At 39.7% G+C, this 288,358-nt stretch overlaps 5 protein-coding genes, 1 non-coding gene and 1 pseudogene across 6 annotated transcripts; 3 read left to right on the top strand and 4 right to left on the bottom strand.

The window, feature by feature from the left end:
* The first annotated feature begins 41,349 nt into the window (after nucleotides 1-41,349).
* LOC113194509 (bone morphogenetic protein 15-like) lies at nucleotides 41,350-47,709 on the top strand. Its single transcript, XM_026405595.2, has 2 exons — nucleotides 41,350-41,677; nucleotides 46,844-47,709. The coding sequence occupies exons 1-2, from the start codon at nucleotides 41,350-41,352 to the stop codon at nucleotides 47,707-47,709; spliced, it is 1,194 nt and encodes a 397-aa protein (XP_026261380.2).
* A 35,240-nt stretch (nucleotides 47,710-82,949) lies between these two features.
* LOC113194473 (toll-like receptor 13) lies at nucleotides 82,950-105,867 on the bottom strand. Its single transcript, XM_077793645.1, has 2 exons — nucleotides 105,774-105,867; nucleotides 82,950-85,900 (listed from the first exon to the last, which is right to left on the bottom strand). Exons 1-2 carry the CDS (start codon nucleotides 105,865-105,867, stop codon nucleotides 82,950-82,952), a joined length of 3,045 nt encoding a protein of 1,014 aa, XP_077649771.1.
* An 18,515-nt stretch (nucleotides 105,868-124,382) lies between these two features.
* Nucleotides 124,383-125,385, top strand: LOC113194503 (aldo-keto reductase family 1 member B10 pseudogene; annotated as a pseudogene).
* A 7,559-nt stretch (nucleotides 125,386-132,944) lies between these two features.
* On the bottom strand, nucleotides 132,945-275,171 carry Atp7a (ATPase copper transporting alpha). The gene is made up of 24 exons (XM_077794064.1): nucleotides 274,953-275,171; nucleotides 247,356-247,432; nucleotides 198,059-198,200; nucleotides 178,249-178,738; nucleotides 177,010-177,741; nucleotides 168,985-169,188; nucleotides 165,555-165,718; nucleotides 164,182-164,343; nucleotides 162,514-162,590; nucleotides 162,082-162,307; nucleotides 160,630-160,863; nucleotides 158,807-158,898; nucleotides 156,908-157,035; nucleotides 155,706-155,860; nucleotides 155,347-155,481; nucleotides 151,593-151,787; nucleotides 149,900-150,082; nucleotides 147,890-148,106; nucleotides 142,776-142,922; nucleotides 141,275-141,417; nucleotides 139,859-140,062; nucleotides 139,222-139,339; nucleotides 137,384-137,486; nucleotides 132,945-137,005 (listed from the first exon to the last, which is right to left on the bottom strand). The coding sequence occupies exons 3-24, from the start codon at nucleotides 198,176-198,178 to the stop codon at nucleotides 136,729-136,731; spliced, it is 4,506 nt and encodes a 1,501-aa protein (XP_077650190.1). The 5' UTR covers nucleotides 198,179-198,200; nucleotides 247,356-247,432; nucleotides 274,953-275,171; the 3' UTR covers nucleotides 132,945-136,728.
* Nucleotides 181,876-181,979, top strand: LOC113194515 (small nucleolar RNA U13). The gene has a single exon (XR_003302302.1). It is a non-coding gene; the product is annotated as a small nucleolar RNA U13 (small nucleolar RNA).
* On the bottom strand, nucleotides 241,773-242,219 carry Dppa3 (developmental pluripotency associated 3). The gene has a single exon (XM_026405575.2). It carries the CDS (start codon nucleotides 242,217-242,219, stop codon nucleotides 241,773-241,775), a length of 447 nt encoding a protein of 148 aa, XP_026261360.1.
* A 5,888-nt stretch (nucleotides 275,172-281,059) lies between the features above and the next one.
* Nucleotides 281,060-287,727, bottom strand: Cox7b (cytochrome c oxidase subunit 7B). Its single transcript, XM_026405594.2, has 3 exons — nucleotides 287,572-287,727; nucleotides 284,509-284,633; nucleotides 281,060-281,255 (listed from the first exon to the last, which is right to left on the bottom strand). Exons 1-3 carry the CDS (start codon nucleotides 287,609-287,611, stop codon nucleotides 281,178-281,180), a joined length of 243 nt encoding a protein of 80 aa, XP_026261379.2. The 5' UTR covers nucleotides 287,612-287,727; the 3' UTR covers nucleotides 281,060-281,177.
* Between the last annotated feature and the right edge of the window lie 631 nt (nucleotides 287,728-288,358).

The following is a 288,358-nucleotide window of genomic DNA, read 5'->3' as shown; positions in this document are numbered from 1 at the left end:
TTTACCCCAAATACAGATTGCAGAATCACATCGGTTACACATCCACATTTTTACATAATGCCATATTAGTAACTGTTGTATTCTGCTACCTTTCCTATCCTTTACTATCCCCCTCCCCTCCCCTCCCATCTTCTCTCTCTACCCCATCTACTGTAATTCATTTCTCTCTTTATTTTTTTCCCATTCCCCTCACAACCTCTTATATGTAATTTTGTATAACAATGAGGGTCTCCCTCCATTTCCATGCAATTTCCCTTTTGTTTCCCTTTCCCTCCCACCTCATGTCTCTGTTTAATGTTAATCTTTTTCTCCGGCTCTTCCTCCCTGCTCTATTCTTAGTTGCTCTCATTATATCAATGAGACATTTGGCATTTGTTTTTTAGGGATTGGCTAGCTGCGCTTAGCATAATCTGCACTAGTGCCATCCATTTCCCTGCAAATTCCACGATTTTATCATTTTTTAGGGCTGCGTAATACTCCATGGTGTATAAATGCCACATTTTTTTATCCATTCATCTATTGAAGGCCATCTGGGTTGGTTCCACAGTCTAACTATTGTGAATTGTGCTGCTATGAACATCGATGTGGCAGTATCCCTGTATTGCGCTCTTTTAAGGTCTTCAGGGAATAGTCCGAGAAGGGCAATAGCTGGGTCAAATGGTGGTTCCATTCCCAGCTTTCCCAGGAATCTCCATACTGCTTTCCAAATTGGCCGCACCAATTTGCAGTCCCACCAGCAATGTACAAGAGTACCCTTTTCCCCACATCCTCGCCAGCACTTGTTTTTTGACTTCATAATGGCTGCCAATCTTACTGGAGTGAGATGGTATCTTAGGGTGGTTTTGATTTGCATTTCTCTGACTGCTAGAGATGGTGAGCATTTTTTCATGTACTTGTTGATTGATTGTATGTCCTCCTCTGAGAAGTGTCTGTTCAGGTCCTTGGCCCATTTGTTGATTGGGTTATTTGTTATCTTATTGTCTAATTTTTTGAGTTCTTTGTATACTCTGGATATTAGGGCTCTATCTGAAGTGTGAGGAGTAAAAATTTGTTCCCAGGATGTAGGCTCCCTATTTACCTCTCTTATTGTTTCTCTTGCTGAGAAAAAACTTTTCAGTTTAAGTAAGTCCCATTTGTTGATTCTTGTTATTAACTCTTGTGCTATGGGTGTCCTATTAAGGAATTTGGAGCCCGACCCCAAAATATGTAGATCGGAGCCAACCTTTTCTTCTATCAGATGCAGAGTCTCTGATTTGATATCAAGCTCCTTGATCCATTTTGAGTTAACTTTTGTGCATGGCAAGAGAAGGGGATTCAATTTCATTTTGTTGCATATGGATTTCCAGTTTTCCCAACACCATTTGTTGAAGATGCTATCCTTCCTCCATTGCATGTTTGTAGCCCTTTTATCAAATATAAGATAGTTGTAACTTTGTGGATTAGTCTCTGTGTCCTCTATTCTGTACCATTGGTCCACCCGCCTGTTTTGGTACCCGTACCATGCTGTTTTTGTTACTATTGCTCTGTAATATAGTTTGAAATCTGGAATTGCTATACCGCCTGATTCACACTTCCTGCTTAGAATTGCTTTTGCTATTCTGGGTCTTTTATTTTTCCATATGAATTTCATGATTGCTTTATCTATTTCTACAAGAAATGCCATTGGGATTTTGATTGTCATTGCATTAAACCTATAGAGGACTTTTGGTAATATCGCCATTTGGATGATGTTAGTTCTGCCTATACATGAACAGGGTATATTTTTCCATCTTCTAAGATCTTCTTCTACTTCTCTTTTTAGGGTTCTGTAGTTTTCATTGTATAAATCTTTCACCTCTTTTGTTAGGTTGATTCCCAAGTATTTTTTTTTTGAGGATATTGTGAATGGAGTGGTTTTCCTCATTTCCGTTTCAGAGGATTTGTCGCTGATATACAGAAATAAAAATAATAATAAAAAAAATAATAAAAATAATTTAAAAATAAAAAATAATAAAAAATAAAAATAATAATAAAAAAAATAAAATTAAAATTAAAAAAATAGAAAAAAATTAAAAATTAAAAAAAATTAAAAGACAACAAAAAAATAAAAATAAAAAAAGAACCCAAATTTTAAAAAAAATTAATAAATGCAGTCTTAGAGTTTGATTAACTTCTCTTCCAGTAGGTGGAGCTGTGCCCACTAGGCCAAGCTTCTCCTCTCAATACGCGGGAACCAATCACTGTGCAGCAGCTCTTCCTCCCAGACCGGGCGGGTCTCCAATCCTGAGTGCCTAGGGCCTTCTCTTGTGTCTAGTTGCTTCCCCACTTCTCCTCAAGCCAGGCCCTGCTCACTGGTGACGCTCACCACAATACTGGCTACACGCCAGGTCTGCTGCTCCTGGGAGCTCTGTTTTCATGAACGCCTGGGCACACTCTCCCTGTTTGCCATTCCCTCAGACCCTAAGTTTGTAGAGCTTGGCGCTGAGAATCCTCAGCAAATTTTGCTTAGCCTCCGGTAGCCACGCCCCCAGTAGCTGGTGCAAGAGACCTCAGTTGTCAGCACTGGTGAGAGTGGTAGCCGGGAGTTCCGCGCCGCGGGTCCCGCACCACTCCTGATTCCCTCCGTCTGGCTATCGCGCTCACGGGAGTGCTGGGAGGGGCCCTTAAGGTTTCCCCGCTGTGTGGAGGGGGAAGGCTGGGGGATTACACACCTGTCGCCGCTGGTTTCAATGAAGTTATCTCCTCCGCCGCATTCTGGTGATGTCAGTCCTCTGCCATGGTGGAATCCCATGCAAATGGCAACAGTTCATTTCCCTTTGCTGGGTGACCAATGCAACGGGTGGATCCTGACTGTCTCTCCCAAGCCCCATTTCAATCCTGTGGCCACTGCCTATAAAGGCTCAGTTGGCATTAACCTCCGTAGGATCAGAAGGGCCGACCAGTTGTTTCTGCAGGATCCTTTAGTGCTGAGTTACAGCAGTTTGTCTGCAAGAAGCAGGAGAACAGGAGCTTGAATTCAGCCGATCCAGGCTCGGTGTGTGTTCTGAGAGACCCAGACTGTTCCCCCTAGATCCACGTCAGCTCAGCATTGCCTAGTGATCCTGATCAAACAGCATTTAGATGATTTACGACTCCCTATGCCCGCGCAGCTGAAGAGATCAGAGACTTGATCTCTCCGCGCCCGCAGCCACATTGGATCTCGCTCTGTTTCCCACAAGGTGCCTTGACCCAGATGAGAATCAAGGGCCAGGGACTGGTCCAAGGGGTCCTGGCAATGGACAAGTTCCCAGAAGACGGTCATGGGAGGGCATGGCACAGGATCGCAGTGGGTGCGAAGAGGGGCAAGAGCCAGGACCCAAGCAAGGATTCCAGGCAAGGGACCACCCGACCCAAAGAGGATTAGAAACCCAAGGAGCAGGAGGCCTGTCTGCCAGGGAAAAGTGCTAGGGGAAGTAGAGGAAGGGGCGGTACTAGGAAGAGGAGACAGAGGGCAGTGAAAAGGGGAAGGAGGGGAGCATACTAGGTGGCCCAATCAAGGGGCTCCCAGGTCAGACCCCACACCAAGATACCCCATGGTAAGCCACCAAAAGAACGCAGTCAGGGGCTCAGGCAAGTGCCCAGGCCCAGGGACTGAAGCGTAAAGGGTCAGGGTTAGGGAGGGCTGGATTGGAGAAGGGGCAGCATACAAGGCCAGAAGGCAGGGGAGGAAAGGGAGGGGATCGCTCAGGGCTTGGTTGGAGCAAGTCCCATGTTAACTTCCAGGCCTCAAAGTTCAGGCGGTGAAGGGGACTCAGGTGAGTGGCAGGGCTGTGTTTCCCATAGGGAGCATTCAGGGTGCAGAGACCAGCCAATTCCCATCCTCTGCTCCAGCTGAGTAGATCCTCAGAGCGAACTGGACCAAAGGAGGGGCAAAAGAGGGTACTTGTCAGACCCACTGACAATCTGTAATTCCTGGTACAGCAGAGATGCTTAAGAAAGACACACGCACACACACGCATTCAGTAGAAAATGAGCACGGTCTTTACTTTTTTCTCTCCTTTTATACAGCATTGTTAATTAAAACAAGGGGAAAGAAAAAACATCCTTTCATCAGCTTAATCCTTACAAGCATGGATAAACATTCTCAGGAAAACTTTGTTTATGGTCACAGTGCTCCATATTTCTTATCAATTAACTTGTGGTTAGTTATTCCCAGGCAAACACACACACACACACACATACACACACACACACACACACACACACACACACATACACACACACACACACATATAAATTTTACACTTGGCAGAACATTCTTTTCTCCTATCTTCTTAAGACAGCAACAAGGACACAGTTCAAAGAGTTCATACTTTCTCACATAACTCCTTGTTTTGCTAAGCACAGCAAAACTTAACTGTTTGCATGCTTGAGTTCACAGGTATTGTGAGGGGATACTTGGCGTGCAGAGGTGGGGGGTCAGTGGGCTGCCATGCCCCATTCGAGGAGCCTTGGCTAGTGAGAAGCAGGGGGAGTGGAGGGTCCCGGCAGTGTCAGGATATCACAGCATGAGGGGACACAGGGGAGGCACTGGAGGGGGCTGGCAACAGGGGTGTGAAACCAAGGGACAGCAACAGGGTCCTCGAGAAGTGTGGCCAGGGGCTCAAGCAAGAGCCAAGTCCTCGCACCTGGGCCTGCCCAAGGACCAAAGGAGGGCACTGTGAGGGGATAACATTTTTCCGGAATTGACAGGGTCGGTGGTGATCCATGACCCATTCTAGCCATGACCCATTCTTTCTAGCCCAGGCTAGGGAGAAGCAGTGGGAGTGGGGAGAGTCCAGCCAGTGCCAGGATACAAACAGTACTGTTTTCGGGTCAAATGAGGCAAGGCACAGAACACAGCAGGAAACAGTTTTATTTGGCTGCAGCCAGGTTCAGAGAGCACAGCTTTTGCTGTAATCAATTAATCCCCTGAATCCTGATTTCAGGCAGTCAGAATTTTATACCCAGCATGTAAGGGGAGGGGCTCAGAAGTTCACAGTCTGCAGAAGTTCACATAAAAGCAGCTGTTTCTTTCACTGTTTTGGGCAAGTTAACTCTTCAAGGACAGCACCTGAGAAGGGGAGAGCTTCTTTTCCCCTTTATTCCTCTCCCTGCCAGTTGTTACCATGGAGCCCAGTTGGTAACTTATCTTAAAAATGTAGACATCTCTGTGAAGCCCATCTCAAGGTCAGAGGTCTTGTTTGCACATTTCTACAAACTACTATACTGGATATATTTGTGAAAAACTTGTAAGGGGGTGGCCAGCACCTGGAGTGCTTTTATCTTCTCGGCCAGTGGCCAAGTAAAACAGGGTGACAGGAAAAGAGGAAGTTTATCTACATTGAACTCTTGCTGACAGTCCTAAAATCAGCCATGGTGAAGATTTCTGGAGAAGCCCAGGTAAGACTTTTTTGTGGAGAAAGGGGTGCCACTTCAATACAAGAACAGAGGGGAGGCACAGGAGGGGACCTGATAAAGGGGATTGAAATCAAGGGAAAGGGACAGGGTCCTGGAGAAGGGCAGCCTCAAGAAAGGAGCCAGGCCCAGGAATGGAGAGTGAAGAGTGGTGTCCCTGGAAGGGGTCCCATGAAAACAGGGCTTTGGAGGGGAGCAGACCGAGAATGGGGAGCAGGTGGCGCAAGGAGAGGACGGCTCAAGGCCCAGGTCCACTGATTGGTGTCAGGTTTGGGGATTAGGGCCTGGGCTGAGGGTGGCAAAGGTCTAGAAAAAGGGGAAGGGCTACATTTTCCCAAAAAGAGCCCACAGGGCCAAAAGTCAAGGTCCAGTCCTCTGGCCCAGGTGAGCATCCTCATGAAGGGATCAGGAAAAGGGGCACAGCAGGGACAGAGACAGAGATCCCAAGGAGGGCACCATAGGTAGTGCCAGAGAACGCCTGTTAGTGGGTTGGGGGACAGGACCCCAGCAAGGACACCAGGCTAGGGACCTAGAGGTGGGCCCCATCCTGAAAGAGTAGGGAAGGGAGGGGCTGGGCAGGTGAGCAGCACTAGGGTTCTGCAATGCAGGGAAGCCAAGGGGAGCAGGGAAGCAGCCCAATCAAGGGCCCTGCAGTCCAAGCCCAGGGACACATGGAGCAAGAAGGACCACCATAGGCTCAAGTGAGGAGACAGGCCAGGGAATGGAGAGACAAGGGCCAGGGCTGTGGCAGGGGCTTAGGACTGTGGAAATGGCTGAGGGGGGAAGGCAGGGATCTGGCAGTGGGGAGTCAGGCTTCAGGCCCAGGGCCACTGCCAGGTCTCAGTGTTCCAGGTACAGGACCAAGCACCCAGAGAGAGCAAGGGGCCCAGGTGAGGGGCAGGGCTCTCTTTCCCATGAGGTGCCCTGGCCCAAATGAGAATCAAGGGCCAGGGACTAGGCCAAGGGTCCTGGCAAGGGACGGGGGCCCAGAGGAAGGTGACAGGAGGTCATTGCGTGGGGTCTCGGTGGGTGCAGAGTGGGGCAAGAGCCAGGACCCAAGACAGGATCCCAGGCAATTGACTTATCCCACCCACAGAGCATTAGAAACCCAAGAAGCAGGAGGCCAGCACTCCAGGGGAAGGTGCTAGTGGAAGGAGAGGAAGGATTGGCGCTAGGATGTGGAGACAGAGGGCAGCACCAAGGGCACCCAGTAGAGTGCAGTAAGGGGCCCAGGCAAGGGGGCCCCCAGGTCATACATATGTGAAGTGACACCTCACAACATGATGCAACGCAAGGAACATGGTCCGGAGCTCAGGCAAGCAGCCAGGCCCTGAAACTGGAGTGAGAAATTTCAGGGTTAGGGAGGGCTAGGTTGGGGTAGGGGCAAAATGCAAGACTAGATGGTAGGGGAGGTAAGGGAGAAGATTGTGCAGGGCAAGGACAGTGAACGACCCAAGTTCACTGCCAGGTATCAATGTTTGGAAGGCGAACAGGGCCCAGGCGAGGGGCAGGGCTATGTTTCCCATAGGGAGTCTTCAGGGCGCAGAGGTCAGCCAATTCCACTCCTCTTCCTCAAGTGATTAGAATTGCACAGAGGGACCAGGACCAAAAAAGGGCCAAATGTGGGCACTGTGAGGGGCTACCTTGCATCCAGAATTGGGGGCGAGGGTTGGTGGGGAGCCAGGACCCTTTTGAGGAGCCCAGGTTAGGGAGAAACAGAGGGAGGGGAGGGTCCTGGCAATGCCAGGGAACCACAGTTCAAAGGGGAACAGAGAGGAGGCCCAGGAGGAGGCCGGAAAAATGGGCCTGAAATCACAGGACAGGGATAGAGTCCTCAAGAAGGGCGGCCAGGGGTCAAGCAAGGGACAAGGCCAAGGAATGGAGAGCCAATGGGCAGGGCCTTGGCCAGTGCCTCATGAAAACTAACTGGACTGGGAGGGGAGGGAGAATATAAAATGGAGCGGGTGGTGCAGCGAGAGGAGGGCTCAAAGACCAGGTCCACTGCTGTGTGTCAGGGTTGGGGAGCAGGGCTGGGCTGAGGGAGGCCAAAGGGCCCAGGCAAGGGGCACAGCAACATTTTCCCAAAGGGAACCCCCAGAGCCAAAAAACCTAGGTCAAGTTCCCTGGCCATTGTGTGCATCCTAGTAAAGGGATCCAGAAAAGGGGCGTGGCAGGGATAGGGACAACAGGAGATCCAAAGGAGGGCACAGTGGAAAGGACCAGAGGACGGGTGTTGTTGGAGTGGGGGCCAGGACCCCCGGATGGAGACCAGGGTAGGAACCTAGATGAGGTCCCATGCAAGGGCAGAGAAGGTATGGTGGGCAGGTGGGCAGCACTAGGGTTCTGCAGGGGAGGGGAGCCAAGGGAATCTGCTCAAGCGAGGGGCGCAAAGTCAAAGCCTAGAAATGCAGGCAACAAGAAGTGTCACCGGAAGCTCCAAGGAGGAGCCAGGCCAGGGAATGGAGAGCTGAGGGCCAAGGCTGGGGCAGGGGGCTCAGGACAGTACACAAGGCCAGGGAGGGAAGGCAGGGGATCCGAGAGGCGACAGGCAGGCATGAGGCCCAGGGCCACTGCCAGGTGTCAGGGTTCCGTGTGCAGGACCAAGGGCCAAAGAAGAGCAAGTAGCTCAAGTGAGAGGAAGCGCTCTGTTTCCCATAAGGTGCTCTGGCCCAGATGAGAAACCAGGGTCAGGGAATGGGCAAAGGGGGCCTGGTAAGGGATGGAGCCCAGGAGGAGGGCAATGGGAGGGCATGGTGCAGGGCCCTGGTGAGTGTGGAGAGGGGCGAGAGTCAGGAACCAAGCAAGGATTCCAGGTAAGGATCCCACCGGAGTGACCAAAAATGAGAGACTCAATGAGCAGGCTGCTCCTGGGCGTGCCCAGGTATAGCACAAGTGGATGGGGAAAAGGGGGCAGCATGAGAAGGAGGAGTCAGCTGGAAGCACAGGGCAAACCAATCAGAGCTCGCTAGAGTGCCCAAAACCGAATGACACCAGGCAAAGCCAAATGATGCCACACGACTTGGGAACATGGTCAGGGGCTCAGGCAAAGGGTCAGGGTCAGGGAGCGCTGGGATGGGTTTGCGGCAGCATGGAAGGCCAGAGGTCAGGGGAGGGAAAGGAGGAAATGACGCAGGGCATGGCTAGTGTAAAGCACACTTCCACTGCCAGGTGTCAGGGTTCTGGCGGCGAGGGTGACCCCGGCCAGGGGAAGGGCTCTGTTTCCATAGGGAGATTTCAGGACGTAGAGGCCAGTCAATTCCAGTAGTCTGCCCCAAGTGAGTAGATTCTTACAGAGGGACCAGAACCAAAGGAGGGGGCTGTGAGAAAATACCTTTCATCTGGATGTGGGGGGCATTGGTGGGGCGCAAGGACACAATTAAGGAACACGGTCTCTGGAGAAGATGTGGGAGGGGAGGGTCCAGCCAGTGCCAGGTTACCACAGCACAAGGAAAACAGAAGTGAGGCATATCAGTGCCCCCAGTAAGGGGCCTGAAATCAAGGAACATGAGCAGGGTCCTCGAGCAGGGCAGCCAGGGACTTAAGCAAGGAGCCAGGCCCAGGAACGCAGAGCCAAGTGCAAGGGCTGGGGCCAGGGGTACATGAAAATGTACAGGACTGCTGATGGGAAGGAGGGAAGGGAGGGAGCTGGTAGAGCAAAGGAGGGAGGCTCAAGGCCCAGGCCCACTGGAGGGCGTCAGAGTTAGGTAGCAGGGCCCGGGCTGAGGAAGGCCAAAGGGCCCAGGCAAGGGGCAGGGCTACGTTTTCCTAAAGAAAGCCCACAGGCCAAGAGGCCAGGTTCAGTCCCCGGCCCTGGTGAGCATCCTGGGAAAGAGATTAGGAAAGGGGGCACAGAAGGCACAAGGATGACAGGAGGGCCCAAAATGGCACAGCATTAAGGGCCAGAGGAATGGGGAGTGTGGGGTCTGTCCCAGGACCCAAGGAAGGAAACCAGGTTAGGGACCTAGAGAAGGATCCATGCCAGGGAAGACCAGGGAAGGGCAGGGCCATGAAGATGGGGCTGCACTAGGGTACTGCAGTACAGGGAAGCCAAGGGGAGCAGGCAAGCAGCCCCAGTGAGGGGCCCGCAGACAAAGCCCAGGGACACAATGAACAAGAAGGGCCAACAGGTTCAAGCAAGGAACCAGGCCAGGGACCAGAGAGCCAAGAGCCAGGGCTGGGGCAGGGGTCTCAGGGAAGTGGACAGGGCTGGGGAGGGAAGGCAAGGAATCCAGCAGGGGAAGCAAGCTCCAAGCCCAGGGCCACTGCCAGGTGTCAGGGTTCTGGGGGCAGGACCATGGGCCCAGGGAGAGAAAAGGGCCCAGGCCAGAAGCAGGGCTCTGTTTTGCATAAGAAGCTCTGGCCCAGATGAGAATCAAGGGCCAGGGACCATGCCAAGGGGTCCTGTCAAGGGATGATGGCCAGGAGGACTGTGATGGGAGGGCACAGTGGGGGTCGCAGTGGATGCAGAGAGGGGCAAGAGCCAGAACCCACCAATGTACCCAGGCAAGGTACTAACCCCAATAAAAGGTATTAGGGAGCCAATGAGCAGGAGGCCCGTGCTCCAGGAAAAAGCACTAGGGGAAGAAGAGGAAGAGGAGGCACTAGGATAAGGAGAGAGAGGGTGGTACAAAGGGCACAGAGGGGGGGCAGGCTAGGGGGCCAAAGCAAAGGGACCCCAGGTCAGACCCGACACGAAGAGACACCACTCAAAGTAACAAGACACAAGGAATGCAGTAAAGGGCTCAGGCTTGCAGCCAGGCCTGGGGAATGTGGGGTGAAGGGTCAGGGTGTGGGAGGGCTGGGTTGGCATTGGGGCATCTTGCAAGGCTAGAGGGCAGGGGAGGGAAGGCAGGAGATTGCCCAGGGAAAGGTCATCACTCGGCCCACATCCACTGCCAGGTGTCAAGTTTGGGCTACGATGGTGGCCCAGGCAAGGGGCAGCGCTGTGTTTCCCATAGGGAGTCTTCCGGGCCCAGAGTCCAGCCAATTGCACTCCTCTTCCCCAGGTGAGTAGATCCTCATAGAGGACCTAGACCAAAGGAGGGGCAAAAGAGAGTACTATGGGGAGATTCATGGCATGCAGAGTTTGCGGAGTGGGGTCAGTGGGCTGCCATGACCCACTGGAGGAGCACAGGCTAGAAAGAAGCAGGGGGAGCAGATGGTCTGGACAGTGCCAGGATACCACAGCATAAGGGGAACAGAGGGGAGTCACAGGAGGGGGCCGGTAAAAGGGGACTGAAACCAACGTATTGGGAAAGGGTCCTCAAGAAGGGCAGCCAGGGGTTCAAGAAAGGAGCCGGGCCCAGTAATGGAGAGCCAAGTGCAAGCACCTAGGCCTGGGTGAATGAAAAGAAACATGGATGGGGAGGGAGGGAGGAGATAAAGGGGAGCGGGTGGGATAGTGGGAGGAGGGCTCAAGTCTCAGGTCCACTGCAGGGTGTCAGGGTTCAGGAGTAAGGCCCCACTGAGGGAGGCCAAAGGGCCCAAAGAGAGTCCGCAGGGCCAAGAGGCCAGGTCAAGTCCCTCGGCCCTGGGTGACCATCCTGGGAAGGAGATCAGGAAAGCAGGCCTGGCAGAGACAGAAACGACAGGAGGGCCAAAGGAGGTCACACACTGAAGGGCCATAGGATGGGTGTGGGTGGGGTGGGGGCCAGGAGCCCAGACTAGGGACCTAGAGGAGGGCCTAGGCTAGGGGAGAGCAGGGAAGCGTGGTACCAGGCAGGTGGGCAGCACTAGCATTCTGAGGTGCAGGGACACCAAGGGGAGCGGGTTGCAGCCACAGAGAGGCCCACAGTCCTAGCCCAAGGAAGCATGGAGCAAGAAGCGCCCCCCAAGAGGCCCAAGAGAGAAGACAGGCTGGGGAATGGAAAGCCAAGGGCCAGGGCTTGGGCAGGGGGCTCAGGACAGTGGACAGGGCTGAGGTGGGAAGGCAGGGAATCCAGCAGGGGTGAGGCAGGCTTGAGGCCCAGCACCACTGCCAGGTGTCAGGGTTCTGGGTGCTACCCCAAGGGCCCAGGGAAAGCAAGTTTAGTCGAGGTTCAGGGTTTTTTTTCCCATAAGGCACCCTGGGGCAGATAAGAATCAAGGACCAGGGCCCAGGCCAAGGGAGCCTGGCAAGGGATGGGGGCCAGGAGGAGTGCAATGGGAGAGCACAGTGGGGGGTCACGGTGGGAGCAGAGAGAGGCAAGAGCAAGGACCCAATCAAGGAGCCCAGGCAAGGGACTGACCCCACCAAAAGTTATTAGTGACCCAATGAGCGGGAGGCCCGTGCTCCAGGAAAAAGTGCTAGGGAAAAGAGAGAAAGGGGTGGCTCTAGGATGAGGAGACAGAGGGCAGTGCATAGGGCACAGAAGGGAGAACCCTAGGGGGCCAAAGCAAGGTAAGACACAAAGAGACATCAAGCAAATCAACATGACACGAGGGAAGCGGTAATGGGCTCAGACTTGCAGCGAGGACCTGGAACTGTAGGGCGAAGGTTCAGGGTGAGAGAGGGCTGGGTTGGCTTATGGGCAACTTGCAAGGTAAAAGGCAGGAGAGGAAAGGGAGGGGATCGCCATAAGCAAGGTCATCGCTAGGCCCAAGTCCACTGCTAGGTGTCAAGTTTGGGTGGCAATGGGGGCCCAGGCGAGTGGCAGGGCTGTGTTTCCCATAAGGAGCCTTCAGGGCCCAGAGGCCAGCCAATTCCGCTTCTCTGCCCCAGATAAGTAGATCCTCAGAGAGAATCCAGGACCAAAGGAAGGCAATGTGAGGGTTACCTTTGGTCTCGATTTGGGGGAGTGTCAGTGGGGAGCCAGCAACTATTGGAGGAGATGAGGCTAGGGAGAAGCAGGGGGAGGGGAGTGTCCTGTCAATGACAAAATACCCCAGTACAAGGGGAACAGAGTGGAGACACAGGAAGGGGGCCAAGCAAGGGGCCTGAAATCAAGGAACAGGGACAGGGTCATCAGAAGGGCAACCAGGGGCTCTAGCAAGGAGACAAGCCCAAGAATGGAGAGCCAAGTGCCAGGACCCATGAAATCAGACCAGGGATGGGAGGGAAGAAAGGGGAACAAGGGGAGTGGATGACCCAGGGAGAAGAAGGCTCAATGCCCAGGTCCACTTCTGGGTGTCAGGATTTGGGAGCATGCCCAGGCTGAGGGGGGACAAAGGGCCCAGGCAAGGGGCAAGGCTGTTTTCCCAAAGGGAGCCCACAGGGCCAAGAGGCCAGATCAAGTCCCCTGGCCCTGGTGAGCATCCTGAGAAAGGAATCAGGAAAGCAGGCCTGGCAGAGACAGAAACGACAGGAGGGCCGAAGGATAGCACAGCCAGAAGGGCCACAGGAACGGTGTGAGTGGTGTGGGGGCCAGGACCCCAACAAGAAGCCCAGGTAAGCAACCTAGAGGATGGCCAAGGCCAAGGGAGAGCAGGGAATACTGGGCCTGGAAGGCGGGGCTGCACTAGGGTACTGCAGTACAGGGAAGCCCAGTGGATCAGGGAAGGGGCTCCTATGTGTGGCCCTCAGACAAAGCCCAGAAAATCATGGAGCAAGAAGGGCCACCAGAGGCTCAAGTGAGGAGCCAGGCCAGGGAATGGAGAAGAGAGGCAAGGGCCAGGGCTTGGGCAGGGGGCTCAGGAGAGTGGACAAGATTTGGGAGGGAAGGCAGGGGATCCAGCAGGGGGCAGTCAGGCTCCAGGCCCAGGGCCATCTCCAGGATCCAGTGTTCCTGGTGCAGGACCAAGCACCCAGGGAGAGCAAGCGGCCCAGGTGAGTGGCAGGGCTCTCTTTCCCATAAGTCACCCTGGCTCTGATATGAATCCAGGGCGAGGGACCTGACAAATGAGGCCAGACAAGAGAAGGGGGCCAGGAGGAAGGCGACGGGAGGGTACAGTGTGGGTCCTGGTAGGTGCATTAAGGGGCAAGAGCCAGGACCCAAGACAGGCATCCAGCAAGGGACCCACATTACCGATGGTGATGAGGGACACAAGGAGCAGGAGACACACCGGGGCCAGGAAAAACCGCAAATGGAAGGGAGGTAGGGCTCTGTGAGGACCAGGAGACAGAGGGAAGCTCAAGAGGCACCTCGAGGAACCCGCTGGGGGGCCCAAACAAGGGGCCCCCAGGTCAGACCCAACACAAAGAGACTCCATGCTATGCCAAGGGACATGAGGAACGTGTTCAGGGGCTCAGGCAAGCACCCAGGCCCAGAGACAGGAGCACAAAGGGTCAGGGTTAGGGAGGGCTGGGGTGGGGTAGGGGCAGAATGCAAGACGAGAGGGCAGGGGAGGAAAGGGAGAGGAATGCTCAGGGATGGGTTGAAGCAAGTCCCATGTTAAATGCCGGGCCTCAAGGTTCAGGCGGTGAAGGGGACTCAAGCGAGTGGCAGGGCTGTGTTTCCCATAGGAAGCATTCAGGGCGCAGAGACCAGCCAGTTCTTCTCCTCTGCCCCAGGTAAGTAGATCCTCAGAGAGGGACCTGGACTAAAGAGGGGCAAAAGAGAGTACTGTGAGGGGATACCTGGCATGCGGAGGTTGGGAGGGAGTCTTTGGGCTGCATGACACATTTGAGGGGCCTAGGCTAGGGTGAAGCAGGGGGAGCAGAGGGTCCTGGCAGAGCCAGGATACCACAGCATGAGGGGAACAGAGGGGAGGCACAGGAGGGGGCTAGCAGTAGAGGCCTGAAACCATGGGACAGGGACAGGGTCCTCAAGAAGTGTGGCCAGGGGCTCAAGCAAGGAGCCGGGCTCAGTAATGGAGAGCCAAGTGCTAGCACCTGGGCCTGGGTGAATGAAAAGAAAAATGGATAGAGATGGGTGGGAGGGGAGAAAGGGGAGCCTATAGCACATGGAGAGGGGGCTCAAGTCTCAGGTCCACTGCAGGGTGTCAGGGTTTTGGAGCAGGGCCCAGGCTGAGGGAGGCCAAAGGGCCCAGGCAAGGCGCAGGGCTATGTTTTCCCAAAGGGAGCCCACAGGGCCAAGAGGCCAGACCAAGTCCCCTGGCCCAGGTGAGCATCCTGGGAAGGGGATCAGGAAAGCAGGCCTGGCAGAGACAGAAATGACAGGAGGGCCAAAGGAGGGCACAGCCAGAAGGGCCACAGGACTGGTATGAGTGGTGTGGGGGACAGGACCCCAACAAGAAGCCCAGGTAAGCAACCTAGAGGATGGCCCAGGCCAGGGGAGAGCAGGGAATACTGGGCCTGGAAGGCGGGGCTGCACTAGGGTACTGCAGCACAGGGAAGCCAAGGGGAGCAGGGAAGGGGCTCCCGTGTGGGGCCCTCAGACAAAGCCCAGAAAATCACAGAGCAAAAAGGGCCACCAGAGGCTCAAGCGAGGAGCTAGGCCAGGGAATGGAGAGGAGAGGCAAGGGCCAGGGATTGGCAGGGGGCTCAGGACAGTTGACAAGATTTGGGAGGGAAGGCAGGGGATCCAGCAGGGGGCAGTCAGGCTCCAGACCCAGGGCCACCTCCAGGATGTAGTGTTCTGGTGCAGGACCAAGCAGCCAGCGAGGGCAAGGGGCCCAGGTGAGTGGCAGAGCTCTCTTTCCCATAAGTCACCCTGGCTCCGATTTGAATCCAGAACCAAGGACCTGGCAAACCAGGCTGAACAAAAGAAGGAGGCCAGAAGGAGGACTACAGGAGGACTAGGTGGGGTTGGGGGTGGGTGTATTGAGGAGCAAGAGCCAGGACCCAAGACAGGTACCCAGCAAGGGACCCACCCTACTGATGGGGATGAGGGACCCAAGGAGCAGGAGACCCGCGGGTGCCAGGAAAAATCACGAGGGGAAGGGAAGTAGGGGCTCTATAAGGACCAGGAGACAGAGGGAAGCAGGGCTTCCTAGGAAGAAGGGGCACCTAGGGGAACCCACTGGGGGGCCCAAGCAAGCGGCCCCCAGGTCAGACCCAACAGGAAAAGACTCCATGCTATGCCAAGGGACATGAGAATGTGGTCAGGGGCTCAGACGATCACCCAGGCCCAGAGATTGGAGCACAAAGGGTCAGGGTTAGGGAGGGCTGTTTTGGGGTAGGGGCAGCATGCAAGGTGAGAGGGCAGGGGAGGGAAGGGAGGGGATTGCTCAGTGCTGGGTTGGAGCAAGTCCCATGTTAACTGCCAGGCCTCAAGCTTCAGGCAGTGAAGGGGACTCAAGCTTCAGGCAGTGAAGTGGCAGGGCTGTGTTTCCCATAGGGAGCATTCAGGGCACTGAGACCAGCCAGTTCTGCTTCTCTGCCCCAGGTGAGTAGATCCTCAGAGAGGGACCTGGACCAAAGAGGGGCAAAATAAGGTACTATGAGGGGATACCTGGCATGCGGAGGTTGTGGGGGTCATTGGGCTGCAGGACCCATTTGAGGGGCCTAGGCTAGGGTGAAGCAGGGGGAGCAGAGGGTCCAGGAAGTGCCAGGATACCACAGCATGAGGGCAACAGAGGGGAGGCACAGGAGGGTGTAGCAGCAGAGGCCTGAAACCATGGGACAGGGACAGGGTCCTCAAGAAGTGTGGCCAGGGGCTCAAGCAAGGAGCCGGGCTCAGTAATGGAGAGCCAAGTGCTAGCACCTGGGCCTGAGTGAATGAAAAGAAACATGGACTTAAGCCTCCCTCCCTATGTTCCACCCGCTCCCCTTTCTCCCCTCCAGCCCATCCCTATCCCATTCCCTGGCAAGGGGCACAGGTACGTTTTTCCAAAGGGAGATCTCAGAGCCAAACACCCAGTTCTAGTCTCCTAGCCCTGTTGAACATCCTGGGAAAGGGATCTGGAAAAGGTACCCAGAAGGGACAGGGACAACAGGAGGGATGAAGGAGGGTACAGCGTGAAGGGCCAGAGGAAGGGTGTTGATGGAATGCAGGCCAGCACTCCAAAAAGGAGCCCAAGCTAGGGACCTACAGGAGGGCCCAGGCCAGGGGAGGGCAGGGAAGGGTGTGGCGGGGCAGGAGGGCAGCAGTAGGGTTCTGAGGTTCAGGGAAGCCAAGTGGAGCAGGGTACTGGCCCCAGCAAGGCCCACAGTCCAAGCCCAGGGAAGCACGGAGCAAGAAGGGCCCCCAGAGGCTCAAGTGAAGAGGCAGGGAAAGGAACAGAAAGCCAAGGGCTAGGGCCTGGGCAGGGAGCTCAGGACAATGGACTTTGGAGGGATAGTAGGGGATCTGGCAGAGGACAAGCAGGCTCCTGGCCCACAGCCACTGCCAGGTGTAAGGGTTGCGGGTGCAGGACCAAAGGCGCAGAGAGAGCAAGGAGCCCAGGTGAGGGGCAGGGCTCAGTTTCCCATAAGGCACTCTGGCCCAGATGAGAATCCAGGGACAGGGACCTGGAAAAGGAGGCCTGGAAAGTAAAGGGGGCCAGGAGGAGGGCGATGGGAGGGAATGGCAGGGGGTGGGGTCTCATTGGGTGCGTGGGAAGCATGAACCAGGACCCAAGATCCAGGACCCAAGCCAGATGCCCAGGCAAAGAACCTACCTAACCAACTTTGATGAGGGATCCAAGAAGCAGAAGACCTGCAAGTGCCAGGGGAAAGCACAAGGGTGTTGGGGATGCAAATCAAGTCAAGATGGCACCTGGCACTTTGCCGGGAAGAGTGATTTGTGAAGCAATGCCAGGGAGCCATTAAGATGATGAGGATTCCTTATTGGCTGACTGCTGTATCGAGATGATGTTAATTAAGTTAAGCTGTGCATAATTAGTTAAGCATATATACCTCTGCTGTCCGGCAGAGAAGTGGCTCCTGCTACCTTGGGTGCCCGCTACTTTGAGTTCTCGCTCAGTTCCCGCTGAGTTCACTTGCAATAAAGTAGTTCCCGTTTCAACCTTCAAGTTGCTTGTCACCTCTCAGTTATTTTGCCCAGCCGGACTATGGCATATGGTGGCCAGTACAGGGAATGCCTGAAGCTTGGGGGTAAATGACAAGGTAAACTGCTCGCCCCTGAGGGCAGGGCGAGAGGATGGGTGACCATTTCAAGATTCTTCTTTCTTTTTGTTTTGTTTTTGTTTCAAGCTGCCTATCCCTAGAAATAAATAGGATGAGAGAAAAGTTGTTTGCCCCTGAGGAAGAGATAGAGATAGACCACGGATGCACATGTCAAGATAGAAAAATTGATACAATGAATTTTTGTTCCATTTTTGTCTCGTTTTGTTTCGGTTTTGTTTTGTGTTATCTTGTTGGGTTGCATTATCTTTGCAGCAGAAATATGGGATCAGAAACTAGTAAAAAACAAACCAAAAGAGTATTAAGTAAATTTCTAGAGGAAGGAGGCACCCCAGTAAAACCAAGAACAGTTAGTGCATACGTTGATACGATACAGAAATGTAGCCCTGGCTTCTTAAGGAGGAGTTGTTAAACATATCACAATGGAACCATCATGGTGAAGATTTTAAAAAGATAAAAAAGGAAAGCCCAGGAACTCTGCCAGTTGGCACATTGTCATTATGGACGTTGATACAATCTTGTTAGTCAAGGAGAAGACATTTTAGATCAAGTAAAAGAGGAAGTCTCTCAAGTTAGTCAAAAAAGAGAAGAAAGTTTAGAGGAGAAAGGGCTATCAGGGGAAAAGTTATAACGGGAGGTTGCTACTAACCCCCTTCTATCACCAGAGGGCGTAAGTATTCAACCAACAGCTCCACATATGGAGACAACATATGCTGGGTGGCCCCCAAGCCCCATAGTTGATAGATGGGATCCTGAGACAGGACCTCAAAGATTAGCATGCCCTGAATTTGAGGAGGCAGGAGGGAAGCAAATTCACCTTACTTTAGATTTCAAAACAGTGAAGCAGCTGAAAAAGACTGTAACAACCTGTGGTCCTCAAGCCCCTTTCACTGTAAGTATGGTCAAATCCATTACCAACTTGAACATGATGCCAGCAGATTGGGCTAGCATGTGCAAAGCTGTGCTAAATGGAGGACAATTTTTGTTGTGGAAGGTTGCCAATCAGGAATTTTGTATGGAGATGGCTAAGCGAAATGCAGCAGCTTGTTATTCTCAGAGAAATCTAGAGATGTTGCTAGGAGAGGGACCTTATGAGGGTCAGCAGCAACAAATTCAATATGATCTGGCCATATATTCACAAATAGCTTCAGCTGCAGTTAAGGCACGGAAAACGTTACAAGGTCAATTATCTAAGGTAATACAGGAACTAATGAACCTTACGCTGAATTTGTAGATAGGCTTATACAAACAGCTACCAGAGTCTTTGGGGATGCAGAACAAGTGATGCCATTGGTGAAACAGCTAGCCTACAAACAAGCCAATAAATGGTGTAGGGAGGCCATTAGACCATGGAAACATAGAGATTTAAACACATATCTTAAATTATGCAGAGACATTAATGAACAGGGGCAAGTCTTGGCAGCTGCAGTACAACTGGCTTTAGGTGCCAGGCCAAAAGCATGCTACAATTGTGGACAAACAGGACATTTTAAAAGGAATTGCCCCATAGGAGGAGGGTTTAACAAAACTGGGTATCAAAGAGATAGAATAAACTAGGTATTTGCCCATGATGCCATAGAGGGAGACATTGGGCTTATGAGTGCCGTTTCAGACTACTGTAGAGGGTGCTCCATTGTCAAGAAATGGACAAGGACCAGGTGTTTACCCACGATATCATGGACGAAAACATTGGACTCCATTGCCAAAAAACGAACAGGGGGGCCCAATGCACGGGGGCCCACGACCACAAATATACGTGGCATTGGAGGAACCCAGCAACACCATCAGGGTAGTGCCCAGGACACTTTATCCATTAGATCCCTCATTAGACAAACCAGAGGGAGCACAAGGTTGGACATCTGTGCCTCTGCCAGAGCCGTACTAACTCCAGAAATGGGAGTTCAAATCATTCCCACAGGGGTAAAAGGACCTCTTCTCCAAGGAACAGTAGGCTTATTATTATGATGCAGTTCTTCTACTCTAAAAGGACTTATGATAAGTCCTGGGGTAATTGATCCTGATTTTGAAGGGGAAATAAAAATTATAGCCAGTTCTCCAAGGGGTATATCAGTAATTTCACCAGGAGATAGAATAGCACAGTTATTAATAATACCCAGCCTACGCGATAAATTTTCCAGTCATACTGTAGGAAGAGGTTCCAGGGGATTAGGCTCCACAGGTATAGATTGGGCTATGCTTTCTTTAAATTTAGATTCTTGGCCCATGCTAAAATTAAATATTCAAAGGCATGAATTTAATGGGCTACTGGATACAGGTGCAGACCTTAGCATCATCTCTCACCAAGAATGGCCAAAAAATTGGCTGTTACAACAAGCCACTCAAATGCTTCGAGGCCTAGGAGTGGTGACTAATCCCCATAGAAGTTCTATGGTATTAGATTGGAAGGATCCTGAAGGATGTGAAGGAACTATACAGCCATATGTATTGGATCATCTTCCTATAAATTTATGGGGATGAGATGTTCTAGATCAATTAGGATTGACATTAACAAATAACATCAATTCAAATGCACCCACTATTATGGCTAGACAAGGTTTTAGGAAAGAAAAAGGATTAGGAGAACAAGGACAAGGTATAGTGGCACCAATACAAATAGATCAAAAAACAGATAGATATGGATTGGGTTTTCAGGAGGGGGTCACTGAGACAATAAAAATTACTTGAAAATCAGAAAGGCCAGTATGGGTTCCTCAGTGGCCCCTGACTAAAGAAAAGATACAGGCAGCCCATGACCTGGTCAAACCACAATTAGTGGAGGGACATATACAACCTTCTGTATCTCCCCATAATACTCCCATTTTTGTCATCAAAAAGAAATCTGGTAAATGGAGATTATTGCAAGATTTAAGAGCTATTAATAGTGAGATGGTTATCATGGGACCTGCTCGATTGGGGATTCCTCAATTCTGCTTTGCCAAAATCCTGGTATGTTTTAGTTATAGATATTAAAGATTGTTTTTTTTTCAATTCCAATTCATCCTGAGGATAGTCCACGTTTTGCATCTACTGCCCCTGCACTGAATCATGAAGGTCCTGATCAGAGATATGAATGGAAAGTACTCCCTCAATGGATGGCTAACAGCCCAACTATGTGTCAAATTTATGTTAACAAAGCAATCCAGCCACTTAGAAATCAAAATCCTGAATGACAAATATTTCACTATATGGAAGATGTATTATTAGCACAGAAAGATAAAAACATGCTGTTAGAATGTTATGCCACACTTACAAATTTATTAAAAACTTATAATCTAGAGATAGCAATAGATAAAGTACAATTAAATTTTCCAATTAATTATTTAGGAGTTCTATTATCCTCGACCATGATCCGTCCACCAAAAATTCAAATACAAGTAGATCAACTTAAATCACTTAACGACTTTCAAAAGTTGTTAGGAGACATAAATTGGATAAGGCCTTATCTAGGCATACCAACAGGAGAGTTGAGACCTGTATTTGATATCCTAAAAGGTCCATTGGATCCAAATTCACCCCACATGTTAATGCCTGAAGCAAGAAAGACATTAAAACTCATTGAAACATATATGGAAAATATGCATTTGGATAGAATTGATATAAGTTTGCCTCTATTATTTATTGTACTACCAACAAAAAATATTCCTACAGGAGTATTTTGGCAAGAAGGTCCATTATTATGGATGCATTTATCTTATTCTCCTAACCCTATTCTTACTAGGTATCCTGAGGCTGTAGGACAATTAATACTCAAAGGAATAAAAGTAGCAAAGGGAGTGTTTGGAATTTCTCCTAACAAAATTATCACTCCATATACTATGGATCAAATTAACAAGTTAGCTAATGAGTTATATACTTGGGCAATAATTATGTGCAAATCTATTTGTTCATTTGATAACCACTTACCACCTAATCCTTTGTTGTCTTTTTGGTCCTCGCATCCTGTAGTTGTTCCAAAAATGACAAGAAAAACACCTATCATGAATGCTCCAAATATATTCACTGATGGGTCAAATAATGGTACAGCAGCAGTAATTACCCCTGATCAAGCTTTTACATTTTTAGTACCCGAACAATCAGCTCAAAAGGTAGAGCTTAATTCAGTATTAAAAGTTTTTGTGATGTTTAAAATTCCGTATTTAATTTATTTTCTGATAGTTTGTATATAGTTAATGTTATAAATTCCCTTGAAGATGCTGGTAGGATTTCCACTTCCTCTACTGTTTTCTCTTTGTTTTATGCTATACAAAGTTTAATCTGGGACAGAAAAGATCCATTCTTTATAGGACATATCAGGGCACATACAGTATTGCCTGGAGCCCTTAGTTTGGGCAATGACTTAGCAGATAAAACCACACATGACATACATATTTTTTCTATATTAGAAGAAGCTACAAATTTTCACAAATCCTTCCATGTCAATGCTAATACCTTGCAAAAGCATTTTAAAATAACTAAGGAACAAGCTAGACATATAATAAAACAATGTCAAAATTGTGTGACATTTTTACCACAAGTTAATCTTGGAATCAATCCTAGAGGACTGATACCTAATCATATATGGCAAATGGATGTCACACACATGCCAGAATTTGGAAAATTAAAATACCTACATGTTACAGTTGATACTTCTTCCGGATATTTAATGGGCTCCCTTCATACCAGAGAGAAAATTAAAGAATTATATCTCATTGTTTACAAAATTTTGCCACTGTGGGCATTCCAAAACAGTTAAAAACAGATAATGGCCCTGGCTATATTTCTGCTTCTTTCAAGCAATTTTGGTCATCATTTAGCACTACTCACATAACAGGAATCCTGTATAATCCACAGGGACAAGGCATAGTTGAAAGAGCTCATCAAACTATTAAAATGTACTTACTAAAACAAAAAGAGGGAATTGGGAAGGGATATAAATCCCCCAAAGATAAACTTAACATAACCCTTTTTATGCTAAACTTTTTAAATTTGGATTCATCAGGACTTAGTGCTGTGGAAAGGCACATGTGTCCAAAAAATGTACATAAGCCAAAGGTACTTTGGAAGGATATTCTAACTGGACAATGGAAAGGTCCTGACCCAGTGATTGTCTGGAGTCAGGGGTCTGTTTGTGTGTTTCCACAGGGAGAACAGCAGCTGATTTGGATTCCAGAGAGACTAACTAAAGCGATTTCTACAGACCAAAAATAAGATGATTTGGCTCAAATCCATAACAGCTGATATCCAGAACTCCAGTTTAGCCATCCTTACATCTGCGATAATGGTTCTCCTACACCTGGAGGCTAATGAATAATGAGCACCATTAAGGCCTATTTCAAATGTAAAAAACCTTGAGGCTTACTTGTGGGAATACCTTCAAACCCATATGCAAGTTACAGGAACAAGGATGGATGTCAAAAGAAGAGTCAAAACCAGGTGGTAGCCAGGATGCTTTTTTCTATTTTATTTTTTGAGCTCATACAGACCTAGGTTAATGTTTTTCTGATCAGTTTTATTTTTTTTAATCAACTGTGGAGTTTTTAAACATTGCAATGGACATTTAACCTGTGAAAAGCTACAAGGCCTTTATTACTATTGTGTTATGTGTGCACACTTTTGTTATGTGTTGTATGTCTATATATCAGGAGTGCTCATGAAAAAAATTGGATCCAAATATCTTTTATTCACGTGATTTAAATAGTTTAATTTAAATTGGGTATTGTTTTAATATGTGAACAAAAAAGGAGGTTAACAGATCTGTTTGTTTACTTTCACCTTTCCTTTTCATTATATCTAATAATTCTGTTCAGAACAATGTACTAAATTGTTCAGAAAATTGTTTTCTTAGTGCCTGCTGGAATGCTACACAATTTTCTTTATCCATTATTGCCAGAATTCCTACCTTAAGACAAAAATAGAAGAATTTTCAGTATTACTGAAAAACCAAATGAGACTTCGGAATTACAGCTACCATCATCACAGCTGTTGCTGTTTCTGCTGCTGCTACTACAGCTTCTGTGACAGCTATCACACAAACTGTACAAACTGTTGCATCAATATTTACTTCAAGAAGAAATAGACATATTAATGGATTCCTTTGCTTTAAGCAGCTTGTGGAACTTACCTGGACTGTGTATCACTTATATGCATTATGAACTGATACAACAAATTATAAAAGTACCAGGGTATCTTTGCTGACAGTGTCATCAGTGGTACAATTTTTCCAAGGGCTTCTTACTTGGAGCAGTCAATGGCTTGTGGCACTTTATATCCTCCTCCTTCTGCTTGTAGCAAATTGTTTATGTGTTTGTGTAAAAATCACTATGGTCGTTATCCACAAGTATGGCTAAGTGTGTTGGGCTGGTAGTCAAAGACGGGTAAGATCTAATTACAATGGTACCAACCTAAGACAGGAGGCTGACGATTTGAGGTCAGACCATCCAATGACGGGTAAGGACCATATGTAGTATTGGACAACCTAAAACAGGCACGGTCCCTAAGCCACATACTTGTTGTTTAATAAAACAAAAGGGAGGAGATGTTGGGGATGCAAATCAAGTCAAGATGGTGCCTGGCACTTTGCCAGGAGGAGTGATTTGTGAAGCAACGCCAGGGAGCCATTAAGATGATGAGGATTCCTTATTGGCTGACTGCTGTATCTAGATGATGTTAATTAAGTTAAGCTGTGTGTAATTAGTTAAGCATATATACCTCTGCTGTCCGGCAGAGAAGTGGCTCCTGCTACCTTGGGTGCCCACTACTTTGAGTTCTCGCTCAGTTCCCGCTGAGTTCACTTGCAATAAAGTAGTTCCCATTTCAACCTTTAAATTGCTTGTCACCTCTCGGTTATTTTGCCCAGCCGGACTATAGCACAAGGGGAAGGGGATGAAGGGCTGCATGAGGACCAGGAGACAGAGAAAAGCACAAGGGGCAACTAGGGCAGCCCGCTGGCAGTCCTAAGCAAGGGGACCTGGGCACTCACCTGAGCCCCTAACAGCATTCCTCATGTCACTCCCATTCGAGGAGCACAGGCTAGGGAGAAGCAGGGAAAGTGAAGGGTCCCAGCAGTGCCAGGATACCACAGCACCAGTGGAACAGAGGGTAGGCACAGGATGGGGCCTTTTACAAAGGCCTGAAACCAACAGAAGAGAAAAGGTCCTCGAGAAGAGCAGCAAGGGGCTCAAGAAAGGAGCCTGGCCCAGTAATGGAGAGCCTAGTGCTAGTACCTGGTCCTGAGTAAATGTAAAGGGACATGGATGGGGAGGGGAGGGAGGAGAGAAAGCGGAGCAGGTGGTGCAGTGGGAGGAATGCCCAAGGCCCAGGTCCACTGCAGGATGTCAGGGTTCGGGAACAGGGCCCGGGCTGAGGGAAGCCAAAGGTCAGAGGTCAGAGGCTGGGCTACATTTTCCCAAATTGGGGGCCCGCAGGGCCAAGAGGCCAGGTCAGGTACCCTGGCCATGGTGAGCATCCTGGGAAGGGGATCAGGAAAGCAGGCCTAGCAGACACAGAAACTACAGGAGGGCCAAAGGAAGGTATAGCCTGAAGGGCCGCAGGACAGGTGTGGGTTGGGTGGGGCCAGGACCACAATAAGGGGCCCAGTCAAGAGACCTAGAGGAGGTCATAGGCCAGGGGAGAGCAGGGTAGGGCAGGGCTGGTAAGGCGGGGCTGCACTAGGGTACTGCAGTACAGGGAAGTCAAGGGGAGCAGGGAAGCGGCCCCAGTGAGGGGCCCTCAGACAATGCCCAGAAAACAAGGATCAAGAAGGACCACCAGAGGCTCAAGTGAGGAGCCAGGTCAGGGGACAGAGAGCCAAGGGCCAGGGCTTGGGCAGGGGGCCCAGGACAGTGGACAAGACTTGTGAGGAAAGGCTGGGGATCCAGCAGTGTGCAGGCATGCTCCAGGCCCAGGGTCACCTGGTGCAGAACCAAGCACCCAGGAAGAGCAAGGGGCCCAGGCGAGGGGCAGGGCTCTGTTTCCCATAGGAGCCTTTAGGGCACAGAGGCCAGCCAATCCACTCCTAGGCCCCAGGTAAGAAGATTGTCAGGGAGGCACCTGGACCAGAGCAGGGCTAGGAAGTTAGGGAGAGGAGAGAGAGGAGCTGGTGGCACACAGGGAGGAAGGCTCAAGGACCAAGTCTATGACTAGGTGTCAGGGTTGGGGAGCAGGACCCGTGCTGAAGGAGGCCAAAGGGCCCAGGCAAGGGGCAGGGCTACTTTTTCCCCTAAGGAGCCAGGAGGGCCAAGAGGCCAGGTCCACTCCCCTGGCCTGGGGTGAATCCTGGGAAAGGGATCAGGAAAGGGGGTTTCACAGGGACAGGAACAAAAGGAAGGCCAAATAGGGCACAATGAGAAGGGTCAGAGGACAGGTGCTGGTGGGGTAGGGCCTGGACGCCAGCAAGGAGCCCAGGTTAGGGACCTAGTGGAGGGCCCACACCAGGGGAGAACAGGGAAGGGCAGGGATGGGAAGGCAGGTGGTACTAGTGGACTGCAGTGCAGGAACACCAAGGGGAGTGGGGAAGCAGCCCAAGAGGGGCCCACAGTCAATGCCCAGGCATGCTCTCGGCAACAAGGGCCACCAGAGGCTCAAGCAAGGAGCCAGGACAGGGAATGGAGAGCCAAGGGCTGGGGCTGGGGAAGGGGGCTCAGGACAGTGGACAAGACTTGGGTGGGAAGGCAGGGGATCCAACAGGGGCAGGCAGGTACAGGCCCAAGGCCACTGACAGGTATCAGGTTTCCGGGTGCAGGACCAAGCACCCAGGGAGAGCAAGGAGCCCAGGTGAGGGGCAGAACTCTGTTTCTCATAAGGTGCTCTGGCCCAGATTAGAATCCAGGGCCAGGGACCTGGCAAAGGAGGCCTGGCAAGGGAAGGGGGACAAGAGGGGGGCTACGGGAGGCACGGCGGGGGGGGGGTGTCACGGTGGGTGCTCAGAGGCACAAGACCCAGGTCCCAAGCCAGGAGCCCAGGAAACAACCATGGATGAGAGACCCAAGGAGAAGGAGACCCACAAACGCCAGTGGAATTTGCAAGGGGAAGGTGAGGAGGGGTTGCATGAGGACCAGAAGACAGAGTAAAGTGCAAGGGGCACATAGGGGAGCTGCTGGTGGGCACAAGCAAGAGGCTCCCAGGACAGACCCAACACAGAGACTCCATGCTACACTAAAGGACATGAGAAATGGTGTCAGGGGCTCAGGTGAGCAGTCAGTCCCTGGGACTGGAGCGCAAAGGACCAGGGTTATGGAAGGCTGGGTTGGGGTAGGGGCAGCATGCAAGGCGATAGGGCACTGGAGGGAAGGGAGGGGATATCTTAGGGCTGGGTTGGAGCAAGTCACATGTTAACTGCTAGGCATCAAGGTTCAGGTGGCGAAGGGGACACAGGCAAGTGGCAGGGCTGTTTTCCACTGGGAGCAATCAGGGTGCACAGGCCAGCTAATTCAACTCCTCTTCCCTAGGTGTGTAGATCCTCAGAGAGGGTCCTGGATTGCCGGGGTCCGGCTGCAGCAGAATAGCCGGGGGTGATGAACAACTTCTGTAGATTGATACAGCAGGAGTGGAAGCCGTTTATTGTAGGACAACAGAGGTATTTATACATTTTGCTTAGCTTATCTTAATTAGCATAAACTAGATACATCAGTCAACCAATAAGGAACCTCCACACTTAATGGCTCGCTTTTGTTACTTCTCAAACCACTCCCTCTGGCATTTTGCCAGGCACCATCCAGACTTGTTTACGAACTCTAACATTCCCCTGGCAAAATACCAGGTGTTATTTTGACTTGTTTACAGACCTTAACACTGGATCAAAGGAGGGGCAAAAGCGGGCACTGTGAGGGGATGCCTGTGGTGCAGAGTTCGGAGTGGGGTTGGTGGGCAGCCAGGACCCATTTGAGGAGCCCAGGCTAGAAAGAAGCAGGGGGAGCAGAGGGTCTGGGCAGTGCCAGCATACCACAGCTAAGGGGAACAGTGGGGAGTCACAGGAAGGGGCTGGTAAAAGGGCCTGAAACCAAGGGACAGGGTCCTCAAGAAGGGCAGCCAGGGGCTCAAGCAAGGAGCCAGGTCCAGTAATGGAGAGCCAAGTTCTATCACCTGGGCCTGGGTGAGGGATGTGGTTGTCTGGGGGAGCTCTTATATTGCTGCAGTCAGGGTAGAGCAGACTGGCTCCTCCAGGGGAGAGACCCCTCCCACCTTGGTGTCCTGGCTAGCTGGTATTCTGCCTCAGCCCCTGTAGAGGAAACTCGCCCCTCCAGGCATGAGATCCCTCCCACATGGGTGCCCTGTGGGGGGCTATGGGGGTGGCTCCTGTACACCTGCAGCCAGAGTAGCTGGGACTCACCCCTCCAGGCAAGAAACCCCTCCCACGTGGGTGTGCGTTGGGGGGACTCCTATACAGCTGCAGCCAGGGTAACAGGGACTCGTCCCTCCAGGCAGGAGACCCCTCCCACCTGGGTTTTGTGGGGAGCTTGTATACCACCTTAGCCAGGAGAGAGGGGACTCGCCCCTCCATGCGGGAGACCCCTCCCACCTGGGTGTCTGGGGAAGCTTCTACACTGTCACAGCCAGGGTAGAGGGGACTCGCCCCTCTAGGCAGGAGACCCTTCCCCCCCTGGGTGTGTGGGGAGGGGGCGGTGAGCTCTTATACTGCTGCAGCCAGGGTAGTGGGGACTCGCCCCTCCAGGCAGGAGACCCCTCAGGCCTGGGTGTCATGGGGAGCTTGTATACCACCTTAGCCAGGGTAGAGAGGACTGGACCCTCTAGGTGGGAGACCCCTCCCACCAGGTTGTCCAGGAGAGCTCATATACCACTGCAGCTAGGGTAGAGGGTACCTGCTACTCCAGGCAGGAGACTCCTCCCAGCAGGGTGTCAAGGGGAGCTTGTATACCCCAGCAGAAAAGGTAGAGGGGACTCGCCCCTCCATGTGGGAGGCCCCTCCCACCTGCATGTATGGGAGAGCTTGTCTACCACTGCAGCCAGGGTAGAGGGGACTCGCCTCTCCAGGCAAAAGACTCCCCCGACCTGGTGTAAGGGGAGCTCCTATACCACAGCAGCCAGGAGGGGACTCTGCCCTCTAGGCGGTAGACCCCTCCCACCTGGGTGTTGGTGGGAGGAGCTCCTATACTGCAGCAGCCAGAGTATAGGGGACTCACCCTTCTAGGCGGGAGATCCATCCCACCTGGGTGTCAGGGGGAGCTCTTATACCTCCGCAGCAAGGGTAGAGGGGACTCTCCCCTCAAGACGGAGACCACTTTCACCTGGGTGTCAGGGGAAGCTCTTATCCCGCTGAAGCCAGGGTAGAGGGGACTCGCGTCTCCATGCGGGAGAACCCTCCCCCCTGGGTGGGGTGGGGGAGCTCCTATACCGCTGCAGCCAGGGTAGTGGGGACTAGTTCCTCTAGGCAGGAGACCCCTTCCACCTTTGTGTCCGGGGGAGCTCCTTTACCGCCACAGCCAGGGTAGAAGGGACTCGCCCCTCCAGGTGGAAGATCACTCCCACCTAGGTGTCAGGTAGGAGGTGGGCTCATACCCTGCTCTAGCCAGAGTAGAAGGGACTCGCCCTTCCAGGCCGGTGACCTCTTCCACCTGAGGGTATGGGGGAGCGCTTTTACCAAGCAGCCAAGGTAGGGGGGACTCACCTCTCCAGGCACGAGGCTCCTCACCTGGGTGTCAGGGGAGCTCCTATACTGCAGCAACCAGTGTAGAGAGGATTCACCCCTCCAGGCGGGAGACCCCTCCCCCCCAAGTGTCGGGTGGGCAGGCTCCTATACCGCTCTAGCCAGGGTAGAGGGGACCCTACCCTCCAGGAGGGGGCCTCCTCCCTCCTGGGTGTCAGGGGTGCTCCTATTCCGCTGCAGCCAGGGTAGAGGGAATTTGCCCCTCCATGCGGGAGACCCCTACCTCTTGCGTGTCAGAGGGGGCTCTTATACCCCCACCGCCAGGATAGAGGGGACTCGCCCCTCCAGGCGGGAGACCCCTCCTACCTGGGTGTGGGAGGGGAGCTTGTATACTGCTACAGCCAGGCTAGAGGGGTCTCGCCTCTCCAGTCCGAAGACCCCTCCCACCTGGGTGTCTGGGGGAGCTCGTATACCACCGCAGCCATAGTAGAGAGGACTCGCCCTTCCAGGCGAGAGACCCCGCCCACCTGAGTGTCATGGGGGGCTCATATACCACCGCAGCCAAAGTAGAGGGGACTCGCCCCTACAGGCGGCAGACCCAGGGTAGAGTGGACTTGCCCCTGCAGGCAGGAGACCCCACCCACCAGGGTGTCCTGGGAGCTCTTATATGGCAATAGCCAAAGTAGAGGAGACTCGCTCCTCCATTTGGGAGAGCCCTCCCACCTGGGTGTCTGAGGTAGCTTGTATACCTCCGCAGCCAGGGTAGCAGGGACTCCCTGCTCCAGGCGGGAGAACCTTCCCACCTGGGTGTTAGGGGGAACTAATATACCACCACAGCTAGGGTAGTGGGGATCTGCCCCTCCAGGGAGGAGACCCCTCCCACCTGGGTGTCGGGGGAGCTTGTCCCCTCCTTCCACCTGGGTTTCCGGGGGAGCTCCTATATCACTGCAGGCAGGGTAGAGGGGACACTACCCTGCAGGCGGCTGACTCCACACCTGGTTATCGTGGGAGCTCCTATACAGCAGCAGCCAGGGTAGTGGGGACTCGCACCTCCAGACAGGAGACCCCTCCCAACTGGGTGTTGGGGGGAGCTTGTATTCTGGCTCAGCCAGGGTAGATGGGACTCACCCCTCCAGGCAGAAGACCCCTTCCACATGAGTGTCGGGGAGGGGAGGCTCCAATACAGCTGCAGCAGGGGTAGCAGCGACTCGCCCCTCCAGGCGGGAGACCCCTCCCTCCTGGGTGTAGGAGGGGGCTCTTATATGATACCAGCAAAAGTAGAAGGGACTCGCCCCTCCAGACGGGAGACACTTTCCACCTGGGTGTCATGGGGAAGTTGTATAATGCTGCTGCCGGGATAGAGGGGACTCGCCCCCTGAAGGCGGGAGACCCCTTGCACCTGTGTGTCATGGAAACTTGTATACCGCCTTAGAGAGGATAGAGGGGACTTGCCCCTCAAGGCAGACAACCCCTCCCACCTGGGTGTTGGAGGGGAGCTCCTATACCACCACAGCCAGAGTAGAGGGGACTCACCCCTAATGGCGGGAGACCCCGCCCACCTAGGTATCAGGTGTGGGGGGGCTCCTATAACGCCCTAGCCATGGTAGAGGGGACTCGTCCTTCCAGGCAGGAGACCCCTTTCACTTGGGTGTCGGGGGGAGCTCCTATACCGCCGCAGCCAGGGTAGAGGGTACTGGCACTTCCAGGCAAAAGACCCCTCCCAGCTGGTTCTCAGGGGAGCTCATATACCGCCACAGGCAGGGTAGAGTGAACTTGCCACTCCACCTGGGTGTAGGGGGGGAGATCCTTTATCGCCACAGCCAGGGGAGAGAGGACTCTCAAACCTGTGTGTCGGGGTGTGCTCGAAACAGGCACAGACAGGCTAGAGAGGACTCACCCCTCTAGGTGAAAGACCCTTTCCACCTGGGCATTGGAGGGGGGAGCTCCTATAGCACCGCAAGCAGGGTAGAGGAGACCCTACCCTCCAGGCGGCAGACTCCTCTCATCTGGGTGTCAGAGGAGCGCCTGTACTGCTGCAAACAGTGTAGAGTGAACTTGCCCCTCCAGGCGAAAGACCCCCTCCCTTCTGGGTGTCAGAGGGGGCTCTTATACCCCCGCAGCCAGGGTACAGGGGACTTGACCCTCCAGGCAGGAGATTCCTCCCACCTGGGTGTAGTGGGGGAGCTCCTATACCGCTGCATCCAGGCTAGAGGGGACTCCCCTCTCCAGGCTGAAGAATCCTCCCACCTGGGTGTGGGGGGGAGCTCATATTCCGCTGAAGCCAGGGTAGAGGGAATCACCCCACCAGTCGGAAGACCCTCTAATCTGGGTGTCGGGGGAACTCCTATACCGGCTCAGCCAGGGGAGAGTGGACTCGCCCCTCCAGGCGGGAGCCCCCTCCCACTTGGTTGTCAGGGGAGATCCTATAGGGTTGCAGCCAGGGAAGAGGGGACTCGTCCCTCCAGGCGGAATACAACTCCCACCTGGGTGTCAGGTGGAGCTCATATACCACAGCAGCCAGGGTAGAGGCGACTAGCACCTCCAAATGAGAGACACCTCCCACCTGGGAATGGGGGTAACTCCTATACCGCCTTAGCCAGGGTAGAGGAGACTCGCCCCTCCAGGCGGAAGACCCCTCCCACATGGGTGTCTGGCGAGGGAGGGTTCCTATACAGCTGCAGCTGGAATAGCAGCAACTGGCCCTGTGAGGCAGGAGACCCCTCCCTCCTGGGGGTAGGAGGGGGCTCTTATACCCCCATACCCAGGGTTGAGGGGATTTGCCCCTTCAGGCAGATGACTCTCCCACCTGGGTGTGGGTGGGGAAGCTCCTATACCGCTGCAGCCAGGGTAGTGGGGACTCGCCCCTCCAGGCAGGAGACTCCTCCCACCTAGGTGTCAGGGGGAAATCTCCTACAGCTGCAACCAGCTTAGAGGGTACTTTTCACTTCAGGCGGGAGATCCCTCCCATCAGGGTGTCAGGGGGAACTCATATACCACAGCAGCCAGGGTAGAGGGGACTCACTCCTCCTTGTGTGAGAACCCTCCCACTTGGGTATGTGGAGGGGCTCATATTGCTGCAGCCAGGGTAGAGCGGACTCACCCCCCCAGGCGGGATACCCCTTTCACCTGGGTGTCAGCGGGAGCTCATATACCACAGCAGCCACAGTAGAGGGGACTCGCCCTTCCAGGCGGGGGACTCCTCCAACCTGGTTGTCAGGTGGGGTGAATCCTATACTGCCCTAGCCAGGGTAGAGGAGACTCGCCATTCCCAGAGGGAGACCCCTCCCAACTGGGTGGGGGGGAGCTCTTATACTGCTGCAGCCAGGGTAGAGGGGAACTGCCCCTCTATGCGAGAGACCCCTCCCACCTAGGTGTAGGGGGACCTCCTATACCGCCGCAGGAGGAGTAGAGGGAACTCTACCCTTCAGAAGGTGACCCATTCCACCTGGGTGTCCTGAGGAGCTCCTTTTCTGTTGCAGGCAGGGTAGAGGGGACTCTCGCCTCCTGATTGTGACTCTAGAGTTCTTTATGATCATTATGAGGCACTCTCACACAAGGACCTTCCTTTATAGCCTCCACCTTTACTTACTTTTGGTAGGGCTGACACAAGTGTATATCTTAAGTTACATTTTTAAAATATTTAGTAAATGTAGGACTATGCTTAAGCTGAAATGTCCTCTAAAATCTCATGTGTTGAAGGCTTGGTCACCAATACAGCAATGTCCTGGGGGGGGGGGGAGGCTTGTATACTGCTTCAGCCAGGGTAAAGGGGACTTTCCCCTCTAAGCAGGAGACCCCTCCCACCTGGGTGTGGGGGGACCTCCTCTACCTCGAAAATCAATAGTCCAAATAGTAATGAGGCTGGGCCAAAGAACAGTCAATGTAAATAACAAATGATTGGGTCAGGAAGACAGGGGCTGATTCAAAGGAAATAAAATGCTAATATTTCTGGGAAGTGCTTGCACTGTGAGAGCTCTGATCTTATCAGTGGATAATCTATTCATAGCTGAATGGACTACTGTAAGGGGGTAGAATTTGCATGCAGGTGGGCTTAGTTGAGAAAGGAGGTCACTGGGGACTTGCCCTTGGGGACTATAGCTTGTCTCTTTCCCCTTCCTCTCTCCGTCTTTTCTTCCTGGCTGCCAGGAGCTGAACAGCCTTCCTCTGCCATTCCCTTCTGCCTAGATGTTCCATCTCACCTTAGGCCCACAGCTATGGAACTGGCTAAAATTTCTGAATCTGTGAGTCAAAATAAATGTCTTCTTCAAATTGTTTTTGACAGGTATTTTGGTTACAGTGATGAAAAGCTAACACCATTCATTGAAGATTATCTAGATACCAGACACATTGGTATACATTATATACATTACCTCATTTGGATATCATCATAATCCTGAAAAGTAATATACCCAATTTACACTTAAGAAAATGGAGATATAAAAAGCAACAGTCTCAAAATGGTAGATCCAGGAATTAAAACCCAGATCAACAGTCCCAAAATAGTAATGAGGCTGGGCCAAAGAACAGACAATGTAGATAACAAATGATTGGGCCAGGAAGATGGGGGCTGATTCAAAGGAAATAAAATGCTAATATTTCCAGAGCACTTCCCCCTCCTCCAGTCTGTAGCCAAAGTTACCTGCCTCCAGGGACTTGTTCCTCCCAGCAAGGGGTTGTTAATGAGTAGCCCCTAGGTGGCTTCCTTTGGACCTTGGATCCACTCCACCTTTTGGGTCACATGGCAGGATGCAGAATGTGGAGGAGGATGAGAATAAAGAAAATCTAAAATCTATAAAAGAGCCAGGACACCTCCATTCCCTCAGGCACCAACTTGGACCACCTCCTCTGCAGAGGATGTTCTATTCTTTAAATAAAACTTTTTGCTCTTGCCTCAGCATTTCTCAGGTGTTCAATTTTCCACACCAGAAACAGCACTCGGACGTGACTTTCAACACAGGTATCATCTCTGGTCTCAGTAGAACCAGGAATTAAACCCCAAATCCTGCTCTTTACTTTGTGATATGTTTTATCTTTGTACTTTATATTAGATGCCTGCTACTTAAAGACATGGCTATTTAAAGGGAAATATCCCTGACAGATGCAACCCCTATTCAAAACCACTGAAATGGACAAAAACCATGCTCAAAACCCTACAGACTCCTTATTAGTTGTCCTGACAACCTATTCTTTTATCATTTATGTTGAATAGAAAGATAGGATGCTTAAGTGGGTAAAAGGCAGAGGTCAAATGACAAAGAAATGTCAGTGAGTCAGAGAAGGGGTTCAGATGGAAAGGAGGAATGGTGTGGATACTGAGGACAGAAGAGCTTCTTGGCTGCCCCTCCACAGCTCACAAGGCTGGAACTATTGCATCAGGCTGAGACTTAGCTTTGTGGGGCATGCAGCTTGGATCCAATGTAATCAAAACTAACCTACAGCTAATACTTACGTTATGCCAGGCACACTTTTGAGTGCTTTCTATGAATTAACTCAGTTAATCCCCACAAAAATCTCATTTTACCTGTTAGAAAATTGAAGCAGAGTTAGGCTATGATTTCTGCTTTACTGATGAAGAAACTGGGGCACAAAGAAATTGAGTGAATTGACCAAGGTCAAGCTAATAAATAGTGGAGCTGGAATTTAAACTTAGGATTCTAGCTCCAGAACTATATTCTCACACATGGTGATATATTGTTTCTCCTAATATGTTATCAGTATTTTTTCAGAAAACATTTACTTTAGGTATATATGTGTGTGCATGTGCTTCTGTTTGTTCTGAGATGCAATGTAAAATGTATTCATTTGGGTGAGTCACTGACAAAAACATCTAAAATGTGTTACTCTACACATAGCTTTGCTGAGTGGAACACTTTCAACCTTACTAGAGACAATGCAAAAAGTGCTCTTTAAAATAATTGTTCCAAATTACATTCCTGCCAGCAGTATAATTACAGATGTTCTGTCTCACTCTAAATTTAATAGTCAGACTTTTATTGTACTGCCAATCCAGTAGATATGGAATCATATCATATGATTTTCAATTGCATTTTTTTCTTATTTTTATTATATATTTATACAATTTTTGCTATTCAGGGTTTGCCCACTGTGAATCATCTTATTCCTTACTTGTGTGTGTGTTATATAATTTTTTATAATAACAATGTGTACAATACAATCTTCACAACAACTCTCTGAAGAAGCCAGCTATATAGGTGAAGAAGGCTGGGAGAAACCTTGCTGAAAGTCACCCAGCTAATGGTTTGTTGAGCTAGTATTTGAGTCCAGATCTAGAGGCACCATAAACCCCTGGCTATTGTTTTACAGTATGTGTCAGGGCCTAAGATCAATTTAAAAAAGAGAAAGGAAAAAATAGTTTCAAACATGTAACCATAAGTCATGTGTCTAATTAGACTTTATACAATTAGCATAGAATATTTCCTTATGTCCTTACAACCATCTGTGAGGTAAAATAGATTTTCTCCATTTTATAGGTGAGAAGACTCACTCCCCAAAGAAGCCAAGAAAATTGTCTTGGAAAGGTGAAATTACTGCTGATTAGAGAGAGGCTTACAGCCAAGCACAGTTCTATCGAATTTCAAAGACTATGCTTGCCGGATCCAAGATGGCAGGCCAGAGGTAGGCAGCATTCTGTGTCACTCTGTGACCTGGGACTCAAGTAGTGAGAATTCTGCTTCTCTACGAGCGATATTCCTGCTCCTGTGCAGGAATCATGTCACTGTGCCCGATTAGAGCTCCAGGCTTCAGCATCAGAGTAGGTCTCCCAACTACTCACCCAAGCAGGACTACTGGGTGCTCGGGTGCCCAATTGGAACCACTGGCAGCAGCACCTGCGCAGAACCTTCGGCCACCCACCTGAGGAGGAATCACAGACACTGCTCCCACACAAGAGTCATGGCAGCTTCTCACATGCAGGATCTCCAGCTGCCATTCCCAAGTAGACCCCCATCTACCAACATGGGGCTCCTCCCGTCACCGCCATCTTGGGACTCTATAAGCAGTCGCCTGCCTGCACCTGAGAACATCACACAGGCTCTGAAGCCAGCCAGCAGCCACACACTGCATGCCACAGGACTCCTCTGAACTTGTTGTCCAACACCATCGCCAGACTCCCCCCACCCTGACCAGACACCCCACCCCTGAAAGCAGGCACTTCCATCTTGGGCCACCTTCATCACCATCTTCGGGGGGGGGGGCAACTCCAAGTTTGAAATTACGGCTGGCCAGGTACCCAGTTTCTAACTGCCCCCTCTCCCTAGCAGCCACTAGCCCAGCACAGTGATGCCCGGGTTACCTTCACCATCCTGAGGGCAGAGATACCAGCTAACAACAGATGACCCCCACCTATTAGATGAGAGGTGAAGCAGGAAAGTTACTGATCTCCAACCAAATCAATCCCTGTTTCTGCCCTAAATTTTTTTTCTCCCTCTATTCTCCCACCCTCACATCCCCAACATATGTGAAACCAAGTACTTTGCATGAATTAGGATTGTGAGGACTGGGACATCTGAATAGTATATTACAGTTGTGTTGTATGTTATTGTTTGTTTGTTTGTTTGTTGTCCCTTCTTTCTTTTTTTCCACCAATTTCTACTATTTTAGCCTTTTTATTTTTCTTAATACATATTTGTGTTTGTTTTCAGTACTCTACTGTCTTCCCACTCACTTATCCACCCCAAATTACTTCCTCTCTCTTCTCCTGCTACTAATCTTCCTCTTTAGATTTCTCTTTCACACTTCCTAACATATAATAACTCTATATTCTCACCTCCTGTTTGCTCAGCACATCATCCTACTCCTCACCCCCTGGTTCTTTGTTCACCATCAGAAACTGTAAACCCTTTTACAAGCCTACTGAGTATATTGTAGATAATAATTGAATTCACCATTTCTGTAGGTTGTGACCAAATTGTAAAAGTCTTAATAGCAAACATTTGTTTTTAGGGTATGTATTGTTTATACTGTGATCTGTTAACATTGTCCTTCACCTCAAAGGAGAGGTATTGAAACCCTACAGGGGCACTATAAGCCTATAGGGTAAAAACGGTAACACCTCAGATCCACAGTGCTGGAAGGGAAGACATACAAGCAATATGAATAGACAAGGGAAGAATGTGCACAAACAAATCAAGATGTCACATTATTAGAGTCCATGGACAGCACAGCAGAAGAAATGACAGAGGAGGCATTCAGGATGTATATAATTAAAATGTTATGCAAATTGAGGATGATATAAGAAAACAAATACAGGCAGTGAAAGATCATTTTGGCAAAGAGCTACATAAATACAGGGAGCAAAATAGGGAGATAGAGGTTCTAAAAAAAACAGAAATCCTTGGAATTAAAGAAACAATAAACCAAATTAAAATCTCAGTTGAAAGCATCACCAACAGATTAGACCACTTAGAAGACAAGACCTCAGACAATGAAGATAAAATATTTAATCTTGAAAAGAACATAGACCACACAGTGAAAATGGTAAGGAACTATGATCAAGCCATTCAAGAAATATGGGATAGCATAAAAAGACCAAATTAAGACTTATTTGGATAGAGGAAAGCATAGAGTCCAAAACCAAAGGAATGAGCAATCTATTCAATGAAATAATATTAGAAAAATTTCCAAACATGAAGAATGAATTGGAAAACCAAATTCAAGAGGCTTACAGGACAACAAATATACAAAATTACAACAGATCCACACCAAGTCACATTATAATGAAAATGTCTAATATATAGAATTAGGAGAGAATATTAAAAGCCATGAGAGAAAGGAATCAGATTACATATAGAGGGAAACCAATTAGATTATGTGCAGATTTTTCAACCCAGACTCTGAAACCTACAAGATCCTGCAACCACATATACCAAGCTCTGAAAGAAAAATGAATGCCAACCAATAGTCTTATATCCAGCAAAATTAAGCTTTAGATTTAATGGTGAAATAAAAACCTTCTATGATAAACAGAAGTTAAAAGATTTCCAACTTGAAAGCCTGCACTACAGAAAATCCTCGGCAAAGTATCCCATGAAGAGGAATTGAAAAACAATAATGAAAATCAGCACAAGGAGGTATTACACTAAAGGAAAAGCTAATCAAAGGAGAAACCAAGTCAAGTTAAATACCAAAAATAGACAAACATGGTTGAGAATACAAATCATGTCTCAATAATAACCCTGAATGTTAATGATCTAAACTCACCAATCAAAAGACATACACTGGCAGATTGGATTTTTGTAAAAAGACCCAACAATATGCTGCCTCCAAGAGACTCCTCTCATAGAAAAAGACATCCACATACTGAAGGTGAAGTGTTGGGAAAAATCATACCACTCACGAGGACTGCAGAAGCAAGCAGGGGTTTCCACCCTCATATCAAATAAAGTAAACTTCAAGCCAAAGTGAATCAAAGGGGATAAAGAAGGATATTGCATACTGCTTAAAGGAATCATTTACCAACAAGACATAACAGTAATAAATTTATATTCCCCAAACAATGGAGCATCTTCATTCATCAAACAAACTCTTCTCAAGTTCAAGAGTCAAATAGATGACCACACAATAATTCTGGGTGACTTTAACACACTTCTTTCACCACTGGATAGGTCTTCCAAACAAAATCTAAAAAAAAGAAACTATAGAGCTCAATAGTTCAATCAATAACTTAGACTTAACTGACATATATAAAAATATAAAAATATTTCTTTCTTCAATGAGCAAATACAATTTCTTCTCAGCACCACATGGATCCTTATCTAAAATATATCATATATTATGCCACAAAGCAACTCTTAGCAAATATAAAAGAGTACAGATACTACCCTGCATTCTATCAGATGATATGGAATGAAGTTAGAAATCAATGATAAAATAAAAATAAAACCTATTCCAACACCTGGAGACTAAATAATATGCTACTGAATGAACAATGGGTTGCAAAAGACATCAAGAAGGTGATAAAAAAATTATTAAAGGTGAATGAGAACACAGATACAACGTGTCGAAGTCTCTGGGACACTATGAAGGCAGTGGAAAAAGTAAATAAAATTGACAGATCTTTAGCCACGCTAATGAAGAAAAGGAGAGAGAAAACTCAAATTACTAACATACATGATGAAAAAGGAAATATCACAATGGACACTACAAAAATACAGGAGATAATTAGCAATTAATTTGAAAACTTGTACTCCAATAAAATAGAAAATATCAAAGGCATTGACAAATTTCTAGAGTTATATGATTTGCCCAAATTGAAAAATCATGGTATACACAATTTAAACAAATCTATTTCAAGAAATGAGATAGGAGACGCCATCAGATCCTACCAAGAAAAGCTCAGGATGGGATGGATACACAGCTGAGTTCTCCAAGACCTTTAAAGAAGAACTAATACCAGTACTCTTCAATTTATTTCAGGAAATAGAAAAAGAGGAAGCACTTTCAAACTCATTCTCTGAGGCCAATATCAGCCTGATTCCAAAACCAGGCAAAGATACATCAAAGAAAGAAAACTTCAGACTAATATCTCTAATAAACATAGGTGCAAAAGTTCTCAATAAAATTCTGGCAAATTGAATACAAAAATGTATCAAAAAGATAATGCACCACAATCGAAGTGGAGTTCATCCCAGGGATGCAATGTTGGTTCCACATACAGAAATCAATAAATGTAATTCATCACATCAATAGACTTAAAGATAAGAACCATATGATCATTTCAATAGATGCAGAAAAAGAATTTGGCAAGTCTGCATTTTCTAAAAGGTCTAGAGAACACACATCCCTTAGGTGCCTCTCCTCTTCCTCTTTGCATTTGTCATTTTGGCATATTATTGCAAGATGGCAGTTCTGGCATCTTTGACTTGTTCCAGTTTTTAGAGGGAATGCTTTCAATCATTCTCCCTTTAGAATGATGTTGGCCTGGGGCTTAGGATAGATAGCTTTTACAATGTTGAGATATTTTCCTGTTATCCCTAGTTTTTCTAGTGTTTTGAACATGAAGGGCACGGCATGATAGGTTTAAAAAAATAAGACCTCTGGTCTGTAAAAAAAAACAACAACAAAACCTCCATGCCTGGTGGCACATGCCTGTAATCCCAGTGGCTCAGTAGGCTGAAGCAGGAGGATCTCAAGTTTAGATCCAGCCTCAGTAACCTAGTGAGGCCCTGTCTCAAAATAAAATATCAAAAAGGGTTGGGGATGTGGCTCAGTGGTTAAGCGGCACAGGTTCATCCCCAGTATCAAAACAACAACAACAACAAATGACCACCCAACCTCCACCATCAAAAAAATATTTTTAAATCTCCAAACCAAAGTCTATGCTGTTCCATAATCATGTTGCCTGTCCATAGATATTCTTGTTTGGAGGTAAAGGACTCCCACAAACCAGGCCAGACTGATCAACTCTTAATGCCCAGTCTTGACCTCCCATTCTACCATTTCTCCAGAGCACCAACAAACTTGGGCAATGTCAAGTCTACTCCTACCATCTATCTGCAGAATCTTGGCCTGGGGAAGCCTTAACCACAGGCCCAGCCCTGGAGGATCCTATTAAATTGGTTAGAGTAGAAGAACTCCCACAGATTCATCATCCACTCCCTCAGGTTTCTCTGATGAAGTCCATTCAACACTTCTCATGGTAACCAGAAAATTCAAAGTTGGAGTTCTCAAATCACCTGCAAATTTAGAAAACAATCCAAAATCCCTGGGAACACCTTGGACCCATTATGTCAGGATGGCTGGGGATGATACCAAACACCCAGAATAGTTAAAGCTCCCCTGGTGATTCCGTTTTACAGTCAGGATTGAGAACCCCTGGGAAGTCATCTTCTTTAAGCTCCAGCATCCATGCTCACAATGATTTGCACATTTGAGCAGCCATAGAAAATCCTCAGAAAAACTCACTCAACCTACTACCCCTAGAGAGTCCATATTTGAGTCTGGACCCAGGAGTCTGCATTCTTAACAGTCATCTCAGATATTTTCACTTTGAGTCAGCAGTAGGCCACATTTGGGAAATGCTGCCTTTAGAGGCATGGGAGTGAGATGGAAGCAGGAGGACTCTGGCCCTTTAAGGTCTGATTGAGGGATGGCATTTACAACAGCTGTGAGGCAGAGCAGGTCCCTACTCTTATCTTTCTCCTTCTGGATGAGGTGAGAGAGGCGGTCCTGCTCGTTGACTTAGGCCTCTTAAAAAGAGAGTGGGAAGGGCATCCTGCCTTACTCACCTCCTCTTTCTGCTCCTTTGATGCTGAGAGCTCAAGTTATAGGAGACCTACTTTGGCCTAGAAGGTTCTCTTGGGAAACAATATAGGGCCTGCCTTTCTTTCATTCCTTGTCCCATTCTTGGTCCTGGAGACTGGATGTGGTTACTTGAGTGAAACAAAGGGATAAGAGTGACACTTTTGGGGCTTTGTCTGGAACTCTTGGTCTGAACACTAAGCCTGTCGAGATGGTCTTTCCCAACACTCTTAGAATACTTCTTTGGGGACTGGTGCTCTCCCTGAAACATGGGGTCCAAATGGAAAAGCTAAACCATCCCTCTATCATCCCCCTGCCCATGGAATTCCCTACCTTGCCACAGTATCATGAGCTGGTAGAAGAAGAACCACAAAGTCAGCAGAGGGAGCCACAGCTTGGAGTATATCCTCTACAGTACATGCTGGAGTTGTACCAGCGTTCAGTTGATCCCGATGGACGTCCTAGGAAGAATCGCACCATCAGAGCCACCATGGTGAGACTGGTGAGGCCTTTGGCCTATGTAGCAAGACCTAAAAGAGGTGAGTTCTCGTGTCCCCATTCTACCCTAGAGTTGGGAGAAGGGCAGAAGAGTGTAAAGAACAAGGAATCTGTGGGTTTACTGTCAGGCCTCATTGCCTGGTGCATGTAGGCATGGCTTCATTTCTTTTTCTTTTTGGTGCTGGAGATTGAACCCAGGGTGCTCTACAACCAAATAAGTCTCCAGTCATTTTGGGGGGGATGGGTGGTACTAGGGAATGAACTCGGGGGCACTCAACCACTGAGCCACTTCCCCAGCCCTATTTTGTATTTTTTTCAGAGACAAGGTCTCATTGAGTTTCTCAGCACCTTGCCATTGCTGGCATTGAACTTGCAATCCTCCTGCCTCAGCTTCCCTAACTGCTGGGTTTACAAGTGTACACCACCATGCCCGGCCCCAGTCCTTTTCAATTAGTTTGTTTATTAGTACTGGGGATTGAACCCAGGGGTGGTTAACCACTGAGCCACATCCCCAGCCCTTTTTCATGCTTTATTTAGAGACAGGATCTTGTTGAATTGCTTAGGGCCTTGCTAAGTTGCTGAAGCTGGCTTTGAACTTGCAGTCCTCCAGCCCCAGGCTGTGGAACTGTACAATGAGAGACATGCACTACCACACCTGGCTGACTTTTAAATTTTGAGAAAGGGTTTTACTAATTTGCTGAGGGTCTTGCTAAATGGCTGGGGCTGGCATCAAACTTGTGAATCTCCTGCCTCTGCCTCTTGAGTCACTGGGATTACAGATATGTACCACCATGCCCTGGTTTTGAAAGGACAGCAAGCTCAGGAAAGTTAGCTCCAAGCCTATTTTCCTTTAGGGCCCCAGCTTAAGAACAGATTAGCTCGGGGCCTACTGAAAAATCTTTTCCATTCCCCACAATGACTGAGTAATGTGTTAGCCACTTTCTTTCATAAAAATCTTATACCTTGTTATCTGTGAAAACTGTAATTGAGCTGCATTTTTGGAGGGTTGTTTATGTGGTGGTTTGCTCTTAGAAGGCAAGTAATACAGGATGCTGTGTTGGGGAGACTTATACGCCCTCAGAAAGGATGAGAAAAGCTAACACCTGAGGATATGCTAGCATCTTGACAGTATTTAATTAATAAAAGCCAGTACCACTTGTAGTTGTGGGGCAATTGACAACTTTAGAGACGAGAAAACTATGGCATGGAGAGAGAAAGCAACTGGCAAATGTCAAACAATGAGTGGCAGAGATGGAGTTTGAGCTCAAGTCTGATTCTAAAATCTGTCTATAACTTTTTAAACCTTTAAGGGCAGTATCCCAACAGGCCAAGAAGTTCTCCTATTTGGGCCATGCTGTGACCTTGATATTTTGGCAACAAATATGCTTTCAGATTTTCTTTGTCCCCATCTTGCTCAATTCTGCTTCGAACATCTGCATTAGAGACTCTTCCAGGACAGCAGCAGGTGTGCAGGGTTCTCCAGGGAATGTAGGCAGCCATCAACTTCAAGGAACTCTTGAGAACCTGATGAGATTAATCTGGGTTTTTTTTCCACTAGTCTCCAATTACAACGGACAGAATTCACACTCATCTTCCAAGTAAAACAACCAATACTCTCCTAGCTATCTCTTACCATGGGCTTTTTGTGTGTCGAGCATTGCAGAAGATGCTGTACAAAACTACCACCCTTAATCCTTGCCATTACCAGATGAGGTTGGTTAATAAACATTTTATAGATGAAGAAACTGAGGCTCAGTAACTTCACCAATGTCACACAGCTAGTAATTGTTAGGGGTCAAATCTAGGCTCTCAGGTCCCAGAGCCTGTGCTTTTAATCAACATGATATGCTGAATTCCCAAGAAATTTTAATTGAGCACTAGGCACTATATCTGGGTTGAGTATATGCAGGCAAATAACTGCTTCCTTGATTTCTAGGAGGTTCTGGAATAATAGAATGGGTAGATAAATAATCACATAATGTTATAAGTGCTTAGAAGAGGATGAGCAATTGGGATCCCAGGACTCCAGAGAAGAAATGGTTCAGGCCTGGGGATATAGCACAGTTGGTAGAGTGCTTGCCTCACATGCACAAGGCTCTGGATTCAATCCCCAACACCACATACACACACACACACACACACACACACACAAATGGCTCACTATTTGGAGCAGAGAAAGGGAAGCAGAGAGAATGTTGGAAGGCCTCATTGAGAAGGTAATATTTAAGCTGGAACTTGGGAAAGGAGGAGGAAGGAGAAGATTACATTTTCAGAGAAGTTCATCCTGATTTAGGAAAGAGAAAATAACTTGGTGTGGGTGGAAATTCATTCAACAAATATTGTATTCAGCACCTACTGAGGGCTAAGCATGCAAATGTGATTAAGACAGGCAAAGCTACTGGCTTGGAGCACGTGTTCTGGTGGGGAGATAAACGTGCAAACAGTTAAGTTGCAATTTGTGGCAAATGCTTGCAAATGATGAAGTAAGTTATGATTGAGAAAAGCGAAAAGTCATCTCTTTCCGTGGGGTTATGTGAAGGTATCTTTGAAGAGGTAACGTGTGAGCTGAGGTCTGTTAAGAAGAGAGACATGAGAAGAGTGGAGAGACACCTGCCTTAGGTTTAAGGAACAACATGTGCAAAGGCCTAGAGGGAAGAATTCCCAAAAGAATTTAATTGAGCACTAGGCACTATATCTGGGTTGAGTAAATGTGGGCAAATAACTACTTCCCTGATTTCTAGGAGGTTCTGGCTAGAGTCTAGAGAGCACTGCAGAGAATGGCAGGATATGAGGCTGGTGAGAGGTGGGGTCTCAGAGGCCCTGAGGAGGGCCCCAGATTCCTTTCCTAACTGCAGCACAAAGCAGACCAGGTCAAGTTTGTACTAACGCTGTGAGGCTGAAAAGGAGGATGCCTACAAGTAGGCATATATCCCAGCCGATTATGAAGCATACTGGTATCTTAGAGACTCTGGAAAGGATCCAGAAGCAGATGACAGATTCAGTCACACAGGATGTATGAGTACTTCCTTTCCCTGAAAAGTTCTGAGCAGACCCTTCCTGGCTCTGATCCTCAGCAACCCTACCCTGCTTCACAAAACTTGTGAGGTCAAGGTCTGAAAGGAAAGGGCAGTTCCTCACTAGACAACCTGCTAGAGGTTTGGGTTGAGTTCCTTTTCAGGCAGGGTGGAACGGGTGTATGGGTGGGCCTTTAGGAAAGATTATTGTAAAATGGGAGTGTGGAATAACATAAGAAAGCAAACACAGGTCTGACTTGGGCCTGTGTGAATGATGGCTAGTGAGTGCCCCAATCCTGAGGGTGTGTTTAGCATGAGTTAGAATATAAACTTTTAGAAGTATTCTGGAACATCAAAATATTAAAGAGTTATGTTTAATCCCCAGCACTATTACAATCCCAGGCTTGTGGATTCAGTGGAGGAGAAAGGTTAGATGAATAATACATAGATTAATGTGGAAATACTTACTAAGATGTTTGTAAAGGAGAGAGAAGACCTTTTCCTGAGATGACTGGTTTTGTAGTCTTTGCTCTTGACCTTTACCAGAAGGGGGAGCACAAATTGGGAACTCTGCAGGACCAGCCTTCCTACCCTTTGGCCACTGGGTGTCGGCACAACAGTTTGGATTAAATCTCTCAATTGCTAAGGGGCATGTAGTTTTTAATAGATTAGCCAGTAAACAAAATATTGGTGATCAAGGCCTTGTTGAGATGGTATTTAGAGAAGTGATGGTAAAATGAATGGGGAAAATGGAGAGCCATTTCTAGAAAGGAATGGAAAAGGGAGAGATGGGGAGTTAAAGGAGAAATGGCCAAAAGATACTCAAAAAAACTACTTGTCATTGTAAATGGACAGAATGCCTTTATCTTATTTATTTTTATGTGGTGCTGAGGTTCAAACCCAGTCTCTCTCACATGCTAGGCAAACACTCTGCCACTGAGCTACAGCCCCAGCCCAAGAAGCAATTCTTGAAGTTGTTGAAAGACAGAAACGGCAACAATACCTGCCCCCACTAGTGACATGATTATTTTGTGGTGCCTTGGTCCCAGATTTAAAACAATGACAGAATAGCACCCAATACTGAATTGTTGCCCCAAACCTGCATCTGTATAGTGATGTGAAATAAGGACTCCTTTTAAAATATTTTAAACTCTTTTATTATCTTTAGTTACACATGACATTAGACTATGTTTTGGCAGAATATGCATACATTAAGTATAACTTATTCTATTTAGGATCCCACTCTTGTGTGGAGTTTTCCTGGTCATGTGTAAAAATACAAGGCTAGGAAAGTTAGGACCAAGTTTCTACTCTTTCCTATTCCTTCCCCTTTGTTGAATCCAATGGATTTCTATTGTTCCCCTCCCCAACCTCCCCGTGGGTTAGCAATCAGAGCCAATCCCAAGAAATGAAAGACCACATGTTCTCTCTGAAATAAGGACCCTTAATCCATGTATGTTTCAACATGTCTTTTAGTCACCTTTAGTAGTCAAAAATATAATTGATCTTCTAAACTCTTCTATGCTTGAGTTTTTCCCCTGAGTCTAGAACTGTAAAGTGATCTAAAAGTGAGACAAAATTAATTTCTTTAGTGTTTTAATTTGTATTGGTGCACTATAGTTATACATAATAGATTCATCATGACACATTTTACATGGACATGACATAATTTGATCAATTTCATTCACAGTACTTCCTTTTCCCTTACCTCCTCCCTCCCTTGACCAACTTCTTGGCCACTGGTATAGTTTCTTTTCTTAATGGCAACTAGCTTGAGTTCACATTTTAACTTTACCATATACTGGCTGTGTATCCTTCATGGTTTTGGTTTCTGTGGTGCTGGGATTGAACCCAGGGCCTTACATATGCTAGGCAAAAGTGCTCTCACCACTGAGATACATCCAGCACTTGGATGTGTGTCCTTTGACATAGCTTCTGTGAGCCTCAATTTCCTTGTCTGCAAAATGGGAATAATAAGTATCTCATAAGACCATTGAGGATTCAAGAGTTTGATAAATATAAAGCATCTTATATATTCATAAGTGTTCAACAAATGATAGATATTATTACCTTGAGTTAATTTCAGGGATGATTACAGCTGTGTTTCTCTTGAACAGTTTTGTAAAGGATTTTCAGGCTCAATATCCAGGTAAGACACTAATTCCCTGACCCTGTTCTGTCTTATGTGTGCAGGTTCCTGGCATATGCAAACCCTGGACTTTCCTCTCGGAGCAAAGCAGGAAGTGTACCAACTAGTCAGAGCCACTGTGGTTTATCGTCAACAACTCCACCTAGCTCACTTTAATTTATCCTGCCATGTAGAGCCCTGGGCCCCACAAAGCCCAAGCAACCACTTTCCTTCAGGAAGAAATTCCGCAAAGCCTTCTCTGATGTCTAAAGCCTTGTCAGAGATGGACATCACACAACACATTCTGCAGACACTCTGGAATCACGAGCGTCACAGGGTCCTAAGACTTCACTTTATGTGTCGGCAGCAAAAAGGTAGCATGGTTCCTGGGATCCAATGGAATGGCACTTCACCTTTGGACACTGCCTTTTTGCTACTCTATTTTAATGACACTCATAAAAGTGGCCAGAAAGCTAAACTTCCCAGTGGACTAGAGGAAATATTAGAAGGGGGATCTTCTCTTTTAAGGAGGGTCCGGCAAGCAGGCAGCATCCTGCCTAGGGTTTCTGACTCTTCCCAGAAACAATATGGGTCTGCAAATAATCAGTCTGCAAATAATCAGTGTTCCCTTCATTCTTTTAAAGTCACCTTCCAGCAGCTGGGCTGGGATCATTGGATCATTGCTCCTCATCACTATACCCCAAACTACTGTAAGGGATCCTGTCCTCGGGTACTACACCGTGGTCTCAATTCCCCCAATCATGCCATCATTCAAAACCTTGTCAATGAGCTAGTGGACAAGAATGTCCCCCAGCCCTCCTGTGTCCCTTATCAGTATGCTCCCATGAGCATCCTTCTGATTGAGGAAACTGGAAATATTCAGTATAAGGAGTTTGAGGGTATGATTGCTCAGTCTTGTACATGTAGATAATCACACGGGAACAGCTAGCTCAGGTTGCCCATGTAATTGGAGAATGTGAAAAATGTACATGATCTTAAATCTATAGGTCCTATCCCTTGCCCTAAGTATTGTTTCTTTAGTCTCTTCCCCCATTTATAATCTACTCAGTTGATAACTGTGCTGATACCCATTTGACCTAGTCAAATGTGGTCACTAGAACAAATCTGACCACTACTATTGGTCAGCACAACTTGATCACCAGTTAGAGCCCTTACTGCTTGGGTAAGATGGTCCTTTGGAGATGTTCTATTTTGTCATTTTTATTGTGACTTTTTCAAGTCACTGGAAGCTGATAGAAGTTTATAAAGTATCCCACCAAAGCCTGGGAAAGGTGGACTTTTGCTAGTGTTCAGCTTCTAAGGCTCTGGAAGATTTGGAGTGGTATTAGTAGCTTAAGATATTTGTACCCTCTTCCTCCCCTCCTGTCTCTTGTAAATTAATGTCTCCTATCCAGACTGCCTGCTTCTATGCTCCTTCCACCTTCTAATTCTTGGACTGGAGAACTTTGTAGGTAACCGTCTTTATAGGAATCTTTATGTAAACGTGTAGGGCTTTTCCTATTGGCCTCTGCTGCTGGGAAAAGGACCGCAGGGAAGCATCACCATGGAGTTGTCTGAGATGGCAGTTTGCTTCAACACCACCAGCATTTGTGGTAAAGAGGAGAAGAGCTGTCATTGCTGATTAGGATGAGGGAGATATTTCAAACTTTCACAGGATGTTTCATTATGCTACATAACATTTAAAGTCCTGCAATCACACCCAAAGAAAGTTCCTTGGTGGCTCAGAAATCAGGAGGCCTGTTTGGGGGAGGAGAGGACTGTTTTGGTGGAGAGGAGAGTGAGCCATGCAGAGGCCTGGAACTGCCTTCATTCTGGGCTTGCCTGTTTCAAGTATCCATTTGGGCTCTGGACATTAGACTTGGGGAGATGGGGATGAATGGAACTCAGTTGTGGGCTAACTGATGCTTGTGCTGTTCTATATTCCTAGGTTGTATTTAAGTGATGGGATGGGGATTTGTTACAAATACCTTGAGGGAAAAGTAAAATATGAGAAGATGAAAATTGTTAAAATATATTGTGCATGTATAGAAATATAACAGTGTAGAATCATAATGCATTAATAATAATTAAAATTCTTTTTTGTTCAAGAAGATCATGAATATTTGGGGAATTGGGAGAACAGGTGGAAAGAATTTGTTTCCTTTCTTGGCTTTTAGCTATGATTAGAATCTCATCTCTAGTCCCTATGGGGCAGGTCTTCAGGCTCTTCAGAATTCTGCTTTCTTAAAGGCATACTGCTGGTGAACAGAACTCATGGGCATTGCCCTATTGAGGAAGCCTGGTAAGTCTTTCCCTCTGCCCAACTCTTCCTGGGGATGGGATTGATTAAGGGTGGGTACATGTGTTTGCAAATGTTAATCCCTATCTTTCTTATCCATCATAAATCAATTCATTTTTACCACTCCCTTCTCAACAGTTAATTCTAACTAGACTAAATATGCTGCAAGTGAATATCTCACAAGTCTGTGCATACATAAATGCTATTCTTCCCTTTAAGGAATTGTTCCTTAATATTGCTTTGTCCATATACCTACTGCAGCTTTAGGAATCAGCTAAGGTGTTTTGATTTTGTTTTTTTAAAATGTCAGTAGCTCCCATGCCCCTCCAGACTCAGGTAGGTGTCCACTTTGTGTTCACATAGCATTACATGCTCTCCCTCAGTATACACTAGTGTAACTATTTATTGCAAAAAGGGTGGAGCTCATTTTGAGGGGTGTTACCAAGTCATACCCCTGTTCTCTATTGCCAGGCCCCAGTACCTGGTAAGTCATTAAGACAAACACAGAACACTAACAATACTTGTTACAGAGTGGAAAATTCAACCCAGGGCCTCATACCTTCTAGACAAGTAGCCTACCCCTGAGCTTTATACCCCACCCAACAGTGATGTTTTTGTGGGGGATGAGTTCTTCCTGATACAATAATTCAATATTTGCATAGTTCAGCAATTTTTTTCAGTGGAATAAGTATAACTTATGCACATATTTTGTACATAATAAGATGATTAATATCTGTGCCTCATTTCAAAAGCATGCTACAAATGTCAGTAGAATGTGACAGTTTTGTTACTGAACAAGGCAGTTTGTGAAATCATATGTACCTCATTTTGAACTGAGAGGAGATATGGGCTTTTAGTCTAGTCATTTTCCCAGTCTGCCTGGATTATGCACAAATACATAACAGGCCTGAAGATAAACCTTGGTTATAGGACCAGATCCTGAGTTTAGTCTCTTGGTTCTTTGGGATTTGCGGAAAGTCCTGATCTCCTAGCTTTGAGTCCTGAATACCTGTGGGGCAATCTGTTTATGGAGTAATCTCATGTGTAAGATGAGATTTAGAAGAGAAATGTTTGGGTTTAGAGGAGAAATGATTGGGTTAGAAGAGCCTTAGGGGTTAACGGAATGACAACCATAGGCTGGTAGGCTGGTGGCTAGAGGAGGTGGGTCCCTGGGGCATGCCTTTGGGATATCTATTTTGTCCTTGATGAGCAGAACTCACTCTCTTCTGCTTTCTGGAGGGATGGCTTGAGCCGCTTCCTTCTGCCACACTTTCATGGTGATGTTCAGTTGTCCTTGAGCTCTGAGGAACATAGATGGCTCTCTGTGAGCCCCCAAATAAACTTTTCCTCCTCTAAAATTGTTCTTGCCTGTTCTTTCAGTGAGAGTGGCAAAAAAGCTCACTAAGATACTGGCAGAATGGGGTAAGTTGTGATTGATGTGATGGATTCTTTTTTTTTTTTTTTGAAATATGGCTTTAGTTCAGCATTGTTTCTCAAATCTGAAGAGATCTCTACTTTAAACCTTTCTCTGAGAGGAAGGAGACATACATGTAGTAGTGGAGTGTGTGTATGTGTGCATGCATACTGTGGGGGATCTGTCTGTCCACAGAGACTTAGTCCAGAGAAGGAAAGTAGGAAGCAAAATCCAACAAGCTCAGTGAATAGGACTGAATACCATTCAATATATGGAAGCAAAAGGAGCAAGCATTTAAACTTGCTTCTCGCCCTAGAATCTTGAGGCAAAACTGAGGAATCGGGCAAAAACTTATCTTCCATTCCACCAAGTAATTGGGCACTTAATCTTATTAAACAAGATTTCACATGTCTTCAGTTAATTCTCCCAATAGTACTATGGAACAAGAGATACTAGCCCCATTTAAAAAGTTTCACTGAGCTAAATTTCATATAGCATAAAAGTGGCCACATTAGGTATACAGTTGAGTTTTTAGAATATTCAGAGTCATGCAAATATAATCATAGCTGGGATTACAGGCATGTACCATCACACCTGGCACCCCATAGGAGCTTAATTCTATTGATATCTTTGCTGCACAGAAGCTTTTTTAATATACTTTTTTAGTTTAGGTGGACATGATACCTTTATTTTTATGTGGTGCTGAAGATCAAACCCAGTGTCTCATGTGTGCCAGGTGAGTTCTCTACCATTGAGCCACAACCCCAGCCCCTGAACAGGAACTTTTTAATGTAACCTCATTTATCAATTTTTGTTTTTGTAGTCTGTGCTTTGGGGATCATATCCAAGAATTCATTATCCAGATGAATATCATGGAGTTTTACCCAGAGTTTCTCATGGTAATTTTAGTTTCAAGCCTTAGCACTTTAGTATGGTATGCGATAAGGGTCTAGTCTTATTCTTAAGTGTGTGATTATTCACTTATCCTGACACAACTTCTTGAGGAGACTATCCTTTTATCTTTGGGTGTTTGGGGCACCTTTGTCAAAAAGCAGTTGTCTCTAAACATGTGGATAGAGAGGTTCTCTATTCTGTTGTATTGATCTGTGTGTCTGTTTTTATACCAGTGCCATACTGTTTTGGTTCCTATAGCTTTGTCATATATTTCAAAGTCAGAAATGTGATGCCCTTAGCTTTGTTCTTTTTGTGTAATGACAATCTATTTATTTAGGGCCTTTTGTTCCATAAAAAATTTATGACTATTTTTATATTTTTGTGAAATAATGCTATTAGAATTTTGACAGATATTGCATGGAATCTATATGTTTTGGGTAGTATGGATGTTCCTGAAAGATCAGTCCTTGTCTGTGATGCCAATCCAATAATGAGGACATGGTTTTGAGAAAAAGGAGAAAGAAGATTACTTGCTTTGCTAGCAAAGGAAAAACACAGGGGACTCCTGTCCCAAAGGCTATGATTCTGCCCATCAGCAGGAATAGGAGGGAGATTTTAAAGAGGTGATTCAAAGGCTGCATTCTACCTGTTCTCCATTGGAGGTGTAATTCACTTGTTAATTTGTGAGATAGTCATTTTTGAGACCTTTGGGTACCATCCCCAAAGTCTGGAATACTTCATTCCTATAGTGGGTGGGTGCTGAGGGACACATAATTCTGCCAAAAATGGGGAAGAAAAGTAATCCTGTTTCCCCTGAGATTAGAGAGGGGAAGAGATTAGGGAGGAACAGGGAGAGAGTAAGAGAGAGAAACAGGTCCATTTTAAAAATCATTTGCAGTGGCAGAGCAGCAAGGGCTACATTCAAAGCATAAAGTGGGCAACTGCTACATTTCCCCACAGTCAACTTCTACATTCCATTTCTATGGAAAAACTGATTCTAGCTAAAAGGGGGCAAAGTTGAGGGAATAAACCAAAGCCCTTGTTCTCTACAGGTGGGGTGTGGAAACTTAAAGGTATTCAGCATCAGAGCAGTCCAGAGGTCCATGGTGGCAGATAGCAGTTGACTGGACAAGGCATACATAAGGCAGGGATCATGCTAAGACAACAATGAGACAGCAAAGCATTACTTTTTTTCTATAAACAATTAGCACAAATGCAATTAGTATTTCAGCCAATCTCTGAAAACCATGAAGACAGGTTTCAGAGGGAAACAGATCAAGTTTGTCAATGTAGGAGGTTAGGAAGGTTTGTAGGTCTATGAGATCAGGCTCAAATTAACTCAGGACAAAATTGCGACTCTAGAGTCCTTTATGATCATTATCAGGCACTCTCACAAGGACCTTCCTTTAGAGCCTCCAGCTTTACTTTTGGTAGGGCTGACACACGTGTACATCTTAAGTTACATTAAAAAATATTTAGTAAATGTAAGACTATGCTTAAGCTATACTTTCGCACCAGGTGTTTAGGACCAAGTTGGTCAAAACTGACCTTTTTCCTATCAAGAGTCAGCTGAGATTCCTCAAATCACTCTTGGGGACATGTGTGAAGCCTCCTGGCTCCTTCAGCTTTCCTTTACCAGTGGTGCCACATGCCAGGATGGGTTGGGGTCTGGCTGACCATATATGGCTTCTCTTGGAAGCATCAGGGACATTTTGGTCTCCAATGCTGCTCCTCTTGGCAGAATTTGCACTGGTTGGCTTCCTGTTCTTAGGGTCCCCTGGATCTCACGATCAGCAGCTTTGGTGACTTATCAGAGTTGCAGGGCCCAGAGAGAGGTCCCATCATTCTCTGGGTCCTGGATGACCTTAGAGGACAAGGGCCGAAATGTTGGCTGCTTTTTCCTTGGCACTTTTATTCCTGACATTGGTCTCCAAGTTTTTGGTTTAAAACACCCAGAAAGCCAGTTTCACCAATCTTAAAGAGGGAGTTACAGGTTATAACTTCAATATCTATAATTTTACAGTTACACCTTTTATTTAATTGGGGTTAGTATTTAGTACCAGAAGTCAACATTTTATACTTTCTGTCTTGTAATGGATGGCTTATATCTCAAATTGTGGTGTTGTTGTTGTTGTTTTAAGAAGTGCCCCTGAAAAACACTAATGAGCAACAATTATAAATTTTACAAGGAAAATACAAAATGAAATTAAAAGCAAAAACACATTCAGTTTGTATAATAGCTATGAACCAAGAAAAATTACTGTTTTATAATCTTGAACCTTGACTTAGTTATATATTATATCCCCTGTTTGAGATCACAGTAATCTTTACAACAAAAAATCAATATTTTGGGCACAACTTTAAATGGGCTGAAGTCTAGCCTAGTTTGGAGCCATTCTAACATGTAGTAAGGTCAAAGGCAGAGTTTTTGTTCAGGTTAAGGCACGGCTCTTCACACATAACAATACAATATTACATCTGACACATGAATCAAGGACAGGCTAAGAGCTTTTCACTTTCTTTTTGTGGAAAAAGTACAGAATGCTTCCATGTTTACCGTGTCACCTTTAAACAGATCAGACAATCATTATCTTCCAAAAATGGATTTTAATTCCAATTCCAGTATGAAGAGTAACACAAAATTTTATATATAATTATTGACAACAAGTAACTTCATCCAGCTATAAAACATCAAACAACATGAATAGATACCAATCAAATTTGTTATTTCTATACAAATCCAAGATTTTTCTATAAATTTTAGTTTAGATAGCACCATCTTTGCAAAGGGCTGCCCTAAGCTCTACTTTACCTAAGTTTAACTTTTTTAAGTACAATTTAGAGTTCAGAGTGTATGGTAACAAGAATCACAGGTCTGCATGGGTTAACAAAAATCAAAGGATAGCCTGAAATCTTATACACTTAGGAAACACTGTTAATGATCAGAAATTGACTTAGTTACAGCAAACAGATATAAGACAGGTCTTCAAATGACAGTGTGGCCCTTCTATGTAAGATACAATGTATAAAAGAGCACTTATTGGTTATCTTGCTGGTAAACTTGCAAAAACTTTCATTTTGTAAACTTTTACATAACACATAGACAAGGCTTAGACAGATATACTTCTCAGATGCATACATACACCTAGTCACATATATTTAGGGTGTCAACTATATTGTTATAACTGAAGAGTTATAATCATTTATGACTTTAAAAACAAGTACAATCTTTTCTTTGATATACCCATGCTAATTTACAATGCGGGGAGCTACAGAAGAATAGTTACTGTTACTTCAGATTTGGTAGAGCGGAGAAAAGGGAGGGGAGGGGCAATGGGGTAGGAGGAATAGTAGAATGAATCAGACATGACTACCCCTATGAAAATATATAACAACAAAACGGTGAGATTCTACATCATGTAAAACCAGAAAAATGAGAAATGGTATACAGAGCTCCCCACCCCCACAACAACCAGGTTCGAGGGGTCTCCCTCTGGAGATGGGAGTCCCCTCTACCCTGGGGGCGATGACATTCAGAGCTCCACCTGACAACCAGGTTCAAGGGGTCTGCCCCCAGGAGGGGGGAGTCCCCTCTACCCTGGGGGCGATGGTATACAGAGCTCCACCTGACACCCACGTGTGAGGGGTCTCTCCCTGGAGAGGGGAGTCCCCTCTACCCTGGTTGCAGAGGTATGAGGAGCTCTCCCTGACACCCTGGTTCGTAAGGTATCCCCCACGGAGGGGGCAGTCCCCTCTACACTAAGTGTATGATATGCTGAGCTCCCCTGACACCCAGGCTTGAGGGGTGCCCCCTAGAAAGTGAGTCCCCCTCTAGCCTGGGTGCAGTGGTATGTACAGCACCCCTGACACCTAGGTTCAAGGGGTGATCCCCCGAATGGGGAGTCCCCCTCTTACCTGGGTGTGGTGGTAGGCGGAGCTTCCCCCCGACACCCAGGTTCAAGGGGTGCCCCCTGAAGGGGGGAGTCACCATTAAGCCTGGGTGTGGTGATATGGGGAGCTCCCCCCAACACCCAGGTTCCAGGCGTAGCCCCCCCCAGAAGGGGGAGTCCCCTCTGCCCTGGGTGCAATGGTATGCAGAGCTCCCACCTCAACACCCAGGTTCTAGGTTTCTCCTTCCAGAATGGAGGAGTCCCCTCTGCTCTGGGTGCGGTGGTATGCAGAGCTCCCCTTGACACCCAGGTTCGAGGCCTCGCCCCTGCCCTTGGTAGGGAGAATCCCCTCTGCCCTGAATGCGGTAGTGTTAAGTTCTGCAAATAAGTCAAAAATAACACCTGGTATTTTGCCAGAGAAATGTTAGAGTTCGTAAACAAGTCTGGATGGTGCCTGGCAAAATGTCAGAGGGAGTGGTTTGAGAAGTAACAAAAGTGAGCCATTAAGTGTGGAGATTCCTTATTGGCTGACTGATGTATCTAGTTTATGCTAATTAAGATAAGCTGTGCAAAATGTATAAATAGCTCTGTTGTCCTACAATGAACGGCTCCTATTCCTGCTGCATCAATCTACAGAAGTTATTCGTCACCCCCCTGGTTATTTTGCTGCAGCTGGCCTGCGGCACAGTAGTATGTGGAGCTCCCCTGAAACCTAGGTTGAAGGCATTTCCCCCCCCATAAGGGGGATTCCTCTCTGCCCTGGGTATGCGGAGCACCCCTGAACACCCAGGTTCAAGGGGTCTCCGCCTGGAGGCTGGAGTCCCCCTGTGCCGGGGTGCGATAGTATACGGAACTCCCCCTGACACCCAGGTTTGAGGTGTCTCCTCCCCGGAAGAGGGAATCCCCCTCTACCATGGGTCCCATGGTATGTGGAGCTCCCCCTGACACCAGGTTTGAGGGGTGGCCCACTTTGGAGGGGGAGTCCCCCTCCAGCCTGGGTGCGGTGCTATGTGGAGCTCCCCCGAACCCCCAGGTTCTAGGGGAAAGCACCACCAAAGGGAGGTGTCCCCCTCTAGCCTGGGTGAGGTAGTATGTGGTGCTCCCCTGGACACCCAGGTTAGAGGGGTGTACCCCCCTAGGGCGGAGTTCCCCTCCACCCTGGGTGCAGTGGTATGTGGAGCTCCCCCCACCCCCGAACACCAAGGTTTGAGGGGTGGCTTCGCCTAGAGGTGGGATCCCCCTCTACCCTGGGTGCGGTGGTAAGCGGAGCTCCCCCCGACACCCGGGTTCAAGGCGTTACCCCCCCCCACCCTAGAATGGGGAATCCCCTTCTGCCCTGTGTGCATAATTATGCGGAGCTCCCCCTGACACCTAGGTTCTAGGGCTCTCCCCACCACCCCACCGTAGAGGGGAGTCCCCTCTGCCCTGGGTGCACAGGTCTGCAGAGCTCCTACCTCAACACCTAGGTTCCAGGGTTTTCCCCCCCTGAATGGAGGAGGCTCCACTGTCCTGGGTGTGATGGTCTGCAGAGCTACCCCCTGACACCCAAGTTCCAGGGGTCTTCCCCCTAAGGGGGGAGTCCCCTGTGCCCTGAGTGCAGTGGTATGCGTAGCTCCCCCCTACACCCAGGTTCAAGGCGTCGCCCACCCTCTGGTAGAGGGGAGTCCCCTCTACCCTGGGTGAGATGGTGTACAGAGCTCCACCCGACACCCCCGAGGTTCAGGCTTCTCGCCCCTGGAGGTGGGAGTCCACTCTACTTGGGTGCAATGGTGTACACAGCTCCCACACACACACCCGGGATCCAAGTGTCTCCCCCAAGAGGAGGTAGTCCCCTCTACCCTGGGTGCATTGTGTACAGTGCTCCCCCCCACCGACACCCAGGCTCCAGGAGTCTCTCCCCTAGAGGGGGAAATCCCCTCTACCTTGGGTGCTATGATGTACAGAGCTCCACCACCACCCCCGACACCCAGGCTCAACGCATCTCCCCCCTGGAGGGGGAGGTCCCCTCTACCCTGGGTGCCATGATGTACATAGCTCCCCCCAACACCCGGGCTCTAGGAGTCTTGCCCCTGGAGAAGGGAGTCCCATCTACCTTGGGTAAAATGGTGTACAGAGCTTGAGGCATCTCGCCCCTGGAAGGGGGAGTCCCCTCTACCCTAGGTGCTATGGTATACAGAGCTCCCCCACCCCAGACAACCAGGCTGGAGGCTTCTTCCCCCTCCCCCCCCCAGGGAAGGTTCCCCGCTACCCTGGGTGGGATGGTGTACAGAGCTACACACACACACACACACACACACACACACACTTGAGGTGTCTTGCCCCTAGAGGGGGCAGTCTTCTCTACTCTGGGTGCGATGGTGTACAGAGCTCCTCCCCGACATCAGGGCTCCAGGCATCTTGCCCCTGGAGGTGGGAGTCCCTTCTACCTTGGGTGCGATGGTGTACACAGCTCCCCCCCCCCCACATCGGGCTCGAGGCATCTTACCCCTGGAGCCGGGAATCCCTTCTACCCTGAGTGGGATGGTGTACAGAGCTCTCTCCCCCCCCCCCGAATTCCGAGCTTGAGGCGTCTAGCCCCAGGAGTGGGGAGTCCCCTATACCCTGGGTGCAATGGTGTACAGAGCTCCCACCCAACACCTGATTCCACCCATCTCCCCACTGTAAGGGGTAGTCCCCTTTATCCTGGGTGAGATGGTGTACAGAGCTCCCCCACCCAGACATCTGGGCTCCAGGAGTCCTGCTCCTGGAGGGGGGAGTCCCCTCTACCCTGGGTTCGATGGTGTACAGAGCTACCCCCCACACACACACACACACCCTAGATAGAGGCATCTCGCCCCTGGAGGTGGGAGTAAACTCTACCTTGGGAGCTATGGTGTACAGAGACACCCCCCCACACACACCCGGGCTTGAGGCGTCTCTCCCCCCCCCCGTTGGGGGAGCCCCTCTACCCTGGGTGTGATGGTGTACAGAGCTTTCTCCAGACACTGGGCTCCAGGCATCTCGCCCCCGGAGGGGGGAGTCCCCTCTACCCTGGGTGCCATGGTGTACAGAGCTCCCCACTGACACCTGGGCTCCAGACGTCTAGCCCCCGGAGTGGGGAGTCCTCTCTACCCCGGGTTGCAATGGTATACAGAGCCCCCCTGGACATCAGGGTTCCAGGTGTCTCGCCCCTGGATAGGGTCATCCCCTCTACCCTGGGTGAGATGGTGTACAGAGTCCCTCCCCCATACACACACTGGGGCTGAGGCTTCTCCCCCCCCCCCTGGTGGGGTGAGTCCCCTCTATCCTGAGTGCATTGGTGTAGAGACCTTTCTCCAGACACCTGGGCTCCAGGTGTCTTGCCCCAGGAAGGGTGAGTCCCCTCTACCCTGGGTGTGATTGTGTACAGAGCTCCCCCTCCCAACACCCGCGCTGGAGGCATCTGGCCCATGGAGGGGGAATTCCCCTCTACCCTGGGTGCTATGGTGTACGGAGCTCTCCCCAACACCAGGGCTTAAGGAGTCTTGCCTCTGATAGAAAGAGTCCCCTCTACACTGGGTACCACAGTGTACAAAGCTCCCCCCTGACACCCGGGCTCCTGGCATCTGGCCCTGGAGGAGAAAGTCCCCTCTACCCTGGGTGCAAGGGTGTACAGAGGTCCCAACCAACATCCGATATCCGGGCTCCAGGCATCTCGTGCCTGAAGGGGAGAGTCCCCTCTACCCTGCGTACAATGGTTTACAGAGCTCCCCCAGAAACTAGGGCTCAAGGCGTCCCTTCCCCTGGATGGGGGAGTCCCCTCTACCCTGGGTATGATGGTGTACGGAGCTCCCCACCCCCGACACTCAGGCTCCAGGCATCTAGCCCCTCTGAGATGGGAGTACCCTCCACCCTGGGTGCGATGGTGTACAGAGCTCCCACACACAACAGGGCTCCAGGTGTCTCGCCCCTGGATGGGGGGAAGTCCCCTCTATCCTGGGTGTGATGGTATAGAGAGCTCCCACACACACACACACCCCGGCTTGCGGCATCTTGCGCCTTGAGGGGGCAGCCCCTCTACCCTGCGTGCCATGGTGTACAGAGCTCCCTCGGACACCAGGGCTCGAGGCGTCTTGCACCCTGAGGGGAGAGTCCCCTCTGCCCTGGGTGCAGTTTTGTACAGAGCTCCCTCCCGACACCCAGGCTCCAGGCATCTCGCCCTTCGAGGGGGGAGTACCCTCTACCTTGGATGCGATGGTGTGGAGAGCTGCCCCCACCGACACCTGGACTCCAGGCATCTAGCCCTGGAGGAGAAAGTCCCCTCTACCCTGGGTGCAAGGATGTACAGAGCTCCCCCTTGACACCGGGGCTTGAGGCATCTTGCTCGCGGAGGGGGGAGTCGCCTCGACCATGGTGCGATGGTGTACAGAGCTCACTCCCGACCCCTGGGCTCGAGGCGTCTGGCCCCCGATGGGGTAAGTCCCCTCTACCCTGGGTGCCATGGTGTACAGAGCACCCCCACCCACACCTGGGCTCAAGGCATCTGGCCCTGGAGGAGAAAGTCCCCTCTACCCTGGATGCAAGGTTGTACAGAGCTCCCCCCTGACACCTGAGCTTGAGACTTCTCCCCCCTGGATGGGGGAGTCCCCTCTACCCTGGGTGCAATGGTGTACAGAGCTCCCCCCCCGACACTCAGGCTCGAGGCATCTTGCACCTTGAGGGGGCAACCCCTCTACCCTGGGTGCCATGGTGTACAGAGCTCCCCCGCCCCCGGGCTCGAGGCATTTCGCACCGTGAGGGGAGAGGCCCCTCTGCCCTCGGTGCAGATTTGTACAGAGCTCCTCCCAGACACCCGGACTCGGACTCGAGGAGTCTCACCCCAGGGGGTGGGGGAGTCCCCTCTGCCCTGGGTGTGGTGGTGTACAAAGCTCCCCCCACCAACAGGACTTGAGGCGTCTCACCCCTGGAGAGGGGAGTCCCACCTACCCTGGGTGTGATGGTGTACAGAGCTCCCCCGGACACCCGGGATCCAGGCATCTCGCCCCCCCCTGAGGTGGGAGTCTTCTCTGCCATTGGTCAGGTGGTGTACAGAGGTCCCCCCAGACACCCGGTCTCAAGGCGTCTTGCCCCCAGAGGGGGGGAGTCCCCTCTGCCCTTTGTGCAGTGGTATACAGAGCTCCCCTGACACCAGGGCTTGAGGCATCTCACCCCTGCATGGGGCAGTTCCCTCTGTCCTGGGTGCGGTGGTATACAGAGTTCCCCCCTGACACCTGGGCTCAAGGCGTCTCGACCCCAGAGCAGTGAGTCCCCTCTGCTCTGGTGCGGTTGTGTACAGAACTCCCACCACACACCCGGGCTGGAGGCGTCTGGCTCACGGAGGGGAGAGTCCCGTCTGCCCTCAGTGCTGTGGTGTACAGAGCTCCCCTCTGGACACCCAGGCTCGATGTGTCTCCCCCCTGGTGGGGGGAGTCCCCTCTACCCTGGATGCGATGGTGTACAGAGCTTCCCCACAACATCCAGTCTCGAGGTGTTTTGCCCCTAGAGGGGGGAGTCCACTCTACCCTGTGTGCAACGCTGTACGGAGCTCCCATATACACACACCCAGGCTTGAGGTGTCTCTCCTCTTAACGGGGGAGTCCCCTCTGCCCTCAGTGCGATGGTGTACAGAGCTCCCCAGACACCTGGGCTCGAGGTGTCTCACCCCCTGATGGGGGAGTCCCCTCTGCCCTGGGTGCAATGGTGAACAAGCTCCCCCCTGACCCCCTGGGCTCGAGGCGTCTTGTGCCTGGAGGGAGGAGTCCCCTCTACCCTGGGTGTGACGGTGCACAGAGCTCCCCCTCTCCTGACACCCCGGCTAGAGGCGTCTTGCCCCTGGAGGGGAGAGTCCCCTCCACCCTGAGTGCGGTGGAGTACTGGGCTCCTCCCGAGACCCAGGTCAGAGGGTCTCCGCCATGGAGAAGGGAGTACCAGTGGTGTACGGGGCTCTCCCTGGCACCCAGGTTAGATGGGTCTCCACCCTGGAGGGGCGAGTCCCTTCTACCCTGAGTGCGGTGGTGTACGGGGCTCCCCTGGCACCCAGGTTAGAGAGGACTCCCCCCAGGAGGGGAAAGTCCCTCCTATGCCGGGTGTGGTTCTAGGGATCGCCCCTCCCAGGAGGGGGGAGTTCCTTCTGCCCTGGTTGCTGTGTTATGCGGTGCTTCCCCTGACATCCAGGTTCGTGGGTTCGCCTCCTCTCAGAGAGGAGTTCCCTCTGCCCTTGGTGCGGTGGTATGTTGAGCTCCCCACAACACCCATGTTCAAGTGGTCGCCCACCCCCCAGGAGGTAGTCCCGTCTGCCCTGGGTGCAGTGGTATGCAGAGCTCCCTTCAAAACCCAGGTTAGAGTCATCGCCCCACCCCTCATCGTGGGGAGTCCCCTCTACCCTGGGTACTGTGCTATAAGAAGCTCTCCCGACACCCAGGTTCGAGGGTTAGAGTCATCGCCGCCCCCCACCCCCAGAGGGGAGAGTCCATTCTGGCCTGGGTGCTGTGGTATTGGGAGCTTCCCCGACATGAGTTTCCATGGCTCACCCCCGCCCCCCGAGCAGGTAGTCAATCTGCCCTGGGTGCGGTAGTATACAGAGCTCCCCTTGAAACCCAGGTTAGAGGCGTTGCCCCCACTCCCAGAGCAGGGAGTCCCCTCTGCCCTGGGTGCAGTGTTATGTGGAGCTCCCCCGACACCCAGGTTCTAGGCATCGCCCCCCCCAAGGGGGAGTCCACTCTGCCCTGGGTGCCGTGGTATGGGGAGCTCCCCTGACACCCATGTTTGAGGGGTCTCCTCCCCAGGAGATTGAGTCCCCTCTGTCCTGGGTGCAGTGGTATCTGGAGCTCCCCCTGACACCCAGGTTCAAGGGTCGCCTGCCCGCTGTGAGAAGCGAGTACCCTCTGCCCTGGGGGTGGTGGTATCTGGAGCTCCCCCCAACACCCAGGTTTGAGGGGCCTCCCCCCCGAGGGTAGAGTCCCCTCGAACCTGGGTGTGGTGGTATATGGATCTTCCCCCTGACACCCATGTTGGAGGGGTTTCCTCCCTAGAAGGGGGAGTGCCCTCTACCCTGGGTGTGGTGGTATGGGGAGCTCCCCACCTGACACCCAGGTTGGAGGGGTCTCCCTTCTGGTAGTTCCTCTGGCGTCTGATTTGCTTTGTGCTGAAATTATAGTTTTGTCTTGATTTGCCTTGCCATTTTCTCATTCTTTTGTTTCTTTTAAAATTTTTATATATTATCTTCATAAGCACTTCTTCACTGCAAACATCTTGCTTATTAGATTACTTGATTATTGTCATCCTTTCCCTTAGAGAATGCAAGCTCCAGAATTGCTGTTTTATTCCTGTCTATATCCTCAATTTCCAGGACAGGGACTCTGTAAATGGTTGTTAAATGAATGCATCACATTTAATTTCTTCAATTGCCACATTAGTAACACAGGGATGGCAATATTTATGTCATTTGGGGGAGAGCAGTAGAGCTATATCATGGTGTGGATGCTAGAAGGCAAATGAGATATCTGACTAGCTATGAATCTGGGGACAGCACAACAGCTTCCACAGTGATGCTAATTGAAATCTGTGATTGAGCAAAATTGCAAAATATCACCTGAAGTAGAACATTGGCATTGTACTTATACAGTTAAAATTGCAAATGTTGAATCCAAAAGTGTTAAGTTTCAACTCCATAGAAAGATAATGAATCCCCTAAAGAGACTTTTTTCAGATAGGAAACAGGACTGGAAAAGATCATGAAACATCTCATTACCAAAGTTGAGGAATTGTAGAACTTAGACTTGAGTTAGCCTGCAAAGGGAGCCATTTTAAGTTTATGAGCAGGAAGAGAGTATGAAAAAATGATGTTTGCACACACACATATTTTTCACTGCAAAGGGAAACACCCACCTGTTCAATACTGTCATTTTGGGTGGTGCTTTTGTTCTGATAAGTGAGAAAAATAATGTTATGAAGTGAATATTTTGTTGTTCCCAAATTCATATGTTGAAGACCTAAACCCCAATGTGATGGTATTTGGAGATGGGGCCTTTGAGAAGTTAGAATAGGTCATGGGGGTAGAGAAATCATTGTGGGATTAGTGATTTTATGAGAAGAGGGGACAGAGGGACAGAAAAAGACAGACAGAAAAAAAAAAACACAGAAGACAGGCCACCTGCAAGCCAGAAAGAGAGTCCTCACCACGAATTCAACCATCTAGAAATTCTGTTCTCAGATTTCCAGCTTCCACAACTGTAAGAAAATGGACGTCTGATGTGTTAGCCTCTAGTCTATGTTATTTTTTTATGGCAGTCAGAGGTGACTAAGACAAGTAGGTAGGTTCTTTGTGGAACCCTCAATATCTTCAAAGGCTCCCCAAGAAGCTGTGTTTGAGGAAGGCAACGAAGGGTAGTTTCGAGACACTTTTTAATCGTTGTATTTGCAGTCATTAAATTAGAATTTATTGCAACCTTTCTTGATCTGTAAAATGACCACAAATTGAAAGTAGTATGTATCCTAAAACTCCCCCTTTTTGGACACATTCCTTGAGGCTACCTCTGCTTGGGTGGCTCTTGATTTTCACTCAATAATTTCCTTTTTTAGCATACTACACAGCTTGGAAATGACTGATGTCTCATTCAGTGACTCATCCTATTTATTGCCTAATTTAGAAGGATAGTGAAAGCACTTGTAATCACTTTGTGATTTTCCACATTGACAGCTTAGCTGAGATATGACAAGACCCAAAGTAATCCAACTGCTCTCAAGTTCTTTGCAGGCTGGCAGAGGGCATGCTTGAAGATAAGAGAACATAACAGAACCAAACTTGACACTAGGCTTTCCAGCAGTCTTTGCTACCACTTCCCTCATGTTCTGCTTCCATTCAAGTTGGCTTGTCATTAAGATGACCACCTTAAATTAAAGGCCTAGACTTTATACAATGGTATCCTCCTAGGGTGTCCTGAAAGACCTGCTGCTTCCAAAGCTCTTCTCCACTGCCTTGCCACATGGCCTAAACATTCCACCTTTATGAATCAATTTCTGTATAATGTTACCCAAGAACATATGCTAAAATTGTTTAATGATAAAGATAAGGACAAATGTCAAATTCTTCAAGGCATCCTTTTTTTTTCAGTTTCTTAAATCTATCTTCATCATGCTTCTTTCCATATCCTTGTCAAGTCACCTTTTAAGGAAAAGGAATCCCTTTCCTTAGAGTCATGCTTTTTGCATCCACATGATTCCCCTTTTGAAATGCAAATTCTTTATGAAAGAAAGTTAAAACATTCGAAACTATGGGCACCTTAGGATGAGTTCACATTGTATACTGGATGGAATATGAGCTCAGAATCCTATATATCTGGGTTCAAGTCCCTGTTCTTTATTAATTATGTGCCTTTGGGCAAATCTCTAACTCTCTGGGCCTCCATTTTCTGGGGATAGTGTTAATCACAGAGCTTTTATGAGGAGAGGTCCTGTTAATGCAAGTAATGTACAGACATTGGGAGGCCAGCTTTAGAGACTCCAGACTTTATAAGAGGCTGGTAATGTGGTAGAAGGAGCACAAGGAGATAGGAAGAAGCTAGGGAAAATTCTTGTACTGTTTTAATGTGGCCACCACCCTGATCTCATTATGCTGATATACTTATTGGGGTGGCTGATGTTGATATGACAGAGTGGAGCTAAGGCCCTCCAAGCTGCCTGTAGACCACTGGAGCTCACAAAAAAGGCCAATATCAAAAACGTCCTTGAATACAAACTTGCTGAGTTCAGACTTTGCAGAGGGCTCAGCCTAGGATGCTGCTACAGAAAACAATAACAATAATAAAAGCCAGCCTATATTTTCATAGTGTTTGCTATGATTTGGATATGAGGCGTTCCCCAAAAGCTCCTGTTAATGCAGGAATATTAAGAGGTAAAATGAGTAGACTGTAAGTAATGTAACCAAATCAGTCCATCTTAGTTTGAATGGACTGCCTGGGTTTCGTTAAACTATTAAATGACAGATATGATGAAGGTAATAAATCTCATATTTGCTGCAGTCATTTAGAAAGAGGACTCTAATATTTCTTTGCCTCAACCTCAGCAGTTACCCTTATAATTGGACCCTAACAAATCATTCACAATCAGAAAAAAAGAAAGAAAATAAATAAATGATTAAAAATAGTAAATTTTGCATTATGTATATTTCCACAATAAAATTTAAAAATTTCGTTGGATGAGGTGGTGCATGCCTATGATCCTAGTGGCTTGTGAAGCTGAGGCAGGAGGATCATGAGTTCAAAGCCAGCCTTAGCAACTTAGCAAGCTCCTAAGCAACTCAGTGAGACCCTGTCTCAAAGTAAAAAAATTTTAAAAAAATCAAAGTACTGGGGGTGTGGCTCAGTGGTTAAGCACTTGGGATCAATCTCTGCTGCCCAAAAAAATTTTTCTTTTTTTTTTTTTATTGTTGGTCGTTCAAAACATTACATAGTTCTTAATACATCATATTTCACAGTTTGATTCAAGTGGGTTATGAACTCCCAATTTTACCCCGTATACAGATTGCTGTATCACATCAGTTACCCTTCCATTGATTAACATATTGCCTTTCTAGTGTCTGATGTATTCTGCTGTCTATCCTATTCTCAACTATCCCCCCTCCCCTCCCCTCCCCTTTTCTCTCTCTACCCCTTCTACTGTAAATCATTTCTTCCACTTGTATTATCTTGTCTTACCCCTCCTTTCCTCTTATATGTAATTTTGTATAACCCTGAGGATCGCCTTCCATTTCCATGTGATTCCCCTTCTCACTCCCTTTCCCTCATCCCTGTTTAATGTTAATCTTCTTCTCAAGCTCTTCGTCCCTACCCTGTCCTTGTTTACTCCCCTTATATCAAAGGAGTCATTTGGCATTTGTTTTTTAAAGATTGACTAGCTTCACTTAGCATAATCTGCTCTAATGCCATCCATTTCACTCCAAATTCTATGATTTTGTCATTTTTTAATGCAGAGTAATACTCCATTGTGTATAAATGCCACATTTTTTTATCCATTCATCTATTGAAGGGCATCTAGGTTGGTTCCACAATCTTGCTATGGTAAATTGTGCTGCTATGAACATCTATGTAGCAGTGTCCCTGTAGCATGCTCTTATTAGGTCTTTAGGGAATAGACCGAGAAGGGGAATAGCTGGGTCAAATGGGGGTTCCATTCCCAGCTTTCCAAGAAATCTCCATACTGCTTTCCAAATTGGCTGCACCAATTTGCAGTCCCACCAACAATGAACAAGAGTGCCCTTTTCCCTGCATCCTCTCCAGCACTTGTTGTTGTTTGACTTCCTAATGGCTGCCAATCCTACTGGAGTGAGATGGTATCTTAGGGTAGTTTTGATTTGCATTTCTCTGACTGCTAGCGATGGTGAGCATTTTTTCATGTACTTATTGATTGATTGTATGTCCTCCTCTGAGAAGTGTCTGTTCAGGTCCTTGGCCCATTTATTGATTGGGTTATTTGTTATCTTATTGTCTAATTTTTTGAGTTCTTTGTATACTCTGGATATTAGGGCTCTATCTGAAGTGTGTGGAGTAAAGATTTGTTCCCAGGGTGTAGGCTCCCTATTTACCTCTCTTATTGTTTCTTTTGCTGAGAAAAAACTTTTTAGTTTGAGTAAGTCCCATTTGTTGATTCTAGTTATTAACTCTTGCGCTATGGGTGTCCTATTGAGGAATTTGGAGCCCGACCCCACAGTATGTAGATCATAACCAACTTTTTCTTCTATCAGACGCCGTGTCTCTGATTTAATATCAAGCTCCTTGATCCATTTTGAGTTAACCTTTGTGCATGGCGAGAGATAGGGATTCAGATTCATTTTGATGCAAATAGATTTCCAGTTTTCCCAGCACCATTTGTTGAAGATGTTATCCTTCCTCCATTGCATGCTTTTAGCCCCTTTATCAAATATAAGATAGTTGTAGTTTTGTGGATTGGTTACTGTGTCCTCTATTCTGTACCATTGGTCCACCCGCCTGTTTTGGTACCAGTACCATGCTGTTTTTGTTACTATTGCTCTGTAGTATAGTTTGAAGTCTGGTATCGCTATACTGCCTGATTCACACTTCCTGCTTGGCATTGTTTTTGCTATTCTAGGTCTTTTATTATTCCATATGAATTTCATGATTCTTTTATCTATTTCTACAAGAAATGCCGTTGGGATTTTGATTGGCATTGCATTGAATTTATAGAGAACTTTTGGTAATATCGCCATTTTGATGATGTTAGTTCTGCCTATCCATGAACAGGGTATATTTTTCCATCTTCTAAGGTCTTCTTCTATATCTCTCTTTAGGGTTCTGTAATTTTCATTGTATAAGTCTTTCACCTCTTTTGTTAGGTTGATTCCCAAGTATTTTATTTTTGGGGGGGATATTGTGAATGGAGTAGTTGTCCTCATTTCCATTTCAGAGGATTTGTCGCTGATATACAGGAATGCCTTTGATTTATGCGTGTTGATCTTATATCCTGCCACTTTGCTGAATTCATTTATTAGCTCTAATAGTTTCTTTGTAGACCCTTTTGGGTCTGCTAGGTATAGAATCATATCATCTGCAAATAGTGATAATTTAAGTTCTTCTTTTCCTATTTTTATGCCTTTAATTTCTTTCGTCTGTCTAATTGCTCTGGCCAGTGTTTCGAGGACTATGTTGAACAGAAGTGGTGAGAGAGGGCATCCCTGTCTTGTACCAGATCTTAGAGGGAATGCCTTCAATTTTTCTCCATTCAGAATGATGCTGGCCTGTGGCTTATCATAGATTGCTTTTACAATGTTGAGGTATGATCCAGTTATCCCTAATTTTTCTAGAGTTTTGAACATAAAGGGATGCTGTACTTTGTCGAATGCTTTTTCTGCATCTATCGAGATGATCATATGGTTCTTATTTTTAAGTCTATTGATGTGGTGAATAACATTTATTGATTTCCGTATATTAAACCAGCCTTGCATCCCAGGGATGAATCCTACTTGATCATGGTGTATAATTTTTTTGATATATATTTGAATCCGATTCACCAGAATTTTATTGAGGATTTTTGCGTCTAGGTTCATTAGAGATATTGGTCTGTAGTTTTCTTTCTTTGAAGTGTCTTTGTCTGGTTTAGGCATCAGGGTGATGTTGGCCTCGTAGAATGTATTTGGAAGTTCTCCCTCTTTTTCTATTTCCTGAAATAGCTTGAAAAGTATTGGTGTTAGTTCCTCTTTAAAGGTTTTGTAAAACTCTGCTGTATACCCATCCGGTCCTGGGCTTTTCTTAGTTGGTAGTCTTTTGATGGTTTCTTCTATTTCCTCTATTGTTATTGGTCTGTTTAGGTTGTCTATATCTTCCTGACTCAATCTGGGCAGATCATAAGACTTAAGAAATTTATCTATGCCTTCACTATCTTCTATTTTATTGGAGTATAAGGATTCAAAATAATTTCTGATTATCTTCTGTATTTCTGAAGTGTCTGTTGTGATATTGCCTTTTTCATCCCGTATGCTAGTAATTTGGGTTCTCTCTCTTCTTCTCTTCGTTAGCATGGCTAAGGGTCTGTCAATTTTATTTATTTTTTCAAAGAACCAATTTTTAGTTTTGTCAATTTTTTCAATTGTTTCTTTTCTTTCGATTTCATTAATTTCAGCTCTGATTTTAATTATTTCTTGCCTTCTACTTCTTTTGCTATTGTTTTGCTCTTCTTTCTCTAGGATTTTGAGATGAAGTATGAGATCATTTATTTGTTGATTTTTTTTCTTTTTTTAAGGAATGAACTCCAAGCAATGAATTTTCCTCTTCGAACTGCTATCAATGTGTCCCATAGATTCCGATATGTTGTGTCTGTGTTTTCATTTAACTCTAAGAAGTTTTTAATTTCCTCCTTGATGTCTTCTAAAACCCATTGCTCATTCAGTAACCTATTGTTCATTCTCCAATTGATGCTTGATTTTTCCTTCCTTCTTTTATCATTGATTTTCAGTTTCATTCCATTATGATCAGATAAGATGCATGGTATTATCTCTACTCCTTTATATTGTCTAAGAGTTGCCCTGTGACATAATATATGGTCTATTTTTGAGAAGGTTCCATGTGCTGCTGAGAAAAAAGTGTAGCTACTTGATGTTGGGTGGTATAGTCTATATATGTCAATTAAGTCTAGGTTGTTAATTGTGTTATTGAGTTCTATAGTTTCCTTATTTAACTTTTGTTTGGAAGATCTGTCCAGTGGTGAGAGAGGTGTGTTGAAGTCTCCCATGATTATCGTATGGTGGTCTATTAGACTCTTGAACTTGAGAAGAGTTTGCTTGATGAATATAGCTGCACCATTATTTGGGGCATATATATTTATGATTGTTATGTCTTGTTGGTGTATGGTTCCCTTGAGCAGTATGAAGTGTCCTTCTATATCCCTTTTGATTAACTTTGGCTTGAAATCTATTTTATTAGATATGAGTATGGACACTCCTGCTTGTTTCTGCAGTCCATATGAGTGGTATGATTTTTCCCAACCTTTCACCTTCAGTCTATGAATATCTTTTCCTATCAGATGCATCTCCTGTAGGCAGCATATTGTTGGGTCTTGTTTTGTGATCCATTCTACTAGCCTGTGTCTCTTAATTGGTGAGTTTAAGCCATTAACATTTCGGGTTATTATTGAGATATGGTTTGTTCTTCTAGCCATATTTGTTTATTAATGTTACTAAACCTGATTTGTTTTCCTCTTTGATTACTTTCCCCCCTTTACTGTCCTACCTCCCATTGTTGGTTTTCAATGTTATTTTCCATTTCCTCTTCCTGTAATGTTTTGCCAAGGATTTTTTGAAGAGATAGTTTTCTAGCTGCGAATTCTTTTAACTTTTGTTAATCGTGGAAGGTTTTAATTTCATCTTCTATCCTGAAGCTTAATTTCACCGGATACACGATTCTTGGTTGGAACCCATTTTCTTTCAGTGTTTGAAATATGTTATTCCAGGATCTTCTAGCTTTCAGAGTCTGTGTTGAGAGATCAGCTGTTATCCTGATTGGTTTACCCCTAAATGTAATCTGCTTCCTTTCTCTTGTAGCTTTTAAAATTCTCTCCTTATTCTGTATGTTGGACATCTTCATTTTAATGTGTCTAGGTGTGGATCTCTTATGATTTTGCACATTCGGCATCCTGTAGGCTTCTAGGATTTGGGATTCTGTCTCATTCTTCAATTCTGGGAAGTTTTCTCGTATTATTTCACTGAATAGATTTTTTATTCCTTTGGTATGGAGCTCTGTGCCTTCCTGTATCCCAATGACTCTTAAGTTTGGTCTTTTAATATTGTCCCATAATTCTTGGATGTTCTGCTCATGGTTTCTTAGCAGACTTGCTGAGCTGTCTATGTTCTTTTCCAGTTGAAATACTTTGTCTTCATTGTCTGATGTTCTCTCTTCTAAGTTATCTACTCTGCTGGTAGTACTCTCAATTGAGTTTTTAAGTTGGTTTATTGCTTCCTGCATTTCTAGGATTTCTATTTGTTTATTTTTTATTACCTCTATCTCCCTGTGAAATTGATCTTTTACTTCCTGGATTTGTTTGTCAATGTGATCTTTCATTGTCTGATTTTGCTGTCTCATGTCTTCCTTGAGACTCCAGATCATCTGAATCATGTATATCCTGAACTCTTTTTCTGACATTCCATCTGTTGCAGCTATTACCTCTTCTAAAGTTGAGTTGACCTGCATTGCTTGTGGTCCTTTCTTTCCTTGTCTTTTCTTTTTTTTTTTTCTGGTTTTTGTTTTTTATTTACCTAGCTTTTCCTTAGTAGTTTTGGGCCTGGACATTATCAAGAAGGCTTTTTGGTCTTACCTTCTTTATTTGATTTCTTTTTTTTTTTTATTGGTCGTTCATAACATTACATAGTTCTTAATACATCATATTACACGGTTTGATTCAAGTGGATTATGAACTCCCACTTTTACCCCGTATACAAATTGCTGTATCACATCAGTTACCCTTCCATTGATTGACATATTGCCTTTCTAGTGTCTGATGTATTCTGCTGTCTGTCCTATTGTCTACTATCCCCCCTCCCCTCCCCTCCCCTCCCCTCCCCTTTTCTCTCTCTTTTCATACTGCTCGCGTTTCTTTCTGCTTGGTGCAACTGTTGTGTTTTTGAAATTTACCCCCTATTTATTTATATTGCTCTTGTATAGTTGGGACGTCTCCCTTGCAGGGCGGGTAGTGGCTGTGCTCCTCCTCTAATTAGGGTGGTCTGTCTACCATGCTGGTCGGTCGCAGGTCTGCCCCCCCTGCGGGAGTGGGTGGCACCTCTGCTCTGCCCCCACTCCAATTGTGGTGACAGAACTACCACGCCCTGGGGTCGTTGGTCCTGATCCGGATGTGGGTGGCGGCTCTGCTGGGTCCCCACTCCAATTGGTGTGATGTGTCTACCACGCTGGCAGGCCTCTAGGCCGGTGGGTCGCAGTTCTGCACAGCCCCCACTCCCAATGGGGGTACCTGACTACCTCTCCAACGGGTCGATGAGCCCCCTCTGGACACGGGCGGCGGCCCTGCTCCACCCCCACTCCAACCAGTGTGACGCGACTGCCTCGATGCTACGTGTCCACCACGCTGGCGGGCTACCGGGCCTGTCTTGCCAGTGGGTCGCAGGTCTGCCTGCCCTGCATGCTCAGATGGCAGCTCTGCACAGACCCTACTCCAAATGAGGTTACTTGGCTACCGCGCCGCGGGGTCGCTGGTCCTATTCTAGGCGTGGGCGGCTACTCTCTTCAGCCCCAGCTGCATTTGGGGTGTCATGATACCACGCTGGCAGGTCACTTGGCCTGCTCTGGGCGCAGGCGGCGGCCCCACTCTGCCCCCCCCTGCCCCCACAGCACCCAGCAGGACCCTGACCGAAAAGCAGTCACCGCCGGTTCCCCAGCCTTGGGCCAAAGCAGCTTCGGTAGCCAGAACCCCGCCTCTCCGATCCCGATGCACTCTCCGCTGGGAGCTGGCTCCAACGAGCGACCCCCACAGGTTCCCCAGCCCCAGGCCAAAACTGTTCCAGGAGTCAGAACCCAGTCGCCCCAAGCTCAGCGCATGCTCCACTTGGAGCTGGCCTCCACCGGCAGTCTCCGCAGTTTCCTCCACCCTGGGCTAAGTTAGCCCCGGGAACCAGAATCCAGCTGCTCAGTTCCCGGCGCACGCCTTGCCAGGCACGAGCCCCTAGGACTATTCTCCACAAGTTCCCCAGACCCGAGCCTGAGCAAGAAGTCTGTCTGCGAGACGCAGGCAAATACCAGCCTGAAATCACCTGTTCCGTAGCTGAATGAGCTGAGATCAGTAGAATACGGGGATGATTACATCATCTCTCCGAGAGGCGGCTGCTGTCCTCCTCCGTGGTCCGACAGGTGTCTGGAACCAAGCTGGACCGCTTCTCTCCTCTGTCTCAAAGCCGGAACTCAGCACTAAGCACTGCCAATGTACCACTGGCGGGAGCCCCCCGAATCCGTATCGCTGCACCCCTGCTCCGGCACCCTGCCGCTTCCCAGCGCGCGCCACAGACTCCAGCCGCGGGGCTATCGCCTATCAGGCTATGCGACCCTCCATACGGAGAAATGGAGCTCCCGCAGCCAAACCTCGCACGATGGAAATCCGTGCACTAGATTCTGGAGCACCTCAATTTCACTGGAAATTCCCAGCAAGATAGCCTCCAGCCGTTTCACCTCGTCTTTCTCCCGCTCAGTGACGCGGCGCACTGGGGTGATGCACTCCCTTCGCCGCCATCTTTTCTCCTCGCAAAAATTATATCTCATTTTTATTTTTATTTACAAGAGTATTTGAGTAAAATATTTTCATGTGCAATTACTGAGCCTTTGTATTTGTGGTTTTGTCACCAGCCTTTTCACACTTTCTGCTAATTTTTCTGCTCTTACTAGTTGTATTTTTCTTACCAACTAAAAATATTTATTTATACTCTGTTCCATTTTTGAGACAGCAGAGCCATGTCTTTTAGAAAATACCTGTGTCGAACCAGGCACAGTGGCACATACCTATAATCCCAGAGACTTAGGAAGCTGAGGCAGGAGGATGGCAAGTTTGAGGGCAACCTCAGCAACTGAGCAAGGTCCTAAGCAACTTAGTGAGACCCTGTCTCGAAATAAAAAATAAATAGGCTGGGGATGTATTGTTACAATGCTCCTGGGTTCAATCCTCAGTACTAAGGAGAAGGAGAAGGAGAAGAAAGACTTGTGTTGGAGCGATAGAGAACATTTGGTAAATGGTTCCCTAACAACAGAGGAATAGATATGATCTTTCGCCCTTCCCCCTCATGTCCTTTTTTCAATGCCCACAACTTGATCTTTCCAGAAGAGATAGGAGGGTAGTTTGCTTTCCCTATTAAATTTTCACAACATCCCATTTTCCTCCTTAGCATTGTGAGGTAGGGTTGTTGGTGGTGGTGGTAATGGGGGTGTGGTGGGGGTACAGGCACATGTGCTCTCCTCTCTCAAAAGAAGCACAGAGCTGATCTTGTTGTAGCTGGTGGCCTCCAGGTTTTAATAATTCATGTGGCAACAGAACCAGTCTTGTGCTCCTTGTGAAAATGAGAAACAATGAGGTAATTTTCCTTGTGAGACTTCTTTTTGACATAACAAAGATTCTCAAGCCATATGGATTTAGCAGCAGCAGCAAAACACAGGTTATGTGGTAGTCCTTCATTGTTTTATGCCTTTTTAAATAGTCTTTTTTAGTTATACATGGGAACAATAACTTTATTTTGTTTATTTCTTTTTATGTGGTGCTGAGGATCCAATCCAGGGTCTCACATGTGAGATGTAAGTGCTCTACCACTGAGCCACAACCCCAGCCTGTTTTATGCCTTCTTGTTTGAACAGTTACCAAGCACAGTGCAGGGCTGGGGAAGGATACCAAGATGAATTAAAAGTAGTCCCTGCCTTAAAAATAACTTACAGTCTAGTGGCTGTTTGGTATTGCCTCTTCCTCCTCTGACATTTCTTGAGACAAACACAGATTGAATGAAAACCCAGAAGAACCACTGCAAACTCCCAGCTCAGCGAAGCTTCCTAATTGATATTTATTGAATGGTATAACACAAGCTCGCCAAAGAAGGAGCAACTACCTCTATTTTAATAGGATGGAGGGAAGTGAGGATGGGTGTAGATTTGTACATTGCATAGTAGGACAAAGTTGAAATAATGCTCAATTGATATTTACTCTGCAAAATAAGTCATTTACTGAGGGTGGCAATGGGGAAAATGGCAGGATTAGATATTTGAGGAAAGCGAAAAGAATTTGTGAGATATTAAAGAATGAATTCACCAAAGAAAGAAGTTATGATTGTTGAGTAGAGTTAAGACCCAGTTGAGGTTGGTGACCAGGAATTTATACTGGTGCCAAGTTGCCCTGTGGAAAGACTTTCCCAGCAGCCCTTGGCTGTGAGGTTGCAGTTACTGTGATAATGGGCCTTCAAAAGGAAACAGGTAACTGCATAATGATCCAGATTTCAAGCTCTTACTTCTCTTTTTTTGCATGTATATTTATTTGTATATTTTATATACTGATTACAGAAGCAATATTTGCTACAGATTAATCTGTGAAGATACTAGTTTATTCTTCAACGTTTCAAGGCCAGCTAAAGGATTCTAAGGTTATTTTCCTCTTCTACCTCTGTGGAAGGACAGCAAACCCTTTATAGATGTGTTTTAGGAGCCTTTTTTAATAGTACTGGATATTGAACCCAGGCCTCATACATATTAGGCAAGCACTCTACCACTAAAATGTTTTTTTTTAAATAACAGAAACGTAGATTGCAAAAAGTAGAACCCTGAATTCTTACCTCCCAAGATGACTCCTATTAACAATTACAAATCCTCACACATTTTTGTAATTAGGTCTGTATTAGTTTTCTATGCTGCCTAACAAGTTACCACAAATTTAGCAGTTTAAAACAACACTTATTAGGGCTGTAGCTGTAGCTCAGTGGCAGAGTGCTTGCCTAGCATACCTGAGGCTCTAGGTTCAATCCCTGGCACCACATAAAAATCAGCAAATCAAATAAAGGTATTGTGTCCATCTACAATTGAAAAAAATATTTTTTAAAATATGCATTATCTCAAACATATGTGGATTAACTCACAGTTTCTATAGGTAAGAAGATCAGGCTCAGTTTAGTTGTATTGTCTACTTCAAAATCTTAACACACTGTAATCTAAATGTCAGCCAGGACTGTAGTCTCATCAGACATTCAGCTGGGGAGATATCTACTTGGAAGCTTTCCCGAGATGTTGGTAGAATTCATCTTATTTCATTTATAAAACTGAGGCCCCTGTTTATTTCTGGCCGTGGGCTGGGAAGTCACTCAGTTACCAGAGGCCCCTTGCAGTTCCCTGCCATGTGGCACTCTTCATCCAGCTTTGGGTGGCTGCTGACATTTCTAAGCTTGTGGCCAGATGACTCCAATCTCTGCCATCATCTTCATATGGCCTTCTCTTCTGTGTGTCCAATATTCATTCTCCTCCTCCTCCTCCTCCTCCTCCTCCTCCTCCTCCTCCTCCTCCTCCTTCTTCTTTCTCTCTCTCTCTCTCTCTCTCTCTCTCTCTCTCTCTCTCTCTCTCTCACCAGGGATTGAACTCAAGAACACTTAACCACTGAACCACATCCCCATCCCTTTTTTAATACTTTATTTAGAGACAGGGTCTTGCTGAGTTGCTTAGGGCCTCACTAAATTGCTGAGGCTGGCTTTGAATTTGTGATCCTCCTGCCTCAGCCTCCTGAGCTGCTGGATTTTCTCTTACAAGGACACTAGTTTTGGTGATAATGGAGATAAGAAGGAAAAGAAAAAAATGGGAGAAAGCACTCTCAAGTAAGACAGTGGGTCCTCTCAGAGAGGAGAGCAAAGACTCACTTATTCATGTCCCCATTTTTATTGGGTTAAGAGGGAGAGTGTTAGAAAGTCCTGCCCAAGTATCACCTCTTGGCTCTGATTTGACAGACTACATTAGCTAAAAACCTAAGGGCTACTCTTAGTTATCTTGGCCTTGCTGACAGGTCCCAGTTGGAACTGGTTTCACAGAATTTGGACCCTCCAAAGGCCACGCAGCCCTGCCAACACCTTGATTTTGTACTTCTGGTCTTTAGAACTGTAAGATAATAAATTTCTGTTGCTTTAAGTCTCCATGTTTGTAGTAATTTGTTAAGGTAGCCACAAAAATCTAATAATGTTTCACCTGGCTTTCTCAGTATATTCTGGAGTGCTAGGCCACACCTTAGGACAGGATCCCTGAGGAAGAAGAATGTGATTTATTAAATCACCACCAGATGGCAGTGCTGCTTAGGGGATACCAAGGAAACTCATTATCCTATTTAATATTCTCTCTCTCTTCAGATCTGTTCCTTTCATCCCTTCAGCTTACTGAACCAGAATCTTGGGCCTTGGGCATCTTCAGGTAGTTTCAAGTTATAGCTTTTCCTTAAATGGCTTTTTAACATCTCTCATTTTGGGGAATACTTCTTCTAGTTAAACCCTGTGTTAGTCAGCTTTCCATTACTTGAAAAAAAAATACCTGAGATAATCAACTTATAAGGTGGAAAGCCAGACACAGTGATGCATGCCTGTAATACCAGCTACTTGAAATACTGAAGCAAGAGAATCGCAAGTTCAAGGCCAGCATGGCCAACTTAGCAAGATTCTATCTCAAAATTTGAAAGGGGAGGGGTTCTGGGGATGTATCTCAGTGGTAGGAGTGCTTGCCTATCATTTGTGAGGGCATGGGTGCAATCCTCAGTAACACAAATGAAGGAAGAAAATTTTATTGTGCCTTGCAATTTTAGAGCATGGTCCTTTCACCCCATTGCTTTGGGCTTGTGGCAGGGCAGAACATTATGGAGGGGAAGACATGCTGGATCAAAGCTGCTCACCTCATGATGATCAGAAAGCAAAGAGAGAGAGGGGAAGGGGTTAGGATCTCAATATCCTTTTCAAGTGCATGCTCTCAATAACCTAACTTCCTTCTACTAGGCTCTACTTCCTAAAGGTTTAAGCAATTCCCAATATCACAATAAGTTGGTGACAAAGCCTTTAGCCTATGGGTCTTTAGGGAACATTTTAGATCCAAACCATAACCAATCCCTATTTATGTCATTGTAATTTAATGATTTTTCAATTTGGAAAGATTCTCCTCAAGCTGTATTTGAAAACTACAAAATTGTTAGGACTAGAGCTTTCATAATTCACAATACCTTTATCACATTTCCTGCTCACTTCTTACATAAAGCTTAACATTTGTGACTAGATTCTAAATGCATCAGGATGCAATAGGCCACCTATATCAGGCTTAAATTCCTCCTAGAGGCACAATATAGTAAAAACAAAGATGACTGCATTAAGTGACGTTATTGGGTCAATGTCATCTTCTTGATTTACAGACAAATCTTCAGAGCAATCTATGTCTAGACACATCTACAAAATTGTTTTTATATTTCCTGAGTTTAAAGACACATTTTCTTGGGCTAATTCTAGCTCAAGTTAAATTTTTTATAGTTTAAATAAACACAAAATGTAGCTTGTAGAGGCTCTACTCTGTTTTTACTTTAACAGAATGAACTTTAGTTATTGTAGTGCTTGGGATCAAACAGAGTCTTGAACATGCTAGGCAATATCCCCAGCCCTATGATTTTAGAATAATAATTAAGCCTACCCAATGATAAAGAGCCCTTCTGGGATTTTTTTTTGGGGGGGGGTACCAGGGATTGCACTCGGGGCACTTGACCTCACTGGCCACCTCCCAAGTCCCATTTTGTATTTTTTAGAGACAGGATCTCACTGAGTTGCTTAGCACCTTGATTTTGCTGAGGCTGGCTTTGAACTCATGGTCCTCCTGCCTCAGCCTCCCAAGCCGCTGGGATTACAAGCACGCACCACCATGCCCGGATACCCCTCCTGGGATTCTGTGGCTATGGTATATTGTTTTAGAAATATATCCTCACTATATTTTATATTGTAACTATTACATCTTATGTCTATTTTGTACTCATAATTTATTCAGATTTCTACCTATTTCTTGGCTTTTAAAATGACATTATTGACATAACTTCATACTTATTTATAGGATGATTAGAGTACATTGGATTAGTGGGTTACCCATGATAAAGGAATCAAGTGAGATTATAGGTATAAAAATGCTTTGAGGGCTGAGGATGTGGCTCAGTGGTAGAGTGCTTGCCTAGCACATGTGAGGCACTGGGTTTGATCCTCAGCACCACATAAAAATGAATAAACAAAATAAAGATTTTTAAAAATGCTTTGAAAACAGTAAAAAAGACTACACATCCTTAAAATTACATTATAATTACTGTTATTGTTTGTTGTTACTTTGTCTTTTTTTATTGGAATTGGGGATAGAACCCAGGGCTTCGTGTATGCAAGGCAATTGCTTTACCACTGAGGCACATCCCAATCCGTTACTGCTATTCCTTTTTGTTGTTTTTGAAAGGCATAGGCAGAAGTTTATATAGGAATGTAGATATGTATTCAAGAGAGAATGGAGGTAATCTGAAGAGGGAGAGACAGCCTCATAACTCTTTAAAGAGATATTAAGAGTAATCCAAAGGACAGTTAATGATTACATTTTGATCACTGTGTCACATAAGAGGAGTAGAATTTGGAGAATAGGAGAATCTTTCCAGAGTTTCCTTGATGTATGTAATTGCTTAACTCAGTGTTTCTCAAATTTTAATGTTCATAGGAATCACCTGGGGTACTTGTTATCAACTTGTTAACAGGCAGCTTCTGGTTCAGTAGGCCTGAGGTAGGCCCAGGGTTTTGCATTTCTGACAAGCACCCAGATAATACTGATGCTGTGGGTGTGTGGATCACACTGTAAGTGGAAGAAGTCATTTTGACTCTGCCTTTTCAACCCAATCACTAATCCTATTATTAAGAGGAAATGCATGGTTTCAAGGAAACTTATTCAATATGTATATTCATTACCCCAATTCCACAAATACAGAACTGGCAGTGAAATTCTGGTTTGGAAGATGAGCTTGAAAATCATCCAGGTGGGCCACATATAAATGGTTCCTCTGACTGGGGTTCTGGTTCAGTGTTAGAGCAAGCACTTGCCTCACACCTGTAAGGCACTGGGTTTGATCCTCAGCACCACATAAAAATAAATAACAAAATAAATGGTTCCTAACAAAGAAGTTCTTTTTTTTTTTTTGCAGTATTCATGGGGTAGAAAATTTTGGTTCCTTTTAATAAAATTAGATGTAACATATTTCCACATTTACTAGCAGGAAATTTTCCTTTACTAATCTAATTTTTCTGTTATAATTAACCTCTTGTTATTTCAGGTTGTTTGATAGAGCAATTAACAATATAATAATTTCCAGATATTGTTAGAGCCCCAAACACTTCATCTAAAAGTTCTTAGAATTCTAGTAATTTGATCTATAAAATGAATTTCCCCATATCCTGGCTAAGTAGTTTTTTTTATTTTTGTAGTACTGGAGTTTGAACCCAGGGGCACTTAACCATTGAGCCACATCCCCAGCCTTTTTATTTTTATTTGAGACAGGGTCTCACTAAGTTGCTTAGCACCTTGTTAAATTGCTAAGCCTGGCCTCAAACTTGTGATTCTCCTGTCTTAGCCTCCCCAGTCAATGAGATTACAGGTATGTGCCACTGCACCCAGCAGTAAATATTTGACACATATAACAGACATAATTCAAATCCTTCTATAATTTATATACTTTGAATTTCAGCCCCATCCCTTCCATGAATAAAACAAGAATGACAGTGTCATCATTTTGTCTTGATGGCAATGGTATTATTGTTTTTCCCCCCTAAATTTTAAATTTTTTCCATAGTTTTATTGATGCACTATTACATAATAGTGGGATTCATTTGTGTGTGTGTGTGTGTGTGTATATATATATATATATATATATATATATATATATATATAATTTAGTCAATATTATTCCCCCATATTTCCCCTTTCTTCTCTCCTCCCTCAGTATTTCTTTTTAATATCAACCACAATCCCAATTCTTAGATCAGTTCAGGCTGGAGACATCATTTTGTTCAAGAAAACAGTCATAACTGTTTTATTTTTATTTTTGTACTGACGATGGAAATCTGGTGCACTTTACCACTGAGCTACATCCCCAGCCCTTTTTATTTTTATTGTGAGACAAGGTCTCACTAAGTTACTGATGTTGCCCTTGAACTTGCAACCCTCCTGCCTTGGCTTCCCAAGTCTCTGGAATTACAGGTGTGCACCATCACACCTGGCTGCAATCATACTTTTACTATATTAATAGATATGTCCTTTGGAAATCCCCACTAATTCCCTATCTGCAGATTTAAGTTATGAAAGGCATCTTATAGTCACAAGTAAGGGCAACTTCATGGGCAAGTAACCAGTGCCCTCACACAGGGCCTCAGACTCAGAAGTTCTCTGTGCTTGGTCAAATGCTCTTCCATCTCTATCTTGAAAATCTGAATGATTTTGAAACAAGTGTCACCATATTTACATCTTACACTGGGTCCTGCAATCTATATTCAGCCTATCCTGAATGCACAGAAGATCCAGTTCATCTAGTTTCCTAAAACATGCATATAAAATTTAGTCTCTATTCCAGCATGATTGTTCATTCTTGCAAAAAACAAACCAGTTCAAGTAATTATTTATCTTTCCTGACACCCTATTCATGGCATTGTGCCCCTCATGTCACACTCTGTAGTTTCAAGGAATCCTAGACTGCCATCAATCAGCATGCTGCCCAGTGATCTTAGTTTTTGTATGCTAATTATATTATATATGTTGTGTTGTGCTATGTTAAATATTAGTTTATGATTTGTTTTCCCTGCCATGGAAAAATCAGTAATAATGGGAAGTGAATTATACTTCCACCCAGTCAAAGGGAATGTGTCCCTGTGCCTGCTGAGATTATTTGAATACAACCTCTCTTCTCTCTGATGTGCAGGGTGGAGAGAGAAGAAGGCAACTGTGAGGTTAAAAGGGAAGTGGAGAGGTGGCTGAAACAACCAGAGAAGTGAAGATTACCCAAGACTAGGAAAAGAAATAGAAGTCTGCAGTTTCCTTTAGTGGTTGGCACCCATGACCCACACCATGCCCAGGAACGTGACAGACTTAAGGGAAAAAAAAAAAAAAGACTGTGCGCAATTTCAGTGTCAAGCATTACCCAGAAGTAAGAAGGCCCTTAGACGTCAGGGATTCAGTTTGGGCACACAAGTGGCAATCATTTGGAACAAAGATTGGGGAAATTTTTTTCTTTATGTAAGAATATTAGAGGCTAGTAGGGAAGGGGAGAGAAACTGATAATGATAGATATTAAAAATTTCCCCCAGTCTAACCAAACAGGGACTTAAAATCAGACTATTGGATTTAAATAAAATTCAGAAATGTGATAGTTCTTACATGTCCCATGGAAATTTTTTTTTCCTGCTGCAATGTAGAATTTAACCCAAAAGCCCCCAGCTAATGGCACACAATTTCAAAAACAAATGCTTTTGGATTTCGTCACTAACAAAAGTTCCATCCAAAACATGCGCACCTCTCTTTATACCGAAGAGTCATTTATGTTACTGAGAGGGCAGGTGAGGACCCATTGAGGTAGACATCTGGCTATCCCAGTCAATAAAAAAATTCTGCCCTTTAAGACCTTTTCCTCAGCAACCCCCCCTCACTGCCCCAGGAATTTAAGGATAAGGAGAAAACTTGAGAAGGAAGACAAAACCTTCCTGGAGGAAAAAAAAATCAGAAAAAGGCAACCTCAAGGGCATGTGACTATAAACTATAATTTATAAACTATAAACTGTTCTTCTATGGTCTCTCTTGTTGTAGGCGTTTGGAGCATTTTTCTGTTAAAAATTTTCTGTCTACAAGACTATCTAATTCCAGAGACATCCTATGCTGAGTGTTGTTTTCAATAGACATTGCCTGAAACACACAGCCATTGGAATCTACACACCTGTCTTAAGATGGCTGACAAAAGCTGCTCTATGAAGCTGCTTTGCTCCACCTGGGGAATAATTTCCACAAGCATCATTGCTCTGCTACCTCATCAAGCCTCCTTTCCACTAAGTAAATACACAGATCCAAACTGGGATTCTCCTAGCTCTTACAATCTGACTTAGAGGAAAAGCTGGCATTTGGAGTCTTATGCCCTAAAGGGTAATATGACACAAACTTAACTTTCCTGCTGTTGTTATTTTTACATTTTTGTTGTTTTTATTGTTTTGCTTTTTGTTTTATTAGTTTTTTTCTTTTACTAAACCCTATTGATTGTGTTTCTGTTGTTAGAGGTTCTTAAAAGGAGTACCATTCAATCTAAACAGAAACTGGTTTGGAGAAACTAACTGAGCAATGATCAAGCATATATCAGAGCCTTCCTGGTTCCCAGAATTTCAGTGACTGGTGTTTCAAGCCTTCCCCTTGAAAATACAGGTGTTCCTTCCAGATATCTAATCCCCTAATGGTGGGACCTGGTTCCTGAAGCTTCTTCAGGCAGTCCCCTTCACTCTTCCAGTTGCCTGAAGAACATTATTCAAATGGTCCTGGTCTTATGGTCATGACCAATCCATGCATGTTCTTATGCCTGGAGAATAGTCAGACTCTTATCCTACACATATCTTGGGCAACATTATACAGTTGGATTTGAGGTTATAAGACTTTAAGTCACTCAGCCACTATTAGCTGTGCATTGTCTTTCTCCACAGTTCTGTTGCCCAAGGCATTTCTAATACGAGCCCAGAAGAGTGGCCTCTCATGAACATTGTCTGGCCAAGTAATAAACGTCTGTCTGTTCACAAGTTTCCTGAGTCGGTGGTAGCTGGATAACTTATAGTTTGGGATCTCTTCCAAGAAGATCAAGATAATAACATCCTCATGCTCATAGAACATCTTGATACTGGCCAGTTGTACTTCAAGCCGACACCATTCACTGTGGAGGTAGTGGTTACTGACCACACACAAAGTCTTCCGGCTGGTATCAATGGCATTCTGGATGTTTTCAAAGATGTCCATACCTGGTTCAAAGTCCCGGTGGTGAAGACAGAGCTTAAATTTGGGCTGGCCACCATCTTCTAGGGCTGGAACAAGCTCTTCATATACCCACTGCTCATCAGTGGCAGTGAAAGAGACAAAGGCATCATAGATGAATTCCTTCTCTGTCCTGTGCCATTTAGCTAGGTACCAGGCTCGAAATATGTAGAGCCCATACCATAGAGATGAAATAATCTTGGCACTGAACCAAGAGAAGACCATGGTTGTGAGGACCAGGCTGAAGGAAGAGAAGAAGTAGATCTTTCCAAGGTCAAAATTACACATGGCATCATCAAAATCTATCAACAAACTCTGGGTATCTGGCTGATGACAGGGGTAGCTCCCGAGATAGGGGATATGGACAACTGCTGTGTTTATTGACCAGTTTTTGAACCACATATTGTCACAGTTGCACTGAAGTTTGTTCCCATAGAGATCAAAGTACATCAAAGACTTCAGATTCTCCAAATGACTTTGATTAATGACTTTCAGATTGTTGAATCTTAAAGAGAAGACCTGAAGGCTTTCTAAGCCAGAGAACATGCCAGGAGTCAGTGACTCCATGTTGTTGTTTTCAAGGCGCAGCATCTTCAGTCTTTTGAGTTTTTGGAATAAGGAAGTATTTAAATAGAGACTTCGGTCCCCAGCTTTTGTTCCGGAGATATCCAATTTTGTGAGATTAACCAGGGGGTCAAATTGGAGGTGATCCAGGAATATCATGGAATTTTTTCCTAGGAATAGTTCCTGCAAGCAATTCAGCCCTTGGAAGAAGTTGGTTGGAACAACCTGAATCCCATGATTTTGTCCTTCAAGGTTGAGTTGTTTCAAAGACTTGAGGTTCTTGAATGGAGGAAATTGCAAGGTCCTAGTGGTTTCATATGTAATCCTATTATAACTGAGATTCAACACTTCTAAATTTTCAAGGCCCAAGAAAAGTTTTAAATGAAAACCTGACAAGCTATTGTATGCCAGATCAAGATAATATAGGTGAGTGAGACCAAAAAATGCATTCTCCTCTATAACTTCTAGGCGGTTCCTGGAGAGAATCAGAACTTTGAGCTTTTTCAGAAATTGAAAGGTTCTCTGCTTCAGAGTATGAATATTGTTGAGTCTAAGATCTAAGCTCTCTAAATTTGTCAAGTGAACAAAGGATGAACTGTCAATCATTACTATCCAGCACTCAGCTAAGTTGAGCTCCTTCAACAAATCTAGCCCATGGAAGGCCATATGATTGAGTTCTGTGATGGGGTTTTTAGAGAGAAACAGAGACTGTAGGCCTTTCAGAGGTGAAAATGCAAAATCCGGAAAGCTTTTAAACTTGTTATGGCTCAGGTATAGGGCTGTCAAGTTCTGGAGGGAACCCCAAGTCTTGTTGCTGACGAAGGAAAGCTGGCACTTGTTTAGATGCAGACTTTGGAGGCTGGGCATAGCAACAAATTCATTGTCATTGAGATGAACCAGATCATTGTTTTGGCTCAGGTCAAGGGACAAAAGCCTGGTGCAATTGGCAAGATGCTTTATGTCCCCTGCATCCATGGCATTTTTCTGAAAAACTAATGCTTCTAGTGTGGGTAAGTTTTTCAGGAGGCAACATACTGTATTCAAGTTTAAGTGACCACCTCTAAGGTCCAGCTTAGTGAGGTCCATTTCTCTTAGATTCTGCAGGTACTTGGCTAGAAGCATCTCCAGTTTCACCAGTGTTCCACTCAGATTCAAGCTCCTCAGTTGGGGTAGAGTTTCCAGATCCACATTCTGGATGACTTGGTGTCTATTCTGAGAGACATCCAGAGTCGTCAGATTAGGCAGTGACAAAGCAGAGAAATTTAATTCCTTTAGTTTGTTTCCCTGAAGGCTGAGATGGGTCAGGGAGACCAATGACCTTGGGTTATGGTCCAAGGATATGATATTGTTATTAGTAAGGTCAAGGTATTCCAGGCATGGAAGATGCTGGACTGCTTCAAGAATATTGGAAAAATTGGTGATATGGTTTCGAGACAGGCTTAAATGTTTCAATTTGACAAGAGGTACAAAGGCAGTTTTGTGAATATAAGTAATAAAATTATGGCTCAGGAGCAAAGTCTCCAAGTTGGACAGTCCCTCAAAGGAGTTGTTCACACTTTCAATCTTATTTTCTACTAAATTCAGAAAGGTCAGGTTTCCAAGTTCCTTAAAGGCACCCTTATCAATCTTCCAAATTAAATTCCATTCCAGGCGCAAGTCCACCAGGGCAGACAAATTAGCAAAGCTATGGGGAGGAAGGACCTGAATTTGGTTTTGTGTCAGATTGAGGTGAGTAGTGTATCTAGGGATGTCACCAATGGCATCTGTCAAGTTGGTGATCTCCTTCCGAATGCAGAACACGTGGCGAATGTTTAATTCATACTGTGTGCATTTGCGGAACCCATATGACTCTACCAAAGACAGTAGACAAAGCCCAATGAAAATGAGCCTAAGCTGTTGAGAAGGGAGGAGGCTCTCTGAGCTCATTCTGTTGGCCCCAGGCCTCAGAGTTACAATAGGAAAAAATATCCCTTCACATTTGTGCTGCTGGTTTTTGAAGGAATGGTCTTTCCATTTTGACTTTGCTGCAAAAAAAGGGTAAAAAGGGGAAAGAGAGATATTTTAGTTTAAATTTCTATCTCCTAATAAATATTTCATAGTTGCTTCAAGGAATCTAAAAAGCTCTGTCCCAAAATGAACTTCAAAAACCATTTCCCAAGCATTCTTTGTGTATCAGTAAAGACTACTGTTCTCCTACAGTCAAAATTGTCAGCACATGGAGGCAAAGAAGCAATTGCATATTTAATTTAATTTAGGCAATTTAAGAATTTCCATGGGGCCAGGGTTGTGGCTCAGTGGTAGAATTCTTGCCTAGCATGCGCGAGGCACTAGGTTCGATCCCCAGCACCACATAAAAATAAAAATAAATAAAATAAAGGTATTGTATCTGTCTACAACTAAAACATTTTTTAAAAAAAGAATTTCCTGAACCCTCCTTGCATCTCTGCACAATAAAATATCTCTATTGTTGTTTGGGTTGATACCTGAAATTGTACCACTGGAAATGTATTGGAGATGGAGGATCTCTGGAGGAGATGGAGGAGTCTGTGGATCTCAGTCAAGTTAGAAAATAAACATCCATGATAGGGACAAAAAAAAAATGATGTATAGGTCACTTCTTACCTTAACATGAACAAATATAGGAGTCCTTGATTTAAAGGTCTGATTTATTACAATTTGCATTTACAGTTCTCAGGCAATTATACCTGCTATTGGTACAGTATGTGACATTGATAGTAAACAAAAAAAATATTACAATACTTAGTTTGGTCACTCTACATTCTGATGTGTGATGCCCAAGGTTTCTCCAGCCTTGCCTCCAATTTCAACCTGTTCCCAGTCACCTGTGATGTAGTGAAAATAGCATCAGCTCATGCAGACCTAGGCTCCAATCCTATGTCCTTTCACAAATTATTGAACCTCTCCACCCATGTTTCCTTATCCATACAATGAGATAATAACACCTACTCCCTCATAATGTTGTGATGATTTAATAAGACAAAATATGTAGTTTGTGTCTAGTACACTCCAAAGCTCACTAAAAAGTTATTCTTGCTGGTCATGATGGCTCACACCTTAATCCCAGCAACTCAGGAGGCTGAAGCAGGAGGATTCCGAGTTCAAAGCCAACCTCAGCAACTCAGCAAAGCCCTGTCTCAAAATAAAACAAAAACAGGGCTGGGAATGTAGCTCAAAGATAGAGCTCCTCTGGGTTTAATCCTTAGTCCCACAAAAATGGTATTCTTTTCTCATTAACACAAGACAGACACCAGCACACCATCTTTTGTGGATTCTAGCCCTTGCCTCAAGAGCACCAGCAACTCCAGAGAAAGGAGAGGAATTGTTTTCCATTCACATGTAATTTTATATGCACACAAAAATATGTAATATATTTTCTTTTTTTTTACATTTTTTTTATTGTTGGTCGTTCAAAACATTACATAGTTCTTAATACATCATATTTCACAGTTTGATTCAAGTGGGTTATGAACTCCCAATTTTACCCCGTATACAGATTGCTGTATCACATCAGTTACCCTTCCATTGATTGACAAATTGCCTTTCTAGTGTCTGATGCATTCTGCTGTCTGTCCTATTCTCTACTATCCCCCCTCCCCTCCCCTCCCCTCCCCTTTTCTCTCTCTACCCCTTCTACTGTAAATCATTTCTTCGATTTGTATTATCTTGTCTTACCCCTCCTTTCCTCTTATATGTCATTTTGTATAACCCTGAGGATCGCCTTCCATTTCTATGCGGTTTCCCTTCTCACTCCCTTTCCCTCCCACCTCTCATCCCTGTTTAATGTAAATCTTCTTCTCAAACTTTCGTCCCTACCCTGTCCTTGTTTACTCCCCTTATATCAAAGGGGTCATTTGGTATTTATTTTTTAAAGATTGACTAGCTTCACTTAGCATAATCTGCTCTAATGCCATCCATTTCACTCCAAATTCTATGATTTTGTCATTTCTTAATGCAGAGTAATACTCCATTGTGTATAAATGCCACATTTTTTTATCCATTCATCTATTGAAGGGTATCTAGGCTGATTCCACAATCTTGCTATCGTGAATTGTGCTGCTATGAACATCTATGTAGCAGTGTCCCTGTAGCATGCTCTTATTAGGTCTTTGGGGAATAGACCGAGAAGGGGAATAGCTGGGTCAAATGGTGGTTCCATTCCCAGCTTTCCAAGAAATCTCCATACTGCTTTCCAAATTGGCTGCACCAATTTGCAGTCCCACCAGCAATGAACAAGAGTGCCCTTTTCCCCGCATCCTCTCCAGCACTTATTGTTGTTTGACTTTCTAATGGCTGCCAATCTTACTGGGGTGAGATGGTATCTTAGGGTAGTTTTGATTTGCATTTCTCTGACTGCTAGCGATGGTGAGCATTTTTTCATGTACTTATTGATTGATTGTATGTCCTCCTCTGAGAAGTGTCTGTTCAGGTCCTTGGCCCATTTATTGATTGGGTTATTTGTTATCTTATTGTCTAATTTTTTGAGTTCTTTGTATATTCTGGTTATTAGGGCTCTATCTGAAGTGTGTGGAGTAAAGATTTGTTCCCAGGATGTAGGCTCCCTGTTTATCTCTCTTATTGTTTCTTTTGCTGAGAAAAAACTTTTCAGTTTGAGTAAGTCCCATTTGTTGATTCTAGTTGTTAACTTTTGCGCTATGGGTGTCCTATTGAGGAATTTGGAGCCCGATCCCACAGTATGTAGATCATACCCTACTTTTTCTTCTATCAGATGCCGTGTCTCTGATTTAATATCGAGCTCCTTGATCCATTTTGAGTTAACTTTTGTGCATGGCTAGAGATAGGGATTCAGCTTCATTTTGATGCAAATGGATTTCCAGTTTTCCCAGCACCATTTGTTGAAGATGCTATCCTTCCTCCATTGCATGCTTTTAGACCCTTTATCAAATATAAGATAGTTGTAGTTTTGTGGGTTGGTTACTGTGTCCTCTATTCTGTACCATTGGTCCACCCGCCTGTTTTGGTACCAGTACCATGCTGTTTTAGTTACTATTGCTCTGTAGTATAGTTTGAAGTCTGGTATCGCTATACCGCCTGATTCACACTTCCTGCTTAGCATTGTTTTTGCTATTCTGGGTCTTTTATTATTCCATATGAATTTCATGATTCTTTTATCTATTTCTACAAGAAATGCTGCTGGGATTTTGATTGGCATTGCATTAAACTTATAGAGAACTTTTGGTAATATCGCCATCTTGATGATGTTGGTTCTGCCTATCCATGAGCAGGGTATATTTTTCCATCTTCTAAGGTCTTCTTCTATATCTCTCTTTAGGGTTCTGTAATTTTCATTGTATAAGTCTTTCACCTCTTTTGTTAGGTTGATTCCCAAGTATTTTATTTTTGGGGGGGATATTGTGAATGGAGTAGTTGTCCTCATTTCCATTTCAGAGGATTTGTCACTGATATACAGGAATGCCTTTGATTTATGCGTGTTGATCTTATATCCTGCCACTTTGCTGAATTCATTTATTAGTTCTAATAGCTTCTTTGTAGACCCTTTTGGGTCTTCTAGGTATAGAATCATATCATCTGCAAATAGTGATAATTTAAGTTCTTCTTTTCCTATTTTTATGCCTTTAATTTCTTTTTTTTTTTATTGTTGGTCGTTCAAAACATTACATAGTTCCTCATACATCATATTTCACAGTTTGATTCAAATGAGTTATGAACTCCCAATTTTATCCCGTATACAGATTGCTGCATCACATCAGTTACCCTTCCATTGATTGACATATTGCCTTTCTAGTGTCTGATGTATTCTGCTGTCTATATTATTCTCTACTATCCCCCCTCCCCTCCCCTCCCCTCCCCTTTTCTCTCTCTACCCCTTCTACTGTAAATCACTTCTTCCATTTGAATTATCTTGTCTTACCCCTCCTTTCCTCTTATATGTCATTTTGTATAACCCTGAGGATCGCCTTCCATTTCCATGCCATTCCCCTTCTCGTTTCCTTTCCCTCCCACCTCTCAACCCTGTTAATGAAAATCTTCGTCTCAAGATCTTCGTCCCTACCCTGTCCTTGTTTCCTCCCCTTATATCAGAGGAGTCATTTGGTATTCGTTTTTTAAAGATTGACTAGCTTCACTTAGCATAATCTGCTCTAATGCCATCCATTTCCCTCCAAATTCTATGATTTTGTCATTTTTAAATGCAGAGTAATACTCCATTGTGTATAAATGCCACATTTTTTTTAATCCATTCATCTATTGAAGGGCATCTAGGCTGATTCCACAATCTTGCTATCGTGAATTGCGCTGCTATGAACATCGATGTAGCAGTGTCCCTGTAGCATGCTCTTATTAGGTCTTTAGGGAATAGACCGAGAAGGGGAATAGCTGGGTCAAATGGTGGTTCCATTCCCAGCTTTCCAAGAAATCTCCATACTGCTTTCCAAATTGGCTGCACCAATTTGCAGTCCCACCAGCAATGAACAAGAGTGCCCTTTTCCCCACATCCTCTCCAGCACTTATTGTTGTTTAACTTCCTAATGGCTGCCAATCTTACTGGAGTGAGATGGTATCTTAGGGTAGTTTTGATTTGCATTTCTCTGACTGCTAGCGATGGTGAGCATTTTTTCATGTACTTATTGATTGATTGTATGTCCTCTTCTGAGAAGTGTCTGTTCAGGTCCTTTGCCCATTTATTGATTGGGTTATTTGTTGTCTTATTGTCTAATTTTTTGAGTTCTTTATATATTCTGGTTATTAGGGCTCTATCTGAAGTATGTGGAGTAAAGATTTGTTCCCAGGATGTAGGCTCCCTGTTTATCTCTATTATTGTTTCTTTTGCTGAGAAAAAACTTTTTAGTTTGAGTAAGTCCCATTTGTTGATTCTAGTTGTTAACTCTTGCGCTATGGGTGTCCTATTGAGGAATTTGGAGCCTGCTCCCACAGTATGTAGATCATAACCAACTTTTTCTTCTATCAGATGCCGTGTCTCTGGTTTAATATCAAGCTCCTTGATCCATTTTGAGTTAACTTTTGTGCATGGCGAGAGATAGGGATTCAGCTTCATTTTGATGCAAATGGATTTCCAGTTTTCCCAGCACCATTTGTTGAAGATGCTATCCTTCCTCCATTGCATGCTTTTAGACCCTTTATCAAATATAAGATAGTTGTAGTTTTGTGGGTTGGTTACTGTGTCCTCTATTCTGTACCATTGGTCCACCCGCCTGTTTTGGTACCAGTACCATGCTGTTTTAGTTACTATTGCTCTGTAGTATAGTTTGAAGTCTGGTATCGCTATACCGCCTGATTCACACTTCCTGCTTAGCATTGTTTTTGCTATTCTGGGTCTTTTATTATTCCATATGAATTTCATGATTCTTTTATCTATTTCTACAAGAAATGCTGCTGGGATTTTGATTGGCATTGCATTAAACTTATAGAGAACTTTTGGTAATATCGCCATCTTGATGATGTTGGTTCTGCCTATCCATGAGCAGGGTATATTTTTCCATCTTCTAAGGTCTTCTTCTATATCTCTCTTTAGGGTTCTGTAATTTTCATTGTATAAGTCTTTCACCTCTTTTGTTAGGTTGATTCCCAAGTATTTTATTTTTGGGGGGGATATTGTGAATGGAGTAGTTGTCCTCATTTCCATTTCAGAGGATTTGTCGCTGATATACAGGAATGCCTTTGATTTATGCGTGTTGATCTTATATCCTGCCACTTTGCTGAATTCATTTATTAGTTCTAATAGCTTCTTTGTAGACCCTTTTGGGTCTTCTAGGTATAGAATCATATCATCTGCAAATAGTGATAATTTAAGTTCTTCTTTTCCTATTTTTATGCCTTTAATTTCTTTTGTCTGTCTAATTGCTCTGGCCAGTGTTTCGAGGACTATGTTGAACAGAAGTGGTGAAAGAGGGCATCCCTGTCTTGTACCAGATCTTAGAGGGAATGCCTTCAATTTTTCTCCATTCAGAATGATGCTGGCCTGTGGCTTATCATAGATTGCTTTTACCATGTTGAGGTATGATCCTGTTATCCCTAATTTTTCTAGCGTTTTGAACATAAAGGGATGCTGTACTTTGTCGAATGCTTTTTCTGCATCTATTGAGATGATCATATGGTTCTTATTTTTAAGTCTATTGATGTGGTGAATAACATTTATTGATTTCCGTATATTAAACCAGCCTTGCATCCCAGGGATGAATCCTACTTGATCATGATGTATAATTTTTTTGATATGTATTTGAATCCGATTCGCCAGAATTTTATTGAGGATTTTTGCGTCAAGGTTCATTAGAGATATTGGTCTGTAGTTTTCCTTCTTTGAAGTGTCTTTGTCTGGTTTCGGAATCAGGGTGATGTTGGCCTCGTAGAATGAATTTGGAAGTTCTCCCTCTTTTTCTATTTCCTGAAATAGCTTGAAAAGTATTGGTGTTAGTTCCTCTTTAAAGGTTTTGTAAAACTCTGCTGTATACCCATCCGGTCCTGGGCTTTTCTTAGTTGGTAGTCTTTTGATGGTTTCTTCTATTTCCTCTATTGTTATTGGTCTGTTTAGGTTGTCTATATCCTCCTGGCTCAATCTGGGCAGATCATAGGACTCAAGGAATTTATCTATGCCTTCACTATCTTCTATTTTATTGGAGTATAAGGATTCAAAGTAATTTCTGATTATCTTCTGTATTTCTGAAGTGTCTGTTGTGATATTGCCTTTTTCATCCCGTATGCTAGTAATTTGGGTTCTCTCTCTTCTTCTCTTCGTTAGCATGGCTAAGGGTCTGTCAATTTTATTTATTTTTTCAAAGAACCAGCTTTTAGTTTTGTCAATTTTTTCAATTGTTTCTTTTGTTTCAATTTCATTAATTTCAGCTCTGATTTTAATTATTTCTTGCCTTCTACTTCTTTTGCTGTTGTTTTGCTCTTCTTTTTCTAGGATTTTGAGATGAAGTATGAGATCATTTATTTGTTGGTTTTTTCTTTTTTTGAGGAATGAACTCCAAGCAATGAATTTTCCTCTTAGAACTGCTTTCAATGTGTCCCATAGATTCCGATATGTTGTGTCTGTGTTTTCATTTAACTCTAGGAATTTTTTAATTTCCTCCTTGATGTCTTCTAAAACCCATTGATCACTCAGCAACCTATTGTTCATTCTCCAGGTGATGCTTGATTTTTCCTTTCTTCTTTTATCATTGATTTTCAGTTTCATTCCATTATGATCAGATAAGATGCATGGTATTATCTCTACCCCTTTGTATTGTCTAAGAGTTGCCCTGTGACATAGTATATGGTCTATTTTTGAGAAGGTTCCATGTGCTGCTGAGAAAAAAGTGTAGCTACTTGATGTTGGGTGGTATAGTCTATATATGTCAATTAAGTCTAGGTTGTTAATTGTGTTATTGAGTTCTATAGTTTCCTTATTTAACTTTTGTTTGGAAGATCTGTCCAGTGGTGAGAGAGGTGTGTTGAAGTCTCCCATGATTATTGTATGGTGGTCTATTAGACTCTTGAACTTGAGAAGAGTTTGCTTGATGAACACAGCTGCAACATTATTTGGGGCATATATATTTATGATTGTTATGTCTTGTTGGTGTATGGTTCCCTTGAGCAGTATGAAGTGTCCTTCTATATCCCTTTTGATTAACTTTGGCTTGAAATCTATTTTATTAGATATGAGTATGGACACTCCTGCTTGTTTCTGCAGTCCATATGAGTGATATGATTTTTCCCAACCTTTCACCTTCATTCTATGAATATCTTTTCCTATCAAATGCGTCTCCTGTAGACAGCATATTGTTGGGTCTTGTTTTTTGATCCATTCTACTAGCCTGTGTCTCTTAATTGGTGAGTTTAAGCCATTAACATTTAGGGTTATTATTGAGATATGGTTTGTTCTTCTATCCATATTTGTTTATTGATGTTACTAAACGTGATTTGTTATCCTCTTTGACTACTTTCCCCCCTTTACTGTCCTACCTCCCATTGTTGGTTTTCAATGTAATTTTCCATTTCCTCTTCCTGTAATATTTTGCCAAGGATTTTTTGAAGAGATGGTTTTCTAGCTGCAAATTCTTTTAACTTTTGTTTATCGTGGAAGGTTTTAATTTCATCTTCTAACCTGAAGCTTAATTTCGCCGGATACAAGATTCTTGGTTGGAGCCCATTGTCTTTCAGTGTTTGAAATATGTTATTCCAGGATCTTCTAGCTTTCAGAGTCTGTGTTGAGAGATCAGCTGTTATCCTGATTGGTTTACCCCTAAATGTAATCTGCTTTCTTTCTCTTGCAGCTTTTAAAATTCTCTCCTTATTCTGTATGTTGGACATCTTCATTTTAATGTGTCTAGGTGTGGATCTCTTATGATTTTGCACATTCGGCGTCCTGTAGGCTTCTAGGATTTGGGATTCTGTCTCATTCTTCAATTCTGGGAAGTTTTCTCGTATTATTTCACTGAATAGACTGTTTATTCCTTTGGAATGGAGCTCTGTGCCTTCCTGTATCCCAATGACTCTTAAATTTGGTCTTTTGATATTGTCCCATAATTCTTGGATGTTCTGCTCATGGTTTCTTAGCAGACTTGCTGAGCTGTCTATGTTCTTTTCCAGTTGAAATACTTTGTCTTCATTGTCTGATGTTCTCTCTTCTAAGTGATCTACTCTGCTGGTAGTATTCTCAATTGAGTTTTTAAGTTGGTTTATTGTTTCCTGCATTTCTAGAATTTCTATTTGTTTGGTTTTTATTACCTCTATCTCCCTGTGAAATTGATCTTTTACTTCCTGGATTTGTTTGTCAATGTGATCTTTCATTGTCTGATTTTGCTGTCTCATGTCTTCCTTGAGACTCCAGATCATCTGAAGCATATATATCCTGAACTCTTTATCTGATATTCCATCTGTTGCAGCTATTACCTCTTCTAAATTTGAGTTGACCTGCATTGCTTGTGGTCCTTTCTTTCCTTGTCTTTTCATACTGCTCGCGTTTCTTTCTGCTTGGTGCAACTGTTGTGTTTTTGAAATTTACCCCCTATTTATTTATGTTGCTCTTGTATAGTTGAAAAGTCTCCCTTGCAGGTGCGGGCAGCGGCTGTGCCCCTACTCCAATTGGGGTGACGTGTCTACCACGCTGGCGTCTCTCTGGGCCTGTTCCGGGAGTGGAAGGCGGCTCTGCTCTGTCCCTATTCCAATTGGGGTGTCGTGACTACCATGCTGGCAGGTCGCTGGGCCTGTTCCGGGCGTGGGCGGTGGGCTTGGCTGGCGGGATTCCACCTAATGGCAGTCCCTAACCTCCCTGCTTGCTAATTAATGGCTTCTCTGAGGCGCCACGCCTTCTGTAGCTGCGGGGCAGGCCGCGCGAGTCAGTTTGCCTGGATCTCCTGGGTCCTGCTGCTGGCGGTTTTGATGTTGCAAGCTGTTGGAGAGTGGTGGTGTATCCTTCAGCTTTCCCGGATGGTGGCCGCTGACTGCCTGGATGGAGTGTCCGCTGTGGGGGATGGGATGGGACTGTACCGCTTCCTTCCCCTTCTGAGATCCCGTGCTCGGCCCAAGGGTCCGTGTGGGCTTGGCTGGCGGGATTCCACCTAATGGCAGTCCCTAACCTCCCTACTTGCTAATTAATGGCTTCACTGAGGCGCCAAGCCTTCTGTAGCCGCAGGGCAGGCCACGCGAATCAGTTGGCCTGGATCTCCCTGGTCCTGCTGCAGGCTGTTGGGATCCCTGGCACTCTATTGTAATATATTTTCTAACATTGATTGTAATTCTAGGAATCACAAAAAAAATCCATTACACACATATATATATATATATATATATATATATATAATCATTTATGAACCCCTTTGTTGACCATATATAGAATAGTATATACATATGTGTGTATATATATATATATGTACATTTACACACACATATATATATGCATATATATATATATATATAGAGAGAGAGAGAGAGAGAGAGAGTCTAATAGAGAGACAGACAACTGTGTGTATAATAGAGTTATAAAGAGAGAGAGAGAGTTGTAATCTGGTGTCCCCACAAAAAAAAAATGTGAATTTCTTGGATTGGTTCATTTATGATCACAGCAGTGTTTCTTTGAATGGAAAGACAAAATGTGACTTTTAAAAATTTTTATAAGTAAACTACTTCCTGAAGTCTGTAATATTAAAACTCACAAGAGTAGTCCACGAGAGAAGCAACATCAATAACTTGGTATTATACACTTTTATAATATTGGCAATTCTAATAGTATTAAAATGATAAAATTGTCTTTTTTGTCTTTTTTAATTCATTTTTTAGCCAACATATAAAACATAAAAGTATACACATCCATGTATACATCTACTAAACATTGTAGTATCATGTTATAGGCACTCAGATTCCTGGAAATAAACATTACAGTGCCATGAGGATTTAACGAATGCATATTGTGTAATATTTAGTTGTATTGGACACAATATGTTTATTTATGTATTTTTATGTGGTGCTGAGGATCAAACCCAGGGCCTCGCATGTGCTAAGTGAGCGCTCTACTGCTGAGCCACAACCACAGCCCTCCCCCCAAATTTTTATCAGTTCCTATGGTAAAAGCTTTCAAGCTCCTTTTTTTCTAGCCTTTTAAAATGTATGGTACATTAATATTATCTATGGTTTCCTACTATGCAATGGCATACCTCAACACTTTACTCCTGACCGTAACTAAGTACCCATTAATGAACCTTCCCCATCCCTCCCTTCTCCTGCTCTCCTCAGCTTCCAGTAACCACCGTTCTACTTTCAACTTCTATGAGATCAACTTTTTTCCATTCCTCATGTGAGTGAGATCATGCAGTACTTATATACCTGTGCTTGACTTATTTCACTTAACAGTGATAACTGTTTCTATCCATGTTGCTGTTAATAACAGGATTTCATTCTTTTTATGATTAAATATTATTCCATTGTATATATGCACCACATTTTCTTTATCCATTTGCTGGCTGATGGACTGTTAGCTGGTTTCCTTTTCTTGGCATTGTGAATAATATTGCAGTGAGCATAGGGCTACAGAGATTTTATTGACATACTGGTTTCCTTTCCTTTGGATATATTCACAGTAGTGGAAATGCTGGATCCAGAACAGTGGTAGTTCATTTTTTTAATATTTTATATTTTAAGTTGTGGTTGGACACAGTACCTTCATTTATTAATTTATTAATTTATATGGTGCTGAGATCAAACCCAGGGCCTTGCACATGCTAGACAAGCGGTCTACCACTGAACCACAATCCCAGCCTTCAATTTTTAATTTTTAATTTTAGGAACTTCCATATTGTTTTCCAGAATAGCTGCATCTTTGTCAGTGCTTATTACATTAGCCCTTTTGATAGCAGCCAAACTACTCTGATTTCATCTCACTCTAGTTAGAATGGAAATAGTAGTAACAATAAATGTTGGCAAGGATGTTGGGAAAAAAGGTACACTAATACATTGATGGTGGGACTGCAAATTGGTGCAACCACTATGGAAGGCAGTATGGAGATTCCTCAGAAAACTTAAAACGGAATCTCAATTTGACCCAGCTATCCCACTCCTTGGTTAATACTCAAAGGACTTAAAATCAGCATACTACAGTGACTCAGCCACATCAATGTTTATAGCAGCTCAATTCACAATAGCCAAACTATGAAACCAACCTAGATACCCTTCCACAGATGAACAGATAAAGAAAATGTAGTATATATACACAATGGAATATTACTCAGCCTTAAAGAAGAATGAAATTATGCCTTTTGCCAGTAAATGGATGGAGCTAGAGAATATCATGCTAAGTGAAATAAGCCAATCCCCCAAAACCAAAGGCCAAATGTTTTCTCTGATGTGTGGATGCTAATTCCCAATAAGAAGGAGGGGCTAGGGAAGAATAGAGATACTTTGGACTAGGCAGAGGGGAGTAAAGGGAGAAAAGGGGTATGGGGGTAAGAATGATAGTAGAATGAATTGAACATTGTCTTTCTTTTGAGAGAGAGAGAGAGAGAGAGAGAGAGAGAGAGAGAGAATGAACCTTTTTTTGTAGATGGATACAACACAATGCCTTTATTTTTATGTGGTGCTGAGAATCAAACCCGGATCCCGCCCATGCTAGGTGAGCGCTCTACCGCTGAGCCACAATTCCAGCCCCTCAAACATTGTCTTTTATTAATATTACTTAAATATATCATTTCCCCCTTCTTCTTCTCCCTTTTCTTTTCAGTTCTCCCTCTCTCTTCTACAATGTAACTGGAAAACATGAGTTTTCCAAAATTTGGTCTATCAAACTTTTTTCCAGATGTTTTTCTTCTGCCTTTCCTTCCCCTCCTTTCCTTTCCATTTTCTTTCCTTGAAGAACTAAGCACTATTTTGAACTTTGAGAGAAAATAAAATGGGGAAGGGGGACTGGGGCTGTGGCTCAGTGGTAGAGTGCTTCTCTAGCACATGTGAGGCACTGGTTTCCACCCTCAGCACTACATGTAAATAAATAAACAATAAAGGTATTGTGTCCATCTACAACTAGAAAAATACATTAAAGTAAATAAATAAATGGACTATGTTTATTTCAAAAAATGGGGAAGGGGATAAAATAACAATACAAAAAGAAAGGAGAAGGAAACATGATTGTGATCTGGTGATCCATGAAGACAAGGGAGAGGTAAACATTTTACCTATGCTGAACCAACGAAGGAATGGGGAAACAGGAAGAGAAAGGAGAAAATATAAGAAATATTGGGAGCAGAGGGAAAGGGGGAAACAGGGAGATAATATAATTAGAGATAAGACAGTCTACCCAGTAAGGTTCTGTGATATGATATCTGAATATTTGTGATTTTCAGAATCTTTCCATTTATTTGATGGCCTTTTGGATTTTTCTTTCAGTAACATGCTTACTTATATCCATTCTCAATTTTTCTATTGAGTTTCTTTTCCTGATGACTTGTGGGCATTCTTGTATATTCTAGATATTAATATCTTATTGGTTTTACTGATTTAAATATCTTCTGTCTCCTATCACTTAAAATTGTTTATCAACCCCTTCATTAACCAGAACATTTTAATTATAATATGGCAAAGCCATGTCTTTTTGGTCTTGATTATTCTGCTTTTCAATTCCTATCTAAAACATTTTGCAGACCAGGTGTAATTACTTTTGTAATCCCAGCTACTCAAGAGACTAAAGCAGGAGGATTGTGAGTTCAAGGCCAGTCTCAGCAAGTTAGAGATCCTGTCTCGAAATAACAAGATCCTGTTAGGTTTTATCTGATAAAATAATTATATTATCTGTAGATATGTGGTTATTTTTCAAATTCTTATATTTTCTTTTTGTTTCTTTTATATTACAATATAATATAAATACATAGTCTTACAATACTGTCCACAGCCTCTAATGCTATCAGTTATGATTTGGATGCGAAGTGTCCCCTGAAAGCTCCACAGAAGAAATGATTGGGTTATAAGAGTCTTAACCCAATCAATAAATTAATCCCCTGATAGAGATTAATTGAGTGGTAATTGAAGTGGTAGGGTGTTGGCTGGAAGAGGTGGGACTTTAGGACATAGCTTCAGAGTATATAATTTGTATCATGAAAGTAGAAACTCTCTTTCTGCTTTGTGATCATGACATGAGCTGCTTTCCTCCACCAATTCCCTCTGCCATGATGTTCTGCCTTACTTTGAGCTCAAGGAATGGAGACTGCCGTCTGTGGATTGAGACCTCTGAAACTGTGAGCCCTCAAATAAACTTTTCCTCCTCTATAATTGTGCTCATGAGATCCTTTTAATCACAGCAGCAAAAAAAGTTGACTAAAACACTATCTTAAATCATGGTGGTGATAGAGGATATCTTTCTGTTAATGAGATGACATCTATAGGTTTTACATTAGTTGCTGTTGGATATAGATTTTGATATATGTCAAGTTAGGAAAATTACTTCCCACTCTTACTTTTTTGGGGGGAGGGGGTTCTGGGTGTTGAACCCAGGGATTTTACCATGGAGTTGCATCCCCAATCCTTTTTATTTTTATTTTGAGATAGATAGGATCTTGACAAATTGCTGAACTTGAGATCCTGCTGCCTCAGCCACCCAAAACAATGGGATTCTAAGCATGCACCACCACACCTGACCTTACTCCTAATTTTTAAGGGAAGAATGTAGTTAACTTTTGCTAGAACAAAAATAAAGGCATGGAAATAGAACCATCAACCAAGAGAGTGTGTATAGAGGCAATAAACTTCAGAGATTAAATTTTGCACAAATGATAGACTGGCTATAAGTATGGAAAGAACTATAACAATATCAAGCACTTAATATGCACATTCAAAGACATGAATTGGGTGTCAACCAATATGAAAAATTTTGATATGTATGTGTAATAAGAATTGTAATGCAAAAAAAAAGTTCATGTATAAAGACATGAATTGGCGTGAACATACTTTATATAGAAAGATATGAAAAATTGTGCTCTATATGTGTAATAAGAATTGTAATGCATTCCACTGTTGTGTATTTAAAAATAAAATCAATTAAAAAGTAATATGCACATTCATGAAAATTAATTTATTAATTCATTGCAAAACTCTGCAAGGGAAATAGACTTAACCCCACTTTACATATGAAGAACTAGAAACTCTGAGGACAGGGCTTGCAATGCTAATATGTGGCAGATAAGTGACCCAAGGAAAGGTTTACATCATTTGAGAATCACATGCTCTTTGAGGAGACACCAAAATAAGTATAGTATGATGTACTCTATCTCAATTATTGCTCTGAAGAATGTTCATTTCATTTTATAAATTCTTGAGTATTTCAGGAAATGTGGTGTCTTAAGGTTATAGCCACACTTTATACTCACATCTATAACACATTAAATTAAAAAGCAATGCTCTAATGATAGTTTCAATTTCAATTTCAAGGCAGCCCACTGGTAATATGACTGAGATGAATACATTGATTCAGTGCTAGGTATGCAATGCTTTTAGGCATTTTGACCTATGAGGTCAAAAAGGCAAGGAGAAGTAAGTGGAAAAAAGGAGAAGAGAGCTATTACACAAGTGAATACCAAAAAGAGAGAGAGAAAAAAAGGAAAAAGGAGAGGAGGAGGAGCGAAAGAGGTAGTAGTAGAAATAAATATGTCTTGCATAAGTGTGGGGTGGCTGGAGAAAACTGGGTGGAACAAGATGACATAGCCAAATTAGTGTACTCTCTGTTGTCAAAGATGGAAGAAGACAAAGAATATGAGCCCTAAAATATATGCCTGTTTCCAATGGGAAATTTCAAATAAAACAATAATCATCAAGTTGTCCTAAGTGTGTACATCCAAAGTCATCTATACATCCAAATGTCCTACCCCAACAAAGGCCAGAAAGGGGCAAGACTTGTTAGTAATGTTTCTACAGTGGCAGGGCTGGTGGAGGAGGTTTCTGTTACCTGAAGCTGCTGGTGATACTGTAGTCAAAGGAGCAACATCAGAACCAACATTGGAGCAGGAAGCTGAAATTTGCAAGCCAGAGAAGGAGACTTCTTAAAGGTAGCCAAAATGAAGGGATTCTAAAATCAGATGTCAAACTGGCTTCAACATGCTAAGGGGATGAGATCAGAGAACAGTCAAGAGTAAACAGGGAGCAATCTGTGGGTTTTGCAGCTTAATTTTAAAGACTCGTCACAGTTGCTTGATGCAAGGAATCTTTGAAAGGACCAGGACAGGGCAGAAAGCCAACTCCTTCCTGTTATGGTGTTAAAAATAAAGCAAGGATTGTGAATAAATAAGAACTTTCTAAAGCAGAGTTGGAGCCTGTATTCTTCTGGATACATTTTTATACTGTTAACTGTTTTGGTCTACCTACTTAATTTATATGCCTTTCAGAGAAAATTTGCTTACAGTGACCATATTTTCTGAGGGAAAAATCAAGACACCCTAGTACATATTGGTCTTACATAGGGTTAAAATATTTTTAAATGGAACTAACTTTAAATATTTAGGATGTACTTTTTACAGTATGTATAAAATTTAGTCTAAAAGCATGGCATTTAATATGTGATTAAATGTGATATTTGTGGATATTTTAATTAAAATGCTGGCATCAGACTTTCAGTTTAAAATGTAATCCTTAATTTTTAAAAACTTTTTATAAGAAAATAAAATTCAGGCCAAATGCATGCCTATAATCCCAGCAGCTAGGGAGGCTGAGGCAGGAGGATCATGAGTTCAAAACCAGCCTCAGCAACAGCAAGGCACTAAGCAACTCAGTGAGACCCTGTCTCTAAATCAAATTCAAAATAGGGCTAGGGATGTGCTCAGTGGCTGAGTTCTCCTGAGTTCAATCCCTTGTACACCCCCCACAAAGAAAAAGAAAAGAAAATTCAGTCTATATTGCTTCAATCTCTAACACTCTCCCCTGCATTATATACCATGAATGGCCTGAATAGCAGATTCTTTACTGGGAAAAAAAGGATTTTCAAAAACATTTGCATCGTAAATGTCCCTCAAAGGCTCATGTGTTAAAGGCTTACTCTCACAGGCCATGGTAGCACACACCAGTAACTTGAGAGGTTAAAAAAGGAAGGTCACAAGTTTGAGGCCAGCCTTGGAAACTTAGCAAGATTTTATCTCAAAATAAAAAATAAAAAGGACTGGGGATGTCGCTTACTAGTGAAGTGTACCTGGATACAATCCCCAATTTAAAAATAAAAAGGCTTAGTTCCCAGCTTGGAGCTACTGGGAGGCAGTACAAACTTTAAGAGATGGAGCCTAGTTTGAAGTCTTTGAGCCACTGGGGATGTGCCCCTGAAGGAAATAATGGGAACCCATCTCCTTCCTCTATATTTTTGCTCCTAGACATACGGTGAGCAGCTTTGTTCCATGATACTTTCTGTGCCATGATATGCTGCCTAACCACGCACAAAAGCAATGGGACCAACTGACCATGGACTGAAAGCTCCAATACTGTGAGCCAAAATAAACCTTTCCTCTTTATAAGTTGATTATCTCAGGTATTTGTTACAGTAATGGACTGCTGACTTACACAGATGCCTTGATGCCTTGCCTGTTTTCCCTCAAAGGTGACATATTACAAAACTGTAATATAATATCACAAGCAGAAAATCTGTACTGATACAATCCACCAGTTCTTAGAAAAATTAGGGATAACAGGAACATATCTCAACAACATAAAGGCTATCTATGCTAAGCCACAGGCCAATATCATTCTAAATAGAGAAAAGTTGAAGGCATTCCCTCTAAGAACTGGAACAAGACAGGGATGCCCTCTTTCCCCACTTCTATTTAACATAGTTCTTGAAACACTGGCCAGAGCAATTGGACAGATAAAAGAAATTAAAGGGATACACATAGGAAAGAAGAACTCAAATTAGCACTATTTGCTGATGATATGATTCTATACCTAGAAGACCCAAAAAACTCCACCAGAAAACTTCTAGAACTAGTAAATGAATTCAACAAAGGAGCAGAATATAAAATCAACACCCATAACTCAAGGCATTTATGTATATCAGTGGCAAATCCTCTGAAAGAGAAATGAGGAAAACTACCCCATTTACAATAGCCTCAAAAAAAAAAAAAAAACCTTGGGAATCAACAAAAGATGTGAAAGACCTCTACAATGAAAACTACAGAACCCTAAAGAAAGAAATCAAAGAAGACCTTAGAAGATGGAAAGATCTACTTTGCTCTTGGATAGGCAGAATTAATATTATCAAAATGACCATACTACCAAAAGCACTACACAGATTTAATGCAAATCTGATCAAAATCCCAGTGACATTCCTCATAGAAATAGAAAAAGTAATCATGAAATTCATCTGGAAAAATAACAGAACAAGGATACTTAACACAATCCTTAGCAGGAAGAGTGAAGCAGGTGGCATCACTATACCAGACCTTAAACTATACTACAGAGCAATAGTAACAAAAACAGCATGGTATTGGCACCAAAACAGACTGGTAGACCAATGGTACAGAATAGAGGACACAGACACTAACTCACAAAATTACAATTATTTTATATTAAAAATTACAATTATCTTATATTAGACAAAGGTGCCAAGAACATGCATTGGAGAAAAGATAGCCTCTTTAACAAATGGTGCTGGGAAAATTGGAAATCCATATGCAACAAAATGAAATTAAACCCCTATCTCTCATCAAGCACAAAACTCAACTCAAAGTGGATCAAGGACCTAGGAATTAAACCAGAGACCCCACATCTAATAGAAGAAAAAGTAGGCCCTGATCTTCATCATATCAAATTTGGCCCCAGCTTCCTTAATAAGACTCTTGTAGTGCAAGAATTAAAATCAAGAATCAATAAATGGGATGGCTTCAAACTAAAAAGTTTCTTCTCAGCAAAAGAAACAATCTGTGAGGTGAATAGAGAGCCTACAGAAGGAGAGAAAATCTACCCCTCACACATCAGATAGAGCACTAATCTATAGGGTATATAAAGAACTCAAAAAGCTAAACACACACACACAAAAAAACTCAATCAATAAATGGGCCAAGGACCTGAACAGACACTTCTCAGAGGATTATATACAATCAATCAACAAATATATGAAAAAATGTTAATCATCTCTAGCAATTAGAGAAATGCAAATCAAAACTACTCTAAGATTTCATCTCACTCCTGTCAGAATGGCAGCTATTATGAAGACAAACAACAATAAGTGTTGGCAAGAATGTGGGGGAAAAGGCATACTCATACACTGCTGGTGGGACTGCAAATTGGTGCAGCCAATATGGAAAGCAGTATGGACATTTCTTGGAAAACTGGGAATGGATCCACCATTTGACCCAGCTATTCCTCTCCTCCATCTATACCCAAAAGACTTAAAAACAGCATACTACAGGGACACAGCCACATCAATGTTTATAGCAGCACAATTCACAATAGCTAAACTGTGGAACCAAACTAGATGCCCTTCAGTAGATGAGTGGATAAAAAATGTGGCATATATACACAATGGAATATTACTCAGCAAAAAAAGAGAATAAAATCATGGCATTTGCAGGTAAATGGATGGCGTTGGAGAAGATAATGCTAAGTGAAGTTAGCTAATCCCCTCAAAAAACAAATGCTGAATGTTTTCTCTGACATAAGGAGGCTGACACATAGTGGGGTACAGAGGGGGAGCAAGGGAGGATTAGATGAATTCTAGATAAGGAAGAGGGGTAGGAGGAAAATGGAGGGGGCAAAGGATTATCAAGGGCAGTGGAATATGATGGACATCATTATCCAAAGTACATGTATGAAGACATGAATTGATGCGAATATACTTTATATACAACCAGAGATATGAAAATTGTGCTTTATATGTGTAATAGGAATTGTAATGCAGCACAAACTAACATGGCGGCCGGTGAGGAAGCAGCGATTCCAACGTCTCCACTTTAACGGGATAAGAAAGACCCATCGGAACAGCTGCAGCCTACCTATGGAGGAACTTCTAGCATAATTCCCTTAAGAGGAGAGCTGCCGTGAACTGGTAGGTTTATTGGAAGTGACAGTTTGTCCCAGAGAAGTGGATCTTGGACGGCCTCGAGGGCACAGAGGTCTAATCCCGCAGCCATCAGCCGCTCCGGCAAGCGGCTCCCCCGGGAGGCCTAGCTCTCGCTCTGCGAGCAGCCGCCTCACCTGCCCAGTTCCTAACCACGCGGCCACAGCTACCCGGCTCTACAGGTGCCCCCTCGGCGGGTGCAGAAGTCAAGTCCTGCAGCCAGCAGCCGCTTTTGCAAGCGGCTGACACCCAGAGCGGCTTGGCCCGCCCCACCCAAACCAGCAGTCGGCCTCCGCCATCTGGGCTCCCCTGGGAGGCCTAGCTCTCACTCTGGGAGCAGCCGCCTCACCTGCCCGGTTCCTAACCACGCGGCCGCAGCTACCTGGCTCTACAGGTGCCCCCGCGGCAGGTGCAGAAGTCAAGTCCTGCAGCCAGCAGCTGCTTTTGCAAGTGGCTGACACCGAACCGGCAGTCAGCCTCCGCCATCCGGGCTCCCCTGGGAGGCCTAGCTCTCGCTCTGGGAGCAGCCGCCTCACCTGCCCAGCTCCTAACCACGCAGCCGAAGCTACCCGGCTCTACAGGTGGCCCCGCGGCGGGTGCAGAAATCAAGTCCTGCAGCCAGCAGCCGCTTTTACAAGCGGCCGACACCCGGAGCAGCTTGGCCCGCCCCACCCGAACCGGCAGTCGGCCTCCGCCATCCGGGCTCCCCTGGGAGGCCTAGCTCTCGCTCTGGAAGCAGCCGCCTCACCTGCCCGGTTCCTAACCACACGGCTGCAGCTACCCGGATCTACAGGTGGCCCCCCCGGCGGGCGCAGAGGTCCAATCCCGCAGCCACCAGCAGCTTCTGAAAGCGGCGGCGGCCTGGAGTGGAGTGGCAGCCCAAACCGGCAGACGCCCCGGCCATCCCGGCTCTCCCGGGAGGCCCTGCTCTCGCTCTGCGAACAGCCAAACCACCCGCCCGGATCTTAGCCATGCAGACACAGCTGCCCCGCTCTTCAGGCGGCTCCCGGTGGCCCGACTCAGCTAGAAGGGTCCCCGCATGGCCCAACACATGGCCATGTCCTCCGGGCTCTGCTAACAGCCCCGCCCACCTGGCGAACAACCGGGAAACTTCAAAATCTCTTCGTGGACGTGACCGCAAGGACCAAAGGGCTCTCGACCCCCAACTCCCCCTACTGCCAGAGTCAGGCAGACCTGAGACCCACCAGCGGAACAGGCCTAGAGGCCTGCCAGCATGGTAGACATGTCACTCCAATTGGAGTAGGGGCAGAGCAGAGCAGCCACCCGCATCCGGATCAGGCCCAATGACCCGAGGGGGTGGTAGTCACATCGCCACAATTGGAGTGGGGGCAGAGCAGAGCCGCCACCCACACCTGCAGGGTGGGCAGACCTGCGAACAACCGGCAGAGCAGGCCTAGCGGCCCACCAGCGCGGTAGACAGATCACCCCAATTAGAGGAGGAACACAGCCACTGCCCGCCCTGCAAGGGAGATTTTTCAACTATACAAGAGCAATATAAATAATTAGGGGGAAAACCTCATAAACACAACAGTTTCACCAAGCAGAAAGAAACGTGAGCAGCATGAAAAGACAAGGAAAGAAAGGACCACAAGCAATGCAGGTCAACTCAACTTTAGAAGAGGTAATAGCTGCAACAGAGGGAATGTCAGAGAGAGAGAGTTCAGGATATACATGCTACAGATGATCTGGAGTCTCAAGGAAGACATGAGACAGCAAAATCAGACAATGAAAGATCACATTGACAAACAAATCCAGGAAGTAAAAGATCAATTTCACAGGGAGATAGAGGTAATAAAAAACAAACAAATTGAAATCCTAGAAATGCAGGAAACAATAAACCAACTTAAAAACTCAATTGAGAGTACTACCAGCAGAGTAGATCACTTAGAAGATAGAACATCAGACAATGAAGACAAAGTATTTCAACTTGAAAAGAACATAGACAGCTCAGCAAGACTGCTAAGAAACCATGAGCAGAACATCCAGGAATTATGGGATAACGTTAAAAGACCAAACTTAAGAGTCATTGGGATACAGGAAGGCACAGAGCTCCAAACCAAAGGAATAAACAATGTATTCAGTGAAATAATACGAGGAATTGTAATGCATTCTGCTGTCATTTATTTTTAAAAATCAATAAAAATAAAATAAAGAAAATGAAGGAATAATTCTATCTTAACAATATCATTGCCACATGACTTCCCTACAATACTGATTATAATCATATTCTCAGTCAATTAAAGTTGGCCAAAAGATTTAGAGAACTTCTTCCAAAAGAGAAGACTTCAGAATGCTTTTTTTAAATTAAAAAGACAGTATCAACTGGGTGTGGTGGCACACTCTTGTACTCTCAGTGACTTCGGAGGCTGAGGCAGGAGGGTCCCAAGTTGGAGGCTAGCATGGGCAACTTAGCACATCCCTGTCTCAAAATTAAAAATAAAAATAAATAAAATAAATAGCACTGGGGTTGTAACTCAGCAATTGAGCACTTACCTAACATGCACAAAGTCCTAGGTTTAATCCTCAGTACTGCCAAAAAATTATAGTTCATTGTACTTCACAAACATTTATAATAAACCCTATTGCTGGGGCTGGGGTTGTAGCTTAGTGGTAGAACACTTGCTTTGAAACATGTGAGGCACTGGGTTCATTCCTCAGCACCACATATAAATAAATAAACAAAATAAAGGCATTGTGTCCATCTACAACTAAAAATATTTTTTAAAAAATTATTGCTAGTTTTTTACTCTATTACTGATACAAATAACAAAACTTAGCTACCATTAAATTGTGTTTTTAATTCAGTGCTTCTATGTTTTGGATATGGTTTGTACACAAGAGATTCATGTGCTAAGAGCTTGGTCCCCATTGTAACCACCAGAATTATAAAAGCCAAATAAAACTCTTTTTTTTTGTCTCTTACCCAGCCTCAAATATTTTGTTGTAGCAACAAAAAATGGAGGCAGACAAGTTGCAAAAGTAATGTTTAATAATTACAAAAAGAATTAGGAAGGAGCCTCAGATAGTTTTATACAGAAAGTAATGTATTATTATTAATAATTATATCTTTCCACTCTTACAAGTAATTGACTGAGTGGAAAAAAATATGGGCTTTTGAATCAGATTTGAACCCTTGCTCTTTGTAATTTGCATGAGTCACTTAACCCTTCACAACCTTGCTTTTGGGAAATTTACAATTTTGTTGATGAGAGTTAATAATCCACACTTTACAAGATTATTTAAAGTATTAAATGGGATAACATTGCTGAAATTGTCTAGCACAGAACTTGGCATATAGTAGGTTCTCATAAATGTCAGTTATTGTTAAACAGAAATCAAGGCGTTTATAATTTCCCATATACAAGAAGACCATAGACGACAAGGCTAAGTTTTAAGTTTGCTTTGAAATAACAAAACATTGTGTTCATTGACATTATTGTCAGTTTTTCATGATCTGTGTAACCTAATGATAATTTCTAAGCCACATAAATGTAACAAGAAGAATATTATTTATCAGAGTTCAGGGAGAGTGTTCCCCCTACAGGAGAAATATAGCCAGAATGAGAGATCAGATTCAGGAGGGGTTACATGTATCCCAAAAACCTGAAGGCAAAGGACAAAGGTTTTTAGGTTTGTCGAGAAAGAAGCAGAGATAACAGCCTGGATTGAGGAGTAATGTGTGCAAGAATGGGATAGGAAGAAACAAGATTTGAATCTGGTTGTGGAGACTTTAAGAAGATGAATAAGAGAAGAGGGATTTTATCAAGCTTTATTGTTTTTTTATTTGGAGGGGGGTGTTATTTTATTTGTTCTTTTGTTTGGTTGCAGTGCTGAGAAACAAACCCAGGACTTCACATAAGCTAGACAGGCACTCAACTGCTAAGCTACATTCTCAGCCCAATTTTACTATTTGACATACTGTGTAGATGCCTGTACTGCACCTTTAGGAAAATCTACAGGTGGGGAATGTAATTCAGTGGGAGAGCACACGCCTAGCGTGCACAAGGCTCTGCATCACACAAAGCAAGCAAGCAAGAAAGAAAGAAAGAAAGAAAGAAAGAAAGAAAGAAGGGGAAAGAAATCTACAGAAAAAAGGATCTCTTTTATGAAAGGCTGTCAATGTGGAATTTGTTCTTTGACTCTGCCAACATAGCCCACAAGTGGACCTAACTTTTAACAGTGATAGGGCAGGTCCAAAATGACTATAGTTAAGACTCCCTTGCTGAGGTTTCCAGAGGACTGTTTTCATTGTGTAGTCAATGTCATAAACACTCTGATTCAGTGTATGAACTTAAGGTTATAAACATTTGCTTGTGAGCATGGCTCCACTGATGCAACTTGTTGGCAGTGGACCTTTTTTGTGTGGCCTGGATATAAAAAAGGCCCAGGGAAAGGACTCAGAGGAGTGAAATGAAACTGGCTAGGGGCTGAAGCCAGAGCTGGGGGCTGGCTAAGGGCAATTGCTGCCTCTGAATAAAGCATATCTACTATCCCAACTGCATCTTACATCTTCTTCCACCTGCCAGGATCCTGAGTTTGTTTTTTGGGTCTGAGCCTCTCCCCAACAACATTCTACATTGCCTAGTACAAGTTGTTTCCCACTGCAACTCTCAGCAGATGGTATTTGCTATTTCCTGTAATCTAAGAAATTTAGAGCCTATGCATTCTCTAAACCCATCTAAAAAATCTCAGGGGAGTACCTGATCTTTTCAAACCACCCCTTTCCTGGAAAGTAAGAAAAAAAAGGATGGGAAATTCTTGGGCAGATCTAACCTGAAGTAGGCTCATCTTATTTTTAAATGTTTTTAGTTATAGATGGACACAAAACCTTTATTTTATTTATTTTTTATGTGGTGCTGAGGATCAAACCCAGTCCCTCAAATGTGTTAGGCAAGCGCTCTACCACTGAGCTACAACCCCAGTCCAGTAGTCTCATCTTTGTTGTCAGCAAAACCTGGCTTCAAATTTCAGTTCTGCCATTTGCCAGATAAGCTCAAGTTTCCTCATCTGAAACCTGGAATTCAATTAATGGCCCAATTGTCAACAGAGTTACTCAGGTCAAAACCTTGTTACTGAGCATTGAACCACCAGCATCTGGGTATGTTACCCACAACAGGACTTCCTTGGACTCCTGGAAAACTGAACTGAGGGAGCATGGAGCCAAGTGAAGTATGGCAGAAGAAGAGCTATTCTGTGTTGCTGAGAGAGCTGAAGAGATCCTTTTGACTATATTGGCAGGCTAGAGACATATCCAAATTCCTAGGTCTTTTTCAGCAAAACCAAGAGGTGAGCTGAAAGATACTGTAGTTCACTGAAGCAGAGTTTTACTTGTGCAATAGGATCTGATACTGAAGGAAATTGGAAGAGATAGGGTGCGGTAAGGGTTGGGGAGCAGAAGTGCAAGTCATCAAAACCAGAAAGACTTGACTTTCAATAAATGGCCATGCAACACAGTGGTTTACTTAGTTCAGAGTAGATGGGGCTTTTATCATACTGGTGTTTCGAATCCAAGAAGCTACATTAGCTGTTTTATAAGTAGAAGAGTGAAAAGTGAAAGTAGAACTCAGGCAGAACATGGCATAGGCTGCTACTATCCTTAACTTTTGCAAATGAGGTTAGAAAAGGCAGCTTGAGAAAAATGGACCCTGCAATTTCACTAAGAGTGCCTAGATTGATTGCTACCCATTTGCTCCTTTCCTAATTGACACCAAGATTTCTGGCCCTGCAGATTAATCCATTCTGGGATCATTCATTGATCCTTGCCCTCAATATCACCCATAGGCCTTTACTACTAGTCTAAACTTAAAATTAGTTAGAGAGCCAGGTACAGTGGCACATGCCTCTCATCCCAGAAACTCAGGAGGAGGATAGGGCAGTAGGATAACATGTTCAAGGCCAGTTTAGCAATTTAGCAAGGCTTTAGGGGGCTGGGGATGTAGTTCAGTAGTAAAATAACCCTTGGGTCAATCCCTAATACCAAAAAATTTATTTCAAGAATCTCAGACCAGGGAGCAACTTCCAAAGGCCATCAGGATCTTGAAGTAGGCCTATGTCTAATACAAGGCAGAGGATTTCTAAGCCTATGTCTCAAGATCTCCAGGGAAGGAGAGTCCAGGACACTCCTGGTAGTTTATAGAAGTAGTTTTTTGGTAGTGCCACCTGATTCTGATCTTCCTGCCTTTAGTAAATCATTTGAACCTACCACCTTTTATTTGACTTTTCTAGATGTAGAGAGAAACTGTAGCACACATTATCTAGGATAAACATTAAAAGGACACATGCCTATAAAAATAGTGCCATTAATGCAACTGAGGTTCATAAAACATACTGGTAACAACAGGAAGAACATCTTAGGTTTGTTCTGAACAAAAAGAAGGAAGGTAGAAATATACTGTCAGAAATTATTTTTTAAAATACAAAATTTGTAAGCTTATAATAGATTAATTCAAAACCAAATATAGATTATTTTGTTAATAAATTATTAATAAAGACTGTATGAAAGATAAGAAAAAAAGAAGGAAGGTGACATAAGAAGGATAACCATACATAATTTATCAACCAAATCAGGACACTTTTGAGAGTGAAAGGGGCACCAAAATAACAGGCACTAACAGAGCTGTACCAAGCTGCAAAATCTTGGACAACCTGGCAATAAGGCTAAATATAGCTTCTGAATTAAAACAACAAGAACAATGTTTTTAAGTTTAAGAGGATAGAACAATGGGGAAGAAGGAACTAAATGCCAAGATAGTTGAGGTATTAGTAAGTGAATATATAGCTGTTTGAAATTCATGCATTAATTTGTTAATTAATTCCATACACATTTGTTGAGTACCTACTTTGTTTCAGCTTTTGTTCTAAGTGATGTTCACATCAACAAGTTGTATAAGGATAGTCCTTGCCTTTGATCAATAATTTGCACAGAGACAGATTTATATCCATAGGTGAGTATATGTTACATAGAAATAAATATCAAATATATAACTAAACAAAATGCTGTAGGAGTTGAAGTCTGCAAGTCCAAATCAATAACATTCTAAGATAGTAAAAAAAGGCTTCTTAGATATAATTTTGAAAAAAACTTTCTTAACCTTGAAGAAATTATACAGAACTAAAGTTTTTAAAACATTTACTTATTTCACTTCTACAATTTTCTTTTTGTGTATTTTATTATTATTATTATTATTATTATTATTATTAATTATTATTATCAGCACTGGGAATGGAACTCAGAGCCTTTCGCAAGCTAGGCAAGGATTCTACCACTAAGCTCCACCCCAGCCCCAGCCCCAAGGAATCCTGTGTCCACCCCAGAATCTGCATTTTAAATAAATATCTGAGTGTACAAATGGGATAGTAAATTATGGCTCTAACCCAGTATTTCTTGTTGCAGAGGAGATATACCTATGGAGCCAAAGTGGCGGAGGGGGTCCATAGGCACCAGTTCTTGTGATCCTGCAGGAAATATTGAAAAGGAGTTGCACTGAGTGTAACAAGAGCTTATTAGCAAAGTGAGAAATGAGGGGGACATACAGTATAGGCACTGCATGGACTACCTCCAGAGGGAATGGAGGTTCTCACAGAGTCTACTTTTTGTTTGTTTGTTTGTTTGTTTTGCAGTTCTGGGGGGTTGATCCCAGGGGCATTCTATCACTGACCTGCATCCCAGCCCCTTTTTATATTTTTTATTTTGACACCTGGTCTCACTATGTTGCTGAGGCTGGCCTCAAACTTGTAATCTTCCGCCTCGGCCTCCCTAGTTGCTGGGATTACAGGTGTCTTTCAAAGTGCCCATCAGAGTCTGGGGTTTTTAAGGGTTTGAGTTTCCTTTGTTCTTGCTTAAGTTTCACATTCCCTCCTTAAGTGTTTTTTCATTTGGGTTTTTTGTTTGTTTGTTTGTTTGTTTTAACCTTTATATAACCCTCAGCAAATTTCTTGTGTGAGAGTCAGTGATGACCTAGTCACAAGGGGAGGGTCTTGATGACATGGTCAACAAGGTGTGGGTGTGTCATGATTTTGAAATAAGGAGTTTTAATTAACTGTGGGTGGGGAAGATTTGGCACACCAGTTACCACTTTCCAGATTTTTGTCTGTTTTGATAAGGTTCTCTGTGGTCCCCTATATTGTGAGGTCCTCTCTCTAAGTCACCATCCTTCATTTTCCTTCGCCCATCTACTTGCTCATGGCAGACCAGCTACCTAAAAGTTCTCAAATATTAGCATGACTCAAGATCACCTGGAAGGCTTGTTACACTATGAATTGCTGGGTTCCACCACAAGAGTTTTAGATTCACTTGGTCTGGAGAGAGGCCCAAGAATTCATCAAGTTCCAAGGTGATGTTGATGCTACTGGTCCCAAGGACCATACTCTGAAGAATTAGCATGACCTATCTGAGTTCAGCCTTAATTTCTAATGATTTGGTCACCTCCTCCTCTTTGTCTTTGCACCAAAGCACTACTGAGGAAATTGGAATTAGCCCCAACCCTCAGTTATCAAATCAATCTCTACTCTTGTGTCAATACAGAAAACAATGAGCTCACAAACCTGTCAAGGTCACCACAGCTAAGCAGACACTCCCCCCACATACATACCCTTTGCCCCTGTTCTCTGAGGGGCGGGATTGGCCCAGCAGTGAACAGCAATGTATGACCTCAGGGTTTCACTAGGGCCTAATACAGAGTGCAGCAGCCAAATCAAAATAAGTTTCCCCACAGGTGGTAAGCTTAACTCTCAGAACAGAAGTATTCTGGTCACTTTTACAAGGGGTATCAGACCTGAGGGGAACTCCTGAATTTCTTCTCCAAGTTCTATGATCCCTGGGGTTTTACCAGCATCCTTCAAAGGCATTCCTGAAAAGGGCAGGGACTAAGGAACTATGGGAAGCCTAAAATGTGGGAAGGAATCCTGCGGAGGGTTTTTAAAAACAAAGCTTGTAATTCTTACCAAACTTCTGACTCACACTACCAAGGAGTATTATACCCTTTCAAATAATGATCCCCTCACCATCTGTGAAAATGTACTGTCTCAGTTGGAAGCTTGCTAGGACTTCAACCATGAATAGCTTATTTTTTTTATAAATTATTCTAGGCTTTGTCTTTGAAACTGATAGGACTGGATGCTTCCATTTCTACCCTGGGAAGTTTCTTTTTATTTTGTTCTGCTTTGAGAGAAAGTCTCACTGTATTGTCCAGGATAGGGTCATAACTCCTGGACTCAGATGATCCTCCTGCTTCAGCCTTCCAAGTAGCTGGGAGATCAGGAAGTGCCATAGCACTCAACTGGAAGTTTCATGACAGTGCTATCATATGAACATTAGGGTGGGGATGGGGAAGATGAGAAAAGGGAATAAGCCAGAGTCTTGCTCTAGTTAGTCTAAGGGGCCTACAGGACTTGCTGCCCAGAAAAGTGCTTCAGAATTGCTTAGAACTTCATAACTTATAGTCCTGCCACATAACTCTCCACAGAGATTTACATAAGAGAACAGGAGACCAGAGAATTATCATAACTTTGCCTTTGCGCTCAGCTAGTAATTGGTATGTATGATTGAGATTTAAATTCAGGCCTTATGCCAGCCGTGGTGGTGCATGCCTATAATCCCAGAAACTTGGAAGGCTGAGGCAGGAGGATTGCAAATTTGAGGCCAACCTCAGCAATTTAGCAAGATCCTGTCTCAAAATTAAAAAAAAAAAAAATTAAAAAGGGCTGGGGATATGGTTCAGTGGTAAAGCACCCTGGTACCAAAAAAAAAAAAAAATCCAGGCAGTATGATAGTATGATCTCAAATCTAGTGCTCTAAGCACCTCAGCAGAGCTGGTGCAAACACAGTTGTAGATGCCTGCACCCCAAAGGCACCCCATGGACCCTGTAATGTGGTCCAGAGTTCTGTCTGGAATTCTACCCCTTCTTTCTAACTGCTTGTTCCCAGAACATCAGAGGTGTAGTGAAATCCTATCAAGAACCACTGCAGGGCTGGGAATGTCGCTCAGGCGGTAGTGCGCTCGCCTGGCATACCAACAAAGATGTTGTGTCCGCCGAGAAATAAAAAATAAATATTAAAAATTCTCTCTCTCTCTCTCCTCTCTCACTCTCTCTTTAAAAACAAAAAAAGAACCACTGCAGTGTTCAATATGAAAATTAACTCTAAACTTGGATATACTGTTTTAGAGACTTTATTAGACTGAACATAGAGGTACATGTTTTGTTGTTGTTGTTTTTAGTACCAGGCATTAAACTCAGGGTCACTTAACCACTGAGCCACATCCCAGGCCATTTTTTTAATTAGTTACACATGACAATGCAATGATCTTGACATATCATACATTTGAATCAGATGGGATATAATTTCTAATTTTTCTGCATGTACAGGTTGCAGAATTACATTGGTCATGCAGTCACGTAGTGACAAAAATCTAAAGGTATTTCCTTCCTTTTCAGACCCTATGGGTTTTTCACAGTTTAGTTTTAGTTTTTATTTTGAGACAGGGTCTTGCTAAGTTGTTTAGGGCCTCATTAAGTTGCTGAGGCCGGCTCAGATTTACAAACCTCCTGCCTAGGCGCTCCAAGTTGTTGGGATTACTGTCATGTACCACCATGCCTGACTGTGGAGGTGCATTTTAAGCAGTATAATAATTTGCATAGCAGATTCTGCTCAGTAGTTACTGAAGGACCTATCTGAGGATACATGTGGGGATTCCAAATTCTTAAGTGCTCCTTAAACTATTGGGTTTAGGTGAAAAGATAAAAGCAACAGGGGGCAGGAGCTTGTTGGGTAATATAAAAACAAATGCTAGTTCACCACCATGTAAAGCCACTGTCTATGGCTAAAGTTCTAAAATGAGTTACTTTGAAGAAATAAGTTTTTTTTTTCATAATCCCTCAGTTTTTAGCAATGCTATCTACCTCTTGATACTATTCTGGGAAAACAAGGACGTCTTCCCAATCCCCCTTATGTTGCTGGCATGCAATCAAAAGTCAAGGAAAACCACATACCTGTGAGAAGCTCTTTGTACATATCCCCATTGTCCGTCATCCTGTAATCAGATTTTCTCTAAAATAAATGCTTACTCTCTTGGGACTCTTCAAGACCTCAAGATGATTGCTCTAAGCTCTTCAGACATGTGACCAAAATCCAAAGGCATTTCCTTCCTCTTCAGACCCCATGGGTTTTTCACAGGCACTGGGGGAAGTTGCTCAGAAATGCCAAAATCTTTCTTAGCATTGATTACAAAAGCAAACCGGAATTTCTGCTTATCACAAATTCCTCCAGGAGCTCTTGAGTTTGCTTGGTTGGCTCAAGCTTTGTGTCTGGAGCAATTCCACCCAGAAGACCTGGAATTGCATATGTGGATTGGTAGAGAGAAGTCTTTCTCCTCTTTCTTTCTTGGAACTTGTGTGCTTTCTTTCATCAAGATAGAAGAAATAAGACTGGGGATGTGGCTGAAGCAGTAATGCGCTCGCCTGGCATGCACGGGGCGCTGGGTTCGATTCTCAGCACCATGTAAAAATAAAATAAAGATGTTGTGTCCACCGAAAACTGAAAAATAAATATTAAAAAATTCTCTCTCTCTCTCTTCTCTCTCTCTCTCTCTCTCTTTAAAAAAAGATAGAAGAAATAAAAGAAAGAACAACAACAAAAAAAGAGACATAAAGGAAGGACAAGGAAATGTGATTTTAATTTAAAGTTCCACATGATTTTCCGGTCCTGTTACTCTCAAATTTCTGGGAAATCTGTAAATCTTAAAGTTACCATAATTTCTCCCACTTATGAAAATTACCTTGTACACTGTTCATTAGCTTAAGCAATAAATAATTGAGCAAAAAATATTTTAAGAAGCCATAATTTAGAGGATTTTCCAACATTATCTACTGGTCAAATAATGGAGACCACATCAGCCAAAGAATCATCTTGTGATCACCAGACTGATGTCATTCCCACATACTTTCTCATGCCTACACCTCACCAAGTTCCTGTAAAAGAAGAACTTGAGAATCCCCAAAGTGCCTCTCACTCTTGAGATGGCCTCATTCTCTCTTCAATGTGTACTCCTTTTTTTTTACTCTAAAAGGTGTCTCTCCTCGAGATAGGCCTCATTCTCCCTTGAATATGTGTCTACTTTCTTAAAACAAAACAAAACAACAGCAAAAAAACAACTCTCTGTGTCTCTGACTGGCATGGCATGAGATTCTTTTCCATCATATATGCCAAGGACCTCACTTGCCCTGAGTCAAGTTCCCTCATCTTCAAGAACTTCTCTGGACTCCTCCAGTAACAGCCCCAAATGTGGTGAAACCTTGTGACCAGATGGCCTGACTCTGCTTCCTTCCCTTTTGACTTCTTTATTCTACCACAAACTTGGCTTCCTGATTGAAGGGATTTCCCATATTGTCCTGCATTTACTTTGGTATGGGGTATAGAATAGATTTTTTATTCCTAAAATTGTGACCAAGAGAAGCTTTACAAAGAGAATGAATCCTGAAGTCACCACACTATCAAGTACTGATTTGAAGCAATAACTAGAGGGTGGGAAGAAGAAACACCATGAAAGTTGACTTACATGACCAGCCTTTGGCAGAACTGAGAAATTCCTTAGGCAGGTCTTGATGATTAAACCTTAGTATTCTAATCTTTTATTATTATTATTATTATTATTATTATTAGTTGTTCAAAACATTACAAAGCTCTTGACATATCATATTTCATACATTTGATTCAAGTGGATTATGAACTCCCATTTTTACCCCATATACAGTTTGCAGAATCACATCGGTTACACATCCACTGATTTACATATTGCCATACTAGTGTCTGTTGTATTCTGCTACCTTTCATATCCTCTACTATCCCCCCTCCCCTCCCCTCCCATCTTCTCTCTCTACCCCATCTACTGTAATTCATTTCTCTCTCTCTCGTTTTTTCCCTTTCCCCTCACTTCCTCTTATATGTAATTTTGTATAACAATGAGGGTCTCCTTCCATTTCCATGCAATTTCCCTTCTCTCTCCCTTTCCCTCCCTCCTCTCATCCCTATTTAATGGTGATCTTCTTCTCATGCTCTTCCTCCCTGCTCTGTTCTTAGTTGTCCTCCTTATATCAAAGAAGACATTTGACATTTGTTTTTTAGGGATTGGCTAGCTTCACTTAGCATAATCTGCTCTAGTGCCATCCATTTCCCTGCAAATGCAATTATTTTGTCATTTTTTAGTGCTGAGTAATACTCCATTGTGTATAAATGCCACATTTTTTTATCCATTCATCTATTGAAGGGCATCTAAGTTGGTTCCACAGTCTAGCTATTGTGAATTGTGCTGCTATGAACATCGATGTAGCAGTTTCCCTATAATACGCTCTTTTAAGGTCTTTGGGGAATAGACCGAGAAGGGCAATAGCTGGGTCAAATGGTGGTTCCATTCCCAGCTTTCCCAGGAATCTCCATACTGCTTTCCACATTGGCCGCACCAATTTGTAGTCACACCAACAATGTACAAGTGTACCCTTTTCCCCACATCCTCGCCAGCACTTGTTGTTGTTTGACTTCATAATGGCTGCCAATCTTACTGGAGTGAGATGGTATCTTAGGGTGGTTTTGATTTGCATTTCTCTGACTGCTAGAGATGGTGAGCATTTTTTCATGTACTTGTTGATTGATTTTATGTCCTCCTCTGAGAAGTGTCTGTTCAGGTCCTTGGCCCATTTGTTGATTGGGTTATTTATTTTCTTATTGTTTAATTTTTTGAGCTCTTTGTATACTCTGGATATTAGGGTTCTATCTGAAGTTTGAGGAGTAAAAATTTGTTCCCAGGATGTAGGCTCCCTATTTACCTCTCTTATTGTTTCTCTTGCTGAGAAAAAACTTTTTAGTTTGAGTAAGTCCCATCTAATCTTCACATATCTCTGAAAGTTTTGGGGGCCCAAATTATCTTCTGCCAGGTGTGTCATGCTCTAGAAACTTGAGGATACACCTTCCTATGATAACTTAGTACACCTCACTATTAAGCCCTGGACCACAAGTAGAGGCATAGTTCAGAAAAAGAGATGGAAGCAGAATCATATATTCTGCAATAACTTCATAAAGGTGAGAAGTTGGACTATCTCTTAAGAAGATCTTTCGTTTGTGGATCTGGAAACATTCCCTACTAGGATTCCTGAAGTTTGTTTCTATGCCTTCTTGATGGGAGGACTCTTTTAGCTTTTTCAATACTCCCATACTATGCACACTCTCTTATTTTCCAGTAATAATAACTAATGACAAGGATTATATACATTTATCATGTGTCAGGCATTGTAATAAATACTTTATATGTATCTATTCAGATAACAAAAAAATCTGTGTGATAAATATTATTATTGATCCAGTTTTTACATGAGAAAACTGAGACAGAGAATGATTAAGTAGCCCAAGGTCATTGAGCCAGTAAGAAGCAGAACTGCTATGGTATGCTCTGTTTAGCCAGGATCCCACATGGCTTCTCTTGATCCAATGTATTTTCTGCTGGTGCGCTGGGCAAGTATCCTCTCCTTGGGATCCTGACTCTTGCACAAGGCACTGCCAGCTCTTTCTCTCTCTCTCTCTCTCTCTCTCTCTCTCTCTCTCTGTCTCTCTCTCTCTCTCTCTCTCTCTCTCTCTCTCCAGATGCGTTTCTTAAATCAATGCACAACCCCCTTGCACCTCTCCTGAGTATGACAAGAAGCCATCCAATTTTTCAATCTGTCCAATGGAGAAATAACTAGAGGGTACCTGGAGAGAAGGAGAAAAGGAGAAGGGGAAATGACAGATTTAAGATTATTTTGTTTTTGGTACTGCGGTAACTCCTCCGGAGAATAGAAATGAGTATGGGAGGTGGCCTCTTCTTCATTTCTCTCCTAAAGAATCTATAGAGAGTAAAGGGATCATTGCCTGGTCTTTCAACAACAGGGTCAAGGCAAGGAGAGGGGGGCACTTAACCACTGAGCCATGTCCCCAACCCATTTTCTTTTCTTTCTTTCTTTTTCTTTTTCTTTTTTTTTTTTTTTTTTTTTGTGTGTGTGTGTGTGGTACTGGGGATTGAACCAAGGGCCTTGTGCATGTGAGGCAAGCACTCTACCAACTGAGCTATATCCCCAGCCTTATTTTTTATTTTGAGACTGGGTCTTGCTAAGTTGTTTAGGGCCTTCCTAAATTGCAGAGACCTGTAATTCCAGTGGCTCAGGAGACTAAGGCAGGAAGATAACAAGTTTAAAGCCAGCCTCAGCAACTTAGCAAGGTCCTGAGCAATTTAGCAAGACCCTGTCTCCAAATAAAAAGTAGAAAGGACTGGGAATGTAGCTCAGCGGTAAAGTGCTCCTGGGTTCAATCTCCAGTACCAAATAAAAAAAAAGAAGAAAGGGGAAAGGGAGGAGAGGGGAAGATAAGGAAGAGGAGGAAGAGAAAAAATAATATTGTTTATTAATATTAATATGTTTGCACAGATAACTCTCTGAACTCAACATGGGAAAAACTGAGAAAAGAAAATCAAGAAACCAGTGATGAATAGAAAACAATGGCTCAAAGACAGAAAATTCATCAGAAAAACTGAAGCTTTGTTGAGACTTATAAAACTAGTTAAAGGAAACAAAAGAAAATAAAAGCCATTTTACTCTACAATCTGAGCTACCAGAGAAAGAGAGGGTACAGTGTAATATTACTAATGACAGCAAAGAGAAGACTTGCTCAATTTCTATTCTGTTTCTACATTGTTGTTTTCTTTTCAGTGCTGGGATTGAACCCAGGGCCTCACAGAGGCTAGGCAAGTGCTTTACCTCCAAGCCACAGCCCTCTACTTGTTCTACCAAAAGGAATATAGTTTTCTTAGAAATAAGGAAATGGAAATGCAATAATTTCGGGGAGAAGAAACAGTTGATCAAAGACAGGAAATGTCCTAATACTTAAATGTGTTAAGTGGCTAATTTGGCAACTGAAGTGTAGAAAGTGAGTAAAAATGAGGGGCTGGAGTTGTGGCTCAGTGGAAGAGCACTTGCCTGGGATATGTGAAACACTGGGTTTGATCCTCAGCACCATAAAAAAATAAATAAATAAATAAAAGGTAGGTATTGTGTCTATCCCACAACCCCCCCCAAAAAAGATGTCTTATAATGAAGTTAAGCTCATGAACAACTTGTTAAGCTGTCAATGTAGTGTGTAGTGATTTTATTCTGGGAAAGTTTTTCCCCAAATAAGCTTTTTTTTTTTTGTACTGGGACTTGAATCCAGGGATGCTCTACCACTGAATACACCTTCAGCCCTTTTATTTATTTATTTATTTATTTATTGACAAAGGGTCTTGCTAAGTCGCTTAATTTACTGACACGAAGCTGAAAAACATGGCAAATATATTATGCAATTTAATCCAGATAAATTTAAAAGTCTGAATTTTGTTATTCCACAATTTTGTTTAATTTTTTTAAATTTGTTCTAATTAGTTATACATGACAGTAGAATGCATTTATGTGCTTTGACATATCATACACAAATGAGGTATAATTTCTCATTTTTCTGATTGAACATGTTGTAGAATCACATTGGTCATGCAGTCATATATGTACATAGAGTAATAATGTTTCATTCTACAATCCTTGTTATCCCCATATCTTCTCCTCTTCCTTCATTCCCCTCGACCTAATCTAAAGTCTAATAACAATATATTCTAGTGAAAATGTGAAATCCAGTGCGACTAATCTTGCTTTTAAATGATTTATTTGGAATATTAGAAGTTAAAATGGGTTTAAGTGTAAATAAGTTGTGGACTTAAGAGTTGGATATCAGAATCTCTAAGTAAATTAACAAAATGGGAAATGATGAAAACAGATAATCTCTTGTTCTTGTTAATAATGTAGTCACAGATAAAATCACCATAAAATACTCTACATCTTTTACATGAAATGATTGTAAAATACAATGTAAAAATCAACTAATAATTATTAAATACTTAGATATAAATCCAACAAGAAATATGCAGTACCTATGTAAAAAGATATCCAAACCTTAACTGAAGAAAATTAAAGAAAGTTAAAATAAGTGGGTCAAAATACTATATTCTTGGACAGGAAAGCATAGTGATATAAAGTTCTCAAATTCCTTTAAATTCATTTATTCATTCAAAAAAAAACATTCAATTTCATCTCCTAACAATTTTTTATAACAAAGTGATTCTGAAGTTCAGTGGAAATGTAAACTATGAAAAATCGCAATAACATCTTTGAAAGAATATAATTATGAGGGATGTTCTGCTACCAGATATCAACTTATACTTCAAAACTACTGTAATACAAACTGGATTTATTGGCATGGAAATTTAAAAAAATCAATCAGTGGAACATAATAAAGGCTTTGGAAAGAGACTTAGTATATATATGGAAATTTACTGTTTGGTTAAGTGAGTACATTAAATGGGTGGTGAAGGAAGTAAGTTGTGTCTAACTTGTGCCATTCTCTGATCCAGTCCCACCCTAATACACAGTTCAACAAAGGTTTTGACTGCCTTGTTCAGAGCTCCTCATCCCAAGTGTGTGCTGAGTATCTCTTGCTTTGCCCTGGAGCCTCTCTGACTAACCCACAGAAGTCCACCTGACCCTGATACATGTCCATGAAGGGAAACAGGAGCTAATGGATGAATGCTTCACTCTTTTGAGACTTGCATGAATGGTTCTGAGCCAGATGTTGTAAGCAACTGCCACATTGGGTCACTATAGTGGTCATACACTAGATAATGCTTGTCATTCCACAATCTTGCTACTGCAAATAGGTTCACTTTGCTTGATGTTGATAAGCATGTCATAATGTCACCAGATGAATACAACGATGTTCTTGGAAGGGAAAAGGGGATCTCAACTCTGTACTGGCAGGTTTTTGACGTATCCTGCAGAAAGTAATTTCAGAATGTGTTAAAAAAGGCATAACCAAAAATTTAATCAGAAAAGCAATAGAATATTGCTTTAGAATATATCAAAGGGAGAGGGAGCATGGGCACTGGAAAATGAGATGCATTTTTAGGGTCTCAGGCTTCTTTTTTTTTTTTTTTTTAGAGAGAGAATTTTTTTAATATTTATTTTCCAGTTTTTGGTGGACACAACATCTTTATTTTATTTTTATGTGGTGCTGAGGATCAAACCCAGAGCCCCACACATGCCAGGCGAGTGTGCTACTGCTGGAGCCACATCCCCAGCCCAAAGGCTTCTTCTTTTAAAGTAAATTTTGTAAATGGCAAGCATAAGATGTATGTGAGGTGGTGTCAGTCTAATGAGCTTAATACTTTTGATCACGAAGCACATAGCAGGTCTCAGTGTTCTGGTTCCTAGAATCTTCAGGTTGATGTTGTCTAGTTAATAGTGTTTAGACTGTGCCCATATTATAAGTTTTAACCATTACTTCTCTCTCTAGGTTTTGTTTAATCAATCTAAAAAAAAACATTTTATAAACTCACAAGGTATAAAGACACTAGTTATCTGGACTTACAGTCTCTTTTGTGCCCCCAGTACTCTGATTGAATCTGGGGGCACTCTACCAGTGAACCCCACAACCAGTTTCATTCTATTTGAGACAAGTTCTCATTAAGTTGCCCAGGACGGCCTTGAACTTGCAGTTCTCCTGCCTCAGACTCTCAAGTTGTTGGGAGGATTTACAGTACTCTTCAGATTTATTAGATCTTCAGTGGATTCAGGCCTGGAGGAAAACAGGCCTGGAGGTTGAAAGTGAATTCATGGGATTTTTAGATTTAAAGTTACAGTCCCTTTTTCCTTCCCTGCCTCCTTTGTATCAATCCTTATCCTATCTCAATAATTTTGAGGGCCACATTTTAAGACAGACTTTACCAACATGGGCTTTTCAGGAAATCAGGCAAGATGTTAAAGAGTATGGCAGTCATATCACATGATAAACACTTGGGAGAATAGGACAAGTTCTGCATAAAAATGACCTGGCATCACACCAGACATCTATTTGCTCTCTCAAAGCTATTTCTGCACCAACCATGGCCACCTTTGTGGAGCTCAGCACCAAAGCCAAGATGCCCATGTTGGGTCTGGGCACCTGGAAGTCTCCCCCAACAAAGTCAAAGAAGCCGTGAAGGTGGCCATTGATGCAGGATATCACCACATAGACTGTGCCTATGTCTATCTGAATGAGAATGAGATGGGAGAAGCCATCCAAGAGAAGGTGGTAAAGCGGAAGGACCTCTTTATTGTGAGCAAGTTGTGGTGCACCTTCTTTGAGAGGAAGCTTGTGAAGGAAGCCTGTCGGAAGACCCTCAAGGATCTGAAACTGGACTATCTGGATGTCTGTCTTATTCATTGGCCCCAGGAATTTCAGGCTGGGAAGGACTTATTCCCCAAAGATGATAAAGGCAACAACCTCATCAGAAAAGTAACATTCTTGGATGCCTGGGAGGTCATGGAGGAGCTGGTGGATGAGGGGTTGGTGAAAGCTCTTGGCATCCTCAACTTCAACCACTTCCAAATTGAAAAGCTCTTGAATAAGCCTGGACTCAAATATAAACCAGTTACTAATCAGGTTGAGTGTCACCCATACCTCACCCAGGAGAAACTGATCTAATACTGCCACTCTAAGGGCATCACTGTCACAGTTCACAGCCCCCTAAGTTCTCCAGATAGACCTTGCACCAAACCAGAAGACCTTTCACTACTGGAGGACCCTAAGATCAAGGAGATTGCTGCAAGGCACAAAAAATCCCAGCCCAGGTTCTGATTCAGTTCCATATCCAGAGGAATGCGGTGGTGATCCCCAAGACTGTGACACCAGAACATATTGTCGAGAACTTTCAGATTTGACTTCAAATTGAGTGATGAGGAGATGGTGACCTTACTCAGCTTCAACAGCAACTGGAGGATCTGTGTCCTGGCTGACCAGGCTCATTTGCCGGAATACCCCTACAATGCCGATTACTGAAGCTGAATCTCCTGATGAGACACCTGGTGGATTCTTTCTCTTCACTGAAGTGGAATTTTCACTCCCTGAGGCCCATTTTAGCCAAATTTATATGAAATCATATTGTGCCTGATCTTGTCAGAATCTAGGCAAAAACTTTTTTAAAAATTTATTAGTGCATTATAATTGTAGAAAATGGGATTTTTAATGTTCTAATCGTCCATGCGCACAACATTAGTTGCTCAATCTCCTTCTCAGAACCTTCTTTCCTTCTCCTCCTCCTCCTCCCTCCCCTTAAGCAAGATTTTATTTAGATCCATATGTTGAACCAGGAAAAGACTTGTCACAGGGAAGTATGACTCAGATGAGCAAATGACTATTTCTTCCACTTATTTGATCTGAACAAATGTTTGTTAAACAACAGCGTCTCTGTTTCCATTGAGGATGCAAAAATAAAAAGAATAAAAAAATAATGAAAGTTTTTAAAAAAGACCTGGCATGTGGGGAGAATTAAAAAAAAAGTTTTCAGCCAGATATAGTAGTGCACAACTATAATCCCAGTGACTTGGGAGGCTGAGGCAGGAAGATTGCAAGTTCAAAACCAACTTCAGCAACGTAGTGAGGCCCTAAGCAATTTAGTGAGACTTTGTCTCTAATTAAAAAAAAAATCAAAAAGGGCTGGAAATGTAACTCAGTAGTAGAACATTCCTGGGTTCAATCCCCAGTAACATACACAGAAAAAGCAGTTTTCAAATATTCTTGGAGAAATTACTCTCTTGGTTAAGAGATCAAATTCTACTTAACAAAGTCAAGACTCACAAAAGAGCCAGGTATAATGATGCACAATTGTAATCCCAGTAATTGTAATCCTACTTCAGGAAGCTGAAGTAGGAGGATTGCAAGTTTGAGGCCACCTTCAGCAATTTAGTGACACTGTCTCAAAATAAAAAGAGCTGGGAACATAGGTCAGTGGTAAAGCACCTCTGGGTTAAATTCCCAATACAAGAAAGAAAGAAAGAAAGAAAGAAAGAAAGAAAGAAAGAAAGAAAGAAAGAAAGAAAGAAAGAAAGGAGGGAGGGAGGAAACCATCTACTCATTAAAGAGAGAGAGAGAGAGAGAGAGAGAGAGAGAGAGAGAGAGAGAGAGAGAGAATTTTTTAATATTTATTTTTTGGTTTTCGGCGGGCACAACATCTTTGTTTGTATGTGGTGCTGAGGATCGAACCCGGGCTACACGCATGCCAGGGGAGCGCGCTACTGCTTGAGCCATATCCCCAGCCCCCTCATTACATTTATTAACCAAATATTGTGCAGATGAAAGGTACAAGCCTATGACTGGAGCAAAGATCCCTTTCTTTCCAAAAAGAGGTCAATGGAAGGTTCTATGATGTCTCAACACTCATCTCAACCACTAGGCACAGAAGAGGAACACTGAATTTTAATCTGCTTCTACATAGCTTGTTGGATGCTAGCCAATTTGTTTCCTTACAGAAGTTCTTTGGCTTTGTCTCTAAAAGTTGAATTCCTTTTAAAATGATTTTGTGCCCAGAGGTTTGGTTTTGCAATGTTGGGGATGGAATCCAAGGCCTTACCATGCTAAGTGCCTGCTCTACCTCTGAGCTACACTCCCAGCCCTGAGAATTATTTTTTCATATAAAGAGCTACAGTTAAGCCAATGAATTTCAGAGGGTAAAGTTCTCTTCGTAGGTTACTGTTTTCAGAGTTAAAAATTAGTCACTGCTCATTTACATGTTCCTAATCAGTCACAGATTAAAAATCACTTCTGTTGAGCACAAATAAATATATGCAAAGGAAAAAAACTGAAAGGAAACATGCCACAATGTTACCCAGTAAGTGGAGAATTACACAGGTGGCTTAATTTTGAAAAAAGAAAAACAATAAAAATTGGGCTGGGGTTGTAGCTCAATGGTAGAGCACTTGCCTATCATATGTGAGGCTCTGGGTTAGATTCTCAGCACCACATATAAATGAATAAATAAAAAATAAAGGACCATCTACAACCAAAAATCTTTTTAAAAATCACTGGACACTTATTTAAATGTCATATCCAAATATGAAATTCTTCCAACAGCAGCTTAAATAGAATGACCCCTGGATTCTGTCTTTCCCAGAAATTACCTTCTTCTCCCATACTATCTTTCACAAACTTTGATGACAGCCAAAAAACTACAGTCCTCAAGCCCAGGGTGTTAAAGAGAGATATGACTACTCACAGGGTCTCTAGAGCTGCTTGAGAATGCAATGGGCCTTTGGCCATTTGTAATCAGGGTGACCAGTGGCCTCCTCTAGCATTTATTGTTATTTCTTTTGTTATTTTTTGTACTGGGGATTGAACTCAGTGGCACTTAAGCACTGAACCACATCTCCATCTCTATCCCTTTTTATTTTTTGAGAAAGGATCTCGTTAAGTTGCTCAGGGCCTCACTAAATTGCTGAGGCTGGCTTTGGACTCATGATCCTCCTTGTCTCAGCTTCCCTAGCCACTGGAATTACAGACATGTGCCACCATGCCCAGCCCATTATTGTTATTTCTAGTCACCACATTGCGATATTTTACCTAGTCCAGTAGAAACACTCTGGACAGGGCCAACCTGTTATGGGTTTTACTCAATGAGTCACCTTACATCACTTGTCTTCCTACTACCTTGATTTCTCTCCACCTATGTCCATTAAAGTTCAATCAGAGAATCAAAACTGCTTTGAGCAATAAGGAATAAAGGATATAAGGGACTCATTGTAGGAGTCAGACATTACCCAACTGTGGAAGTTGGTGAGGCACATGGTGCAGGTTGCCATCTCTGAATCTAGTGTTCAATCTGCAGTGGCTGTAAGTTGGCCAGAATGGCAGTCAAGGAGAAAAGCTGGTTGTTAATGAGAGCAAGGACAAGCTCGAATCTATGAGGATGAATTGAAATCTATGAGGACAACTAGAACACAGGAGAAAAAAACAGAACTCTTATCTCTCACATCTCCAACCTCAATGCTGTGGGTGACCACTGGGAAAATTGCACTTGTTCCTTGTCCTGGCCTTAGAGAAGCTGAAAGCAGAGGTGCAGTGGTAGCTAGGGAGTTGCAGGTGTAGGTGTTGTTCCACACCCACAAAGTGAGCCAGGAGATCAACAACAATATGAACAAGCCACCACAGTGCCCAGAGCGCTGCACTGGCTATTCAAGAGTTAAATCAATGTGTGACTGGTGCTTCACTTATGCCTTCCAAATTTCATGAGAAATTAATTTTCAGCTAATAATAAAGCAACCCATACAGGGAAGCGAATTCTGTGAACTATTGTTTCAGTTTACCAAAGTTGGCACAATATCAAGCCATTGGGTCTTTTATGAACCAGGAAATTTGGTTTCCTTTAGCTATAAACTGCAGATTACATGGATTATTGTGAGAACAAGAGATGTCAGAAAGTGTTGCAGATATGGGAAATAAAACCTTGCCCATTTAAACTGAAAAAATGCATTTTTGAAACACTAAATTTATAATTTCAGCCTATTTTCCATGAATTTGAATTTCTTATATCCATCTGCCAATTTGGTATCTCCTCTAGGATACTTAATAGATATATCAGAATTGTGTCTGAGAGTGAACATTTGACCTTTCACCCTTTTCTGCCTCCAAACCAAACCATTCCTATAGTTTTCTCCATTTTAGTAAATGACAACCCCAGACTTATTATTTGGGATGGGGGCAGTACTGGGGATTGAGTCCAGGGATACCATACCACTGAGCTACATCCCAAGCCCTTTTTATTTTTGACAGAATCTCACTAAATTGGCCTGGAACTTATGATCCTCTTGCCTGGGCCTCCCGAGTAGCTGGGATTGCAGGTCCTAGTTTTCTCAATGTTCTACCAAAAAATCTGGACTTATTCTTGGCTCCTCTCTTTCTGTCTTACCTTATAATCAAACCATCAAAGACCAGGAGCTCCAGTTGCCTCTACATTCAAAATATAACAACCCCCACTGCTACCATCCTAATTTGGGGCACTCACCTGGATTACTGCTGTAGCATTCTAACTAGAGCTGCCAGATAAAATACAGGGAACCCAGTTAAATTTGAATTTCTGAGAAACAAGAGATAATTTGTTAGTGTAAGTATGTTTCATACTGTATACTCTGCCTATACTGCTCTTCTCTCATGCTTCTCTATGGCAAGCTCTCCCAGTTCCTTCAAGTACACTCTGAAATGTCTGCCTTAAAGTGAAACTTTCTCTGAGCCCTTTATTTTAAACTGCAGTCTCCTCCCCAGTATTCCCTACATTCTTCTCTCTGCTCATCCCCCACCCCTGCCATTAGTTGCTATAGTTAGCATCTGAAATGTTCCTCAGAGGTTCATGTGTTAAAGTCTTGATTGTTTATTTGGTCTGGGGTATAGCCGGAGAATTTACACTTCTCACAAACTCCCAGGTGATACCAATGCTTGGTGGCCTGGAGACCACCCTGGGAGTAGCAAACATGCCAAGGCATTACCCAGCATGATCTCATACAATAAAACCAAAATGTGATCTGCTGGGAAAATAGTTACTGCCAGTGGTTCCACTTAATAAAGCAAAGAATAATTTATTTTGCTTGGTACAGTGGTGCACACCTGTAATCTCATGCCAGAGGATAAGACAGAAGGATAACAAGTTCAAGGCCAGCCTGGGCAACTTAGTGAGACCCTGACTCAAAAAAAAAGAAACCTAAACAAACCAAAACAAAAACAGAAAGCTGCTGGGGATGTTGCATAATGGTAGAGTGCCTGTGGGTTCAATCACTGGTGTCACTAAATAATAATAAAATAATAATAATAATAATAATAACTTGAGTAGAGGGAGAAGGTTCATTGTGACTATTTAAAGCAAGCCCTTTGCCCTAAGATCTTAAATATAAGAACAGACTCTTGGCTTGACTTGTTCTTGGCTATGCCTCAAAACAGGAGTATATTAGTTGAACTGGTGCAAACATGAACAGCGACAATTACAGAGGAAAAGGAAAGGCTATCAGTGCCAAATTTAAGGACACAAAGAGATATTCTTAATGTTGGGAGCATTTGAGACCAGTAGGCTGCTGTTTTGGTACTCCTCAAATCATGCCACTTGGGGACCTCATAAAGGCAAAAACAGCTCTCTTCAAAATATGAAATTGGCAATTAAGACAGCTGCAGACTAATAACTGGCCTACACAACCAAGTGACCATGGATAGTTTGTCTTTCCCTATGCCCAGGCCAAAAAAACAATAACCATTTACCACTGTGTCTTTGGTATTTTGGGAACATCTCCCTCATTATTGTTAAGCCTCACAATTCAGTAAGGTAGGTATTATTGTCTTCATTTTGCCCTTGAAGAAACTGAATTTCAGTCAGGTCAAGTTAACTTGTCCATGTTCACTACTGTAGGCAGAATAATGCCCATGACTTAATCCCTAGAAGCTGTGACTACGTTACCTTTCATGCAAAAAAGACTTTGCAACTGATTAAGTATGAACATGGGGAAATTACCCTGGATTATCTTAACAGACCTGATATAATCAATCATTATAAGAAGGAGGCAGGCAGCCAAAGGTAAGAGAGTGTGACAATGGAAATGAGAGGCTGGAGTAACATGATGAAGGGGCCAAGAGTCAAAGAATGCAGACAGCCTTTGGAAGTGGAGAAAGACAAGGACTAAAATCTCCCCTACAGCCTCTCAAAGGAATGCAGCCCTGGTGACATCTTGATTTTTGCCCTGTGATCCATCACAGATTCTGACTTACAAATTGTAAGATAACTTTGTTTTAATAACCTAAGTTTGTTTTCACTTTATATGCAATAATAGTCACCCACCCAGTTGGTAAGTAGCAGAATTTTTATTTTGCAACTAGGTCTAACAGTCTCCAAAATCAGTGATCTTTCCATCATTATGGGGATGTAGGAGTTTAAAAGAAATCTTAGACGAAAGAGTGTAAAGTTAAAAGCTACCAAAACCAAGAACAGCCTAGGAGAGCTGATCCTAGGTCTACTTACCCCCAAATGACCTCTTTTACATGGCCTGATATTTTTCATTTTAGTAGTTATAGTCATTTGGATTGAAAATCACTCTTTTCAGATTATTGAAAATAACTCTGGCAAGCACTAAAGGTCTTTGGCACCTTAGGGTGGATTGCATTAATCTCAGTTTTTCTATACTTGGTGATAATAACTGCAATAAAGAAATGGAATTTTGACTAGGTGAGGAGAAGCAAGGAATTCTGAAGTCTCAGTAGCATTCCAGTTTACAGACATCTTGCGGGGCAGACAGGGTGCTGACTGTGAAAAGCTTAGGGTCACTTGAGGGCAATAGGTACACTATGCCAAAGACTACTCAGCATAATTCAAACTTTTCCAAGTTTTCAGGATTTGGGGCAAGTACTGGGAATTGAAACCAGTGCTCTACCACTGAGACTTCACCCCCAGCTCTTTTTATTTTTTAAAAAAAATTGATACAGGGTGTCCCTAAATTGCTGAGGCTGGCCTTGAAATTGGGATCATCCTGCCTCAGCCTCCCAAGTTGCTGGGACAGTTTTCAGATTTCTTAAACTGTGTGGCATTATATACAAGCAAGTTTATTCAAACCTTGTCTTAAACAGATTTGCCTTTGAGTTGTATGCAGTGGAGCATGCCTGTAATCCCAGACTCTCAGGAGGCTGAGGCAGGATAATGAAAAGTTCAAGGTCAGCCTCAGCAACTTAGAAAGACCCTGTCTCTAAATAAGAAATTTTAAAAGAAGTTGTGGATATAGCTCAGTGGTAGAGCAGCTCTGGATTCAATCTCCAGTACTAAATAAATAAATTAATAAATAGGCTTTCATATCTCAATTGCAATTTATTCCCATGAATAGTTGGACACACCTGTGAAGATAAAGCCATTTAGCAAGTAGGGCTGTTAGGCCCTGGCAAATCTGTGAAAGACACAGCTCCATTTCTTTCATCTCTGTTTGAATTCTAGCAGGGTCTTCAATGCCTTCACCTAGCAAGCATTCCTCAATAGGAAGGTTTTGTGGATCTGGAAAGTTTTGAAACCTTACCAGCTGCGATACTGCAATCACTATACACCCTTCTCTAAGATTAGTTCAGGAAACCAACAAAAAAGGAGACCTTTGTCCTATCTCATCACCTTGAATAATCCCACAGATTTGGTGAGAAATGGAAATTAATTTCTCAGATAAATTTGAAACCCTTAACTCAAAGGAGTGTTTGGTATGGGACTGTATCTTGGGTAGGATCTTCAAACACACTGTATAAGGTGCCCCAAAAGCAAGAAAAGCTCTTTTGTCTGTTTAGCTCATTTGGGGTAGCTACTCTATTATAGAGACTGTATTAGAGACTACTAAAACCAGGAGAATAATGATTCAATTCTTTGTTTCTCATCCTCACTAAATGATATGGTAGGTTGAGTGGAATCTGAAAGAAAATAGATTTCCTCTCTCCCACTCTTACCAAATGTGTAGTGCTGTCTCCAATCCTGCCACATTGTAGATTAACAGTTGGGGGGGGGGGCAGACAAACAAACACAAAAACACAAGAGTAATTTGGAACTGCTGGTAGAGAGAGTTGGATGATTTAACAAAAGAGAGACTGACAAAAATACATTTTACAACACTATAATTATAAAGTTGAAGGCACATCCTTGGCAGAAACAAGATCAACTACATGCTTATGGAAAAACAAAATACTATCTTGACTACAGTAGATGAATATTGCACAACATCGTCCACTGCTGTTTTGGGTATCAAACAATGTTTAACAATATTTAGCAAAACATTTCTTTAACTAAAAACATAAGGTTGAGACGCCTGGTTTTGGCTACAAAAGGAATTTATGATCAATGTCACTAAAGAAGCTCTTTTGACTGAAGAACAAGAATTCATGCTTTGTGCTTTATCTAATTGCTCATACCAGATTGAAGGCCTGAAGACAGTGTAAAATAGGCATGAATCCGTATTTTGTGGGGTGAGGGTACTGGGATTTGAACTCAGGGGCACTCAACCACTGAGCCACATCCCCAGCCCTATTTTGCATTTTATTTAGAAACAGGATCTCACTGAGTTGCTTAGTGCCTTGCTGTTGCTGAGCTGGCTTTGAACTTGCAATTGTCCTGTCTCAGCCTCCCTAGCCACTGGGATTACAGGCATGCATCACTGCACCCAGCATATTTTTTAAAATATTTGGTAAAATAATACTTTTTTAAAAAATATAGGAAAGAAAACAAACAAAAAAAATGCCCCAAAGGGAGTAATAACAGGAATGTTTTTATTCTTTTAAAAATAACCAGTAACCAGATGCCTCACCCAAAGAAAATAACAAAATAAAGTAAAATAAATATCCAGAAAACTCATTTTAAAGCAGGATTCACAATCATGGAAAGAAAATCATCTTACACACATTTTGATTTGAAGCTGTGTACAGAAAATATATTCACGCTTAAATTTTTGGAAACATCTTGTCTACAGTACTATTTTAAGCATTCTGTATATCTGAATAAAGTATAATTTTTAAAAAATTAAAGCACAATATAAAATTATTTGTTCACAAAGCATCAGATTTAACATTCTAAAATGTTGATACTAAACTAGGAAAAAATAACATTTCTATTTTCACAACTAACAACCATACTTTTTAAAACTCCAACACTAAATACTCTAGTTGGGTTTTAATCTTTGAAATTCAAAAGGCATCTTTGGATATTTATGTTAAGGTGTCCCATAGCTGAGTCTGCACCAGCACTAGATATCAGAGTGTTCTTGTTATCTTCAGACTGAGGGCATGGTTGCTGAGTGAATACAGAAGAGTGATAAAGAAAATACAAATAAAGAACTTCAAAATATTCAAATGTCGAATTCAAATATAAATCCATTTTCCTTCTGGATGATAATATAGGTGGATGTATATGTGCATGTACATATAAATTTGCATATGTATGTGAATAAATACGTAGATACACACACTTATAAAATTTCTCACTAGTAACTAGTTACTTAGTTACTAACTGAAAGCAATGATTTTGATCCCCTCCATAAATTGCTTCTCTCGCCTGTGAATATAGCATCCTTCTGTAGCTAATAGTTTAAGATTTTAAGAGACTTGTGGCAGAGAATTCAAGTGTGGCTACAGATATCTAAAACAGGACTCTTCCTAAACAGCATGTTTTCTGTTCTTGTAGTAAGAATTGAAATTATATCCTGATTACTTCCAGACCATAAGTTATTGCCTTTCACATCCTATGACCTGCATATAGGGCCAAGAGATTGACACACACACACAATGAAAGTACTAACTGCCTATGTTCAACTGTGTGTGGGGGGAGGGCTTCTTTTTTCAATTTGGCTCCAGAGTAAGAAAAATCTATTATACATTTGTAATACCAACTGTTTCTTATAGAAGAAATGAGTCATGTTATGATGTTCCACTGGAATTATAGAAATGAATATTCAAACTCAAACTGTAAACATGGAAGATGGCATAAGATTGGTCTAAAAAAAGAGCCTAAACATACAAACTGATTCATACTTTATTAAAATGGGTTGCCTTTCTAGATTAATAGCACCTTAATCAAAAGTTTCTGTTCTATCTTTAAGACGGGTATAGAAATTACATCTTTTCCAAATGTGAAAAGACAGCATGAAATAATGTTGTAAACTGTGTGTGTGTGTGTGTGTGTGTGTGTGTGTGTGTGAGAGAGAGAGAGAGAGAGAGAGAGAGAGAGAGAGAGAGAGAGAGAGAGAGAGGATAAAAGAGAAAAGGGGTAGAAGAGGAAGAACCTTGTCTCCTACCTGATTTTAGACTCTCATGTATAAAAATGATTTTTCATATTTAGTACTGACCTCAAGGGAAGAAAAAAAACCCTAACATTTACTGAGCACAAATCCTATGTGTTGGGTGTTATTCTGGCAAAGGGAACAAAATGTTGAGAATTTACTATGAATCACCTTCATTTACATATTCTGCATCTGAAATCCACCTTGCAATTAACAAGGAAATTTAAATGGTCACGTAAGTACCATATCTCTGACTAGTATATTAGCTCCTGGGTGCTCACTCTGGAATTTCCATGTGACAATAGGAACAATTTCCTAAATTTACCAAGAACACTAACTATATAAGTGCAAATGTTTTGCTGTTGTTTGTTTTTATGGCACCAGAGATTAAACCCAGGGTGCTTTATCATTGAGCTACAACTCCAGCCCTTTTTATTTTTATTTTTTATTTTGAGGCAGGTTCTCATTAAGTTGCTCAGGCTGGCCTCAGACTTGCAATCTTCCTGTCTCAGCCTCCCCAGTCACTGGGATTACAGGCGTGTGCCACCACGCATAGTAAGTGCAAATGTTTTAAATAAGATAAAAGTATATATTTGGCTAAAAGATATTACAGCCTAGGAAAATTCTAATTTCTATATTACAAATTTACTGTAGTTTTTGGTACAATCAGCTTTTTGTAATAGCATTACTTTAAAGTCATCTTGACAGCCTGTATGAAACAATAAAAGATAATTAAAATCTATTAAATTACATATATCAGCCAAGAAATTGTATATATTAAATATAGTAGTGTTAATCTTTGAAAATCTTTTGAATGAAAGAGGCTCAAAATGTTAATTTTCTGAAATGAACAACTTGGAGCTAAGCTCAGCAGGAGTGAATTGAAAGCTAGCACAAAGCTAGGGAGATTGAAGGGAGAAGGCAACATTTCTTACAACAATGGAAAGATGGGAGGCAGGGATTCCTACAGACCCTTAAGGTCTTTTTAGCTACAAAAACTTTTAAAAAGGAACAAGGTATTGGAAAAATTGTCAGTTATTTTTATCAATGAAACAACCACCAAAATTTGGCTAACTTAAAGGAAGATAACGAAAGAAGACATCTTGGAGAATCCAAGAAAGCAACTGCAAAGACAAGGATGCAGGGAGATAAGGGGGAAAGAAAACTATAATAAATAAGGCACATCTATTTTTAAACAGTTTCAACTGTTTCCCTTCTAAAATTAGTGCTTTGAGAGTCATTGCGCCCCAGTAGGGCAGCATTACAGACTCAAAAATATCCTTAAAATCATGCTCTCAAATCTTCAAATTTTTAATTATCCTTTTCTTGCCCACCCCCCCCTATTTTGGTCAAAAAAAAATATTCTATCATTTTAGCAGCAATTCAGCAACCTCTACTTGTAGGGTTTGTTGTAAACCTCACTGCTCTTCCATATCTATCACTGGATAAAGCAAAAAATGCTGCAAATTAATTTGAAATAAAGCTAGGTTCAGAGCCCATGCCCTGAAACATGCAACTCAAATTGAATCCCTCATGTAAGAAGAGCATGAGACCAACAAAAAATCTTTCCACAATATTTTGAAAAGCGAAAGTAATAGCATGAATGCTGTATCAGTGCATAACAATTTCAAATAGCAGTGCTCTCTGTTGCCTTTACAATGTGGTGTCTTCATCTTCCCTGAAGTCTGCCACCAGGAGTGAGTGCTTGTCAGGTTCACTAGTAACAACACTGTTTAGGGAACGTCTATCAGACAGTAGTGAGTTTATGGAGGCTCTGCTGTAATTAACAATCCGGTCCAGCAAACCCAGTTTAGGAGAATTTCTTGAAGTGTCATCTATTCCAACATGAATGCTGATTTCTGAAGAACTCTTCTGTCCTATCTGGCTCCGAGAACGCAGTTCATAGTTCTCATAAGTTGGTTTCCTATAACTGGACACATGGAAAAGGATACAAGTTTAAAATAACCAAGTGATGAATAAGGTGCTTGTTACATGAACAAATGAAAGAAGATGTAACTGGTATGAAATGTACAAAGGTTATCACTGCTAGGAAGGTAGCTTGAAATGATCAGAAATTCCATTCTCAGAACCAGATTTTAGCCAGACTAGATGTTATCTCAGTGCTACTGGTTACTATGCATAAACTACATGAAGTGACAATTACATAGCTAATTATTATTAATTATTATTGCATAATAATTATTATTAAGAATGGCTTGAGTTTATTATTGATCCATGGTCAAGACTGACTATGGATGATAAAAGGTTTGTAAAAGAAAAAAAAGAATGAGCAAACCATTATACTTACAGTTTAAGAAAGAGAGAAGAAAGTACCACAGAAACAGATGAAGCAGCCATTGCTGCAGATCCCATCCAGGGTTGCAAAACCAAACCAACAGGCATAAAAACCCCTAGAAAATGAGTTTGGATTACAGTAGGCAGTACTAAACAGATCATCAATGTGCTTTTTTTTTTAACATTTTATTTATTTATTTATTTTTAGTTGAGATGGACACAATACGATTTTATTTGTTTGTTTATTTGTTTAATGTGGTACCTCACCGATACTAGGCAATTGCTCTACCACTGAGCCACAACCCCAGCCCCCATCAATGCGTTTTTCTCTCTCACACACACACACACACACACACACACACACACACACAAATGATTTCTTTGATATTTCTTTAGCATTTTATCTTATTTGTGGTAAGGATTTACGTTGTCAATTTTTCTTTTTTTCTTTGTTTTCCAATTTTTCATTAAAATTGCTGTGAACATTCCTGTATGTCTCCTTGTATCCATGTTTGAGACTTTCTCTATGGTACATCCTAGGGGTAAAATTGCTGGGTCATGATAACATGATCCAGCTTTAGGTAGATAATCCTTGGTTCTCCAAAGGAGCTGGACCAATTCACAATTCCAACAGTGTATGGGAGTTCATGTTCTATAAACTCATCCACACTTGGTTTGACAGACATTTTACTATTTGCTCATATAATGGAGATAAATATAGACTTACTATACTTTAAATTTTTATGTGCTTATCTGGATTTTTCTGCTGGTTCTACAGTGATCATATATTATTTGTATAGTTTTTTAAAAAATCACTTGCTCCATGAATTAATCTTACTGGACTGAGGTTGTTCTTTTGCTCTTCGACCCTTTAGCATTTGTTATGTCCTTGTTGATAAACAGCTTTGTAATTGTTTTCATGTCATTTTATGTCTTTGAAAATTCTGTGTATGCTACAAATCACAACTATACTACTAGACCAAAACTGACACAGAGTAAAAAAAGACTGGAAGGAAATATAAAATGCAAACAATGTCTATGTTTGGGTAATGAAATTAAAGTATATTTATGGCCAGGTATGGGGATACACACCTATAATCCCAGCTACTTAGTAGGCTGAGGAAAGAGGATCACAAGTTCATGGCCAGCCTCAGCAATTTAGTGAGACCATGTCTCAAAATAAAGAACAAAAGGGGCCGAGGATGTGTAGCTCAGCAGTAGAGCACTACTAAGCATACTCAAGGCCCTGGAGTTCAATTCCCAGCACTGTTAAAAATAAAAAGCAAATCTGTTCTTGGGCTGGGGTTGTGGCTCAGTGACAGAGTGCTTGCCTCACACATGTGAGGCACTGGGTTCGATTCTTAGCACCACATAAAGATAAATAAACAAAATAACAATATTGTGCCCATGTATAACTAAGAAAATTTTAAAAAGCTTTACAAAAAAAGTAAATCTGTTCTCTTTGGCAGAAAAATAAATGAATGAATAAATAACTGTGTATGTGAATATATGGAAAAAGAGATGACACTATGCAGCAAAATATCAATTTTTAAGCTTAGGTAAAAGGTACACAGATTTTCATTGTATCATTTTTTGATGTTAATGCAGATTTGACAATTTTCAGAATGTAAAGTTGAGAGGAAAAGAAACCTGTCAGAATGCTCATACATTCTTACACTACAAAGAACACCACTGAAAAATGAAAAAAAAACATTGGCTTTAATATTACTTCTCACTATGGCAGCAAGTTATATACAAAAACTAAGCTAAAAACCAATAATACTAAATCATCCAATATAATAGGTTTCTAATGACTTTAGTAAAAAGCAATAATAGTTAAGAGTCACATACCAGCAGCTATGGGAATTCCAACCAGATTATAAATTAGAGCAAAGACAAAATTTATCCGAATCCTCTTGACTGTCTTTCTTGATAAGTCAATACTTGCCACTACATCCAAAAGATCATTCTAAGAACAGAAATATTTATGATGTTAGTGAGAGACTAACTTTACTAGTAACTTTTATATTTGACACTGTGTATACTGACGACTATGTATACCTTACAGTAATAGGTGTATTAACCACAAATCTCAGACACTGCTAAAACTTGAATCAAACTTGGAAGATGTTTTACAGAAAATTTTCCCAGGGTTCTGAAAACACTTTTAGGGTTGTGTGCTGGTATAAGAATTAAATATAATTAAAATAACCTCAACAAATATTTACTGAAGATAACTGTATTATAAATATATTCCTAAATCTTATTCTTCACATTGGAAGCTTAGAATTCTCACTCACATTGCTGCATTGAGAAAGTCAATAGGTAATTGGTAAGATTTCCCATACTCCCGCCTCAAATACTCATAGTCTTAATAACTAAGAACATGGGAATTAAGGCAGAAATACTGTGTTCAATATATTTTATGACATTATCACTGACCATGTAGGGTAGTCATGTTCCTCAGAGGTCAGGCCATTGGACTTACCCTTATCAAAACCACATCAGCTGCTTCAATGGCTACATCTGTGCCTGTGCCAATGGCAATTCCAACATTTGCCATTGCTAGAGCTGGAGAGTCATTGATTCCATCTCCTACCATTGCTACACGTTTCCCCTCCTCTTGAAGTTGCTTCACTTTAGCAACTTTGTGGGAAGGTAGAACTTCAGCAAACACCTTAGTAATGCCAACCTACAGGAGGAAAATAAACTCAATTCGTTTCAAGAAATAATACTGAGTACCAAAAGAATAACTGGGTAATAATGAGTCCTCTTTTTTTACACACCAGATGTCTACATTTTAAATGACTGATAATATTCAGTGATAATGTGGGAAGTGAGCATTTTTATATACTGTTGTTGAGTGTGTAATTGGCACTGTCTTTTGGGGGGGGGCAATTGGCAACATTTATCCAAGTGTACACATCATTTGGTACAGCAATTCTACATCTAGATGTATTTTGGTCAGACTTGTACATGTACAAAGATGTTTATTAATGCCTGTTAAAACAAAAAAAAACTTTCAAATTCACCTTAATGTCCATCATTGGGGGAATAGTTAAATAAATTTTGATAAATCCATACCATGGAATTCCATGAAACAATATAGAAAGAATGAAATAACTTTATATGTTCAGACATGAACAAAGTTCTAAGGAATAGTTATATTTAAAAACCAAACTAGTGAATAATCCTTATAAAATGATCCCACTTGATGTTCAAAATACCAGAATTATACATTTGTATATGAACATATATATGCATTTGTAAGCGGAGGTGTAGAACTAGACATACGAGCAACATTTCAAAGCATGGGAAAAGGGTGACAAACTCTTTACATCCTTCTATATTTTATATAAAATGTATTTATATATTCCTTGTATTATTTATTAGAAAAGGAGAGAAGGTATTCCCAAGTAGAAAAGATTGAAAAATGTTAGAGGTAAGGCACATACAGGAGTCAGCAGAAAAGTGGTATGTCAAAGTGGTGCCTTAGGAAATGGTTCCATTAGTGGTGTTTGGGACTGAACAGAAAGGAACCTGTCTGGTGTTATTGCCATATTTCAGGCAAGAGATGATGAGAACCTGGCTTAAGCTGACAGCACTATGAAGAATACGAGCAACATTTCAAAGGAAGCATCAACAGAAACTGGTGTATAGGGTCACTCAAGCATTCAACAAGCTAAGCAAATACCCTTTTACTTATACTAGGAACACACAAAGCTAAAATCCTTCTAGCATAGCATGCTAATCCTTCTTTAAGGAACCAACTAAATCTATTTGGTGATAATGAAAATAACAGATCATGTGAATTTTTTAGTATCTGAATGCAGGAAATAAAATATATATGAATAATTACAAGTTACTACATGCCCACACCCCAACAACTAAGTAAACCAGTTACCTGAGAAGCAATAGATCTAGCTGTTTTACTGTTGTCTCCAGTCATCAGAACTACTTCTAAGCCCATAGATTTCAGGATATGGACAGCCAATTCTGCTTCAGGCTTCACAGTATCAGCAATGGCTATCAAGCCACACAGCTCATCTAATAATAGAAGCAGCAGAAGACAGTTTGGAATATGGTGAAAAGTAGAATAATATTTTTTGAGAGAGAGAGAGAGAGAAAGAGAGAGAGAGAGAGAGAGAGAGAGAGAGAGAGAGAGAGAGAGAGAGAGAAAGAATTTCAATATTTATTTTTTAGTTTTTGGCGGATACAACATCTTTGTTTGTATGTGGTGCTGAGGATCGAACCTGGGCCGCACGCATGCCAGGCAAGCGCACTACCACTTGAGCCACATCCCCAGCCGTAGAATAATATTTTAATGTAACATTTCAGAAAGAAATAAATTTTGTAAAGTTGTTCAGGGCTTGACTGAACTCAAGACGTCTCTGAACCCATACAGACTTTATACCACTAACCCTATAATCAACTTTCATTTCTGGTTATGAAAACTTCACAAAGTAGTGGTAACCAACAAAGGTAGTAATAGGAAAACAAAAAGAGAGACCTTACTGGATATTAAAACAATCTTTTCCTTTCCTTAAATAGTTATTTGCCAATAGCTATAAACACTTCTTAGCTAATTTAAAAGCAAATGAAACTGACAACTAATACTTTTTTTTTTCTTTTTAGAGCAAAAGGGGTGTGTGAATGGAGCTAAAACTGGCATTTTAACATAGGTAAAAAAAATTATTGCAAAATACTTATTTTATTCTATTTAAAAAACAAAAGTAAGCCAGGCATGGTGGTGCATGCCTGTAATCCCAGTGGCTCAGGAGGCTGAGTCAGGATTATGAGTTCAAAGCCAGCCTCAGCAACAGTGAGGCTGTTCTATATTTTTACCTACACTGACTTACATCCCCAGATATTTTGGGTTTTTTAAACAAATCCATGATTGGCTTTTATTTATTTAAAACAAGCTAAGAAATAAAATAATAAAAGTAGGCAAATGAAGAGGATTTTTATAGAGTTTTTCCCTTCTTTTTTATAGTACTGGGCCCTAGCCCAGGAAATTTTAATTACTCAGTAAAAATCATGTTATTTAATGTTTTCACTTTGTATCCAGGGGCCTGGTGAATAACCCACATAGTTCAGAAGTCTCTCAAAAATACACAAGAAAGCACTGGGTATGGTGGCTCACACTTGTAATCCCAGAGACTTGGGTTGCTGAGGCAGGAGTATCACAAGTTTGAGGCCAGCCTCAGCAATTTAGGAGGATTCTCAGCAACTTATCAAGATCTGCTCTCAAAATAAAAATGAGGGCTGCAGATGTAGCTCAGTAGTAAGCACCCCTGAGTTGAATCACCAGTAACAAAAACAAAAAGACCTCAAAATACCCCAAACACACATGAAACAACTGAGATTACAACAGTGAATCACAATATACTCATGGAAAACCTTACCGTCAACTGCCACCAATACAGCAGTCCGACCTTTTCTTTCATGTTCAGTCATGGAATCATCTACATCATTATTAATGATGAGACCATTTCTAATCATCCATTCCCGGTTACCAATGAGGACTTTGTACTGCTGAGTATTAAAAGTATCTGAAAGTAAGTACAGAAATAACATTTGGTGAGCTCATGTAATCTTTATAGCAACTCTATGAAGCCAGTTCTTCCTGTCTAATCTTGTAGTAACTACAGCATATTTTTGGTAGAATGCAACCTGGAATAGCAATTTTCAAATTTTCTGGGAATATATTCTGCTCTTCCATGTCTCTGGGTCTTTGTATATTTTGCTACCTTAACCTGAATATTTTTACCTCTCTACTCCAAATAGTAAACTTCATTGTATTCTTCAAGAGCCAATTCAAATGTCACTTTCTTGGTGAAGCTTTCTGTTTGACCTTCCATAGCAATTCAATTAAGTTCAAAATATTTATTGTGCATCAGTAGCTGAATGTTGGACATAAATATGCCACCATGCTAATGTTTCATTTTAAACTTGTGACCACTAACTTTAAGTGAGCCCTTAGTGCTGTCTTGAAGTTCATCTATATTTCCTTAGGTCATTCATTTTCCATTTCTTCTAGGTGACTATTTTACACCTTCTCCTCTCTTTTCAAATCTCCAACTTCTCCTCTCCCATTCTCATACTAGATGACAACTCTGGCTCCTACTTCAGAAAGAAAATAGAAGCAACTGAAAGACAACTTCCACAAGCTCTCATTATCTAGCCTAGTGATCTCCACCTCCTGTGTCCATATAATTTACCATCCCTTCTATTCTTATAAACTGACTTTGTTCCAAATTTTAAGACCAACCTCTCCATTTGTGCATTAGATCCTCCTCTTTTGCTTATTTCAGAACATCTCTCCAACAATTCTCCCCTCTCCTTTTCTATCTCTGCTGCACATTGTCCTAACTTTAAAAACCCCTCTCAATATCACCTACTGCTTTAGCAACCATATTTCTCTGCCTGTGTACACAGCAAAATTTCTCAAGGGTTCTTTATTGACTGTCCTCAATTCATATCTTCCATTCTTACATGAACCCACTTCAATAAAGTTTTTTAGATTTTTTTTAGTTCTAGATGATACAATACCTTTATTTTATGCAGTGCTGAGGATTAAACCCAGTGCTTCACATGGGCTAGGCAAGTGCTCTACCACTAAGCTACACCCCCAGCCCCTCCAATAAAGTTTTTGCCTCTCCTATTCCAATGAATCATTTACACCCTACACCAGTGACCTTTACTCTAATAAACCTACTGGTTAATTCTCAACTATCATCCTACTTGCCCTATTAGTAGCATTTAACACAGTTGTTTACTCCCTCCTTCTGGAAATGCTTTATTTGCTTGGCTTCTAGAACTCCACATTCTTGGGAATAACTCCTTGATCAGCACTTTTCAGTCTTTGCTAATCCCTCCTCATCTCCCTGACCTCTTAATTGGTTGTGCATTGGGGTTCAGACTTTAGCACCTCCTTTATGATCTTATCCAGTTTCGTGTCTTTAAATACTACTCATATCAGCATTGTCCAAAGAACTTTCTATAATTATGGAAATGTTGTGTATCTGCTCTGTTTAATATAGTAGCCACTAACACACATATCTGACTATTGAGCCCTGAAATGGGGCTACTAAGATTGAAGAGCTAAATTTTAAATTAAATCTTAATTTAAATAGTCTCATATAACTAGTGGATACTGTACTGGACATCACAGATCCATAAGCAAATGACTCCCAAATTTATACATATGACTCAGCCTATTTCTGACTCCTGTAGCCAGAAATTTTCATTTATATGACATCTCCACTTGAACATTTAATAGGTACTCAAATACATGTACAAAACTAACTTCTGATCATTTCTCCAATACTACCTCTCTTGTGGTCTTGCTCATCTTATTTAAAGGGTAACTCCATTCTTCCAACTGCTTAGGCCACAAACCACAACACAAATTTTGACTCTGGTTTCTCCCCTACCCCAGATATGCAACCTGTGAAAAAAATTTTTCAATTCTTCCTTCACGACACATTTAGAATCAGAACCTAGATGATGGTAACAGCCCAGCAATTCATTTTCCAGCTTCTGCCCTTGCCCCCAACTCTTACCTCCATAGTGTATTTTTACCAGAGCATCCAGAGTGACAATGTGAAAACATCAAGTCAGATTCTGTCTCTTCCTCTACTCAAAACCCTTAAATAGCTTCCTAAGAGTAAAAACCAAACTCTTTATTTTTAGTGGTGTTGGGGATTGAACCTAGGGCCTTGTGCATGTGAGGCCAGCACTCTACCAACTGAGCTATATCCCCAGGCCCCAAAACAGTCTTTTCAATGTCCTTACATGATCTAGTCCCATACTACCTCTCTGATCTTGTCTCTTACCCCTTTCCAATTCATTTATTCTGCTCTTGCCATACTGTACTTGCCACTCCTCAAACAAATCAAGTACACTCCTGACTTAAGGCTTTCATACTTGCTATTCCTCCTCCCTTGAATGCTTATGTCATGAATATTCACATAGCTTTATACCTCAACCCTTTCAGGTATCTGCTCAAACACCACCTTCTCAGTGAGGCCTACCCTGATCAGCCTATATAAAAATGGTACCCATGGGCTGGGGATATAGTTCACTCGGTAGAGTGCTTGCCTCATATGCACAAGGCCCTAGGTTCAATCTCCAGCACCACAAAAAAAAAATGGTACCCACTAATCCCAGCATTCTCCATACCCTTTTCCCCGCTCATTTCCTTCCATAGCGCGCTATCTCCATCATACTATATTTTCTGATTTCTATTTTCTGTTCTCGTGTGTGTGTGTGTGTGTGTGTATGTGTGTGTGTGAGAGAGAGAGAGAGACAGAAATAGATTGAATTAGAAATAGAATTGAACCCAGGGCCTTGCACATGTTAAGCACAAGTTCTACCATTGAGCTACACCCCCAGCCCTCTCTGCTGATTCTTTAGTGCCTTGAACAATCTGCTCAACAAAAATTGTTTCCTATGTATCCGTGTTCTTGATTTCAGAAGTTCACAGACAAATAATAAAGAAGTCACAGACTAGTATAGATGGCTGGTGTATAAATAATTATTGTGCAGTCTATCTAGTGCAACAATGGAGATTAAGTACAATTATTATTTAAGAAGAGCAATTCTCTCTGTCAATATATGTCAGTCAGTGAAGAAAGAAGTGAGCTTGGTCTTGAAAGGTAATTGTAATTTCACCAGGTAAATGCCATTTGTGTGTAAGAATATTACATAGAGGAAACAGTAAATGAAATTATCTAATAATCATGAAATGACACACTGTAAGGAGGAAACTAAGTAGTTAGGTATGGATGGAACATAGAGTACATGTGGAACAATGGAAAAGACAAAATGAGTGATATAGGGAGGCAGGAGACATAGCACACACAGGGAACAGATCTTGAACAAAGTCCAGAGACTCTGACCTAAGGAGAGAAAGAATCATTGAATCTGGGATCCTGGGCTGGGTATATAGCTCAGTTGGTAGAGTGGAGTGCTTGCCTTGAATGCACAAGGTCCTGGGTTCAATCTCGGGCACCACCAAAAAGAAAATTTGGGCTGGGATTTAGCTCAGTTGGTAGAGTGCTTCCCTTGCATGCACAAGGCCCTGGGGTTCAATCCCCAGCACCACACACACACACACACACATACACACACACACACACACACACACACACACACAAAATCTGGGATCCTTAACCAAGATCTATGGATGGGCTTCAAGGATACACATGAACCTCTTATAACAAACATATTGTAAAGGATAGATCCATAGCTGTCATTACATTCCTCCAAAAGATTCATAATTCACAAAATAGGTCATAAACCACTATAAAAGAGTCATGGGTCAGAAAATGATATGATCATATCTGCATGTTAGCAAAATCGCTCAGGAATAAATGGGTGGAGAAGTAATGGCACACTTAGATGGATAGAATATGTTTTAGAGGCAAAAAAAAAAGATCAATGGGAAGCTCAGGAAATAGGCCTTGGCCAAAGATACAGGTTTTACAGTGGCAGTGAAAGCCTGTAAGCAGAGGAATAAATAATAGGCACAAATGAGACTGTACAGAGAAAGTATAAAAAATGAGAAAAATAAAAACAAATACATTCCTGAGGATATCCAATATTTGAAAGCAGAAGAAAAGAGGAATTAAAGGAGGATTACAAGATACAGCCAAGGATGTGAGAGAGAATCTAGAGAAAGCAGGGTCATGGAATAAAGGGAGGAAAGAGTGTTAGAGAGGAATAAACATCATCAAATGTCTTAGTGAAGTCACATGGGATGAAGATGAAAAGTGACCACTGAAGAGGGCTCTGAGTGACATAGAAAATATAGTTTCAGTAGTATGGATGGAATGGAAGCCAGATTACAATGAATTAAGGCATGACTCTGTATTGAATAAGTGAATTCAATGAATGAGCCTACTCATTCTCAAAGCTTAGATACAAAGGAAAGGAAAGAGTCTAGATGGGAATATAGTGATTTTGATGGGAGGAATATTCAAAGATATAGATTTTGGAGTGGCAATGGAAGCCTATAGACAAGAAGCTACTACAGAAAAAGAGCTGGGAAATGGAGAAGCAATGGAATATGACAGAGAAAGGTAAGTCCCTAAGGAATTAAGAGAGCATAGAATCTAGAGCAAAGATGAAGGAATTTTCTAGGCAAGACAAGGGACATCTCTTCCTATGAAAAAGGAATAATTTGGGCAAAAATAGAAAGAATGCATACCGAGAACCATAATTTTCTATTTGATAAATAAAATAATTTGCAGTGGGGAATAGTCATAGTGAGAAATAAAAAAAGGATCACAGAAGATCAACTAAAACTAGACCTCACCACCCTATAGTGGTGTCAATGAAAACAGTTGGGAAGTGTTCTTAAGTAAACTGAGTGAAGATATCATATGACCCATAGTAAAGAGAGAATGAAATCATGATGCCAATTTTTGTTTCTTATATAACAGTTCAGGGTTATAAAATCAGCCATTTGTTCATAACTGCACCATTATTCATACTACAAAGAAAATTAGCTTACTTGAGAGCTGAGCATCAATAATCATGGAAGACGAAGTTGATGACTGTTCATTTCTTGCACCAATTTGAACCAGGGATGCATTTTTAATGTTATTTTCCTCTAACTTCCAGTTATTCTTATGTAACAAGCCTTCAATATTGGTGACTTTACAGCTAATACCACAGCCTGGTACGACCTGGAAATCTATGCAGGTACCCAAGGTTTCAGTGTCCAGCTCCTAACAAATAGAAACAGAAAATTTCCTCTGTTGATCTGATAATCCAAGGTCATCCATTAGCAAGATCGAAGAATACTCCTGGTGAATTCTAAGTATTTTGAACAAAACTGTCATGTATCATTGCCTACTTGATAGTGGATTTTGATAAGAATAAAGAAACATTATTGAGTATAAAATACAAAGTTACAGGAAAGTCTCAAAATCCTTTGTTTTAATTTTACTGTCTCAAATTTGTAGAAAATATGGAAGCCCTGCTATTCTCTGCCATTTCCAATAGAGAATCACAAGTTAAATTTTTAATTCGCAATCAAGTCAGGTTTTCTATTCAGTGCAGGGCAAAGGGTAACAAAGAACAGGGCCTTTAATTACCAGAGTACACTATCATCTCATTCTGTGTCCTTAGTAAGCCCAAAGAATTCTGGGGGCCACCATTGTTTCCTGGCTCTTTATATCTTCATCCTGTCTGTTGTTTGATTTGAGTGTAAAGAAGCCAGTTAGTAAGAATTAGTAAGAGGAAAGAACAAATGAAGAAATGGCAACACCAGTGATAAAATTGTCACATTTTAAGTGTAAAGTGAATGAGAGATAATTAATAAAGAATTTACACAAATTAATGAGAAAAAAAACAGACCTATGGGGAAACAGGCAAAAGATACAGACAGGTTAGAGAAAAACAAATTCAAATGGCCAATAAACATAAAAAGATGTTCAACCTTACTCATAATTAAAGAATGCAAAGCAAAGCATCAACAAGTAAATGTTTTTCATGTTAAATTGGAACAAAAATATTGGTAAGAATGTAGGGAAATGAGCAGCCATAATTTTGGGTGCTGGTATAATCTGGTAGAAACTCTTATATGGGCATTGGTAATATTCATCATATAGGTGTTTCTAATATTCATCAAAATTTAATTGCAAGCATCCTTTGATCTAGCAATTGCACTGAGAGGCATTTAACAGAGATGGACTTACAAAAGCTCATGAAGATGTACAGTGTACATTATAAAAGCCAAAAAAATCAATCATACAACAGAATAGTCATTAAAAACAATATGATACAGAAAATTCATCTAACCAAATAAAAAGCAAGGTATCAAAGACTGGTCATTGTAAGGCCTTTGTATGTAAAATTTTGAAAAATGATAAATATAAGTAGGTTTGTTTATGCACTAAAAATGGTTAATGAGCCCAATGCAATGGTCTGTATGTATATACTCAGCTACTCAGGGGCCTGAGACAGGAGGAGTACTTGAGCCCAAGAATTAGGAACCAGTCTGGGAATCACAGGGAGACTCCATCTCTTTTAAAAAAAATGGTTAACAGGTGCACACCTTTGTAAATAAACCCAAAATTATTAACCATGTACTTTAAAAAGATGAATTTTATACTATATGATTTATCTCTTAATAAAGTTGTCATTGAAAATGACTGGAGGAGATTAACAACTGTTAAATTTTGGAGAGAGAAATTATAGAAGGGGGAAGGAAATGAGGTTTTCACTTTTTATTATATAATTCACTGAACTATTTGAATTTTCCTATCATAAATATATATTACTTCTACTTTAATTTTTAATGTAAACAGGGGTTATCTATGTGGTAGGATTATAGTTGAGTTTTGTATTCTTCTTTATATGTGACTGTGTGAAGAAATAAGACATGTATGGTTAAATGAAAAAATACAAGTCTTTTTGCCTCTTATCAACTATATAGCTAAACTATAGCCAAACACCAGTCTAGATTTGGCTTGTGTAGTTTCTGCAGGAGATGACTGTAAAAGAGAAAAAACCATACCTGCTTGCAGTATTTGGTTACAGCTGCTCCTATAGGGTGTTCACTGTTACTTTCAGCAGTCCCCACAATGGCTAGGATCTTATTACGTGATATCCTATTACTTTCCACTAGAACCTTTACTTGGTTCACTACTGGGGTTCCATGGGTAATGGTTCCAGTCTTATCGAATACCACTACCTTTACCTGTAAGAAAATTAAAAATACAATGCATCTATGACTTGATAATCCTTAACATCACCTTTCCAGAAATGAGAAAATACCTACTTTGACAAACAGATTACTATTTTGTTTTGTATAGACTGACTTTTGACTTAATTTGACTTCATGGTCTTTGGGAAAAGAAAAGGAAAAACACTCAACAGTTTAATACTGCTAAATGTCTGAGAATACGTGATTAAACAATCAGAGCTAATTGTTAAGGGTTGGCTGTTAATAGGTAATTAAGAGGCCTCTGGCGCCTCCAGGGAAAACACAAAGGCTTTCAATACTAATGAATTATAGATCCATTGGGGAAATCTGGGCAGTATACAGATGATTATAAGAAAATAGTTAAGTAATTACGCTGAGATGAGTGCCAGTAAAGACTAGCTGTGTTGCTTTGGCTTGATTTGAGACTTGGGCTGAGAAGAGAAATCTCAGGGAACCAAAGTGGGAAACTCAGCCCACAATGGAAAAGGGAAGAATCTGGAATTTCAGAACACACGCACCTCACTGTAAACGCAAGATAAGAACCTTGAAAAACAATAGCTCAAGGAACAAAGATTAAAGAGAAATGAATATTAAATACAAAGCATGATTCTGGACAAGAAAAAAATATATCTATAAAGGGCATTATTGAGACAATTGAGGAAACTGGAACATGGGTGTAGATAATAGTATTATATCAATATTAATTTCTTGATTTTGATAATTGTACTGTGGTTACATAACGGAGTGTCTTTGTTCTTCAGAAAGGTGCCCTTCTCCTGCAGCAAAGGTTGTATGGTTTTCTATCCTAGTCCTGCAACTTTAAATTTGGAATTATACCAAAATAAAAACATTTCTGTGAAAATGGCCTGTATTCACTGGCTAGATACAGTTCCAGATTTCTTCTATATTTATTGCATGCATCTGTATATACTTTATATCCTCATATTAGTAGAAATGTGTGTATTTATTTATTTATGAATGAAATGTGGTTTTAATTGAAGTCAAATAGCCTTAATTGAGATTATGAAATCCTAATATGAGACAGATCAGGGACACAATTATATTTCTGAAGTCATGGCTTAGAACTGCCAGCTGGTGGCAGCAAAGGCAAAGAAAGTGCATTGTAAAGGCAGGTGCAAGTTAATGCTGAAGAACATAAACAGGGAGTCACACACAAATGCATTAGAAGCCTGCTAATCTTTGGCAAATTTTCCCAAGTAAATACTTATTCCATCTTCCTGCCCTAAAGACTTGTCTAGACTGAGCTACAGGTTTCCCACATCAGTCTGCTCTAAGAAAATAAATCTGAAGTATTTTCAGAGATCTTTGATAACTAAAGCCAATCTGAAGCAGAACCAAAACACTTTTCTACCTCAACCATCAGAACAGTCCAAGAAAAAAATCAGCTTATGAACTACGTGGAAATAATTTAGGACTCTCTTCTCAAGAAGGATGCTATTACAAGTTTGGATGGGGCAATTTGTAGTTCTGGGAACTGCCTTACCTTATGAGCCATCTCCAATGGCTCTCCACCTTTGATAAGTATGCCATTTTGAGCACCTACTCCTGTACCCACCATCACAGCAGTTGGAGTGGCCAGTCCCAGTGAACAGGGACATGCAATACACAAAACTGTGATAGAGGCTTGGAAAGCAAAGCGTATTATCGTTTCTGTTCGGGAGATACTTCTATTGTAGCCCTTTAGAAGAAAGGTATAAATTTTGGTTAATTGATTTAAAGCTGTTCAAAAGAAAAGAAACAAAGCTTAGCCAATTTAAATAAGACAACAATGTTAAAGTTACATATCCTACCTAGATACCAACATATATGTTTTGGTTACTAGTAAGAAAATTTTTCTTTCATGAATATAATAGTGACATAACTGATAAATAAGTACTAAACTCAAGATTTCATTTTTTATTACTCCAGCATTACAAACTATGGAGTGAATATAAAAGGAAGACAAAACTCCACTTTTTTCTCTTTTTTTTTTCTTCTTCTTCTTTCTTTTTTCTTCCCCATATGAAGACTGAGTGTTCATACTATGAACTTTCAGGAATAGCTATAAACATGGGGCATGATTCTCAATAAATGTGATTCTGAACAAATAGAATTCTAGTCCTCTGCATGCTAAGATCATAAATCTGGGGCTGGGGATATAACTCAGCTGATAGAGTGATTGCCTTACATGCACAAGGCCCTGGGTTCAATTCCCAGCAACACACACACACACACACACACACACACACACACACACATACACACACACACACACCCAAAAAAAGATCATAAATCTGCCTTTTACACTATTCTTTAAAGACAATGAAAAAACTCACCTGGCATGTCAAGGTATTTAAATCATATTTCAACAAAATTCTTTCAGATGTAACAATGTGAACTGAGCTTATGCCCTAGTTGAGCTCCTAGTAACACTGAGTGCTCATGTGGGGAAATATGATTAGCAGTTTTAGGCAAAATCTCTGAGGACCCATGGAATTCACGAGAAAAATTCCTGAAGAACACACATTCTAAAATATTTTCCAACAATCTTTTTTTTAAAAAATTTTTTAAGTTGTAGTTGGACACAATACCTTTATTTTATTTATTTATTTTTATGTGGTACTGAGGATGGAACCCATCGCCTTGCATGTGCTAGGTGAGCACTCTACCACTGAGCCACAACCCCAGCCCCCTTCCAAAAATCTTACTGTTAATTGTGCACTTAACCGAGATGGATAGCTTAAACAAATATTTTCATATTATGTACATATATGTTATACTAATAAATGATGTACGAATATGATGTACTAATGACTGAAACATGAAATAGATACACAGTTGTTATGATTCTATGTTTTGTTTTGTTTTGGGTTGGTTTTGGTCCCAGGGAATGAACTCAGGGGCACTCAGCCACTGAGCCACATCCCCAACCCTTTTTCAGATTTTATTTAGAGACAGGGTCTCCCTGAGTTGCTTAGTGCCTTGCTTTTGCTGAGGCTGGCTTTGAATTCTCAATCCTCCTGCCTCAGCCTCCCAAGCTGCTGGGATTATAGCCATGTGCCACCATGTCCAGCTATTTTTTTTTTTAATACCAGGGACACTTAACCACTGAGCTATACCCCCAGCCCTTTTTTATTTTGAGACAAGATCTGAGTTGCTCAGGGCCTCACTAAGTTGCTTGAGTTCATAAACCTCCTGCCTCAGCCCCCTGAGTTACTTGGGATTTCAGATGTGTGCCCCGACACCTACTTTCTACTTTTTCTTTAACTGAAGGAACAAAAAGTATAAAACAGTGTACAGCATGGCATTTAAAAAAATAAAACAAAGTAAATCTTTCTTAAAGTGCTAGGGTTTTTACTAAGTTCTTAAATATTCAACCAACAATAGATCTATATAGAAATGAAATTGGAAAAGATTTTTACAGATATCTAGTGTTACGCTTTCATGTATATCATATATGTATGTTTTCACATATGTTTTAACTAATACTAATTATACTTCTACAATGTAGGTATTATTATCTCTATTGTATAGCTAAGAAAATGGAAGATTACAGAAGTGATTTAAATTTATATATCTAATTTGAGGCACAGAGCAAGTCTACTTTATCACTTTACAACAACAAACTTTAGAGATCATCTGAAGTTTTTCTAATGTATCTATATAGTCTTTTGTGAAAACAAAATCACGCCAGAAACAAGACTAAGTATAAAATGCAAAAGTTCAATACTTCCTTTTGGAAAAATCACAAAGCATAATGAAAATTTTTTTCCAAAAGGAAATCTTTTATGTTTACATAAAAGCAAGTTTATTCTCATGAGTCTCCCACTCCATCCCCTTAAAGATACAGTAGTTTCCAATTATCTGTGGTTTGAATTATTAGCAGTTTGAGAAAACTGTGGTCCAAAAATATTAGGTGGAACCAGGCGTGATGGCACACACCTATAATCCCAGAGGGAAGGAGGATTACGAGTTCAAAGCCAGCCTCAGCAACTTAAGAACCCCTGGGTCCCATCCCAAGTACAAAAAAAAAAGATTATATATATGAAAATTACAGAATAAATAATTTGTAAGTTTTAAATTGCATGCCATTCTGAGTAGCCTGATGAAATTTCATTCTGTCCCACTGGGATATGAATTATCCCTTTGCTCAGCATATCAATGCTAAATACTACTCACCCATTAGTCACTTAGTAGCTTTCTCTCAGTTATCTGAACAACTGTTGAGGTATTGCAGTATTTGTGTTCAAGTAGTCCTTCTTTTTTTTAATATTTATTTTTTTTAGATTAAGGTGGACACAATATCTTTATTTTACATTTATGTGGTGCCGAGGATCAAACCCAGTGTCTCATGCATGCTAGGTGAGTGCTCTACCTCTGAGCCACAACCCCAGCCTAAGTAGTCCTTCTTTTATTTAATAATGTCCCCAAAGTTCAACAATATGATGTTGACAATTTGAATATGACAAAGAGATGTCATAAGTGCTTCCTTTAGGTGAAAAGGTAAAAGTTCTTGACAATAACGAAAGAAAAAAATTATGCTCAGGTTGCTAAGATCTACTATAAAAATGAATCATCTACTAGTGAAACTGTGAAGGAAGAAAAATAATACAGGCTAAATTAGTTGCATATCAAACTGCAAAGTTATAATCACAGTACACGATAAGTACTTAGTTAACATAAAAAGGCATTAAATTTGTGTGTGTATATTATATATATTTACACACACACATATATATATATATATATATATATAAATGAATGAATGAAAATTATATATATATAGTGTTTAGTACTATCTGTGCTCTTTCAGGCATCCACTGAGTAGGGTCTTAGAACATGTTCCCTGGAGAGAAGTAGATACTAGAGTAGTGGTAATTTTTTTTTTTTTGAACTGGGGATTCAAGATTCAACCCACATCCCCAGCCCTATTTTGTATTTTATTTAGAAAAAGGGTCTCACTGAGTTGCTTAGTGCCTCAGTGTTGCTGAGGCTAGCTTTGAACTCATGATCCTCCTGCCTCAGCCTCCCAAGCTGCTGAGATTATAGGCATGTGCCACCATACCCAGCCAATACCCTTTACCCAATTTATTTTTTCTTTTTGGAGCCAGGCCTTATGCATGCCAGGTAAGCAAGCATTCTACCACTGATCTATACTCCCAGCCCATACTGGTAATTTTATAAATTATGTCCACATAATTACTTCTGCAAAAGACTCACAAATGGTTTTGCATAATGAGTTGTTCCAAGTCACTTACAGGAAAGTAGGTTTCCACAATTTCAAAATTCAGAAATCCAATTATAATCCATACCAAGAGGGTAGCAATGGAAACAAATACGATAAAAGGAACAAAATAGCCACTGAGTTTGTCTGCAAACTGCTGGATAGGAGCCTAGAATTAAAAATCATAACAATAATAATTATTATTTTATCTCAAAGTCTCTTTTCCTGATACTGAATACAGAAGATTTTTTCAGTAGTTAGCACAGATAGAAATATCTTAATAAACCCCATAATCATTCAACAAAAATATAAAATCTTGAACAAGATTTACTTGGAGAAGGCTTTAAGGAAAATACTTTTCTTTTTCTACTGGGGGGGGGGGGGTTAAGCTACCTTTGATGTTTGTGCCTCCTCCACAAGTTTGACAATTTGAGAAAGGGTTGTGTCTGCTCCAACGTGGGTTGCTCGGATAAGTATGGACCCATTCTGGTTAATGGAACCAGCAATCACTGTGCTGCCAGGTTTTTTAGCCACAGGCATTGCCTCCCCTGTAGGAATAGTAAAGACAGATTCAGGCAGCATAGATGATCACTACTTTCAAACATACTACCATTTGTTGACTGTCAAGAAATAAGGAAACTACTGGCATGTATAACTAAAAAGAACAAATTTTTTAAAAAGAAACTAGAGAAGATTCTCCCTTTATGAAATAGATACTGGACAAATGCCTAGGTGAAAGTTGCCTTCCCCTTTTCCTCATGTCAGTTCTAGGACAAACCCAGGGATACATACTTCAAACTGAAAACCCTAATATGTTAGCTGTTGCTAAGAGATACTTTTGGAACTTCACCCTAGTCCTAGATCACTGGTTCTCAACTTGTTCTCAAGGAGCACTTAGAAATGTAGGCAGGAGTTTTTCTTTGCAATAAAAATGACTGGAATGAAAGGGCATGGGAAAATGGACCAAGGTCAGGGACACTAATTTGTACTACAGTGAATAAGACAGTCCCCCTGAACTAAGACTTTTTCCATCCAGATTGGAAAAGGCACCCCTACAGAGCATTAAATTATTTCTCCATGGTCCATAAACTGAGCCCCTTCTGGGACTATCTAGAGAGTTGAGGAGGAAAGAAGTTATTTTAATTCTGCCCCTAATTGGCCTTAATTATCTAAGACCTCTAAAAATACTCTAGGCCTACTCTCTTTTAGAGCAGACCCTGATACAAAAACCTTGTATTTGTAACCCAGATCAGACTCGACCAGTCTTTTGGGCAAGAAGAGAGAACAGATAATTTCCCAGAAAAAAATTTGCCAAAGCCTATCTGGCTCTAAAGGAGACTAAGACAACTTCCTTTGGTTAGGAATTCGGGTAATTAATAATCTTCAATGAAGAGTCTCCAATAGCATAACTAAAACCACAAAGCAAATCTGAAGAAACTCATTTAACACAATCTTAAAAGTAATTCATATTCTCTTTGCTCATAATTCACTCATGTACAGATTCTACAAAAAGTGCTTCATCTTTAGTGCCTATATTCATTAACACTTTGGATTCAGTTCACTTTCATATCACGAGCCTCTAAAAGAAACATTACCTGTGATGAGGGATTCATCTACCATAGAATGTCCTTCAATAACTCGACCATCCACTGGAAATTTGCCTCCTGGAACAACTTTAATGATATCTCCACGTTGTACAAGTTCCACATCCACTTGTTCTTCACTGAATGTAAGTTAACATAAAAAGTATCATAACAATATAGTTTTTACCCTGACCTACCAATGTAAGCTTTGTAGCTCATGTCAAGCTTCAGGCTCCATAATTACTACCAATGGAAGCTAAGATCTAAGTCAGAACTACCACATTGGTCTTGCTTACTGTTAGTGAGCACAAAATATTTGTTGAATAGTCATTTAATGAATATTTACTAAATATTTGTTGAATAGTCATTTAATGAATAAGTGAAAGATTTAAAATAATGTTATGGGTTCTATTTAACTGAAAAATTTATTGTGTAAATTTGTCTAATAATTTTACGAGTATAAAACTGACAAATACAAAGGAATGGAATCTAATCAAGCCTTTAGCTCTAATTTCCAATTTATAAGTAACATAGGAGTTACAGAATAAGTTAAATGAACCAAGTGTGGAGGCACACACCTGTAATCCTAGTGATTCAGGACTCTGAGGCAAGAGGATTACAAATTTGAAGCTAGCCTCAGCAACTTAGCAAAGCCCTAAGCAACTCAGTAAGACCCTATCACAAAATAAAAAAGGTGAGAAATGTAGCTCAGTGGCAAATCACCCCTGGATTCAATCTCCAGTACCAAAACAATAAAAATAAACAAGTTAAATGATACCACAAGAAAGCTAAGAGACAAATTTAGATAGTGGAACATTATATAGAACAACTGATGGATGCTTCTTCAACAAGTCAATTATACTGGGGGTGGGGAGAAAGAGAGGAAGGAGATATTCTAGATTAAAAGAAACATAAGATACATGATAGGAATGTATACATGAATCAAAACATCACACTGCATCTCAAATATTTACAAATATTGTGTGTCAATAAAAACTCTAATAATGTTTTTTGGTATCAGGGATTGAACCCAGTGGGGGCTTAACCACTGAGACACATCCCCAGCTATTTAGAGAAGGGTCTCACTGAGTTGTGTGGGGCCTCAATAAGTTGCTGAGACTGGCTTTGAGCCACTGGGATTACAGGCACATGCCACTATGCCTGGCAAAACTCAATTAATTTTTAAAAACTGCAAATGATACAGTGATATTACTTGAATTCTATTTCAAACAAAGATACTTAAGACATTTTGGAGACAAAAGGAGAAATGTGAATACGGATTGATTATTAGAAGACATTAAGTAGCTGGGCATGATGGTGCACACCTGCAATCCCAGTGACTTAAGAGGCTGAGGTAGGAGGAGAATTGCAAATTCAAGGCCAGTCTCAGCAATTTAATGAGACTCTTATCTCAAAATAAAGACAAATAAAAAGCACTGGGGATATGGCTCAGTGGTAAAGCACCCCTGGGTTCAAAAAAAGAAGACATTAAGGAATCATTGTTTACTTTGATAGATGGAAAATGGAATATGTCCCCCTTTTTAGAAGTATTTATACAGAATTTTAGCAATAAAACAATATGGTTTGGATATGCTTTTTTTGGGAAGTACTGGTGATTGAACCCAGAGGTAATCCACCACTGAGTTACATCTCTAGTCTTTTTTGTTTGTTTGTTTGTTTTTGAGACAGGGTCTCACTAGGTTGCCCAGGCTGGCCTAAACTTCTACTACAACAACAGAAAGAAAGATAAAATGACTAGATGAAGTAAAGCGTGGCAAAATATGGAAAACTGTTAAGTCTGGGAGATGGATTATGTGGTCTTATGAAACTTTTCTCTCTACTGCCAGGTATATTTGAAAATTTCTGTAAGAAGTTAAAAAAAAGAGAAAGGAAAAGAATGAAGATAAATACCTCAGGAGGATATTTTCAGAGTTAAGAGTTACAATAGTTGCTTCTGTAGCTTGTAGTGAAATCAGCTTTGCAAGAGCCTCTGATGTTTTGCCCTATAAATTAAAACAAATACATTAGCAATGCTAAGAAATAGAATGTTCAGATCTTAATTAAAATTAAGATATAACTTTAACATTTACCAAAAAGTCAGCTTTGGAAATATTAATTTGTTCAAACGAGAAAAAAGTTCATATCAAAAATATGAAGCGGGCTGGGGCTGTAGCTCAGTGGCAGAGCACTTGCCTAGCATGCATGAGGCACTGGGTTTGATCCTCAGCACCACATAAAAATAAATAAATAAAATAAAGGCATTTTGTCCATCTATAACTACAATAAAAATATTTAGAAATGAAGCATACAAAATATTGAAAGTATTAAATATATTTTATTAAAAGTATACATTAAAAAGAAAATATTAGGAATTCAATAAATACATTGGAAAAGGACATAATAGGCAAATCATTTAAAAAGAAATATAAATATCCACTGCATGGAATAGTGTGTATTACTAATGGAAAAAATACAAGCTAAAGCAACCCATTAATATCATTTAATGCCTAATAACTTTGCCTAATAACTGCCTAATAACTGACATACCCTTGACGGCAAAACACTTCTGGCTACAACTTATAGCAAGAAACAGAGAAAGTTTTATGCCCTTTAACCTGGTAATCACATTCTTTATAATTTCAATAAAGATACTAGTTCAAAAGAAATAACTATTAGACATGAATATGTTCAATGCAGAATTATCTAAAATTTTTTAAAAATGGAAACAACCTAATTGTGAACAAAAGCAAAATAGTAAACTAAAGAATGCTGACTTAATATGCTATTATTCAGAAATATTAATAATTGCCGGGTGCGATGATGCACACCTGTAATCCCAGCAGTTGGTAGACTGAGGCAGGAGGATCACAAGTTCAAAGCTAGCTCAGCAAAAAGGAGGTGCTGAGCAACTCAGTGAGACTCTGTCTCTAAATGAAATAGAAAATAGGGCTGGGGATGTGGCTCAGTGGTTGAGTGCCCGAGTTCAACCCCTGGTATGCCCCATAAAAAAAAAAGAAAGAAATATGAAATAATTCTCTAGACTGCAAAAACTGGGGAAAAAACTTATAGTGTTAAGGATACAAAGTGCTAAATATACATTATGTTTGTAAATCTTAAAAAGAAAGGAATTAGAAAGCAACTTAAATTATAACATTGGGACCATGGATGAAATTTTTCCATCATTATTTTAAACCATGTGGTTACATCAGTCTTTTAATTAGTAATGTGATATAAATAAGTGTTTCTCAAATATCTCCCTCTTAAAATAACCATGTACATACTTTATTCTATAAATTTGTTAAATCTATTAAAGTACTATTCAACTTAAATATTACCAAAACAAAAATACTTCTTTCATGAAAGGGAATCAGGAGAAAGGGGAGGGAAAACTAAAGGAAGGTAATGGGGAAGTAGATAAATCAGAGTATGTTATTGGCATGTACTTATATGTCACAATGAAACCATTCAAATGCACTAATAAAAAATGTTCAAAGGGGAGGTACTGGGGAATGGAATTAACCAAATTACATTATATGCATATATGAATATGTAACAACAAATCCCATTATTATGTATAATTATAATGCACCAATAAAAGTAAATTTTAAAAACCAATTTTTCCCAAAACCTACTTATTGCAGTAAATGGTTTACTATATAAATCAATGTAGAAAATATTGTGGTCATTTATCTGATACCCAGGATTTTAATAAACATCAACCTTTATTACTTTACCTTTGCTATATGTTCCAGCCATCGGCCTAGTGCAATAAACACAAACAACATAGGAGGTGTGTCAAAGAAAGTAATAGGGTTCACTTTGGCTCTCTCATACATTGCAACCAGAAGAATAACCAAAGAGTAGGCAAATGCAATGGTGGTTGCCAGCACAATCAGTACATCCATATTTGCTGTCTTATGCTTCAATGCTTTGTAAGCTTGAATGTAGAAGTACCAGCCTCCGAAAAACTGTAATATAGGAATGATAATCATTCAGTATTTAAAAATACCAAAATCCACATGTACTCTTCAACAACTTAAAGTATCAATATCTACAATTCCTTTGGCTTTTAACTGATACACAAATATAAGGGGAGATTTTTAAGCTGGGGCAAGTTTATATTTTAGCAGATGTGGATGTAGAAATTCAAATTGCTGTACAAGTCCTTGAGGGCTGTCTTTTGTGATCCAATGGATATTTCACATTATAAGGAAAGATAGCTAGTTCTTGGATTTTTCTTTTTGATATTAACAAAACACAACAACAAGGACAAAAATTTACATTTTGGTCAGGATTTTAAAATATTTTTGTTATACATGTTAAAAGTTATAATAACAGTAGAATCTATTTTGATACATTTATATGAGCACGGACAATATCTTATTCTAATCAGGATCCCTAATTAGGATGTAATGTTGAGATTCACTGTGGTGTATTTATATATGTATGTAGTAAAGTTATATCAGATTCATAAAACTCAACCCCTTCACCTAGTACCATTAGTCATCCTAAGTGGTATTTTACAAGCTATTGGATCTATTGGCTGCATTTGTTGGTAAACATAACTAGAAAGCTCATTTTCATTAGTATGAGAAACATACTAAGATGTTTTTAAAATCATTATTACCTTTTATAAGGATCAAATAAAGGAATAAATTTATTAAATGGAAGTGTTCTATTCCACAAAGTTCATCTCAAGGGCTGGGGTTGTGGCTCAGTGGTAAAGTGATTGCCTAGCACGTGCAAAACCCTGGGTTTGATCCTCAGCACCACGTAAAAATAAATAAATAAAATAAAGGTATTGTGTCCAACTAAAAAATAAATATATATATATATATAAAAAGTTTATCTCAAAACAAGGGTTGAAAACATACAGAAAGTAAGAAACTGAAGTGCCAGGGAAAAATAATAAATATAAAGCTATATTCAGAAATAGATATGAATATCAAATCCAAAAATTTGAATTCTTGTTCTCTGCTTTGTCATTAACAACATTCTTAGGAATTAAATGACATCTTTTATGTACTTCAACTAACTATTCAGTTTAAAATTAGTTTTGTAAAACATCCAACATAAAATGATCAGATATCTCACTAATACCTGTTTTGCAATCAGAAATAACTTCCCCAGCCACATTTTGGATATTTTTTCATTACTACCAAATATGCATGCTATATTTCACTTGCCTGTACAGGTACACATAATAAAAAAGACAGCAAATTCATAATGGACAATCCTGGCAGGATCTGGCGCTCCAGGAACATAGAAGAATGAATGTTGATCATTTCCTCATTACTAATGTTCCGATTATGGTGAAGAGTTGTAAGGTGGTGGTCCATAACCATCATATATATCATCAGCCCCATTACAGGAATACAGAAAAATAGGCTCACAAGGAAGGACCGTCTCCATCTTACATGGAAAAAAGTAAGAAAAGAAACATAATTTATTAAGTAACTAATGGTTAAAGATGCTATATACTATAAAGAAATTCAAATTGTAACCTTTCTACCTAGTATAAGGATGACATAAAAACTCATATGCTATCAGGAAGTTAAATTTTCAATGAGAGTCAAAATCTGTTTTTTTTTTTACTGACATCCCAAAAAAGTACTTACTGTCTTATTTCTCGTTTATGGTCTAGGTGACTTGCTGACCGATCCTTCTTGACCAAAGAAGCTTCAAAACCTAAGCTCTAAGGAAATTCATGAGAAAACAATTATTTCACTCAACATATAAATATTATATAGAGAAATTCTAAGCCATGATATTGTTATTTAGAGCAATTCAGTTCAATTACTGAGTGTAAGTCCCTCTGGGAAATATGTAGATTATGTGCTTCCTGATGTTGATTACCTTTGTTTCTAATATTTCATCAAATAAGTTAATATTTCCTTAATTTTAGTTAATGTCTACCTTTCTTCTCTCAAACTAACAATTTAACTCAACTGCAGTTGTCCTCAGTAGAGGTTCTCATTAATAGTTCACAAAAGGGCTGGGGTTGTGGCTTGGCGATAGCGTGCTCCTCTTGCACGTGGGAGTCGCTAGGTTCAATCCTCAGCACCACATAAAAATAAATAAATAAAATTAAAGTATTGTGTCCAATTACAACTAACAAAAATTTTTTTAAAAAAAATAGTTCACAAAAGCTAGCACCATACTAAATACATTATTCAAGGCCTCATGTATGCTAGTCTTGATTCTATCAGAAATAGAACTTAAATGAAAATCATTTTCCCCAATAAAACAAAGTATAAAAAGGAAATTACACCTAAATGAGACTCACATGAGTTTAGATACTAACATACACTATATTTTTAACTGCTAGGAAAACTGTTGCCATCTTACATCTCGGTAGTGTAGTACAGAGAAGAGAGTCAGAGTGATTAGGTTCAAATCCCAGTTATACTTACCAGTTATGGACAAGTAACTTCTCATAACCTGAGTATCCTCATCTCCAAAATTAAGATGGCTATGCTGCTATGGGAATTAGGAATTGAAGCTTTGCAATCTTGCATTATTGAGTACCTTCACGTCAATATGATACCTTTGTGTCATACGTACTCAATAATTCTAGCTTCACTAAGATGTTAATGGTATTATTACCTTTACTAATTGGATCTTCTCTGAATTATTAATATACTTTAGATTATTGGAAGATCAATTTTACAGCACACTGAAATTGTTAAAGGACTTTCCATGTATTATTGCTTAAAATTTGCTAAAGAACACAGGATAAATATGGTGCAAAGAAAAGGGCTTGTCTTTTTTAATTCTTTTACTTTAACTTAAAAACAGAGTTTTTGCTTTGACCTAACAATGTATCTAACATGATGCTTAATCTGCTTAGTGATTAACAAAAATCTTACTCATAACAAATCTGATTTATTTCCATTTTCTATAGCTTATGGTATACTTAGAGTATAGCTTATGGTATAGCTTATGCCTAACATGTGTGAAGCCCTAAGTTTGATCCCCAGCACCACACACATAAAAAGTCTTCACTTCCATTTTCTAAATATTTTAAGTGAGTTGTAGTTCTAAATTAAGTCTGTTTGTAATTAATAGTGCTTTAAATGTACCTTTGCTTAAATTTTCCTAACAAAGACCAAGGAAAAAAATCAGAAACATTTGCATTAGATTTTGAGATAGAGAGATCTTGTCTGGAATATTCAAAGGGGTCAGATTTTTTTTTCATTATCTCTATCTGAAGTAAAACAGATGTGATATACTGAGGTGTTGGTTAAGTAGGTAAGAATACAGAAGTGCAAAGCCTTGGTACTTACTTCAATTGTATGGATAATATCTCTGGGACCAATAATTTCTGGATCATATTTAATATGTGCTTTGTTTGTTGCCAGGGCCACAGAGCAGTAGAAGACCCCTCTGTGTTTTGTGAGAGTAGACTCTATTTTATGTACACAAGAGGCACATGTCATTCCTCTTACCTGTAGAAGAAAAAGCCTTTGTTATTCAGAAATATTCTTTTTCCTTCCATTAAATATGAGTTAGTACTTTTAACTAAAAGGACTCTTAAGAAAAATCTCATCTGTCCTGTCAGTATGCTTCAGATATTATTATTAGAATATCATTTTTATATTTTATATTAGAATATCATATTTATATTACATGAAACAAAGATATATAGTCCAGATAGAAGAGTATTTCATTAAAAATCTATCTCTTCCTGTCCCTACTACTAAGTAATAGAGGATTTGGTATCTCTCATTGTTTCTCATATCTAAATGCCTTGCTTCTCTCTAGATTTTTTTGCATCCTGCTGAAGTATATAGCCTTTAATATTACTTTCAGTGAAAGTTAATAGGTGACTAAAAAGTTTCAACTTTGTGTCTATAAAGATATGGTTTTCTCTACATCTTAAGTTGGGTTATTGTTTAGTTATGTATTAAAATTTAAATTGAATGGGCAGGATTTTCAGAATGACTATGTGAGGACCTCAGCAAATCCTTTCCTCAAAGAAAAACAATAGGCCAGGCCTATCACAGGTGCACACCTTTAACACTGGCAACCTGGGAGGCTAAGGTAGGAAGATAACAAGTTTGAGGCCAGCCTGGGCAACTTAGAGGGATTACAGGCATGTGCCACTGTGCCTGGCTGTATTGTTATTCTTTTAAATAGCTGTATTTTGTTCCATAACATGTCTACACTTAATTTATATAGCCATTTCTTATTAAAAGACATTTAGGTTGGATCTAAATTTTTGTTCTTAAAGTTTTATAACAAATATAACTTTATATATGCTCATATTTCTATAGGAAAGAACCCTAGCAGCTGATTTTCCAGGTTGGAGAAAATGATCTTTTTTGGAAAATGATCATTTGAAACCAGTATGCCCTACATCTGTTCTATAAATTCATTTATAAAATTTAAATCTTTAGTGTATCTGGAATTCATTCTTTACTAGATAGAAATCATGCTACATTAAAAAGTTGATTTTCATTTACTCATTCAAACCTAATTCTTAATGAACATACAACAATTATATTCTATGCTTGAAGACCACCACAAACTCATATTTTATCTTTCCTTTATTTCATTATATATCTTATTTTCCCAGCCTTTATCTTCAGAACTTTTCTATGAACCCTCACCAAGTTTCCCTGGAAATTTTATTAACCATACAAAAAGTCTTACTTACAACAAGTTCCAAAACACCATCCCCTTCATCAGCATTTTCTATCAAAGTGGCACCAAATCCAAGGTCTCGGATGAATTCTGCTATCAATGGTGGTTGTATAACAGTAGGATTATATCTTACTTCTGCCTTGCCAGCCATCAGGGCAACAAGTACAGAAAATATTCCTAGGATAAATAAAACAATAGAGATAATAGTCCTTCTAAAAAAAGAGTAATGTTATAATTATATTTTTGTATTTTTTCATTTAACTATAAAGGATCAAAGTAAAATTAATTACTTAACTTTATACAAGTCTTGAACCCAAACCAAATAAAACTCTTTGTCCTTCATAAACCTTTTATGGAAAGTTTCAGTTATATACGCATAAGAGAGGAAAAACACAAATAACTTGATGCAAACGTCACCCAGATTCTACAATTATCAATACTACTTGGCCAATTTTCTTTTTCTTTTAAGAGACAGGATCTCCCTATGTTGCCCAGACTAGCCTCTAACGCTTGGGCACAAGTGATCCTTGGGAAGTAGCTAGGACTACAGGTATGTGCCACCACACCCAGCTTTTATTTATCTATATTACTACACATGGTATTCCTCGCCCTCTACCTGGATTATGTTGAAGAAAATCCCAGATGTTATATCATTTCATGTGTAAATATTTAAATATGTATTTCTCAAAGATAAAGACCCCAAAGATAATCAAAATAGGGTTGGGGTGTATCTCAGTTGTAGAATGCTTGCTTATCTTGCATAGAGCCCCAGCAACACAAAATATAAATGAATAACCATAATACCATTTTGCACCTAAAATAATTCTTCATTATCATCAAATACTCAGGAAGTATTCACATTTCTACAAATTGTATTATAACTATTCATTAGTTTAACAGTTTTTTGCTTGAATTGGGATCCAAGTAAGCCCTATGGATTGTAATCAGTAAATTGACTATACTTGTAAACATAAGCATTTTTAGAAGCTAATAAGATAGAGTTCTGGAGAAAGTAACTTAGACAATCATCACAATTGTAGCAAAGAATCCAAGAATATACCAATGTACATATTGTAATATTATTAAATAATAATCATTTCTTAAAATTCTTCAGTTTCATTGTCTAGCACACACTAAGCTAAAAGGCTCTTATTCCTTGGGAAAAAAAGTGTCATACAACTTGCTAACAAAGCAATCAACATGATTGCTGTTTGTTGGTACAAACTTTTGTTAAAATCCATTTCAGGGCCTGGGGATGTGGCTCAAGCGGTAGCATGCTCGCCTGGCATGCGTGCGGCCCAGGTTCGATCCTCAGCACCACATACAAACAAAGATGTTGTGTCTGCCGAAAACTAAAAAATAAATATTAAAAAATTCTCTCTCTCTCTCTCCTCTCTCACTCTCTCTTTAAAAAAAAAATCCATTTCACTTATGTAGACTAGCTACTGCTGTCACTGCAAGAAGATAATTAACTCCACACAGCAGAATAGCAGCACTTTCTAGGAATCTGTGGTACTTGGTGGCTATCTGACAGGAAATGGAGCTAATAGTCCATAGGTCAGCTCTGCAGTTTGACAGGAAGGAAAAAAAATACTGAATATTAATTTAATAATAGTTTCAAGTTTAAAAGTACCTAATATACAAACTCTATGCATTTTGGGCTTTATGGGTACCAAATAATTGAGATGATCAGTTTACAAGAAGAATGTCAATAGGAAGAGAAGGGTATACAGAAAGAGGGAAAAAAATCTTTTTGTTTCAGTTGATTGTAATCTATAGCTAAGCAGAAACAGAAAGGAAATATAATTTTTCAGATTTCAAAAATGTTGAAACTTATGTTCAGGGGCTGGGGTTGTAGCTCAATGGCAGAGCGTTCATCTAGTATGTGTGAGGCACTGGGTTTGATCCTCAGAACCACATAAAAATAGACAAAATAAATACATTCTGTCCATCTACAACTACAAAAAAATTAAAAAAATATAAATTAAAAATATAAAAATTCAATCACTTATATAGTTAATTTTTTAAAATTCCTCTAACTATAATTGGAACTCTTTTGATTCTTTTCTTTTTCTTCTTTTTGGTAGTGGAAATTAAACCCAGAATTAATTTTTTTAAAAAAAGCACCTGCTCTACAACTGAATTTTACTTTCACTGACTCTATTCATTTTTAGAAATATAATGCACACTTAATTGAGTAAATGCTAATGCTACTTAGTTTAAGAAAAGTGAATATAGTGACCAAAGCAAGGTTAGCAATATACCTAATTGGGCTAAGAGGTGATAAAGGGTACAGTATATAGTAAATGGAACAAAGTGCTGAATGAACTAAAAAAATTTTGTAACTGGTACAGGTATTGCTTGTTTCATAAAAAGCCAATTTCTGAATTGCCCCAAAATATTCAGTTCCCTAATTAAACAGGAACCTTGCTAGCTTCTTTTTGTTCACTTGCTTGGCAACCTCCCTCTTTTTTGAAATAATCAAAATAACTTAAGCGTTTACCACATTCCAGTTTAAAATCATGGGGGGGGGGGCTGTAATGAAGGATGCAGACATAACAGAATGCAGATAAGATAGTATTAAACTGAAGATGGCTCTGTATATCATATATTTTGTTGAAATAATGTTTTCACCTTAATACATAGATGTTGTGATTATTACATACACTTGGAGTTATTTACCCAATGATGAGGGTAAGTTTACACTCATCCTTATTTCCTTATCCAACCCTTGTGAATGTATGACTGAGATATTTAGTAGGTTAGGACAACCTAAGTACCAAAACTAAGACTTAGATCTCATTAAACATAATACATAATCAATATATAATAACTGTAACATCTGAATGGTTAAGAAGAATCCTGTTATACTGAAAGTCTGTAAGTATGAATGTATATAATAAGCTAAAACATCTGAGCATGATTGAATTTAAAAAATTGTGGTATAGATGTTCTAAAATTTATAACTTAAAATCTGGACACAATATTAAGCAATTTTTGCACAGTTTTACCATAAGCAAAGATCAGATAGCAAACTGTTAGAAAAGAACAAATATAGTTTAAAAAATATTGTTTTTGATCGACTGCTTGATCCAGGTATGGTAACACTGAAACCCTGATGGATTCTAATTTTCAGTTTTAAGCATAGCTTTAACAGAAAATTTGTTTCTTAAAATCCATTGTAGCGATGATTCATAAAGAAAAGTAATCCTGTGTATTTCCTTCTGCTATTTTTTTCTGTAATTGTCATTGACATTAAAATGTAACCATGAGGTAAACGAGATAACACTAACAAAAACTGGCTATTAGGACATCAAGGTGGTTCAGCATATCACTGACAATATTTATGAAGAATCATAAATGTGGTTGCAAAACACATAAGAGAACAAAAGGAAAAGAATTCTAAAATTAGTATACAAAATATCAAGCATTAAGTGCCTTACCTTCTTCACGCCTTAAATTCCTTTCAATGTTTGCTACACAAGAAGCACAAGTCATGCCGGTAACCTGTATGTAACACTTAGATGAAGTCTTCGCCTCCTCCTTATTATGAACTGGTGTCATTGTCTTATTTAATTCAATAGTTGATGACAAAGGTGGAATTTCTGATGAGGGCTGAGCTATCACTACTAATGGTTCATTTGTATCTAGAAGAAAGGGAAAGATTCTTTTAATTTGTGATATTGATTATTCTCCAGCTGCCACCTTGTCACATATTACAATCCACATCCCCAAACACTGCCAACCCATTTATTTAAAACCAAAAAGTCCTACAATCCTCAGCAAATATGTAGTCTTTACACTTTCCCAGCATTAACTTCCAGTTTCAACAGTGCCCAATATACTGTACTGAAAGCTATGCAAATACAGTCTGTCTTTCAGCCAGGTATGGTGGCACATTCCTGTAATTCCAGCAATTTGAGAAACTGAGGCAGGAGATTGTAAATTTGAGGCAGGAATGGGCACCTTAGCAAAATCCTGTTTCAAAAAATATAAAGGGCTGGGAAATGTAACTCGGTGGTAGAGTGCCCCTGGGTTTAATCCCTATCACAAAATGACAACAACAAAACAGTATTTTCAGACTGTGACTGAATCCAGGTAAGTGAAAACATGAAAAGTGAAACCCTGGACAAGGGAAGACTATTAAGTGAAACAAAAAGCAGTTTATAAAACAGCATTGCAATATGATTTCATCTAAAATGTTTCGGGCATATGCATAAGAAAGCATGGAAAGCTATATAACAAATTTAACAGTGACTACTTCTGGAGTGGGGTTAAGGCAGGGATAGAATGAGAGAAGAACAAATTCCCTCTACTGATGCTCCTTATAGTTTGAAATTTTTAGCACACATTTAAAATGTCTTTGTGGACAGTATAAGAGACAAGGAATAAGAAGTAGTCTTCATTTTGCATAAAGGAGTATTCAGAGAATCTCTATATAGAATATTTATAAACCATGGAACAATTGTCATCCCAGAAGCTCCCCTATAGTCTCAGAAAATATGTCCTAGTTTAGCCATTGAGGTATTAATCGCTTCCCCAAAAGGGAAAGATCATTCTAATACATTTCTGCACCTATAAAAAATGCCAAAACTTTTCCTCTCCTGTTCATGAAGAAGTGATATGGAAATTTCTACTGACCTATCTAAGTTGTTCTTTCTCCCACTTGGACCAAAAAAAAACAATGCAATTCTATTTGGGCTAGTGCACAAAAGAACCCTTGCATGCACAGTTTCCAGGATGTTGAAGAAGAGCATCTTTGGAAGAAACTTTAACAAAAGCCTGATCATTTCCCCAGATTTCTCATATAAGGGGCTGGGGTTGTGGCTAGCAGTAGAGCGCTCGCCCAGCATGTGCAAGGTCCTGGGTTCAATACTCAGCACCACATAAAAATAAATAAATAAAGTTACGGGGTATAATCCATGTATGTATAATATGTCAAAATACACTCTATTGTTACAAATATCTAAAAACATCAAATAAAAAAATGCAGATTCTGGTTTTGTACACTGTAGTTGGGACCTGGGATTCTGCACTTCTACCAATCTCCCAGCTGATGGCCATGCGGCCCAATATGGGTACAGCAAAAGACAGTTTCAATAGTAAAGGACCATATTCTCCCCATTCCTAAATTTGTCAATATCTGATCTTTTTACACACACACACACACACACACACACACACACACACACACATTTTACTTATAGTTGGATACAATACCTTTTATTTTTTTAATGTGGTGCTGAGGATTGAACCTAGTGCCTCCAACATGCTAGGCGAGTGCTCTACCACTGAGCCACGACCCCAGCCCCAATATCTAATCTTAAGTGAATCACTTTGGAAAACTATTCATTCATATTATAATAATGTTATTTAGAATACTGAAGGAGAAAATTTACCAAATATTACCACCCTTTTTGTTTTGTTTTATTTGTTTGTTTACACTACTCAGGATTGAAACCAGGGCCTTATCCATGCTAAGAAAGCACAACTGAGACAGATCCCCAGCCCTTTAAAAAAATTGAAACAGGCTGGCCTCCAACTTGCGATCTTTCTGTGTCAGCCTCCAGTGTAGCTAGAACTACAGACATGAGCAACTTCACCCAGCTTCACTGTTATCTTAAAGGACTCAAAAAGTAGGCTCCTTCAGCAAAAGGTAATAACTTCGGCTTTGAATAAATCCATTATTCTAATATAGCCAGAAACTTCATTCATTCTCTCATAATTACTACTGAATCTTAATTGTGAACTTAGACAATGAGAAAAAATGGTTTGTAGTTCCCATCACTGTAAGTCTTGTTTCAGAGCCATTTAGTTATTTTAGGTACCAGAGGTAACCTTGAATACCATCTGCAATTTTCACACTCTGGAAGTACAGTATTAAAGTCACAGAGGTGGACCCTTCAGTTACTGAGACATGACTTCTAAATAAAGAGTCATAAAACAGTGACCTTTAGTCCTGTGAGTGTGGCAATCAAATAACAAAAGCTTCTACCTTTCACAAAGACAGTGAAGTACTAAAAGGTCCAATGAACAAATGGTTGATGTATGTCTGTCTTTTTTGGGTGGTGGTGGAGATTGAACCCAGGGCCTCTGTGCATACTAGGGAATCACTCTCCCAACTGAGCTATATCCCCAGCCCCTGGCTGGCTTGTAATTAGCTTTTCTACAATACTTCTTATGCTTAAATAAATTAAAAGGAAAGTTGTTTTTCCTATACTTGAGACAATAATTAGAAATTATTAAAAAATCTGAAGGATTTACAATCCAATACTCAAAAGTAGAAGGGGCTCAGTGTAATGTAACAAATACGTAATCTAAAAATGGCTGAAAAACAATGATAAACATCATGTTTGCAATTTACTCTCAAATAGTTCACACACAAAATAATATTCACATATGTATGTATGTATATACATAAATGTATATCAGAGAATGAGAAAACAAAGGTAATGAAATATGAACAACTGGGGATATAAATGAAATTGATAAACAGGTTTTCTTTGTACTGTTCTTACAATTTTCTTGTAAGTTTGAAATTATTAAAAAAAATTACAGCCTGGTGCAGTGGCACATGACTGCAATCCCAGTGATTCAAGAGGCTGACATGGGAGGATCACAAATTCAAGGCCAGCTTCAGCAACACAGCAAGAACCTGTTTCCAAATAAAAAAGGGCTAAGGATGTAGCTTAGTGGTAAAGCACCCCTGAGTTCAATCCTCAGTACTGAAAACATAAAAGTTATAAAAGGAAGAAACTTAAGAGTATTTTGTGTGCTTTAATTGGTTAATGAAAACTTCACATATTGCATGTCTTTTTATTTTACTAGAATGACAATATTGATGGTTGTGATAAAAGGCGTCTCCCATTTTTCTCACAACCTCCTTTAACATTTATGACCCATGCAGGACACAGAAGCAAAAGGCGTTGATCCCTTCATCAGAGAACAAGTCACAGGGGCAGACTCTGAGTAGAGGATTAGCTCTGACACTGATACTCAGAAAATTAAAATGGTTAGCCACAATTCTGGTAGAATCTTGAACTCTGATTGATCTCTAGCAGAACCACAGGTTGAAGTCATTTGATATCAACCTTTAATCCCAATAACATGGGTCACTGTTGTCGCAGCTCTAATTGTTTTAGAGTAACATTCATTGTGCCAGGGTTTTGTTTCATTTTAACCTATCATATCCATTAACATATTTTTATGAGCCCTAACAGATGCAGGCCATATAACCAGTTTCTGATAATTATTTTTTGAATAATTAATTCATAGGGCCCTTGACAGTAATAGGTTGAAATTTTAAAAAATGTTAAAAGTTACTGAGCATGTTGTATTGATGGTTCCCGAGGACTAGCTGGATCTCTATATGGTGTCAGGGACTAAACAAGTACTCTTGAATTCCAATTACTAGTCTGATCAAAATTTCTCCTATTGGGCTAGGGGTCTAGCTCAGTAATAGAGCACTTGCTTAGCATGTGTCAGACCCCAGGTTTGAGGAAAAGCATCACCAAAAAAAGAAAGAAAAAAAGAAATTCTGTTGCTCAAGTCCATCTTCGAAAACACCTAAGGAAATTGGGAAGTTGCAGCTCTGCTCTCATTTGTTATACAAGATATCATAAAATGGTGGCTATTTAAATTATATTATTTAATATTATTATTTTGGGTACCAGGGGTTGAACTCAGGGACATTAGACCACTGAGCCACATCCCCAGCCCTTTTTTGTATTTTATTCAAAGACAGGTTCTCACTGAGTTGCTTATCACCTTGCTTTTTGCTGAGGCTGGCTTTGAACTCATGATCCTCCTGCCTTAGCCACCCGAGCTGCTAGATTATAGGTGTGCGCCACCGTGCCTGGCTAATATATTTTTATTGGATTAAATGAAGATTCTGGACTTTGTGTAAATAAGGCTAATATAAATTCAATTCATTTTATTCATAGAGGTCAACAGAGCACATTTTTTAGACCAGTGTTCTCAAACTTTAATGTACATAATAATTACCTGGAGAGCTCATTAAAATGTAGATTTGGGTTCAATAAGTCAGCAGTGGGCTAGAGAGTCTGTATTTCTAACATGCTGCCAAGTGATGCTGATGTTGCTGATCTGTGAACCACACTTCAAGTTGCAAAAATTTAGACTCAAGTAAATAGGAAAAACTTCCTTTTTGAGTATAGTCTGAAAGTTTATGGGGCCCTTGCTTAATGTAATGACAAATACCAGATCTGAATGTGAAAAATACTTCAGTTTTATATCATATGTGATATAAATTAATTATATTTGGGTTCCTATGTGTAAGATGCAAATGAATATTATAATATAAGCAACTTGTTTTAATGATACTGATATAAACAAAACTTATTTAGGTGGTATTCATCATCGACAAAATAATACTAAATACATGCCAAAGTATTTTGATTTTATAGAAACTCTGAAAAAAACCCAACATTATGAATTATTGAAATGCAAATCAACATAATTTCAAATTCTGTCATTTTGAAAGTTTTTCAAAACTGTAAGTAGTAAAAATAAAAACACTGTAAATGGTAACAGATAAAATTAAATTTTGCTAAAACTAATTTTAGTCATTTTTATGGCTACCTGATATAGTCTCACTTCCAATATATCTATCCAATTTAAATTTTCTTTCTAGTTTCATAATTATTCCCTTTTGCAATTATAGATTCCCTAAATGTTTTTCAGTCTTTGGTACTCTTTAACTTTAATATTTTGTATAATTTTCTAATAAGGAATTATGTGTCACATTTTTAGAGCACAGTTACATTATTCATAATAGCTAACAGTAGAAACTCAAATTTCTATTAACTGATGAATGAAGAAATAAATGTGGTATATATCCATACAGTGGAATATTATGAAGTTCTGATATATCCTACAATATGGATGTACCTTGAAAACATTATGCAAAGTAAAACATTCCAGACACACAAAAGGACAAATATTATATGATCCCATTTATATGAGATGGGGGAGGTGGGAGAGAGGGCAAAAGAAGGGTAGATGGACGTGATCAGTGTATGACATATGCATGTACAAAAACATCAGTGAATCTCACAAATCTGAATAATTAATATGTGTTATTAATAGTTAATATAATAGTGATCACAAAGAACAGTGGTCACTAAGGGCTGGGAGGAAGGAAAAATGGGGAGTGCTAATGGGTATAGGATTTCTTTGGGGGATGACAAAAATGTACTAAAATTATATAATGTTGATGCCTGCAAAACTGTGCATATACTAACAGCAAATTAAGTTTGTACTTTCAAAGGGTGAATTTTATGGTATTATGTGAACTACAGGTTGAGTAGCCCTTGTCAGAAATGCTTAGGGTCATTCAACAGATGAATGGATAAAGAAAATGTGGTATATATACACAATGGAATATTACTCAGCCATAAAGAAGAATGAAATTATGGCATTTGCTGGTAAATGGACAGAATTGGAGGATATCATACTAATTGAAATAAGCCAATCTCCAAAAACCAAAAGCCAATGTTCTCTCTGATATGTAGATGCTAACACACAATAAGGAGAGAGGGAAGAACAGAGGTTCATTGGATTAGACAAAGGGGAATGAACAGAAGGGAGGATGGGAATAAGAAAGACAGTAAAATAAATCAGACATAACTTTCCTATGCTCAATATATGGACACATGACCAGCGTAACTGCACATCATGTTTAACCACAAGAATGAGATCCTAATTAGAATACATTATACTCCATATATGTACATTATATCAAATACATTCTACTGTCATGTACAACTAAAAAAAAAAAATAAATGCTTGAGGTCAGGAGTGTTTTGGATTTTTGAACATTTGCCTAAATGCAATGAAATATATAGGGGATGGGACCCAAATCAAAACATGAAATTCATTTGTGTTTCATATACATCTTATCTGCAAATCTTGAAAATAATTTTTAAAAATATTTTTGGTCTGCCTATGTTTTGACAGCAACCCATCACATGTGGTGAAGTGTGGAATTTTCCACTTAATGGCATCATGTTGGCACTCAAAAAGTTTTGAATTTTGGGGCTGGGGCTATAGCTCAGTGGCAAAGCACTTGCCTTGCATTTGTGAGGCATGGGGTTGGATCCTTAGCACTACATTAAAAAACTAAACAAATAAAGGCGTGCTGTCCATTTACAACTATTAATTGTTTTAAAAGTTATGAATTTTGCAGCATTTTGTTTTTCTGGAGCATTTTGCACTCTGGATTTTCAGATTAGGGATATTCACTATGTACATGTCAACTTCTAAATGTGAGAATTATATAATTTCTACCATTTGTCATCAATATGAAAATTAAGAATGCTTTTTATTCCTCAGGGTCCTCTCCCACTGACACTTATGTACCATAATAATCTAGGCATGTGTTTACTAAAAGCTTTGATTCAGTCTGAGTGAGCATAAAAAAAGACTATTACTATTTGATATCTTTCATTCTAATCAGAATAGCAAAGGTTAATGACATTGTCTGGAAAACATTTGTATTTCTTTTAGTCATTAAGGCAAGAAATTTCATTAAGTCAATTCTTTAGTTTAATTCAAGGCCAGGTTCAATTCTGGTTCAAAACAACAAGTTCACATAGGCAAATTCCACGGGATATACGTTTTTGTTTCCAGTTAAAAAGTAAGAGCTATCAGGAAATATGAAAAATTTGAAAAAGGTCTGGAATCAGTTTAATTTGGATGTCTAAATTTAAAGTCACAGTTTAAATCTTATTATTTATTTATACCATTTCTTTTTAAAATAACATTTGGCTCCCCCATTATATAAATACATACATACATCATTGATGTAAAAAATGTATAATACACTGGAAAGCACAATGAAAACAAAACAAAAAAATCACTCTTATCCTACCAATCAAAGAAAACCACAATTTGGGGGGAACAGGGACTGAAATATAGCAGGTCAGATTCCATGCATGTATGTTTTTATTGGGATGAACCCAGCTACTATGTATGATGCTCATTAAATAAATAAATAAAAGATAACCACTATTAAAATTTTGGTTCATGTCCTGTAGAATTTTATTCATTTTTATTCATTACAGAAATGAATTCATATATATTTATTTATAATTTTGATTGCAGTACATATGTGGAATTTTAACTTTTTTTTCATTTAGCAAAATAGCTCAGACATTTTCCTATAGTATTACTTATCTGTAATACCATCATTTTTTATGGCTTCACAGCATTTCATCACATGGTTATACAATGATTTACTTATTGTTTATAGTTTTTCAAATACTATAAATAATTATCCAAACATCCTTAGGCATCTTTGTATGTGCTGCTGGCTACCTCCCTAGGATTTGTTAGTAAAAAGTGGAATTTTAGTGCCTATAAATCATTTCTCTTTGCTGAAAGCCAAATGAAGTGGCAAAATAAAAATAAAAGAACATTAGGGAAGTCAAAGAAAAAGTGATAGTTACCTGATAGGGTGGCATCAAATCCCATGTCTTCTATTGCTTCTCTCAAGGTTTCTGGAGAGGTTAGTAGAGGGTCATACTCAACAGTTCCATTGCTATTTGCAAGGGAGACTCGTATGGATTTTACACCTGCCTTTTTTGATATTACACCTTCAATAGACTGTACACAAGAATTACAAGTCATACCATCAATGTGTATCACAGTTTCTTGAGTCAGAGGCTGGCTAACTATGTTCAAAGGCATCTTTTGAAGAGATGAGCTGGAGGGAGAGGTGGAGGTACTCTCAACTTCACTTGCAATCCTAACTCTGTATTGCCCTGGTGAAACAGCTTCTATTGCTTTTCTCAGCATTTCTGGAGTGACTGAGCTTGCATTGTACTTTACAACGGCAGACCTATTCTCTAAAGAAACTACTATGCTGCTTACATATTGGAGTGTAGATAAAGCGCTTTCAATATTTGACACACACGATTTACAATGCATGCCATCTATGATGAAAGTAGCTGTTGTATCATTGGTATATGATGATGATGGACTTCTTTGCTGTGATCCTTCTGGAGATTTCACTGGTGTGTTCTTTAGACGTTCTACATCAATAGCTCCCAATTTAAGGTACTTGGGCTGTTTTTTGATGTATGCTGGAAAGCCTGCAGCTTCGATCTGCTTCTTTATTTCCTCTACTGTGATAAGATGAGGTTGGTAAACAACAGTGGCTTCTTGGTTGTCTAGGGAAACTAGTTAATAAAAAGAAACATGAATATTATTTAAGTCAGTTATTTCTGCACCCCTTCAGAATCAATAATTATTTCTCTCTCATTCTTCTCAACACCTGTTCTTAAAATAATTTTGTTCTTTTCATAAAATGTGATTGACATGAAATGGAAAGAAATAAAAGATATCATCACTGTTGCTATGGTCTCTAAGTTTCTATAAACCTGCATAGAAATATATTAAAGAGTCCCCCAGACATGTTGTGGTAAGAACCCTGAACTCCAGGAATCGCTACCCCAGCTGCCCTTTCTGCCAAACTAAAGTTCAAGACTCTCATAACCTTTAATTATAATCATTAACTTTACTGACATTAATGCTGGGAATATGCTATGCCTCAAACTTCAACGAAGTGGTAAGCATTCTAGTCCCATGGATTCAAAACCCATGCTTGGGAAGAAAGCAAAAAGTTAAAAGATCAAACCCGAAAACTAAGCTTTATAAAACAAGCAAAATCATATTGGATCTATTACCTTTAATTCGCTGAATACCTTGCAGTTTCCCAATTTTTCCTTCAATAGTGCTAGTGCATGAATGGCAGGTCATTCCTTCCACTTTCATCTTCAACATGACTTCCCCTGCTGGAGCCATACTGTGGTCTTCATAAGGTCCTGTTTTTTTCTCTACAGTTCCAATATCTAAACTGAGGTCTGGAACCAGCTCTATTATCTGATTGGCATTCACTATAGAAGGAATGATTGTCACTACTGCAGCTCTTTGCTGAGGGGAAATTTTAATGTCTGTCACACCCTTGGTCTTGAGCAATGTGCTTTGGATATGGTCCCATGGTGGAGCCAGTGAAGCAGTAACAGTCAAAAACACAGTATCAGTTAAAACTGGAAGAGGGTTAGGATTATGGAGAATAGCATCAAAGCCCATGTCATCGATAGCTTCCTGTAGGGTCTTTGGAGTCTGCAGTTTAGGGTCATAAATAATCGTTGCATTTTTCTCTTCCAGTGAAACCTTTTGGAAGGAAATTTCAGAAGTTAGTTTAATTAAGTGATATGATATTGGGTTTTATTTATTTATTTGGTTCTAGAGATTGAACCCAGGGGCACTCAACCATGGATTCACATCCCCAGCCCTTTTTACTTATTTATTTTTTTTGTTTTGAGACAGGGGTTTGCTAAGTTGCTGAGGCTGACCTTGAACTTGTGATCCTTCTCCCTTAGCTTCCCAAGTTGCTGGGACTATAGGCATGTGCCACAGTGTCTGGCTCACATGACAGAGGATCTTAAAAATGTCAATAATTATTATCACATTCAAGAAGAATAAAATAACTCAATCTAATTGGAGTAAATAATAATAAATAACTTATTATTTTTCATTATACTATTCTCATTGGAAAGAAACATAAAATGTCTTGTCTATTTAAAAGAAAGGTAAAGCCTACGTGACTATGGTACCAGACAACTATCTGAAATATGTACATGGACAAATACACCCTAGAATTTCACAACACAGCACAAACTACTCTTTCCTACCATCTCCTTTCATGACTATTCCAATACTTCACAGTCTACTAATTCAAAAGGTTATATGGGAAGCAGGATTAGCTATAGAAAATAAAAAGGTAACATGAATTTTGCTCATATAAAATGTTCAATTAAGATAACTGTTGGCAAGAAAAGACACTAACTTGCCAGTTTATGAGTGAAGGTAATATTTATAGGTTTTTTTTTCTCGTCTTTTTTTTATTATTATTTTTTTTATTGGTTGTTCACAACATTACAAAGCTCATGACATATCATATTTCATACATTAGATTGAAGTGGGTTATGAACTCCCAATTTTACCCCAAATGCAGATTGCAGAATCACGTCGGTGACACATCCACAATTTTACATAATGCCCAATTAGTAATTGTTGTATTCTGCTACTTTTCCTATCCCCTACTATCCCCCCTCCCCTCCCCTCCCATCTTCTCTCTCTACCCCATCTATTGTAATTCATTTCTCTCCTTGTTAATTTTCCCATTCCCCTCACAACCTCTTATATGTAATATTGTATAGCAATGAGGGTCTCCCTTCATTTCCATGCAATTTCCCTTTTCTCTCCCTTTCCCTCCCATCTCATGTCTCTGTTTAATGTTAATCTTTTCTTCCTGCTCTTCCTCCCTGCTCTGTTCATAGTTGCTCTCATTATATCAAAGAAGACATTTGGTATTTGTTTTTAGGGATTGACTACCTTCACTAAACATAATCTGCTCTAGTGCCATCCATTTCCCTGCAAATTCTATGATTTTGTCATTTTTTATTGCTGCATAGTACTCCATTGTGTATAGATGCCACATTTTTTTTATCCATTCATCTATTGAAGGGCATCTGGGTTGGTTCCACAGTCTAGCTACTGTGAATTGTGCTGCTATGAACATCGATGTGGCAGCATCCCTGCAGCATGCTCTTTTAAGGTCTTCAGGGAATAGTCTGAGAAGGGCAATAGCAGGGTCAAATGGTGGTTCCATTCCCAGCTTTCCCAGGAATCTCCAAACTGCTTTCCAAATTGGCCGCACCAATTTGCAGTCCCACCAGCAATGTACAAGAGTACCCTTTTCTCCACATCCTCGCCAGCACTTGTTGTTGTTTGACTTCATAGTGGCTGCCAATCTTACTGGAGTGAGATGGTATCTTAGGGTGGTTTTGATTTGCATTTCTCTGACTGCTAGAGATGGTGAGCATTTTTTCATGTACTTGTTGATTGATTGTATGTCCTCCTCTGAGAAGTGTCTGTTCAGGTCCTTGGCCCATTTGTTGATTGGGTTATTTGTTATCTTATTGTCTAATTTTTTAAGTTCTTTGTATACTCTGGATATTAGGGCTCTATCTGAAGTGTGAGGAGTAAAAATTTGTTCCCAGGATGTAGGCTCCCTATTTACCTCTCTTATTGTTTCTCTTGCTGAGAAAAAACTTTTTAGTTTAAGTAAGTCCCATTTGTTGATTCTTGTTATTAACTCTTGTGCTATGGGTGTCCTATTAAGGAATTTGGAGCCCAACCCCACAATATGTAGATCATAGCCAACTTTTTCTTCTATCAGGCAAAGAGTCTCTGATTTGATATCAAGCTCCTTGATCCATTTTGAGTTAACTTTTGTGCATGGCGAGAGAAAGGGATTCAGTTTCATTTTGTTGCATATGGATTTCCAGTTTTCCCAACACCATTTGTTGAAGATGCTATCCTTCCTCCATTGCATGCTTTTAGCCCCTTTATCAAATATAAGATAGTTGTAACTTTGTGGATTAGTCTCTGTGTCCTCTATTCTATACCATTGGTCCACCCACCTGTTTTGGTACCAGTACCATGCTGTTTTGGTCACTATTGCTCTGTAATATAGTTTGAAATCTGGTATCGCTATACCGCCTGATTCACACTTCCTGCTTAGAATTGCTTTTGCTATTCTGGGTCTTTTATTTTTCCATATGAATTTCATGATTGCTTTATCTATATCTTCAAGAAATGCCTTTGGGATTTTGATTGGCATTGCATTAAACCTATAGAGAACTTTTGGTAATATCGCCATTTTGATAATGTTAGTTCGGCCTATCCATGAACAGGGTATATTTTTCCATCTTCTAAGGTCTTCTTCTACTTCTCTCTTTAGGGTTCTGTAGTTTTCATTGTATAAATCTTTCACCTCTTTTGTTAGGTTGATTCCCAAGTATTTTATTTTTTTTTGAGGATATTGTGAATGGAGTGTTTTTCCTCATTTCCGTTTCAGAAGTTTTGTCGCTGATATACAGAAATGCCTTTGATTTGTGCGTGTTGATTTTATATCCTGCCACTTTGCTGAATTCATTTATTAGTTCTAGTAGTTTCTTTGTAGATCCTTTTGGGTCTTCTAGGTATAGAATCATGTCATCTGCAAATAGTGATAATTTAAGTTCTTCTTTTCCTATTGTTATGCCTTTAATTTCCTTTGTCTGTCTAATTGCTCTGGCCAGTGTTTCGAGAACTATATTGAATAGAAGTGGTGATAGAGGGCATCCCTGTCTTGTTCCAGATTTTAGAGGGATATTTATAGGTTTTTGTAGCATATACTCCTATTACTCTTAAGTCACTACAGCATAGTATTAATTTTGTTCAAAACCAGAAAACTTTTATTGATTCTTTTATGGTTCATAAACATGATGATTGGGTTTTCACATTTAAGTGTAAAATATGCCTCACTCAATCCTTGTTATGACACTAGCACATTTTCTGACAGAAAAAAAGGAACTTTTGGTGTTTTGCCTGATTAGATTATAAAACGATGGTTGTATTAGTTAAAATATTTTTAGTTGTAGATGGACATAATTCCTTTATTTGTTTTTTATGTGGTGCTGAGGATCAAATCCAGTGCCTCACACATGCTAGGCAAGTGCTCTACCACTGAGCTACAACCCCAGCCCCCAATGGTTATATTCTTTTTTAAAAAAAAATTTTAATGTTTATTTTTTAGTTTTGGCAGACACAATATCTTTGTTTGGTATGTGGTGCTGAGGATCGAACCTGGGCTGCACGCATGCCAGGTGAGCATGCTACTACTTGAGCCACATCCCCAGCCCCACAATGGTTGGATTCTTAAAGCTCAGTTACAGCATATAATTTAACTACTGTCATGACTGCATCCCTTTGGCTAACATATTACAAAGATTTATGATGAACACACACATTCATAAATACTGGGTTAAGAGAATATTTTAATTCCAACTATAATTCTCTACTACTTATTAGCCAACCACCCTCTATTAGTTCCAACATCTAAAAAATGAGAAAATGGGCCCTGTGTTCTTATACGGTTTTTTTTTATAGTGATCATACAAGTAAATAGATAGGAAAATTCTTTGTAGCAGCAACAAGTTATATAAAAGTAAGCCACTAATTATTATCAAGAACTTATTGTATGTGCCTGGAAATGGGATTCTCAGGATACAAAGTGAACATGGCATAATCATAAGGAGCAATACTGGCACAGAGACTCTAGAAAAAATGGACACTCATTCATCCCTAGGAACAGAGGTGAGGGAAGATAATATCTGAGCATTAAATGACAAACAGGAATCAGCAAGGATGTATGAGGCAGGGAAATGTAGACAACTGGAAGCACAAGAGTAGTGAGAGATGAGAAGCTGGGGAAATAGACAACTGCTCCATTATGGGGTCTCACATAACAATATTGTTTTGTAATTTATCTTTTAGTAAGTGGGGAGGCATGGATAAGTTAAGCAGGGAAATGATATGATTAGATTTGCATTACAGAGAAGAGTCATTTCAGAGGCTGTGTGGAATATGATAAGGTGGGGTGGAGTAATAAAGGAGGAAGGATGATCAAAGAGGAGGCTACCACAATTACAACAGTGGTGCAATAGATTCTGAATTACAACATGCACACTGGAGTAAAGAGAACAGAGGCAGTTCCAAGATACATTTATTTTTATTTTTATTATTATTATTTTTTTTAGTTATTGGAGGACACAACATCTTTGTTTGTATGTGGTGCTGAGAATCAAACCTGGGCCGCACGCATGCCAGGCGAGCGCGCTACCACTTGAGCCACATCCCCAGCCCAAGTACAGCAGGGCCTAACTAATCAGATGTAGAGGGTAAGGAATGACTAGGATGATTCATAAATTCCTGGCTTGGGCCAGTGGATAGATGGTAATGCCATTAAATGATATTAGAAAGAGGGGAAGAAAAAAAGAAGAAGTCAAGAGGTAAAAGTAGAGAAAAAGGAGAGGTAATGAATATAGTTCTAGACCTATCGATTTTGAGACAGCAGTAGAATATTAATGTTCAAAAGGTATCTAAAATATAGGTATTACTATTTTTATTAATTTAGAGTGAAAGCTTTGTTTCACACAACAAAAACAACTTTGATGAAAATTGAAATTGCTTATGGCATGGAAAGTTTCTATCACTCAGATAATTCTAGTTGGTTAGCTTGTTCTTGTTATAGAAGAGATCACTATCACAAATGATCCAAAACAGAACTGGGAAAATAATTTATATTGGATTTGGATTACATTATGTAATTTTCCATGGGAAAATTCAGAACAGTAAACCACATATAGTTGAGACACAGATTTGAAACAGATACAATATTATGTGCAATATTATGACAATCACTATCACATGGAAGCTTTTGTGTCTCTGTGTTTTCAAAGAGATCCTCTTTTAAACTTTAATCTCACTCCTCTGAGATCAATGATTTTCTTATTTAAAAAAAATGACTAGGGGTGCTGGGGATGTGGCATGTGAAACCCTTGGTTCCATCTCATCCATGCAAAAGAAAAAAAAAGACTTTATGACTGGGAGTATAGCTCAGTGGTAGAATGTTTACCTAGCAAATGCAAGGCCCTGGGTTCCATCCCTGCAACTTGGAAAAAAAAAAAAAAGAAGAAAGTGACATTCAATAATGTAGACATGATAACTAAAGGGGAAGTTGGATCAGTGGTTTTCAGGGGCTAAGGGTGGGGGCCAATATCACAACAGAGTTTTTAGGGGTGATGAGACTGTGCTATCCTGGTGGTATGAATCATGTATTAACATTCACAAAACTAAAAAAATTCAAAGAACTCTATACCAAAAAAGTCAATACTACTGGATGATGATTTTTGAAAACAAAACAAAAAAAATGAAAAATTCAGTTCCTCAGCTGCACCAGCCACATCCTAAGTGTTCAATGGTCAACATGACTCAATGTAGCTAGTGGCTGCCATATTTGATAGAGCATATGCAGAACATTACCATCAGTGTGGAACATTCTTGGACAGTACTATTTTAGGTATTACTACACTTTTTCTGATAAAGTGACAATGTAAAGAATTATTTTCCCTTTAGGTTTGAATATATTATGTCTGGTATCAAGACTGGTTTTGAGCTAAATTCTCCCCTTAACAATGTCATTTTACTAACATACACAATGAGAAATTTGTCTGATTTTAAGAGCAAAAATAATTTCATCACTGGATGATTTGCTATACTTTGTATTGCCTTAGCCCATATTTTACTCATAAAAGATATAATGAGACTATGTATAATATACTATCCAAAAGGTTATATTACCCTGTGCTATTTATGCTGCAGAAGGGGAACACACTTCCTTACTTATTAACTTCCTACTTCTTCCAGCTGGCCATCTATACTCAATGTTCTCCTTTAGGGTAATAGCACTTAACTTTCCCTCTAATTATTAATATCAAAAAAACTTTTCAAACCTAAGTTTTCAAAGTAAAGTGAATCTTATTTCGTTTTAAGAAGAAATTTTCATAGTAGCTGATAATTTTACAATACAGTTTGGGGTGCCAAATCCTTGGGCAGGAAGCTAAATGGCATTTATCTTGTCAACAAATATTTGAATGCCTATATAGTGCCTGGCCCTGTGCTAGCCTCCTCGAAGTCCTCACATTGTTTCAGAGTTTCAAAAGTTTCTTTTTCTCAGAATCTTTCATTAGAAACCAATACTATTATTTTTATTTTCAGAGAAACTATTTCCCATTAGTTCCTTATTAGTTCCTCTGGAAAGTAAACAACAGCATACAACTATGAACATAGGAGGTACTTAAGATGAAGGACTTTTCAGTATTTGGGTAAAGGCAGTAGTGGGAGAGGGAAAAAAGAAAATAAACCAAATTTTGTATAATCTGTAGCCTTTATAGCTTTATAACAGTAGAGAGGGTGCTGACAGAAGTTGTAAAGGATCCATTATTTTAATGTTTGTGGTGTTCTGTGTCTCCTGAAATGTCAAAGGTGAAATTCAGGCACAGTATACTTTTTGAATACAATTTCTGCATAATTTGCATAATACATAAAGGCTGCATCTTATATTCTTAGGCAATATGAAAGCTAAAGGCTTGGACAAATCAACCCTACCTCTGAGGGCTTCTACTTCCTGACAGACTGGACAATATTCCTTTTAAGCTCTAACATTCTATAAAAGCTAAAAAAAATGTTGTTAATATCTCTTCTTGGGTTTTGTCATTAGTACATTTTACTCTTTTGCATTCTTCCTCATTTGATAATGAAAGGTGCCAGTCTGAATGTGTCCCCACAAAATTCATGTTGAAACCCTAACCCCCCAGGAGGGGTTTTGGGAGGTGAGGAGGTCATGAAGCAGAGCCCTCATAATTAGGATGAATTATCAAAGAGGCACCAGAGAGCTCACATAGATGGTTCTACCATATGAAGATACAGGAAGAAGACACCTTTAAGGACCAGAAGTCAGCCCTTGCCAGATAGTGAATTTGCTATTGCATGGATTTTAGAACTATAAGAAATAAATTTTTATTGTTTATAAGCCACCCAGTTTATTCTATTTTGTTATAGCAAGTAAAGAGACTAAGACATGGCGATCCAATTCTGTATGTATAAAAAGCTAGGAAACTGAAGAAACTGCCCAGAAAACCCAGCAAGAAAATGAAACAGGTAGGATTCAAATGCAAACGTAAGTAACTCCAAAATCCATGCTCTTCCAATCTATAAATGATTAGGTTAGATGATGTCCAATTTCTTTTTTAATACATTTAAAATTTTATTCAAAATAAATGATAGACATACAAACAATATGAAAAAGCAAGAAAACAAACTATCCCAAACAAAATAGATCTTAGACCTAAATGTAAAGATTTCTGAGAATATAGGCTGGTAAATCACAATGATGTCCAATTTCTTGAAAAACTAAAATCATGTGCCTGTGATTTGAACAATGTATGTTTTACAAATAAAAAATAAACCTGAATAGCATTAAATATTTCTAGCGTTTGAACCAAATTTTACTTCAGTTTATTGTTCCCCTCTACATTTCTTTGCCTCTCCCATGCTAATGTAAATTAGAAATGACTTAGTGAACAAATTAATTTGGGTTTTTAGCAAAATTGAAAATCAGGACATTTTAATATTTCCCCATTTTAAGTCATTTTGGGAAAGGTTCTTGGCTAATGTTTTAGCACAGTAAAATTTCTTTTTATCTTCTAGGAAGCAATTTATATATCAGGTTAATAAGCTACTCAGTGTAGGAATCTCAGAAGATTTGAAGCCCACTTTCTTTCATTTTCATCTAATGATTCAACACAGAGGTGATCAAAGTTTTTTATGGTTGGAAAGATTCTGCCATTTTACACATACAGAAATTGAAGTCAGAAAAGTGAAGTGATTCAACCATTATCCTGAATTTCTAATATGTTTATATCACTCATGTATTTTTGAATCAAGTAAAAACTAATTACAATAATTACAATAAATATATATATTAGTTACAATACAAACTACATTATTTTTTATTGAAAAAGAATACATGTACATTAATAGAGTAACACTCTGCTTTGGTGCTTCAATATAGTATACTAAAAATTAAAATGTCATAAGAGGATGCCATTCAGCTCTATTAACATTTTTGGGGGGGGTACCAGAGCTGCAGTTCATTGATAAGAGTTCATGCTTAGCATATGTGAGGCCATGGGTTCAAGCCTCAGCACCAAAAGATAAAATTATCCTTTTGACCAATCTAAGTAAAGGTTAGCCTTAAAATTATTAAATCAATTTATGAACTGGCAAAAGACAATTGTTAGAAACTAAGACAATAGTTCAAAATTGATCTAAAATTTCAAGAAAATCGAATGTTTGAAGATGAGAGATGTATACATTTTAGTTTCTAAGTTATAACTTTGTTTTTCATAAACTAAGCTTCCTGTAAATTGAGTGCTTTTCAATTTTCACTTTTAATACATTTTCATTTGCTTCAGAAATTATACAATATATGATTATTAATTATAAAAAATTAAATACAACAGTATAAAAAGGAAATAGTGAAAGTCCCCTTCACACCATTTCTCCACCGCTAGGTTTTATCTTGGATTTATTTGACATTTCTTTGATATTTGGAATAGAGTTCAGAAGCCTAAGCCTTTGTGAAAAGCTGATTCTACATTTTAATGGATGTGTGATTATTATCTGCTAATTTATAACAATCAAAATGCCTATATTACCCTAATATAGAGTAAGTAAAATAACATTAATCTGAAGAACAAAATGTTGAATACACTATCATTTGCTATAGGAAATTTAAAAAATCTCAAAGAAATAAAAATATGAGATGGGTTCTTTATATAATGATATGGAACAATATCTAAAATGTATTTACTAAGTGAAAAAAGCAAGGTGCAGAATGATATGTACAGTATGCTTCAATTTTTATAAAGAAATTATATGTATGTGTATATATATATATATATATATATATACACACACACACATATATTTGGTAGATATACATATATACATAATTTTATATTTATTGTCTTTCTGGAAGAATACACATATATAGAATAACTTGTTTCCTATAGGAGTAGGATTTTAATCTATGCATGTGTTACTTTTACAATAATAAAAAATTAGTTAATTTTAAGGGGAGCTGGGAATGCATTTATTGATTCATAGAAGAAATTTAGTACTGATAGCATCTAGGTAGTCATTTTTCCATATTTTATTGGTGCATGATAATTATACATAATAGTGGGATTCATTTTATGTACACAATACAACAATATAATTTGGTCAAAGCCATTCTTTTCCCTTAGATAGTCATTTTTTTCTGTAGTCCTAAGTATTGAACCCAGGGGCACTCTACCACTGAGATACACCCCCAGCCTTTTTTAAATTCTTGTTTTGAGACAGGGTCTCACTAATTTTCTGAAGCTTGCCTAGACCTTGTGATCCTCTTGCCTCAGCCTCCTGAGTCATTGTGATTACAAGCATGTACCACTGAGCCTGTCTAGGTGGTCATTTTTATAAAAGATAGTCTATATAAAGAGAACAGGTACCAGTGTTTATCTGAGTAAATGTTAAAAGCACTCAAAAAGTTAGCATTATAAGTTTCAGGGACAAAGTAATTTGTTAATAAGACATTAACCTTTGGAATCATTCAGTATTTATATCTAATTAAATTTGTTTTTACATTTTTACTTCACAAAGGCCAAACGATCCCAGAGAAAGAACTTCACATTATCTGCCCATTTTATTTTTCCTTTGAACAGACTGCTGGGGTGATTAAATTAAACTTCAGTTTAATCCCTTTAAAGTCTACTCTTAACATTGGCAGGAAAAACAAAACTATTATATTCATTTAATGTATAATTTAAGATACAATTCCCAAAGTGTATTCACATGATAAACCTGCAAAGAGAAATTAATCATATTCTTTCTGTTCATTCAAAAATTAGAGACGTCTTAATAGAAGTTCAGTGGACTAGACACAGAGGAATAAAGGGAAGGGAGGAGGGACAGGAATAAGAAAGACAGTGGAAAGAATCTGACATAACTTTCCTAAGTACGTATATGAATATACCACAGTGAATCTCCACATCCTGTACAACCAGAAGACTGGGATCCTAATTAGAATGATATACTCCATGTTTGTATAAATATGTCAAAATATACTTTGCTGTCATATATAACTAAACAGAACACATTTTTAAAGGGTAAAAAAGAGACTTCTTGACTATTCATGCTCCTTGAATTGTTAAAACTTTAATCTTTTCCACTGTTGCATTTTTCAATAAAACAATCATACTTGATTGAATAATCACAATTGTATTACTTCAATCCAAACACTACCATGAACTTTGTTTTTAAATATTTTTTTAATTGTAGATGGACCTTTATTTTATGTATTTATATGCAGTGCTGAGGATAGAACCCAGGGCCTCACACATGCTAGGCAAGTGCTCCACCACTGAGCCACAACCCCAGCCCCCAAGAGCTCCTTTTGGGGGGCTTGGGGTACTAGAAATTGAACCTAGAGTGCTTTATTAGAGGTATGCGCCACTGTGCCCAGCTTACCAAGAGCTCTGATTTAGTTAAAACACTGCTATCCTGAAATCTGGTTTCTAAATTGATTGCACATAATTTTAATTGTAACTTTGGAAATTATGACAGAAATTTTAAACCTTAATATTCTTTAAAAAGTGGGTAATGTATTATCATGTTGACCTATTTTCTGAATATAAATTGTACTTGGACAAGAACAATTTGCTCTATGGTGCCTAGAAAGAGGCAAATCTACATTTTATGGCCTCTGAAACTCAAATAACAATAAATAACTTTATAAAATATTTATTTAACATCCACATAAAATAACCATATAGGATTATAAATAATATTCTATATAAAAGTAAGTATACTGAATATATAATAAAAATCACACTACAAATTTGTTAAATCATAATATCATAAACATCCATAAAAATAACATTTTTATTAATAATATCTGATACACCTCTTTTTTTTCCTACACATCTGGCTGTACATTATTTCATGCTTCCTTTGACAATGACTTGATAAAAACATTTTCTATACAGAGAAGACAGATAATTTGGTCTTTCCTCTAAATAGAATGTTGTTTTTGTTTGCTCTGCAGCACTGGGGATGGGAAACTCTACCCAAGAACTACATCCCCATCTCTAAAATGTTTTTGATCAGCAATAGTTTAGAAAATTTCCTTTCAACATTAAAATTCATCACAATTCACAAAAACTATTAAGTTTTTAGAGCTATTCTCAAATTTGGGATAACTACTGAGTTTCTTTCCTATACAAACTATAAGATTTCAGGGCATTTCAAGCTTACTTATGCAGTTTCTAATCTTATCTAGACTTTCTCTTGATAGCATTAATTTACCAGTTTTACACTGAGCCCTATACCTTAGTGTCACAACTCTGTTGGTGCCTCCGATGATAGGGGTTTGGGAAGTCATTCCTATACCAGAATATTCCTAGCAAAAATCTTCATCATATACATAAGTAACCAAGACTCACACCTAGCTAAAGAGTCTACTAACCCCAAACTAAAAATATCTCCAACTTAACCTCCTCTGAGATCCCCAAAATACTCATGGCCACTCCAACACAAAGGGGAAGCTCTAAGAGGGATTAAAGTGGAAATGAACAGGGGTTTTTAAAGACTGTGGTTAAAATATTTTACTTTTTTAAATAGTACAAAAACATGTGACTATATGAATACATTGCTAAAACTCCTTCCAGGGTTGTAGAAGGAGGTCAATGCAAAGGAGAGGCTCTGAAACATAAGCTTCACTAACTTCACAATAAATCTGTCCCTGGGCTTAGAAGACTTAACACTTAGTAAAATATTTTCTAAAGGAAGAAAAAAAGAACAGTCAAAAATATATCCTATTTTACAAGGGTTTTTGACAGATGGAGGGCAGGAAGAGCTGAAAAAAGCAGAAGTATCTTTCTTCGTATGTTTAGCAATCAAATTGTGAATGTGCCCTGGAAAGTATAGGCTTGAGTATCTGTTACTGGGATTTGTGTAAATCACTACTGGTAACACAGACTGTTTTCACATTACCTCACTGCTATTCTTCCTTTACAATTGAATCAAAATTCAATTGCATTTGTCTGACCTTAAACAGATCTTATTAGACAGTGGTGAATTCTGGGAAGATGCAGAGGCAATAGTAGTCTTAGATATGATTGGAGTGCGAGTAGGCTGTTGTGGGAAATAACAATGTACTTGCAAATATCAAAATGGAATTTAGCTTTATAGTTATATATGAACATGTCAGCACAAACAAATAATCACCCCAAATAGTTTGTCAGTCATGGAGTTGGGGGTTTCAGAAAATACATTAGTTGTCTGTGAAGAGTAAGTACCTAAATCACTTGAAGAACAATTATGTGAACTAGCTTCCAGATGGTTAAAATAGTTTTACTACAATTAGCACAAACACTACTATATAATTAGTAAGCTTCAGCCTCTCTTCTGGCCTCCAGCACCAGCCCCACCTTAAATCAAGTGGAGGAGGTTTAATTGGTTTCATTTGAGGATAAATCAAATACATATGTCATATACATTACTCACTGAAATTAAACAACTCATTTTTAAAGTCTTAAGACTGAAGTTTGCAGAGCTCCTTTTGTTATCCTCTTTCCTAATCAACAAACTCTAAGATATTTAACTAATTTTTGCACAGTTATGATTAGTGAAAAATGTTACAAATGTTTTTATAAATTTGGATATTATAAACTCATTTGGGAAAACCTGCAGAACAGTAAAAAAAATAAGTACCTGTAACCTCCCATCTTTTCCAACTTGGCTCTCTCTCCAAAGAAAATTAAAGGCAACTGTAGCCTCTTTTGGACTGCAGAGGAACAAAAGTAATGCAGGAGCCTCTAACATTGGAGTTATGCCAAGGTAAAGAGTGAATACAAATTAAATCTACTTTTGGAGCATGTGAAAATGGAAAATTCATATTCAAGTATTCACATGGATGCCTCAGAGACAGAAAACTTAGGAGAAGGCATATTATACTATGTAAATAAAGCTTTTCTTCTTTTTTTGTTTTTTAGTTTTTCAAAGTTTTTATACTTTTTTAAGTTTTATTGATTTTATTTTTTTAATACATGACAGTGGAATGCATTACAATTCTTATTACACATATATAACACAATTTTTCATATCTGTTTATATATAAAGTATGTTGACACCCAGTTCGAATCTTTATACATGTACTTTGGATAATGATGTCCATCACATTCCACCATCCTTGCTAATCCCCTGCCCCCTCCTTTTCCCTCCCACTCCTTTAAATAAAGCTTTTCTAACCACAACAAAAATACAGTGTTAACTAATCAGATTATATAGTCAACAAATAAGAAATACTGCTTTCCCCCCAAATAGCTGCCCATATATTAGTTAGTATCACATTTTACATAACTCTTAAACTAAGGAAATGTATCAATCTTCATAAAGAATCATGATGTGCCAATTAGTTGATTTTTTTTGTAATGAAAACAAGGCAAACTGAAGTCAATCTACTCAAGAATTTATGAGAAGTTAGACAAGAATATTATAGAGACAAGAAAGTATGAATCCTGTATTTCATTGAGAAGCCACAACCACTTTGAAATTGAATAGGTAAAAATTAATGTTTAGATTAATGATAATTATAAAATCAGAGCTCCCATAAATATCTGATTTGGATATACACAAAATGTTCTAGTCACAGTATGATTCATACACTTAAAAATATAATGAGTGGGCTGGGGATGTGGCTCAAGCGGTAGTGCGCTTGCCTGGCATGCGCGGGGTGCTGGGTTCAATCCTCAGCACCACATAAAAATAAAGATATTGTGTCTCCGAAAACTAAAAAATAAATTTTAAAAAATCTCTCTCTCTCTCTCTCTCTCTCTCTCTCTCTCTCTCTCTCTCTCTCTCTCTCTCTTTTAAAAAAAATATAATGAGCTTCTAATAATTAGAAAGAATCCACTGGATTCCTAATTTTAAATCTTGCACTAAATCTGATGTTCATTGAAAGAAAGTTCCCTTTAGAATATTAACATCTGCTCTGAGTACCATGGCAAAAAATATATCTTTGCATGAGGATCTCAACTTGTCACAGGAAAACCATTCTCTGATTAAAGCAATCTGATCAAATTCCAAAATGGTATTTACTTTCACCATCACTGCATTAAAGCAAAATTATAGGAAATTCCAGCAAACAGATCCACCATCAATATAAAGATGACTTAAAGATGATAAAAACCTAAATATTAAAATGATAAGTACAAATGAACACTAAAATGGCACATCTGGGGATTGACTCATTAAGCCCTGGCAGTGAAAATAAACATGTTCAATACTAAGCAATTTGTAGCATAATATTTAAGAAAAAACTTTCTATCCATTATTGTTATTATAGTAACAATCCTCAAAATTTTAGCAAGAAAGAGATATTGTTAACTTCTTTGGGCCCTTAGATGCAAGTTAGAGAGAAATGGGGGAGAATGGGTGCAAATCAAACTTCATGAAGTAAGAGAAAGAGGGCTTAAGCTAACTATACTACTATCAACACTGAGAATCTCAAAGAGTGATAAGGGAAAGGGGGAGGGTAGCAAAATGCTTGGAATGGCAAGTAACTAGTGTGGAGATATACTAGGTAATTCCAAACCACAAACTCTTAGAAGCATCAGAAAAACACCTTAACAAATTCAGCTGCTGAGATTCGCATGCAAATGAATAGCAAGTATTCTCCTAGGTGATGGGTATAGAGGTTTCTTGTACTAGCCTCTCCACTTTGGTGTATGTTTGAAATGTTTAATTAAAAGTAAGTATTATGGGCTAGGGTTGTGGCTTAGTGGTAGAATGCTTGCCTTGCACACGTGAAGCCCTGGGTTCGATCCTCAGCACCACATAGAAATAAATAAATATGGAGATATTAAACAAAAAGTAAGTATTATTCCAAGCCAGGCACAGTGGTGTACACTCCTGTAATCCCTGCAGCTTGGAAGGCTGAGGCAGGAGGATCACAAGTTCAAAGCCAGCCTCAGCAAAGGCAAGGAGCTAAGCAACTCAGTGAGACCCTGTAGCTATATAAAATACAAAATAGGGCTAGGGATGTGGCTCAGTGGTCGAGTGCCCCTGAGTTCAATCCCTGGTACCTCCCCCCCCAAAAAAGTACGTATTCTTTAATCAAATGAGGCTTATCCTAGAAAAGCATGACGGTTTCAACATTTTAAAATGAATGTAATGTGTCATAAACTAAAAAAATACATGATCCTATCTAAATTCAGAAAAAGCACTTGACAAAATTCAATATCCATGATACAATTGCCTATGTAGAAAATTCCAATGAATCTACAAAAAGACTAATAGATTTAAACAAGTCACTTTAGCAAGATTGCAAGATACAAACTCAACATACGAAAATTATTGAACTTCTATAAGCTCATCATGAACAACTCAATTTGAAATTGAAATTTAAGAAACAATACCATTTACAATAGCATTCAAAAACATATAACACTTAAATATAAATCTAACAAAATAAGTACATGAATTACATAGAAGACTACAGATCCTTAATAAAAGAAATTGAAGAATATCTAAATAAATGGAAATTAAACCATATGCATAGACTGGAAAATTCCATATTGTTAAGATGTTAACTCTATCCAAATGAAACTATAGGATGAACAAAATCCCAATAAAAATTCCAGCAGACATTTGTGTAGAAACTTATAAGCTGATTCTAAAATTTATATGGAAAGGAAAAGAAACTAAAATAGCCAAGACAATTTTGGAAAAAAAATAAAAGAAAAAGTTAAGGAATCATATTACATGACTTTAACACTTATTATAAAGCAGATTTTTGTATTTAGTTAGCTCAGCCATAGAAACAACTTTTCTTTACCTCATCAAAGGTGAAAAAAACTTTTTCCTAATTGAATTAACTTGTACATATGGTTGCGTATGAGTGGTTAATTTTGTTTATGAATACAGATGTTCAGTTTTTCCAGCACTATTTCTTAAAAAGTTTATTCTTCCTTCACTGAATTGACTTTGTAATTCTGTTGAATATCAATTGACCATATTTATTGGTTTATTTCTGTACATTCAGCTGGGCATGGTGGTGTAAGCCTGTAATCTCAGCAGTGACTGGGAGACTGAGGCAGAAAAGCCATGAGTTCAAGGCTACTCTGGCCAACAGAATGACAACCAGCCTCAAGAAATAATCATCTTATTTCTGCACACCCTATTCAGTTCCATTAATTTGTGTATCTGTCCCTTGAGTATCACACAGTTTTGATGATTATTGCTAGCACTTTGGGTTCTTCTGTTTAGGAGATGCCACCAAACTATTTTGCTGCTTGTATGTATGTGGTACTGGGGATTGAACCCAATGACAATCTCCCACTGAACTACATCTTCAATCCTTTGTATTTTTTGAGACAGGTCTTGCTAAGTTGCCCAAATTGGCCTCAAACTTCTGATTCTCCTGCCTCAGCCTCCCAAGTCACTGGAATTACAGGTGTGCACCACTACACTGGGCTCTTATTTCTATATAAGATTTATATTAATATTTCATGTAAGTTGTATAAAATTAGAATATCCATATAAAGATGCTTGTATTATTAAGTAAGATCCTGAAATAAATTATAGCAAGAAATGTGTTAAAATGGTATTAGCAACTGGGCGCAATGGCGCACACCAGTAATCCCAGTGGCTTGGGAGGCTAAGGCAGGAGGATCTCGAGTTCAAAGCCAGCCTCAGCAACTTGGCAAGGCCCTAAGCAACTCAGTGAGACTCTGTCTCTAAATAAAATATATAAAGGGGCTAGTGGGGCTTAGGTTATGGCTCAGGGGTAGAGTGCTTGTCTCGCATATGTGAGGTACTGGGTTCGATCCTGAGCACCACATAAAGATAAATAAATAAAATATTTTGTCCTTCAATAACTAATATACACAAAAAAAATGAATAAAATAAAAGTCCATATTTCTCTTTTAATTTCTTTTTTAACATGATATACACTTGTAATAAAATAAATGCTACAGCAAAGATCTCTTTGCTTTATAGTGTGGCAAGCAGCAGTATAAAGCAATGAAAGTGTCACATAGAATCTTATTCACAAATATTCAACTGTTGCTGTAGTGACAAAACAGCCATAAATAACACATACACAGACAAATGAGTATAGTTACATTCTAATAAAACTTTACTTACTGACAAAGTTGAATTTTATATAATTTTCATGTACATAAAAAATTAAAAAGATGTTTGTTTGTTTTTGTACTGGGGATTGAACCCAGGACTGCTTAACCATTGAGCCACATCCCCAGCCCTTTCTATTTTTAATTTTGAGACAGGGTCTCTCTAAGTTGCTTAGGGCCTTGATAAATTGCTAAAGCTGGCCTTGAAGTACCTCAGCCTCCAGAGTCACTGGGATTACAGGAGTGAGCCACCACTCCCAGCTCAAAAGAAGATACTCAAGATAATCAATCACAGGCAGGCTGGGTTTGTGGCTCAGTGGTAGAGCACTCGCCTAGCATGTGTGAGGCCCTGGGTTCAATACTCAGCACCACATAAAAATAAATAAATAAAGGCATTGCATCCAACTACAACTAAAAATAAATATTTTTTAAAAAGATAATCACAGGCAACTCATGCAGTCTTCAGGAAGTTCTTTTATAACCTAAACTGTGTCTTTAAACCATAGTACACTTAGAATGTTCTTAATGCTCAAAATGTAAAATAGCAATGTATTCTTCCTTGGGCACACCATATAAGGTATACCAGTCATTTTCTAGACATTTTCCTATCGATTTTAATTGCAAAAAAATCACTGTCACCATATAAAAGATTAAAAAAAAAAAAAAGGAGCCAAAGATAGCTCAGTGACAGAGTGCTGCTTGCCTAGCATGTACAAGATCCTAGGCTTAATCCTCAGCACCAAAAAGAAGAAAAAAAGAGAAAGAAAACCCCCTAAGCCATACTATGAGAACATATATTTTAGTTCAGTATGACATTAAGAGTAATAAAAAGCATAGGTATGTAAGTATTTATATACTTATAAAATATAAATCTATAAATATACAACCATAGTAATGCTAAGATTCCATGTTCCAACGTTTTTAAATTGAAAAATAAAATTTTTCTTTTTCTTCCTTCATTTTTGGTTTGTTTTTACTTTGAAATGGGCTCTCTCTATGTTGCACAGGATGGTCTGGAACTCCTGGACTCAAGCAATTCTCCTGCCTCAGCCTCTGAGGTCCTCAGCCTCCCAAGGAGCTCTTGCCACCACACTTAGCTTCTCCTTTTTCTTCTTAATGAGGAATTAATGGAATTAACAATACTTATTTGGCATCAGTGTTAGAAGTGTAGTAGTCTTTACTGCCAAAAGTCAGTGTGTCTGTTTCTATCCCAGTGTTAGAAGTAATTTCCTAACATGATTATAGTCAATTGCATTTATTTTACTTCATTCATTTTAAACAGTAATTTTTTTTTCATTTGCAGTAATGGGGATTCAATCCAAGAATGTTCTACCACTGAGCTATATTCCCTGCTTTTTTAAAAAATCTGATTCTTTGGGCTGGTGCTGTAGCTCATTGGTAGAGTGCCCGCCTCACACGTATGGGGCACTGGGTTCGATCCTCAGCACCACATAAAAATAAATAAAGATATTGTGTCCAACTACAACTAAAAAAATATATTTTAAAAAATTTGATTCTCCTGCCTTAGCCTCCTTAGTTTCTGGGATTACAGGTATGTGCCATCATACCCAGCAAGAGTAACTTACTTTTTAATAATAATAATATTATTATTTTGGCACTGGGGATTAAACCCAGGGGTACTTTACCACTGAGCAATACCCCCAGCCCTTTTAATTTTTAATTTTGAGACAAGGTCTTGCCAAATTGCTAAGGCTGGCCTTGAATTTGTAATCCTCCTATCTCAGCCTCTGGAGTTGCTGGGATTACAGGCATATGTACGCCACCACACCCAGCAAGAGTAACTTACTTTAATGTGATGTACACCATTCACTTTTCCAATCTGCTGTTCAATGGTCCAAACACAGGAATTGCATGTCATTCCTTCAATAGAGATGGTAACAGAATTCACACCCGTACTTGGATCCATTTTTTATTTCTTCTTTACATTCCTGTTGAAAATAAGAAACTCATTAATTTCAATTATGGAAATAATCTTTGCTCAATTTTTCTCCCATGTCCCCAATTGAAAATGTGTCAGTAATAAAATATAGTCAACATTCTTTTCTACTTTCTTAGGTAAATATTTTCGTTGCCTCCAATAAGACAATGAAATACTATTTCTATGGCCAAGTTAACTAAAAACAAAAATGCACGATATTCAAATAAAAGTAACTAGCCTTTATAGATTGCTTTCCTGATTTCTAAACATTTTTCCACACACAATCTCATTTAATATTGGAAGTGGACAGAATGAAAAGCTAATAAAAAAAATGTCAGAAGTCCTTAAAATGGCAAATAAGTTCCTACATGATTTCCAATTCTTGCCAACCTCAAATTAACCTCTCTGACCTCCTCTCCTACCACTTGCCAAACCTTTCTCTTGTGCTAGTCATGGTTGTTGTCATACCTGGATGACTAACACCTTATTCCCTTAGTTTCAGATTTTCTCTTAGATATCTGCTTAGCTAACTTCCTTATCTCCTTCAAGTGTCTTTGATCTAATCTAAACTTCTTTCTTTCCCCTTTTTTTTTTTTTGGAACTGGGGATTGAACTCAGGGATACTTTACCACTGAGCCACATCCCCAGCCCTTTCTCTTTTTTTTTTAAGTTTGAGACAGGGTCTTCCTAAACTGCTAGGCCTCCCTAAATTGCTGAAGCTGGCCTTGAACTTACTATCTTCCTGCTACAGCCTTCTGAGTCATGAGGAATCCCACCTAGCTAATCTAACCTTCTTATTGAACCCTATGTTGACCACTTTATTAAAATTGCAACCTACATTCTTTCCATACATACATAACCTGATTCTCCTTACCTCTGCTTTATTTTTTATTTTTCTCATAGAACTAACCACCTTCTAACATATTCCATAATTTGCTTATTTACTCTGCTTATTGTCTGTCTTCCTGTGGTGGTTTGAAAAAAATGTTAGTAAGCCAGGTGCAGTGGCACATGCCTATAATCCAGCAACTCAGCAAGTTTGAGGCCAACCTCAGCAATTTGGGGAGGCCTTCAGCAACTTAGTGAGACCCTGCCTCAAAATAGAAAATAAAAAGGGCTGGGGCAGTGGTAAAGCACCCCTAGGTTAAATCCCCAGTACCAAGAAAAAAAACTAATAAATTCTTTGTCACTCCTTCCTCCATGACTCTGCATGCACACTTTGTGTGCCCTGAACTTAGCAACTTGCTTCTAAGTTATGATAAAAGTTATGATAAAAGTGCCAATGTGTGATTTACAAGATTAGGTCATAAAATGCATTGAGGAGGATTCCTCCTGGCCTTCTCTCTTGAATCACGCAATTCAGGGAAAGCCATTTGCATGTATGAGGACATGCAAGCAGCTTTTTATTGGGAAGTTCATATGGTAAGGAACTGAGGCCTTATTTCAACGACTGGGAAAAACCTGAGAACTCCAGACAAGAGAGAATGGTCTTAGAAACTGCTCCTTCAGCCAGGCAAGATGGCACACACCTGTAATTTCAGGTATGAAAAGAGGCTGAGGCAGAGGATCACAAGTTTAGGACAGCCTGGGCAACTCAGTGAGACCCTGTCTCAAAATTTTAAAATAGTAAAAAGTTCTAGGGACGTAGCTTAATTGTAAAGTACCCTGGGTCCAATCTCCAAACAAACAAACAACAACAATAACGACACAAAAAAAATCTCCTGCTCCTTCAGACCTAAATTAAGCCTTTAGATGACTATAGCCCCAATCAATATATTGATTACAATTTCATGAAAGACCTTGAAACAGAACCACTCAGCTAAGCTGCTCCCAAATTCCTGGCCCATAGAAACTATAAGATAATAAATGTCTCTGATGTTAAATCAGTAAATTTAGGAGTAATGTATTACATGGCAAAAATTATCAAATATACTTCCTAATAGAATTAAAACTCGATGAAGTTAGGATTCAGTTTTTCACTGATATTAGGTTGAACCACATTAACTTATCATGGCTGCATGTCAAAAATACTAAAATATTGGCAATTTATATAAATCAACCTGATATATACCATGGAAACAGTGATTTTCTCTGGTGAGAGGAATTAAATTGTTAGGGGATAAGGTTGAGAAAAAAGAATTTTCAATATATAACCTTTTGTACTTTTCATTCCAAATGGTAAAACAATGGCTTCAGTTTTGCTAAGGTCAGAGAAGGCTTTAACAGAAACTACTTTTGAACCATGTCTTCTGTTATTTAAAAAGCAAGATGATTAATGGATTCTTGTCCAACTCACTTTTGTGGAGCTCTGAGCAACACAACAATTGAGTCCAGCGTATTTTGTTACAGCAGCCTGAAATTTTATATAAATGTGTATACATTTTATACATATGTGTATACATTCTCTTTAAAATTTGAGATGTAATTCACAAGCTAAAAAAATCTATCCTTTTAGGTATTATAGTTCAGTAGTTTTTGTATATTCACAAGAATGTGCAACTATAATGACTATGTAAATTGCAGAACATTTTTTTTTACCCCCAAAAGAAACCCCACGCCCATCAGCAGTTGCTTCCTATTCCCCTCTTCTCACAGCTGCTGGTAAATGCTAATTTACTTTCTACCTCTATGGTTTTGCCCATACTGGTCATTCCATATAAATAAATTCATTCAATATGTGTTCTTTTATGTCTAGATTCATTCACTTAACATGTTTTCAAAGTACATTGAAAAGTTGAAAGTACCAGTACTTGATTCTTTTCAGAGTCCCGATACTGTTCATTAAAGCATGAAAGATTTTAGTTTTCCTAAAGTCTGATTTATTTGTGTATATGGTGGAGTCACTGGGGGACAAATCCAGGGCCTCGTACATGCTAAGCAAGTGTTCTATCACTGAGCTACATCCCCAAACCCCAACTTACATTCTTTTACATATGGATGCCCAATTCTTCCAGCACCATTTTAAAATGGCTTTAACTAAGAAATAGTTCATTTATAATTCATATATTTCAAGTTTAGAATTCAATAGTTATTAGTATATGTGTAGATATGTGCAGCTATCACCACAGTCAATTTCAGAACACTTTCATCACTTCAAAAGAAACTCTATACCCTTTACTATCACTTTTTATGTCCTAAACCCACTACCCTCAGTCCTAGGCAACCACTACCTTCTGTCAACATAGATTCCTCTTCTTGGCTATTTCATATGAATGAGATAATATAAAACGTGGTCTTATGTGACTGGCTTCTTTAATTTAGCATTTTTTCAACATTCATCTATGTTGTAGCATGTATCAATACATTATTCCTTTTTATGGTTGAATAATATTCCATTGTTTGTATATACTATATTTTGTTCATCCACTTTTCAGCTGCTGAACATTTGGGTTGTTTCTAATGTGGTCTATTATGAATAATTATGCCATAAACATTCTTGTACAAATTTTTGTGTTTTCATTTCCCTCGGGAAATACCTAGGAGTAGACTTGCTATGTCTTATAATAACTGTGTAACTAAGCAAAGGCAAGACTGCTTTCCAAAGCAGCTGAATCATTTTATATTCTAACCAGCAGTGTATGAGGATTCCTATTTCTCTACCTCTCACCAACACTAGTTATTATTTGACTTTTTTATTCTAAACATCCTAGTGGGTATGAAGCGGCATCTCTTTGTATTGTGCCTTCATATTTCCTAGTCACCAGTGACGTCAAGCATTTTTCATAATCTTATTGAGTATCTGTATATCACTGAAGAAATATTTCTTGGGTTTTGGGGTTGCTAGGGCTTGAATCCAGGGTCTCACACATGCTAAACACATTCTTTGCCACTAAGTTACATCCACAGCTCCCTGAAAAATGTTTATTCAAGTCCTTTACCTATATTTTAATAGTATTGCTCATTTTTTTGGTGTTGAGTTGCAAGAGCTCTTTTTTTGTTTATTTGTTTTTGAGGTACTGCAGATTGAAACCAATGGCACTCTACCACTGAGCTACATTGCCAGAATTTCTTATTTTTTATATTGAGACAAGGTCTCATTAAATTAAAATCCTCCTGCCTCATAATATCCCATAATATCTGGGATTACAGGCATGTACCACCTCAACCAACAAAATGGTTTTTGATTGTTTGTTTTGCAGTATGGGGGATCAAATCCAGGGCTTCACACAGTCAGGCAAGCACTCTACCGCAGAGCTACGAAAGTTCTTTATATATTCTATGTTAACCCTTATCAGATATATGACTTTGAAATATTTTCTCCTATTCTGAGAGTTGGTTTTCTGTTCTCTTGATAGTGTTCTGTTAAGCACAAAACTTTTCAAGTCTGAAGAATTTATTCACTTTTTCTTTTGCTGTCTACATTCTTTTTTTTTTCTTTTGACAGCACTGGGGATTAAACCAAGGACCTTTGTGCATGCTAGGCAAGTGTTCCACCACTGAGCTATATCCCCAGCACTCCATTCATTTCTGAAATACAAATATCTTACAAAAGCTAAAGAAAAGTTCATCCCTAGACCCACCACTATTGGTCTGAATTTCAACCAGCACTACTTCTAGAACAATGATTATTTATAATGTTACCTGATCTAAAATAGTATCATAGTTATTGAAGGATATGAAAAATAACAACCCCCAAGTTAAAAAGGGAAATAACAATCCCCAGGGAGAAAGGAGGACAGTGTGACCTGGGGTAATGGGGGGGGGAGCACTGGGCTCTGGACATTCATTCTCTCTTTCCCAGCAACAATGGGTTTTGAATTTTTGCAACTGTTTCCTGATTTGTGCCTTGAACTTGCATAACTATTCCTCGTGACTGGCCATCTGATGCATTTTTACAAATGATTCAAATCTTGTTATGAATCAAATCTCATTTATTATGAATCAAAACTCACTCAAACTTATTAATCAAATCTCACTCAAACCCTATAACAAAAAAATCAGACCCCTCCTGTAATCAGTTGGCATTTTCTCTCCTGAAAGTGTGCCAATCTGCTGCTTAATAAAAAAAAAAAAATCTTGCTGATTCATTGAGGTCTGTTTCCTGTTTTGGTCATTTTTGCTTTCAGTTATTAGTCTATTTATATTATTTGCTTTTATAGTTATGGCTATAGCTATTCCAAAAGCAACACTTACCAATTCAGGTATATTCACTAATTCTTCTTAAGAAACTAGTGTTAAAGTGTTACCTGTTTTTACACAAAGATTTACATTATTTATTCAATATAAATATATTTTGTCTACTTTTTGGTTCTAGTGTTTTTCTCATGGAAAAAAAGTCATAACCTTTAATGAGTCACACTGACAAAGATTTTTACCTTTTAGTAATCTATGACTTGCAAATAATCTCTATATAAAAATAAGCTATCATCACTCTGAGAAACTCCATCTTCCTTCCTCTAGCCAGAACAGCTGCTACTACTATTTTTCTCTAGAACAAATCTGAATTTTAACTAAATCTTTATTTTTTAATTTTTTGGTACCAGGGTTAGAACCCAGGGGCACTTAAGCACTGAGCCACATCCCAGTCCTTTTTATATTTTATTTAGAGACAGGGTCTCACTAAGTTGCCTAGGGTCTTGCTATATTGAGAAGCCGGCCTTTAATTTGTAATCCTCTTGCCTCAGCCTCCCGAACCTCTGGGCATGTGATTATAGGAATGTGACTGAATCTTAAGAGGAATAAGGGGGAAAATAGTAAAATGGAATTAGTTTAAGGAAACTAGAACTAACTGTTTTAGTTCAAAAAATTTTCTCTACACTGCCTTAATTTTCTATTGCACAAAATTTCATGATTTAAAGATTATTTGTTAATTGGTGTCTTCTTGTTTTTCTGAATTAAAACAAAAAACTTCAGCAATACTTACAAATTAAAATAGTATAATGAGCTGGGCACAGTGGCACACTCTTGTAATTCCAGCAGCTTGGAAGGATGAAGCAGGAGGATCGAGAGTTCAAAGCCAGTCTTGGCAACTTAGCAAGCCACTTAGCAACTTAGTGAGACCCTGTCTCTAAATAAAATACAAAATAGGGCTGGGGATGTGGCTCAGTGATCCGGTGCCCCTGAGTTAAATCCCTAGCACCCCCCACCCCGAAAAGGGTATAATGTACTTCTACATATCTTTTCATTAACTTAACAGTTGTTAAGATTCTGCTATATTTGTTCTATTCTTTCTAAATTACTTCAATGTAAGTTTTAGAAACCAACATACTTCACTATGCATTTCCAAAGAATAAGGATTACTACATAATCACAATAATTATCACAGGTAAGGAATTAACAATTACACATTACATAATATTCATTCTCTAAATGACCCAAGAGAAGTCTTTGTAGCTTTTATTTTTCCCAAATCAGGATCCAGACAAGATTCACACATTACATTTGGTTGTTACGTCTTTTCTTGCTTCATTTAACCTAGAAAAGCCCCTTTCATACCTCTTTTCCCTCTACAAAGTGACTTAAGAATCCTGGTCAGTTGTTTTGACAGCCATCATACCTTCTTTTTAAATATTTATTTTTTTAACTGACACAAAATAATTACACATATTTATGTGGTACCAGACTATATACAAACAATGCATATGCTGTGTAATGTTCAAAATAGAGTAGACCAGCTATCTCCTCAAATGTTTAACATCTTTTGGTGGTTAAGAATATTCAAAATCCGTTCTTCTTGTTGGATGTGATGGCACATGACTATATTCCTAGCAATTTAGGGGCCAAGGCCCGAGGATCACAAGTTCAAGGCCAGTCTCAGCAATTAAGCAAGACCCTGTCTCAAAATTAAAAAAAAAGACCTCAGAATGTAACTCAGTGATAGAGCACCCTGGATACAATGGGTACAACCCCTAGTAACTAACACACACACACACACACACACACACACACACACACACCCTTTCTTGCCTTTCTGAAGTCTACATTAACTATAATTACCCTACTGTGTAACAGAACAAACTCTTCTTTGACAGGTGATTGCCCATGGGTATTACATGTCCTGATGATTAAGATAAGGTCAGTTACTACAAAAGAACAAAAATCTAGATAAAGCAGAAAGGTAGTAATTGTGAGCAAAAGATACTTGGGACAAAAAGAATAGGACTAACCCCAGTGGAGAGTCCAAGGTTTGGGACCCAATGCAAATGTGAAGGAGTCTCTGGGAAACATTAAAGAATATGAAAAGTGAAACAGAAAATTTAAAAAACAGATCTTATCAAAATTCTACCCAGGGCAGGTCCTTTGCCTTTTAAAAACGAGGCACTTTTATTTTGCAGCACATGGCTGCTGCTTGCCTACAAGACAGACTACTCAAAATGCTCCAATATTTTATAAATCAAATAAGATTTATGAGGGTTGATCAAGAAACATGGTTTTATGGGAAAATATCAAGTTTAAACAACGGAACTGATAACAAACTTTTGGAATATAGTACATTCTGTAGATCAAGGCTAGTTTGCCTTTTTAGGTAGAAATGGAAAACTGAAATATATCTGGGCATGGAGGCACACACCTGTAGTCCCAGCAACTTGGAAGGCTGAGGCAGGAGGACCACATGTTCAAAACCACCCTCAGCAATATAGTGAGGCCCTTAGCAACTTAGTGATACATTGTCTCTAAATAAAAAAAATCAAAAGGGCAGAGGATGTAGCTCAGTCTTCATGTACCACCAGTTTCAATCAATAATAGCCCCCTCCCCACACACACACACAGACTGAAATACAGTTGTGGCTGAGTATTGTGGAGAATTGGTTCCAGGACACCCCACAAATACTGAAATCCATGGATTTTCAAGTCCCTTATATAAAATGACATAGTATTTGCTTTAATCTGTGTACATGTCCCATATACTTTAAATCGCCTCTAGATTATTCATAATGTCTAATATAAAGTAAATGTTGTATAAATAGTTGTTATACTGATAAGAAAAAAAAAGGTTATACATGTTTAGTATAAACACAACCATCAATTGACCTAACTATGTTTTTGATCCACTGTTGGTTAAATCTATGGACATGAACACTAATATATGGAGGGCTGACTGCAAAGTTTTATTATGAAGTATGATCCATACCACATTATAGGATTATCTTTTAGGTTTACTGAGAAACTGTGAGAGACTAGTTAAGCAGAAAGGCACTTTTAAAGTAACTGGGTATATTGGGGCAGATAGAATACCTGAACACAAAACGAAAGTCACATTGACATAGTCACTTTTCCCACTACATCCTAATTTAAGCATGCCAATTTATTAACTATAATACATATGTATTTCCTTTTGCTTCCATAATTCACCTGAGTTGTTTTTTAACTATTTAAATTAGACCTTACACACAAAACCTCAGATGAATTCCATCTTACTATTCTGTTATGTGTATATACACTTCTAATTGATTTTGTAATATGTCCCTCTTTTATATTTCAAATATCTTAAGATAGGTACAAAACCAGAAACATTTACTATAACCCCTCCACACACAGAAAAATGACTAAAAGAAAAAATGACTCAGAAAGCAGAGAAAAGAACATAAACAATGTCATATGGTATGGAAAAATGCAGGCTTTGGGGAAATCACAATATCAAAGAGGGAAATTTGATATATAACTATTAGTAATGAGTGACTCTGAGAAGAAGAGCATCCAACATCACTGAGGGAAATAACTTCTAGTTATTAAAGTATTTTTAGCCAATCCCTAAACACAGATGGTCATCACCATCATTAATACCATCTCTAGGGGGAAGAACAATATTATGACTAAATCATTATCTCTGGTTTGGAAACAAACTGTAGAAGTTGAGTATAAAACATGGCACAAACAGTCTAATTGCTCAAAATCACTTCTTAAAGCTGATCACACCAGCATAAACATCATTTTTAAATTCCCCTAAAATAATTAGTCCTCACAATTTGGGGAAGGATTCTGGATTCTTAATGATTTATAACATAGTAAAATTTAATTCTTTTGTGGATACAATTTTATCTGAATAATTCTGGGTTCTTGTGATAATCAAGGAAATAAAAATGAAAATCACAAATAAATATCACTTACCCCCATCAGCTAGATAAAAACATTAAGTTCTGACGGCCAGATCATTCTTATTATTAGTGTGAATGAGTACAATTATAGAAATTGGAAATATCTGGTGAAGGTGAAGAACTGACTATAGAACTTGACATTTTACTCCTCAGCATTTTACCCAAAACAATCTCACATATGTGCTTAAGGAAACATGAAAAAAGGTGTACTACTGACATTTAGTGGGTAGATGGCAAGGACATTGCTAAAAATCCTAAGATGGACCAGATAGCACCACACATCAAAGAACTATCTGACTCCCAAATGTCAATAGCACTAAGACTGAGAAACCCACCCTGAACAAGAGGCACGAGTAGCAACAAGGATAAATCCCACAAACATAGTTGAGGAAAAGAAGTTTCAGAAGTTGAAAAACATTAAAAATGCCTTATGTTGATTTTTGTATGCACACATATGTAGTAGCATTAGTGAAAATATAAAAATGTTAATAGGAATAATAAATTCCAAATTCAGGAGCTGGGAGAGGGAGAAGAGAATACAACTATTGAGGAGCACAAAAGGAAAATTGAACTACACTAGTGTTTAACTTTGGATGGTGGACACATGGATATGTTATAGGACTCCCTATGTTTTTATAGTTCTAAATTTTTCATTAAACTAAATTTTTTAATATTTATTTTTTTTAGTTTTAGGTGGACACAATGTCTTTATTTTACATTTATGTGGTGCTGAGGATTGAACCCAGTGCCTTGTGCATGCTAGGCAAGCGCTCTACCACTGAGCCACAACCCCAGCCCTTAAACTAATCTTTTAAAAGAGAAAACTAAGTCATTCTAAGTGGAAATAAAGAAGAAAAATACAGAATATTCAGGAATTAAGAGAAAAGTCACCATCTGCACCATCTGGGTGCAGTGGCGCATGCTTGTAAACAACCCGGCAACTTGGGAGCACTAACTGCAGCATTATAGGCAGCCCTTGCTTTACCTGAAGACTGTATCTGACAAATTTGAATTGCGCGGTTGTTTTGATGAGGAAAAAAAGCATTCCAAGCACCAAACTATCTTCTCAGAATCTAAGACTACTGTACCAACTCTATATGTAACCCGTAACATGGTTGAAAAGCAGCTGACTTATTTATAATGTCAAATAGTTGAATCCTATTTACCTCTACCTTCCTGAGATAATGATAGCTACCTTGTCTGAGGCAAGAAAAAACTTTATGCACATCAAAAACATGCCCCCCCCACCCGTGGTCTATTATTATCATGGCAGTAACTGCTCAGGCATTCATGGAAAGGTACAAAGATACTTAAGGAATATTTCTTACTTTCTGGGAAAACTGTTCCTATCTGTGTTCTTCATAAGGTATCAATATTTTTCAAGCAGTCTCTCCACATTACTCCCACTTTTGCCTGGTTTTACTCTGTGGCTTTTGCAAACATTTCCCTTTAAGTTAATCCTTTTGAGGCTATTGTTAGCTCTGTACTCATGCTTGAATTGGCTGCATGAGCATGGGCATGTCTGAGCTTTAACTTCCCTTATTTTAAAAGGAACTCATCATACTATTTATATAGCAGGATTGTTGTAAGATTCATGTATATGAAAATTTTGTCAACTATGCAATGCTACAGGAATCTGAAGTATATGTATTATCATAGCACAATTTTTTTGTAGAAATGCTGTTGACTAGCCTAGGAGTCACAGAAGTGGCTGATGAAGCCCATTGCCTTTTAAATTTTTAATGTTCCTGTTCTTTTTGACCTTATTACTATGTCTTGTTATTGACTCCTAATCTTTTAGGAATGGCCCAATGAAAAGAACAATTATGTTTTAAAACATACACCTGCCTACTCCAGCTGTTTCATGTGGAATCTTAGTTCTTTATTTAATAACAATTGTCTGATGAAAGAAAGTAGACAGTGTTTTGAAAACAGATTAAGTAGTAGGATTAATTTCGTTTTAAAAGCTTACTCATGTTTTTTAAAGGTATATTATACAAAAAAATATATAGAAGCTAATGCTTTCCTATTTGTTCTAATTTTAGAGGTGGTAGTGATTTTAGATAAAAGCAAATGGGTAGGAAAACTTAAATAGATGTGAAATTATTATGTAGATACCATTAAGGCAACTAGTTCTGTGTTTCTTGCATTGATGGAAATAATCCATTCATTAAACAAAGCAGGCATGTTTTTATAGCCCTGGTATAAATATAAGTGGGTGACTTGGAATGTTTTATGTGTTTGATTTATCATCAGTCTCCCTGAATTATTTCAGTTTTGGTAACTTACTTCCTCCCAGCCACCTCTGTTACACTGGGGGTTGAACCCAGGACCTCATGTATGCTTGCCAAGTGTTTTACAATTGAGGTACACACCCAGCCCTTTTTGTTTTCTGGAATAAGGAAATGTGTTGGAATTAGATCATAGTCATGATTACACAAGCTTGTGAAAATATCAAAATTGGTGAATTTGATACATTTGTGGTGCTGGGGATGAAGCCCAGGGCCTCAGGCATACTAGGCAAATGATCCACCACTGAGCAATATCACCAGTCCCAACTATAACTTTCTTTATAAGGAAAAATCCATCTATAATTTAGTTCAAAGACAAAAGAGTAACCAAAACCACTGATGCAAAAGCATTAAATATCAATGAAAACTAAAAACAACCATAAATATTTAAACATTTTCATAGAGTAAGCTGAAAAATAAAACTTGCTTTAATTGTTTTATATTTTCTATAACTGGTTAAGAACTAGGCTGGAAATGACAACTTTGACCAAACATTTCATATATTTCATTGATTTATAAAAGCCATCACTGCAATAATAATTATACTAATTATTCAACATTAAAATGTCTTTAAAAGTTTTAATTATTGGGACTGGGGTTGTGGCTCAGTGGTAGAGGGCTGGGTTTGATCCTCAGCACCACATATAAATAAATAAAATAAAAGGTATTGTGTCAACTACAACTAAAAAATATTTTTTAAAAGTTTTAATTATTAAAAAGTCTTATAGTAGCCTGGGGTACAACCCAGTGGCTCAGTGATGGAGCACTTACCTAGCACATGTGAGGCACTGGGCTTGAGCCTCAGCACCACATATAAATAAAATAAAGGTATTATGTCCATTTACAACTGAAAATATTTTTTTAAAAAAAGTCTTGTACTGCCAGGTGCAGTGGCACATGCCTGTAATTCCAGCAGCTCAGGAGGCTGAGGCAAGGTCATGAGTTCAAAGCCAGCCTCAGCAGCTTAGCAAGGCCCTAAGCAACTTTGTGAGACCCTGTCTCAAAATTAAAAAAAATTAAAAAGGACTGGGGATGTGGCTCAGTAGTTAAGTGCCCCTGGGTTCAATGCCTGGTACCAAAAAAAAAAAAAAAAAAAAAAAGTTTTATACTTAGAAAACAAACAACTTGATTCATAAATGGACCAATGACCTTACCAGACACCTCAATGAACAAAATACTTGGATGGTAAATTGGCATATGAAAAGATGCCCCAAATCATAGGAAATGCAAATTAAAACAAGAATGAGATACCATTACACCTATTAGAATGGAACAAATTCAGAGGAATGACAACATCAAATACTGGAGAGGACGTGGAGCAACAGAACTCATTTGTTGCTGCTGGGAATGCAAAATGGTACAGCCACTGTGGAAGACAGCTGGGTAGTTTCTTATAAAACTAAACATACTCTTAATATACAATCCAGCAATCTTATGGTATTTACCCAGTGGAGTTGAAAACTTATGTCCACACCAAAACCAGCACATAGATGTTTACAGCAGTTGTATTTACAATTGCTAAAAACTGGAAATAATCAAGACGCCCTTCAGTAGGTGAATTGATAAACTATGGTACAGCCAGACAGCAGAATATTATTCAGCACTAAAATAAATGGGCTATCAAACCATGAACAGACATGAAATAAATGTAAATGAAGCAAGGAATGATGGTGCATACCTGTAATAACAGCCATTTGGGAGGCTGAGGCAGGAGGATCTCAAATTTGAGGCCTTGGGAATTTAGTGAGACCCTATCTCAATAAATAAATAAGGCAAGGATTTAGTGACAAAGTGTCCCTGAATTTAGTACCAAGGGAAAAAAAAAAGAAAAAGAACATCGGAAATGCAATTACTAAGTGAAAGAAGCCAACCTACAAAGGCTACATACTGTATAATTCCATCTCTATGATATTCTGAAAACGACAAAACTATGTAGAACAGTAAAAAGATGAATGGTTGTCAGAGATTGGAGGAGAGGAAGAATAGGCAGAGCACAGAAGATATGTGGGGCAGTAAAAATACTCTGTACATACTGCAATGATGTATACATATTGTTATAAACTTGCCCAAACCCATAGAATGCATAAAATCAAAAGTGGACCCTAATATAAAGTATACTAATATGTGTGGGGAAGAGAGACTATGGGAAATTTCTGTACCTTCTGATTAATTGTGTTGTGAACTTAAAATTCTTCTAAAATTAAGTCTAGGATTGGGGCTGTAACTCAATGTTAAAGCATTTGCCTAGCACAGGAGAGGCTCTGGGTTTGAACTCCAGAACCATCAAAAAATAGTCTACTTAAAAAAAAAAAAAAAAAACGTCTTGTACTGATGTCAGAATAGACAGAAATATTCTTACAATAGAACAGGAAGTTCTAAAAACAGGCATATGTGTATATGTAAGAATTTAGTATATAACAAGGACAAAATTTCAAATATACTTGGGAAATCAGTAAGTGGTACTGGGATAATATGTTAAACATTTGAGATGACATCAGGATCTAAAATTTCAACTGAACTGATGAGATACAGCAATTTGTATACGGGGTAAAAGCGGGAGTTCATAATCCACTTGAATCAAACCGTGTAATATGATGTATTAAGAACTATGTAATGTTATGAACGACCAATAAAAAAATAATAATAATAAAATAAAATAAAATAAAATTTCAACTGAGTTAATGCCCAAAACTTAAAAAAAAAAATAAGATAGAATGCACTACAAATATATAAAAGTGAATACTTATTAACCAAACAGTGTCAGAAGGCCTTCCTAAGCATAAACAAACTAGAAATCATAAAAGATCTTAAAATTTAATTACATGAAATTTAAATTTTTCATAGAAAAAACTACCATGTAAACACACTTCAAAAATATACATGCAGGGCTGGGGTTGTGGCTCAGAGGTAGAGTGCTTGTCTAGCATGTGTGGGGCACTGGGTCAATCCTTAGCACCACAGAAAGTAAAATAAAAACATTGTGTCCACCTATAAGTAAAAACTAAATATTAAAAAAATACATGCATGGGTTTTTTTCTGGATTAAGGAAAATATGTTGGAATGAGATTATGGTAATGATTACACAAGCCTGTGAATATATCAAAATTTGATGAATTTAATTCTTATTTTTTTAAATTTTTTGGTACCCAGGAATTGAACCCAGAGGTGCTTAACCTCTGAGCCACACCCCCAGCCCTTTTTATATTTTATTTAGTGACAGGGTCCTCTCTAATTTGCTTAGGGCCTCACTAAATTGCTGAGGCTGGCTTTGACCACACAATCCTTCTGCCTCAGTCTCCAGAGCCGCTGGGATTACAGATGTGTGCCACTGCACCTAGCCAATTTGATTCTTTAAAAGGATGAATTTTATGGTATGTATAAAAATTATATCTTAAGTAAAATAAATATATGTGTGTATATGCATATATGTACATATCAGAAAATTGACAAAATAAGATCCAAATGTCAATAAACACATTAAAATAATTTTTAAAATGTAAATTAACTAAGATACATTATTTTCCCCCTACTAGGCTGGTAAAATGTGACAATTACTATGGGGCTTAAAACAAAGCAAAATCAGAAACAACCTAAATTTTCAATAATTAGTTAAATAATCTCTAGTGCCATCTACACTATAATAGTTAACTGTCATATTTTTGGCTAGACAACATCCAAACACATTTAAGGAAATGTGCCCCTTTGAGAATGTTGGAAACGGGCAGTAGGATTCTGGTTCCCATTACTGAAGCCAAAGCATATGTGTTATACTGAAAGGAAAGAAGAGAGGAGATATTTCTCTTCCCCGTACCCTTGAAGCTACAATGCTGTTAAGTGATTTCTAGACTTGATGCCAGGGCAAGGAGGTAATGTGTTTTGTCCAGTGACAGCTGGCTGGACAAGTAACATGAATCCTTTTCACAGTGCCCTCAGTTCCACATCTGTCCTCACTTGGAGAGGGGTTTTACAAGTTAGGCTATAGACGCAATGACACCATCAGCATTAGCTTGTTTAGTTTGCTTGTCTGACCAGGATCACAAGGAGCAACTGTTCTGGTGTACATGTAAGAAAGTAGCTTTTGACACATAACACTAACTTTTTATAGTTTTTAGTGCAAAAAAGAGAAAGCTGTTGGTTTTTAAGATTATTTGTTTCTGGGGCTGGGGATATAGCTCAGTTGGTAGAGTGTTTGCCTTGCATGCACAAGGCCCTGGATTCAATTCCCAGCACCATAAAAAAAATTTGTGTCTGGACTTTTCAGCCCAGACTTGCTCTTACTACTCCCTTAACTTGATGAGGTTTACGGAAACAAAAAGCAGGTATTTAGGGACATGATATCTTGCTATCCCCTTTTGCTTTAAGGATAATATACTGCATCCCCATGTGTCTAGATATCCTCACAACCTTATTGTGTCCATCTTCCACACTGTTTCACAACAGCAATACAAAGAGCAGCAGAATATATTAAACCTTGCCACAATGGATTGTTACTCAGTATTAAAAGATAATAAAATCATGGCATATGTAGGTAAATGGATGGAGCTGGAGAATATCATGCTAAGTGAAGTAAGCCAATCCCCAAAACCCAAAGGTCGAATGTTTTCTCTGGTAAGTGGATGCTGACCCATAATGGGAGGTGAGGGCATGGGAGGAATGGAGGAACTTTGGATAGGGTAAAGGGGAGGGAGGGAAAGGGAGAGTGGACTAGGGTAGGAAAGATGGTGGAATGAGATGGACATTATTACCCTAGGTACATGTATGAAGACACGAATGGTGTGACTCTACTTTGTGTACAACCAGAGATATGAAAAATTGTGCTCCATCTGTATACTCTGGATCAAAATGCATTCTGTTGTCATGTATAATACATTAGAATAAATAAATAAATTTTTTGAAAAGAATGTAATAAACCTTGCTATTAGAGCAAGTAGATAATACAACATATCACTAGATATCATAAAGAGATTGTAATCAAGTAGAAAGAGGCTTGATATAAAGTTGACCATTAGTTATAATATGGTTTTGCAACTTAAGTAAGCCAAAAACACATTAAGATGATCATCAGGGATACATATACAACATTTGCTTTAATAAGGGCATAGGTACCTCCCTGTACTATAGTTAGCATATCTAGCACCATTTTGCTCTGAAGTACTACCTTTTACATTTGAGTAGTTTTTTTAATTAAGTTCTGTCTCTATGAATATTAATTAAAGCAGCAGCAGTTGCTTAGTTAAAGTCTTAACTTGCCACTCAATGTCAACTTTGTTGTTTGAGGAAGAAGTATAGCAAGTTTGTCAAGCCACCTGGCAGCATGGGTCACTCTATGCCATCTTTTGTAAGGTCCCAATTAGTAGGGATTGTAGACAAAGTGGGAAGTATGTCATCTGGTATATAAAATCATTTTCAAGTACATTAGCAAATCCAATTATGAGGAAGGTAGAGCCACCTAAAGGTGTCACATGTCTATAACTGCCTCCAAGGGGAGGGATATATTGTTATATATGTTGTTTGACTTTGTCATTTTAAGCAGTCACACAGTGGTTAAATTACACTGATTGCCAGGGGTCCAAACTATACTTACAGAGGGTTGGGAGGTGTTCCTACCTTTGTTTTTTATACAAAGGGGAACTTTTTAGGTTTACCTATATTGCAGTGAGTGACCCCAAGCCATCAAACACAATATACCTTAGCAAAGGCTTAGCCATAGTCAATTGCTTTCACACCAAATGTAAGACACAATACTTGGTATCCTTAAAAGCAAATACACTTATATTTAAGTCCATAGAGCAATTGTTTATGAGCTATGAGTTTTGCTCCAGTTTAACATTTGCTTTCATTATACTAAGGTGGCTAGCTGTAGTTGCTCCAGGAGATCAGTGGAGGATGATAGAGAAAGTTCACTGTATATGCTGCAATTTATTTTATTTTATTTTATACCTCCATAATGGTATTTGTCCATTTTGTAAATAGATTAGCTCTAAGGATGAAATGTAACAGGTATTAATATAGGCCAATCTCTATTACTTAACAATATATAAGTAACCTGATCATCCCAAAATGAGAATAAAACTGCAGTATCCCATCCTCAGGTTTATAACACCATAATTTATGTCCCAATGGTACCTGAGGTTTTGACAAAGAAAAGTGTAACAACAGTAGAGTTCTTGCAGATCATAATGAAATGACATGCTTTTTTCTTAAAGATTAAAAACCTTGGGTTAGTAATCTTTATGTCCTATTTTAGTCTTTTTGCCCATGAGCCTAGGAACCCACATCATCGAAAACCATTTGCTATCACACTTCAGATAGAGCCCTAATATCCAGAGTATACAAAGAACTCAAAAAATTAGACAATAAGATAGCAAATAACCCAATCAACAAATGGGCCAAGGACCTGAACAGACACTTCTCAGAGGAGGATATACAATCAATCAACAAGTACATGAAAAAATGCTCACCATCTCTAGCAGTCAGAGAAATGCAAATCAAAACCACCCTAAGATACCATCTCACTCCAGTAAGATTGACAGCCATTATGAAGTCAAACAACAACAAGTGCTGGCGAGGATGTGGAGAAAAGGGTACTCTTGTACATTGCTGGTGGGACTGCAAATTGGTGCGGCCAATTTGGAAAGCAGTTTGGAGATTCCTGGGAAAGCTGGGAATGGAACCACCATTTGACCCTGCTATTGCCCTTCTCAGACTATTCCCTGAAGACCTTAAAAGAGCATGCTGCAGGGATGCTGCCACATCGATGTTCATAGCAGCACAATTCACATAGCTAGACTATGGAACCAACCCAGATGCCCTTCAATAGATGAATGGATAAAAAAAATGTGGCATCTATACACAATGGAGTACTATGCAGCAATAAAAAATGACAAAATCATAGAATTTGCAGGGAAATGGATGGCACTAGAGCAGATTATGCTTAGTGAAGCTAGTCAATCCCTAAAAAACAAATACCAAATGTCTTCTTTGATATAATGAGAGCAACTATGAACAGAGCAGGGAGGAAGAGCAGGAAGAAAAGATTAACATTAAACAGAGACATGAGATGGGAGGGAAAGGGAGAGAAAAGGGAAATTGCATGGAAATGAAGGGAGACCCTCATTGCTATACAATATTACATATAAGAGGTTGTGAGGGGAATGGGAAAATTAACAAGGAGAGAAATGAATTACAATAGATGGGGTAGAGAGAGAAGATGGGAGGGGAGGGGAGGGGGGATAGTAGGGGATAGGAAAAGTAGCAGAATACAACAATTACTAATTGGGCATTATGTAAAATTGTGGATGTGTAACTGACGTGATTCTGCAATCTGCATTTGGGGTAAAATTGGGAGTTCATAACCCACTTCAATCTAATGTATGAAATATGATACGTCATGAGCTTTGTAATGTTGTGAACAACCAATAAAAAAAATTAAAAAAAAAAGGAGGACTTCAGTGCTCCTCATGAAAAAAAAAAAGAGAACATGTCTGTGTGAGATGGAAAGCCTATACTGAATTTACTATAAGAAGGCCCAAAGTAAAACAAACCAAATCAAATAGCATACTTTTATTTGTTAAGTTGGCCTAGATCAAAAGGGAAGAATTTAATGAGGAAACTGAATTACTTGGGGATAGTTTTTCAGACTTGTCAGCCTGCAAATCCCTTTATTAATTTAAAAATACAGGGAATAAATTTACCATTTGTTATGTTTTAATGCTTACAGATTGCCAAGTTAACTTACAAGTACGTCCTGCATATTGATATTGGGTGTGCGTGTAACTTAATAGACTTGTGTATGTTGTTCAGTTTCTTTGGCAAGTCCTAAGATGTATTATCCTAATAGCATATTGTTAATATTTCACTGATTACTTTAACTAATTGAACAAATGAACAGATAGTTTTGTAAAAAAAAAAAAAAAAAAAAAACCATTTGCTATTCCCATACCCAATAGACTATATAGATCCCCTGTGGCAGGTCCTGTGGCAGCAGCAACAGCAAATTATCCCTGCATTTCCATTTATGAAGTGCAGATGTGCTTTTTAAGCATCATCATTTGAATCTAAATAATGTCGGGTTTTTTGTCAACATCAGGCAGGTGTTGGGGCATGTATTTTAGTCATGATTATTGAAGGTCCTGATGGCCATCCATAATCATTTGGTCTACACTGCCAAGGATCCAACCTCCATGTTTGGTTGTTGTTTAGGTGGGACATTTATTTGTGTAATCCTACTGAAGCTGGATTGTAAGGCAAGTGGAAATGTCAATGTATGTCCAAATTTTTAGCCCATTCTTGCACCCTATGGCCATTAGGTGTGTTCCTTTTTTACTGCCTATGTCTGCAGGGGAGCCACACATGGTGTCAGGCAACTGAAGTCCATGTATGGTTACCCTTCAGCCTTCTGCAAGCATGTACCTATAGCAGTCCAATGTACTTGTGTGCACATGATTGGGCAAACTTGTAACCTTCTGATAAGGGAAAGAGTTTGATGAAGTCAACCTGCCACTGTTGTACAGGCTCCCTTTCTCAAGTTATACATCCCATTACATGAGGCAGTGGCCATGGCTGCTTCATGGAGCAGGTAGAGAAAATAACATACACATACAATGTCTGAGAATCTTGGTGGGAGCTCTCCACTTCTTTGTTGTGGGCCAGAGAGACTTTCTCTTGTGGACTACTTCTTTTGGGGGTGGAGGGTGGGGCACCAGGGAATCAATTCTGGGGTACTCAACCACTGAGCCACATCCCCAGCCCTATTTTATATTTTATTTAGCTACAGGGTCTCACTGAGTTGCTTAGTGCCCTGCTGTTGCTGAGGCTGGCTTTGAACTTAACGATCCTAATCCTCCTGTCTCAGCCTCCCAAGCCACGTGTGCTACTGCACCCAGCAGGACTGTCCTTTTTTTTCAAATTTTTTTAGATATAGTTGGACACAATACCTTTATTTATTTATTTTATATGGTGCTGATGATCGAACCCAGTACCTCACACATACTAGGCAAACGCTCCACCACCGAGCCACAACCACAGCCCAGGATTGTCTTTTTATATAGCCAAACAGCCACACATTTTAGCTGGAACATCTTCCAACCACCTAACTTCACTTAGGTTGTCTGCTTTTTGAATGCCTGACCAAGAAGCATGACTGTGCTGCCACATAACACACAGTCACATGGCAGTTGTTTTTAAATGGCTTTTCATTTTTTGTATCCTTTCATATCTGTGACCAAAATCCTAAGGGAAAATTCATTTATTGTACTTCTGCTGCCACAGGAAACACTCAAACCCATCAGGGCATCTAAAAACATCCAATTTATGGGGCTGTTTTTTGGACTAAAATGTTCAAGTCTTATAATCACTCTATAATAATTTTTGCTTGATAAAAGGCCTTGAGGTGTTCAAGTTCCAAGTCACATTTGGCCTTTCTTTTTATTAAATCATACAATGGATTTAACATTTGTGATATTTACAGAATGAGGGGATGCCTACATTTCAACACTCCCAAAAGTTCTGTGACCTTTTGGGAGTAGGGAAAACAGCAGTGCCTAACCAGATAACCCCCAAGTACTTGGCAGGCAGCCCATGTTCTTGCAATTTGGAGGAGTTGACTGCCCATCCTCTCTATTGGAGATGTGCCAACACTGTTTGAACTGCCTCCTCTAGGTGGGAAAAAGACTCAGAAATTAACATCACATCATCAATATAAGTAAACATCAATTCTGTATCAGGTTTTGTCTACCATCCCATGACATGTGGTTGGGCTGTGTAAATACCCTTGGGGAAAAACAATTAAAAGTCCATTGTTGTCCTTCCCAGAAGAAAGCACATTGCTACTACACCTTTCTTATTGGCCCCTTGTGGTTCCTTTGTCCTCTCTTCCTTCCACCTTTTGATCCATACTCCACATCCCTTGCTTTCTAATCTTTTTAGTTCTCAAGTATCAGCTACAGCCTATGCTGCATGAGAAACAAGAAAGCCCAAAACAGGGCTAAGGATTGATACCAGAGCCTTATAATATTGCCTCAAAGCCATTTCGAGAATGGTCCTTCATTGTTGCTGTGAATGTTTCGTTATCAGGACCAGTGTAGTTTGCTACATAAACAACCTGCATCATCCCTAACCCTTAAGAGGTCTTGAAGTTCTTTCATGGATTGCCATCTTAGGGGTGCCACAGGAACACCCCCCATATTAAGCCAAATATTTTTATAGGAAGCTATAAACCAGGACAATAAAGAAATGGCATGGCTCTCATTAACTGCTGAATATAAATTTTGCAGCAGTGTGTAGTAACTCAGGTAATTTTATGCATCTTACTTCCTGATAGGAATATGCCTTTAGCACCAGGGACCCAAAGCTGCAGCATCCATCCTGATACAGTTTTTTTTTCTGTCTAAACTCATTCCTCAGTCTTACCAATTTAGCAGCACTATAATCTTTTGTGAAGATACACGTGTGCTGGTGAGAGGGGGCAGATCCTCAATATCTACTCCCACCGGCTGTGGCTGACCTGTCTTCACCTTTTGAGTTATGACTGGTCTGGCCCCTAGCACTAGCACCTCAATCAGATCACCCAGCCCTCATCCTCCTCTTCTGAGGTGTTGGATTTACAGGGGTCCCATTTATGCTGGTCCCAGTCCTTTTAAATAACCACATTCCTTACTCTAGTTTATGGTAAACATTTACCTTTTAGTTTAGCAATGCAGCAGGCTAGAGTTTCCAAATTTTTATCAGCACTCTTCAGACAAGCAAGTAACTTCTCAGTAGTCCCTGCTTGAGTTAAATGTGCTTGTGCTCCAGCTTTAACTCCTCCTGCAACTGCTTACTCTGCCTCCCTTACTATGTGCAATGCCAGGAGAAGGGGCCACACCACAGCTGCTGCAATCATATATAGCTCTTTCTTTTTCTATAGACCCTAGTGCTTGCCCATGAGAAACATTTTCCCCAATCCTCAGAATGTCTTGGGGGCATCACCATACATACATGGTAGCCCTCAGGCATAATATCTGCCACCCCTCCCTACACCGAAGTAGAAGTTCCTCCTGGGAGTCACCCCAACATATTTCCCCTTCTAACTGCCACAGTCAATCTGCTCATGGGGGTTTCTTTGGCCACCTGCCTGACTTGCCAATTGTCTCACCCATAGCCCAGTTGTGCCAGGGCAGTGGAATATGTTGCAGACAGGCCAAAGAAAGTACCCAGAGACAGCATGGGAGATATGCAGTTTATTGGGGAAAGCATACAAGAGATCAGTGACTGCTCCAAGAAGAGTTTAGTGGTGACAGGCTGATAGATAGCACCTCTGTCCATCACAATGCTTTGTCAAGCATTGCCTTCTCTCCCTCACAGTGTTTTGTCCTGTGGCAGCTGGACAAAACACTGTGCCCTTTCCACAGTATCCTTTCCACAGTGCCCTCAGTTCTGCTCCTCTCCCCAAAGAGGGGTTTTATATGTTAGGCTACAGAAGCTGTGACATCATCAGCATTAGCATTCTAACTCTATTTGGCCAGCATCCCAAGGAGCACTGCCCTGGTGTACATGCAAGCAAGCAGCTTTCTAAATGTAACATTAACGTGCCCTATAGTTCTCAGTGTGCATAAGAGAAAGCCATTGTCCTTTAAGATAATATGTATCATGTCTTTCCAGCCCAGACATATTCTCATTGTTCCCTTAACTTGGATAAGTTTTGGGGAACAAAAAGGGGGCATTCAGGAACATGGTGTCTTACTACACTCCTTTTACTTTAGGGGATGATATACTAGAATCATCTGATACTTCTGCCTAAGATTTTGAACCCTAAGGAAGTGACCCAAATGCACAGGGACATATCAAAAGAATTCATGGCTAGGATGTAGCTCAGTGGCAAAGCACTTGGTTTGATCTCCAGTTCCACAAAAGAAAAAACAACAACAAAAGAATTCATGGCACAGGCAGCAGCAGGCATACAATGCCAGCAGCAGCAATAGCCAAAGTCCTAAGAAAGCTAATATCAGTGAACAAGTCCTTACTAAACTGTTCCTAGGGTATAACTTTGGTCCAATTTAGCTTCAATGGATTCCTACCCATTTTCCAAGCCTGGCTGACCATTCTTCCTATTGACTCTATAAACAATCTAATAGCCTACAAATAAATTCCTTTTATGGTTAGGTGAGTCAGAGCTGCTTTATGTTGTTTGCAAGCAAGAACCCAACCTAATACATGTAAAATAATTACCATGTGGCCATTAAAAACAATGATGTATATCTCCATTTTTAGACAGGAAAAATGTTCAGGATATAATAAGTAAGAAAAAAGCAAATTTTACGCTGCAAATATTTATCTTAAACAACCTGAAGTGGGTTAACTGATAGTCTCCTCTTTATCACTAAAATATTCAGGTTCCCACAGCATGCTTGCTACTTGTGGCTGATACTTAAATGCATGCTCTTATTACCACTAGTAGAATTATTGGCACACTGAGATTCCATTGTGTTTGCCCCCAAGCTATTTGTGCCCACTTAACTTCTCATAATCATGCAACCTAATTAAACATTATAAAATCTGATTAAATAAGAACATAAAAGAGAGCTATTCTTTCTATGAAAATAAAAGTGAACACTTTAGGAATGGCTGATAAAGGTAAATAGTAGTAAAATTACTGCTAAAATAGCTGTACATGAAGCAACTTTAATGAGACTAGAATGGACAGAGTGGAGGCATCTCTGTGATCCCAGCTACTCAGAAGGCTGACACAAGAGAATCACAAGTTCAAGGTCAGCCTGGGCAACTTAGCAAACTCTGTTTCAGAACAAAATATAAAAAGTACTGGGGATGTAACTTTGTGGAAATGTGTCCCAGGGTTCAATCCCAAGTACTGCCAAGAGGGACTGGGGATACTCATTTTAAAATCTCTGTTTTAAATAAAAGGAAACCAAAAACTAAAAATATGGACTGAAACAATATGGGTATGGTTTATACAAGAAAAAAATGGAGTAATTCTAAAGGACCCACATGAAAAGAAATGGCCTTGGCCCTACATATAAATATTGGAGAATGAAGGAACATGTTTTAGATTTTTTAAAAATGACTAGGCTATATATTCATAATTTTTATGATTTTTTTCTTTAACTGACCACTGAATGGGTAAGAGATTTTACCATGTTCCCATCTTCTGTAGGGGAAGGCTTTGAACTATATCAAAGAAAAAAAGGAGAAGGAATATTTGACTTCAATTTTGTTCTTCACACCATTGAATTTCCCATGTTTGTCCTATAAAACCATGAACTGAAACTGTCTACTATAAATGGATATATCCAATATATTATGCTACTATTTTAAGTTATTACCATACATAATACTCAGTAGAAATCAGAAATGATTTTCCTCACACATGGTTTTATGATATTCGTTTTTGAAACAAATTTACTGAGAAAGGCAGACCCTTCTTTAACTTTTAAAAATAGTGATAAAAGGGCTGGTGTTGTGGCTCAGTGGTAGAGCACTCACCTCGAACGTGTGAGACCCTGGGTTCGATCTTTAGCACCACATAAAAATAAATAAACAAAATAAAGATATTGTGTCCATGCATAACTAAAAAATATTTTTAAAAAACATAAAATATTTTTAAGTATAAAAATATAAAATATGGAGGGATATTTTATCTGTAAAACATAGATAATGTAAAATTTACCATTTTAAAGCCCCCCCCCTTGAAGTACTGAGGATTGAACCAATGGCTTTGCAAATGCTAAGTAAGTGCTTAGCATTTGTTACACCCGCAACTCCCTTTTTTTTAAATTTTATTTTGAGACAAGATCTTACTAAATTGCTCAAACTGCCCTCAAATTTAAGATTTTCCTGCCTCAGCATCCACAGTAGCTGGAATTACAGATGCGCACCATCATTTCTGGTTCATTTGAAGCCTTTTAAGTATACAATTCAGTGGCATTAAGTAGGTTCACACTGTTGTGCAATGACCAGCACTATCCATCTCCAAAACTTTTCATCATCCCAAACTAAAACTCTTTACCCATTAAACAATAAGTCAGGGGTGGATATGTGGCTCAATGGTAGGGTGCTTACCTAGCATGCATTAGGCCCATGGTTCAATCCCCAGCACTGAAAAATAAATAAATTAATAATAATAATAATAAAGGTTACTCTGAAGCCAGTTGTGGTGGCTTACCACAATAATCACAGAGACTCAGGAGGCTAAGGCGGGAGGATTGCAAGTTCAAGGCCAGCCTCAGTTATTTAGCAAGACCCTTGGGCTGGGGCTGTAGCTCAGTGGTAGAGTGCCCGCCTCGCATGTGTGAGGCACTGGGTTTGATCCTCAGCACCACATTAAAATAAATAAAGATATTGTGTCCAACTACAACTAAAAAAATATTGGAAAAAAAAAACCCAAAGCAACTTGGTGAGATCCTGTCTCAAAACAAAAATTTAAAAAGGGCTGGGAATGTGGCTCAGTTTACCTAGGGTAAGCACCGCTGGGTTCAATCCCTGGCACAAAAAAACAGAAAACAAAAAAAACAACAACAGTAAATCCCCATTCCTCCTCCCTCTAGACCCTGGTAAACCACTACTATTCTACTTGATATCTCTACAATTTTAACTACTGTAGGTATTATATATTAAGCAGAACCCTATGATATCTGTCCTTTTGTGGTTGGCTTCTTTCACTTAGTGTAAAGTCTTGAATATTTGTTCATGTGGTAATGTGTCAGGATTCCATTCCTTTTTTTTTAATATTTAATTTTTAGTTGTAGTTGGACACAATACCTTTATTTTATTTATTTATTTTTATGTGGTGCTGAAGATTGAACCCAGGGCTTCACACATGCTAGGCAAGCACTCTATTGCTAAACCACAACCCCAGCCCCTCCATTCCTTTTTTTAAAAAATATTTTTAGTTGTAGATGGACACAATACCTTGATTTTATTTATTTACTTCTATGTGGTGCTAAGGATCAAACACAATGCCTCACACTGGCTAGGCAAGCACTCTACTACTGAGCCACACCCCAGAATGAATTCCATTCCTTTTTAAGGCTGAATAATGTTCTATTGCATATCTAGACCAAATTTTTTTAATCCATTTATCTGTTGATGGACATTTGGGCTACTTTCACCTTTGGGCTACTGTGAATAATACTGCAGTGAACAATGGGGTACAAATACCTGTTGAAGTCCCTGCTTTAAATTCTCTTGGGTATATACCCAGAAGTAGAATTGTTGGATTGTGTAGTAATTCTATGTTTAATTTTTTTAGGAACCACCATACTATTTTCCACCAGGACTGGACATTTCACCAGCAATGCACAAGGGTTCCAGTTTCTCTGTATCCTCGCCAACACTTGATATTTTCTGTTTATTTAATAGCAGTCATCCTAATGGGTGTGAAGTGGTAACATCCTTTTTTCTATATCTCAGAAATTTCAATGAAGAATTGGAAAATCAAAACTAAAATATAAAATAAGTATAAAGATATAACCTTTCATTATCAGTTATTCCCTTATTATTTCATTTTATTGATTATTGAAATATTATTATTGATATTAATATTCTTAAATTTTTTCTTGGCACTTTCCCATATTTTGATTTTCTAACAAAAACTGGTATATATATTTTAAATAAGGGTAATAGTTTACTTTGAAATCAAAATTTTATATTTAGTGTATAATTTACATGTCATTAAAAAACCTACTGCTCATGCAACAACAAAACACAAATCAATGTCATGTTATATCTGTATTATAATTTTTAGGCTATAAAGTATTTTCCTGTATAATATATATATTTTAAATGAAATATTATTTTGAATTCTATTTTACAAGAGATTAGTTTATGAATGATTAACTTAGACAAGCTTATGAAGGGTTAGCACAATAATTTGGAATGAGTTCAAAGAGATCAGGATAAGAAGATATAGCTGGTCATTACAGAGTGTTCTAGACTCATTGAGTACTTATTTTTTAGAGTGGATATAAAAAATGAAATAGTGTGAATTTCCTCTTTGTTCTTCAAAAACCTTGCACTCACATTTAAACATATTTCTCTAATTTTCTCCTAAAAGTAATAAGAATATACTAAAGGGGTAAATACAATATTGTGCTTTAGTACTATAATTTCATAGCCAAGTAATAATAAAGTAATACTAGTCACAAGTACACAGCAAAATAAATTGAGTAGTTATGATAATGGGAACAATATGTAGAATCTGTGAACATATTGTTCTATCATCCTGAACAACTAGTTTTTCGGTCTTTTAAAAGATAATACAAGTAGAATTGAACTCTAATAGTTACTTATCTGAATATTTGTCCTCAACCCACTCAAGAATTTTTAATAAATGCTCCCCACACAAGAATGAAATAATTGATAATATATTTCAGACCAATGAAATTAAAGGAAAACTTAAGTAGGATCCTATGCTCATTATTAACTAAGTAAATATATAAAAACAGCACCTAGTGCTAGTTATTGCTAGATGTTACTTATAAATATACAATACATACTATTACTATAACTGGTAAATTAATGACATGAGCAGAAATTAATGACATGAGCCCAAAACAACATATACTTGGTCAAACACAGACCCCCAAATAATCAGTTTGGCTTCTCAATAAGGAACCCCAACTGGTGCCAGAGAACCAGAAAGGCTGCAGCACAGATATGTACCTCTACTTTTTACCCACTCACTGAGATGAAAATCGTCTACTCTAAACCTTCCAAGTCTTAACTAGGGGAGTAAACCAGGTTGGAAAGACAGGGAGAAGGGAAGGTGGAAAGGGAGAGAAACACCCAAAGCAGATGTTCAATTAATATTTTTTCTGTTGGGTGGATGGTCAATTAAATGGATGAATAAGGCAACCTCTGAATTCTCCTGTGAGATGAGAAAACTGAAAAGAAGAAAGTGATTTATTTTTTGTCTGAAGACTAGAAATGGTGAGAAACCATTAACATTCTGATATATTTGCTAAGTACTATTTAATTTTCCATTGACTACAAGATGGAAACTCAAGGGAGCGAAGTCCATCTTAACTCACTGATCAATATTAGTATCACCATTTGTGAGACAACTAGGCATTATGTACCTCTTATGTACCACCTATGAAGTTTTTGCACCAAAAAATTTAAACTGAATCTAATTAAACCTTTAGAACTAATTTCTAATTTACAGGAAATGAAAAGAAATAAAGGATAAAGTTAGAATATGAGGAAACAATCAGAAAAAAAAAAAACCAAAGGTGCAGCAAGAAAACTGAGATGGAAATGCTCTATCTCCATATGGTCCAATACAGTAGACAGTAACCATGTGTTGGTACTGAGCATTCAATGTGCCTTGTTCAAAATGAGATGTGCTGGAAGTGAGAAACATAGTAGATTTTAAAGAGAGAAGAAAAAAGGATGTAAAGTATTTTGTTAATAATCTTATATTGAAAGGTTGGGGTTTTAACTCAGTGGTAGAGCACTCGCCAACCACTCAAGGTGCTGGGTTCAATCCTCAGCACCACATAAAAATAAATAAATAAAATAAAGGTATTGTGTCCAACTACAACTAAAAAATGTTTAAAAAATAATAATTTTATATTGACTAGATAATGAATGATAACATCTATATATTGGGTTACATAAAATACACTATTAAAATTAATTTCACATTTCTTCTTACTTTTTATTGTGGCTATTAGAAAATTTTAAATTGCATATATGGCTCACATTATTCTGTTGAATAGTGCCATTCTAGAATTATTATTATTTTACCTTTTATAGTTTAAGTCTATGATCCTCTGGAAATGCTTTTTGTGGGTCGTATGAGATAGTAGTAAAAGTTCATTTTTTCCTCATATGGACACTGAACTGATGTTACCATTATTATATACTGAAATGGATTTTTCCTGCAAAATTTTGGTACTAACATGACACTGACTTCATAAAAAAAATAAGAATCATTCATTATTTTTCAGGTTTCTAGAAAAGTTTGCCCTAGATTGTTTCTATTTCTTCAGTAAATGGAAGAATTCATGAGGAAAGCCAGGGCATTCAGTTTCCTTATGGAAAGATTATCCTGTCCATTATAGGAAGAATGATACTAAAATCTCCACCAATTAATGTGGACCTATTCCCTCTTTCAATTCTGCCCATTTTTGTTTCACATAGTTTTAGCCTATGCTATTAGGTTCACAGACATTTAGGAACATTTTTTGTTGTTGTTATCTATTGAATTAACCTTTCATTGTGAAGAGTTCTCCTTCTCTCTAGTAATACTTTTTGATTAAAAGACTACCTTGAGGGGCTGGGGATGTGGCTCAAGCGGTAGCGCGCTTGTCTGGCATGCGTGCGACCCGGGTTCGATCCTCAGCACCACATACCAACAAAGATGTTGTGTCCGCCGAGAACTAAAAAAATAAATATTAAAAATTCTCTTTCAAAAAAAAAAAAGACTACCTTGATAATACTACAGCCATACTAGTTACCTTTTTTAAATTTGTTTTAATTAGTTATACATGACAGTAGAATGCATTTTGACATATTGTACACAAATGGAGCACAAATCTTGTGGATATTTCCATAATGTAGTCATTATTTCCATAATATATTTTTTGATCCTCCTACCTTTAACCTTTATATTGAAAATGTGTCTCTTTTGAATAGCACCAAGTTGTTTAGTATTTCTTTACAATTTTGGTGTAAGGCTGGGGAGTGTAGTACAGTAAGTGTTTAGCATATGTAAAGCACTAGGTTCAATCCTTAGGGCCACAAAATAAATAACCTTTCTTACAGTTCTGTTCTAAACTGTAGTAATGTGCTCCATTTACACTTAATGAAACTACTGATATCATTGGATTTATATATCTATCATTTTCCTATCTGTTTTCTGTTTATTCCAAGTCTTCTTTGATACTTTTTCCCTCCTATTTGGCCTTCTTGTGGACTAATCAATTTCCTTCTTCATCCTCTCTTAGCTGTGTAAGTTTGCTAGTTATACATTTTAAAACAATATTCTTTAGTCAAAGCAATCTTAATCAAAAAGAAACATCACCATCCCCGATCGTAAGTTATAACATAGGGCTATAATAACCACAATAGCATGTTACTGGAATAAAAACCAACACATAGACTACTGAACAAATAGAGATCCTGGAAATAAATTCCATCAAATCTCAACAAAGGCACCAAAAACACTGAGGAAAGACAGCTTCTTCCATAAACAGTGCTGGGAAAAACTGGATGCCTATGTGAAGAAGAATGAAACGAGTTGCAAAAATCAATTCAAAATGGATCAAAGACCTAAACCTATGATATGAAACTATTAGAAGAAAACACTAGGGAAACACTTCAAGACATTAGTATAGGCAATGTTTTTTGTTGTTGTTGTTGTTATTGTTGTTTTTTGTTTTTATTTTGGTACCAGGGATTGAACTCGGGGCACTTGACCACTGAGTCACATCCCCAGTTCTATTTTGTATTTTATCTAGAGACAGGATCTCACTGAGTTGCTTAGAGCCCCACTTTTGCTGAGGCTGGCTTTGAACTCGCAATCCTCCTGACTCAGCCTTCCAAGCCACTGGGATTATAGGCGAGAGCCACCGTGCCAGGTGCCAATGATTTTTTGGATAAGACTCCAAGAGCATAAGAAAACATAGACAAATGAGATTATATCAAACTAAGAAGTTTCTGCACAACAAAGGAAAACAATCAACAGAGTGAAGAAGCAACCTTCACTTCTTACAGAAGATAATATATAAAAACTATTCATCTGACAAGGAGTTAATATCCAGACTATATTAGGAACTTAAAAACTCAAAAATTCAACAACAACAAAAAAAAATTAAAAATTAACAAATGAGGGCTGGGGATATAGCTCAATTGGTAGAGTGCTTTTCTTGCATGCACAAAGCCCTGGGTTCAACCCCCAATACCCCCCCCACACACACACACACACACACAGACATACACAAAAAAAATGACAAATGATCCAAATAGACATTCCTCAAAAGAAGATATATAAGTGGCCAACAATTATATGAAAAAAAATGCTAAACAGAATGATTATTACAAAACAGGAAAAAAATTTAAATATAAGCTAGCATTGAAAGAAAAGGGAATTCATACACTGCTGGTAGGAATGTAAATTAGTAGTCTTTAAGGGAAACAGCATGGAGAGGGCTGGGAGGTGGGGAGGGACAGAGGAAGGACTGAGGAGTAATACTGGCCAAATTATATTGTTGCATTGTGTGCATGTATGAGTATGTAACAACATATCCCATCATTATGTACAACTATAATGTACCAGCAAAAAAATGTGGGGATGGGCATGGTAGCGCACACCTGTAATCCCAGTAACTCAGGAGACTAAAGCAGAAGGTCCCAAGTTCAAAGCCAGCCTCAGCAATTTAGTGAGGCCCTAAGCAACTTAGCAAGACCCTGTCTCAAAATTAAAAATAAAAAGTGCTGGGAATATGGCTCAGTGGTTAAGCACCCCTGGGTTCAATCCTTGGTACCAAAAAAAAAGTGGGAAAAATATCAACCTCATCCCCACCCCAAAAAAAGCAGTATGGAGATGCCTGAACAAAAACTAAAAATAGAACTACCATAAGATCCACTGTATATATCCAAAGAAAATAAAATTAGCTCATGAAAAAGATACCTACACTCCTGCATTAACTGCAGTTCTAGGTACAACAGCCAAGATATGGAATCAATCAAGATGTCCATCAATAGACAAATGGTTAAAGAAAATATGGTATAAATATGCAATGGAATATTATTCAGTCATAAAAAGAATGAAACCTTGATATATGTGGCAATATGTATGAAACTGGAGATTATGTTAAATTACATAAACCATAAACAGAAAAACAAAATGCCATATGTTCTCTCTCGCACATGGAAGCTAAAGAAGTTAATCTCAAAGTAGAAGAGAGTAAACAGTGATTACCAAAGGATAGGAAGGACAGGTAGGAAACGGAATACAGGGTGGTTGAATAACTGGTACAAAGATACAGTTAGACGAGAGAGATAAATTATAATGTTCTATAGCACAGGAGGGTAGCTATATTTAGAAACAACCTATTATAATTTTTATGAAACTACAAGGGAAGAATTTCAAGGTTCCTAACAAAGAAATGATAAATGTTTAAGGACAGAGAAATTCCAATATTACCCTGATTTGATCAGTATATATTATATACATGTATCAAATTATCACTGTGTATCCCATAAATATGTACAACTAAATGTCAGTTAAAATACGTATCTCTTAAAAAGAAAAGAAAGCATATGTAACAAGAGAAAAAATATGTGAACTAGTCTATATCAAAATTAAAAATTTTTGAGCATCCCAGGACATTATCAAGAGCCGGGTGTGATGGCACACACCTGTGATCCCAACTATTCCATGCTTCTGAGGCAGGAGGATCACAAGTTTGAGGGCAACTAAGTGAGACTCTGTCTCAAAATAAAATTTTAAAAAGGGCTGGGGAGGGGCTGGGGATGTGGCTCAAGTGGTAGCGCGCTCGCCTGGCATGCGTGCGGCCCAGGTTCGATCCTCAGCACCACATACAAACAAAGTTGTGTCCACCGAAAACTAAAAAAAAAAAAAAATTAAAAAATTCTCTCTCTCTCTCTCTCTCTCTCTCTCTCTCTCTCTCTCTCTCTTTAAAAAAAAAGGGGGGGCTGGGGACTTAGCTCAGTGGTAGAATGCTTGCCTAGTATGTGGCAGTTCCTGGGTTTAATCCCCAGCACCTCCAAAAAAAAAAAAAAAGACACTATCATAAAAGAGTGAAAAGAGAACCCACAGAATGGGAGAAAATATTAGCAAAGCATTTATCTGATAATGAAGTAATATCAAGCTTATGTAACCCAGGCATGATGGTGTGCTCCTGTCATCCATGACTTCGGAAGCTGAGGCAGGAGGATCTCAAGTTCAAAGCCGGCCTCAGCAACTTAGCAAGACCCTCAGTGACATAAGGAGATGCTGTCTCAAAATAAGAAAAAAGGACTGGGAAAGCAGTTCAGTGGTAAAGTGCCTCTGGCTTCGAGCCCCAGCCAAAAAAGAAATATGTAAACAACCCAACAAAATACAACCCAATTCTTATGTAGGTATTTCCCCAAAGAAGATACACAAAAAGCTATCAAGTACCTATAAGAGTTGCTAGATTACCAGTCATTAGGAAATGAAAATCAAAACCAAGGACAGCCAGGCACAATTGTGTATACCTGTAATCCCAGTGGCCTGGGAGGCTGAGGCAGGAGGATTAAGAGTTCAAAGCCAGCCTCAGCAACAGTGAGGTGTTAAATAACTCAGTGAAACCCTGTTTCTAAATAAAATACAAAAAAAAAAAAAAGGCTGGGGTTATGGATCAGTGGTTGAATCCCCCTGAGTTCAATCCCAGTACTCCACCAATAAAACACCAAGGAGATATCACTTCATACCTATGAGGATGACTATAATTAATTAAAAAATAAACCAATAAAATAAACCAACATACTTGTTGACAAGTATGTGGAAAGATTGGAATCCTTGTGCCCTGTTAGTGGTAATGTTAAACAGAATTACAGTATTACCCAGTTGGTCTACTTCTAACTATACCTAAAATAATTGAAAGCAAAAAATAATAAGGGAATTAAAGCAAGGAATGAAACAGACACTTGTATATCCAAGTATCAAGTATTCTTTTTAATATCTCTCTCTCTCTTTTTTTTTTCAATATGAGGGATTGAACCCAGGCCTGTGCATGCTAGGCCTGCACTCTATGACTAAGCCACATCCCTAGCCCATGTTTTAATCTTTAACAGTATGATTAATAAAAACATCTAATTCTTCATGTGCTTTTTATATTATTAATGAAGTTGACAATATTTTCTTACATTTCTCAAAGACTTAGTTTTCTTCTCTTGTAAATTGTCCTCTCTGATCCTTTGACCACTTTTCTGTGTGTAGTAGTAGGGTAGGTAGTATTCTAAATTAGAAATGAGCATTCTGAAGGTTCTTGACACACAAAAGTTCAATAGATAATATTTATGCTTTACTTTTAATAAAGCTTATTCAGTTGGCATTTACTGAATTCTAACTCTTCACAAGTTCTAAAGCAGCAGGTGTGAGAAGAAACAGTTCATGTCTTCAAGAGATTTACAAATCAAAAGTATTTTCCTTTCAGTACATGAAAGTATAGCTAGATGACCTCATCTATTGTATGAATATGTGCATATTTGAAATGCAAAAATCTGCCCATACTTTTTTTTTTCAGCACTGGCAATTGAACCCAGGATTGTGCATGGCAGGCAAACACTCTTTTATCACTGAGTTACCTCCCCAGTCCTAAAATGCAAAACTCTAATGGAAAAATGTTTTTTAAATGTACATATAAAATGTATACAGGAGTTGCAACTAACCATTACATATCTTGAGGCTAAATGACTATAACTATTTTACTATACCTGTCAACGTAAGTCACACCTTTTGATAGACAGTAAATCAGAATTAAAACTATATTTGTACTTTAGAAAAAGTAAAATTTGCAGCCTTATAAATATAAAAATATAAATTCAACATATTAGTAAGTCACCAAATAAAATCCCTCATTTAAAGGCAGAATGGCACTGAAACTACTGAAGGGAAGAAAAATCTGCTCAGTTTTTGGAGTTTTCATTGAGGATAACATCCTAGTAACTTACAACTTATCATTTCAGTGTTAACCTACTGAGATAAATTTGGCAAATTACGTTTCTGCTACTATTTAGCTCTGTAATTTTATTGTGTAATTCTGGTCAATTTAGTACATTTGCCTACAGGGACTATGGCCTATAAACACAAAATTAAGAGCTGTCATGGCAAATTCATGCTAAATAGAAGTGAGCTGAGACAGTTATATAAAATACAGGTTATAAAAGACTTATAAAGGGAAAAAAAACAGCCTACTTTCAGGAATGACATAATTGTCCAAAAAGCTAAATCATTCTCAATGGCAAAGTTGGGGAGAAGCCTGTTCAGCTAGAAAACAAGTGAGAGATCATACTAGGAAATAGCCACTTGGCCCATCATCTCAACATACTGAATATGAACCTGAAAATATGATCAATTTGTACATTGTTTGTTTATTCCAAGCATATGCAAGAAAAGAGGGATAAATGATTACAAGCTTCCTCTAATGAGTACATTTTTTCTTGCTGAAACCTTACAGTATACACAGTAATTTACAAACATTTTTTGACATAATTTAGTTGCTAAATGAAAAGATGCTCAACTAAATCAGTTAAAAATACAAATGAGGGAGATAAAAATACAAACTAAATAAGGACATCATGTTTTTTGCTTATCATGTTGGCAAAAATGTGAAAGGTTGATGTGTCTAGCTATTAATATGGTCAAAGGTATAGAAAAACATTTATCAGCTAGGTGTGGCAGTACACATCCATAATCCCAGTTACTAAGGAGGCTGAGACAGGAGGATCACAAGTACAAGGCTAGCCTTGGCAACTTAGCATGACTCTATCTCAAAATAAAAAATAAATAAGGCTGTGGGTAGAGCTCAGTAGTAGAATGCTCCTGGGTTCAATCCTCAGCACTGAAAAAAAAATACTTGCATAGATGTATATAAGTCTATAAGTGAATACATATTTAAAATAGGTAAAACTTGCACATGCTCTAAATATCTATCAAAAGGAAATAAATTGTGATGCATTCATACTACAGAACACTACACAGCTGCTAAGGATAATGAGCTAAATCTGTGCATGACATGGAAGTACATGTGTAAACAAAAAAGAGTCTAGAATAAAACTATTAACAGTGATTACCTTCTGACAAGTGACTTTCTCTTTTTACTTTATATACTTCTCTATTGCTACAGTTTCATTAAAGTAAGCATGTTTTACTTTAGTATTCAGAAAAAAAAATATAAAGTAAAAGGTAAAAATGGCCATTTTCTTTGCTTGAATTGGATGCATTTTTTTTTTTAGACATTTGCCAATAGATTTTTTTCCAAATACAAGAAAGAGTAAACAGGTCACATACAGTTCCTGATTTAAAAAAAAAAAAAAAAAAGGAACCAGGAAAGAGCAAAGTTTAAAAGTGACAAAGAAAGAGGATATTGTAGAAAATAAAGGAAGTAAAGAAAAAGAAGAATAAGAGAGGACCAATAGAGAATGTACCAGAAATGTACCATTATTTTACCCAGCACTAAAATAATGAACAGAATGTCATTGTTTGATCTTTAAATTTGTAAGTTTCTAATTTCATTTTAAATTTGTAAGAGAAGAAGGAAAAACTGAGATATAGATTTGTTCAATTACAGGAGAATTTTAAATAAGCAGCAGCAACAACAAATCTTACCTATACTGAGTTTTAAAAGAAAACTAAGAAAATCCAACTGTGATTTAGAAATAATAATCTCAGAGAAAAAGGACAAACCAGTTCGCAAACTTTCTGGTTGAGGATCTTCAGAATGATAAAACACACACACACAAACACACACACACACACACAAACACACACACACACACACACACATACACACCACATCCTAATCTGACTTTGGGGATGAATCTGAGACAAAAGAATTTATAATATTTCCATAACCAAACTGAGTTGTCTTCTCTAAAACTAGTAATATATAAAATCTATCAAAGTAGGAATAAGACATAGATAAATTATATTAAAATCCTTCATATGAGTAATTACTGAGATTTATATGTTAAATGAAGATTCTGACATTAGAATATGCTGGAGATAAGAGAATATTTTTTTACTCAAATTCAGCATCAACAAAAATATCAATAAATCTTTCTTGGGCAAAATAACTTCAGAGGTCATACTGCCTTGATAAGTAAGATATTATGATTATTCCAACCTGCCTAAAAATGATAAAACAGATCACCTTTATGACCATTCTTTCTACTAAAAAGACTAAAATAACTGGATCCATACACTCTGTCATTTCCTTCTGAGTCCTATGGCATGACATTGTTTCCAGAAAACAATTTTTAATTTTTTTTTTAGTTGTAGATGGACACAGTACTTTTATTTATTTATTTTTATGTGGTGCTGAGGATCGAACCCATTGCCTCACATGTGCTATGCAAGCCCTCTACCACTGAACTACAACCTCAGCTCCAGAAAACAAATTTTGTTTTTACAATATCCTTAATTAATAAGCAAAGAAATACAGTGATTTTATTTATAAATTCTTATAACCTTTAAAGTATTCAATACAAAGATACTTTATACTTAGATTATATAGCACGTAACATCATTTCACGGAGCCAGTTAACAAAGCTTTTAAGGTGACTGGAAAAAAAGTGAAACAAATTCATTTCTAAATTATATTCTAAAGATACAAATGAGTTGGGTGTGATGGTCCCACCTGTAATCCCAGCGACTCAGGATGCTATGGCAGGAGAATCAAAACTTTTGAGGCCAGCCTCAGCAACTTAGTAAGACCCCATTTCAAAATAAGAAAAAAGCTGGGTGTTTAGCTCAATTGTAGAAAACCCCTGGGTTCAATACCATGCACCATACACACACACACACACACACACACACACACACACACACACACGAGATACAAATGAAAACTTCATTATTTCCAGTGCATTTGGGGGAGGATGATGGGGAATGAACTTAGAGGTGCCTTACCACTGAGCTACAACAGGGTGATCTCACTACGTTGCTTAGGGCAGTGTTACATTGCTGAGGCTGGCCTCAAACTTGTGATACTCCTGCTCAGTCTCCCAAGCCACTGGGATTACAGGTATGCATTACTAAGCCCAGCTCCAGGGCACTTTTAAAGCCTCTACAATGCCTGTTTCCTCTCATTTTTGCTCTTTACACAGATGGAACCATATTACATGTAAAATTTTGCTCTATGTATTTTTAGCATATGTTATACATCATGTATCAAGACATATAAACTTCCACCAAACAAAACAAAACTATGCTGGGAATGTAGCTCAGTGCTAGCACATTGGCCTAGTATGCCTGAGGTCCTGGGTTCAATGTCCAGCATTGTAAAACAAAACATGTATTCCAAGAGAAGATATAGAGCTACCATTTTATAAAATCATTATGATATTCTCCATTGTGTGGACATGCCATATGTTATTTCATTAGTTCCTTTTGGATTAATATTTAGGTTGCATTAATTTGGTTGCTACTGAGGATTGTACTCAGAGGCACTTAGCCACTGAGCTATGCCCCCAACTATTTTTATTTATTTATTTTTATATTGGGAGAGAGTCTTGCTAAATTGCTGAGGTTGGCCTTGAACTTGTGACCCTCCTAACTCAGCCTCATGAGTAGTCGATTTCAGTTTTGTGCTATTGGAAATACTGCTTCCATGAATATTTTATAAAAATTCCTAGAAGTGGGATTGTTAGATCAAAGGGCATGGAATGTACAACCTAAACTTTTTTTTTTTTGGTACCAGGGATTAAACCCAGGGGTGCTTAACCACTGAGCCACATCCCCAGTCCTTTTTTATATTTTATTTAGAAACAGGGTCTCGCTGAGTTGTAAGTGCCTCACTAATCTTCTGAGGCTGGCTTTGAACTTGAGATCCTCCTGCCTCAGCCTCCAGAGTTGCTGAGATTACAGATGTGGACCACTGCCCCAGGCTACTCCCTAAACTTGGATAAACAGTGCCCAATTGCCCTCCAGAAATATATCAATCAATACTCTTAGTAACAGCTTATAAAAGTAGCTGGGCACAGTGGCACACGCCTGTAATCCCAGTGGCTTGGGAGGCTGAGGCAGGAGAATGGAGAATTCAAAGCCAGCCTCAGCAATGGTGAGGCATTAAGCAACTCAGTGAAACCCTGTCTCTATATAAAATACAAAATAGGGCTAGGGATGTGGCTCAGTGGTTGAGTGCCCCTGGGTTCGTTCAATCCTCAGTATCCACCCCCACAAAAAAATCATTTTTCTTTCTATAAGACTTTTTAAGAAGAACTGATGTGAATGCTTCTCAAATTATTCCATGAAATAGAAAGGGATGGAACACTTCCAAATTCATTAAAAGAAGACAGTATCACACTCATTCCAAAACCAGATAAGGACACATAAAGAAAACTACAGATCAATAGCGCTGATAAATTTAGATGCAAAAATCCTTAATAAAATATTAGCAAATCACATTCAACAACATATTAAGAAGATTGTACACCACAACTAAGTTGATTTCATTGCAGGGGTGCAAGAATGGTTAAACACGCAAATCAATAAATGTATTTCATCACATAAATAGAATTAAGGACAAAGATCACTTAGACATCTTGATAGAGGCAGAGAAGCTTTCAACAAAATTCAGTACTCATTTATGATAAAAACACTGAAGAAACTATGGATAGAAGGAACCTACTTTGACATCATAAAAATGAATGGTTTATGAAAAACCCAAAGCCAACATCATAGCGAATGGGGAAAAACTGAAAGCATTTTCTTTAAAATCTAGAACAAGACAAGGATGTCCACTCTCACCACTTGTATCTAATATAATCCTATTCATAATATCCTTAAAAATATTTAGAAATAAATCTAACCAAGGATCATCAAAATACCAATGACACTCTTCACAGAACTAGAAAACAGCAGTCTAAAAATTCATATGAAGGATAAAAGCCCCAGAATAGTCAAAAAAAATTAAGCCAAAAAAGCAAAGCTGGAGACATCATAATCTCTGACTTGAAATTATATTACAGAATTATAGTAACAAAAACTGCATGATACTGGCATAAAAACAGACACATAGATCACTGGCACAGAACAGAAGACAGACAAACCCACACATCTACAGACATCTGATCCTTGACAAAGGTCCCAAAAACACATTGGAAAAAAGACAGCCTTTTAACAAATGTTGCTGGGAAAACTAGTTATCCATACATAGAAGAATGAGACTAGATCTTTATCCCTCACCCTGTATAAAAAAAATCAACTCAAAATGGATCAAAGACCCTGTAATTAGACTAGAAACTATGCAACTTCTAGTAGAAGTCAACACTCCAACATAGAGGCACAGGCAAGGACTTTCTCAATAGAATCCTTAAAGTTCAGGAAATAATGGCAAGAGCTAATAAATTGGTGACATCATTGGGCTGGGGATGTGGCTCAAGCGGTAGCACGCTCGCCTGGCATGCGTGCGGCCCGGGTTCGATCCTCAGCACCACATACAAAGATGTTGTGTCCACCAAAAACTAAAAAATAAATATTTTTTTTAAATCTTAAATAAATAAATAAATATGTAAGGTCTTATCTACGTGGGTTTGATTACAGAAACTAAGTATTCTCTAAATAATGAAAAAAAAGAATACAAACACTGGACTGGCATTGCAGCTCAGCGGTAGAGAGCTCGCCTAGCACATTCAAGTATGCTGGGTTCGATTGTCAGCACCACATAAAAATAAATAAATAAAATAAAGGTACTGTGTCCAACTACAACTGAAAAAAATTAATAAACAAAAGAATACAAACACATGGGACTGGAGTTGTAGCTCAGTGGTACAGCACTTGCCTCGCATGTATGAGGTCCTGGGTTCAATCCTAAGTACCACATAAATAAATAAATAAATAAATAGGTGGATAAATAAATAAATAAATAAATGTATTGTGTCCATCTACAACTAAAAATATTTAAAAAAAAAAAGAGTACAAACACAACTGTGATCCCAGTAACTTTGAAGGCTGAGGCAGGAGAATCACCAGTTCATGGCCAACTTATGGAGGACCTAAGCAACTTAATGATACCTTATCTCAGAAAAATAAAAATACAAAGGGCTGAGGATATGGCTCACAGGTAAAACATCTCTGGGTTCAATCCTCAGTATAAAAAAAAGAACATAAAAAAAAAACAAATGCTGGAGAGGATGTAGATAAAAAGGAACACTTTAACAATTTTGGTAAACTGTAAATTAGTACAATCACTATGGAAATCAATATGAGTGTTCCTCAAAAGAGTGGGAATGGGACCATACTATGACCCAGCTACACCACTCCTCAGTATTTACCCTAAAAATCTAAAGTTGGGCTGCTAGAGTAGTGGCTCCATGGTAGAGCATTTGCCTGGCATATGTAAGGCACTGGGTTTGATTCTCAACACCACATATAAATAAATAAAATAAAGGTCCATTGACAACTAAAAAACATAAGAGCCAAACTATGGAAACAGCCTAATCTGTCAATAGATGGATAAAGAAAATGAGTATATACACAAGGAGTTTTATTCAACTGTAAAAAAGAATGAAATTGTGTCATTTACAGGAAAATGGATGGAACCTGAGTATGTTAAGTGAAATAAGCCAAACTCAGAAAGTCAAGGGTCATATGTTTGCTCTCATATGTGGAAGCCAAAGGGGAAAAAGGAGAAGAAAGATGGTAGATGATCTCATGAAAAACAAAGGGAGGGCTGGGGATATAACTCAGTTGATAGAGTGCTTGCCTTGTATGCACAAGGCCCTGGGTTCAATCCCCAGCACCACAAAAAAAAAAGGCGGGGGGGTGGGGAATCAGTAGAGAAAAAGAATCAGAGGGAGGGAGGGAGGGAGGGAGGGAGGGAAAGAGGAAATATTAGGGAATAATATTGGCCATATGTGCATATACAAATATCTAACAACAAATTCCACCATTATGTACCACTATAATACACCAATAAAAATATGAATAAATAAATTTAAATTCCTGACATACAAAGACTATCGATAATTATATTAAATAATGAGTCTTCTTTTTATTTTTTATTTTTTTTTTTGAAGTACCGGGGATTTAACTCAGAGCTTCATGCGTGCTAGGCAAATGTCCCACCCTCAAGCTACACCCCCAGCCCTTTTTATTTATTGAGACAAGGTCATGCTAAGTTGCACAGGCTGGCCTTAAACTTGCAATTCTTCTGCCTCAGGCATGTGCCACCACATAATCTTACATGCATATGTATACTTGCATAGGAAAGTTTGGAAGACTAAATAGTTATATTGATATTAGTAGCACTATTATAATATTTTGCTGCATTTTGTTTTCTCCAATAAACGTACATTACTTAATGAAATAAATAAAAGAGGTGATGTGAAAATTTCTACTAACCTACCTAACATATTCTTTCTCCCTCTTGGATAAAAAACTGATTCAGATCTAGTTGGAAAATCCACAAAGGAACCCCTACATCGTTAGTATTCAGGTTTAATAAAATAAATTAAGACAGTAATAACTCATGTGGTGTCAAACTCATAAAAACTCACTACCCACATATATTCCTCAAAGAAGTTCAAATACCAGGTTGGTTAACCCAGTTCTATAAGAATCCTGGGACATGCCTAGTTCTAGCAGGCTGTTTTATAAGGATCATATGACACCGAATGATTATAAGGCAATTTAAATTTTTAAGGAAAATAAAGGTACTAAAACTGAGTCTTCTTGAAAATTTTGTTCTCTATATCATTTAAATTTTTAGGATACTTATAAAAGGAAAGCAATTACCTCCCATCCTGAGCTACCCGGACTATAAGATACATCTTTTCCTATTAACAGTCCAAGGAGTGTAAGTATTACACTCAGAAAATTTATCATTAACTTATATAAATTGTCTACTGAAAGTTCAAGCAGTAGTAAGTTTTATCTGGTATAATCATCAAATTTCAGTGAAATGAGAAGTTAAATATGTAAGTATATATATATACCACACACATATATGAGTCCCCATTTTTAAACTGAATAACACATTTAGATGACTGTCCATATGACATAATGGTTAACAAAGTCCTATTTGGTTTCTTTAATTGAACTTTCCTTTTTTCCCTCTATATACACATTTATTTGCTACTGAAAATTAAAACAGCACATCAAAATTTCTTTTTATTGCAACTCAAATTTTTGAAAACCAGAAAATCTAATTATCTACTCTAATTATTACACTCTAATCAAACTATCCAATATTCTCTTTACATCTCTTCCAGTTCCTGGGTTTTATTTCAGATTTCAGGCTTTTAAAATCTCCAGGAAGACTTGAGACCTTCTGGTATTTCTTTGAGTCAAACAGAAAAGTAAAACTAATGTATATTGAAATCATTTATGCACATTTTAACTGCTCAGATTCCTTATAAATTACTGGCATTAAGGCATGAAGGGATCCCTAACACCAAAAAACAAAGAATGCAAAAGAATAAAGACATCACAGAACTCATACATAAGCTATTCAAAATCATTGGTATGCAGTCTAAGCATAGAAAAGTGTGCCTAAAATTACCATCATGAAGAACAAGTACAATTTATGCCTATATTGACTCTGTGTCCTAATCATACCCTATTCTAGCATTCTCAGAAGGATCCCATCCATGATATATGCAAAAACTGCAGGTACATTTGAATGGTACACTTCGTGTTTTACTCTGAACTTCCTTAAGATTGTTGTCTCTTTCTTGTTTTTGAAGACTTAGGAAATATCTCCATCTTTCCACACGGTCTTTCCGTGCAGATAACAATGTCCGGACTCCTCGCTGCCTGTTGGGAAAGCCCTTTCTGACCTCCCATAAGACCCTCTCACTCCTGTCCAGTGGTTGGGGTGGACCTTCTGGCAGAGGGGACGGGCATTTAGCCCAAGGATTCAGAGTCAAGTCATGAAGTTTCTTTACTAGCATTTCTGAACTGACTGGATGAGAGTCCACTGAATTTTCTTCATTTTCAGACATTGGAAAAGACTCCTGGGTCGAGGTTGGGTTAAATTTTTGCAATGGGTCCATTGTGAGGTGAGCAAACCCTCAAAAAAGTTGCTCCCACTGTGGCTTGGGAGGAAAAAAAAACTGTAGCCCTGAGACTAAAACCTCAAACTTCATCAGCTGTTGAGATGAGTGGAGCCCGAACTTCCCTTTTTTTAAAAAAGTGTTGGGACCAATAAAAAAAAATAAAATAAAAAAAAAATAAAAAAGTGTTGGGGATCAAAACTCAAGGCCCTGTATATACATATGCTAGGCAAGCACACTGCCACTGAGCCACACCCCTAGCCCTTTGAATTACACTTTAAATGCTACCAAGAGTTCCCTTAAACAAATCACTTTAATCTACAAAAGGGTTAAGTATTTAAGAGCAGTGACTCTGGAACAGGCTATATTGGTTCCAATCCTGGCTTTGCCACTTGGTCTCTTTAAGTTTTAACTTTCCTTGGCTAAAAAATAAGAATAGGTATAGCATTGCTATAAGTATTAAGTGAAATAGTCTATGCAAATTGCTTAGTATAGTTTCCTCAAACAAAGTCAACTATCAATGCATAAGAACTGTTTTCTGTTTTTTATTAGAAATATTACAATGTGTTGGTAGCACTGAGAGTCAAATCATGAATGCAGTGCTCAGCATTAAGGATTGTCGTTTACTTGATTAAGAACCTGTAGAGTGAAATTGTATTGAATGATCTGAATGAATAAAGCGTTGAGCAGGGGAAAAAAAGAGTCAAATCATGGAAAGGATATTTTGCAAGTCTGCAAAAAGCAATTCAGGCTGGGGTTGTGGCTCAGTGATAGCCACTTAGCACATGCGAGGCCCTGGGTTTGATCCTCAGTAACACATAAAAATAAATAAATAAATAAATAAATAAATAAAAGTATTGTGTCCAACTACAACTAAAAAACAAATATTTAAAAAAACCAAGCAATTCTCTTTTATGATAATTCTTTAAAAATATCCCACTTGATGTTCATAAATGTGGACAATCTACCTAAAGCTATCTTCTGCCAGTCCCCCATCACAATCTCTCTCTTTTTTTTTTCCTTTTTGGTACTAGCAATTGAACCAGGCCTTGTGCATACTAGACAATCATGCTACCACTGAGCTATATCCTCAGATCTTTTTATTCTGAGACAGGGTCTTGTTAGTTGCCCAAACTGGCCTTGAATTTTTAATCCTCCTGACCCAACTTCTGAAGTACCTGGGATTAGAGGTGTGTACCATCATACCCATCTAAAACATCTTGTGTGGCTGGGGATGTGGCTCAAGCGGTAGTGCGCTCGCCTGGCATGCGTGCGGCCCGGGTTCGATCCTCAGCACCACATACAAAACAAAGATGTTGTATCCGCCAAAAACTAAAAAATAAATATTAAAAAATTCTCTCTCTCTCTCTCTCTCTCTCTCTCTCTCTCTCTCTCTCTCTCTCTTTCTCTCTCTCTCTCCCCTCTATCTTTAAAAACATAAATAAAAATAAAACATCTTGTGTTATATTTCATCACAACACCCATCACTACTTGATATCTATTTCCTTTGTTTAGTTAATGTCAGTCTCCCCTTTCTACAACATAGACTCCATGAAAATAGAAAAGCATAATGGTTAAAAACACAGACTCAGAAGCCAGACTGAGCTGGGTGCAGTGACACACTCCTGTAATCCCAGCAACTCTGGAGGCTGAAGCAGGAGGATCACAAATTCAAGGCCAGCCTCAACAACTTAGCAAGGCCCTTTCTCAAAAAGGACTGGGACTGTAACTCAGTGGTACAGTACCCCTGGGTTCCATTGCCAATACTGGGTGAGGGTCAGACAGCCTGGGTTTGATTCTTATCTGATGTTTATTAGCTGTGTGACTGGAAAATTCACCTAACCTCTATGTCTCAGTTTCCTTATCTGTAAAATAGGGATAATAACTTCATCTGTTTCAGAGGGTTGTTTTGAGAATTAAACAATATATGTAAAGTACTCAGAACAGAACCAAGTGCTCAGTAAAAAATTCAATAAATGTTAGTTTTTATTATTGAGCTGGTTCACTGCTGTCATTCCTGCAGATTAAACTGGCACTTAATAAACATTTATTAGATAAATGAATAGTAAGATCATAATGTTCCAGTCAGTCTTACAGTTCAGCAAAGTTCTTTAAAGATGGAGTTGGGAAAGAGACTGGGAAAAGGTACTTTCAGTGGGATCAAAGTCTCAGTTCACATTCAATCTACCACCCTAAGTGGAAAGTGTTACTGGTCACCATTGGGAAATGATCTAAATTCCTTTGGCAGCTAGGAAAATCCCTAGGTAATCCCTTTTCTACTATCAACAGTGCTTTGTAGGTACTAACTGATTTAACCCTCACAACAACTTTGAGCTAAGCAATACAAATATCCCCCTCTCAACAAATGGGAATACAGAGGCACAAATAGTTTTTTTAAGTTGCTAAGTCTAAACTCAAACCCAAGAAGCCATGCAAGGCCCCAAGTTCAATTCCAGTGTAGGGGAAAAATGTTTATTTCTAGAACCCATGCTTTTAACCACTATGTATTTCAGTAGAATAAATGGCAGCTAGCTATCTTTTTCTTGTGGAACCCTGTCATGTCTACCCTTGGGAATTATTTTCTCTGGGGTCATTCAGTTTTCAAAAGAAATATTCTCTAACCACTTACCTGAGGACTAAGTTATATTTGCTGATATATTTGGGAGCAAGGTGAGAGGAAGAGGCTGTCTATTCAGTATGTAACTTCCACTGAATCTCCCTGCTTCAGTGCCCTGCATTTTGCCCCCCACCATTCAGATTCACTTAGTCCAGGGACTACTTCTGGTCTCCTGCCTTGGAGGGCAAGATAGGGGATGTACAGCAGGAATGGGAAGAGACCTGAGCAGTCCAAGTCCTTTGTTCAGTTTTTAAAACCTTTCCCTTATTTTCAGTCTTTGGTCTCCTCTTTGCCTTTCAGGAAGAACCATTTAACTTCAAGTGCCAAGCCTCTCCTGGGTGATGTGATATTAAAGAACTCAGTACTTACTGATATCTCCCTCTGCAGAAAGCTTCCCCCTCTTACCAGCTTCCAGTAATGTGTTAAAATTATTCCTAATCTGGGGCTGGGGTTGTAGCTCAGCAGTAGAGCACTCACCTAGCATGTGAGAGGCCCTAGTTTCAATCCTCAGCACTACATAAAAATAAATAAATTAATTAATTAAATAAAACTATAACTAAAAAATAAATATTAATAAAAATATTCCTAATCTGATGTTCATCTCTTGTTCTCTTTGTCCTTGCAAGTTTAAGTCTACATGCATGTGGGGGGGGGGGTAGGAGGTTATAGGAGATAAAACCAGAGCCTTGAGCGTGCTTAGATAAGCATTCTAGTATTGAGCTCAAAACCCAGTACCCACCATCCTTTTTGAGATAGGGTCTTACTAAATTACCCAGGCTGGCCTCCAGCTTGCAACTCTCCTGCTTCAGCCCTAGGAGTAGCTGGGATTACAAATGTCAGCCATTTGCAATCACACCAGGCTAGGATTAAGCCTTTTAAAGTTTCAGTCATGGTGGCACTAAAGTAGGAAGATCACAAATTCAAGCCAGTCTCAGCAACTTATTGAGACCCTCAGCAACTTATCAAGACCCCATCTCAAAACAAAACAAAAAAAAATTTCAAAAGGGCTAAGGGTCTAGCTTTGTGGTGTAGCACCTAGATTCAATCCCCAGTACCAAATAAATGGAGTTTCACTACCTGGACTGGATATCTTGGCATATACCTGTTATTTCAGCCACTCTGGAGGCTGAGGCAGGCAGATCACAAGTTTGAGGCCAGCTCAGCATCTTAGCAAGCCTTTGTCTCAAAATAAACAATAAAAAGATACAACTCAGTGTTAGAGTGCCTCTGGGTTCAAGCCCCAGGAAAGAAAGAAAAGAAAAAGAAAGAGAAGGGAAAAGAAGGGAAGAAAAAGGAAAAGAAAAGAAAGATAGTTTCGGGCTGGGGATATGGCTCAAGCGGTAGTGCACTCGCCTGGCATGCGTGCGGCCCAGGTTCGATCCTCAGCACCACATACTAACAAAGATGTTGTGTCCGCTGAAAAACTAAAAACTAAATAAAAATTTTAAAAAAAGAAGAGACATCTAGAAAAAAAAAAAAAAAAGAAAGATAGTTTCATTCTTGTCACTCATGGTGGCATGCACCTGTATGTAGTCCCAGCTACTTGGGAGGCAGTGGTGGGTGGATCACTTGAGCCAAGGAGTTCAAGGCCAGCCTGGGCAACACAGCAAGATGCAATCTCAAAACAGCAATAAACCTTCTTTACTGTCATAACAGTAGTTTTGAGGAAGACAAGAGTTAAACATTTGTGATCAAGTGGCCATGTTTAACCCCATATGCTACTTTTATAGATTTCTTTTTAGCCAGAGGTAGTAGTGCACACCTGTAATCCCAGTGACTTGGGAGGCTGAGATAGGAGGATTGCAAGGTAGAGGCCAGTCTCAGAAATGCAACTTAGCAAGACCCTGTCTCAAAATAAAAATAAATACTGTGTGTAGAAATATATTAAATTTGAATAATTTAGTGACCATGACAATAGTGAAGTCTATTAAACTGACAATGTATCATAACTGTGCTGTTATCAGAATTATCAGGCATTTCCTTACACCAGATTGTTGTATTTCTCATAGTTTTGACATATTACATGTTGGTGAGCTGTTCTCTCAGACTCTGAAAGTTATTTGTGACATTTTTGTGATTTCAGTGACTTTCATCAAAGCATTTCATGAACTTCACCTATAATATCAGAAGTAAATAAATACATTTGACATGTGCTAATCTACCTAAAATAAATAAATAAATAAAAATTAAAATTAAATTGGAGTATAGCTCAGTGATAGAGCACCCTTAGGTTAAATCTTTAGTACCAGAAAAAATGTTACTTTTTCAAATGCAGATCTTAAAAATAGAAGATAAGGGCTGGAGGTATAGCTCAATGGTAGAGCCTCTGCTTAGGATGGGTGAAGCCATGAGTTCAATCTTCAGAACCACAATAAAAATAAAACAGAAAATGATTATGGCTATGAGTGAAAATATGGGTGAAGCGAAGGAGAATTAAAGGAATTAAGACATACTTAGTTCCTATCATATACCAGGCATTTTAAAACACTTTAATGCTGGCTAGGCATGGTGATGCATACCTATAATCCCAGTTACTGTGGAAGCTGAGGCAGGAGGATCACAAGTTCAAGGTCAGCCTGGGTAATCTTGTGAGACCCTGTCTCAAAAAACAAAAAACTTTAATTGTAATAATCACATGAAACTGTCCTTTTTAGAAAAGCCGAAATTCAAGTTCAGAGAAGTAATGAGGGCTCCTTTGCCTAATGTCAAGAATTTAATGAATGGTAAAATCTGACTCTTAACATAGATCTATGAGACTCCAAAAGGTATGCTCTTTCCCCTACTTTTGATGTAGTCTGGAAAGAACAGTTCAGGCAAAAGATGACATACTTAACTCAAGTAGTGATCAGCTCCCCTGGAATTAGGAAGGGGGGAGGGTAGAGCTGGAATTAGGAAGGGGGTAGGTTCAAGAGATTATCTGGATATACAGCGGCAGCATTATGGTACTGTTCTCAAGCATAGAAAGAACACTCAAAGGTCAGCTTTGTACAGATATAGGCAAAGATTAATACATCAATACATGGCACTGTAGTGACAGACACATTCATTCTCACTCATCCTGAGAAGACAAACAATATCCTCTTTTCCCCTTAATCTAAAACAAACATATACTTTTCAACTCTCCCACTTCCTTACCATTTTCTACATTTATATCCTCTACCACTTCTGGGCAGCTAGTCATTCAATCCTGCCCCCTCAAGTTCTATAGAATCCCCCAGTCCTTTGCCTAGCATAAAGAAACACATTCCAGCAATATTTCCTCCCTGAGTTACAAATGCAACCGGTTGTCCTGCCCTGACCAAAAATAATATGTAAAGGTTAGGGGTATCTTGACCCTACATTATAGAAAAAAATACACTGCATCACTAGCACATCTCTCTGCACACACATTGTGTTTGTCAGCTTTCCATCATTGTGACAATATACCTGAGATTAGCAACCTATAAGGAAGAAAAGTTTATTGTGAGCTCACAGATTCAGAGGTTTTAGTCCAAGGTTACTTGGCCCAGTCACCTTTGGGCCTGTGGTCAGGCAGCATCAGGGTAGGGAACATGTAGTGGAGGAGGCTGCTCCCCTTATGGCAGCTGGGAAACAAAGAGAGAAATGGGCCAGGATCCCAACATACCCTTCAAAGTATGACCCCAATGGCGTACTTCCTCCAATTAGGCCCCACCTACTAAAGATTTTACTACCTCTCAATAGCACCATCAGCTAAAAACCAAGCCTTCAACATATGATCTTTGGAGGACTTTTTGTTTGTTTGATTTTTGTACCAGGGATGGAACCCAGGGGTACTTCACCACTGAGCCGCATCCCCAGCCCTTTTTTACTATTTTTTTTTTAAGAGGTAGGTTCTCTCTAAGTTTCTTAGGACCTTGCTAAATTGGATCTTGCTAAATTGCTGAGGCTGGATCTGAATTCACAGTTCTCCTGCCTCAGCCACCCCAGCTGCTGAGATTACAGGTGTGAACCACCACAATCAGCAGGGATATTTAAGATCCAAATCAGGGCTGGGTTTGTGGCTTAGCGGTAGAGCCCTCACTTAGCACATACAAGGTCCTGGGTTCGATCCTCAGCACCACATAAAAATAAATAAATAAATAAATGTATAAAAAAAGGATCCAAACCATAACACATGATAAGTCCTCAATACATATTTATTGAATGAATATCTTCAATTTTAAAATGGGTTCCTTGAACAGTTTTTTCTCAATTAATTTTGATGATAAACTATACTTTCTTTCTTTTTAAAATTTATTATTTTTGGTACTATGGATGGAATCCAAGAGAGCTTAACCACCAAACCACATCCAGCACTTTTTTTTTTTTTTTGGTGCCAGGGCTTTGTGCATGTGAGGCAAGCACTCTACCAACTGAGCTATATCCCCAGCCCACTTTTTCATATTTTATTTAAAGAAAGGTCTTGCTAAATTGCTTAGGGTCTTCCTAAGTTGTGAGTCTGGCTTTGAACACACAATCCTCCTGCTTCGGCCTCCCAAGCTGCTGGGATTATAGGTGTGCGCCATCACGCCTGGCTGTACTTTATTATAGAAAGAATGTTATGTATGGTGGCTAGGCTAACAGATCAGTCTTCATAAGTTTATTTAGACAATAATGCAGCTGTTCTATATATTAATAGTACTCTAATAATGGGCATGGAGGTACACGCCTATGATCTCAGCTACCTGAGAGCCTGAGGCAGGAGGATCACGAGTTTAAGGCCAGCATGAGTAATTTAATAAGACCTATCCCAAATAAAACTGAAAAGGACTGGGAATGTAGTTCAGCGATAGAGCACTAACCTAACACATATGAGGCTCTGGATTCAATATTCACTACTGCAAAAAATATAAATTATACCCTAACAATGTTTGTTATAGGAATATACATAAACATTCTAATTAGGAAACTAAGATGCAAAGAAACGTATATCTCCTGCTGACATTTCCAGCTAAAGATAAAACTTCTCTGCCCAATGGAGGCAATGGTAGAGATAGGTATACTCTAAACTCAAAGACATGTAGCAATAAGGTAGAATACATGTGAGGTCTTTCATATATAAGGGTCATAATTAAATCAGCCATTGGGATTCTGCTTAGAAATGCATTAAAGCACTAAAAACAATAATATATTTTAAAAGTCTTTTATACAAGTGATTAATATCAAAATAGTTTTGGGTAAATGAACTCTGATACACTGTTGATGGCAATATAAACTAAAAACTTACAAGGTTTCCAAAAGACAATTTGGCCAAATTTATCAAAACCCTTTGCTATAGTTTGGATGAAATGCCCCCTTCCCCAGACTCATGTGTTAAAAGGCTTAATCCTCAGTTTGGCACTACTAGAAGGTAGTGAAAACTGTAAGAAATAGGGCCCAGGCTGGGCGTGGTGGCACACACCTGTAATCCCAGTGACTTGGAAAGATAAGGCAGGAGGATCACAAGTTCAGAGCCAGGCTAAGCAACTTAGTGAGGCCCTAAGCAACCTAATTAGACATTGTCTCAAAATAAAAAATAAAAAGGGACTGAAGATATTGCTCAGTGGTTAAGCACCCCTTGGTTCTATCTGTGGTACCAGCAGGAGGTCTTAAGTCATTTGGTGTGGGCCCTAGAAGACAACAGTGGGGCCCTGACCCTGCCTCTTTTTCACACCCAGAAGTGAAGTGAACAGGCTTCTTTGCTACCTGCCCCACCATCATCATGTCCTCTGTCAAATATAGGCCCAAAGCAATGGGGTCAATTAATTTTATAATAGAATAAGTTATAGAATAATCAATTTTAGTAATGGACTAAAACTTCCACAACTTAAAAAAATTAAGAAACTTATTTTTAAAGGATTGGATCTGTGTGCTGTGGCACTCACCTGTAATCCCAGTGACTTAGGAGGCCGAGGCAGGAAGATCACAAGTTCAAAGACAGTCTCAGCAACTTATCAAGGCCTTAAGCAACTCGATGAGACCCTGTCTCTAAATAAAATACAAAACAGGACTGGGGATGTGGCTCAGTGGCCAAGTGCCCCTGATTTCAATTCCCAGTGCCAAAAAAATAAAAAGGGCTGGGATGTAGCTCAGTGGTAAAGAGTCCTTGGGTCCAATCCCCAGTACCAAACAAAATCTCCAAAACTGTGAGCCAAACTATCCTTTCATCTTACAAGTTGACCGTCTCAAGTATTTCACCACAGTAATGGAAAGCTGCTTACTATATCCTTAAAATATACATACTGCTGGGCACGGTGGCCTCAACTGTAATCCCAGAAGCTACAGAGGCTGAGGCAGAAGGATAGGATCATCAGCCTCAGCAACTTAGAGAGGCACTTAGCAACTCAGCGAGACCCTGTCACTAAATAAAGTATAAAAAAGGGCTGGTGATGTTGTTCAGTGGTTAAACACCTCTGGTTTCAATTCTCAGTATCAAATACACACACACACACACACACACACACATTTATATATACAATGGACTATTACTCAGCCATAAAGAAGAATGAAATTATGGCATTTGCTGGTAATTGGATGGAACTGGAGAATATCATGCTAAGTGAAATAAGCCAATCTCAAAGAACTAAAGGCTGAATGTCCTCTCTGATTTGTGGATGCTAACCCCAAACAGGGGAAGTTGGGGAGGGGAATAATAGAAATAGATTGGACTGAACAGTGGGTAACAGAAAGAGGGAAGAGGGGAGGGGAATAGGAAGGAAAGTAGAATTGGTCATAACTTCCATAGCCTTGTATTTGTATACATGACCAGAGTAACTTCATATTATATATGACTACAAAAGTGGGAACCTAATAAGTTATATTTTATGTATGTATAATCTGCCAAAATATTTTCTACTGTCATGCATAACTAAAAATAAAAATTACACACACACACACACACACACACACACACACTATGTATCCAAAAATTTCCATGTCTAAGAATATATAAAAGGAGGGGAAAATTGCAATAATACTGAGATGTGTGATTAAGGATGATTATCATCACAATGTTGTCCATATTATTGAAAAACTGGAACTAAACTAAATACTGACATAAAATTAGTAATCTAAATTGTCCAGTCTTGGGGCTGGGGATGTGGCTCGAGCGGTAACACGCTTGCCTGGCATGTGTGGGGCGCTGGGTTAGACCCTCAGCACCACATACAAATAAAATAAAGATGTTGTGTTCACCGAAAACTGAAAAATAAATATTAAAAAACTCTCTCTCTCTTCAAAAATAAAAATAAAAATAAATTGTCCAGTCTTTATTAAAAATACACAGTTGTACACTTAATGACACCAGATGATATCTGTGATGAGTTAGGTAAAGAGAGAGGGAGAGAGGGCCGCGGGGGAGAGGAAGAGAGCAGGATGGGCAGGCTACAAAGAAAATGTACTGCAGTCCTATTTTTATAAAAATATTCTAGGGCTGAGGTTGTGACTCAGTGGTAGAGCACTTATCTAGCATGTGTGAGGCACTGGGTTCGATTCTCAGCACCACATATAGAAATAAATAAAGGTCTATAAACAACTAAAAAGTATCTTAAAAAATATTCTATGTATTTACATACATGACAAGCTGGGGATATAGCTCAGAGGTAAATGGCTTGTCTAGTATATGTGAGGCCCTGAGTTAAATCCCTAGTACCGCAGAAAAAAAAATCTAATACATTTATGTACATATGAGAATATATTATGTGAGAAAAACACTTTTACGATTTACACCGGAATTTTAACAGTGGCTAACCCCAGATGGCAGCAGAGAGGGTGGTTTTTACTTTTTTCATTCATTTAGCCAGTAAATATTTATTGACGTCTTCCCATGTTTAAGGTACCATTCTAGGTGGTAATGATACAGCAGTGAAGAAGATATACACAGTCTCTGCTTCCATGGAGCCTACATTCTTAGAATGGGAGACAGACAATAAGCAAAGAAACCTACAGTGGGGTGCAGTGGCACATGGCTGTAATCCCAGTTATTGGGAGGCTGAGGCAGAAGGATTACAAATTCAAGGCTTCCCTAGGCAACACAGCAAGACACATATAAAAAGAAAGAAAAGAAAGGAAGGAAGGAAGAAAAGGAAATATATAAGGTCAAGTTGTAACAAATGCTATAAAGAAACAGACAGATCCTAGAAAGGAGATATTTATATACTGTTTGGATTTTGTTTTTACACTAGGAATTTATCAATGTTCTAGTCAGAAATAAAAAGTATTTTTATTTTGGAAAAAGTAAATGCATTTCAAGGATACTTTTGGAGGACTCTTGCATCAGATCCCCTTCAAGATCTATGAATGACTAAAATTTAAAGGTTATATATTTTAGTTTTTTGGAAAAAAAAATCACTTATACAAAATGCCTCATTCCTTAGTGCTACTCAATAAAAGGTACTACAGATTTATATAAACATGCTGGAGGCTCAATTTCATGGGATTCCCAGAGTATCACCTTAAACTTTTCTAGTCAATATAGAAGAGCCTAATAAACCCAAAGGAGTTGTTTTGTTTCAGTTCCAAAATTGCAGAATTGTCACTCTAGAGACAACCGTTGAGATTGTTTTATGGCGATGAAGAAAAAGTATTATTGCTTTCTGCAAATGAGAACAATGAGCCAAGCTTTCCTCTAAGTTCCCAGAGACCACAAAGTTCCAGAACAAGAAGAGATAAAGGCAAAAAGGGACCTAGAATTGAAACTACACAGACATTATGAGCAGGCAACAAGTATTTGTAAGTATAATCTCCATTGATAAGTAATATAATTAAACTGTGTATGTGTGCTTGAAAGCCTAGATATTAAAAACCCTCCTATCAAGAGGATAAAGGTGTGCTGGGGCTGTAGCTCAGTGACAGAGCACTTGCCTTGCAAGTGTGAGGTACTGGGTTTGATCCTCAGCACCACATAAAAATAAATGAATAAAGATATTATGTCCATCTACAACTAAAAATCTTTTAAAAAGAGGACAAGGACATGATACTGAGGGCAGTTTTTGCTGAGCTATTTTTACTCTGTGCTAGCCCTCCTCTTAACCAACAAATTGCATTCAGAAAATTATGGTTTTCTGAGGAATTTCTATACTGCTTTCCAGAGTGGCTGCACCAATTTTTAGTCCCACCAGCAATGTATGAGTGTAACTTATTCCCCACATCCTCACCAATGGTTATTGTTACTTGTACATCAACATTTATAATAGTTCAATCCACAATAGCTAAACTATAAAACCAACCTGGTTTTACTTCCAATCCACAATAGCTAAACTATAAAACCAACCTGGTTTTACTTAAGTATTTATGTATTTATTTATTTATGTATTCATCAACAGATGAGAACATAAATAAAATGTGGTATTACACAATGGAGTAATACTCAGTCATAATGAGTGACTTTATGACATTTGTCAGCAAATGGATGGATCTGGAAACTATCACACTAAGTGAAATAATCCTATCCCAAAAGCAAAAGGTTGAATGTTTTCTCTGATATGTGGAAGCTAATCCACAATAAGGGGAATGAGGAGAAAAATATAAGTTCAATAGATTGGACCATGGGAATGGAGGGAAGGGAGGGGTAATAGGAAAAGGAAAGATAGTGGAATGAATCTGACATAATTTCCCTATGTACATATATGAAAACATCATAGTAAATTCCACCATCATGAACATCCACAAGAATGGGATCCTAGAGGCTGGGGTTGTGGCTCAGCGGTAGAGCACTTGCCTACCATGTATAAGGCTCTGGGTTTGATCCTCAGCACCACATAAAAATAAATAAATAAAATAAAGGTATTGTGTCCAAGTACAACTAAAAAATAAATATTTAAAAAAATTAAAAAGAGTAGGATCCTAACTAGAATATGATATATTCCATACTTGTATAATTATATCAAAATGGATTCTGCTGTCATATATAACCAAAAAGAACCAAAAAAATTTTAAAGAGTGTGAATTTAGTTTGTGTACAACCAGATAATGAAAAATTGTGCTCTATATGTGTAATATGAATTGTAATGCATTCTGCTGTCATATATAACAAATTAGAATTAAAAAAAATTTAAAAAAAAAAGAAAACTATGGTTGCAGGCTTAGAGGTATAGCTAATGTCTGCAAAGGACAAGTCATTCCTACAGCGATGAGGTCTACAATCCTGGCTTCATTAGTACTATTTAATCAGCCAAACCAAAAAAGTACCACAAAGACTTATACTACAAATCCCATATATACCAGTACTTGACTCATGTTGGCAGAAATCATAATACTCAAGTCATCTTGCTAACTATGCAAGGGTATCCTTCCTGTAAGGATAAAATAAATCTTACTAGTATTTAAAAAAAAGCAGTTAACATATTGGTAGAAAAACCATCTGTGCCAGGCTGCTAAGAGCCGAGTCTGTATGGCCCCTGGCATTTTGCCAACAGTATTGGTTGACAGGCAAGGCATTACTATCGCCTCGGCCTCTACTTTTGAGTTCTCATGGGGATTCCCGGGGATTCCCCGAGAGTTCCCATTGGTTGGGGAAGTGCAGGAGGAGGGATTTCCGGGAGAGATATTTCCGGCTGCGGGTTCCTGGACAAGCCGCCTGGTGTTTGGGAGAATTCCCCGGGAGCGTGTGTGAAGTGTTTTCTTGCAGTTCAAAAATAAAGTTTGTTCCTGCTTCAGTGGCTCTTGATTTGTGCCCAGCCAGTGACTAGGGAGGCTGAGATAGGAGGATCATAAGTTGGAGGCTAGTCTCTACAACCTTAGCAAGACCCTGTCTCAAAATAAAACAAATAGGGGAGCTAGGGTTGTGGCTGAGTGGTAAAGCACTTGTCTCACATGTGAGGCACTGAGTTCAATTCTCAATAAATGAATAAAATAAAAGTCCATCAACAACTAAAAATATATATTAAAAAATAAATAAAATAAAACAGCTAAAAAAGGAAGAGCTGGGGATGTAGCTCAGTGGTAGGGCACACCTGAGTTCAATCCTTTGGCAGACAAACCATTTGGGGGACTGGACCTGTAGCTCAGTGATAGCGCACTTGCCTGGCATGCATGGGGCCCTCGATTGGTTCTTCAACACCACAGAGAAAAGAGACACTATTTTGTCATAATTTTTATAGCTGAAATGTTTACATAGAACAATTACAAAATAATTTAGTACACATCTATTTTTCAGAATACTTTGACTTTTTATAACATTCTTATTTTTCATAAATCTTCTTTTTTAATAAATATTTTCTTAACTTTATTTTATTTATTTATTTTTATGTGGTGCCGAGGATCAAACCCAGGGCCCTGCACATGTAAGGTAAGTGCTCTACCACTGAGCCACAACCCCAGCCCCATAAATCTTCTTTTTTTATCCCAAAGAACAATTTTCACCACAAAAAAACACTTTATAAATTCCAGATTTATATTCCCACCCACACACAACCCTTCAATTCCTTTATTGTACTTTTCATAGACTTTGGCTAATAAAGGTAACATTCTCTCCCATTCAAAGTTAAATTACTGTCAAGATAGACAAGAGTGTACTGGAATTGTGTAGATCAGTTTTCAGGAAAGGAGTTTTAAAGGAAGGAAATAACAATTCAAAATTGTCAAGACAAATGTTTAGTCAGGTTATTTTTATACAGATGAATATAAATGAATTCAGAGAAGGCCTATGTCATTTCAACAACTAAAACTCTAAGGAGTTTTCAATTGGCAAATTTAAAGTGATTTGTTAATAAATAAGAAAAAGCCCAAATATAGCCTTCTCAAATCCAAAGTATTTCTGTAAATAAAACAAAGTGTGTGATGACTCAAATACATATTTGTTGAACAGAAACAAAGACAAACGGTCATCAAAAAAAATATTTATGGAACTGGGGTTATAGCTCAATGGTAGAGCACTTGCCTCACATGTGTGAGGCACTGGGTTCGATTCTCAGCACTGCATATAAATAAATGAATAAAATAAAGGTCCATCAACAACTAAAAAAAATTTAAATAATATTTTCTATTGCCAAGCACAGTAGTATGCACCCATAATCCCACTGACTAGGGAGGATGAAGCAGGAGGATCCCAAGTTCAAGGCCAGCCTCAGTGATTTCACTAAGCCTTAATCAATTTAGCAAGACCCTGTCTTGAAATAAAAAATAAAAAGGGCTGGGGATGCAGCTCAGTGGTTCAGTGGCCCAGGGTTGAATCCCAAGTACCAAAAACAAATAATAATAATTACAGCACTTATCTGTCTAGATGTGAGAAGACCTGGGTTCAATCTCCAGGACTGAAAAAAAGGAAAGTTTTGTTTTGGTTTTGGTTTTGGTTTTTAATGTAGCAAACTAAGACTATAATGGTTGAAATCTTTAGAAAGGTAGTTCTGGTTGATGCACTTTACCTACAAGAGATCTCTCTCCCATTTTAGACATGCAATATTCATAAAGTAGATGCCTACCTTTAATTAGTTGGCTTTAAGAGCGATGCACTGTTTTTATCTGTATGCTGGGCATTGAACTCAGAGTCCCACACATTCTAAGCACATGTTCTACCACTGAACTGTACTCCAAGATTCACCTTTTTAATTCTGAAAACCTGTAGGGAGTTAAGCTACAACTAAATTCCAAATTTTGGCTTTGTATATTCTATCAGATCTTTGAAATAAATTACAAAGCACTTCTTTTAAAAATATTTTTTAGTTGCCGATGGACCTTTATTTTATTTGTTTCTTTGTTTATTTATATGTGGTTGTGAGAATCGAACCCAGTGTCCCACACATGCTAGACAAACGCTCTACCACTGAGCCACAACCACAGCCCCTACAAAGCACTTCTTGACTATTTGTGTGTGTGTGTGGTTTTTTTTTTTTTTTTTTTTTTTTTTTTTTTTTTTTTTTTGGTAGAGGGGATTGAACCCAGGGGTTCTCTTACCACAGAACTATTCCCAAACTTTTTTTTTTTTTTTTTTTTTTTTGAGACAGGGTCTCACTAAGTTGCTGAAGCTGGCCTGGAACGTGAGATCCTCCTGACTCAGACTCCAAAGTACCTGTCATGTACCACTACACCCAATGACTATTTGCCTTTTCTTTCTAATATTGATGAAGGCTTCACATACATACACCTTACATACACTGAAATACATGCAACCAAGACACAAATTATTTGTGTGTGTTATTTACAAGAACTTATAGTTAGCCGGGTGCGATGGCCCACGTCTGTAATCTCAGCGGCTCAGGAATCTGAGGCAGGAGGATCGTGAGTTCAAAGCCAACCTCAGAAATAGCCAGGCACTAAGCAACTCAGTGAGACCCTGTCTCTAAATAAAATACAAATAGGGCTGGGGATGTGGCTCAGTGGTCAAGTGCCCCTGAGTTTAATCCCCAGTACCAAAAAAAAAAAAGTATGGTTAAAATTAATTTTGTCTAAGAGCTGGGAATGTAGCTCAGTGGTAGAGCAGTTGCATAGCATTTGCAAAGCCCTGGGTTCAATCCCCAGCCCACAAAAATATATAAAACTAATTTTGTCTAATTTTTATCACTGACAACACCTCCCTTTGAAAGGGGTGCAGATATAAATTTAGGAAATTAAATCTGGACATATCAGCACAAAGAAAGGTAAACATATCAAAATAACAAAAAGTATAAATACAGCACTCCCCCTTGGAAATTTCTTTTCCCTTCTTCACAATTTCATAGATAGAGAATACCTTCTTACTATAGATCTTAACTACCTCAGCAAACAGTTTCTTTCCTTAATAAGTCAGTATGTCTCACCTCTTCACTTAATGGAAACACCTCTGACTTCTAGCATCACTACTCTTTTTTAAAATATTTTTTTAGGGCTGGGGCTGTAGCTCAGTGGTAGAGTGCCTGCCTCACATGTGTGAGGCACTGGGTTCAATCCTCAGCAACACATAAAAATAAATAAAGATATTGTGTCCATCTACAACTAAAAAATATATATATTTTTTAAAAAATGTTTTTTAGTTGTTGATGGACCTTTATTTTATTTATTTATATGCAGTGCTAAGAATTGAACCCAGTGCCTCACTCATGCTAGGGAAGTGCTCTACCTCTGAGCTATAACCCCAGATCAACTAACATCACTACTCTTGTACTTTAGGTCCATTAAGTAAAATAAGAGTCATGTGAATGCAAGCCCAGCAATACTGTGACAGTCTGAGATGGATATTAAGTTACTAATGTACAGGCAGTATATACAGCATAGAAACACTGGGCAAAGGAGTGAATCACATCCTGAGTGGGACTGAGATAAATTTGATCATGCTATTCAGAAGGGTTATAATTTCAAACATATGAATTATTTTTTTAAAAAAGAAAAAATAAATATTATGAATTGTTTATTTCTGGAATTTTCCATCTAATATTTTCAGACTATAGTTGACTGCAGGTAACTAAAACCTTAGAAAGCAAAATTGCAGATAAGGAGTGACTACCGCATCTCTGATAAAAGATGAATCTATCATACTTTGATGTGCCTGAAAAAAATTATATATGGCCAGATAATTTCAAATCAGTCTCCTCAACATGCACACATAAAAGTGAGTTTGGCCCAGCAGCTCAGGAGGCTGAGGCAAGAGTATAGGAAGTTCAGAGCCAGTCTCAGCAACTTAGTAAGACCCTAAAGAATTGTCTCCAAATAAAACATAATACGGGATAGGGATGTGGGGCTGGGGATGTGGCTCAAGCGGTAGTGCGCTCGCCTGGCATGCGTGCGGCCCGGGTTCAATCCTCAGCACCACATACAAACAAAGATGTTGTGTCCGCCAATAACTAAAAAGAAATAAATATCTTTTAAAAAAAGGGATAGGGATGTGACTCAGTGGTTAAATCCCCCTGGGTTCAATCCTTGGTACCAAATAAAGTGAGTTTGATAGAAATCACTAGTTTAAGCTGAAAAACTTCATAATTATAAGCTGAGTTACCAAAGAGTCAGTAGTACTTGGGAAATATAAAAAGACAAATGGAGAACCAAAATGATGGTTTAACCAAGAGAGAAAATAATTGTACATGGAAGCAGGAAAGCTAGTTTGCCTAGTCAGAAATGAGGGAACAGATGGGATTAGGGCAGGAAAGAAATAACAATAACATATCCTTACATTCATACAGCACATTTCTGTTTACAAAGGAGTCTTTCATAAATTATTTCATTTGAGACAGAAGACATATTCATTGGACAATAAATTCATTCAATAAACAATAAAAATAATACATTTGGCATCAAATAGTCTTGGATTTAAATCTAAATTCTGCCACTTTTTAGATGGCAATCATCAGTTTGATTTCTCTGACACTCAGTATCCTTATCTGAAAAATATAGAAAACTTTTACTCAAGGGATTGTTGAAAAGATGAAATGAAATTACATGTGTGAAGTGCTTGCAAACAATTTCATATTGGGCTGGGGCTGTAGCTCAGTGGCAGAGCGCTTACCTAGCATGCGTGAGTCACTGGGTTTGATCCTCAGCACCACATAAAAATAAAATAAACAAAATAAAGGCATTCTGTCCACATACAATTTCAAAATTAATTTTTTAAATAATAATTTCCTCTCCTTTTCATGTTACTACTATTGCTACTGATTAATATCTTTGATAAGCCCAGCAATGAATACAAAGGAGTAAGACTATAGGCCTCAAGGAGCTCAAGGAAGCATGGTACACTGGTGGCCTAAAGACTAAAAGGAAGGAGTTCAGGAAGATTTCACAAATGAAATGCATTGTGTCTTTTTTTCCTTAAAATATAAAGAATAAATGTCAACTGGAGAAAAAACAAAAGTAAAAAAGCAAATGTAAAAATAAAAAACAAATTCATTCACCTCATATGAGAGATAATTAATGCTACTGAGTTGTCTGTGTATGTATGTATGAGTGTGTGTGTACATGCATGTGCATGTGTGTGTGTGAGTTAGGAGGCTATTATACTTTTACATGTATTTACATTTTTAATAATATGACACACTACTCTGTTTTATGTTTCTTTTCACTCAATGCTATAAAGTGACCATTTTTCTGTCAGTAAATATTATTTGATCTATTTTGGTCCTTGGGATTGAACCCTGGGCTTCACACACAGTGACTTTTAATATATAACAATAGTTAATACTTTTACCTAATTCAATCTTCATAACAACTTGATCAGAGAAGTCCTATTATTATCCCCATTTTATAGATGATAACTTTGAGAGACAGAGAGGGTAAAATCTTTCCCAATGATACACAGCTAAAAAGTGACAAAACTGAAATTTGAATCCTGTCAGCCTGACCCAGGTCTGTGGGGTTTTTGTTGTTGTTGTTTTTCTGTTTCTAGTGATTGAACCCAGCCAGAGCCCTACATATGCTAGACAAGGACTCTATCTACTGAGCTACATCTCCATAACCCAAATTCTTCGAATGGAGGACCTTGCACATGCTAGACAAATGCTCTATCATTGAGCTTTGCCTCCAGCCCTACATGCCTTAATTTTAAAAGGATGGCTACAAGCCCATTATATAAATGTACCATAATTAAGTCAGTCAATTATTGTTAGGTGATGTGAGTTTTAAAGATTGAGCAGGTTGTGTATACTTATAATCCTAGCTACTAGGGTGGATGAAGGAGATTGCTTGAACAAAGGAGTTCAGAGCCATCCTGGGCAACATAGAGCTATCTTATCTCTTAACAATGTAGAAGCAAATGAAAAGAAATTCCAAACAAAAGGGCTATGAACAAAGTTACAAAGTTGTCAAACATTGTGGCACACTTGATGATATGGCTGATATGGCTAGAGCATATAGTATGAGTGGGAAAGGAGGTTGGAAAGGTAAGTAAAGTCAGATCATGAAGGATAAATTTGAAAGGTACAAGTCAGGAATCAGTAAAAGGCCTGACAATGGAATATTCAGTCATAAAAAGGAATGTAACTCAAACACATACTGACATGTGGATGAAAGTTAAGACATTAAGCTAAACAAATAAACCAGACACAAAAGGGTAAATATTGTAAACAGTATTTACAAATAGTGCCTACCTCATAAACATGTGCACTTATTACATATCAATAAAAAGCTTAGAATAGTCAGGTATGGTAATGCACACCTGTAATCCCAGCTGCTCGGAAGGTTGAGGCAGGAGAGGCAGGAAGAGCACAAGTTCAAGATCAGAACTCAGTGAGACACTGTATTAAAATAAAAGATAAAAATGGCTAGGCCCCATAGCACACACCTGTAATCCCAGCAGCTTGGGAGGCTGAGACAGGAGGATCATGAGTTCAAAGCCAGCCTCAGCAACAGTGAGGCTCTAAGCAACTCAGTGAGACCCTATCTCTAAATAAAATACAAAAAAGGTCTAGGGATGTGGCTCAGTGGTTGAGTGTCCCTGAGTTCAATCCCCAGTACCCTAAAAATTTAAAAATAAAAATAAATAAAATAAAATAAAAATGGCTGGAAATGTAGCTCAGTGGAAGAGTGTTACCTAGCATGTGTAAGACCCTGGGTTTAATCCCCAGCACCCTCCCTCCACCACATACAAAAAGCTTAGAACAGGTAGATTCATAGAGATAGAAAGTAGAAGTAACCAGGAAGTGGGGAAAGAGAAAATGAAAATTTATTGTTTGATGAATACTGACTTTTAGTTCAGAACAACAAAAAAGTTACGGAAATGGATAGCACTGCTATTTGTACAACATTGTAAATACAGCAGCACTGCAAAACTATACACTTAAAATGGTTAAAATGGGTGAGCTGTGGTGGCACATGACTGTAATTCCAACAACTCAGGAGGCTGAGGCAGGAAGAGCACAAGTTCAAGAGCAGCCTGGGCAACTTAGCAAGCCTCTAAGCAACTTAGCAAGACCCTGTCTCAAAAAAAAAAAAGAAGAAGGCTGTGATGTGTCCCAGTGGTTAAGTACCACTGTGTTCAATCCTTGGTACCAAAACACACACACACACACATGATTAAGATGGCAAACTTTATATTACATATATATGTATATATGAGTGTGTATGTATATATGTGCATACACACACACAAATGCACACATATATAACCACAATTTTTAAAAAGGTTAATGACCAGAAAAAAAAAAAGATCAGGGACTTAATTAATTGGGAGGAAGAAACAAGCCAGGCCAGGTGGTGCACACCTGTAATCCCAGCAAATCAGGAGGCCAAGGCAGAGGAATGGCAAGTTTGAGGCCAGCCTCAGCAACTTAGCAAGAACCTGTCTTAACATTAAAAAAATAAAAAGGGCCAGGGATGGAGCTCGGTGTAAAAGAGCCCTTGGGTTCAATCTCCAGTACCAAAAAAGAGAAAAGTAAAAAAAAAAAAAAAAAAAAGAGGAGAAAGCAAATCTGGGAAATATTAATAGACAACAGACTGGGTGATTGACTGAATGTGGTGGGGTGAGGAAAAAAAAAACAGCTCTTCAGTTTCCAGATAGACAGGAATGGCATTATCAGTTTTCTATTATAGATAAGGAAACAAAAGTCCAAAAATAACAAAGTAACTTGTCCTAGGTCATGGTTTATTAATAGCAAAATTGGAAGTGAAACACCAGAACATGGACTGACATTCAGTACTTTCCACTACAACATAACTCATCTGAAAAAGAGCCTTGTCTCACGTTTGAATAGCACTCTGATATACAAAGCACTTTCACATACATTATTTTATAAAGTGCTTTCACATACATTATTTCACTCCCCAGCAAAATTTCACAACAACTTGTGAGTTAAACAAGGCAAGTATTGTCATTCTACTGGCAAGTATACACTTAAATGGAGTAAGGAAATTGACATAACTCCTTGAAATACTCAAATATCTAAGCTTTATCTGTTGGATGAAAGGAGAGCTTAAGGGCTGGAGCTGGGGCTCAGTGGTAGAGCGCTCAATGTATAAGACACTGGGTTCGATCCTCAGCACCACATAAAAATAAAATAAAGGTATTGTGTCCACCTACAAACATATTGCTACTTAGTTTTTGACTGAAGGGAGAAAATAGGCTAGAAATACAAGTGGTTTGGGTAGGTTTCAGGGCTGCCATATTTCACAACTCCATGTCATAATTTTTACAGACTATGACTCGTATCCCCTGGATTTGTGTAACACAACAGCCCTAGATAATATAAAGTAAGGTGTCTTTGACTTGCAGATCAGGATCTACTGGTAAATCAAGAAACTTCACATCCTGGAGCACTCAACTGGTTCCCAAAAAATGTTTTCTCCTTTCTGCTACATCCCCTTTCTGTCCCATGTTCCTGCTGATATTCTCAGTGTGAGGGGAGAACACAGTCAGAAATTATTTCTCAGGGACCACATTGTCAGTATCTGTCCTGACCTTAAGACTGTAAAGACGTTCTTCCCAAGCTAGGGTGTAGCTCAGTTGAAGAGCACTTGCCTAGTGTGCAGGAGGCTGGGAGTTCAATTTCCAGCAAAGCATAAAATAAAAAAGAATCTCCTGCTTATAAAAAGAGAGAGATCATCATAACTAAAGATTGGGAGGAGACAAAGGTGGTCTTGTGTGATCATCTCTGTTTAGTGGGAAAAATATTTCTAATAAGTACCAGGATAGTACTGTCAAACCTTCTTCCAATATGATTATACTCATATTAAGTCCAAAGTTAAGGAGAGAAAATGTAGGTCATAACAGGCATTCATTTGGCAATCCACTCACACCTTAAGACCAAGTTAAGAGAATACTAATAGAGGTTACAGATGATATTGATAAGCTTGTGACTGAGTTGTGTTTAGATGCAACACAAAACTATGAACAACTGGTCTGTTCAGATGTTTCAATTATAGAAGATAATCTAAAATTAACCAGATGCTTCAAATGTAGAATATAACCTAAAACCACCACTGAAGGGAGGGCTAGGGGATATAGCTCAGTGAAAGAGCACTTGCCTAGCATGTGTAAGACCCTGGGCTCCATCTCCAGCACCACAAAACAATAAAAAACAACTACTAGAAGTTTTTAAATGGCCATGTGAAATAACTGCAGATAAGTCTCTCTGTATCATATTCTGCTGTTACAGAATCACAAAGCATTCATCAAAAGATGAATGGAGCCAGTGCGGTGGCACACACCTGCAATCCCAGCAGCTCAGGAGGCTGAGGCAGGAGGATAATGAGTTCAAAGCCAGCCTCAGCAACTTAGCAAGGCCCTAAGCAACTTAGTGAGACACTATCTCTAAATAAAATACAAAATAGGGCTGGGGATGTGGCTCTGTGTGCCCCTGAATTCAATCCCCAGAACTCCCCCCATCAAAAAAGATGAATGAATAAAGAAAATGTGGTATATATGTATAATAGGGTTATATTCAGCCATAAAGAAGAATGACATTATGTCATTTGCATGTAAATGGATGGAACTAGTATTAAGCCAAATAAGTCAAACTCAGAAGGTCAAGGGACACAAGTTTTCTCTATATGACAAAGCTAGAGAGGAAAAAGGAAAAGAAAGATGGAGGTGGATCACATGAAAATCAAAGGAAAATCACTAGAGGAAAGGTACCAAAGAGTGAGACGTGGGGAGAGAAGGGGGAAGTACTGGAGAGTGATACTGGCCAAATTATATTATTATATTTTGTACAAATGTATAACAACAAATCCCATCAATATGTGCAACTAAAATGCACCAATAAAAGGCAATAAAAAGAAAGAAAGAAGGAAAGACTAGACAAATGTACACTGTTTTGCCTGAAGATATTTCTGATGACACCATACCAAGCATCACAGAAAGTGTTTCTTTCTTACCTTGCCTAATCTCTGTTTGCTTTTCCTGACCTCTTCTTATACTGTTCACTGGCATTGCTTAACCTCTGTAGTGTCACTTGGTGATCTGAGGCTTACTGACCACAGCCACTTGGCATAAATATCATTTTACTGCCTATAGAGGTATTCACTGAGGAAACTTACTATGAAATTGTAAAAACAGGAAACAAACTAAAATGGAGATGATATGGAAACCAAGCCTGTCACTCCAAAGCCCATGCTCCTAACCCTCTCCAAAACAGTATAGCCAAAGGACTTCACCACAGACAGTTCTTCAAAGCATTCAAAAGATGATCCACATCTATCATCTTCAATACCCCTCCCCAACATAAAATTTGTACTACAATCAGGCAACCAGGCAAGCCCTTTCACTGATTGCCATACAGTATATGCTCTTACACTTTCTTTCCTTTACTTTTTTTTTGGGGGGTGGGGGGTACCAGGAATTGAACCTAATGGTCCTTAACCACTGAGCCACATCCTCAGTCCTTTATTTATTATTATTTTTTTTTAATTTTGTGACGGGGTCTCACTAAGCTGCTTAGAGCCTTGCCAAATTGCTGAGGCTGGCCTCAAACTTGCAATCCTGCCTCAGCCCCGCCAAGCCACTGGGATTACAAGCATGCACAATCACCTCCAGCTTTACCCTTTCTTTCCAAGACTTTGTTTAGACTGGTCCCCTCATCTAGAATGCTCTCTTATACATAATTAAATCCTAAAACCTAACTAGTCTATAATATCCACAAAAGCAGGAAAGCATTCACTGTGTTTACTATCATATCCCCGGTGAACATGGTAACTACTTAATGAATCATTATTGAGTAAGTAAATGAACCAAAGTCACACCTCCCCACTAGTGGACAGAACATGTTAAATTTATTTGTGAATTCCAAATACCCTAGAATCAGCAATTTCTCTCTAATTGTTTGATATTAGATTTCTTTCCCTGGCTACATATTGAAGAATATGCCTTATGTTTCTCTGCATATCTGACAGGGTCTAAGTAAACACTGGATATATAAGCATACAATAAACAATAATTAGAGTGCTGATGTGCTTCATAAAAATTCCATTTATTGCCAGGTGCAATGCTGCATGCCTGTAATCCCAGTGACTCAGGAGGCTGAGGCAGGAGGATCCCAACTTCAAATCCAGCCTCAGCAACTTAGCAAGGTCCTTAGGTAACTTAGCAAGACCCTGTCTCAAAAAACATATATGTGTGTGTGTGTATGTATATGTATGTATGTATGTATGTGTGTGTGTATATACACACACACACACACACACACACACACACCAGGAATTGGGAATGTGCCTCTGTGGTTAAATACCTCTAGGTTCAATCCCTGGTACCAAAAAAAAAAAAAAAATCCATGTGAGAAGGTAGACATTTGGTAGAGTAAGATAGACATGTATAAAGCCTTTTCCTTTGCTGACATTTTGGGAAATAATCTGGAAAATCTCAATGGCTCAGAGTCTCTGGCTTGCTAATAATTACACAAGCAGATTGTTATGAGTTTTCTTGGTGGGGAAGTAGAATGACTACACCATAGTGACTTGATATGCTAAATGTCATATGAGTTTTGAGATGCCATGTTAACATTCTGTAAGTGTATTGTAGGATACTGAACCCTCCCAATATGAGTTTTCCACTTTCTGTGGTGTAATTTGGAAATTAAATATTGCTTGTAGATATTGATTAGTATATTGCTCCAATAGTCTAGTAAATTTATAGTACAGCAGAACTAAAATTTACAATTTTATTATATATGTTGTTAAAATTACTTTTATCATAAATATTTAAAAATAATATTACAAACTAACTTTATTATATTTTTACTACCTGCCAGGCACTCTTCTTATAGCTTGACATGTATCAACTCATTGAAAATCTCAGGAGGTAGGTATTGTTATTGCTTCCATTTTACAAAATTAAAGGGGGGGTTGGGATATAGCCGGTAAGAGAACCTGCCTTACCTTGAGAGGGAAGGAGGGGGACAGATAGGACGGAAAGAAAAGGAAGGAAAGGAGGGGAAAAGTCTTCATAATGTCATACAAGTTGTAAGGAGAACAGCTAGGATTCCAAATCAGGCAGTTTGGTACCAGAGACTCCAACACTTTTTTTGGTAGAGGGATACTGGTGATTAAAGCTAGGGGTTCTTTACCACTGAGCTACATCCCCAGTAATTTTTATTTTTTATTTTCAGAGAGGGTCTGGCTAAGTTGCTCAGGCTGCCCTGAACTTGCCATTCTCCTGAAGCCTCTTGAGTCATGAGGAATACAGGCACATGCCAGTGTACTCATCTTCAGCAAATATTTAAATAATACACTTAAAAATAAAACTGGAGGGTGCATAGGGGCAGGAAATATGGTGGAATGAGATGGACATAATTACCCTAGGCACATGGATGACTGCACATATGGTGTGACGCTATTTCGTGTACAACCAGAGAAATGTAAACTTGTACTGCAATTGTGTACAATGAAACAAATGCATTCTGCTATCATATATGCCTAATTAAAATGAATAAATTAAAAATAAATAAATAAAACTATGCCAGGTACAGTGCCTTACATCTACAATCCCAGCATCTCAGGAGGCTGAGACCACAAGTTTAAAGCCAGCCTCAGCAACTTAGCAAGGCCCAGAACTTAGTGAAGCCCTATCTCTAAATAAAATACAAAATAGGGCTGGGGATGTGGCTCAGTGGCTGAGTGCCCCTGAGTTCAACCACTGGTACCAGAAAAAAAAAAGTTTAAAATAAAAAGGAATGGGAATGTATTCAGTAGAGTGCTTGCCTAGATTTCACAAGCCTCTGGGTTCAATCTCCAATGCCACCAAAAAAAAAAAAAAAGTATAAGAACAAAGATCCTATGACTTACCACTTGCCCTAAAATTTTTTTAGAGAGAGAGAGAGAGAGAGAGAGAGAGAGAGAGAGAGAGAATTTTTAATATTTATTTTTTAGTGGACACAACATCTTTGTTTGTATGTGGTGCCGAGGATCGAACCTGGGCCACACGCATGCCAGGCGAGCGTGCTACCGCTTGAGCCACATCCCCAGCCCCCTAAAATGTTAAGAAACAGAAATTTGTGGGTTATTTTTTAAATAAACACAGTGGACAAACTATTTCATCACATACCTGGCACTCAAAGTTAAAAAACAAACTGTACTAAATAAATTTTTTTACTCACCATCATTCAATGAATTTAAGTCTTTAAAAGTATCTGAACATTATAAAGGTTTTTTATGACCCAATTAATATTATCACACAGCTAGAAACAGGTGTGATTTAGATGGATAATATTTGAAGATATGACACCAATTTGATGGCTTATATACAAAAATGCACTTATAACTGTAATTAGAAATTAGTATCAAGATAGTAGAGCTATAAATATGAACTAACAACTACTATTTGGAACTAACAGTAAAAGAGAAGAAATTTATTGGTCAGTATGAAACTCACTATATGCAAATAGTGGCAATATGATTTTTCCATAACACAATCAGCCAGGCAAGTTGCACAAACCTGTAAACCCAGTAACTCAGGAAGCTATGACAGGAGGATTCCAAATTGGAGGCCAGCCTCAGCAATTTAGCAAGACCCTGTCTCTCTCTCTCTCTCTCTCTCTCTCTCTCTCTCTCTCTCTCTTTCTCTCTCTCTCATACACACACACACACACACACACACACACACACACACACACACACAAAAGGACCAGGGATGTAGTTCTGTAGTAAAATGCCCCCAGGTTCAATCCCCACTACTTTAAAAAAATTAGTGGTAAAAATACAATCAATATATTTATTAACAACTACTGCCATATTCTTGGTATTATTGGTTTAATATTGCATTAACAATAATTAATGCAGTAATGAATTTATTATTTATTAAGAAAATAATTCTATTGGAGTTGTAGCTCCTCCATGGTAGAATGCTTGCCTAGTATGTGTGATGATGACCTGGCTTTGGTCAACAGCATAGAAAAAGAATAAATCTTAGCACAAATAATTTTATCATCATCAAAAAAGTTAGGATATCCCTCTTTTGGGACCCCTCCCTCTTTGGAAGTTCTGCTTCTTTCTATTACTCTAATAAATCTTGTTACTTTGCTCTCAAAAAAAAAAAAAAAGATACCTTCCTTTATTCTTACCACAACAGATAAAATTATACGTGGAACTCTTTCTTTAGTTTGTTTTTTCTGGTACTGGAGATTGAACCCAGGGCCTTGCATGCTGAGCTCCATCACCAGCCCTTAATTTTTAATTCTGAGAAAGAGTCTCACTAAGTTGCCCAGGCTGGCTTCAAATTTGCAATCCTCCTGCATCAGCCTACCAAGTAGCTGGGCTTACAAGCATATGCCACCATGCTTTACAAAAATACATTACTTTTTAATGAACAAATGAAACAATGTCAATGGCCAGGTTAAAACAACATAACTAGGCGCTGGGATTGTGGCTCAGTGGTAGAGCGCTTGCCTAGCATGGGCGGGACCCAGGTTCGATCCTCAGCACCACATAAAAATAAAGGCATTGTGTTGTGTCCATCTATACCTAAAAAAACAAATATTAAAAAAAACAACATAACTTACATGTGAAAAAAAGACATTTATTTCAATCAGCATAACATTAAAATGCACTCCTGATCATAGGTCTGAAAAAAGCAAACTTCTAGAGACTTATGATAAAAATAAGCAAAAACAACTTTTTTTTCAAATCCTCAAGAGCAGCCAGCCACAGAGATGGATGCCTGTAATCCCAGTGACTCAGGAGGCTGAGGAAAGAGGATTGCAAGTTTAAGGCCAGCCTCAGCAACTTAGTGAGGATCTCAGCAACATAGTGACACTCTGTCTCAAAATAAAAAATTTAAAAGGGGACTGGAGTTGTGGCTCAGTGGTAGAGTGCTCAGCTAGCATGTGTGAGGCCCTGGGTTCGATCCTCGGCACCACATAAAAATAAATAAATAAAATAAAGGTATTGTGTCCAACTACAACTAAAAAATATTTTAAAACATTAAAAAAAGGCTGGAGATGTGACGCAGTGGTAAAGCACCCCTGGGTTCAATCCTAACACCAACATAAAAATCCTCAAGACATAGCTATACAATTCTAAATGTAGAAAAAAAATATAGTACAAAATGCACATAACTTGCTCAAAATTAGGATTTTTTCCTCATTCCCATTAAAGAAGGGTTTTGACTCCTGGTATTATATTTATATCCCATAAACCTGAGCACACAAAATTAGAAAAGAATTTTAATTTGTTAACTATGCTGGACAACCTAGGAACATATATTTTGAAACCAGGAATATCATGCCCTTTCACTTTTTTTGTGTTCTGGGAATTGAACCCAGAGATGCTTTACCACTAAGCCACATCCCCAGTCCTTTCTATTTGTTTTATTTTGAGACAGAATCTCACTGAGTTGCTTAGAGCCTCACTAAACTGCTGAGGCTGCCCTTGAACTTGCAATCCTTCTGCCTCAGCCTCCCAAATTGCTGGGATTACAGGCAACACTAGCAGCACCCAGATGCCTTTTCACTTTAAAGAACCATGTTATAAAGAAATGTTGAGGGCTGGGGATGTGGCTCAAGCGGTAGTGCGCTTGCCTGGCATGCGTGCCGCCCGGGTTCGATCCTCAGCACCACATACCAACAAAGATGTTATGTCCGCCAAGAACTAAAAAATAAATATTTAAAAAAGTTTTCTCTCTCTCTCTCTCTCCTCTCTCCTCTCTCACTCTAAAAAAAAAAAAAAAGAAATGTTGATAGTTTTCCTGCCATACTATTTCATCAAGTTAAGTAAGCAAGTTATATAACATTCAATTAACCTGAACACTGAGACTTAGAAGTGAAAAATATAATCACAGGGATATTGGTTATATCTGGACTGACCACTGCTGATCAACTATCTACCCCCACCAATTCTGATGTATGTTCTACAAAATACTACTATTTAAACATAGATGTTGTAAAATGTGGTCTGCCTTTTAATAAAAACAAGTAGTTACTCTCATATATGTTATTCTCATCTTTGCCAGTGACTATAAACTCAAATGTTTCCTCACAAGTTTCTTTCTAAACTAGCAAATGAAGATTATTTTCACTCATTGGAATGTCAAGTCTCAATTAATAAAGTTTGACAAGCACTTTTAAATACAGTGTATAAAGCTGAGTTCAGTGGCACACATCTCTAATCCCAACAACTTGGGAAGCTGAGGCAGAAGGATTACAAGTTTAAGACCAGCCTCAGCAATTTAGTGAGGCCCTAAGCAACTCAGTGAGACCTTGTCTCAAAATGCAATATAAAAACAGGCTGGAGATATGGCTCAGTGGCTAAGCACCCTTCAGTTCAATCTCTGATACCTCAATAAATGAATAAATAAATACAGTGTATAGATTAAGGCAGTTTTAACAGGGAATATAGAAAAAAAGGGATGTATTGAGCCAGGTGTAGTGGTACACGTTTGTAATCCCAGCAACTCAGGATGCTAAGGCAGGAGGATTGCAAGTTGGAGGCCATCCTGGGCAACTTAGTGAGACCCTGATTCAAAATAAAAATAAATAAATAAAAGGGCTAGGGATATAGCTCAGTGGTAATGTGGCCCTGGGTTCAACCCCTGTACCAAAAAAAAAAAAGAAAAAGAAAAAGAAAGAAAGAAAGAAAGAAAGGTATTGCCTCTAGAGCTCTCACAGAAGTAAAGGTTGCAGGATGTTAGTTGGGGAAACCCAGGATTCTTTACCACTTAGCTATATCCTCAGTTCTTTAAAAAAAAAAAAAAAAAAAACTGCAGTTAGTGAGCTGGGGTTGTGGTTCAGCTGTAGAATGCTCACCTAGCACATGTGAGACCCTGGGTTCGATTGTCAGCACCACATAAAAATAAATAAAATAAAGGCATTGTATCTAACTACACCTAAAAAATAAATATTAAAAAACTGCAGTTAGTTTTTTTAAATCTTTTTTAGTTATACATGGACATGATAACTCTATATTATTTATTTATTTTTATGTGGTGCTGAGGATTGAATCCAGTGCCTCACATGTGCTAGGCAAGTGCTCTATTGCTGAGCCACAACCCCAGCCCCTCACCTATTTTTTTTTTTTTTTGAGAGGGGTCTCACTAAGTTGCTGAGGCTAGTCTTGAACTTGCCATTCTCCTGCCTCAGAATATTGAGTATCCAGGATTACAGGTGTGTACCAGCACTCCCAGCAGCAGGGGTTATTTTTGCTGCCTCCTCTTTTTTTCTTCCTCCTCCTCCTCCTCCTCCTCCTCCTCCTCCTCCTCCTCCTCCTCCTCCTCCTCCTCTCTCTATTTCTCTCTCTCAATAAATTTTACTGTTTCTGCATGCTTGGTTTCAAGAAAAATAACCCTCTATATTAAAGAATAGAGATATTAACCTATTACTTGGAAGGATTAATATTTAACCCTACTTAGAGGCCACAAATCAAGATCTCAACTGTGATTGGAAAAGTATAGTTACTATCAGGTTAAGAAGACTAAGAGAGAAGTCACCTTGAAGGAGAAAAGGAAAAGCAAAGACTTCCTTAAGAAAAGAAACAGAACATCTTTTGGTTTTAAAAATGGTATTCATTGTATTCATTGGTTGAGGATATCGCTCAGTGACAGAGCACTTGCTTGGCAAGTGTAAGGCCTTGGATTTGATCACCAGCACCCACACACACACACACACACACACACATGCACACACTGGCCATGTGTGAGGTCCTGGGTTTGATCCCCAGCAATACACACACACACACACACATTATTCATTCCCAGCAATTTTTAAAAATGATATAAAGTTAAAACTTAAGGCAAAAACTCAATCAGAATTTAAAAAAATTGTGGATTGTGTGAGATTCAGCACATCCCAAAGAATAAAAGGATAGCAAGTCTCTTCCCTGAGACAGGGTATCTCTATGTTGTTCAGGTTTTCCTTGAACTGCTGGGCTCAAGTGATCCTCCTGCTTCAGCCTCCCCAGCAGCTGGGGTTATAGGCTGACCCTGGAGATCAGTCCCCAGTACCATGATAAAGAAATAGAGACACTGACAGACAGTGAGTGATAAAATGTCCTTCATCTTTCCAGCCCCGGAAGCATTACTCACATAATTTCTTCTACCTGGACTGTCCTGCCCCCTTCCATTCCTGCAAAGCTAAATCCTATCCAATATTCAATGCCAAGTTCAAATGTTCCATTCCCTGCTCTCTCATAAACACATCCTGTTTCAAATATGTAATGTTACTGTGCTTAGTGATCATGTATCTATCTTTCCTACTACATTGTGAGACTGTTTTTAAAAACCGTCATGTCATTACTGTAAACAAAAAAGTTTGAAATTTTAAAAAATACTAAAATCTTAGTTCAAAATAACCTTTAAAAAGGATGAGATTTGGGACTGGTGTCATAGCTCAGTGGTAGAGCTCTTGCCTAGCATGTGTGAAGCACAAGGTTCGATTCTCAGCGCTGCATATAAATAAATAAATATCCATTGAAAAAAACAAGAACTGAGGGGAAAAAAAGGATGAGATTTTTAAAACCTAGTAATTTAATTAGTGGAACTTTTAGAACCCAATGTCTTCATAGCTGAAGCCGACTGACTTGATTGCAGACTCTTTTGAAGGCAAGAAGTCTTAGTCTTGTGCAACCCCCCACCTCCCACACCTCAATATCACTTAATTCAATGTTCTGCACACATTGTCTCAAAACAAAGCAGTATTGCTAGAGATGAAAAGGCTATGATTAAAAGTTTAGATTATGGAAAAATATTGCCCTGTAAAACGTTAGGAGTGTTGTCAGTGCTTAAGATAACAGCGTCTACAAACTAAAAGTGTTAAAAATAACACGCTGTGCACAGCCCTGGATTCGATACCTAACATTAGAGAGAGACAGAGATAGAGGTGCCACAGCAAGGATGCAGAGTAACTTTACTAGAAAAGGGGCACAATGAAGAAAATGTAGTGGAAACAAGAGGGCTCTCTTAATTCAGCCTATGCTCCCTTCCAGAGCAAGTCAGGCATCCAAATACTTATTTATTTTTAAATTACTTCATCAGTAATGGTGATCTTAATACCTTAGTTTCCAAAGCATACAGAGATGTCACTTCCAACACCGGACACAGACCTTCTCCTGCACTCAATTAATTAACATAGGCCATGGATGATCAAGAGACTCTTCCCCCGGATGGTATAAGAAAGTGACACGGGTGAGGATGTAATCCCTCCTCTATCCCGTTTGGGGAAGTAAAACGTAAGTGTGGTAAATATCTGAATTGTGAAGGTAAGAGAGTTTCGAGATTGCCCCAGATTAACATGACCTTCTCACCACGCGGGGTGGTACAGACTGACAGCACAGAACACCCCCTCCAGTAGAAGGGGATGACGGGAAGCCGATGTAGGACTTACCTGTTTTGGGTTTTTTTGTTTTTTTTTTTTTCCTGTCCTGTGGATAAGCCTCCAGAGCTACTCGGACCGAGGCAGCGATAAATCCACGCAAGCAACCTCCACGCTCACACGCTCCGGGAAGTCACAGTAGCCGCGGCGGCTGTGGCGGAGGCTGTGGTGGCAGCAGCAACTCCTCCCTCTGCTTCTTCTTTTTCCACCCCAGCCGCCGCGGCCGGCAGTCCTTACCCCTCCCTCTCTCGATTACCCCCACTTCCGGGTGATGCCCCGGCCGGAAGCAGGGCCCACAAGGGAATGAAAGCGACGCGTCACGTGAAAGGGATCGCAGGGCCTAGAGTCAAGCTTCTCCCGCCCTCTGCTGCCCCCAGGCTGACACGCAGCCTCAAGCCAGGCTTGGTTTCAGCGCTGCAGAGTCCTCTTTCCCCCAGCGCCGGAACCCCCAAATCAAACTAAGCCAAAAAGAGAGAGAGAGAGAGAGATATGAAATCTACCATCTACCAAAACAATATCTTGGTCATTTGTTGTTTCCAAACCTCAGGCCAAGATATACCATAAGAAATGCTTGTAAATCATCTTTTACATAGTTCCTGGGCATGAACTGTCAATTTGTTAACTTCTCTTACTGTGTAACCTAACTGCAGACATTAACACCAGAACCATAATCTTATCCTCAACCCATTTATACATTCATAATCTTTGTATTAGGATGTTACAGTAACTTACATATTCCAAGCTCTGAACCATTTCCTCATGTATTTGTTCATTGAACCAACATTTTAAAGTCTTGGAGGATTCCAGGGATGCAAAAAATATTAGAGCACCTATCATTGTAAATTTGTATGGAAATGAGCTATATAAAATCTAAAAACAAAATAAACAGTATAGAAAGTTTCTGAGAAAAATATATATTGTTCTTAGGTTCCAATTTGACATTTTAAAAAGCACCAAAATTCTAAGATTTTTTTTAATATTATGGACAGTAAAAGAGGAAGAGTCTCCATTTCACTTATTTCCTAACAAGATGTAGCTTTTTCCTAATTCCTCTCATGAAATAGCTGTCATAAAATTAAGGGGAAACTAATCACATGATTATTTGTAATTCAATTGGAACTATTTAAACACAGTTCCCACAGAAAATTAAAAAGTCTAATAATGCTGCAGAATTCAAAATAGTACACAAAGTGCAAATATTTGTAAAAATATTCAAGTAAATAATATTTGTAAATATATGTAAAAAGAAAAGTGTATGGCACAAACTAAGCATATTAGTTAATATTATTTAAATGTTAAATAAAATAATTTCCATTCTACCAGTTGTCAAATTCCTGTTAACCCTTGATATGCACTATTTAAAGTTATCCACAGATCTAAATTTTTTGCCTACATTTAAGTATTTCAAAATTTTTCTCTTCCCCCTACACCTATCCACATAAATAAAAACTTTGCCTCAGGACTCCATATCTTCCCAGGTATTAAGTTATAGTTGTCAATAAATATGTCAATAGGGGCTGGGGATGTGGCTCAAGCGGTAGCGCGCTCGCCTGGCATGCGTGCGGCCAGGGTTCGATCCTCAGCACCACATACCAACAAAGATGTTGTGTCCACCAAGAACTAAAAAAATAAATATTAAAAATTCTCTCTATCTCTCTCTCTCCTCTCTCACTCTCTCTTTAATAAATAAATATGTCAATAAATGTGTGCAGATTTATTGATAAAAATTCAGCACATAATTTAAAATCTTAAAAATTACATCATATGAGAAGGCTAGGAGTGTGGCTCAGTGGTTGTTTGCCTAGCATGTACAAGGTCCTGGGTTCCACTCCCAGCATCACATAAAAAAATCACAAAAATTAAGATACCTTTTAAGTGGGTTGCCAAATATTAACAACTTGATTTTTAGCTATGATATTAAATTCACTGAAATTCACTGAAAGGCAAAAGCCAGGAATATAGCTATATTAGAAGCAGAATATCAGATCCAATGTCTCTGTAATCTATATAAATATTGAAGTTTATCACTCTGTGCTGCATGATCCTAGATGAGGGCTGGGGGTGTGGCTCAGTGGTAGAGAACCTACTTACCATGCTTGAGGCCATGGGTTCAATCCTCAGCACCATAAAAAAATCCTCTCTCAACCACACTTCACTCAGCCTTTCCCTCACTCTTAAATACCTTCTACCTTTAAATGTGTCGTCCCTAATCCTTCTTATCAGTGCACAAACATACTAACATATTCATAATTACCATATTGAATGAGCTTTCAAATAGAGGAATATGCCTTTCAGTAAGTCTTCTGGTTTGCTGGGAATTGAATACATAGCAAGTGCCCCAAAATGCTTAAAAGGTAGTATTAATATCTCCAATAAAGTGAATAATCACCAAGGTAAAAACATTTGGGCCTCTACAACTACCACAGTATCTCTCATTCTAGATAAATTGAACAAAATTAAAAGTACTAGAGTATACATGCAAAATAATTGTATTGGAGTAAAAATTAAGAATGAGATTTATGCTGGGTGCAGTGACACAAACATATAATCCCAGGATGGGGAGGCAGGATGATTACAAGTTCCAGGCCAGGCTCAGCAATATAGCAAGATCCTGTCTCAAAAAGGGCTGGGGATGTTACTCAGTGATAAAGCAGCCCTGGATTCAACCCCCAACAATACAAACAAAACATCTCCAAGAAATTGGATTGACAACATTCACCTCAATTTTATTTATTTTTTTAAAAGAGAGAGAGAGAGAGAGAGAGAGAGAGAATTTTTTAATTTTTTAATTTTTTTTTTTAATTTTCGGCTCACACAACATCTTTGTATGTGGTGCTGAGGATCAAACCCAGGCCGCATGCATGCCAGGCGAGCAAGCTACCACTTGAGCCACATCCCCAGCCCCACCTCAATTTTAAAATGCTTATCTTTCCAATAAAATGTTTAATGAATTGGCAATGCTTTTAATGTGAGTCCTTTATCCAAATTTGTAGGCATATTAAATAATTGAAGATAAGAAGACTAATTTGACAACCTTTCAACTTTAGGCATTAAAACTCTGAAAGTAATGTTATGGGATAAACAGTGCATTTGTATGAAAAGATAGAACTTTTTTTTGGCTGAGTGCACTAAGAAAGCTGCGAGGTCAGACTATTATGATAGGACAAAAAATTATTTACTCTAATGTTTCCTTACTAGCAGTGGTCAAGTTAGTCTTAGAATTACCCATTAGAACAAGATTAACTACAAGTTTGCTTTGCAGTTCTAGGGATCAAACGCAGGGCCTCACACATGCTAGGCAAGTGCTCTACCACTGAGCTATATCCCCAGCCAAAAAAAGTTTTAGAATCCTGTTCAGGGCTAAGGGTGTAGAGTGCCTTTCTGGAATGTGAGGTCCTGAGTTTTAATGCCCTGCCCAGCACAACACACACACACACACACACACACACACAGCTTGTTCATAGATGCTGACTACCACCACCAGGTCTCATCACACAAATAAACATACTTTTGCTAGCAAACAGAGACACTGACAACTACTTACCTTACAGAAGTGATACAAATCATACTGATCATTAATTACCTCCAGTCATTAGAAATGAGTGATAATTGTTAAATGAGAAGACATAGAAGCTAATAGAAGGTTTAGACTTCCACAAGACATTTTGTTTAATCATAACTCAGATTTGTACACATTTGAAAGTGTCAGTCCTATTATGGAACATTTCTACAGAGATTTCATAACATGTTCAAATTTTATCAATAAAGATGGGCACAGTACGCAGGGGGGGCGGTGGCGTGCGTGTCTGTGATCTTAGTGACTTGAGGCAGGATTGCAAGTTTGAGGCCACCCTCAGCAATTTAGCAAGACCCTGTCTCAAAATAAAAGCTGGGTATGTAGCACAGCCCTAAATTCAATCCCTGTTACCTGCCTTCCCCTAAAATGGGATGGTTTTAGGGCAAACAGACCCCTTCTTCTGTGTACAGTGGTGCACATCTGTAATCCCAGTTACCAGGAAGACTGAGGCAGGAGGATCACAAGCTCAAGGCCAGCCTCAGCAATTTAGCAAAAACATTTCAAAAATAAAATTAAAAGTGGCTGGGAATGTAGCTCAGTGGTATACCACTAGGTTCAATCTCCACTAACACAAAAAGTATATACACATACACACACACACACACACACACACACGTACAGTAATGCCTAATACCTGCTACTCAGGAAGCTGAGGCAAGAGGATCTCAAGTTTGAAGCCATCCTCAAGAATTTAGCAAGACCTTGTCTCAAAATAAAAATATAAAAAGGGCTGGGGTTGTGGTTCAGTGGTAGAGCAGTGGCCTGGCATGTGTGAGGCCCTGGGTTCCATCCTCAGAACTGCATATAAATAAATAAATAAATATCCATTGACGACTAAAAAATATTTTAAAAGGTTGGGGGAGGCCTGGGGATGTAGCTCAGTTGTAGAGTATCCCTAAATTCAATCCCCAGTTCTGCAAAATAGTAATATAAAAGCATGTAATCACTGACTTTGGTGCATTTGTTGAGATGCTAGGACATGCTGCCATGAAAGCATACTTGTTTCAAATGTTTGATTAAGTATAAGTCATTATCTACATCAGGTAAACTTGGAGATTGCTAAAGACAACATACAACTTTTATAGATCAGGTAAGCAGATTTTAGAAATCTTTACATTTACAAGGAATGGTGGTAAATGTAACTCAGGAGACTGAGGCAAGAAGAGTACAAGTTCAAGGCCAGCCTTAGCAACTTAGCAAGACACTGAATCAAAAAAGATAAGGACTAGAAATGAAACTCAGTATCAAAGCACCCCTAGGTTTTGTACCAACAAAAAAAGAAATGTTTACATTTACCTAATATAGATTACTTGATTAAAATTCCATTTTCTGCTTACTAGAGTACTATTTAAAAAACACAGAAGACTATAGCTCTTAGCCAAGGAAGTAAAGAAATATGGTATGAGTAAATTTCTTCACCTTTTTTTTTCTTCACCTAACATTTTACACATCAAGGCCAATGTCATATATTAAACTCAGGACAATCCACAAGTTGAAATGTTATAACACTGCCATTATAGAAAACCAAGAGGTCACTCACTGATATCAAATATCACTTTGAAAGGGAGAAGGGGAATAGCATGGATGGTGGAAGGAGTCTCTCATCATTATACAAAACACATCTATGAAGATGTGAATTCGGTGTCAACACACTTTATATTCAATCAGATATGATAAATTGTGGTATAAAGGTGTATTAAGAATTGTAATGCTGGGCTGGGGATGTGGCTCAAGCGGTAACCTGGCATGAGTGGGGCGCTGGGTTCATCCTCAGCACCACATAAAAATAAAAAAATAAAGATGTTGTGTCCACCGAAAACTGAAAAATAATTTAAAAATTCTCTTTAAAAAAATTGTAATGCAAAAAAATAATTTGAAGTAAACATATCTTATATAGTTATGAAAAATGGTGTGAATAGATAACTATGATTGTAATGCATTCCACTATTGTCATGTAAGAAAGATAAATAAAAAACAAATATCACTTTGAACTTAGATAATTCTAATATAATTATATCTACAGCTATATAACTAAAAATAGACTATATTTGACAGATCCTTTGTTTAATAACATTATAAATATCCCTAATATGCTAAAATTCAAAACCTCTAATTAAGGTGAATATTCCAGAGAAGCCAAATAACTAGCTATGCTTGACACAACCTAGTAATTCATTTTATGGGACCATTATTCCTTGGCTGTGATGACATCCTAAATTCACTAAACTAAGAGTGAAAAGGAGTTAATAATGCCGAATCAAAATATAAACATGAAAGCTAGAAAGCAGTAGACATAATCAATACATGGGCCAAACTTAGCTCAAAGATGATCTAAATAGCTCTGCTATTGGTTATTCATTAACTATAATTCTAGCTTACTATAAAGTTGACTTCCAGATAACTAAATTTCCCTTTCATACTACTTCAAAGAAGTTATTTTAAAAAGTGTTATACTATTTTGACTTTAATATGAACACAAAGGGTAAATAAATGAAAAATGTACAGCTTAGTTCATTTACAAAGGAAAGAAAATCTACAATGATTGTTTCAAGCATACTTTATTTCTTCAATAAATGCCATATTTAGTAGGTACACAGTGCTTTTACTTGGCATCAATTTTGAGTTGGTTTTGAAATTCAGTATTACATCAGCTGGCATGATTACTGATTTCTCCACTCCTTTGGGGTGACTCTGCCAACAGGGGACAGGTTCCATTCTATTCCAATTTGTGTTGCTGTCTGTAAGAATTAAAATACTGTCAGTTATACATGTTTAAACCCAAATCCATGTTCTCTTGGAGCCTACATCTTGGAAGTGATAAAGATATTTTACTCTAAAGGTTATAAATATACAGAAACTCACCTGGGATATAGTGCCCTCATGTAGGTCAAACCTAATTGTTGTCTTAATTCTCCGGAGCAGTGCTATTCATTAGAACTTCTAAAGATGAAGGAAATGTTCTATATCTGTGCTACCCAGTATTGTAGTCACTAGCCAAAGATGGCTACTAAGCCTTGAAATATGGCTAGTATGAGTAAGGAAACAAATTTTCAAATTTTACTTAATTGAAATTTACACTTCATGGTGCCATAGTACCTCCTCAAAATATTGCTTCCCTCAACCACAACTGATAAATAACTGCCAAAGACACTTTGTAATTAAGAAGTATTTAGCTAGGGTTATGGCCCAGTGGTAGAGCGTTTGCCTCCCATGTATGAGGAACTGGGTTCGATTATCAGCATCACATGTAAACAAATAAAAGGTGCATCAATAACTAATAAAATATTTAAAAACAAAAATATTTAAATTCCAGGGGCTGGGGCTGTAGCTCTGTGGTAAAGAGCAGACCTCACACGTGTGAGGCGCTGAGTTCGATTCTCAGCACCACATAAAAAATAAAGACATCGTGTCCGTGTGTAACTTTAAAAAAAAAAAGATGTATTTAACTTCCAAAATCTCCTCTAATCACACATTTGTTAAATATTATTTAACTTCCAAAATCTCCTCTAATCACACATTTGTTAAATATTTGTTTACCATAATTGAGTACACATTGATTTTAATACTTTATCTTATTTTTTTTTAAAGAGACAGTGAGAGAGAGAGAATTTTTAATATTTATTTTTTAGTTCTCAGTGGACACAACATCTTTGTTGGTATGTGGTGCTGAGGATCGAACCCGGGTCGCAGGCATGCCAGGCGAGCGTGCTACCGCTTGAGCCACATCCCCAGCCCAATACTTTATCTTATTTCAGGGTTGGGGATAGATATCAGTGGTAGAGCATGTGCTTTTTTTTTTTTTTTTTTTTTTAAGAGAGAGAGTGAGAGAGGGGGAGAGAGAGAGAATTTTTGTAATATTTATTTTTTAGTTCTCAGCGGATACAACATCTTTGTTTGTATGTGATGCTGAGGATCGAACCCAGGCCGCAGGCATGCCAGGCGAGCACGCTACCGCTTGACCCACATCCTCAGCCCCGAGCATGTGCTTAGCATGCACAAATCCCGGATTCAATTCTCAGCACCAAAAACAATCAAAAAACAAACATTTGGGCTGGGGATGTGGCTCAGGCGGTAGCGCGCCCGTCTGGCATGCGTGCGGCCCGGGTTCGATCCTCAGCACCACATACCAACAAAGATGTTGTGTCTGCCGAGAACTAGAAAATAAATATTAAAAAAAAAAAAAACAAACAAAAAAAAACAAACATTATGTCTGATTTCAGAAAAAAACAAAACAAGAAAGAAGTCTAAATACAGCTTCTTTGTTTATCAAGGCAACAGCTGATTTCTTTTAAACTCTACTTACATATTTATTTAAAATTTCAGGACTCCTATTTTATCAATTAATAGTGACTGGTAAATAGATTGTTAACTGTAAACTGTAGCCAGGTGCTGTATGGCACACCTGTAATCCCAGCAGCTTAAGAGGCTGAGGCAAGAGGATCTTGAGGTAAAGGCCAGCCTCAGCAATTTGGTGAGGCCCTAAACAACTCAGCAAGATGCTGTCTCTAAATAAAATACAAAAAAGGTCTGGGGACGTGGCTCAATGGTTAAGTGCCCCTGGTTTCAATCCTCAGTACAAAAAAAAAAGTAAACTATAAACAATATATATAAAATATGGAAAGAAAGTTACTTTACATCTTATCCATCAGGAATATTGTACTCAAATTCTAAAATTGTTACAGAAAATTCTAAAATTTTAGAAGAAAATCTGATCACTTAAGTTTTATCTAGGAAGTGGCCTAAGTTAGTGAAAATCCTGGAAACTATAGAACAAAAAATGATCCACAGGTCAGGCATGGTAGCACATGACTATTTTTCAGCAACTCCGGAGGCCATGACAAGAGGATGGCAAGTTCATGGCCAGCCCCAGCAATTTAGCAAGGCACAGTCTCAAAATTAAATAAATAGATAGATAGATAGATAGAGGGGAACTAGAGAGATAGATAGATAGATAGATAGATAGATAGATAGATAGAGGGGAACTAGAGAAGTAGTTCTTCCCAACCATTTAAATAGTGGTAGAGTGCCTGCCTAGCATGCAAGAGGCCCTGGGTTTGAATCCCAGCCCAAGAAAAATGACCAACAGAACTAAAGATGTTTAATCTTAAAAGAGAAGATTAAAGAGACATGATAGCAATTTCCTTTTCCTCATCATCATCTTTTTTTTTTTTCCTCTTGTGCTAGAGATTGAATCTATGGCCTTGTATATGCCAGGCAAGTGCTCTACCACTGAACTACACCTCCAGCTCATGATATCAATTTTCTAATATTTAATGTCTGTCATATGGAAACATGATAGATCAAAATTTCTATATTGCAAATGAACAACAGATATGCAGGAAACATTTTAACACAATGATAAGATCCTTTTTACAGATGCACAATTGGCAAAAAACCACTCTGTGATCTAATAAGCAATTTGTGACTGGAAATATTAAGAATAGAAGATAGGTGAATGCTGAATATTAAGGAGGAAATACTTGTACTGGGCAGAGATAATCTTTTTTTTTTTAAGAGTGAGAGAGAATTTTTAATATTTATTATTTAGTTAATGGTGGACATAACATCTTTCTTTGTATGTGGTGCTGAGGATCGAACCCGGGCCGCACGCATGCCAGGCGAGCGCGCTACCGCTTGAGCCACATCCTTAGCCCTAGATCAGATAATCTTTCAAGTCCCTCCTAACTACATATGTTTGTTTGTTTGGGGGTGTTTTTTTTGGGGGGGGGTACTGGGGATCAAACCCAGGGCCTTGTGCATGCAAGGCAAGCACTCTACAAAGTGAGCTAAATCCCCAGCCTCTCCTAACTACATATGTGTAGTACTTTGTTAAAACATTTTTTAATACATGGAGCAAAATAAAAAAAGAAATATCTAACAAAATTATTGGAACTGGGGGTACAGCTCGGTGAAAAGTGCTTGCCTATCATGGGTAGGCCCTGTGTTCAATCCCCAGAACCACAAAAAGGATTATCAATCAACAATACTTACATATGTCCATACAGAAATACAGAAAATGGCTCCACTAGCTAATATGGCATTACCATATTTGTCATGGAAATCAGGTACACGTTTCTGGTGACTCTGCCTTGCCATTGTTTGCTGAATGCTTCGAACTTACAGGAAAGAAAAAAAAAATTACATAAGTATATCAATTATCAGGAAAAGATAACACATGTAACTGATACTGCCAATTAAAAAGTCAAGGAAATTATAGTATAACACAGTTCAATAAAATGTTAAAAACACATTGCAGCTAAAAACACAGTAGTATACTTTGAAATGCATCAAAAATAAGATCAATTGACAAATGGACAGATATGTGAATAAACAAATACAGTAATATAACAATCACAGACTCTACATGGTAAGTATGTGGATGCTCATCATGTAATTCTTCCAAATCTTTTCTGTTTGAAACTATTCATAATAAAACGTAGGGGGCAAAAGCAAGTAACAAGTGATGCCAATAGGGCTGGGGATGTGGCTCAAGCCCTATCGCGCTCACTTGGCATGCACGGGGCGCTGGGTTTGATTCTCGGCACCACATAAAAAATAAAAAATAAAGATGTTGTGTCCACCGAAAACTGAAAAATAATTTTTTTTTCTTTGAGAGAGAGAATTTTTTAATATTTATTTTTTAGTTTTTGGCAGACACAACATCTTTGTTTGTATGTGGTGCTGAGGATCGAACCCGGGCCGCACACATGCCAGGTGAGCACGCTACCGCTTGAGCCACATCCCCAGCCCTGAAAAATAAATATTTTTTAAAAATTCTCCCTCTCTTAAAAAAAAAAAAGTGATGCCAATAACATCACTAAGTGGATGGAACTTGGCTTCTACTCATTAATTTGAATACGTATAACTTTAATTTTCACTCAAGTTAACAACACTCAACAAACTTAAAACATACAAAGGCAAATAAACTCAAAATGAAATTTATAGCACACTAAATGTTAGTGACCTTAAATTATTACTACAATAAAACCCTAGAAAACTAAAGTAATCTGGATATTTAAGATATTAATACTCAGTAAGGCACAGTGGTACCCTCCTGTAATCTCAGCAACTGGGGAGGCTAAGACAGAAGGATCACAAGTTCAAGGCCAGCATCATCAACTTCAAAATAAAAAAATATAAAGGTTTGGAGATGTAGCTTGGTGTTAAAGTACACCTGGGTTCAATCTCCAGTACCCCTATCCCAACTTCCTATCTGCTGACGGGCTGCTTCCACCTCAACAAATTATTAATGAATAGGGGACCACACTGTAATAGAATAAAAACATGAAAAAAACAGATATCTGTCACCAGACAACTTCCAGACTGAAAAAGGATACTACACATGAAGACACAAATCACTACAATATAAGCAAGTAGAATTAGCTAAGCACTTTGAATGGCAGATAGGTTTTGGTTGTTAATGTGGGAAAGAGGCAGAGACAGAAAAGCTCTGTGTACTGGAAAATCAATTACATTTAGTTGAAGGACAAGGTGCATTTTTTTCCTAGGCTGGGGAAGACAGTAAAGATTTTTAAGCAGAATGATAAAATTAAAACTTAGCTTTTACTATATTCTTGTAGAAAGGGTACAACAACCTTTCAAACTGTCCAGGAACTGAGAAGGACAACTTGGGAAAGAAACAAGAGATTCTGGAAGTTTGTTTTTTTTTTTCCTGCCTCTCCAAGTTAAGTAGCAAGTCCTTATTGTTATAAAAAGCCTCAAAATGTGTGTATGTATACGTGTATATATACACACATCAAAGTATGCTGCATACTAAAGAAATAGCAACATTTCACATTCACTAACATTTAAGAATATAGTGGTTTCTATGTGGTACAACAGGTTATTTCATGATAGTCATTTAACCTTTATTTTTTGTTCTTCTAACTATCTTAGCTTTCATTTTCATCTTTAAGAACTCACATCCAGGATGTGCAATCTTACAAACATTTCACAATGTATTCTGTTCCAGAACAGTAAAAAAAAAAAAAAAAAAATTCCACACTGAAAGAAACAGAAAAGCATTCCTAAGGTACAAGATTTCCCCACTTGCTTAAAGGGCAAAGAAATTATGATTACCAAAAATTCTGACTTAAACAGATTACCCAAGTGGATTTCTTCAGATCTGTCCTCTGCGACAAAATATGATTTAGTTAACATACATTGGTAATTTCATATAATCGTCAACAATCCTATGAGGCAAGTTTTATCTACTAATCTTTTATAAAGCAGAAAACAGGTTCAGAGATTAAATCATTTACCCCAAGTTAAAGAAATAATGAGCACGGCTTTTGGCATATGAAACCTAGTAGGGCTACTATTTTTTCATTTATTTTAAAAACTGCTTGAGTGTTTAGAAGACAGTCAAGTAATGCTCCTAATGTAAAGTTAAAATTAGTATGGCGACATTAGTAAATGATGATTGTATAAGGTCACCTTCACTCACATTACTCAAGGTCACCTTCAGTGCAAATCAAATATGGAAATAATTATTTTCTCAGTTCATGATGCTGATCTCAGATTTCCCTGTATTTGCCTAACTTCTAGATAAAAAAGATAACCATGATTGCTCTCACGGCAACTAATTTTCAGTTAACAACCAGCAAATAGCTTTTTAAGTCTACAAGGCTACCATTTAGGTCGTCTCCCGGCCATGAAAACAGGTGAAGAGGTGGGTTTACAGTTTCCTACAATTACAGCTGTAGGGACGGGAGAGAAGGTTCTTCTATGTGTGGTTAGAAATCAATGTGGATCCAAAGCTAAAATGTAGGACATCACTTTAGAAGCGAGAGATAATCAAAGAGTAGATAGGTTACAAGACTAAAAATGCAGTACGAGGATATGACTCCAATAGCAGAGACAGAGCTAGGAAATGAAACAAAAACACCGGACGATAAAGACAATGCTAAGGATATCTCCCCAATGACTTTGGACGAAATAAGAGACAGCATGTAGAATTAGAGGGCCAGGATGTTGGAGCAAGAAAAACCAAAAGACCACGAGGACACACGGATATAAGGCTGTTGTAAATGGCTTGCTCACGATTTTGCTCACCTTGGAGACGACTCAGAGCATTTTTGACCAAGGGAAACATGGTGGAAGTGCAGAGGGATCTACCGCAACTGCAGCTGCTGCTTTGAAGTAAATTCGCTCCAGGTACCCTTGCAGAGAGCCCTGAAAAACAAAATGGCTTTGGGAAGGAATCCTTAATGAGATTTGGTAAAGTCTCGCGAGATTTGTAAGGACCTATAGAAATTGTAATCCTTATTACCGCGAGAAAAGATAAAAGCCTTTTGGGAAATGTAGTTCGAAGCTTTATAAGTGACACATGGTGATATTTAATTTAAAACAATGAGAGAACATCTTGAAGCTAGATTTAGAACTCTATAATGGAAAGCCTAGGCACTGACCTTAAGCTGAATCACCTAAGGCACCAGCTTCAAGACGGTGTTAATATTCCAGAAGCTTGGGTTTGGTATCTCGCTCCACACGACTTTGTTCCTCTTTCTTTTCCTCCAAAGCTAACTTGTGCGGGGGAAGGGGTGCACGCCTGTAATCCCACCTGCTTGGGAGGCGGAGACAGGAAGATCACACGTTCAATACAACCTCAGTAACTTAGCGAAGCCCTAAGTAACTTAGTAAAACCATATCTTAAAAATGAGATTTTTAAAAAGGGGGGGATGGCTGGGGATATAGCTCAGTTTGTAGAGTGTTTACCTTGCATGCACAAGGCCCTGGGTTCAATCCCCAGCATAAAAAAAAATGAAAAATTAAAAAGGAAGGTGGATGCGGAGATAGTTCAGCAGTGGTAAAGCACCCTTGGGTTAAACCCCAGTACAAA

Source organism: Urocitellus parryii, chromosome X (assembly GCF_045843805.1).
Source record: "Urocitellus parryii isolate mUroPar1 chromosome X, mUroPar1.hap1, whole genome shotgun sequence".
Taxonomy (NCBI): domain Eukaryota; kingdom Metazoa; phylum Chordata; class Mammalia; order Rodentia; family Sciuridae; genus Urocitellus; species Urocitellus parryii.
The sequence above is the reverse complement of the archived record's forward strand: the minus strand, read 5'-3'. Positions and strand labels throughout refer to the sequence as shown.

Bases quoted from the DNA above. Each gene is read 5' to 3' on its own strand.
- LOC113194473 (XM_077793645.1), bottom strand. From the start codon at position 105,867: ATGGCGGAGGCTGACTGCCGGTTCGGTGTCAGCCACTTGCAAAAGCAG. The intron at 85,901-105,773 runs GTAGAGCCAGGT...CTTTTTTTGCAG, and splicing joins CACCTGCCGCGGGGGCACCT to CAAAGTCAAAATGGAAAGAC.
- Atp7a (XM_077794064.1), bottom strand. From the start codon at position 198,178: ATGGATCCAAGTACGGGTGTGAATTCTGTTACCATCTCTATTGAAGGA. The intron at 148,107-149,899 runs GTATGGTTTTTT...TCTATTTGTTAG, and splicing joins TAACCAAATACTGCAAGCAG to GAGCTGGACACTGAAACCTT. The intron at 139,340-139,858 runs GTAAGTCCAATG...TTCTGTTCTTAG, and splicing joins CTGATGTGGTTTTGATAAGG to AATGATCTTTTGGATGTAGT.
- Dppa3 (XM_026405575.2), bottom strand. From the start codon at position 242,219: ATGGACCCATTGCAAAAATTTAACCCAACCTCGACCCAGGAGTCTTTT.
- LOC113194509 (XM_026405595.2), top strand. From the start codon at position 41,350: ATGGTCTTTCCCAACACTCTTAGAATACTTCTTTGGGGACTGGTGCTC. The intron at 41,678-46,843 runs GTGAGTTCTCGT...TTATGTGTGCAG, and splicing joins TGTAGCAAGACCTAAAAGAG to GTTCCTGGCATATGCAAACC.
- Cox7b (XM_026405594.2), bottom strand. From the start codon at position 287,611: ATGTTTCCCTTGGTCAAAAATGCTCTGAGTCGTCTCCAAG. The intron at 284,634-287,571 runs GTGAGCAAAATC...CTTTCCTGTAAG, and splicing joins TGCTCTGAGTCGTCTCCAAG to TTCGAAGCATTCAGCAAACA. The intron at 281,256-284,508 runs GTAAGTATTGTT...TAATTCTTACAG, and splicing joins GTATTTCTGTATGGACATAT to ACAGCAACACAAATTGGAAT.